The sequence below is a fragment of the Artemia franciscana genome, chromosome 2 (assembly GCF_032884065.1).
Source record: "Artemia franciscana chromosome 2, ASM3288406v1, whole genome shotgun sequence".
NCBI classification, from domain to species: domain Eukaryota; kingdom Metazoa; phylum Arthropoda; class Branchiopoda; order Anostraca; family Artemiidae; genus Artemia; species Artemia franciscana.
The window spans coordinates 59,506,269-59,756,206 of record NC_088864.1 but is presented as its reverse complement, the minus strand read 5'-3'; the positions used below and the strand labels follow the sequence as shown (position 1 = coordinate 59,756,206).

The following is a 249,938-nucleotide window of genomic DNA, read 5'->3' as shown; positions in this document are numbered from 1 at the left end:
TCCTACCTAACAGGTTTATATACCTATTGGAATTTTAACAACATACAACTTAGGCTATACCTTAATTTTCAGTTTCTTTTCTCTGATTTTGGTCTAGAAAATGAACTCCTGGTATCTGAGTAGAATTTTTGACCAATTCAATGGTGTTTTTCTAAATTTGTGAAACATATTGGCAGATCTTTGAAAACCTCATAAATTAGAATTGAGCAAAGTTGTGAAGTTGAAAATAATTTTCTTGTACTTCATTTAAGCAGAAGATCTATTTTGCAAGTTTTCACTTTTATAAAACAACGAGTTTTTAAAGATCAGTACCCTCTAGAGGGAGAAGTAGAAGTGGGTACTTCAGAATATCTGGCCAGAACATGCTTTTGTCTTTAAATTCATCCCTGAAAATTTCATTTTCCTAACCTAACCACTTTCCAAGATAGCAAAAAGTAGCTTGTTTAGAATTTTACCAGCTTAACAATTAATTAATCTTTTAGTACTACCATTTAGGACAATACTTGACAATAGTTTGTTATCTTTGTGATTGGACTTTTTGACATGTCAAAACCATTAGACCTAAATCTGAATTTTTTCTTTTTAATTTCAGATATGGAATATTAGCAGAAAATGTTCTATGGATGTGGTTAACAAGGAAAGCAAACATGACAGACTGAATGTGATTAACAAAAACATTCTCAATATTATAAGCAAGAATTTGGATGTCTAGTAAATACCTAATACATTCTCTGAGGCCAACCTGACTCTTATACATAATACTGATAGATGGTAATTAGCTTACCTAAGCTGCAGCCAGCTTATTACCATCTATCATTATTAGTTAAAACCTATATCCTGGGGCTGTATTTGGGACCATAAGGGGGAGGGGGTGCAGTTGAAAGCGAAACAATTATTAGCCTAGCTAATTATTTAGAGAGAATTAATGGAAATAATAGGGAACAATTATTTGGAGAGTAGCCTATAAAAAAGATTAATGAAGGCTAGTATGTTCACCTTATCCCTGTCTCAACCATAGAAGCTTTCTATGTATTTACCTGTCTTTTTCGAAGGCTATATAAAACTAAGTCATATGGACTGGGCAAAATCAACTCAGCCTATGCAGTAGACCTACAGCTGCAGCAATCGCCTAGCAAAATATCAGTGATCTCTACAACTTATGAAAAGAATAAGAGTAAAAAAACATAATCTGATCCAAATTAGTATAGGTCCAATTTCAGTGCTTCGATACCAATTTGATATAGGCCTACCAAAAATTCAGCTTACTTCAGTGTCACAGTAGGCCAAAGCCACCAACACAGTCTAGATGTTAATCCTTAATGATATGCAGCACATCAGTTGCTAGACTGTTCGTAAGGTTTTCCTAAGATCAAATAGATAATAAAGCAAAATACTGTAATCTGGAATTTTTGGCCTTAACCTTCAATTTTTTACAAACAGCCTACAGCTAATTTTGACATTTTTAGAAAATTGTTGTAGGGGGTGAAAAGGTTGCCATCTAGATTGCTGAAAAAATAGAGTGCTCTTGGTTTTTAGGCCATCAAAAAAATGGGAGTTGCCAGCTTTTTGTCATCTTCATTTCTGTTTCTTGGTTTCGTTTAATTCAAATCCATATTCTTTTTTTATAATCATTATTCATTTTCATTGTTCAAAAATTATTCTGCATAGCTTTCCATCTTCCTCGCTTAGTTGCACGTTCATCGGAAATATTAAGGAAAGTTTAATAAACGCTTGAGTTTATAATAAGTGAATAGAACATTAAAAGACATAGGCTAGAATTTGATTTTAAGTTTTACTTTTAAATAATTAAGTTACGTAAAATTTTTCTGCCAAAACTGTTGCCAAAACATGAGTGGTTTCCTAATAAGTGGTGCGACCGTACGCAATTGTAGTCACTCAGAAATCATTCGAGCACTGTATTTTGCTTGGTGAAAAACGAACAATTTGGAAATATTATTCCAAGTATATTTGAATGAGGAAGAAGCACTGAAAGACGAGAAAATATTTTGGATGAGTGTGATTTTTAAAAAGTGTTATCGAGGGTCCATTTCAAATCTTACTACATCAACTGGGATTGCTTATACTTTTTCTCTTTAATATTGCATAACGTTTTGTGATTCTTCGTAGAGTCAATTAATTACTAGATTGTCTCTCTTTCGAAAAATATTGCTCTATTGTCAAAGGACTCGAGTCAGCAAATATATTTACATTAATTATAGCTCCCTTGCCCGTAATTACATGAATGTAAGTTCCAAACCACTTAGATTTGTAATAACAATTAATTACTGATTAATTAATAACAATTAATTTTTTGTTATGATCACTTGTGTTTGAAACAAAATGCTCACTTCAACACGCAAAAAAAAAATATCCCAGAACTGTTCATCACCACTATGGTGGCGTCATATAACTAACAGTACCGCTATTTGACGTAACTGTGACATTCACAATGCGTTCGAGTATCCCTTTTTCAACAGATCAGCTTAAAAACTAACTTTACCGAACGGGATTCATACAAGAGAGCAGCAAATACTTATATGATAACTATTTAACTGAAATGCTATCAGCGACATTAATTACGCACGCTTCACTGTAAATTTAGCTTTTTTATAAACCCTGAAGGTTTGCCTTCTTCTTCTTATTATTGCCTATCTTACAATTAGTGTCCCTTTTTGTTTTCTAAATTTTGTCTTGTATACTTTATTATTTTTTAAATAGTGCATATTTTTACATACGACAACACTTATCCTCACTATATGTGAGTTCTGGATGCTAGAATAGGTTTGAAAATTTATTGTTAAGAAGAGTAGGTCGCCACGCCTAGGAATAAGTGAAAATGAAAAGGTGACTTTGGGTAGCGAAAAGATCGATCAACTGGGTAGCTTCATTTATCTTAGTATTACTATTAATAAAGACAGATAAAGGGTACAGTGAAGATATTAAAGTAGAGTAGCCAAGGCCCAAGGTGTTTTTTCACAGTTGAAAAATGTTTGGAAGAATAGTAAGATTATTCAGTGACAGTACCGCTATGGCTATTAAAAGAAGAAGAAAAGTTTTTAAGCTGAAAGTAACGAGCAACATTAAAATTTAAAGCGAAAAGAAATTATTGCGGATATCAGCGGGTTCACACCCTCGTCAATACCTCGTTCTTTACGCTAAAGTTCGAATTTTGTTCCAATTTTTTAAGAATGAACCCTGAATCACAAAGACCGTTTAATTAGAATAAATAGCTCTTTTGAAAGTACTAAAAAAACTTTTGCGCAAAGAGCGAGGTATCGATGAAAAGGCGAACCCCCTCATGCACGTAATAATTTCTCTTCGTTTTAAGTTTTAATGTTGCTCCTTACTTTGAATTGAAAAAACTTGTTTTTAAAAAATTTAATTTCTGATCATATTTTTAAATAATGCTTGGAAATAACCCGTCCCCCCCCACCAGAAGAAATACCAGCTGAAATCGTCTGTATACTTCCCATGGGCAAAGTTCATTACTTACAGCCTTTCCCCCAGGGAATGTGGGGGTTAAATCATCCTCAAAGACATAGTTACTAGATTTTCCGATCATGCTGAACAAAATGGCTATTTCCAAATTCTAACCGGGTGACTTTGGGGAAAAAAAGCGTGAGAGGGCACCTAGTTGACCTTCAATTACTTGGTAATTCAAAAAGGGCACTAGAACTTTTAATTTCTGTTCGAATCAGCCCTTTGGCGATATTCTAGGACGACTGGATCGATACGATCACCCATGAAAAAAAAAAAAACAACAAAAAAACACGCATCCGTGATCTTTTTTTAGGCAAAAAAAATGACAAAATTCCACATTTTTGCAGATAGGAGCTTGAAACCTCTATAATCGGATTTTCTGATACGCTGAATCTGATGGTGTGATTTCATTAAGCTTTTATAACTTTTAGGGGTTGTTTCCTCTTTTTTTTTTTGAAAATAAGACACATTTTCTCAGGCTCATAGCTTTTGATGGGTAAGCTCAAGCTTGATAAAATTTATATATCCGAAATCAGCAAAAAAATCCAATTCTTTTGATGCATTGATGAATATCAAAATTCCTTTTTTAGAGTTTCGGTTGCTATTGAGCCGGGTCACTCCTTACTTACAGTTCGTTACCATGAACTGTTAGATAATGAAAAAAAAGGTTGAGATGGCTAGAGCACGTTCTGCGAATGAAGGATGACAGACTGCTGAAAAGCATCCTTTTTCGCTAACCGTCTAGGGCTAAACGGAAAGCAGGTCGTCCATAGCTGGGCTGGGAGGATATCGTACGGAAAAATTTAAGTGCAATGAGAACTTTCTAAGAGGGTGTAAAGAGGCAGGCTTTGAATGGAGTAAAAGCATGCGTAACTGTGTTGGCCTCAGACGGCTTTGTGCAGTGGTGAGCTGTTAGTAGTAGTAGTATCTTCAATAGTCATAGATCACCAAATCTTTGCCGAAACTTGTAAATTGCGAAATAGACCATGTGTCCCACACCCTTAAATGTAAAGTGCATGAAAGCTATGTCCAGTGCCTCAAAAGGATTCACTCAACGCATGCGAGCTTTCGAATATAAACGATACTAAAAGAACTCTTGCTGGACAAACTGTCAGCTCACGAAATTCTTATGGAAGAACACGTTCTAGGAAAGGTAAATATTTCTATTCTTAAGCAAAACTCTCCCAACATACCTGCGAGCACAAAAAACAAAAGGCCGTCCATCCCCCAGTTTAGCGATTTTCATTCACCGATTATTACCGCCATTTATGTTACATTCCATCAATTATGTTCTGGCGATTCAGCATGAGAATCTTGTCCCTATATATTTATTAAATAAAAAAAAAACAAATTTTTTTAGCTGAAAGTAAGGAGCGACATTAAAACTTGAAACGAACAGAAATTAATCCGTATATGAAATGAGTTGTCCCCTCTGCAATCCCTCGCTCTTTACGCTAAAGCTTTTAATTGTTTTAAAAAGTAGAATTGTGGCAAAGAGTCAAACTTTAGCGTAAAGAGCGAGGGATTGCGGAGGGGACAACTCATTTCATATACGAATTTATTTCTGTTCGTTTTAAGTTTTAATGTCGCTCCTTACTTTCAGCTAAAAAAATTAGTTTTTTTTTATTTAATTTCTGAACGTTTTGCAATTAATGCATGTTTGGTTTTGGCTCTCCGCACATAAATTATTAAAATGAAATTTGTATATTAATTCTTTTTTTGGCTAAATGGCTTTCTCTTAGTTTTGATCAGACGATATTGAGAAATAAGGGGTGGAGAAGGAGGCCTAGTTACCCTCCAATTTTTCGGTTACTTAAAAAGGCAACTAGAACTTTTAATTTTTAACGAACGTTTTTATTAGTAAAAAATATACGTGACTTAAGAATTCACTTACGTAACAAACTTTCATAACCTTATATTTTTATTATGTATACAAGGGGATTTGTACCCTCATTAATACCTCGCTCTTTACACTAAATCCTAAGTTTTGTCCCAATTCTTTAAGAATGACCCCTGAATCAGAAATGCCGTAGAATAAATAGTTGAAATTACTAAAAATACTTTAGCATAAAGAGCAAGGTATTTATCTCCTCCTAAATAACTCGCTCTTTATGCTAAATTATTTTTAGAACCCCTCATATGCGTAATAATCTCTGTTCGTTTTAAGTTTCAATGCTACTTCTTCCTTTCATTTGAAAAAACGTTTTCATGTTTATTTTTCATTGTTTTCTTATAGTAATGCTAGAGAATCCTGCGCCCTTGTCATTGAATTTTTCTTCCCCCATGACAGATTCCTCCAAAGAAAGATCCTCCAACATAGCCCCCTCTCCTCAGCCCCACCCCCAAACAAAATAAAATCCCCCTGAAAACGTCTGTACACTTCCCAATAACCATTACTATATGTAAACACTGGTCAAAGTTTGTAACTTGCAGCCCCTCCCCCAGGGATTGTGGGGAGTAAGTCATCCCCAAAGACATAGTTATTATGGTTTTCGACTATGCTGAACAAAATGGCTATCTCAAAATTTTGATCCGTTGACTTTGGGAAAAAAATGAGTGTGGGAGGGGGCCTAGATGGCCTCCAATTTTTTTGGTCACTTAAAAAGGGCACTAGAACTTTTCATTTCCGTTAGAATGAGCCCTCTTGCAACATTCTAGGACCACTTTGTCGATACGATGACCCCTGAAAAAAAAAAAAAAAAAAAAAAAAAAAAAAAAAAAAAAAAAAAAAAAAAAAAAAAACGCGCACCCGTGATTTGTCTTCTGGCAAAAAATACAAAATTCCACATTTTTGTAGCTGGAGCTTGAAACTTCTACAGTAGGGTTCTCTGATACGCTGAATCTGATGGTGTCATTTTCGTTAAGATCCTACGACTTTTAGGGGGTGTTTCCCCCTATTTTCCTAAATAAGGCAAATTTTCTTAGGCTCGTAACTTTTGATGGGTAAGACTAAACTTGATGAAACTTATATATTTAAAATCAGCATTAAAATGCGATTCATTTGATGTAGCTATTGATATCAAAATTCAATTTTTTAGAGTTTTGGTTACTATTGAGCCGGGTCGCTCCTTACTACAGTTCGTTACCACGAACTGTTTGATACCTTCCTTGTGATCCCCGCGGTTTCGCCTCTCAGACTGCATTTGCCAAATACCGTTTAGAGTAAAATCGTTCTAAAAAGCCACCATTCAATGAATCTTAACTGGATTTTAGATTTCCTAAAATCATACACCTCAGATTTTCGCGAAATACGTCTGATAGAACTTTTGAGATGGCTATTTGTTGTCTTAGAAACTTCGAAGAGGTCATTCAATTGGAAATTGAAAGGGCTAAATTCCTTTTTATAGTCAAAAATGATTAGAGGGCAAATAAATCCCCTCCCACACCCACTATTTCCCCAAACCCATCTAATCCAAATTTTTAGATAGCCATTTTGTTCAACGCAATTGAAATCCGGAAATTATATCTTTGAGGATGACAACCTCCCCAGCGCCCTTAGGGCAAGGGCTGTGTTATGCACTGGGGGCATATAAGGTATATATATGGAAAGGGTGATCGTATAAGCTTCGGAGGGGGCTCATTGGATTGGTAATCAGAAGATTGTATGCCCTTTTTAAGATTCAAAGTGATCAGAGGGTGGATACCCCCCACACCTCGTATTTTCCCGAAATGCATCTGTTAGAAATTTTGACATGGCCATTTGTTGTCGAAGAAATTTTGAAAACAGCTCATTCAATTAGAAATTGAAAGAGGCAGTGCCCGTTTTAATAGTCGAATGTGATTGGAGGGCAACTAGCCCCCCCTCCCACGCCCACCATTTGCCCAAACACAGCCAGTAAAAATTTTGAGATAGCCATTTTGTTCAACGTAATTGAAAGGTCTGTAAATTACGTCTTTGAGGATGGAAACCCCCACAGCCCTCAGGGTAAGGACTGCAAGTTATGCCCTGGGGGCATATAAGGTATATAAAGAAAAGGTGATCGTATAAGCTTGGGAGGGGGCAAATTGAATTGTTAACCAAAAGTTTTAGCGCTATTTTTAAGATTCAGAGTGATCAGAGGGTGGATACACCCCCCCACAGCTCGTATTTTACAGAATCTGATTTTTGTTTTGAGATAGCCATTTGTTGACGTAGCAACTTCGAGAACAGATCATCCGATTGGAAACTGGAAGAGCCGGTTCCCTTTTTAATAGTCGAAATTAATTGGAGGGAAACTAGCCCCCTCCCTCGGCCATTATTTTCCCCAAACACATCCAATTAAAATTGTTGATATAGTCATTTTGTTCCAACGTAATTCAAAGGACCGGAAATTATGGCTCTAAGGATGACCGCCCCCACAACCCTCAGGGCAAAGTAAGTTATGCCCTGGTGGCATGTAAGGTGTATATATAGAAAGGGTGATCGTATAAACTTTGGAGGGGGCTCGTTAAATTTTTAATCAGAATTCCTAGTGCCCTTTTTAAGATTTAGAGTGATCGAAGTGTGGATAGCCCCCCATCTCCCTAATCTCGTATTTTCCCGTAATCCATCTGATAGAAATTTTGAGATGGCCACTTGTTGCCGTAGAAACTTCAAAAAATGCTCATTTGATTGGAAATTGAAAAGGCTAGTGCCCTTTTTATTAGTCAAAAGTGATAGGGAAGCAACATGCCCTCCACGCACACCAATTCTCGAAACATATCTAATCAAAATTTTGAAATAGCCATTTTGTTCAGTGTAGTTGAAAGGTCTGGAAATTATGTCTTTGACAACCCCCGTACCTTCTCAAGATCAGAAGATAATTTTCACTTTACTGAAAAAAAGGCTATGGATTGTCAGTTTAGTATACATATACTGATACATACTACTTAAAGTTTTAATAATTTTTAATGCGATTAAAGTTAAAAAAGTTAAAACATTTTAAACGCAATTTCTTTATTTAAATCATACAATAAATAACCGACTAAAACTCAAAACGAGTAAAAATTAACATGAATCGGGCTAATAACCTCCATGCCTTCTCAAGACCAGAACGTAATTTGCACTCTACTGAAAAAGTACATTTAAAATGTTTTCACTTTGTTTTTAGTTGTTTTAAATGTTTTTACTAAATATATGAAGGGAGAAGTCCTCCCCCTTGCACTCCAATTACAGCGCGAGTGTCTGGTGCCCTTTTTAAGAGTAACAAGAGATTGGAGGGCAAGCAGCGCTTCTCTCAAGCCCATTCATTTTCCAAACGCATTCAGTCAAAATTTTGAGACATCCATTTTGATCAGTGTAGAACCGTCCAGCAACTATGTCTTTAGGGATATTAGGCATGTCCACCCCCCACAATTATGCAATCGACCCATTATGCTTTAAAACTAACTGTTACTTTAAAATAAACCAAAAGGCATTGTGTTAAATGGTTGCCAATAAAACACCTTAGCAGTTGATATTAAGTTGAAACTTCTGGGGATACTACTATTACTAATTCTACTCTTACAATTAAAAGAAATAAAAAAGAGTGTAAGTGTATCGAGGTTATCAAAGAACATAGATAGAATCTTTTGGGAATGATATTAAGTTTTATTTTTCAGGTCAACTTCAGAAGCCATAAAATTAAATTAAAGAATACTATTTGTGGCTGAAAAGATCTACAATTTTTTTTTTCCATGAAAAAGACCATTTCAGTAAAAAACGAACAGAAATTAATTTGAGAAACTTTTTCCACAAGACAAGTTTTTCAAAGGAAAGTAAAGAGCTCCATTAAGCCAAGAATGAGCAAAAATACAGTCAAATGATCTTCCAAGCCTAAAACTAACAAATCACTGTCAATACATGAATGATACTCAAAACAAGCAAAATTTAATATGAGTAGGACTGATAACCCCTATGCCTTTTCAAGACCGTAACACAATTAGTGCTTTACTGAAAATAAAATACATTTGAAATGCTTTCACCTTTCTTACTTTTACAAATGAAAAATTATCTAAACCCTAATAGAGAAATGTCAGTAAATGTAAATTTTATTGACTATCCACGGTCATTTGTTTATTTGTTTTTTTCAGTAAAGCACGAATTTTGTTCTGGTCTTGAGAAGGTATAGGGGCTATAAACCCTACTCATGTTAATTTTTGCTCGTTTTGAGTTTGACTCGGCTATTTATTATAATTTCTGTTCGTTTTGATTTTTAATTATTTATTGATAGTGAATCGTGGCAGTTTTAAACTTGGAAGATTATTTGACTTTATTTTTGCTCATTCTTGGCTTAATGGAGCTCTTTACTTTTATTTGAAAAAATTATCTTGTGGAAAAGGTTTTTTAAATTAATCAAGTCGAGCAATGAGGTGGACGAGCTTCATTAAAAGACAACAATTCAAATCTTAAAAGTTTTAGCCAGTTGTTTTCATAGAATCTTCAGATGCAAGACTGCCAGACGTGAACGTAGTCTTACTCATTTGAATCACATTGTCATAGAATGAATTGTAGTTCAACCTGGAAAGAAAACATCTTTTTTACTAGTTTTGTTCAGGAAATACTTAAATACTTCTAGAAATGATCGAAATCCATATCAATTGGTTCAAGAAAAAGAACTCCGATTCTGTACTCAAAGTTCTGAAGAAATATATAAATTTGCTCATTAGTTGAAAACAAGCATGTGCGCAGGATATAAGGAGGACGGACTCTGTGCCTCCCCCCCCGACAAAAAAGAAAAGGCGTCCGGATAGCCACTGTTTTCTGCTCATATGTTATATACTTTCACGCAATTTGCTTGTTTTCAGGAGGTTTGATGAACTCCTCCCAGAATAAAATTGTTATTATAAGAGGCTAGTTTACAGAAAGGCAAAAATTACCTTCTCAAAAATCAAAATTTCGCAAATTTGAATATTCGGGTAAAGCAGAACAAACAAAAAAAATTCTTGAGCGTATCAAAACAAGAGCTAAGAGCTCATATGGCACTTGTGACGAGGCAAGAAGAGCTAAGAGCCAAGAGATCATATGGTACGAGCTCTAACAAAATTCTATGAATCAATAGATTGATTTAAAAGGAAAATAAGAGGCTTAATGCCGTTCAGGATTTAAAATAAGAGATCTGAGTCACGATGTCCTTCTATATATCAAAATTCATTAAGATCCGATCACCAACTCGGAAGTTATAAATACCTAATTTTTTCAAATTTTTCCTCTCCCTTTAGCCCCCCAGATGGTCGAAACTGGGAAAACGACTTTATCAAGTCAATTTGTGCAGGTCCCTGACACGCCTACCGATTTTCATCGTCCTAGCACGTCCAGAAGCACCTGACTTGCCAAATCACTGAGCCGCTGCCCCCAACTCCCCCAAAGAGAGCGAATCCAGTGCGGTTCCGTCAATCACGTATCAAGGACATTTGCTTATTCTATTCACCAAACTTCATCCCGATTCCTCCACTCCAAGTGTTTTCTAAGATTTCCCCCTCCAACTCCCCCCAATGTCAAAGATCTGTTTGGGATTTGAAATAAGAGCTCTGAAATATGAATTCCTTCTAAATATCAAATTTCATTGAGATCCGATCACCTATTCGTAAGATAAAAATACCCCAGTTTTCCCGTTTTCCAAGAATTCCGGTTTCCCCCTCCAACTCCCCCAATGTCACAGGATCTGGTCGGAATTTAAAATTAGAGCTTTAAAGCACAAGGTCCTTTTAAATGTCAAATTTCATTAAGATCTGGTCGCCCTTTCGTAAGTTACAAATACCTCAATTTTCAAAATTACCCCCACCCCAACTCCACCAAAGAGAGCAGATCTGGTCCGATTATGTCAGTCACGTATCTTAGACAGATTTTTATTCTTCCCATCCAGTTTCATCCTGATCTCACCGCTTTAAGTATTTTCTAAGACTTCCGGTCCCCCCAACTGCCCCCCCCCCCCTAATTACGCTGGATCCGGTTGAGATTTAAAATAAGAGATCTGAGTTTCGAGGTCCTTCTAAATATTAAGTTTCATGAAGATCCGATCACTCCTTCGTAAGTCAAAAATACGTCATTTTTTCTAATTTTCCAGAATTAACCCCCCCCCCCGATAGAGCGGATCCGTTCCAATTATGTAAATCAAGAATCTTCTGCTTATTTAAAGACTTCTGCTTATTTTTCCCACCAAGTTTCATCCCGATCCCTCCAATCTAAGCGTTTTCCATGATTTTAGGCTCCCCCCCCAAACTCCCTCCTAATGTCACCAAATCCGGTCGGGATTTAAAATAAAAGCTTTGAGACACGATATCCTTCTAAATATAAAATTTCATTGAGATCCGATTACCCGTTCGTAAGTTAAAAATACCTCATTTTTTCTAATTTTTCAGAATTAACCCCCCCCCCCCCAACTACCCCAAAGAGAGCGGATCCGTTCTGGTTATGTCAATCATGTATCTAGGACTTGTGCTTATTTTTACCACCAAGTTTCATCCCGATCCCTCCATTTTAAGTGTTTCCCATGTTTTAAGTTTCCCCCTCCCAACTCCCCCTAATGTCACCAGATCCGGTCGGGATTTAAAATAAGAGCTCTGAGACACTATATCCTTCTAAACATCAAATTTCATGAGGTCCGATAACCCGTTCATAAGTTAAAAATACCTCATTTTTTCTAATTTTTCAGAATTACTCCCCTCCCCCAACTACCCCAAAGAGAGCAGATCCGTTCCGGTTATGTCAATCATGTATCTAGGACTTTCGCTTGTTTTCCCTACCAAGTTTCATCCCCATCCCTCCACTCTAAGTGTTTTCCAAGTTTTAGGTTTCCCACTCCCAACTCCCCCCCCCGATGTCACCAGATCCGGTCGGGATTTAAAGTAAGAGCTCTGAGCAACGATATCCTTCTAAATATCAAATTTCATTGAGATCCGATCACCCATTCGTAAGTTAAAAATTCCACATTTTTTCTAATTTTTCAGAATTAACCCCCCCCCCCAACTACCCCAAAGAGAGCGGATCCGTTCCGGGTATGTCAATCATGTATCTAGGACTTGTGCTTATTTTTCCCACTAAGTTTCATCCCGATCCCTCCACTCTAAGTGTTTCCCAAGATTTTAGGTTTCCCCCTCCCAACCCCCCCCCCCCCCCAATGTCACCAGATCCGGTCGGGATTTAAAATAACAGCTCTGAGACACGATATCCTTCCAAAGATCAAATTTCATTAGGATCTGATCAACCGTTCGTAAATTAAAAATACTTCAATTTTTCTATTTTTTTCCGAATTAACGGCCCCCCCACTCCTCCCCCCCCAGATGGCCAAATCGGGAAAACGACTATTTCTAATTTAATCTGGTCCGGTCCCTGATACGCCTGCTAAATTTCATCACCCTAGCTTACCTGGAAGTGCCTAAAGTAGCAAAACCAGGACCGACAGACCGACAGAATTTGCGATTTTGACATTCGGTCCAATTTATTTTTACTCGATACTAAATTCATTTCAGCGCTAAATCTTGATTTTTATTCTTATTTCTCTAAAAAGTAGTATTTTTTCATCGGCCAGGAAGTGCTACCATCCACTTTGACAAATCATTTCCGTTCATAGTTACAGTTAACTTTACAAAGTTATTTGCCGTTTTTAGGACCGAGGAACAGGAGCAGTATAAGCATCTTAACAACTTTATTATCTCTCTCATTGCTAAAGAAATTAAGGACCTGTCTTTGCTCCTTTATTGGTGGTGATACTAGAAAGCTGGTCCAGGGCATGAAAACCAACCTTTAAAATAAAAGAGATTCAAGTTTCTTTTTAAAGCTGATCAATATTCCTTGAGGAGTAACGTCAACTCTGGATAACTCGAACCTTCATAGCTCGAAATCCTCGACATCTCGAATTATTTTCAATCCACCTAGAAAAACCTGTCTAAGTCGAAGAAAAAACCCTGCGTAGCTCGAAATAATTTTGCGGTTATATTTTACGTCTGTAAGTCAAAATGACCCATATTACCTCTTTAATTCGAAATATTACCAATATTACCTCTTTAACTCGAAATTCAGTATATGAGTCTTCATTTAATTTCCACTTCACCTCCACAAATCAAAGTTTAACTCTGTATCTCAAAGTTTTTTCAACGGGACTCAGTTAGTCGAAACAAGGGTATAATGGTTGCATCGGTATATGTATATTAAACTGTCTATCCACACTCACTTGTTTTTGTTCTTCTTTGAAGAAGAACAACATACAGGATATAAGGTAAAGGGCTGTAGACTTTTATATGTATTAGTTATATATATATATATATATATATATATATATATATATATATATATATATATACATGTATGTATTATATGTATAATAATTTTATACGTATATATCAAGTCTATAATACACTAGTAAAGCTAGGCCTATTCTTAACTTTGTAATGGCTGCAGGGAGTGAATTTAGCAATTTTGTACCTCTGTAACTCGAATTTTCACTTGGCTTATCTCCGTAACTTGTTACCTTTATAGGTCAAATTTTATGTACATTGACCTCTATAACTCGAACTATGCATACTTCGAAATATACATCACTCGCAGATAAATCGTGGTCATGACGACTGTATATATTTGACATATGTACATATGTACATATTTGATACATGTACATTGTGATAGTTTTTGTATGTGAAAAAAATCTGTTATTTAGAAGAGCTGACTACTTCTCTGTTGTAAAAGCCTACATACTAAATAAACAAAAGAATTACTATACTCAAACTCATTGTCTGCAACTCACTGCAGAAAGAAGCTACAATGAGAAAGTAGGCCTTTGGCTTCTCCAAAATCCCCCTTCTCGTCCCGGTATCAGGTTCTCAGCTGTAGATTAGGCATGTTGCAACTAATTTAAACAGTAGTTACACAAGTTTTTAGTCTGCATGGCCAAAGGATCTAAGTAGGGCTAGGACCCTCCCTCGCTCCTCTCCCCTCCCACTTCCAAACTTTCAGCAGAAACTAAAGCGCAGTACACCTATATTAAATAAATACATGCAATAACTTTCAATCTAGATGAATTAAGGCACACAATGCCCCCTCTCTCCTTAAAAAAACTTTTACTCGATAGATAGACATGCTTTACCTATTTTGAAGTAAAAATATGCAACGATTAGATTAAATAGATTCATCCAACAATGAATTTAAACAATAAGAGATCAGATATATCATCTTATACCTTGCAAGACTCTGAGGCTGTGAATGCAGGGAGAACCGGGCGGAGAAGAAGGCAAAATATGGTCCCTTAGACCCTTAAAATGTCCCCTTCCTTCCAGCTGCAACTCTAAATTTTGGTAGAACACTAGAAATATTACACTCTGTTTAAATCGAAAACATACAATGATTTATATGACTTATGACATACAAAAGCACAACTTCCCTCTCCCAACGACATTTTAGCAGATAGATAGATATGCTGTAACTAGCTGGAAGACTTCCAATCTGTATGATTAGAGAGCGAAAGAGAGACAGTTACTGCTCTTGCCCACCCTCCAACCTCCAACCTCGCTATTTACCTCCAACCTCCAGCTCGTGAGGACTTTCTAATTCCTCTCGTAACTAGATTTTTAGCAGAAAGGTAGGCATTTCACGCCCTATTTGAATCAAATAATATGTTCAGTGTCGATCTGCATGATCGAAGGCACAAATTGGGCCATTGAACCCTCTGGGGCAACCGGCAAGGTTCCATCACAAAATTTTCAACAGAGAGATCCGCTGGAGATAGTTGAGGGCTGTTGAAAACGTGAGTGACACACAAATACTTCACTTTTACTTTTATTCAATCTTAGAATACGCATAAGCCAGTCAAATAAAATTCTTCTTGATTTAGGACAACGATGTGCTAGGACTAAAGATAGCGTCTGCGAAATTCAGTACCGTAACATCACACTACTCCGCAAAAGAACCTGATAAGGCTCAACAGCATTGTTACTGTAAAAAGGATCGGAGCTAATACCTCCCCGCCTAGTCCCTTAATATACAGGAACCAACATAACAAGCCTATTTGCCAGTGCAGACGACTAGTGAAATTCGAACTTTCCTATTAACCTACCGTATAGATCTCTACTAGCTACAACAATAGACCTACACAGCCCGCTGATGAGCACTTAAAAGTAGTTGAGCATGTACGCCATAGTTGAAAGCTTTCCTAAGCACAAGCTTAATTACAACCATAGAAATTTCTTCATCATAATAAATCAGCAATCCGAACAAGCCCACACAAAAAATAATAATTGATTACTGTTACTAACTTTGGCACTCCCAATAGGTTCACTCAATAGATACAAATCCAACTTCATGAAATTAGTGCATTCTATCCATAACACTTATGCACAACATCAAATGCTATGAGATAAATGAGACCAAACCCCCACATGAGACAAAAAATTCATTTTTAGTTTCAATATTGCTACAACTGGTGGAGAAAACATCGATTGGCTTATATGCTATGACTGTGCATTTTAGAAAGGACTTCATCAAACTGGCTTCTAATAAGATATATATTGTTCAGTAGCAAAGTTTTATAGGTTTTTTTCTCTCTACCAGTCCCCATTTCTAGAGAGCATTCACGTAATTGGATAAAGTTAAGATAAAACAATTGATGAAATATTTTCCAGAAATTAAGAAGGGGAGTAAATTAAGAACTACCAGAGCTGCTTAATTTCCAGAAATTAAGAAGAGAAGTTCGTCAGGGACATTCTACCGTAGGTTAATACAGAAGCTGCTTACCTGTCCAAAAGAGCCGATCTCTTTTCACTACTAGCTTCAAACTGAACCACAGTTACTTTTTCAATGAACGAAACCAAAAGAGCTGAAAATTGCAAGTCCATCTTTTTAATCGTTTCTTCAAAAGTATCTGCCGTTGAAATCTGCTTCGGCTCTTGCTGAGCCTATCAAAGAAAAAACTAATAAAGGGGAAGCTAAATATCAAAGTGGGCTAAATCATTTTTTTTTTACATTCTCGTGGCATCAATTATTAAAAGCGGAATCACCAAAATTAGTCAATGCTTGTGCACAAAGGTCCATTACTATTACAGTACCGATAACCCGATATAACCTTTTTTTCTAAATTAGGATTTCCGCTTGTTTTTTCACGTGCTATTTTTCACTAACTTTTTTAACTCCGAGAAAAACAAATCTTCAGTTCATGACAATTATCTGCATATGTAGTATAAAGCTACAATTCCACACATTTTTAGTTTTCTTCATCAAAAATATAAATAGGCTACTATAATCAAAAACAGACTTTAAAACTGAAGACTTTGAATGAACCCCGTTAATGAATCCTCTCAGCCAATGAGGCAGAACTATCTATGACCCGGAAGTAATTATTTTATTCTGCATAAATATAGTTTGTTTTAATCATAATATTTCAGTTTGTCTACTGATGACGATCCCTCATGTATATAGTCAAAATATCCAGAACTTTTGTATCTGTTTTTCACTGTCTAGTAAAAGGACTTATCCCAATTTAAACTTTTATTTGTTCGTCATAGAAAGGCAGTGTGGTCTTTAAAAAACACCTATGATGTATATATGGGGATGATAGACCAAGCAAGCAAGTGTACAACTATAAATTCAGCAACATTTTATTTAAATGTTTTTAACAACTATAAACTAGGTGTTGGGGTGGCGCTTCGCGCCACCCCAACACCTAGTTGGTGGGGGCACTTCGCACCCCCCAAGCCCCCCCGCGCGCGTAAGTCGTTACGCGCCATTGTAGTTGTGTCCCTGTGTCCCGGTCGTCATTTATATTCCTTGTGTCCCGGTGTCCCGGTCGTCATTTGTGTCCCGGTCTGTATATACACTCGTTTTTGAATTGGTCTTTTTTAGTTTTTAACCTTTTTTTTAGTTTTTTTTAGTTATACCTCATGATTCTAATGATTGCCCTTGAGCTTTGTTGATGGTGATTGATAATCGAACATTCCCTGTGTCCCCGTCGTCATTTATATATCCTCCTGTGCCCCCCGGCGTCCCCGTTGTAGTTGTGTCCCTGTGTCCCGGTCGTCATTTATATTCCCTGTGTCTCGGTCGTCATTTGTATCCCGGTGTCCCGGTCTGTATATACATTCGTTTTTGAAATGGTATATGATGAAATAAATTTTTGTATTTTTCCCCTTTTTTTCTTTTAATTTTTTTTTATTTTTATTTTTTTTAGTTTTGTTTTTCTCCTTTATTTTTCATTTTTTTCCTTTTTTTCTTTTTTTCTTTTTTAGTTTTTTAGTTTTTTAGCTTTTTTAGTTTTTTTTTATTAGTTTTTAGTTTTTTTTTCTTTTTAGTTTTTTTGTAGTTTTTACCTTTTTTTTAGTTTTTTCAGTTTTTTTTTTACTTATGCCCTGGTCGTCATTTATACTCCCTGTGTCCCGGTCGTCATTTGTGTCCCCGTGCTTTGTTGATGGTGATTGCTAATCGAACATTCCTTGTGTCCCAGTCGCTTTCTCTTTGAGTGTCCCGGTCGTCATTTATATTCCCTATGTGCCAGTGTCCCGGTCGTCATTTGTGTCCCGATGTCCCGGTCTGTAATTTCGTCAGTCGAAAACATGACGTCAGTCGACACACAAACATGACGTCACTCGACAGACACACACACACACAGACAACTTATTTATATATATATAGATTAAAGAACTCGAGACTTTAAATGAACCGAAAACTATCTGTGACCCAGAAGTAATTATTTTTTTCTGTATAATATAGTTTGTTTTAATTGTAATACTTTAGTTTATCTGCTGATGACGATCACTAATGTATGTGGTAAAATGTCTAGAACTTTTTGTGTTTGTTTTTCACTGTCTATTAAACTGACTTACCCCTATTTTAATTAATATATATTGGACCGTAGATTTCTTTTCACCCGGACATTTTCACACAGATCGAAAGTACGCGACTTTAAACTAGATGGTGTCAATTGACAACATAAGGTCAAAAAGGGTTAATCACGGTTATTCCACTAATAAACAAATATCCACCGATTCGAGGTACAAAGATTCCTATATAAATATGACAGTAACTTTTGTTTTCAGCTAAGATCAGACACGTGATTCTTAACGGCCAACAGTCAATTCTTAACGGTTAATTACATCACAAACAGATGCCATGAACAATGACAAAGCCAGTAAGAGAACAACTTGGAAGTTGAGTATAAGAAAGAAAGCACATTTGTAAGCAGGTTTCATGCATAAAACAGTTGAGCTATATCTTATAGTGGATTTGAGTATTTCCATGGAACTTAGCCCCATTCAAACACACCCCGGGTGATTTCACCCCTTGTGAAACTAACCCTCAATTTAATTCAACTCCCATTTAACTTAACTCCCGTACAATTCAACCCTCAATTTACTCCATTTTCATGAAGTTCAGCCCCTGTTAGACCCAACCCTCTCAGAACCAACTGCCATTCAAACCAACCCCATTCACCCCAACTCTCATCAAATCAACAATATAACTAGAAAATGTAATTCAGTCCGTTTTATCAGAAGCGATAAAAGCTGATTCAAATGAATTAGGTTTTATTTATTGGTTAATTCTCATGTATTTTTTTTATATATTTATTTCATGCTGCTTAAATGCAAAACTATTACTACCCCCCTCTAAAAACAAAATTTATCCTTCTATTCTATGTATTTAAAAATTAGCGAACATTTTTTTTAAAGCCCAGAACCCATACATACTTGAATCTCATGGTTGCAGCAATAGCTACAACCTAGTGCAGGGAAAACCACGGCCCATAGTAACCAAAAGCCAAAAAAACGCGTTAAAAACCCTCGACCGAAAAAATGTACATTAGAGGTGAATCAGGAATGATAGCTATTATTGGACTCACCTTAATAATACAGTTTATTGCAGAAACAATATTATAGGAATCAGAGGTAACACTATAACGTTTCTTATAGCAAAGGCCACAAGGCTCCTATGTTTTATTCTTTTCCCAGAGGCACTTCATATGGAAGTGGTTGTCGTATAAACTTCGGAAGGAGCGCATTCGATTGGAAATTTGAATTTCTAGTGCCTTTTATAAGAGTGGAAAGTGATCGGAGGGCAACTAGCCCCCCCACGCCTTTTTCCCTCAATGTTTCTGATAAAAATTTTCAGGTAGCCATTTTGTTAAAAGTAGTTCAAAGATCACATAACAAAAACTCCAACCCCCCAGGTCGAAACAACCCCAAGAGCCCAGAGATAGCCGTTATAAGTTATGCACAGGTGGCATATATTGTTCTTATGGAAGGGATGCTCTGGGGGTGAACTATTTGAAAATAGTTCAATGATCATGTTAGCCCGACCCCAGCCCCCACTCAAAAAAGCTAATTAACGATACTTAATTCCAAAACACATGGAAGCTGACCCTTGGCCCTCCATGGCCTGATCCCCCTCTCCCGCAAACACTTATCAATGATAATTCATGAAAACTGACCTCTGATCCTTCCTCCATGCGCCCCAAATACAATAATAATAATAATACCAAATTTGAACTATATTTTATTGCAAAATTATGGGAGATGACCCCTGGTCCTCCCTCCATGGCCTGCTTCCCCTCACAGAAAAAAATAGTTTACAATTATTTATCCCAAAACCATGGGAGCTGACCCCTGGTCCTCCCTCCATGGCTGACCCCTTCCCGTCTCCAAAACAACTTATCAAAGATATTTTATTCCAAAAACCAAGAGAACTGATCTCTGGCTCTCCCTCCATGGCCGACCCCCCCATCCCCTCCAAAAAGCTACTTATCAAAGATATCCAAAAAATTAGTGAGAGCTCAGACCTGGCCCTCCATGGCCCTAGCCTCCCCCCAAAAAATATATTAACGATATTCAGATTGGTAATACAAGACTCAGAGTTCGATCCCAGTTTTAGCAACATATAGCAGACAGCTATAGCACACACAGCAACACTCAAATCTTGTCCTGTGGTGATGCAGGGAGTTTCATATCAGATTGGTAATGCAGGACTCAGGGTTCGAACCCAGGTGTAGCAACACATAGTAGACAGCTGTAGAACACACAGCAACACTTGAATCTTGTCCTGTGGTGATAACGTGAGTTTCATATCTGATTGGTAATGTAGGACTCAGGGTTCGAACCCAGATGTAGCAACACATAGCAGACAGCTGTAGCACACATAGCAACACTCCAATCTTGTCCTATGATGATGCAGGTAATACAGGACTCAGAGTTCGAACCCAGCTGTAGCACACATAGCAACACTGAAAATGTCGTTGATGCAGGTAATGCAGGACTTAGTTCGAACCCAGCTGTAGCAACACATAGCAAACAGCTATAGCACACATAGCAACACTCAAATCTTGTCCTATGATGATGCAGGTAATGCAGGACTCAGAGTTCGAACCCAGCTGTAGCAACACATAGTAGACAGCTGTAGCACACATAGCAACACTCCAATCTTGTCCTATGATGATGCAGGTAATACAGGACTCAGAGTTCGAACCAAGCTGTAGCACACATAGCAACACTGAAAATGTCGTTGATGCAGGTAATGCAGGACTCAGTTCGAACCCAGCTGTAGCAACACATAGCAAACAGCTATAGCACACATAGCAACACTCAAATCTTGTCCTATGATGATGCAGGTAATACAGGACTCAGAGTTCGAACCCAGCTGTAGCACACATAGCAACACTGAAAATGTCGTTGATGCAGGTAATGCAGGACTCAGTTCGAACCCAGCTGTAGCAACACATAGCAAACAGCTATAGCACACATAGCAACACTCAAATCTTGTCCTATGATGATGCAGGTAATGCAGGACTCAGTTCGAACCCAGCTGTAGCAACACATAGCAAACAGCTATAGCACACATAGCAACACTCAAATCTTGTCCTATGATGATGCAGGTAATGCAGGACTCAGTTCGAACCCAGCTGTAGCAACACATAGCAAACAGCTATAGCACACATAACAACACTCAAATCTTGTCCTATGATGATGCAGGTAATGCAGGACTCAGAGTTCGAACCCAGCTGTAGCAACACATAGTAGACAGCTGTAGCACACATAGCAACACTCAAATCTTGTCCTATGATGATGCAGGTAATGCAGGACTCGGAGTTCGAACCCAGCTGTAGCAACACATAGCAGACAGCTGTAGATCACATAGCAACACTTAAATCTTGTCTTTTGATGACGCAGGTAATACAGGACTCAGAGTTAGAAAACAGCTGTAGGAACAAACTGTAGGGTCGATGCAAGGACCTTAGTAGTCAAGACGCCGTCAATCCGATACAACACAACCTTCAAAGAGCATAATTGATTTAGCATTGGTTAAGAGCAGAAAACTATGTTTTCGGATCCTTTAACTAATACTTTAATGAAAACGACACCAATTGAAGGAGAGTCAAAAAAGCGGTGTCAAATTATCAAATTCAATTGAATTAAGAAATTCTAGCTCACAATCAACTCCTCCTTTCGTTTAATGCATCAAAGAATCATCCATTTTATAGAATTTATTTTTTCTTGGGACTTGTTGTGATTCTTACTATTTCTCCTCTCCTAAAAGCAGATTTCTTTGTCCATTGTTTCTCTTTGGGATTCGTTCTGATGCTTGTTGTTGTATGTCTTCTAGCATGTCTCTTGTTGCGCTTCATTTTCATGCATTATTACCTCAGAAATTTCCATACCTTTCGCTTTAGCTGTTCGTATTCATTTAAAATCATACGTAATTTCACACAACTTCGCAGATTTTGTAGTGCAACATTTCAGTTTGCAGTTCAATGTAATTTTGCTCTTTCTTATTCCAAGTATTTTTAACCCATGGGGAAAAAAATGATGTATTTTTTGCTCTTTGAATGTTTATAAATGTAACATCACTCATATGATTTTTTTTTCTTCTGGCATTAATGCAATCCCTCTTTCCTGTTTATCCTTCACCGACACCAAATTAGCTTCATTCTGTTCCAGGCTGGTCAAAATTTCAGACACAAATTCATTTACCCCTTCCTGCGTATATTTGCAGACGACAAAATAACACTTCTTTACTCTAGAGTGAAAAATCAGCAATCATTGATTTAAGTAATTCTTGCGTGAAACCAAATCTTCCTGTTCATCCCTCACAGACTTACACACGCTAAACCAACGCGTTCCTTCATTTCATTGTATTTTTGCTTTTTCTTCTAACAGCAGGTTACGCTGTGCAACGTTTTCCTTTGCAATTTAAAGTGATTTATGCTATATATATATATATATATATATATATATATATATATATATATATATATATATATATATATATATATATTGTTTATTCTGGTTAATTGGACGTGGTATCGACAATATTGCGATATTTGTTTTCTAAAATATTAACGCGAGTGACAGTGATTCAATAACAACAGCAGAAGTATTTTTTCATGTACAGAATTTCGTAATGTGTAAGCAGAAAAGCGACTGAATTAGATATAATAATGCGGTCACATGTATCACATTTACTACAACAAGTAATTTAAAAATAAAATAAGTGTGATTTCCTGATCTCCGGCGATTCGGGCCAAACGTCCCAAGCATCCCCTTTGTGAGTTTATTGAAGTGCAAAGATCTTATGGATAGCAAAATTTTCTTTAGATTTCTTTCAACATGTTAAAGAGTAAACAACTAGCAATATAGCATCTTTTTATCTATTAATTTGTTTATACACTTAGCGTTAGGCAAACTGCTTGTCAAGAAACTAGTTGTGCTTTTCCTGAAGATTTTTTTTCTTTTTACCTTGTGCATAGTAAAAAAAAATTGATAAACAAAATTTATAGAATTTTTTCATCGTTAAACTTCGATTTTATCAAAGAAAAAAAAATTTTGAGAGGAAATTAGATTTACTACAACGATAATGATTAATTTCGAAAACGTTCCAAAGGAAGTGGCATTAAAAAAGGAAAACAAGCTTAGGGGTAAGCAGGTTTTACGCATCTAGGCTAGGCAATACCTCGTCATATTCATCAAAAGATGGCGGCTGGGATTTCAGGATTTTGTAGCTGAATTCAGCATCTATCTGGTAGCGACTCGTTCGCTATAATTAGAATCAAAGATGTATCTTTAATTTGAGGCGGAAATTAAATACTTTGATACAGAAAGTAAACTAAGATAGTATTGAGAGCTTTTAGCTAGGCCTAATTCTTTTAACGTAATTCTTCTACTCTGAATACAAGTTAATCCAAATATTAATTAGATTAATACTCGCATATACATAGATGAAACAATTTTCTATTAAGTTTTCATCAAATTAAAGAGCTAAATCATGTCGGTTTTAAATCGATTTAGACAAATCAAATTTATTTTGAACATAAAAATTATATTAAACATAAATATGTTATCCAATAAAATAAGTTAGATCACTAGATTTAAGTCATAATTCACAAATAGAAAATTTACTTGGAAGTCAGCCAATTTGGAAATCTGTGTAATTGCAAACTGCAAGTGCATTGCAAATAAAAATGTAAATGCACACTGCAATTGCAAAATAACTTTAGTGCTTCAAGGGAATATATCCATTGCAACAATAGAAATAGGGAAAACGATGTAGCTCATGCAATCAAAGCTGTTACAATTTTTTTTTATCTGTAAATCTAAGAGGAATGTAAGGGGTTTGACCCCCTCCCCCCCGAAATTTTTATAGGACTCTTAAAACCTCCCAACAATGAATATAAGATAATTTTGATCTGTTTTCAAATTTTTTGTACCCCCCCCCGGGATAAATCCTTTTGTAAAATACGTATCAAAAAAAATTCTGGATATGGCTCTGATTGTTGCACTCAAAAGTGTTGGTACTGTTTTAAATTGTTTTTAAAAAATAAAATTAAATTACAAATGCTTCGCTCAATTTTCGTAGCCTTTCAGGCTGGACATATTCTACTTTGAACTTTTAAAGTGCAGTAAGTCATTTATTAAGCAATTATCACCAGATAACTTTATTACAGATACATTATCTACCAAGTAATGCCAGAAAATGAAAGTATACACAAATAATGTTTCTTTTTTTTGCGTGAAGACAGTAGCAAAACCAAACCAAAACATAATTTCGACTACGTATTAACCTGAACTGAATATTAACCTCTGGTACACCTTCACTTGGAAGAATATCTTACTTAGTAAAATCAACTTCTAAGGAAATGACAAAAATCTAAGGTGTTTATTTTCAATATTTTCCTTGTATTAATTATTCTTGAGATACTCACAGACGGAATATGGGGGGGGGGACGACCCTTCCTAGACAGCAACGTCATAATTGCAATAGCCCTGGATATGGTATTGAAAATGAAAAGAGACAAAAAATAAATTTCTAAATGAAAGAAAGAGCAACATTGCAACTTAAAACAATCAGGGATCGTGTTAGGCATGTGAGGCCCCCTCAGCCTCTCGCTCCTTATATTAGAGTCTGATTGATTTCTTCAATGCTTCGAGAATGAAAGTTCTAGTGCGACAATGGAAATGGGATAAAAGTATTTTTATCAATGACTCAGTAATTGGGGGGGAAGCAATGAGCATTTGCTTTTAATAATAAAATTGTCCGATTAAATGATACGAAGGGCAATTGGTAAGTAGTAAACCCTCAGCTAATAACAACATTGTGACAAACTGGCAATAATTGTGACACAACAAATTTTCTTCGGTAAATTAATATTAAAACTTTAGCTTACAAAGCAGAGAGTTAAAGAGGTGGAGAGTTCCTTTTGAATGATTTTAGCCTATTTTTTAGGTGATTAATTGATTATCGCCTCATTTCTTCGTATCTTTGATATAAAGGCAGCACTCGTCGTTACAAGTAAAACAATTCCTTTTTCAACATAAGAATTTTTTCAATTTTTTTTATACATAGTCCCTAAAATAGGAAATTGTTGGAAAAAAATTTAATAAAAGCGTTCAGAAGCATACTTACAATCATGAAGGTGGAGAACTGTTCACAGACATTCAACAGTTTCGTTAACGTAGCAAGGACTTCTGTAAAAATGACCATACCGTCAGACAGGATTCTGCTTAACATGGCAGTGTGCTTCTGCAGGACGTCATCAACATTTGTTGCCTGAGAACAGTGGTCTTTTTTTACGAAATCGCGTTTTGGATAAAACAGAATAAGATAAGAAGAAGAAGAAAAAAAAAAATTGTCGGTGAAGATAAGAACAAAATTAAAGTTCTCTAATATTTTTCAACATAAAAAAATTGGAATCTTTGTAAAAAAAAAAAAAAACCTTCTGCTTAACATGGCAGTGTGCTTCTGCAGGACGTCATCAACATTTGTTGCCTGAGAACAGTGGTCTTTTTTTACGAAATCGCGTTTTGGATAAAACAGAATAAGAGAAGAAGAAAAAAAAACTATCGGTGAAGATAAGAACAAAATTAAAGTTCTCTAATATTTTTCAACATAAAAAAAAAATTTGTAAAAAAAAAAAAAACCTTGATCAAACTGGAAAAACAAAATTGTTGAGGAGACCTTGTTCTTTATTACTCTTAAACAGATGTTTTAGCTTATTTACGAAAGAAGAAAACACAAATAAGAAGCAAAATGAGAGATAAGATACATTTCCCAAGACAATACACTAACAAAAATTGAAGCTCCTTCGTTTGTTCAAGGAAGAGCGAAACTTAATAAAGATTTTTAACAGACATTTCTGTCGAAGACTGGAAGTAAAGCTAAACAGTTTTCGGTTATCAAAAGGCAATACGATTGTGGTTCAAGCCCTTCTACACAAACGTGTTACATTATTCATGAAATTAAAAACAACAAAAACTGAATAATCTAAAAAAAAAGATTGCATTGAACTTAGATTTTAGATGGCTTGTTTTGCTGCCATTTGGTATTACACATACGTGCTACATTATTTATGAAATTAAGAACAACACGAACTGAACAGTCCTTAGAAAAACAAGAGATCGCATTAAGCTTAGATTTTAGATGGCGAGTCCTGTTAAAACTGAACAGTCCTAAAAAGAAAAGAAAAAAAAGAAAAAAAAAAGAAAAGAAGATCGCATTGGACCTAAATTTTAGATGGTGTATTTTACTGCCGTTTGATATCACACATACGTGTTACATCAGTATCGTCAACCCGTGGTCCATGGACCACTGGTGGTTCATGAAAAGGTTTAGGTGGTCCACTAAGAAAAGGGATCATTATCAAACAATGTATATTTTTTGTATTTCATGAACAGAAAAAAAAGAAACGAAGTCAAAGAAACTTATCATAGGTTAAAAATTTAAAAGTTACGTTTAATATTATAAAGCTTTATTGTGACTGGAAAAGGCTAAAAACAATTGCTGTTGTACATCCTTGAATCAGCATACATCTATGTAAGGATGTATTCTGTTTTGCCTGTCTAATTTTGCGAATCCAGTATTAGTTTAGTTCCTATGAAGTAAGCCGAAGTAGATCAAATGGTAGAGCGTATTGTCATGGTCAGGCCCACTGTCCGTCTATGACGAAGGACGCTCCAGGTTAGTTCCTGTGAAGTGCACAAGTATCAATTCCAAAATATTTAATTAATGGACTTTCCTGAAACTACTGAGTAAGAAAAGGCAAGAACAGTGAAAAAAGGCAAGTGAATATTTTGCATTTCTTCGGAAAAAGTAAAGATAAAGTGATAAAATAATAATAATAGTCAGTTGATCAGTGAATCAGACTCACCAGAGCATCCACAGTCCTCGTCAGACAACATTACAAAGAATATTCAAAAAGGAGGCAAAAAGAAAAACGCAAATTATCAAGAAAATATGATTCAGATTATCTAATATTTGGATCTATTCAAGAACCTGCTAGTGAGCTGAACCCAAGGCTTCTTTGTGTTATTTATCATGAAACCGTGAAATTATGCCGTGAAACAGTCAATACTTGAAATTCACTTGGAATCCAACTTAGGCTGCCAAAACACTTGAATATTTTCAAAGAGCGCATGAAGGTATGAAAGGGTCTTAAAAATATGGTTGCTGAAGAAGTCCCTATTAATGGCTTTCTACTTGATAGCAATCCGAATTGCACAGAATAAAAAGCCATATACGATAGGAGAACACTTAATCAAACCTTGCATTTTACAAGCCTTTCAGGGTCATAATTGAGTAAATTGCTGAAGACATTGAAAATCAAGTTGTAACAATGGAAAAAAAATGCACCATTTTGTTCAATTCAACTTGATGAATCTATAGAAATCAGTAACAAAGCAGTATTTGTGTCGTAAGGGTTGAGTTTCAAGGAGAATTACAAGAAGAAATTTTTTACCCGCTGAACTTGCAGGACAGAGTAACTAGCTTCGATATTTTTGAAGCCCTTGATAGTTATTTGCTAAAGCATGAAATTGAGTGGGGAAAAGGTATAGGCATTTGTACAGACGGTGCTACAACATGACTGGACATTGCTGAGGAGTTGTTGAAAGAGTAGAAAATGTTAGCGACCCAGTCATTTGTCTACCCACTGTATTATACATCGTGAGCAGCTTCTGGAAAAAAGAAGAAATGTCACCAGAAATAAACGAAGTATTATCCAGTGTTATAAAAATTGTGAACGAAATTAGACATAAAGCTCTGTATTCTTGGATGTTTGAAATGGATTCCCTGCGAAGAATGGATTCTGCGAAGAAATGGATTCCCTGTACACTAACCTTCTTCTTCATGCCGAGGGGCTATTGAAGGGCAAAATACTGAGCCGACTGTTCGTCTTGAGTGAAGAAATTCGATTATTTGTTTTAGCGGCAAAATAAATCAGAAATTTCAAGGACTCTTGTCCGATAATGAGTGGGTAGCCAAGCTGGCATACTTTGCAGATATTTTTCTCTGTTAAATGAGCTAAAAATATCTTTACAGGGACAACTTAAGGATGTGTTTACATTACAAGGAAAGATAGACTGTTTTCGAAGAAAATCACTGTGGCAAACGCGGTTGGCAGATGGATATCTACAGATGTTTATAAATATTGATGAATATATGGAGGGGAAGGATCTCGAGTGTCATGGGGTATCCATGACTATTCAACGGCACTTACAATCAGTGACATAATATTTTGATTTTCATAACCCAAGGGAAGATGATCCCAGACATGGAAATACGTGAATAATAGATTCACTTGCATCTAACATCGAAGAGGACAAATTTAAGCACAAAAAAAAAAAAAAAAAAAAAAAAAAAAAAAAAAAAAAAAAAAAAAAAAAAAAACAGAAAGCCTCATTGATCTTTCTTGTGTTGATAGTCTCAAATTAAAATTCAATCCCTCTTTATCAAGAGCTCATTTTTGGGTCTTTCTAAAAAATGAATACCCATTAATTCATGAGAAAGCTATGAAAATTTTGAATCAATTTTCAACTACATATTTATGTAAAAAAAAAAAAACATTTTCATCTGTGGCAGTAATTAAAGCTCGGTATCACTCTCAGCTTGTGATCAATGCAGCTCTTTGTCTTGTAACATCGTTGAAACTGAATCTCCACATCATGATGTCAAATATACAAGAACAACCATCACACTATAAATGTCGTTTTTTTTCTTCTTTTGAAAAAATAATTACTATATATATATATATATATATATATATATATATATATATATATATATATATATATATATATACTAGCTGTTGGGGTGGCGCTTCGCGCCACCCCAACACCTAGTTGGTGGGGGCGCTTCGCGCCCCCCCAAGCCCCCCCGCGCGCGTAAGTCGTTACGCGCCATAATAGTTACGCGCCATTGTAGTTGTGTCCCTATGTCCCACCTGTGAATATAGATAGATATATATATATGGTTTTAACTACGTAAAACTTGCGAATATACAACATTCTTTGCTGTCCCATTGTCTTTGCATATAAATAGATTGTCAGGTTTACCGACTCTTGAACATGCAACATATAATGGTCCATGGGAAAACAATCTGTATTCAGATCTATACCTCATGATTCTAATGATTGCCCTTGAGCTTTGTTGATGGTGATTGCTAATCGACCATTCCCTGTCCCGGTGTCCCGGTCGTCATTTACATCCCCCTGTTTCCCCCGGTGTCCCCGTTGTAGTTGTGTCCCTGTGTCCCGGTCGTCATTTATATTCCCTGTGTCCCGGGTCCCGGTCGTCATTTGTATCCCGGTGTCCCGGTCTGTATATACATTCGTTTTTTAGTTTTGTTTTTCTCCTTTATTTTTTTCCTTTTTTTTTCTTTTTTAGCTTATTTAGATTTTTAGATTTTTTAGTTTTTTTATTAGTTTTTAGTTTTTTTTTCTTTTTAGTTTTTTTGTCCCGGTCGTCATTTATATCCCCCTGTTTCCCCCGGTGTCCCCGTTGTAGTTGTGTCCCTGTGTCCCGGTCGTCATTTATATTCCCTGTGTCCCGGTCGTCATTTGTATCCCGGTGTACCGGTCTGTATATACATTCGTTTTTTAGTTTTGTTTTTCTCCTTTATTTTTTTCCTTTTTTTTTCTTTTTTAGTTTATTTAGATTTTTAGATTTTTTAGTTTTGTCCTGGTCGTCATTTATACTCCCTGTGTCCCGGTGCTTTGTTGATTGCTAATCGAACATTCCTTTTGTCCTGGTCGCTTTCTCTTTGAGTGTCGTCATTTATTTTTTTCTTTTTTAGTTCTTTTAGTTTTTACCTTTTTTAGTTTTTTTTTTAGTTTTTAGTTTTTTTAGTTTTTTACCTTTTTTTAGTTTTTTTAGTTTTTTTAGTTTTTTAGCTTTTTTATTTTTTTTATTAGTTTTTAGTTTTTTTGTAGTTTTTGCCTTTTTTTTATTTTTTTTAGTTTTTTAGCTTTTTTATTAGTTTTTAGTTTTTTTTGTAGTTTTTGCCTTTTTTTAGTTTTTTTAGTTTTTTAGCTTTTTTATTTTTTTTATTAGTTTTTAGTTTTTTTTCTAGTTTTTGCCTTTTTTTTCTCTTTGAGTGTCGTCATTTATTAGTTTTTTCCTTTTTTTTTTAGTTTTTTATTGGTTTTTACCTTTATTTTAGCTTATTTTTCAGTTTTTTCCTTTTTTTTAGTTTTTTTTTATTTTTTATTTTTTTTAGTTTTTTACCTTTTTTTAGTTTTTTTAGTTTTTTTAGTTTTTTAGCTTTTTTACTTTTTTTATTAGTTTTTAGTTTTTTTTTGTAGTTTTTGCCTTTTTAGTTTTTTATTGGTTTTTACCTTTATAGTTTTTTTAGTTTTTTAGCTTATTTATTTTTTTTATTAGTTTTTAGTTTTTTTTGTAGTTTTTGCCTTTTTTAGTTTTTTCAGTTTTGACGTCACCTGATCCAGTTTTTTCAGGTGACGTCACCTGACACATCCATCCACACATCCACAGACAGACAGACAACTTATTTTTATATATATAGATATATATATATATATATATATATATATATGTACTAGTTGGTGGGGCGCTTCGCGCCCCCCCAAGCCCCCCCGCGCGCGTAAGTCGTTACGCGCCATATTAGTTACGCGCCATTGTAGTTGTGTCCCTGTGTCCCACCTGTGAATAGAGATAGATATAAATATATGTTTTTAACTACGTAAAACATGCGAATATGCAACATTCTTCGCTGTCCCATTGTCTGTGCATATAAATAGATTGTCAGGTATACTGACTCTTGAACATGCAACATATAATTGTCCATGGGAAAAACAATCCGTATTCAGATCTATACCTCATTATTCTAATGATGTGTCCCTGTGTCCCGGTCGTCATTTATATTCCCTGTGCCCCGGTCGTCATTTGTGTCCCGGTGTCCCAGTTTGTAATTTCTCTTTGAGTGTCCCGGTCGTCATTTATATTCCCTGTGTCCCGGTGTCCCGGTCGTCATTTGTGTCCCGGTGTCCCGGTCTGTAATTTCTATTCGAACAATCCCTGTGTCCCGGTCGTCATTTATACATCCCGCCTGTGCCCCCGGCGTCCCCGTTGTAGTTGTGTCCCTGTGTCCCGGTCGTCATTTATATTCCCTGTGTCCCGGTCGTGATTTGTGTCCGGGTGTCCCAGTCTGTAATTTCTCTTTGAGGTTCCTGGTCGTCACTTATATTCCCTCTGTCTCGGTCGTCATTTGTGTCCCGGTCTGTAATTTCTCTTTGAGTGTTTTTTCTTTTTAGTTTTTTTTTAGTTTTTTACCTTTTTTCTTTTTTCAGTTTTCTTTTTCTTCTTTATTTTTCAGCGTCACTATGAAGTACATATCGACGAACCTTTGTTTTTTTAACTTAAACCTGGTAGGCATTGATGACCTTATCCAAGTCAAAATCCCAAGCCCAATCATCATCGCTATCATTTTCAGTTTTGATATGTTTTCACTCTCGCTGTCCAGGTGGATTTTCATCTAACTGCGCGGTTTTGCGTTCTTTAGCCGCAAGCCTGTTTTCTTGCTGTTCTTGTGATTCCCCGGCACGCTTTCTTTTCTTACTTTCTCTATCAGCTGCAAGCCTGTTTTCTTGCTGTTCTTGTGATTCCTCGGAACGCTTTCTTTTCTTACTTTCTCTATCAGCAGCAAGTTTTTTGGCATAAACTCTTTGAGCAGCTTCCTCGGCTGTTGCCATTGTAGGTTCTTCAGTCATTTTACAATCAAACATTTTTCCGTGAACAAATGTCTTAAATACCATTAATGACGTCACCGTCATAGCAAAAATGACGACAACTAACTTCATGACGTCAGTCGACACAGAAACATGACGTCACCTGACAGACAGACACACAGACAGACAACTTATTTATATATATATATATATATATATATATATATATATATATATATATATATATATATATATATATATATATATATATGTATATATATATATATTTATTTATATATATATATATATATATATGTATATATATATATATATATATATATATATATATATATATATATATATATATAAATATAAATCCATATTAGAGGTCCTTGGTCCACCAAGTAGAAAATGGTACATTTAGTTGTCTATGAACGTCTAAAGGTTAGCAATAACTGTGTTACAATATATATGAAATTAAAAACAACGCAAACTGAACAGTCCTTAAAAAAAAGCAAAAAAAAAGCAAAGGTGATAGCATATATTTTTATGGATCGATAGTTCTTATTCAGTTTTATCCATCTGCCAAATTACGCTTACGTTCTTTGCTTTCCTTTTTTTGCAGATTGAAAAATACATAGAAAATAGGCAAAAACTTTCCTAAAACAAGTTAAATCATTCTGTAAGAAAGTAGTCCAAGTAATGTAATTCCAAGTAATGTAGTTCATTCGATACAGGCTATGACCGCAGACTTGTCACAAAGTCGCAGGTTTCATAGGGAATATAATTTTAAAAATTTATTTCATCGCAGGTAATGTAATATTTGGCTCAGAAGCATGGGCAGCTGAGAGACCTTTAGTGCTGAGTTCTTTATGAAATGATTTGAAATGCAGATATGAAATGAAATCCAGATAACAGTGATTGTAATTATAATGGTATAAACTTAAACTATGTTGATGTTTTCAAATTTCGCCATATAAGATAAACATTTGTAGATATAGCAGGCACGCAGATTCAAGCACTTGCTGTTGAATGGCCCCTTACTACGATTTTCTTGTAGGCTGCTAGCGCTGGGAAAAAAGAAGCTAGATAGGAGACGTATCGCGATTATCGATGTAAAAATACGGGTGTCCTTATTTTTGAATGGGGGACAGTAACTCTAGTCAAGGGCTTTTGATATGGTGATTTCAATGCTGTGCTCTTTCTTCTGCTTTTGTATCATGTCCTTCTTAATGAGTCTTCGGTTTTTTAAGACTTTTTATAGCTAAATCTGTATAATAATTACTATTTCCCATATTTTTAGAATTTTGATTTGCACGGTCAGTGGTTGCGATTTGCGCGGTCAGTGCACGATCCACTAGACTCCAGCTGAGGTTTTTTTTTATGGAATTGTACGAAGTGCCAAGTTTTAATGTTACTCCTTACTTTCAGTTAAAAAAATTGTTGTTTTTTTTTTACTTAGTTTCTGATCGTTTTTAAATAATACTGAATATCCAGCGCACCTTCATAGAAGTTATCTTCCCCATGAAAAATTCCTCCATGGAAAGATCCTTCCACGTAACCTAATCCCTCCGACCCCCCCCCCCCCCAACCAAAAAAACCTGAGAACGTCTGTATACTTAGCAATAACCAATACTATACATAAACAATGGGCAAGGTTCATAACATGCAGCCCTTCCCCCGGGGAGTGTGGGGGATTAAGTCGTCCTCAAAGACATAGTTATTAGATATTTCGACTATGTTGAACAAAATGGCTATCCCAAAATTTTGATCAGGTGACTTTGGGAAAAAATGAGCGTGGGAGTGGACCTAGGTGCCTTCCAATGTTTTGGTCACTTAAAAAGGGCACTAGAACTTTTAATGTCCTTTGAATGAGCCCTCAATCACGAAATTCTAGGGTCACTGGGTCACCCCTGAAAAAAAAAACAAAAAAAAACAATAAAAACAAACACGCATCCGTGATCTTTCTTCTGGCAAAAAATAGAAATTCCATATTTATGCAGAGAGGATCTTGAAACCTCTACAGTGGGGTTCTATGACACGCTGAATCTGATGGTGTAATTTTCAAGATTCTATAACTTTTAAGGGGATTTTGCCCTTTTTTTCGAAAACAAGGAAAATTTTCTCCGGCTCATAACTTTTGATGAGTAAGATTAAACTTAATGAAACTCATATATTTAATAATCATCATAAAAATGCGATTCTTTTGATGTATCTACTGGTGTCAAAACATCCATTTTTTAGAATTTCGGTTACTACTGAGCCGGGTCACTCCTTACTTACAGTTCGTTACCACGAACTCTTTATTTTTTAGGAGAAAGGATGCTAGTGATATTCGGTGTTTTTTCCACTTCTGTAAATTCCTTCTTTATCTTCTTGGTATAGGAATCAAAAGATAGTAACTAAAAACCACCTTCCAGATATAACTGAGAAGCTGACTGGTTTACATGAAAAACTTTCGGAAACAGCGTATCGGCATTTGTCGCCTCCGTTTCTTTTATTGGTTTTGTTATTTAATCTTATTGTTGATTATCGTTTTCGTTCTATGTTCGTTGTTGTTGTCTTTTTTCCAAACTGTTTACTTCACTATTCTTATTATAAATAATATATTATTATAAAGAAAACCCGAGAATATTAATCATAGTGTGCTCCAGTAGTTTTAAACTTATACTTAATTGGCTAATAAAGAATAAAACTCAGTTTTTATTGCTTGTAACTCCAATCGTCAATTGTCAGCTTGATTAAAATTGTTGAAAAAACAGTATTATAAACGCAAATTGGTTTGATACATCTTTATTTTTGTTACGTATTTTATTTTATGTCTTATTTTTTATATTTATTTTATGTTTTATTTTATTATATTCAGTTTATTTTATGTCTACGTATTTTGGTTTTATCTTAATTTTATCTGTCAAGCGAGCCATATTTTATTCTTTAAGTCTAGCTGCAGTTAATCTGGGAACTTGGATTCTAAAGATAGCGTTACTTATGTTTGTGATGACTGACGATAAAGAAATTCAATGCATTTAGTATTTCTATTTTCACCGATTTTTAAAATTGCTCATGAATTCTAAATAATTCTCCTGACAATAAAAAGATGATACCATACTATTTTCTGTAGAAAACCAATGTCTCCAGCGTTGAAAACAATCTAAAACCTCTAACAATCTAAACCTCTTTCTAAGTTGAAACAATCTAAACCTCTGTCTAACATGGCTGAGCTTTAACACATTTTTAGAAAAGAAAAGTAGAATGGGGTTATTCCACTACAATTATTTTAAAAAATCTTAAAACAAAAGTTTTGAGCAAAGGAACAAATTTGGGACAAACCATAGCTGTTACTAAATTGTGCTTCGTTGAGAATTAAAATATCTTAATTGAAAAATTTTAACACACAAGAAAACGGATTTTATTTAAATTAGAAAAAAGCCAAATTTTTTGAATCAAATTGCTACATAATTTGACAAAATTATTCGTTGAACGATTGATAAAGTTAAATACCAACAAATAAACCAACTTATGCGACAAAAAAATATTGTACAAAATTACCAAAAAGCGAATAAAACTAATCTAGCTATAGAGATCTGCTCGTATTTCTCTTTAATTGGCTTAACAAGGCGATTCAGTCAACAAATTGATAAATATCTCAATTGATAAATTCTCTCCTTCTACTTGATTTGGGTGGATGGATGAGAATCAATATGTGTATTTGTGCGTTGTTGTTTGTGAGGATCTCATAAAAAGGAATTTCTTTTCATTTTTTTTTTTTAAATTGCGCTTTGGGTTTTTAAGCATGCGTTCGTGCATAGGTCATTGTATTGCACAGACATTGAAGATTGCGCATTATTTACACCCGCAGTTAAAATAAAAGAAAAAGAAAAAAAGATTCATCCTAAAAAGTACTTTTTATAACACCTGCAATCATTGCATTGAGCAAATAGTTTAAAATTATCAAAAATTTAAATTATAATAATTACAAATAAATTAAAATGACTATAAATAAATTATAATTAAAAAATTTAAAAATAATTAAAAATTATATTGAGCAAATATGTTTATGCAGTTACCCAGTGTCTATAGAGTATTGTATGTTTCTGCACTGTCTATATTCCCAGACACGGTTTATAAGAGTTCATTGTTGATTTTTTTTTTTGACATTTTTGTTTTATGATCAAACATATATGTGTATTACCAAAAGGATAATAAATGGCATAACTTACATTCGAGATGGCTGATAGAAAGGAGTTCCAATGCACTTCAATTACTTCAAGCGTGATATAGTACTCCAAATTTTGAACAAAACTTAACATTCTCTGTCGTAACGCAAAGGCAGCAGTGTATGCTTGTGATGTTGACTGAGAAAAATTTCTTACGAACTTATTCACCACCCAGACTCTAGGACGAATACATATTGTCAAATAGATAATTTCAATAAGTTAAATATATTAAATGATAACAAATTACTACTGCTACTAATAACTTACTGGTGCACCAAGCCGCCTGAGGCCAACACAGCTACGCACGCTCCTCTCCACCAATATTTAAATAAATCCTTACGAACTTATTCGCCGTCCAAACTCTAGGATGAATAGGTTAATCTACCGTTGTCTTATGGATAATTCCAATATATCCATAAAAATTAAATTCATATAGTACTTAAATAAATCCAACAAACTTACTCTGACTCCAGAACGAGGAGATAAACACATTAGTGTCTAATGGATAATTTTATAAAATAAATAATCAACTCACACAATACTTAAATAAATCCTTATGAGCTTAATCAACACCCAGATTTTGGGAAGAACAGGTAGAGAGAGAGGAGAGAAAGGAGAGAGAGAGAGAGACAGAGAGAGAGAGAGAGAGAGAGAGAGAGAGAGAGAGAGAGAGAGAGAGAGAGAGAGAGAGAGAGAGAGAGAGAGAGAGAGAGAGAGAGAGAGAGAGAGAGTGAGAAAGGTTTATTTAAACAACAATCAGAGCTCAAATGGCTAATTTGATGTTAAACTACAAAACTTGTTATTATGCACTATTATATAATGATTTAAAAAAAAGACGAAAGAGTTTTGGCAGCGGTTTGTCTAAGCACACACAGAAACAAGTTTTAGCTTCTGCCTCGTATGGTTGACTGTCGTTCTGGATGTAAAATGTCACAGTGAGAATGGTTAGACAGCAGCATTTTGCCAAACCTCAAGATAAGGTCACCCAAACGGAGTTTCAAACTTTGGAGCTCAAGGGTTGCTATGGCATTGTGGTAGGAAATGTCTCTATTACTCAGGATGGTCCTGGTTGCTCGTTTTTGGACTGACTCCAGTTCCTGCAATAGATAGGCAGTTCTTAATACTGACGGGCCCCAAACGGGACAGGCGTATTCAAGTATGGAGCGTACGTAGCACAGGTATGCCCGAAGAAGACTGTCTGCGTTGCACCCAAAGGACGTACTTTTGAAAGGGTTTGCAGAGATGCGTTAGCTTTACAGGTTACACTATTAAAATTGGTAGTACAGGGGCATGAGAGAAAATGACACCTAGTATTTTCCACTCACTCACAACAGGGAAAGGAACTTCAGGGGGGATGAAGTCTCCCTCTAGCGGGTTCAGTCTAAGTATTTTTGACTTAGGAGAGCCAATATTCAATTTCGTTTCGGAGCTAGTGAACTTAGTAGATCGAAAGTGATTTCGGGGAATTGCTTGGTGAGGACATTGTTATGAAGAAGACAGGCGAGTAAGAGCGACAAACCGTCGACAAATTTGCATTTGTCGTTATGTTCTACCAGCAAGTAGTTGGTGATAGCAAGAAACGTTATTCCTGCCAGTTTTGTCCATTGTGGGGCACCGCAGATTATTTTACTCCACTTTGAGTCACAGTCCCCTTCGTGCAAAGCAAACATTTTTTGCTGTCTTTCAGACAGAAAATCGAGCACAATGACTAGTGTTTGACGTTTAGCACCCATTCGTTTCAGGTTTTGACAGGCCACTAGGCATGATAGGAGATCAAAAGCTTTGCGAAAGTCGATGGATCCTAGGTCGACAAAACAGCCTTGCTTTTCAAGCCAATTTAGGATCTGATCGAACATTCTGACTAGGTATATAGACGTCCCACATTTTGGAAGTCCACCATATTGGTATTTGTCGATAGTCTCAGTTACTTGCTCAAGTAGTCACTGCAAGATGAACGATTCTGTTTTTTTTGCTAGGCATATCGTTAGGGAGATTGGTCTTAAATCATCACACGACTTGGACGGGTTTACTTTGAGAGTTGCACGGATGTCGGTCTTTTTGGGAAAGGAAAAAGGAGAGACTTTTGTCTTCGCTTTCCTGATTTCACGATACACATCAAAGTCACTGACTGCTATTGTGCCATCGTCGAGGCAATCATCAGGAAGCGAGGCTTTCTCCTAGGGGGGGGGGGGGGTAACGGCAGGAAGTGGTACAAATGGTGGTGAGAAATTCATTAACGTCACCTGACTCCAGTATTCGCCCATTATCGTCAGATATCTTGACACTGGTTTTTGAAAAATTTCCACTCATCGCTTTGACCAAGCGGTGTCACTTTGCAAGTTCAGCGTTGAGCAGGGGGTCAACTTTTTCGCGACCATGCTTGCGTTTTGTATTTCTAATCATATTAACTATCAGGTTTCTTTTGGTCCATCCTTGATTTCCCTTGCCGCTCTAGTAAAGGCAGCTGCGTTCAGGGATCAGGGCCTTAATAGTGGGCGTAACCCATGGCTTGTCGTATTCACTTTTAACCACAATCTTTGTTGGAAATATCTCGAGGTGCTTGGAATACAATTTTCCACTGAAAGCGCACACCCTTTGCTCAAGAGAAACGTCCAATGAAACCTCTGGGAAGTTATATTCGGCAACCCAGTGGCCATACTCATAGATTGCAGTCAGTTATTGGTTTAGTAGCGATCCATGACAGCTTGGGTTTTCTCACAGAACTCTTGGCTTTCAGAAACAGGGCGTAGTTATCAGATAAGCCACCTGGTTTAAGCGATGTCGGGGGATGGTATAGGTCCTCAGTGTTTGTAAGTATCAGACCGGGGGTACTGTCAGACGAGTGAGAGGGAATGTTCACAATCTTATCAAGAGAAAGACTGGAGGCTAGCCAGGCTTTCTTTGTCTGGTTAGAATAACCATTAATTATAAAAGCAGGACTGCTATATCGACTTCTAAGTATATCAACCGTTGTTTGGAGGTAGAAAACTAGGTCACGCCTGTTTTGTGCGCTTTCAGGGTAATATACAGATGCTGTTATCACGCATGGAAAACGACGAGACAAGCCCGCGATTTTGCACATTACCCATACAACCTCATGATGTGGATTTGTGAGTTCAGGTAGTAGTTTACACGGAATGTCTTTCAGCACATAGATTCCTACACCATCACTGAGCCTGTTGTCACATCGGCTATTTCGAGTACTTAGATGTGAGTTGTATTCAGCAATCCGTCCTGTAGCCTCATCGAGGTTCCAAATTTCCGTCACAGTAGCAACAGCTATGTTGCTGGTAAGGAGCAGGACTTCGAAGTCTTCCATCTTGTTAAAAAGTGATCGACAGTTAGCCAAGAGGACATTAGGCATGGTGGGCCTGTGGGACACTTTCAGCTTAGGAACGGGCGGGCTGTCCTGGATGGGGCACACGGGGGTTTCGTCAAATCTCTTCAGACTCGGTATTTTAGGTGTTTTGGATATCTTGGTTTTCACCCGGTTTCAATCAAACACTTGTTTTGGCGAAAAAATTGTCACGGTTTGTCACTAGTACCGAAATAGCGCACCCCGTACGCCTTCTTTCATTTTTCCCTGCCTGGCATCCACGTCTCCTTCGTGTTGGTTTGTTTCCACAGGTGAACAATGCACCATCTGTGACTTCTCGCAGTAAGTGCAATGTACTTAGCGTAGTCCAGATAGATGGCGCCAAAACGGTGGAAAGAAAACGCAACTTTATTAAGTCGGTTTTTGGCACAGCGACGGCTTCGACAGGAGCGATTCTGGTATTCAAAAATATAGTGAAAAAAGCTGCGTAAGTGAATATCATTTTTATCATGAACAACCAACTTTTGCGCACAAATATAAAGCTAAACTGTGGCAAGATGTTTTGCTAGCCAGACGACACGCAAACAACCAAAGGTTTTCGTAATTAAGGCTCTAAAGTGCGATCAACCAAAGGGTACGCGGAATGCTCCCGACTCACCAAAATATTGCCATGCCCCACTGGTAGGGCCTGTGTCCACGTTGGGAATCACGGCTCTAGGATTATTAAGGTACCAAGTTGGCTACCTTACTGTTCTTGGCTGTGACCAACTACATTCTGGTTGACTTTGATGAACGCTTTAAATACGTCGGTGATTTATTCGCATTGCTCAGATTTTTCGTGGACAAATCCCAAGCAATACCCTAGTTCCAAGGTGAATTGAAAGACAGTTTCAGTGATGAGTGCAATAATAATGGACTTCAAACTAACGTCGCTAAAACAGAAGTGATGCGTTTTAATCCTCTTAATAGGGACGGAGCTTGTCCTGAACCCCGATTCCTTACCATTTCAGCTACCTTGTTTCTAACCTTGGGAAAAAGGGCAACTATGCTTTGCGATACTGACTACAATTCAACGACTAGGTTTCCCAGTGAATCAGTTACGACTAGCGTATATCTACTATATATGCCCCTTGCTAGAAAACGCGTGCCCTGTTTGGGGACCAATGGTGCCCAACATTGACTACTTAAGTGACAATCTTGAGGCTGTTCAAAACAGGTGACAACAAACATACTGGGCCCCAAATATGACGCCTATGAAATTAAAACGTTGGAAATACCAACACTGAGAGAACGGAGATTCCATATCATGTACCAATTTAGACAGTCGCTCCGCTAGTGAAAAACATAGTAAGTTGTTGTCTTCTCTTATTGCCCCCAAAGCCAATACTCAACACACTAACAAATTCGAGCCAACAAGATGCAGAACGAATCGATTCAGGAATTCTTTTATTCCATTTTATACCATTTTATTCCATTTATGCCATTTTATTGCGTAATTAATCATGCTTAGCTTTTTTTCTGTGTCGTAAGAGGTAGTGTAATTTAGTTGAGGCTTTTGCCAATACTATGAAAGCTGTTTTAAATAAATAAATCTTGAAATAGGTAAATCTGTCGTTTCCAAATGGACAATTCCAATTCCAATATATACAGAATCATTATATGTAATCTTCAAATCAATCCTTACTATAGCAACAAAGGTAAAACACAGGTAAAAGAAGATAAATATAGATAAATATACATAAAGATAGTATGGCTAAAAATGGGTTACAATAAGAACTTAGAAATTTAGGTAAAGTAAGGTAATATATATATATATATATATATATATATATATATATATATATATATATATATATATATATATATATATATATGTATATAGACAATCTGAATAAAGATACATAGATAAAGAAACAAGAGGGTAAAAGTATAGATAAAAGAAAAAAAAATCCTACGATACAAATTTATTGTATAAACAGGTTGATATTTACCCGATGGTTTCATTCAATTCTACGCGGGTGATGAACAGGAACCACCCCACCCGGGAAAGAACTACTATCTTTTGCCGTACATCTAATAATAATTTAATTTAAAATTGTGTAATCCATACCGACTTTTGTTTTTTCAAGCATTCTATTAAAATGAAGTGCTAAAAGAGATAAATACATGGACAAAGATAACTACATAGAGATAGAGAGATACAATATATAAGGATTGCATAATACAAAGATAAATATACATAAGGAGAAAGAACAAAGCAGAAATTTTGAGTTTCTTGATTATTCTCAGGTTGTGATAGGGGAAGCAATATATTCCGAGAAGGGAGGAACACGAGCACGGATCTGAAAAAGAAAAAAAGGACGATTTACACTAAAATTAATTAGACGTTATAGTAAGATAATAAAATCTCTACTTTTTTGGGGAAGGAGGCCAACACAGCTACGCACGCTCCTCTTCCATCCCAATATATTCAACGCCTCCCTCTTTACACCCTCCCAAGAAGTTTATATTTCCTTAAAATCTTTCTTTATGACATCATTCCAACCCAGACGAGGACAACCTGCTTTCCGTTTAGCCCTAGACGGTTGGCCAAAAATGACAATCTTCGGCAATCTGTCATCCTTCATCCGCAGAACGGGCCGTAGCCATCTCAACCTTTCTTTCGTTATAGCCCTAGAAAGCGGGATTGAAACACATTTTTGGTACATCCTACTGTTTGGAATGTGGCCATCCCGAGGGGAAGTGATACAGTTACTGTGACCATCCAGCTTTATAAGAATCGGAGAGCACAGGCTTGAGGCATCACAACTCTCTATGTGTATACCTTGTTACTCTTTCCCGCACATATTTTATTTCGTGATGACTATGATTGTGAATACTTCATTCCACTTCGAAGAGAATTCAGAAATTTTGATCTATATAAACAGGGAGAATTTTGGTCATTTCGAGAATTTTGGTCACTTTGGGAATTTTGGTCATATCCAATTGAAAAGCAATTCTTTACCTGCAAAGCAGTGTTTCGACATATTTGATGAAGAATAAATGTCTAAATATCATTTGGTAGCACATGATAGCACTTCTGTTCAGAATCAAAGAAACTGGCCACTCCACTGAATAATTGAAAGTAAAAGACTGAAATCCAGTCAACGTTAAACGATCCACTGGATTATGCTGATAAACTGAAAACAAAGAAAATCTACATATTAAACAAAAGTGAAAAATATAGAAATGGAAACGAAAACACAAAATGTAATTTATCTTAGTTTTATAATGCTTAGTAATTTTCAAAATTTGAAATTGACGACAAAGTTTGTAATATCATATTTTTTTCTATATTTATTTTTATTACATTTTTGCAATAAAAATGTCGCTTGTTCCTCTTCTTTTCCTCTCTTCTTCTTCTTTTGTTTTTTTTTTATTTTGTGAGAGTATTACTTAACACTATGGACTTTAATTTACATTTTTATTTCATTATTCTAGGTTAAACCAGCTGCGTTTAGACACAAAAAGGATACGGTTGCCTTTTCTTCCGAGTTTTTCCCAATTTTTTTTCCCCCTTTTTCCTCATATATGAAATTGTGAAATTTTTCACAAAGGCATTGGAAAACCTATCAGTTTCACGGAAAAAAAAACCTTAGTTAGATATACAATAAAAGTTAGTTAGTTAGTAAGCATATAACCGCTCAACAGTCAGATATTTGCTCATAAGCAAAATACGAAAAATAACAAACAATGAAAGTACATAATTCATTATTCGCCCTCGAAAAAGGACTATGGCCGAGAATAAAGGGAGAAAGAGAAAAAAAGAACAAGAGAAAAAAAAACACGCAAACACAAAAAAGTAAATGACATTAGAGAAAAGCACAACCACTAAAATGAAAACTGACAAGCAGCCGTCCTTCGCTGACTACCCATCGAAAACCGGAAGGAAAGAAGAAAGAAAGAAAAGCAACAAAAACATGAGAAAAAAGTGCAAAGACTAAAAAGGAAACGGATAATCAGCCACCCTTCGCTGACTACCCGTCGAAAACTAGAACGAAGAAAGAAAGAAAGAAGAGCAACAAAGACACGAGAGAAAAGCACAACCACTAAAAAGGAAACACACAATCAGCCACTCCTCACTGACTACCCGTCGAAAACCAGAACGAAGGAAGAAAGAAAGAAAAGGAACAAAAACACGAGAGAAAAAGGCAAAAAGGAAACTGAAAAGCAGCCGTCCTTAAATGTCTACGTTCCAAACAGCAAAAAACAGGAGAAAAAAAGCAAACACGAAAAAGACAAGAGCTAAGAGCTCATATGGCACTTGTGACGAGGCGAGAAGAGCTAAAAGCCAAGAAATCATATGGTATGAGCTCTAACAAAATTGTAAGAATCAATAGATTTAAAAAGGAAATTAAGAGGCTTAATGCCGGTCAGTATTTAAAATAAGAGCTCTGAGTCACGATGTCCTTCTAAATATCAAAATTCATTAAGATCCGATCACCCACTCGTAAGTTATAAATACCTAATGTTTTCTAATTTTTCCTCTCCCTTTAGCCTCCCAGATGGTCGAATCTGGGAAAACGACTTTATCAAGTCAAATTGTGCAGCTCCCTGACACGCCTACCAATTTTCATCGTCCCAGCACGTCCAGAAGCACCAAACTCGCCAAATCACTGAACCCCTCCCCCCAACTCCCCCAAAAAGAGCGAATCCAGTACCGACTCTGTCAATCACGTATCAAGGACATTTGTTTATTCTATCCACCAAGCTTCATCCCGATTCCTCCACTCCAAGTGTTTTTCTAAGATTTCCTCCTCCAACTCCCCCCAATGTCAAAAGATCTGGTCGGGATTGAAATAAGAGCTCTGAGACATTAATTCCTTCTAAAAATCAAATTTCATTAAGATCCGATCATCTATTCTTAAGATAAAAAGGCCCCAATTTTCACGTTTTCCAAGAATTCCGGTTTCCCCCCTCCAACTCCCTCCAATGTCACAGGATCTAGTCGGAATTTAAAATTAGAACTTTAAAGCACAAGATCCTTCTAAATATTAAATTTCATTAAGATGTGGTCACCCTTTCGTAAGTTACAATAACCTCAATTTTCAAAATTACCCCCCCCCCCAATTCCACCAAAGAGAGCAGATCCGGTCCGGTCATGTCAGTCACGTATCTTAGACAGGTTTCTATTCTTCCCATCCAGTTTCAACCTGATCTCACCGCTTTAAGTATTTTCTGAGATTTCAAGTCCCCCAAACTGCCCCCCCCCCCAAATACGCTTGATCCGGTTGAGATTTAAAATAAGAGATCTGAGTTACGAGGTCCTTCCAAATATGAAGTTTCATGAAGATCCGATCACTCCTTCGTAAGTAAAAATACGTCATTTTTTCTTATTTTTCAGAATTAACCCCCCCTCCAATAGAGCGGATCCTTTCCAATTATGTAAATCACGTATGTAAGACTTCTGCTTATTTTTCCCACCAAGTTTCATCCCGATCCCTCCAATCTAAGCGTTTTCCATGATTTTAGGTTCCCCCACCCCAAACTTCCCCCAATGTCACCGGATCCGGTCAGGATTTAAAATAAGAGCTTTGAGACACGATCACCCGTTCGTAAGTTAAAAATACCTCATTTTTTCTAATTTTTCAGAATTAACCCCTCCCCCAACTACCCCAAAGAGAGCGGATCCGTTCCGTTTATGTCAATCATGTATCTAGGACTTGTGATTATTTTTCCCACCAAGTTTCATCCCGATCCCTCCACTCTAAGTGTTTTCCAAGTTTTAGGTTTCCCCCTCCCAACTCCCCCCCCCAATGTCACCAGATCCGGTCGGGATTTAAAATAAGAGCTCTAAGACACGATATCCTTCTAAACATCAAATTTCATTGAGATCAGATTACCCGTTCATAAGTTAAAAATACCTCATTTTTTCTAATTTTTCAGAATTACCCCCCCCCCCAAACTACCCCAAAGAGAGCGGATCAGTTCCGATTATGTCAATCATGTATCTGGGACTTGTGCTTATTTTTCCCATCAAGTTTCATCCCGATCCCTCCACTCTAAGTGTTTTCCAAGATTTTAGGTCCCCCCCTCCAACTCCCCCAATGTCATCAGATCCGATCAGGATTTAAAATGAGAGCTCTGAGACACAATATCATTCCAAACATCAAATTTCGTTAAGATCCCATCACCCGCTCATAAGTTAAAAATACTTCATTTTTTCTATTTTTTCCGAATTAACCGGCCCCCCACTCCCCCCCGGATGGTCAAATCGGGAAAACGACTATTTCTAATTTAATCTGGTCCGGTCCCTGATACGCTTGCCAAATTTCATCGTCCTAGCTTACCTGGAAGTGCCTAAAGTAGCAAAACCGGGACCGACAGACAGACAGACAGACCGACAGAATCTGCAATTGCTATATGTTACTTGGTTAATACCAAGTGCCATAAAAATGACAAGCAGCCGTCCTTCACAGACTATCCAGCTAGAACCCGAATGAAGAGAGACAGAGTGAAAAGCAACAAAAAAACAGGATAAAAAAAACAAACACTAAAAAGGAAACTGACAAGCAGCCGTCCTTCGCTGTGTACCCGCCGAAGATCAGAATGGAGGGAGAAAGTGAGCAAAACAGCAAAAAACAAGAGAAAAAAAAACACAGACACGAAAAAGAAAAATGACAAGCAGCCGTCCTTCACAGAGTACCTGGCGAAAACCCGAATGAAGGGAGACAGAGTGAAAAGCAAAAAAAAAAAAAAAAAAAAAAAAAAAACAGGAGGAAAAATCATAAACACTAAAAAAGAAACTGACAAGCCGTCGTCCTTCGCTGACTACCCGTCGAAAACTAGAACGAACGAAGAAAGAGAGAAAAGCAACAAAAAGGAGAGAAAAGCGCAAAGACGAAAAAGGAAACTGACAAGCAGCCATTCCTTACTGTCTACCCGCCGAAAATAAGAATGAAGGGAGAAAGAGAGAAAAGCAACCACAAAAAACAGGAGAAAAAATACTAAAAAGGAAAATGATAAGCAGCTGTCTTTCAATGACTACCCGCCGAAAACCATAATGAAGGGAGAAAGAGAGAAAAAAAAAAACGCAATAAAACAAGAAATAAACACAAACAATAAAAAAAAGAGGTCCCTTTGAAAACCAAGCCTAAGCTAAGTGCCATGTACAATAGCACAATATAAATCACAATTCAGCTAACTCTCAAAGCAAACATAACTTTCATAGAAATCAATCTGATTTCTCAGAAGCTATGCTGCTGCTTTTTAATAAAAAAAAATAATTAATAATCGATTTTTGTAGAAAAAATACAATTTCTGTTTCCCCTCTCTGCTCACTCGCATATTTCCGTAAACCTAAAAAAACAATAAAATCCCCCACCAACTTCTGAATTAAAACCACTTATTAAGACAGTGTCATGAGCTGTAAGACTAAATGCTTCAACCTTAGCTCCGGATTGTAGCAGTGTATTGCACTAGATTAAATCTTACATTTATATAGTTCTACTACTGAAGGAATATTTTGACCTTGCTATCTGTGGGATCTTGAGCTATAAGGCCGCTTGTGAAATTGTCAATTATTTTAGAAGGAACTTAGAACCAATATAAAATGTGGTAATAACTTCGAGTGGCCAGAGGGCTGAATGAGTTCTGGAGTAACTACTTTATGTAACCAAGTTGTTTATTACTTTCCAGGTTTTCCTCAAATCTTTGAAAAATAGAAAGAGTGAAAAATGGCCTGCAAAAAAGGGGGGTGACGCACGTGCCATTTAACTGAGTCGAAAAAAGAAAGAAAAGTGGGCTATAAGGATTATATAAATTTCTTTTTTCAAAAGAAAACATAGATACAGTTTTTAGGAAGAGTATTAAGTTTTATGTTACAGAAAAAGTTTGTGGAGGTCTAAAACTTAATCAAAGCATACTATGTATGTCCAGATTTTACAAGGGCGTAAATTACTGAAAACCTTTGAAAAATACCTTTCAATATGTAAGCCGTAAGTAAAAATATAGATTCACAAAAGAAAAAACAAAATTATTAAAGATATTCTTTTTTACCAATAAAAAGACAATTTCAATCAAAGTCAAACATAAATTAGTCTTAGGAACTCTTTGAAAAAAAAGTTTTAAAAAAAAAGACAAGAGCTACATTCAACCAAAAACAGAAATAAAGTCAAATAGATTTCAAAACTTACACTTTCCTGAAAACAATCCTTATTTCGAGCTGAGTATTTCTATTTCATAATAATGATGAAGTGGGCTATAAGGATTGTTCTTTTCTTTGAAAAAAAGAAAAATAGACTAATATCTATTAATAAATGAAAGTTAAAACGAACAACTGAGTAACGAAAGGAAAATAAAGTTCTCGTTTTAAATTCCAGTAAAATTGCGTTCACCTTAATTCCTTAACCCTTAACTACTTTAATCCCTTAGCCACCTTAATTCCTTAACCCTTAACCACCTTAATCCCTTAGCCACCTTAATTCCTTAACCAAATATACACACTCTGTCACTCTGGTGGAATTTTTTTTTTTATCAGCAGCAAAACTCTCAGAGATTCTGAGTAATTAATAAGTGAATATTAAGTGTCAATTATAAATATAAGACTAAAAGTTTTATTTAATACAATAAGATGCCTTAATCTACACCTTCGCTAATTTTCATCAAAGTTTAGGAAATAACGCCAAATAGTTAAGGAACTTTTGTCTTTACACCGAAGTACCTTGATCAAGTGACGATCCAGCATTGGCTATTTTATTAATTAGCGTCTGGAGATCAAAGGTAAGCAACGAAATTCTCAGGTCATCTTTGTACGGATCTGCGTTCGCTGAGGAAGTTCTTAGAGCCAACTCCAGAAGAGGCTCCAGGCGTATTAAGACAATGTCGTCAGCGTTTTTCAGAAGCTCAGATTCAGTCAGTTCTTGAAACTGCAACAGAAAGTCACCAGCTTCCATAAAAAAATACTGCTTCATTGATCTAGTAAGAAAAAGAATTTAATAAAAAAGAGCTAATCTATTATAATTAATCAATGGAAATACTAAAAATTATGTATGATATGTTAACAAGTGCAATGTGGCAATCAAACGTAAAATAACTGCAAATTTTAAAAATGAAAAAAGACATGCTCATTTTATTCTATAAAAAAGGAAAAGAACAACATCAACAAAGCATGTTCAATTTTGCAGGGGATACATCTATATTAAAAACAGAAATTAATTTTTTCAAACGAAAATAAATAGCAATAATGATGCTTAAAAAGACAAAAATATCCTATACATGATCGGACTACCATCCCATTTTAACCCCGATCTCTATGCTAAAGCTCAAATGATGCATTATCAATACATGATCAATATATATACAAGGATTGAAACTTCAGAGTAATTAGCAGGTGTGGAGGGGAGCAGTAGCCCCTCATACAAATAACAATTTTGTTCGTTAAAGTTTTAACCTCTTTATTTCCTTTTCAATATGAAAAAAAACTTTCTATTTGTTTAGTTTATGTCAATTTTCAAATATTCTGTTCAGATCCTGGATAGGATTCCCATAATATTTACAGCAAAGTTGAACTTGACCACAAATACTTAGAAATGATAATCACCCATGAAAAAAGTATACCCCTTAAGAGGTGCTTGGAAAGAAGGGGAGGAGTCCTCTGGTTATACTCAGTGCGCCTTACTGCCCATTCAATCCTAACATACTCCTAAGAGTAAAAGGAGGCTAGGAAGTGAATCTCGTCTCCAAATACAACTTGGTTCTCAGACAAAACTTCGAAAACTACTGCTTCTACCACTAACAACTCACTGCGGCACCAAGCCACCTTAGGCCGCTCCCAATTCAAAGCCCCCCTTACACCCTCTCAGTAAGTTCCCATTTTCCTTAAATCTTTCTTCACGACGTTCCCCCACCCCATTGAGGGAGGACCTGCTTTTCGTTTGGCCCTAGACGTTTGGGTGACAAGGACAATCTGCCATCCTTCCTCCATAGAACGTTTCCAAGCAATGTCAACCTTTCTCTCATTATAGCTCTAGAAAGGGGGATTGAACCACGTTTTCGTAGAGAATATGGTTTGAGATACAGTCAGTCAGACGGGTGCCCAAAACAATCCGTAAGGAACTTCTCTGGAAAACATCTAGCAAATCCTCCTCCGTTTTTCGGATTGCTCACGCTTCACAGCCATACCTGGCCCCTGCCATTACTACAGCCTCCATATTCTGATCTGTGTTCACAAACTTATCTTCGTATTCTTCCAATTTTTTTTTTGGATTGTCTGTTCTATTTTAACATCTTCATTGCACCCACCGTCTTTACTAATAAGACTAATTAGGTAGGTGAAGCTGAATTTGGAAGCTTTGGGCCTACTACACTTTTTGAGATTTCAGAAACCCCAACATCCTCCCTAAAAACCAAGCTACCCATACAACTATTAATAGTTGGTGAGCAACAACGCAATCCCATATAACTGAGAGTATTGCCGTAAAAGCAGTCTATAATAGCTGTTCATTTCGCATAGACAGCACATATTTTTAAAGCAACCTGGCAGCTTGGCCTCTGGAACTGGGAGGCTATGAAAACAGCTTTTAATTAGCTCCACAAACTGCTTGGTTTTCATTTGAAGACAGATGAGTTGTTCCACTTTGTTTTTTTTTTGTTTTTTTCTTTGAAGGTGCTTAGCCATTATTTTATTTTTTGAAGATACTCTTGGAAACAGAAAAAAGTGTATAGGATAAAAATTACAAATGATTTATAAGGAAAATAAACATATAAACCAAAAAATAAAAATCTAACTAGTGAACCAAAAAATAAATTACAGAATTACACAGCAAATGATATATAAGGAATAACACAAATAAAAAACAGGCGCATTTCTACATTAATTTCCTGAATATCCAACAAACTCACGCAGCTGACTAAAATAGAGGAATAAAATAATAGATAATAGACTTAGAATAGATAATAGAATTAGAGATTAGATAATAGATAATTAGAATAATAGATAATAGAAAATAGAATAGATAATAGATAAAAGCAGCTGACTAAAATAGAGGAGTAGAATAATAGAGTAATAGAGGATGTATAGAATATACATCCTCATCCGCATTGTAGCCTCTAATTCTTTTTCATTATTTTTATTGCCTGCACTTTCCTAGGATAGAACCACAGTTTTATATATGACAATACTTATTTTTGAAATTTTACAAATTTGGGAATCTTTTAAACTATTAATTTAACCATTGGATCAAATATTAGAAAAAAACTCACTGATATCATTGTCCGAAAATAAAATTATTCCTTTGTCTAAATTTTTGCATAAGAAATGTCATGGTTTCATTCACAATCATTAAAACATGTCAATAATGTCTGAAAAGATTTTGATAATGCAATATTAAAATATATTTCATATATCACAATATAATCAGAAATTATAATCAATATAATCTAAATTTTTGCACAAGAAATGTCATAAATCATCTATCACAATCTATTACAATCATTAAAACATGTCAGTAATGTCAGAAAAGATTCTGATAGTGCAATATTAGAACATATTTCAAATACCACAATATAATCAGAGAGTTTTGGAGTTTAAACACAAAAATGGGTATTCATGTTTATTTTAGTTTTTACTTCGTTCGTCGTCCGAATTTTAGTTGCCGTTCGAAGCAGTCGAACATGTGGTTGCATCGAACAAGTTACTGATTACCTTAAAAAATGACTTACTTCAATCTACCAAGGAGATCCTCCTCTTTCATCAAGTGAACTAACAGATTTTTACTTGCTTCACAATGTCAATTTTTGATGCAACATGTCATTAAAACATGCCAACAATCTCAGAGAAGATTCTGATAGTGCAATATTAAAACATATTTCAAATACCACAATATAATCAGAGAGTTTTGGAGTTTAAACACAAAAACGGGTATTTATGTTTATTTTAGTTTTTAATTCGTTCGTCGTCCGAATTTTAGTTGCCATTCGAAGCAGTCGAACATGTGGTTGCACCGAACAAGTTATTGATTACCTTAAGAAATGACTTACTTCAATCTACCAAGGAGATCCTCCTCTTTCATCAAGTGAACTAACAGATTTTTACTTGCTACACTGTAGGCTTCCTCGATATTTTCAAGATAAGTGCTGTCTGTGTGTTTGTAGACTATGTCTTTGCCATTACCCTTTGGAATCAGCTTCCCTTTAGAACAAACAGAAAGGATAATGACACACCCACATTCCAACGGAAAAGATTAATAGCCTTGAGGTACACTGGGACCTCTAAATAAAAATATATACAATATGATAAACAACTAGACAAATTGTCAACTGTCAATAAACTATTCCTAACTAATTGCCAATTCCTAATTGCTAACTATAAACTATTTCCAGATTACCAAATTCCTAGCTAGCCAGAAACTGCCAGATGACAGGCAAAAAAGGAAAGGACGTAGCTTATCCTTTTCGTAAAGACCGCGGGACAAAGCTTTATACATGGGTTAATTTCGTCCTCTTCTACTAAGCTGCATATCTGTGCAAAAGGTAGATTTCACCCCGCCCCATATTCGCCTGAGGAATTCTCCCTAGAAAATTTAAAAACTGCTGCTTAAAATTAAATTTCTAAAATTCAAGTTTTTAAAAAAGGCCTATTTAGCCAAAAACTGCCGGATGACAGGAAAAAACGAAACAAAACGCAGCATATATCTTTTGTACTCGATCTCTTAAAATAGTAATTATTCCTAAAGACCGCAGGAAAGATATTTTACCGAAATAAACAAAATACGCAGAACTAGATATGTAAATTATTCAAAGAGGATTTCAAAAAAAAAGAAAAGAATTTTGATTTTTTTTTTGAAGAGAGACATACCTTAGCTTAGGTTATATAACACTTCCCTTAAAGTGTTGCAGAATTTCGTATTTTTTTTTTTTTAATTCGAAAATTAGCATACTAAAATTTAGAGCAAATACAATTACGCATACCCGTTACTTGGGTCTTTATCCCATATAACAAGAGCTAAGAGGCCCTCATATGGCACTTGTGACGAGGGCGGAATAGCCAAGAGCCAAGAGCTCATATGGTATGAGCTCTAGCAAAATTCTAAGAATCAATAGATTGCATTAAAAGGAAAATCAGAGGCTTAAGGCCGGTCGGGATTTAAAACAAGAGCTCTGAGTCACGAAGTCCTTCTAAATATCAAAATTCATTAAGATCCGATCACCCACTCGTAAGTTAAAAATACCTCAATTTTTAGAATTTTTCCTCTCCCTTCAGCCCCCCAGATGGTCGAATCAGGGAAAACGACTTTATCAAGTCAATTTGTGCAGCTCCCTGACACGCCTACCAATTTTCATCGTCCTAGCACGTCCAGAAGCACCAAACTCGCCAATTCACTGAACCCCACCACCTAACTCCACCAAAGAGAGCGGATCCAGTACGGTTACGTCAATCACGTATCTACGAAATTTATAAGCGTTTTCCAAGATTTCCAGTTTTCCCCTCCAACTCCCCCCAATGTCAAAAGATCTGGTCGGGATTTGAAATAAGAACTCTGAGACATGGGCTCCTTCTAAATATCAAATTTCATTAAGATCCGGTAACCCATTCCTAAGTTAAAAATCCCTCAATTTTTCTGATAATTCCAAATTAACAACCCCCAGCTCCCTCAAAGAGAACGGATCCGTACCAATTTTGTCAATCTCGTATCTATGACTTGTGCTTATTCTTCCCATCAAGTTTCACCCCAAATCTCTCCACTCTAAGAGTTTTCCAAGATTTCCAGTCTCCAAGATTTCTGTTTCCCCCTCCAACCCTCTATGTCCCCGGATCTGATTCGAATTGAAAATGGAGCATCTGAGACATGAGATTCTTCCCTATATCAAGTTTCATTAAGATCCGATCACTCCTTCGTAAGTTAAAATATCAGAATTAAAAACTCCTCCTCCCAACTCCTTCAAAGAGAGCAGATACGCTCCGGTTATGTCAATCACGTAGCTAGGGCTCGTGCTTATTTTTCCCACCAAGGTTCATCCCGATCCCTCTACTCTAAGCGTTTTCGGAGATTTTACATTCCCCCCTAAATTCCCCCCAATGTCACCGGATCCAGTCAGGATTTAAAATAAGAGCTCAGAGAAACGATACTCTTCCAAACCTCAAATTTCATTAAGGTTCGATCACTCCTTCGTAAGTTACAAATACGTCATTTCTCTAATCAGAATTACCCCCCCAACTCCCCCAAACAGAGCAGATCCGTTTCAGTTATGTCAATCACGTATCGAGGACTTCTGCTTATTTTCCCACCAAGTTTCATCCCGATCCCTCCATTCTAAGCGTTTTCCAAGATTTTAGGTTCCCCAACTCCCCCCAATTTCAGCGGAACTGGTCGGGCTTTAAAATAAGAACTCTGAGACGCGATATCCTTCCAAACATAAAATTTCAATAAGATCCCATCACCCGTTCGTAAGTTAAAAATAATTCATTTTTTCTATTTTTTCCGATTTAACCGACCCCCACTCCCCCCCCAGATGGTCAAATCGCGAAAAACGACTATTTCTAATTTAATCTGGTCTGGTCCCTGATACGCTTGCCAAATTTCATCGTCCTAGCTTACCTGGAAGTGCCTAAAGTAGCAAAACCGGGACAGACAGACCGACAGACCGACAGAATTTGCGATTGCTATATGTCACTTGGTTAATACCAAGAGCTATAAAAAAGATAATTCTTCATAATGGTAGACAGGTAAAAAATAAGGCTCAAATCTTAGTCCCGCCAATTTTTTTTCAGACATTAACAAATTTAACTAAACGAAAAAATTTTAAACAACATTTTTGTAGACGTTTGAACCCTGCATTTTTTTTTTCTTTTTTAAGGCTGAGGGCTGGTAACATATTTAGGCCAAAGATCACTCAATACACTATTTCACGAGTCAATGAAAAAGCTATGATCTTATGCTTATACTTAGGAAAGGTGGTGACAACCTTCAAAGTGGTATGAAACTCGCTTGTCTTCTTGGACCTCCACCCTTAAACCCATCGAGTCATTAATCATTATGAGTTAGCCAGGACATACATAGTCGTTAATATTGATGCCAAAATATGGATTTCTATATTACGGTTTTATTTGCCAGATACAAAAAGCAGTGTTAAAAGTTCACGAAAATTTCCAATATTAAAATAACTAAAATCAAGTCGTATTTTAATTTCACACATCAACTAACTGCATTAGCACTACATTATATTATTACATTGCATTACTAATTACATTACTTACTAATTACATTCGCACTGAACGTACCAACCAAAGCTGCCAACGCTTTCAGAGAAATTGTACCAGTTATAGAAACACATCGGTTTTCTAACCAAATTATACCCAAAAGATTCTTTCCATAATCATTTTACGATTATGGAATTTTATGTCGTTATACATTTCAGAGACAATAAATAATAGGATAAACTGAACGATAGTCAACTTTTTGCTTATTTAATCGAATTTATCTATTCACTTTATTTTTAAATTAATTTTGGTTTTGTATTTATTTTTTTAATTTGCTCTTTTTTAACTTATTTGTTTAATATTATCTTTATTTATTGTATATATGTATATATAAATATATATATATAAGCTTATTCAATTATTATTTTTATTATTCTTACCCTTTCACAGAAACAATGTTCAGGGGTTCTTCTTGTGTCAACGTCAGGTTGAAATTTGCGAACATTTCTCTTTGTGTCACGTCGACTAAAATCATTTTTCTTTAACTTAAATATCTAAAAGGTAACTTGAGGATTTTCTAAAATTTAGAACAGAAAGCTTGACCCCAGAAATACAGCCCATATGTACCATAATATACTATAGATTCTGAACTGCACCATGAAATGTCTAAATGTACCGCATTGTGCAATGACCACTAAATTACACCAAATACAGTACAATTGTACCGCGTTGGCAACGCTGATACAAATTTTCTACAATTCAAATATTGTACAAATAATGGATTCTCGAATATCATTGGCACACGATTTATTTTCCCATTTGATTTATTAAAAAAAGGAAACCAGGCAACAGCATTGTATGCATATTGCTTTACTGAAACAAAAGCTACCATTCTCATAAAATGCCCAGTTAGAACAATTTCCGGTGCTGAGAAGATTTTGATTTCTTTGGTTTCTCAATTAAGCAAGTTAAACTGCACAGAAGTGAAATAAATTATAAGGTAAAGTTAAAAAAAAACCTTCACCAACTTTCTCTTGTGACCAGTTTAATCTTGTTTAGTCTTTGATTACAAGATCAAACTAATAGGAGCCTTGATCCCAAGATAGCTAAATTTGTATAAGAATTTAAACATGATTGGAGATTAATGAAAAGAAGAAACACATTTTAGTACCCCCTTCGTAAAAAAAAAAATACTGAACCAGACAATACAAAACAAAAAACAAGCACAATAAATTGCTGAGAAGGGGTTCTAATTAATGCAAAAGCAGCAATTCTGAGCAAAATATTCACTTACCACACTGTCTAAGGACATTCAAATATTTTCCTGTTCTCAATATCATATCAGCCACCTTTTCAAGAAAAATTGGCATTTGATCCTCTCGAATGGAATATCTTTTCTCCCAGTAGTCATCTGAATATGCAGGATTTTTGGGAGCGTTCTCGAGGTTACGTATATCATGATCGTCAACAAGGAACTAAAAAAAGCAAAAGAACAAACAAACAAATTTTAAGAAGCAAATAGCATAAAGAAAAAGAAAAACAAAGTTACACTGTCTCCTGTTTTGCTTAAGAATTTGATAACTAAAATCCTTCTTTAGAACTGACAGGAATAAAAATTGACCTTACAATCTCTGTGTATCTTCAGCTAAGCCAAATTGTGGTGTATTGCACCTAGGGAGGGGGAAGGGAGAGGGCCACATCTTCCATACGTGACAAAAGCCTATATGCAGTAGGTCACTTCCAACCACCCTTTAATTTATTTTCAACAATTTTTTTATTCACTATTAATAAAGATCAATTATTTTAAGCATTGTAAGTGTTTGAATGCCAATCAATGTTTCTCATATTTTTTTTAAATTTATTATAAACAAATCTAATCTTAATTTCATAGATCCTTCTGTTAGGTTTACTTCTTAGTTACACTGTTTGTCCTAGGGGTTTGGACTCGTGCATAAGGTCAAAACCTCTTTCAAATTACCACAGTAGGGAAATGTTTTTTTTCTTTTTTTTCGCCACCGATTACTCTTTCCGACTAGTACTTTTAATCCGTTATAGTTTTGGTATTCCTGAATGACGTCCTCAGTGTTCTGAGGACGTTTCTCAGTATCCTGATGTTTTCTTGCGAGATATGTCAATTTTCTTTTCCTTCGTTGTTTCTTTTTGCAATCGTAAAAAAAGGATTGTTGCCATTTTTGCATCAACTCTCCATCTGAAACCTCGCCTCGGATGTTTTTCTTTTCTCTTCTAAATCATAGAAAGTCTTTGGTTTTGTCTGTATATAATTAGATCCCCTTTATTGTTTTATAATGGAAACAGCTTCTACATAGCTAGACACAATCCAGGACGACAAACAGCTATTAAATGATACTATTTAAAAGAGCAGATAGGGGTGAACAAGGAGGCAGCTGCCAATCTCTTTCCACCTACAAAGACTGTCAATACATAACAAGTGTGCTATCTTGCTTCCTAAAGAATTTACTTCCTAAAGAATTTTCTTCTAGCTCTGTACCCTAGATGAGAATAAGCAATAAGTAGAACTTGTTGCTTTTTTTTTTATCTAAGACAGTGGAATGCAACTTTAAATGAATATTTTGACCCGATATCCAAGGGCCATCCTCAGCAAAATAAATGAAAAATATATAAAAGAACTCACATTAAAATACAATTTTTAAACTAAAATATTTTCAAAACAGTCCTACCATCATTAATTCAGGGAAGTTCAACCAGGAATGGTACATCAAGTGAAGTGAAAAAAGACAATTCATTCAAGTGGAATAAAAACCATTTACAAATAAGCTCTTAAAGTTAATCTTGCCTTTTTGGCAGCCAGTCTAGAAGGTCTGTCCGTAACAGGTTGAGTGGTATTGTTTACTGTTTCTTTTTTAATATAATTTGTTAAGGCATTTTCAATTAAATTTGTATATAAGGCATTAAGTGAATATTCCCCCAAATCCCTGTTTAAAGAAATATTACTATTTATTTTGATTCCAATTTCAATTGCCTCTCGAACAACCTGTTTTATGCCTAAATCATTGCTAATAAGGGAAGGTTCTTCAAAAAGCATTTTATGGCCAGGATTATCAAAAATATGACTGCTCAAAGCAGAATCAAAAGAAATATTCGTACTATTAGAATTCAAAGCTTTAGCTATGTCATCTTTGTGCAGTTGTTGGCGTTTTTTTTCTAAATTTGGATTGGTTCTTCCGAAATAGTAGTTGCCATAGTGACATGGTATTTGATAAACCCCTCTTTGGCGAGCAACTGGGGTTATATCTTTACCAGAGTTTAGGAAGTTCATGATTTTAAAATTATTGTAAAAACCATATACAAATTATTTTGTGTGAATACTTTTTTTTTAATTTGTAGTGACTTTTAGAATATATGGAAGGTCAATTACATTTGAAGGCTTGGCAGGAGCTTCGCATGGTAAAAGATCTTTTATTTTACGGGAATGTCTTGCCAGTTTTCGGCTAATTGTATAATTAATAAAGACAATAGAGTAACCGTTTCTAAAAAGTATGCCTAATAAAGTTTAGTTCATCTGTGTAGTGAAATTCAGAGTAAATGTTAAGGGCACGATCGACAAGAGAGATAACAACAGCTCTTTTAACTAGTGGGGGGTGATTGGATTTAAAATGTAGACATATGTGGTTTTTTGTGGGTTTTCTGTAAATTCGAATTTATCAATGCTACGAATAATTAATACATCCAGAAACTGTAATTTATTTGCAATTTCAATTTCTAAAATAAACTGTTGACTTCGGTCATATGTATTAAGGTCATCTAGAAAAACCCTTAAGTTCATTTTCCTCATATTTCCAGAGTTATACTACATCATCCATTTAACACCCCCAATAGATATGTCTTTAAAAATATGAATTTAAAGCCCAATTTTCATGGTTTTCTACATAAGTATTTGCTAATAACCCAGATAGACGTCCTCCCATTGGAAGACCCTTTATTTGTTGATAAAAAGAGTTACGGAATTGAAAATACACTGAATCCTTATTACAAATTTTCACTAGGGGCATTAAAACCTCACACTATTTCTGTTGTTGAATCTGCGATTAAATGATAATTTTCTCCTGTTTTATTTTTTAATAATCGCTCTGATATTGCCACATCTACGTTAGTATACATAGAAATCATATCAAAACTACTTACGAGTATCTTCTGAAATGCTTGCATTTTTAAGTTTTCCACTAAATCTACCGAATTACTTATTTACGATTTCTGGGAATAGAGCGAAGGTTTGAATGCTGTACATATCCACTTTCCAATATTACAAGCAGGGACTTTTGTACATGCTACAATAGGCCTTGAGGGAACACCTTGCTTATGTAATTTTGGTAAGCCGTAAAATTTTGGACAAAAGCTATCATGGGGGAAAATTTATTATACAATTGTTGGCTGATTTTACCATTTTGTTTTAGATTATTTAATTCAGTTATAATTTCATTCGCATACTTATTAGTATGATCGTGTGACATGGTAGTATATGTATTTTTGTCTTAAGTGTGAATAAATTTTGTTGTCATAATCTAGCGTATCCATGACAGTAAGTGAATTGCTTTTGTCTGCTTTTGTTATTATAGTAGACGGGTCTTTGCAAAGATTAGACAGTATTTTTATGTCGTGCGAAACCTATGGCATCAAATTAGTAGGAAATGTAATTTTTTTGGCTGCCGTAAATTGTGTTTACAAGAAAAGACCTAACTTCATCTGGGTTAAAAATAGATTTCTAGTTTTTGTGCAAAGAGAATTCTAGAGAGGTAACTCTATCTGCAACGGGAACTTGCTTCGGTGGAAAAGAGGATTTGGGATCTTTTTCAAGAGTTTTGGATTTACGCTATCTACGTCTAGGTGAGAATCCTTGAGTGCTCTTAGGGGCGAGCTTGCTCAATGTTACTGAATGTAGTAAATCAAATAAACTTATAAAATGCAGGCAGGGTTCGTTGGGTAGTTCGTTGGGGACAGGTTCTTGTAGAAATCTCAATTTTCTCCTTTTAAAAATCTTCAGTCTGTCTAGTTAAGCTCGCACAAAAGACGTAAATATCTTCCTCTCTTGTTGCCTCGTGCAAAGATCCATAACTACACCACAGTGAGACGTGTCTAAAAGTGCTTGATGTGTCATATGGCAATAGTCTAATAAGACTATTGCCTTTCGAGTATTTCTTTCACTTTCAAACAATCCTATAAATTTTTATCTTAGTGTTTTCAGTAAAGCCCAAATTATGTCCTAATCCAAATATTAGGGGGATTGAAGTCATCAACAACCCCTCCCTACTTATGCAGTGATTTTGGTTAATTTTCTAGTTTCAACGTTCTTTGTATAGAAAGTTAAAATCAAGTAAAATACTTTTACCATAGAATACATCTCATCATTCACACTTACGAAGTGCCGGCAAAAGTTTCCAAATAAAGTTACCGTAATACAACTGTAAAGCAGGATGAATTTTCAAAATTCACTTCTGCAAGTGTTTCCCTATCCCCAAGTTTTCAGGGTTTCCCGAAAGAAGTTCGTGTATTTTCGAGGATATTCCAGATGAAACGCCAAAAATCCAGGGGATATTCTTGTACTCTTCTTTTACGCGTATTTTACACTCAGCATGATTAGTAATACTCTCGCAATCTCTTCTATTCATTTATAAGGGAAAACAGAACTATTTGAGCGATATTTGGCTTGAAAAACTTTGTCTGACGTAAAAAAACAAAGACGATATGCTCGTTATCCCTATTATTTGTTCTCTCGTTCTCATACAAGCTCACATGATAGTTTTCAGATGAGTTACTGGCTGGCATTTACTAATACCGTCAATTATATAAAACAGATTTACTGAAATACAGTAAAATATAACCTAAACATAAAAAAAGTAAAATTGTATAAAATAAAATATAAAGTAAAAACATAAAGTTATACATAAAGTATAACTTAAGTATATTATTACTTTTCTTTATATAAGTAGATTTAAAATTATACAGAGTATATTTTATTGCAGAAAATATTGACTGACTTGCACAATTTACTGTCAAAATTACAGCAATGTATTTTATAGCCTGGCATCGCAAAATAATGGTCCAAAAAACTAGCCAAATTAGAAAAGTAATTTCTTATAACAAGAAGATAGCTTACCTTGCCATATATTCTGTTTTTAAATCTTGAAAGAAGCACTTAAAAAAAGAACAATGATATAAGATACCCTGCCTCACCATACGGATATTTAATAGTTCCCCTGAGAATTATGAGCTGCTTCAACAAAGAAGAAAATGACTTATTAAAGTGATGCAGCGCACGTTTAGGAATGAGATAGCTGAGTATTTATGATTCTTTTAAGTATTTTTCTGAGTTCTGTGTTTAGGACTTCCTTTAAACGTGCCCCTGTGCTTCAGCCTAACAACAGGCCCACCCCATTAGCGATGGCCAAATTTTGACTATAAGACAGGAATTTGATTGAAAAATAACAAAAGGTTTGGTTAACCTGAATAGATGGATCAGCCTGCATGAACAGATCACCATTTACGCGGATTCTATTTTTAAATTTTGACAGGCGGGTAGGTAGGTTTTATTTTTATCCACAATATAAACATAAATAAAAATGACACCACTAATAAATTATTGCAGCAAAGAAAAGTCCTAAGGAGAGAACGAAAAAGAAAAAGAGATAGTGATATTAAGACAACTTACCTCACCATACGGATCTTTGATAATTCCCTTGAGCGTCCACTGCTTCAAAATGTTGAAATAAGGCTTAGCACTTGTTTCAAGCAGAAACACACACAATTTTTGTGCTTCTGCATTGCCTATAAACAAAGGTAAGATTGAACAGAATGAGATACTGATGATAGGGATAACAAAAATGAGTCTGCGAGGCAAAAAAAAATCAACAAATAAATAAACAACGACATCTGCTACCCGGCAACGTACAAAATGATCATCTACATTTTGTTTACATTAATATAGATAATCTACTTATTCTACATTTCTCTGATGTTTCCATATTATTCTCTTACTAAATGAGGGTCACAAGCCTAAAAAAAAAAAAAAAAAAAAAAAACGACATCTGTTACCCGGCAGCATACAAAATGATAATCTACATTTTTGTAGATTAATATGGATAATCTACTTATTCTACATTTCTCTGATGTTTCCATATTATTCTCTTACTAAATGAGGGCCACAAGCCTAAAAAAAAATATAAATAAAATAAAAAACGACATCTGCTACCCGGTAGCATACAAAATGATCATCTACATTTTTTTTAGATTAATATGGATAATCTACTTATTCTACATTTCTCTGATGTTTCCTTATTATTCTCTTACTAAATGAGGGTAACAAGCCTAAAAAAAAATAAAATAAAAAACGACATCTGCTACCCGGCAGCATGCAAAATGATCATATAAATTTTTTTTAGATTAATATGGATAATCTACTTATTCGACATTTCTCTGATGTTTTCATAGTTTTCTCTTACTAAATTAGGGTCACAAGCCTAAAAAAAAACAAAAAAAAACCATCTGCTACCCGGCAACATACAAAATGATCATCTACGCTTTTTTTTAGATTAATATAGATAATCTACTTATTCCACATTTCTCTGATGTTTCTATATTTTTCTCTTACTAAATGAAATATATTTTCTAATAATATTTTCCCTAAACAACGTTTAATTTTTGTGGTCCGAATTGTTGCATCAGAGTCCTTTTGAGTCTTCATTTGGAAGTTTTTACTTACTCTTCTTAATCTCAACTCTTAGTTTTTCTGTAAATTAATTAAGGAAGTTTCTTTCAATTAATTTTATGAAATGATCGTACTCATATCCAAAATTAGTCACGTACGAGATGCGATTATTTACCCAGGTCTTCTACAGGAAGATCATCCTTTTTTTTTAAAGAAACGAAAAATAATGAGAACAAACAAAAACCCTTACCCATCATTCGCGATATTCTTCTGTACAAATACGAGAGAATGGCACCCCCTTTTATATTATCCTTGCTTATATCTTCTGCAATTGATGATAAAAATGTCATTGTAGACATACTTGGTTGAAGATGGTAATATAGCTTCTGCATACTCAAAGATCCCTGAATATGCTCGGTCTCAAGTTGGGCTATAAGAACCTGAAATATAGAAATATCCCATTGCACTTATTCATTGTCAATGGAAGCTGCCTAGTTAGGATGATAGCTAGCATCTTGACGAGCTGACAGAAGTGCGTTACGCATCATAATAATTTTTTGGAGAGAGAGATATGTTTATTAAACCAAAATAGAAGAGTAATAACAGCCACCCCGAGAAGTAAAAAGCTTTTCGAGCGGGTGGCAAAATACATTAAAAAATAATACAAAACAAAGAAAAAAAATATAAAACCAATAGTACGACCTAATTGGCACCACAAGCCTTACAATAAACAATTTCAACAATATTATTAAAATCATACCCCGAGAGGCTACAATAAGATACTCAATTATTTATTTACACCCCCCCCCAGAAAAAGAAAGTAGAACAAAAGAACTAAAATTCATACTTAGTAAAAAGGGTTTTTTCTCTCTCTCTTGAAAAAAGAAATATCACTGTTATTTTTAAAACTCTGATCAATATGATTTCAACTTCTAATCCCCCCTTGAAGCACAGAAAACGTCAACCGAGTCGAAACAACCAATGGGATATTAATCTCTCCAGAAGATCGAGTGTCATAATTGTGGAACATGGATCTCAAATTAACTGTCAAAACATGAAAGATTTGAACCATGACGAAGCCTAAAAAAAAGTGTATATAACTCTCGTAGTCCAGAGGCTGGTAGTATCCTTATTCGGTTGTAGACATTCCGCACCGAATCCCGTGGCTGTAGGCCAACCAACAAACGAACAGCATTATTTTGAAGAACTCGTAGGGGCCGGACAACGGAAGCAAATTGTGGATAATATAATATGTAGGGAAAAAATGCTTAAATTTTCTCATTACACCTAGGTTTCGAGACAAAAATTTACTCACAGACTGTGCATGAAACCTATATGATAAAATCCCAAAAACCTCAGGTACTTAATCGATAAATCACGCTTTAAAATTCCACAATGTGTAACAATATCATTAATCCAAGGATAAAAACAGGAGATCGAGAAAAAATGACAAATTTTGACGTACCAACATTAATCTTAAGCCTATTTACCCTCAACCGAGAATGTAACCTATCCACATTATCTTTCATCGATGTCAGAAGCAATTCTTCTGTTTTTGCAGCGCAGAAAGTCACTGTGTCATCCTCAAATAATGACACAGTTTCATTCCGGATACTTTTAGTCATGTCACTAATGCTAAAACAACAATTATGGATACAATTAGGCATATCGTTAATAAACAAAAGGAAAAGAATCAGGCTAATAACTGATCCCTGTGGGACACCACAACTGACTGGGCACAACTCCGATTTTAAACAATCCATCTCTACAAATTGGTACCGATTACTCAGGAAACTACGCATAAGATAGGGAGCTTTACCTCGAATCCCATAAACTTCACAGTTTTCCAAGAGTAGACCGTGGTCAACTGTATCAAAAGCCTTCGTCAGGTCTAGAAATACTGTACCAACCTCAAATCCTTTGTCTAAACCCATATTAATAATACTTGTCAGAAATATCATGCATCCTACGTCTTCCTATTCTTCCGGAATCCAAACTGATTAATACAAAAAGATTAAACTTCTCAAGAAATGTGGTTAACCGAGAACTAAAACATTTTTCTATAAGACGAGAAATAACTGATAAAACTGATATAGGGTGATAATTACTAAGACCATTTCTGTCACCACCTTTATAGCATCCTTACTTCAACGAAGTTCAACCAGGACTTGGTTGAACTTTGAGTCCTGGTTGAACTTCGTTGAAGTAAGGATGCTAGGGCTATTTTTAAAAATAGTTTTAAAAAGTGTTTTTAATTATTTAGTTTTAATTCTCACAAGTTTGAAGTAAGTTCATTTATATATATATATATATATATATATATATATATATATATATATATATATATAGTTTCTCTCTTATTCTTGTATTGTGCTGAAGACGGCCCTTCGACATAGGGCCAAAATATCCACAGAACTAATTTCCACTGTCTTGAAAAGATTTTCCCTATTGTCTCTGCTTTGTATTTGGGTGTTATGGAAAGGCAGTGTGGTCTTCGTCGATATTTTCTCCTGTAACACCACAGATTATTTGCCAGGTTTTCAATGGGTTTGCTTTAGCTTCCTTCAATTTCAAGCTAAAATACATTCTTTTACCCTCACTGAGAAAATGATCCAAACCATTACGAAAAACACGGTATTGTTCTTAATTCTCATACGTAGGTTCTAAAGCTTGCAACTTAAAGAATCTATCTCTTAGATTTATTTGATTCGATTTCATCCTTTCTCAACATTCACTGCGGTGCACAGCAGGGAACTATCATTTTCTTAATAATTTTTAATCGAGTTTTAAAGAATCTACTGAATCATTACAAATTCGTTAACCGTTTATCTAGTTTCGCACTACGACTTTTGCGTCTCTGCTGAACTAGCGTTATTTATCGTCTATGGAAGCTGCCTGAAAATAACTTTGAAATTTCAACAATTGTTCAATTCATTCCATGTTAGATGCGCGGACAACACAATGATACACATACCAAAATAATACTGTGACACTGTCAAGGCTTCGGACGGTCTCGACCATGAAATCCCTGTACAAAAAGCTAGAACTACGATAGGTCAACAGTTCCTAATTAGGATTGTAGCTAGCTTCTTGATGGGTCGGACACCGTACGCTAGGCTGCATAATAATCCGATTTCATCATTTTTCAACATTCGTTGCGGTGCACCCCGGGGAGCTATTATTTTCTTAGTAATTTTTCATCGAGTTTTAAAAAATCTACTGAATCATCACAAGTTCGTTAACCATTGATCTAGTTTCGCACTAAGACTTCTGTCGTCTCTGCTGAACTAGCGTTATCTATCGTCTATAAAAGCTGCCTAAAACAACTTTGAATGATTTCAACGATTGTTCTATCCATTCCGTGTTAAATGCGCAGACAAACTGATTACAGCACAATGATACATATAATAAAATAATTCTGTGACATTGTCAAGGCTTTGGACAGTCTTGATCTTAAAATCACTTTACAACAAGCTAGAACTACGGTCGCTCCACAGTTCCTAGTAAGAATTATAGCTGGCTTCCTGATGGGTCGGGAACTGCACGCTATGCTGCATAATAATCAGATTTAATCATTTATTCAACATTCATTGCAGTGCAATTTTCTAAATAGTTTTTAATCGAGTTTTAAAAAATCTGTTGAATCATTACAAGTTCATTAACCATTTATCCAGTTTCACAATACGAGTCCTGTCGTCTCTGCTGATCTAGCGTTATTTATTGTCTAGGGAAGCCACCTAAAAATGACCATTAAAGATCTTAGTTCTTATTATGTTCATGTCCAGTTAACTACAATAAAGGACTGTCCACAAACATCCTCTAACAATAATTAAGTAACGGAATAAAAACAAGACGTTGTGACGGAAGACCTAACGGCAATAGAACAGTGTTAGTAAAGAAAGTAGCATGTTGGTAATCAGTTGATAATTTACTTAAGTCTCTAGATGGCAGAATTCTAAACCCTAGATGACAGAATTATATGTTTATTGACAGAAATTATCCTGAGTCGCCAATCTCCTCAAACTGAAAGGTAACAGTGGGTAATGACATCTAAAAAACTTATAATAAGGTTATGTGCCTGAATGCCAACTTAATGTCAACTGCCTACTTAACGTCACTGAACGCTACTTAAAGTCATAGTGCCTACACAACGCAACCATGATATAGACGATAGTTCGGATTATACTCCGAAACCGTGAGGAACCCTATGATCAAGCCCTCGCTAAATTAAATTTATCTCCACTTAAAGTCCGGCTTCAACACCTTATTCAGCAATTTAGAAAATCCGTCCTAGTCAATAAGAGCCACCGAACAATACTACCCGAACCAGCCCCTCCCAATAGCCGAACTCGGTTAAAAAATAAACTTGTACCCCCTAAAGGACGAACTAATCGTTACGCCAACTCATTTGTACCTTTCTTCACATCAATTTTTAATGCTGAGTCGTAGTGTGTGATTTTTGTTTAGATGTATGATTTTTGTGAAAAAACTGAATTTAGCTATGCTACGATAGTCGTTTAATGCTGAGTCGTAGTGTGTGATTTTTGTTTAGACGTATGATTTTCGTGAAAAAACTGAATTTAGCTATGCTACGATAGTTTTTAAATATACCGTTCTCTCTCTCTCTCTCTCTCTCTCTCTCTCTCTCTCTCTCTCTCTCTCTCTCTCTCTCTCTCTCTCTCTCTCTCTTTCCCTCGAGCTGTTCTGGCACTAAGAATAATTACAATGTATCATTGTCACATTCTGTGTTGAGAAAATAAAGAAGCTTCAAGGCCAAAAACATTTAAAATAAAAATATTTATTTTAAAAATTATTATAATTTAAAAAATTATTAATAATTAATAATTTAAAAAAATATTATTATAAAATTTTTTTAAAATAAATAAAAATTCATAAAAATAAAGAGACAATTAAAAACTTCGACTCTTTAAAGTTTAGCAATTTTTCTTTTGCTCATTATGATTTTCAAATAATTTAAACCATTTTTTCATTCGAAGAAACGATTCTCAAATACACAAATGGAGTATTTCACATCCACCATAGAGAGGGAAGCACCATTCCTGCTAATAAAACGAGTAAATACTTACTATATAGTCTTTCAGCAATACAGAAATACCACCAGAAAGAGCTTGACTAACTAATCCATTATCATACCTGGAATAGTCTTCACTGAATCTTACAACAGTTGAAAAATCCAAGCACAATGGAAGGAACCTATAAGAAAATAAAACATACTTACAACTAAACATTGTTAGAAAGTAAAATTCATACAAAAGTCAAGCATTAATAAGAAAATTGGAAACATACAAGCCATACACACGAACAACAGTTCTGCCATTAGGGAGAGGGGCTAGAAAATTGTTACTGGAAGTGAAGATGGGGTATAAGAGCGAAAATGCACATTTAAAAGCCACTGTCATTTAATTTTGTCGGGGGGAGGGGTAGGTTTGAAGTTAGGTTAATCATAATGAAATATACCAAAACATGATGAAAATATAATAGATTATTAACAAATTTATGGAAACTAAAACAAATAATTATGGAAGGGGGTCCACCCAGAACGCATTATATTAAATACGTAACCTAACCCAACCAAAATACCATCTCTATATAATAAATATTAAAAAAAAAATATACCTACAACGTAGATCAAACAGTTCGTGGTAACGAACTGTAGTAAGGAGCGACCCGGCTCAATAGTAACCAAAACTCTAAAAAATAGAATTTTGATACCAATAGCTACATCAAAAGAATCGCATTTTAATGCTGGTTTTAAATATATAAGTTTCATCAAGTTTAGTCTTACCCATCAAAAGTTACGAGCCTGAGAAAATTTGCGTTATTTTAGAAAATAGGGGGAAACACCCCCTAAAACTCATAGAATCTTAACGAAAATCACACCATCAGATTCAGCGTATCAGAGAACCCTACTGTAGAAGTTTCGAGCTCCTATCTACAAAAATGTGGAATTTTGCATTTTTTGCCAGCAGGCAGATCACGGATGCGTGTTTATTTATTTTTTTTTTCCCCAGGGGTGATCGTATCGACCCAGTTGTCCTAGAATGTTGCAAGAGGGCTCATTCTAACGGAAATGAAAAGTTCTAGTGCCTTTTTTAAGTGACCAAAAAAATTAGAGGGCACCTAGGCCCCCTCCCACGCTAATTATTTTCCCAAAGTCAACGGATCAAAATTCTGAGATAGCCATTTTATTCACCATAATCGAAAAACCTTTTAACTATGTCTTTGGGGACGACTTATTCCCCCACAGTCCCCGTGGGAGGGGCTATAAGTTACAAACTTTGACCAGTGCTTACATATAGTAATGGTTACTGGGAAGTGTACAGACGTTTTCAGGGGGATTTTTTGGTTGGGGAGGGATTGAGAAGAGGGGGATATGTTGGGGGAACTTTCCATCGAGGAATATGTCATGGGGGAAGAAAATTTCCATGAAGGGAGCGCAGGATTTTCTAGCATTATTAAAAAAAAAAATATGAAAAAGTTTATTCAACTGGAAGTAAGGAGCAGCATTAAAACTTAAAACGAACAGAAATTATTACACATATGAGGGTTTCACCTCCTCCTAATACCTCGCTCTTTACGCTAAAGTATTTTTAGTAATTTCAACTGTTTATTCTACGGCTTTTGTGATGGTCATTCTTAATGAATTGGGACAAAATTTAAGCTTTAGTGTAAAGAGCGAGGTACTGACAAGGGGGTGAACCCCTCATATATGTAATAAAAATATGAGAATACAAAAGTTCGTTACGTAAGCTAATTTATAAGTTATGTATATCTTTTACTAATAAAAACATTCGTAAAAAACTAAAAGTTCTAGTTGCCTTTTTAATTAACGACTTACTCCCCCACAGTCCCCGTGGGAGGGGCAACAAGTTACAAACTTTGACCTGTGCTTACATATAGTGATGGTTATTGGGAAGTATACAGGCGTTTTCAGGAGGATTTTTTTGGTTGGGGGAAGGGGTTGAGAAGAGGGGGATATGCTGGGGGAACTTTCCATCGAGAATTTGTCATGGGAGAAGAAAATTTCTATGAAGGGAGAGCAGGATTTACTAGCATTATTTAAAAAAAAAGAATTAAAAAATAAATGTGAAAAAGCTTTTTCAGCTGGAAGTAAGGAACAGCAATAAAACTTAAAACAAACAGAAATTATTACCCATATGAGGGGCTCACCTCCTTCTAATACCTCGCTCTTTACGCTAAAGTATATTTAGTAATTTCAACTATTTATTCTACGGCTTTTGTGATTCAGGGGTCATTCTTAATGAATTGGGATAAAATTTAAGCTTTAGTGTAAAGAGCGAGGTACTGACGATGGGGCGAATCCCCTCATATATGTAATAAAAACATGAGAATACAAAAGTTCTTTACGTAAGCTAATTTATAAGTTACATAAATCTTTTACCAATAAAAAGATTCGTAAAAAATTAAAAGTTCTAGTTGCCTTTTTAATTAACCAAAAAATCGGAGGGCAACTAGGCTTCGTCCCCTGCTCTTTTTTTCTCAAAATCATTCGATCAAAATTATGAGAAAGCCATTTAGCCAAAAAAAAAAAAAAAAAAAATGCAAATTTCGTTTTGATTATTCCTCTGCGGAGAGCCAAAATCAAAACATGCATTGATTCAAAAACGTTCAGAAATTAAATAAAAAAACAAGTTTTTTTAACTGAAAGTAAGGAGCGACATTAAAACTTAAAACGCACAGAAATTACTCCGTATATGAAAGAGGCTGCTTCCTCATCAACGCCCCGCTCTTTACGCTAAAGTTTTTTACTGTTTTAAAAAGAAGAATTGAGAGAAAGAGTCAAACTTTAGCGTAAAGAACGGGGCGCTGATGAGGAAGCAGCCTCTTTCATATACGAAGTAATTTCTGTGCGTTTTAAGTTTTAATGTCGCTCCTTACTTTCAGTTAAACAAAACTTGTTTTTTTATTTAATTTCAACTGAGCCTAAGCTAATGGTCTGCGTATACGGACCGTATAATCCAATTATTGTCAGATCTTCGCGATCTATACTCTCGAGTGTTTACTGACTAACAAGGAAGTACCAACCTTTCTTTCATTACAGGCTTCAACAGTGACATCAAGCCACTTCTTTTGTGGTGCTTAGTGTTTTACGTACCACCATCAAACAATTACCCAAAACTAAGCCTATAAAGTTGTTTTGATAAATACCAAGTACATATTTCAAAGAAACCACGTTTTAAAGCCATACTAAGCCGCTTGTTACCGCCAATCCTAGTGTCCCAGCATTAGTTTTAAGACTTATCTTACCATCTGACAATTCCCTGTATTATATACATTTTAAGCGTTTGCTCAAGCCGTGACCCTAGTAAAACAAGAGTCAACATCAACATGAATTAAAGTAATAGGTGGGAAATATCCACTGGCTTTGGTACGTCAATCACGGGAAGACCTAATAAGAGGTCAATTTTGACAGGCAGCGTATCATCCAATTGTCCAACAGTCACAAAACACCTCATGAGAGTGGATGGAAGTTACGTAAGTAAAATAAGAATTGGTCACTAGAGCATAATCAAACTAAAGTACAACTAGTTAAACTAAAAAACGTACACATGTATACCTAGCACACCAATTCAGCAGTTTTTTTTATTTCTTCTTAGCAGCAAGATAAATATAATTTATGCAACTAATAAAGTTGCTGATGTTGTTACAATTTTCTTTATGATTTTTTCTGAATAACACTAGATGACCATTGCTTGTTTGTTTTGCTGAATGAAGTTTGCTGAATGAAGCGTATTTTTTTCCTCGAAACAAACTTTAGTTTCCCCTCATATCACTTTCCGATACCTTCCATACTGAGATACTTCGAGGTCTGACATTCTGTCAGAGTATGTAATTTAAAAAATTCTTGGGAGGTATTTAATTTTAAAAACAGCAAGGTGAGATTAGTCACCGTCCATTGGTGCAATTCAAAGGCTGTAATTACAATTGAAGTATTAAAGCTGTCAAAGAGTCTTGCTTTAAGTTCTAGTGACAAATCACACAACGTGGTAAATTCCTGGTATAATTGCTAAAAAACAAAACTTAGTAATTTCTTAATAATTTGAAGAGAATTTCAGCTTATAACGAAAAGAAAAAGACAAACCTTGCTACCATATCTCTTAAGGGTGGGCTCATGGTTTCATCAACAGTAAATGTTCGTACTGCATTGTTAACTTCGCTGAATATATATTGGCCTTCTATACCAGAGAGGACATAGAGAAGGTCTTCCACTATTAGATGTTCTTGAGATTCAAATGGCACAGGGCCTGAAATCAAGCGTATTTATCATAAATATCTTTAAAAATTTTAAGCATCCATAACTCCTACCCACACACAAAATGGAAAACAGTTACGTAGTGTTATTACCAGAAGCTCATATTTCTCTAGGGTACTCTCACAATTACAATTAGTTAGTTTCTGATTATCAGAGGGAGCGTACGTTTTCTTTCTTGAGTGGCCAAAGGCAAGCGATTACTACACGGAGTTTAAAGATATTACATATATTAAGCCATTTTCATTAAAACAGGACAATATTTATGTGTAGTTTCGTGAGTAAACCCTGCTTTGTAACACGGCTTGAGGATCGATTTATAACTTCCAGGGAATTTTTATGGGGGGGGGGTAGGGTGACAGGGCTTATACTTTTCCGTTTGGGGAATAGAAGATCATTTGAAAGGGGGCAGATGGGTGTAAAGAGCGACGCTTTGAGTAGATTGAGTTGGAGGAGGAGCGTATGTAACTGTGTCGGCCTTAGGCTTGGTCTATGGTGTGTTGTTAGTAGTAGTAATATTAGTATGCACTTAAGTTAGGTCTTAAATTTGAATGAGCTTCTATCAGCTATACTTAAATAATAAACCAGAAAAATCATTTTTCTTCTTTTTGCACGGAGGACAGCTGACCAAAGGTCTCAGGGTGTACATTATTTTCGAATTTTTACTAGCTGAATAATTTTCTTCTTAATTTCTTCCATGCTGTTTTTATTCCTTTGGTTGCATTCAATTTCAAGTTTCAAGGCATTTTGAATTAAAAAATTCCTCATTTCATATATTATTCCAACACGTTATTTTTTTTCTTTGTAATTTTTATTACTTTATCTTACTTACTCTTCAAGTGTTCAAATTACGAGCACTGACCTCTTAAATAGTGTTGCTATTACTTAAAAAACTGATTGTAGCTCTAAGCTGTCCAGCAAAGCTGCATACACTCCTCCCCCATCTCACCCTATTCAGATTTCCGCTTTTCACTCCCTCCCATGAAGTTCCTACTTCATTTATATCTTTCTTCGCGTCTTTCTACCTCCTTTTAGGACATCATACTTTTGTTTGACCAAGATGAATTGCCTAAAAGCACAACTTTTGGGAACCTAGCAAACTTCAACTGGAAATTATGACCTAGCCCTCTTAACCTTTCATTCACTATAATTACTAGTAATGTCAGTAACCAATGAGAATAAACAAGCAGTAAAACTTCCGCAGCTGTGAGCACAAAGAAATTGAACTAACTTTTTTTCGAATTGTTGTTTGATATAATAATAGTACAACTTTAATAATTCTTTTATGAACTATTATATAAAAAGTTAAGAAAAGCGGAGTAAAAGAAGAGTAGAATTGTCAGAGAAGACCCCTTAATTACCCTTGGGTAATTCCTGACTGTCAATATTCAATTGATGATATACAGCCTTTGAAACAAGTGCCTAAAATTGCCCTTGGGTAAATCCTTTGGAGAACATGTAGCCCACCTTCCTCAGTTTTTAAAGACCGCTCATTTCAGGACCATGCATAACTACTGTTTTTTTTCGTGAATTTCAATATCTTAAACTTATTACTAAGAATTAACTCCCCATTCTTCCTTTTTATAACTACAATTTTTTTTTAATACCAAAAAACACTCCCCTTCTCTATTAATAATGCTAGATATAAAAGTGAATCTAACCACTCGGTCAGTTTTTCTTGGTACCTTATAGCACCTCTTTGCACGAATTCATTTCTAATTTAAGTGACTTAATCTTCTTTAAAGTAATGCTCAGCCTGCTCTTGCACTCTGGAATTCGGAAACCTCACATTTCACCTTATATTTACTAGAATACTCAAATCCTCAGCATAATCCTACAGCCTACATAATTCATGCTTTCCCAATACTTTTACTAAGTTCCTTAGGACAAATTCATCAAGTAATTCATGCCTCTGATTCAACTCATTACCATGCCACCCGGCTTAGCCCCCGTAATATTACCCTCATACTCATGTGACAATCAACCCATCAAACCCTTTCTTTGTTTACTAAAGATTTACTTCTTCCATCAAGTTCATGAACGAGTACATGGCAATACAAAGTCAACAGGATAGAATAAAAATGAAGTAATATTTCTTAATCCATTTTTTTTTTATAAACGGAGTACTTTTTTAAATAATACGAATCATATTAGCCTACTAATCTGGTATAAAATAAAGGGAAAATACTTAATAAAGCTTTTGTATTGCCCTTGGAAAGCTGTATTCTACTTTTTCAGATCATTCTGTTCTTTACCTTTCTGGGCTTTATCCAATACTTAGGAATAAGGATTCAGAAACAGCGTATCGGCGTTTGTCGTCTCACAATGGCTTAATTTGTTTGTTTCATTAAAATTATTTATTTAATGTTATTGTTGTTAAATTGTTTTCGGTGTTTTATTGTTTTTTTTGTGTGTGTAATGTTATTGTTGATTTTTGCTTGTGTTTACTACACTAATTATCTTCTGATGTCAGTGGGTGTTAAAAGTAAATATATATATATATATATATATATATATATATATATATATATATATATATATATATATATATATATATATATATATATATATATATATATATATATATATATATATATATATATATATATATATATATATATATATATATATATATATATATATATATATATATATATATATATATATATATATATATATGCCGTTTTCTTTCACTTTTTAAAGAGCATACACATGCAAACATTAAGCTGACTTTAACAGAAAATATAAAGGTTTTCTTAGCAATTTATTTTAAATTTCTGAGTATAGAATAGAACAGAATATATTTATTCACTACAATAGCCGGAGCTAGCATTAGCATGTCATGACAAAAATAATTTATACCTTCAAAAACACTCACAGGAAAATTTAAACAAACAACATATTAATCAAACATTAAATATTAGTCACGTCAATATTATTAAAATGACGGGTAAAATATGGAACAAATGATTTGCGTTATCTCTCAGTACTATATGCTGAGCAAGTCAGTAACTGTGGACAATTGTTTTTTATTTGTCGAAGTCTAGTAACTGGTCCTCCAGTTGGGGGGCTCGCAAAGTTGGGTAGTAGACAACAATGAGCTGGGGAATTTAAACAATTTAGTCCAAATCTATATGTTAAGCCATGTCTACGACTATCAAGTGAGTCCAAATTGAGTTGTTTCAGTGCATCTTCGTAAGTTGAGTAGTTTTGTCCAAGTATAATTTTTACAGCTCTTTTTTGTATCGTCTCAAGTCTATCTGTTTGATCTTTTGTCAATCCCGGATGCCAAGCAGGACATGCATACTCAAGAGAAGGTCTAACATAGCTGCAGTATACAGACTTTAAAACCTCAGTTGGTGTACCAAATCTTTTTAGGTTGGAAAATGAATATAAAAGCGAGGCGCCTTTTTTAGTCAGATAGTCAACGTGCGAATTCCATCTTAAATCATCGTCCAAAAGAATCCCAAGTATTTTAACAGTTTTCTTTGTTGGCAGTATGGAATTATGAGAAGAGTGGTTGTTACCCTTTAGGAAGGAAAATGTCATATAAGAGCTCTTAGTTTCACTGACCGCCAGTTTTACCTTTCCTAGTTCAGCTTTTAGATCATGATAGATTTTGATCAAGTCAGACTGTTCAGTTGTCGGAGGGCTTAGTCGCAGTGATAAAACAGTTAAATCATCAGCAAACTTAAAACGCTCACGTATTGTTGTTAAAATACGGTTAAAAACAATAAGAAAAGAAAGCGGGCCTAATTTAGTCCCTTGTGGCGAACCACAAAAAATATTTACAAATTCAGATGGCTCATGATCAGGAAGTTGGACACACTGAGATCTTTCAAAAAGAAAACTAGCTAGCATTCGTACAACAAATGGACGGGCACCCATAGCCTTTGCTTCTTCCACAACTACATTATGATCAAGACTATCAAAAGCCTTAACAATGTCTGCAAATAATGCTTCAACATAGGCCCCATTATTCTCTAAGTGCTTAAGGATAGTATCCAATAATGCAACCAAATAATGAACAGTACTATGCCCGGATCTAAATCCAAATTGTTGGGGATCAATATTATCATTTATGTCCTCAAATAAACAATCAAAAATAAAACTTTCAAATACTTTTGAGAGAGCTGGAGTTTTCGAAATCGGCCTCATCTCGGTTATATCTTTAGGTGCCTTGCATTTGGGGATTGGCGTTACATATGCCTGTTAAAAAATACATGGGAAAACACCATCAATAAAACACTGGTTAAAAATTGCCGTTAAAGGAGTAGATAAAAGATCAGCACACTCAATAATCAATTTAATTGGTATCTCACTAGGATAACTAGATTTACGAGAATCAAGTGCCTTTAACTTTTTAGCAACTGCACAAATCTCTAGTATAGGGATATTTGAAACTGAATCATTCGGTGGTAATTTGCTTAGTTGCGGATGAATTTTACAAACAGATGCAAAAAAGTTATTAATTTCACTAGGTAACAGGGGTTTACCATTGACATCTCTTACTTCAACTCTGGTTACTTTTTTCCCGATAATGTTCTGAACTAAGTCATGGAACTTCCTTGGGTTGGATTAATATATTTTGCTTATTATTTTAGACCCATACTGCTTACGAGAACATCTTATTTTATATACAATTAAATTTCTTACTCTTTTGAAATCTTTTACGGATCCAGTTAAATGCAATTCGTTCCTCACTTTTATCAGATTCCGAATCTCTTGAGTAATCCACGGTTTACCATTAGATTTCACATATATTTTTTTTGTGGGAAAATTTCACAGTATTTTTCGAATAGTTCCTTACAGAATAAACTTGCCATTTTGTCACCGTCAGACAATGAGAGAATATCACGCCAGTCACGATCTGTGAGCCATTTCTTGTAGAGATTTACTAGTTCAGGTGAGAAAGGCCCTGTACACCACACTATTTATTTGTCGATTTGGGATAAAATGATTGGGTGTCCAAGCAACACACAAGTGATCACTCAAACCTAATGGGGTAATGTAACTGGAGTCTTATAATATTCAGGACAGTTGCTAAAAATGAGATCCAACATACTGTTACCTCTTGTGGGCACATTCACAACCTGCTTAAGTGATAGTGAATTACTTGGCCATTTGGCATCTAAGTCATTAAAGTCACCACACATTATGATACCAGCATTAGGATACAAAGATCGTACATTGTCAGTGCAATTCTGTAAGTAATTCACAAGGTCTTTACGATAGGGGCCACGGGGCGGATAGTAAACAACACATATCACCAGTGATGCCACTTCCTTGGGAAGCTTCTTAGGCCTGCACCACAACCATAATACTTCAAAACCATGCTTATTTGGTATATTACTGAAAGTGAGAACTCGATTTCTTATAGACGATCGACAATTAATACCAACACCACCACCATGTGTTACTGAAATATCATTGGGTGTCATTCTAGGTTTGAAATAGGTATCATATCCTTCAAATGCTACAACATCTTCAGTCGCGGACCATGATTCACAGATACAAGCAATATCAACCAGTTCATTCTTCAAGCAAAGTTCAACCTCTTCTAATTTGTTCATAAGTGACCGGACATTTGATAATAGTATTTTCGGAAATATATAGGGATGAAAGGGGGGCTTTACACTGCGGTCTCGAATCTCCTCGCCAACACATTGAATCGGTTTCAAGTTGGGATACTCGGAAGACATGGTTTGAGGGGTGGGTGAATCTTTGATTTCTTTGAAATTCCAAATTGGTTGGTTGTTAGTACTGGATATATTGTCGGAAGGCTGGCAGATGTTGGTTCTTGCCAGTTTCTCCAAGTTTTCACGAGGAGTGGTTGGTATGAGGGGGGAGGGATCTGCATTGGCTTATTTAAGACAGGTGGTTTGAGCTTCAAACTCATAAGTGGGACTGTAAACTGTTGTCTTTGGCAACCATGTTTTAACAGAGGTGGAATTTTTCGCTCCCCGTTTTTTGAACTTCGCAATTCAGTATTGGAACGTAGCTTTTTCCTTCTGGGGGAAGTGAGATGCACATTAGGACAACAGTTCATGAAACAAAGGCCATGAGCAAATTTTTACGGCAGATGCCTTTGAAATAATCCAAGCAAATATGGAGAAACTGTTAGGACAGTAATACTGTCCTAGGAATGTAATACTGTTAGGACAGTTAGTGAAGGCAGTTTGCTTCCCAAGCTGTCACGAAAAATTTAAAATAAGCTTTCAAGGATCTCCACAAATCTTGTATTGAAAAACGTAGCTGTAAAATCTCTCAAACTTAGAAGTCAGCTTAAAAAAAAACTCAAATACTGGCACAAAATACAGCAGTATTGGATAAATAAACCCGGTTTTAGTTTGAAAACACTACGTCTGTAAGTCCTTAAGACTTAGGATTAAGGGGCTCTTATATTTCACACACATTTCAATCGATAATGTAAACATGGATATCTGGCCAACACATTCTTTCCTTTCCAAAAAACCGCACTGTTCTTCTCTCAAATCTTCATTTATAGCATTGTTTATTCTTATAAATTTGCATATGACCCCTATTTTAGCTCAAACTAGAACCTATAAATTTTAAGGCAAAATCTGATCATTTTAAATCAGATACAGCAATATCTGACGACCATATATCAAAATATAGGGTCATTCTTGTCCCCTAACAATATCCAAAACACCCTAAGCAAAGTGGAAGATATTTCTGAACTAGAAGGACAAACTCATAGCCTCAGACCCCATGATACAGGCAATTAGTCTACAGTTTCTAAAAAACATGCTTGTATTATGAGGATAATGAAACAAACACTACCACTACCAACAACTCACCGCAGCACCAAGCCACCTAAGGCAAACACAGCTATACACGCTCTTTCTACATCCCATCTATTCAAAGCCTCCCTCTTTATACCTTCCCAGAAAGCCCTCATTTCTCTTAAATTTTTCCAAACGAGATCCTCCCACCCCGACCAAAGACGCCTAGCTATTTGTTTAGCCCCAGACAGTTGGCCAAAAAGGAAAATGTTTAGCAACCTGTCATCCTTCATCCACAGAGCGTGCCCTAGAGATATCAACCTTCCTCTCATTATAGCCCTAGAAAGCAGGATTAACCACATTTTTAGTAGAACATACTGTTTGAGATATGGTCAGTCAATCGGGTACAAAAAGTAATCCAGTGGTAATTTCTCTAGAAAACAACTAGCAAATCTTCCTCTGTTTTTCGAATTGCCCAAGTTTCATAACCATACTTGTCATCATTGTAGCTTCCAAAAACCTAATCTTGGTTTGCACACTCATCTTTTCTATTCTTCCAAACTCTTTGAACTGTAAAAAAAAAAAAAAACCCTATGCCTTCGCTATTTTATCCTTAACATCTTCACTGCACATAATACTACCTAGGTAGGTGAAGATGAAACAAATCATGCAGAATATAACCAATAATAGTTACAGGAATGTCCTAATTACAGCAATAACAGTTGTATTTTCACAACCATGAATAGGGAAGAATCTAGGCGGATCTGGAGACTCACACCCCACAATCTGCACATAAGATCACAGCTGTTGCAAAATTGCGTCCTCAATACTATAAAAACTTATTATTCTGCAGATTTTAATAGTCTAATACGATTTTTCAACATAAAAATGGTTAAAACCACAAATTTACAAGAATAAAATGTACATTTTTGTAATTGTTGTAACTCTTATTACTTTTTTTCCTAGGTAGATTTATGAAAATCCAAGAAATATATATATATATATATATATATATATATATATATATATATATATATATATATATATATATATATATATATATATATATATATATAGGCTATAGCTTAATTTTTTTAAATCAAATGTATTTCTCACATTTTAAGACAGCAGGAAAATTCCTCCCAAGAAGCAGAAAAAGGGACATTCAAGACACAGCACACCTCTGCCAGATCTAAGAGGGTTCAACTGGTAGAAGCCTCTTTCCCTTCCACCTCCAAGTTACAAAAGCTCTGTGTTCCTTACTTGTGTCCCCCCCCCCAAAAAAAAACAACAAAAAAACATGGATACATACCAAGAATTTTAAAGGCAACTTCTTCAACATTTGGTTCTGAAGGATAGTTAAGACTATAAAAAGGTCGTTCAACCATCCTTTGTGAAACTGTTGGCAACAAATTCCTCTGATCCTGTAAAGTTCCTGATAAGTTCTTGCTCCCAGGTGTGGCATTAGAAGTACCTTGCTTGTTTGAAAGGTCTTTCAGCTTCTTCTTTAGCTACAACAGAGGATAATTCTTTTGATCAGTTGGGTTAAGAAATCTTGCAATTCCTTGCCTTTTTTTATTAACAATGAATATTGATTTTCATAAACCACACTGGCCTGCCATCACGCTTTACGTTGCTTTAAGTTGTAGTGACAAATCACACAACATGGCAAATTACTGGTATAAATACTAAAAAACAAAGCTTAGCAATTTTCTGAATTATTTGAAGGAGAATTTCAGCTTATAACGAAATGAAAAGGAGAATAAAATAGATAAAAGACAAAAACAACAATGTGAACATCAAAATGGAACAAACACCCAAATTAGAATTATAAAGCTAACAACACTGAATAGAATGAAAGGTAAAACAAAAATCAGAGATAATAAACTCAAATCAAAAAAGGGGGTCTGCCACTCGCCCAAAATCTAATGACTAACAATGTTCTCAATTAGAATCTAGACAAGCAACAAAGATTCTTTCAAATAAAACAAAATAAAATAACATCCTTTTTATCTGAACAATCTTAATTTTTTTGTAAACTTTTTAATTACGAAATATATTGAAGAGATAGGGTACCCATTCCCAAATAAGGCTCCTCTAATGTGATCAAACTCTACATAACGAAAATGCACTGAACACATACGCATTGCTCTGTCAACTAATGAAGTCCCTGCCACTCGTTTCTCATCAGGAGAATGATTCCACATGTAATTTAAGTACTTTCAACTATGTGTAGGTTTTTGTAAACCTTGAACCTCATCCTGCAGGATTCCAGTGTACCAAGACATCTAGGAAAGGGAAGCAACTATTAATTTCTGATGCTTTAGTGAATTTAAGTTTCATATTGATGGATTTAACCAAACCAAAGAAAGATTCTAGAGAATCTTCCCAATGTTCTCAGATATAAAAATATCATCTTTGGAAAGACCCCTAAATATTGCCTGAACAAAACTTTGTGATACAGCCAGTTCCAATTGGGGTGCCCCTCCATTCACCAACAGAAACTGATAAAATTATGGAAAATCTCGAAAAACACAGGACGGCAGGGTGTTTCATCACCACGTTTTCTTGACTTTGAGTTTGATCACATCAGAGGAGTCTTATTTGAGAATGGGTACCCAATCCCTTCAACAAATTTGGTAATTGAAAAGCGTATTAAAAAAATTACAAAAACAGATAAAGATAACTCAGATCAAAAGGATAAATTAATTTACCTTGGTCTTTCTTAAATTCACTTGAAAGAATATGAGTTGTTTGTCTAGATTTTAATTGAGGGTTTTTAATTTTTCCAATTGATTTTTTTGCTTTCTTTTGATGTGTTTTTTTTTTGCTTTTGTCATTTTATTGACTTTATTGTCATTTTTTCTTGTCTAAATCGTTCCTATTTTCGCTCAGAAAATGGTAATGTGATTTTTTGAAACTTTCTATAATATCATAGGCAGCACAATAGCGCTGCCTAAGTAAAGTGCAATGTTTGCATAATGTCTTATTTATTTACTTTTTTTTTGGTTTCTTCAGACCAGGGCACTTTGTTTAGATGGAGTTATGATCGAAAATTCGGAGGGAGCTCATTTGATTGGAAATTAAAGGGCCTAGTACCATTTTTATAGTCAAAAGTGCTTGGAGGGCCACTAGCCCCCTCCCCTTGCTGTTCATTTCTCAAACACATCCAATCCACATTTTAAGATAGCCATTTTCTTCAGTGTAGTTAAAAGATGCTGAAATTATTTCATAGAGGATGACACCACCCCCTACCACACAGCCCTCAGGACAAGGGTAGTAAGTGGTTTTCATATAAAGGGTGGTTGTATAAACTTCAGAGGGGACCAGATTGGAAGGGTAATCAGAATTTCTAGTGCCCTTTTTAAGAGCCAAATAATCAGAGGGTAGCTACATCAGAAGGGGTTCATTCAATTGGAAATTGTGATGTCTAGTGCCCTTTCTAATAGTGCAAAGTGATTGGAGGGCAATCAGTCTCCCCCTACTGCACCATTTCCCCAAATAATCTAAACCTAATTTTAAGATAGGCATTTTGTTCAGCATATTTGAAAGGTTCAGTAATTACTTCTTTGAAGATGACAGCTCCCCCATAGCCCTCAGGGCATGGGTTGTAAGCTAAGTCTCTGGGAAATAAAAGGTCTTTATGAAAGGGGTGTTTATCTGAACTTTAGAGGAAGCTCATTCGATTAGAAATTTGAAGTTCTAGTTCTCTTTTAAGAATCAAAAGAGAAGGAGGGCAACTACCCCCCCCTCCATGACACCCTCTTTTCCCAAACACATCCAATCAAACTTGTGAGATAGTCATTTTGTTCAGTAGAGTTCAAGGAGCATATAACAATGCCTTCAGAGTGGACACAACCCTCCAGAGCCCAGGAACAAATGTTGTAAGTTATGCCTTGGGCATATAAGGTTTATGGAATGGATGGCTGTATGAATTTTGGATCAAATGGGGCTCATTTGATTGAAAGTCAGAAGATCTAGAGTCCTTTTTAAGAATCATAAGTGAGTGGAGGGCAACTTGTCCCTCCCTCAAAAGCAAATCATTCACCAAAACATTCACCAAAACTTTTTTTTGGTTTCTTCAGACCAGGGCACTTTGTTTAGATGGAGTTATGATCGAAAATTCGGAGGGAGCTCATTTGATTGGAAATTAAAGGGCCTAGTACCATTTTTATAGTCAAAAGTGCTTGGAGGGCCACTAGCCCCCTCCCCTTGCTGTTCATTTCTCAAACACATCCAATCCACATTTTAAGATAGCCATTTTCTTCAGTGTAGTTAAAAGATGCTGAAATTATTTCATAGAGGATGACACCACCCCCTACCACACAGCCCTCAGGACAAGGGTAGTAAGTGGTTTTCATATAAAGGGTGGTTGTATAAACTTCAGAGGGGACCAGATTGGAAGGGTAATCAGAATTTCTAGTGCCCTTTTTAAGAGCCAAATAATCAGAGAGTAGCTACATCAGAAGGGGCTCCTTCAATTGGAAATTGTGATGTCTAGTGCCCTTTCTAATAGTGCAAAGTGATTGGAGGGCAATCAGTCTCCCCCTACTGCACCATTTCCCCAAATAATCTAAACCTAATTTTAAGATAGGCATTTTGTTCAGCATATTTGAAAGGTTCAGTAATTACTTCTTTGAAGATGACAGCTCCCCCATAGCCCTCAGGGCATGGGTTGTAAGCTAAGTCTCTGGGAAATAAAAGGTCTTTATGAAAGGGGTGTTTATCTGAACTTTAGAGGAAGCTCATTCGATTAGAAATTTGAAGTTCTAGTTCTCTTTTAAGAATCAAAAGAGAAGGAGGGCAACTACCCCCCCTCCATGACACCCTCTTTTCCCAAACACATCCAATCAAACTTGTGAGATAGTCATTTTGTTCAGTAGAGTTCAAGGAGCATTAAACAATGCCTTCAGAGTGGACACAACCCTCCAGAGCCCAGGAACAAATGTTGTAAGTTATGCCTTGGGCATATAAGGTTTATGGAATGGATGGCTGTATGAATTTTGGATCAAATGGGGCTCATTTGATTGAAAGTCAGAAGATCTAGAGTCCTTTTTAAGAATCATAAGTGAGTGGAGGGCAACCTGTCCCTCCCTCACAAGCAAATCATTCACCAAAACAAATCCAATCAAAATTTTAATAGAGCTATTTTATTCAGTATTTTTGGTAGGTCCAGTGATTATGTCTTTGGGATGTCAACCTCTCCACAGTCCTCAATGTAGGGGTTGTAAGTTTTTTTTTTTTTTTTTATTAATACCAAATATGGTAAGCTTTCAAGCTTGTTGCACTAAACATAATAAAAAGAAGTTAAGACAATGCTGACAACATAACACAATCATACAAATCTATGAAAATAACAACTACAGCAAACACTGACACATAATACTATAAATGATTTAAAAATGATTTACTGTGAATATGTGTTTCTGCTAGTTTTGTTTTGAATCTGTTTATGTCATCTGTTAGAAATATTTCAGGTGGAAGGACATTCCACGGCTTCCACACCCTGCTGTAAAAAGAACGTTGGCCTATTTTCCTTTTTGAAAGTGAGGGGTACAATTTATGTGGATGATAACGGGTCCTGTTAGTGTCATTAAATGTGAAGAACTGTGATATACTTATATTATCAATGCCTTTGATTATACGGAATGTGTTAATAATGTGTGCCCTATCCCTTCAGAATTGAAGACTTGGCAATCCTAGCCTGTGCAGTCCGTTTTCATACAGCAAATGTTTCAAATAAGGTACAAGTTTAGTTTCTGTGATTTGTTCATTATACATTATATATATGTCATTGAGAAAGGTACTCATGTTTGAAGTTTATTTTCCAAAAGATGAAGAGAATTCAGGTGAGAATTTCAGAGAAAATTGAGGGGAGTGTTGAACTAAATCAAGACACACTATGTCTACACAGATTGTCAAAAGAGCATACTCATGAATGAATGGGTATAGTAATATGGAACTTTCTGGAAATGATAAGCAAGATGATCAAAAAGCAAATATTTGCATGCTACCACTACTACTACTGCAATTACCACACTACTTCATTTAAAATATTGAAGGAAGTTTTGACCCAAATCACATGACATTATGTGCTTGCACATTCTCAAAAGAGAGTGCTTCAAGGATTGATTTGGTGATTAAGTTAGAAATTTCAGAGAATGCTAAAAAGGGAAATCATCTGACCAAAAAGCAATATGTACAGACTACTACTAAAACTTCTAGCACTGCTACATTTACTACTACTACTACTGTATTACAACTACTTGTAAAGGCAATATGTTAATGCTGCTGCTGCTACTAGGACCACTGCTATTACTATTAATACTACTATTATACTATGAAGACTACTACTATGACTATTTACAATTATGCCCAAGGGTATGACGATGCTTTTTTTTTCGGGGGGGGGGGGTGAACCTAATCCCAGCACACCATCTTCAACACAGGTTTCTCAAAGGGTGTAACTGCAATATCTTAGGAACAGATTAGTGTCTGAAGTTGAAGCTAACAGGGCTTGTTGTGGGGGATGTTAAACTAACAAAAAGAAAATATCTGCATCTTATTGCTACTGCTTCTACTCTTACTCCTACTACTGCTACTATTATTACTACTTCTACTACTACTGCTGCCACTAAAGTTAAAGCTACTATTATTAATTACGCTGCTACTCATAATACTTCTGTTACTAAAAATAAGGGTACTAAGGCAAAAATTGAAACCGTATGGAACTTAATGAAAACAAACTATGCACACACAGGTTGTAAAGAGGACACATTAATATTGTTCAGGAATGGTTTATGGCATTAAGTTTAAACTTTCAGTATGTCTTAAAGGGGATATTGAAGAAACCAAAGGTGCTATGTGCATACTGGTACTACTGCTACAACAACTATTGCTACTATACAAGCTAAGAGCATTAAGGTGAAGCTTTCAAGGAATATTTGGGCAGATGTTGAACTAAATCAAAAATTTCTAGTGTCATCTGTAAGAGTCAAAATATATTGTAGGGCAAGTCCTTCTCCAGAGCCCATGCATTTTTCAAGTACATCCAATTAGAGTTTCCAGACAGTCATTTTGTTCAGCATTGTAGAATAGTCCAGTAGCTACATCTCTTGGGATATTGGTTATGCCAGCCCCTGAAAATTATGCAATTGGCCCATTATACATTAAAACTAAATGTTGCTTAAAAACTAAATTAAAAGGCACTGTGTGCACGGTTGCCAATACGACACCTTAGCAATATATCAAGAAAGGCCAGGGGTATTAAGGTGAAACCTTTGGGATTGCTACTATTACTACTTTTGCTCTTACCCTTGATCTTGCAGAATTTTGCCTGCAAGAAGGTCTCTATCAATGAGTTTAGTGACATTGTATGGCTCAATGAGATTAATTTTGATGGAGTGATTTTTAGAGAATTCAATGCTGACTTTTGCTGAGTAACTGGTTATTATCTAGATAACCAAACAGCTCATCATTTATTATACTTTCCAGAACCTTGCCAAGTACCAAAGTAAGGATGATAATATGGTAGTTGCTAGCTAGCCCCTTTTGTCCCTTCTTAAAAATGGGCTTGATGTAGACAAGTTTCCTGTCACTATGGAGGTATTTTGGAGTCAAGGTCATGTCTAATAGCTTAATAATAGGTTCCACTAAAAGTTGGGCAGTTTATTTGAGATATCACAGTCATATATCTGGCCTAGCAGCCTTATTCTCATCAAGATTTTTGACCCTTCTAAGAATATTTTCAGTGGTTATAAGAAGGAGAGACATAAAAGCAAGAATCAGGAGTGAAAGTAATACAAGTGTTGGATTGAGCAATACTTTCATCTGTTTATTTGTCTTATTTTTTTATTTCCTTGGGATAATTGTACTGAACCAGTGGTCTTAGAAGATTGGGAGATTGCTCAGTATGTCAAATCTGACATACATTCTGAAAGGGATTGATCTATTGCTAAAAAGCTATGCAGAAAATGTACATAATCTGAGCTGCCTCCTTTGTGGTTTAGGGGAGAATTTTATTCAATTTCAAGTAGAATATAGAAAAATAGGCCTTCAGTTTAATGAGAAGAAATCAGAAGTGATGATGTTTAATGCTAAGCAAGGGTCTGCTGTTGATGTTAGGCTGGGTGGTGCTACTGTTTGGATTGCCAAACACATAGTTTATTGGTGTTGTTGTTTGGGGTTTGATGCATTCAACCAATAGGTAATATGCGTTTGTATCACTCAATTGTTCTGTGCCTTCTATAGTCACTAGCTTGCTTGGATGTCAATTCAGTCAGTATTCACTGAACCAAACCAGTATCACTTGACTAGCTAAGGGAGGAGGGTCATTCGCCTGCAGCAACTGCCTGCATTGAAAAACAGGAATCAAAATACTGCAACTATGCATTGTCAAATAGCAATTAAAATACATATACAACTCAATAATAATAAGTAATACAATTTTTGCACATTATAACCAATATCATACAACCAAATGCTGATAAAATATATTTAAAATGATGAATACAGCAATTCTAATTTTTTTAAAAATATAGTTTATAACATAGTTTATTTGGGCCTCTTCATTGGTCAGTCTAAGCTAGAAACATGTCACCTTTTGCAGAGTCATCTGCAGAAACAGATCTATTTAGCATATAGCTGTGTTGTAGTTTATAAGCATCATTTTGATTGGCAAATTTTGGCCCAGCTGTACAATGCAATGACACTACCCCATTATCTGTATTTAAGTCCCTTTTGGAGGATTTTCCAAAAGGAAGATAAGAAAGATTTGTAGTCTACATATTATAAATATGCAAAGTACCTCTTACAGCTTCCACCATGGACAAATAACTGCATTGTAACAAGTCAGTATGGGATTATTGACCCCAATGAAGCAATCATAGCCCAGATCCCCAGATATAACTCTATTATTGTTACTCATCCTTGGGTAATTATTTTGAGGCAATAGTTTTGTTTTTTGTAGTAAGATATCCATTTGTTCTTTATTTTTCTTGTGTTTGCATATTCTTTTGTAGTGTGTTTTTTGCTTTTTTATCTTATACTCCATCTGTTTCTTTTGATGGGAAATAAATATATGCACAAATACATAAATTAGTCATTAACTATGAGATATCCAATTGATTTAAAGGTAGCCTGTCAAAAGACTATACATTGAGCTTATTGGTGTAAGGGGAAGGAATTCTACACAGTTATGCATTTGATCCTGAAAGGCTATGTAGCCTATACAATGAAAGGTTTTCAAACTGGATAATCTTCTGGTATGTGCCTAATGGATATAGTTTTTATTGCAAGGGATGAAATGGCAGGGCAAAAAGGAGCCTATAAGAGAAGCAGTATGGCCTATGACCCATCCCTAATGTTTTTAACGAGTCACATAAAAACCATAGTAAAATTCTAGTTTAGTGAATTCTTGCTATCTTAGAAAGGGGTTAGGTTAGGAAAATAAAACTTTTGGGAATGGGTCTAAAGGTTAAAGTATATCCCAGGAAGGTACTTTACAGTGGCCATCTCTACTCCTTCTCCCTCTAGAGGGCCCTGAAATTTGCCTACATGGCAAGTCTATACATATTGAAATTTTGACAAAACAAAATTTAACCTTAATTTTCAGTTGCCACCTGCTTTTTCTCTGCCTTTATTTCTAAAAATGCAATTTTTTTCAAAATTTAGGAAATGTATTTACATATCTTTAAAACCTTATAAATTGGGATTGAGCAAAGTTGTGAAGCTGAAAATATTTTTGTTGTACTTCATTCAAGCAGAAGATCTATTCTGTAAGGTTGCACTTTTATGACACACATATTTTTAAAGGTCATCAAAGGTCAGGAGCATCTAGAGGGAGAGGGGGTGGAAATAGGTACTTGAAAATCCCTTCCCAGGACATACTTTGGCCTGTAGACCCATTCCTGAAAGTTTCATTTTCCTAATCTAACCCCTTTCTGAGATAGCAAGAAGTCACTAAACTATAATTTTACCAAAATTATAAGTTGGTAATATAGTGGTGCACAGCACAATTATTTTAAGGATTTGTCTTTCAATAGCAAAAAATTGAGCAAAGAAAATGGGTTTAATTTCAACAAAGCAGTGAACAAAAACAAAATATAAAAACTACACTTTAACTAAAAAAAAAATAAAATAAAAATACTCTGAATATTTTGGCCCCACATCTGTGAGCCTTTCTCAATGGAAAAAAATTACAACCAACAATTTAAGACTTTTTAAGACATCACAAAAAAAAACACAACAACTAAAACACAAAAAAAACTGAAACAATCAAACAAATAAGAACAACTCACATTATAAAACAAAACTCCCAGCACTGATGGTAATAACTTTAGAACAAAACCAAAGCAAATGTTTATGATGAAACCATGGGTTTCTTTCCTCTGCAACAATTGGTGTATAAATGAGAACCTATTAAAAATGAAAATTATATTTAGGCCTACATGAACAAAACAAAAGAAGGTCACCCAACCCCAGATCCAAAAAGACTCTTACAGGTTAATGAAACAAAGTTATGAATTATAAATTGAATGGATTTTTTCATTTGCTAGTTTAGCTGCAGTCTATTGACTTCTCACAGCATGGACCTTGCTTTGACTTTCATTTGCAAGGTTGTCTTTTTTTTTGTGTTTTAGTTGTTGTGGTTTTCTTTTTTTGTTTGTGATGTCTTAAAAAAGTCTTAAATTATTGGTTGTAATTTTTTTTCTGTTGAGAAAGGCTCCCAGACATGGGGCCAAAATATTCAGATTAAGAGGTTTTTTTTTGTTAGAGTGTAGTTTTTATATTTTATTTTTATTCACTGCTTTGTCAAAATTAAACCTGTTTTATCTTTTCTGTAAATGGAAAAGCAGTGTGGTCTTAGAAATTATTTATGTTTTTCAATAGGACAAATATACTGATAGAAATGTAGACCTATGATGTAAAACCAATAAAAGCTAATCAGTCTTAGTCTGTAGAGAAGAAAAAATGAAGTGATTTCAATAGTAATATCACTCAAAATTGATAAGCCAGCTGGTAGCCTAATAGGCTACAAAATAAAATAGACCTAGCATATAATAGGCCTATATTGGTTGAGCTTACATAAATTAAGTAATCTAATAGTAATGCTTTTATTGGGGCATTTCATTGGTAAATTTATAGCAAACCAAATAACTGGCTTTTGTATAAAGTGAATATACTACTTGATGTCATTTTTTATGCTCTTTATGAGTATAATCATTACTTCTGTCTTACATTGATGTTTAAGCACTTTTCTAGCTCTTAAAGATGATAAATTTTGAAAAAATTATGACAGTCCATATAACTAACTTATCAATAAAGTGAACATACCACTTGATGCATTTTTTATGTTTTTTACAAATATAATAATCACTTCTACCATAAATCCAAATTTAAGCACTTTTTAAGCTCTTAAAAATGACAAATTTTTGATTAAAGTATGAGTTACCTGTCATTTCCAACAAAATAATACAGTATTTTCTCTGTGCTGTTTTTTGCAAAATAATACTAGGCTACATTTTGTCAGTGCAACACAGAAAATGCCACAGCATTGGTAAAATTGATTTATCCAAATTAACATTGGAAATCCAGTGCTTGTGGATTATATAACATTAAAAAAAATGGATTTATAATGAAACAGTAAGTTTGAGATCAATGTTTTAAATTTTGAGATAAATGTTTTTATCCTTTCTTATACCCCATATTTAGGTCATTTTTAAGAGCTTAAAAGTGCTCAAATCTGAATTTGAGGTAGAAGTGATTAGGCCTATTATATTCATAAATAACATAAAAAAAGGCATCTAGCAGTATATTCACTTTATACAAAAGCCAGTTATATGGTTTGCTATAATTTTACCGTTCCATTTTGGAGAAAATGCCACCTTGATGTTTTGGATCTTATGATAGCAATTTTTTAAAAACCGATTTCTTCCCTGGACTGACCAATAAGAAAATCTGGCCTATTTAACATAGAGTAACTGCAAAACTATTTAAACAATTTTATATAAACATTACCTCGGAAAGCTCGTGTATACTTGTTGTTTCACTTGACATGAGTAGAGGGAAAATCTTCTTAACAGCTCCACAATTTTTTTAAATATGTCCTACTTGTTTGTATTTCACTGCCAATTATTCTTATTGTCGAAATAACTATACATATTTTTCTTAAATAAATTTCAGATCATATATTTACTTACTGCCAAATTTTAACTTTAGTTTCAACCTTAACTGCAAGATTTTAGTAAATTAAATACTTGTATTTTATTTATTTTTTGGATTCTTGTACTAATTTATTGATTTCATAACTTTAAGGAGGCAAAACTTTTTGATTCAAAATAAATGAGGAGGCAGAAATTTTGAAAATTCACTGTAACATCCTGTGTTCAAGAAAATGAGACCGACGTAAATATTTTTATCTCATTACCTTGTGATTATGATTATTACCTCAAATAAATATGTATTAGCTGCCTATTTCAGCCGTGATGTTGCCTTAGCTATGCCTATTGATTGAGCATAGGCTTAAAAAAGTAGCCTTGTGAAAATTTATTGTTTTCTACTGTTTTATTACCCTTAAGTTTTGTGATTCTTATAAAGAGTAGAGGCTGTAGAGTTTGTGCATCACAATTTAACAAAGATGAAAATGAACTCACCTCTTGGTGCCATTTTTAGGCCTCTGCTCTTTCATAATTTCATAGTTAGCCTACTGTTGGGAGAAATTACATTGTGAGCCTTTAAAAGGGCTCAAAATTTCTGTGAATTTGTTTTCATGATAGTCTAATATTTTACTAGGCTATTTAGACTTAATACATTTATGTATCAGCTAAAAATTGCAAAATTTTTAACAAGCCTGTTCTTTTAGAATCACATTTTGGTGAACTTCCAGGTTAAAAAGGTTTCATCCCTATTTTGAACTATTTTACTTTTGTCATGGAAAGGCAGTATGGTCTTTGAAGTTATCTACATAGGCTTTAGCCTAACTGAATTCAAGCCTCTTTTCTATGTCCTTCCATATTTAATCAATACTTCCAGGGAAAATTGCATCTTGAGCCCTTTAAGGGATCCCAAACATATATTGGTTTTTAGCTAGCCTACACAAAAAAGTTTGGTAAAATTCTAGGCTAGTTAATTGACTTCCTGCTATCTCAGAAAGGGGTTAGGTTAGGAAAATGGAACTTTCAGGGATTAGTCTACAGGCTAAAGTATGTCCTGGGAAGGTATTTTGAAGTGCGTACCTCCACTCCTTCTCCCTCTAGAGGGCCCTGACCTTTGATGACCTTCAAAAATATGTATGTCATAAGAGTGAAATCTTGCAAAATAGATCTTCTGCTTGAATAAAGGGTAAAATTCTAGTTAATTGACTTCTTGCTATTTCTGAAAGGGTTTAGGTTAGGAAAATGAAACTTTCAAGGATGAATCTAGAGACTAAAGTATGTCCAGGGAAGGTATTTTGAAGCAACTACCTCTACTCCTCCCTATAGAGGGCCCTGACCTTTGATGACCTTTAAAAATATGTGTGTTATAAAAGTGAAACCTTGCAGAATAGATCTTCTGCTTAATTGAAGAACAACAAAATTATTTTCAGCTTCATAACTTAGCTCAATTCCATTTTATAAGGTTTTAAAGATATGCAAATATGTTTCCTAAATTTTGAAGAAAAAAAAACATTGATATGGCTCAAAATTTTACTCAAATAACAGGAATTGCATTTTCAGAACTAAAGGCAGAGAAAAAGTAACTAGTAGCTGAAAATTAAGGTAATATGTTGTTTTCTCAAAATTTCAATAGGTATAGACCTGTCATATAGGCAAAGTTCAGGGCCCTCTAGAGGGAGAAGGAGTAGAGGTGTGTAGTTTAAAATACCTTCCTGGGACATACTTTAGCCTGTATACTCATCCCTGAAAGTTTTATTTTTCTAACCTAAACCCTTTCCGAGATAGCAAGAAGTCAATTAACTAAAATTTTACTGAATGAAGTACAACAAAATGGTTTCAGCTTGACAACTTTGCTCAATCCCAATTTATAAGGTTTTAATGATATGCAAATACATTTCATAAATTTTGAAAAACAAAAAACAATGATATGGCTCAGAATTCTACTCAAATAACAGGAATTGCATTTTCAGAACTAAAAGCAGAGAAAAAGCAACTGGTAACTGAAAATTAAGGTAAAATGTTGTTATGTCAAAATTTCAATAGGTATAATAGACCTGTCATGTAAGCAAATTTCAGGGCTCTCCAGAGGGAGAGGGAGTGGAGATGGGTACTTTAAAATACCCTCCCAGGATATACTTTGGCCTGTAGGCCTATCTCCAAAAGTTTCATTTTCCTAACCTAACCCCTTTCTGAGATAGCAAGAAGTCACTCAACTAGAATTTACCAAAAGCCCTTTCTGAGATAGCAAGAAGTCACTCAACTAGAATTTTACCAAGAGTTCTTCACACTAGCAAAGGTTTTGAAGAGTGGTAAAAAACATAGGCTACCATTAGTTTATAAATAAATTATCCAGAAGTAATATACTCTGAAGGTACCTTTTTATAATAAAACAATCCCATATTCATTAAGCAAATCTAATCTAAAATATGTTTGTAGTGTTTATATTTAATGGTCGATTTTTATCTTAAATTACCTTACAATACAATACATGTCCAGCAAGATAAGGTGGTATTGAACATCTAGTAGAAAATCTTGTTGACAGTGTTTCTAGGTTATGCCCATGACCTGATATTCCAATTCTGTATTTGGGCTGTCACAGAGTTACTCTTCAACCCCATAGCAATAAGAGAGATAAAGCTATATTTTTCACTGTAGAAAATGCATTCACTCCAAATCAAGTGCTAATTAGCTCAGAAAAGTCATGATGAGAGGTAACATAACCCCTAGGATATTGAAGGATTTTCCTCATCATGACTTTAATTGTAACCTAGAGCTAACCCAAATGGTTTAATAAACTATGTGCATCATAGCATAGATTACTTTGAAGAAGCCAATAGCCTATTAAATTGCTGATTTTACTCTGGGTTAGGCTAAGCCTCATATTTGTCTTAAACTTTCAGAAGTTTAAGTCAAAAGATCATAAGAAATGTTTAGAAATTATGCACTAAGATTCCCCACATGATGAAAACACTCTAATAACAAAAAAGTACAATAACAGAGCCTACTCTTAACAGCTGTACAGTCCCTAGGCTAACCTCAAGCAAATACTTTAATTAATAGGTACTCATCATAAATATGGGCAGTAGGTTTTTAATTTCAAATGTAATTTACACATACAGCAATCAAATTCAATAAAAAAATTCACATACTGATCAATAGTCTGTCTAGTGCAGGTAACAATCTTTTGTTTCACTGTTGTCAGCCAGGAGTGCAGTGTATGGTTGGGGCTGATTATCAATTGCTTCTCATGTTTTTTAGTTAGAATTAAATGACATTCTTTTACATGTAAACTTGAAAACTGAGCTTTTTCAACAATCTACTCTTTTTCAACACAATTTTGGTAAATTTTTTGAACAAATAAATATTGAGATACTGAAGGAATACACCAGCTATTAGGATCAGGATTTTATCCTGAATCCAAATATATCATCCATTTACAATCCATATGAAATTTATTAACTCATGGTGAATTTCATTTTTAATGCAGGTGAATGTTATATTTGGATTCAGGGTGCAATTCTGATTCTAAAGGTTTGTCTATTTCTTAGCTATCTGAATATACAGTTAATACAAAAAAATGCTTATAATTGTACCCCTAACTAACTGGCCTGGTTTAGACCTAGGCACAAAGCTGCACAAGATAACATTATGATAATACAATTCTTTCTTTATACTAGGCTATAGGCCTATTTACAGAAAATTGATGTTCACAAGATTTTTATTATTGGTTGTATATATATTAATTCATGTTTTCTATTCTCCTTAATCAACAACATGTTTAACTAATATTTTTCATTGTTGCAACAATAATATTATTTCTGTTAACTAGGAAAAGCATAAGTTAGAATGGAAAGATCTATGACAATCTATTTAATAGAAAATTTTCTACATTATAAAGTCAGAATTTCATGATTATAGTGTGCTCTTGTGAAGTTTTATGTATAATATAGATGTTTTCTTCCCCTATTTGGGGAAAGGAGTCAACAATAGTTACAGTGTCAGCCATTATATTTAGAAAGAGTGTGGAATACAGAATATAATGGCCATCCCCAGGAGGAATCTTGGTACATATTACAAAACAAAGCTAATCTAGATGTAGACCTGTTCAAAAAAAAAAAAAACAAAAGGTGTCACAAGCTGAGAAGTAGTAGAGATAAGAATTAAAAAAAAAAAATTCAATTATTATTTGGGCTGTACACTTTGATTATTCATGTAGTCTGGGCCTTGAACAAAACCTTCATCAGGAAGTAAAATGGTGTTTCTGCTTAATTCAAAAAATTACAAGATTTGGGTAAAGGTACCAATGCTTTGATAGTTTTGTAAAAAAAAAAAAAAAAAAAAAAAAAAAAAAAAAAAAAAAAAAAAAAAAAAAAAAAAAAAAAAAAAAAAAAAAAAAAACACTTTCTGCTTGGGAAGGCTCAATTTAACAAAATCAAACTGATTAGACGTTTTATCAGAAAAGGGTACAAAACTCCAACTTTCTTAAATGAGAGTGTTTTCACCAACAAATTCAACAGACCAAAATGTTACCTGTTTTTACCTTAAGTCAGAATCCAATTCAAGACATGTCAAAATACTTGAGGAATACTTGTTGGTGGATCCTCGTCCATTTGACATACCTTTTCTTTTTACTTTATTTCTTTGTTTCTCTTCAACTTTTTTGATGTGTAAATGTATAAAAAACTATTCTGAAAGTGGAAGCAAAAAACCAAAAAAAAATGCCTCAGGCATAGGGACAAAATTGGATAATCATATGGAGTGTAATCATGTGACCTAGGCCTCTATAATATAATGTGTGATATAATAGCATGACATAGGTCTCTCTATTTATGCTATCTGGAATGGCCTACTTCTTCTCTGCTTTAACAGTCCAGAAAAGATTTCTTTGTTGTTCACAGTGAAAGTGTTGTCAGTATTTGGCCATTTCAAAGATAATCTAACATTATAATCCACTTTAAATCATTTTAGTTTTGAATATTCTTTGTCTGGAAAGTTCTGAAGTTTTGAAATATGCATGTTCTACTTAAGATTATTAGAAGTTTGTGACATCAAGGAGTTTAACATGTTTCATTAGCATTTTGGGTGAGATTGGGTCTAAGAAAACAGGAGTGGATTTCAGGAATTTTAAGAAGTCTATCATCATTATATTTGACCTAGTAGAATTACTTTCATTTTTAAATAATTAGCTTCCAAAACAGGGTAGAATTTTGATGGGGTCATTTTTGATAGTTTTATTAAATAATTTAAGGATCAACAGGTCATCTACACATTAACATCTTTGAGGGAATCTTATCAATTTCATTAGTCAACACAACATATAAGCATGGTCCCAAAAAGTTTCTTTGACAAATTCCATGCAAATTAGGGAGGGGTTCAGAGAGAATATTTTGTATTTACAGTTTGGGATCTATTTGAAAGAAAACATATATAAAATTTACTGAGAGAGTCTACTTCAAATTTATTCAATGACTAACGAATTAGGGTGTTGTGATCAACCGAGTCAAATGCTAAAAAATATGAACTTAGTATGAGGCCAAGCAGCAACTCCTCAAATGATGGAAAAATCTGGCATCTACCTCCACATCAGTAAAACTAACATTTAAAAATACAACCTTTTTCAATGTTTTTTTTTTCATGTGAATTATTATTGCAAATAATAATCATCAAAATCTCTTATTGTTGAAAAAGTACCTGTAAATTTGACAACTATGTTTTTGTTGAAGGATCCTTGAATTTGGCACCATTTGTTTTAATGTTCAGTAAAGTTTTGACAGATTCACCTATATTTTGACAGGGCCTGTTGCTGTCTGTCAAAGGTTTTGACAAGGTTACTACAACATATTCTCAAAAGAAATGAATCTCATAATACAAGCCATTGTCTACATTTGAATTCAGCTGAAGGAACATTTTTAGTTGGTCTGGTATTCCAATAAATATGACAAGAATTTTGACACTTGGAACATAGTTTTGTCAATATAATATTAACATTTTAACTTAATTATATTGCAAAAAAGTCAATGTGGCTACATTTTATAAAAGATCAATTGTATCTTGATGTACTGGTGCTGATCCTGGCTTTTTTGCAAAAAAGTACAGTTTGAACATTACATAGCTAAAAAAATGTTGGGAGCTCATTTTGTGTTGAAGATAGGAAACTGATTGAACTGAATATTCTTATCTGGGTGTATGGGATATAGAATCCATGTTTCACATCGTCAAAATATAACAACAGCTTCAAGAGATGGTGTTCAAAATCACAGCTAAGCACAGCTATCCTATTTTGAAGAAAAATTTCAACAGTGGTTTCAAATTTACATTGTCAAATCATTGGTGCCTTTACCCTAAAGAAAAAAGTTCAGTTTGAATGTTCAAATTAGATGGTCAAAAACACAATGGTGGCATCTAACTTACAAGTTCATTAAATGCTGCCCTCTTAAATTGATCTACCTGTTATACTGGTACTTACTGCCAAAAAAAGTGCCTATTTGTGTCTCTTTGAACCTGTGGCAGCTCTAATACAAATCCCCCAATAAAATATAATGGTTCAGGCTTTATAAATGAAACTGCACTAATTTGAATCAGAGACAAGGGATCTCAAGACCAGACGCCCTAAAAAAAAGGATTTGGCTCTTGTATATATATGCTAAGTTTGTGGGAAAGTTAATTTGTCTTGTTTCAGACATGCATTACAAGTGTTTATTTCAGCTTGCTAATACATTTACCTATTCAAATAGTAAAGTACCTGTTATACAGTAAGCACTGCACCCATCAGGAAATATTTATAAAGAATTTGTGATTGTTGGGTAATTAGGTTCAGGTTAGAATGTTAGCAAAATCTTTATATAGTACATCTTTTAAATATTGGTACAAATTTGTCTAACCTTAGGAGGAGCAATGGAATTGTTCCTTTGCTCTTTTTTTTAAGGTGCCTTTATTAACAGAAGAATAAGTCAGTTTTGCATAATCTTCCATACACTAGTCTAGTATTTAAACTTGGAATGCAATCCCAGTTAAGGGCTCCTTTTGGGAGACATTTTAAATTTCTTGAAAAGGCTATCAAGAAAGTAATTAATGCTGTATTATCTTTTTTTTTTCTTTTAATTATCTTTATTTTAGGTCTAGAGTTGTGTCTTAAAGAATACAGTTTTAGGAGTTATATCAGGCACATACATCAAACAAATTGAAGGAGGGGGGTGGCAATGATAAATAAAATTGATTGTTTGAATAAGGAATGCCCAGAAATACCTAAACAAAGTGGTGTAATTTTGTCAAAATCCTGGGGGAAGGGCAAAGTTGGAGCCAATTTTCAAAATCAAGTGAAAATGACAGTGAAAACTGAAAAATGACCTGTTTCTCTGGATAGTTGAATTGTGTAGGCTTATCTTAGTTTTGACAAGATTTTGTTTAGAAACTGAATTTCAGCTGGGGGGGGGGGCAAACCTGGGTCTGGAGGGGACAGTTGTCCCCCTTCCCCATAACAAATTATGCCCCTACCTAAAGAACAATATGATTTAGAAAACAATATGAGAGTGAAACAAACAATACAAATTAGACAAATTGTGTTAAAACAATTATACAGTATTAAAAAAAGAAACAAGCAAATGAAATATTTGGGATCTACATTATTAAACAGCTTTAAACTGCAGCCTTCATCCAAATTAGGGTACTTATCAGCACCCCACTCCAAATTATTTGTATATAGTATCTCAGGTATTGCCTTTGACTTAATCCTCTCATTTATGCTTGTTTGTTGTTCTAAATTGTATTCAAAATGCTAATTTATGATCCAGTCCACATGCTCTTTTACTAAACCTCAAAATGTTTTCCATTACCTGTACCCAGTATTAGTGGACTATACTTAAGAAATTCAACAAATGCACCCTCCCTATCCAAATTATAGATCCATTAATGAACTAAATCCAGCAACGTGACTGAGTTTAGTTCAAAGTTTGAAATAAATTTGAGTATAACATAACATCTTTGGTTTCTTTGGTAAACCAGAAGAAAATAGCTTTACAATTCTTATGATTTTAGATATGCAAGAGCAAGGACTCCAGGTAGAACTCCTGGTGCCAGGTTTAATAGTGATGAGGCATTGTTACGCCAGCCAGTTGAAATCTACTGCAGGATAAGGCCCATAGATGAAGGTAAGTGAGTAGCCTATACTGAAGGGAACATTAGACAGGGAGGAATTCTTCCCCTATTATTAGTGCAGACACTTTATTGTGATGTAAATTTAAGAAGAAGTATTAGCCTTGAAATGTACTTTCTCATATTTAAGACCTGTGCCACACCACCATATGGAGAAGAATCATGTGATTAAAAATTCTGAGTTGTAGCGCTTTTTTATAGACCAAACTTGATTAGAGTGCAACCTGATGCCCCTTCAATGTCCAAGGGCCCCTACACCAGTATATAGTGACGGATTTTAAGTTTTAAAATACCCTTTTTAGGCAACATGGCCAATGTGAGGAGCAAGACCCATAGTAATATAGGGAATGATACTTAATGACAAAATGGTAAACATAAAGGGGAAATTTTTTCCTTCTCACTTAATTGGACTATCTGTCTTGGCTTTTTCTACAATTAGCCATGACTTGACTTGTCCACAACTATTCCATTTTCAGTTCAAAAATCTAAAACATTAACTATAAATTCCACAAAAGGAGACATGTTGTAAATTTTTGAAATCAGAGTAATGCAATGACATTTTACCTTGATGATCTGACAGCTCAAGTGGGACTTGTGTCTGCTTGCTCTTGGTTTAATCTATTTGATTGGAGGGCTCAAAGTGGAGGACATGACATCAAAGTGGGCCTGTGTCCATGAACCCCCCCCACTTTCTTACCCCAAGCTATATACTAACATATAGCTTATAGAATTTACTAACATAACTCATAGAATTTGGCATTCATATTGCTGGCAAAAAAACAGGCAACTTTTTCTGTCATGCATAATGCAGCAACAGCAGTCACTTTTCCACGAGCAACATTGAACTTTTTTCAGCTTGAACAGTCCTTTAGTTTATTAAATAAAAAAAAAACAACAATTTTTTTAGCTGAAAGTAAGGAGCGACATTAAAACTTAAAACGAACAGAAATTACTCCGTATATGAAATGAGTTGTCCCCTCCGCAATCCCTCGCTCTTTACGCTAAAGCTTTAAATTATTTTAAAAAGTGGAATTGTGGCAGAGTCAAAAATTCAATTTTTTAGAGTTTTGGTTACTATTGAGCCGGGTCGCTCCTTACTACAGTTCGTTACCACGAACTGTTTGATTGGTCTATACACCGAAAGCACAACCGTGCTGCTAGTTTTCACAGCAACATAAAACTCTGCTTCTTTAAAGAGGGTGGGACGAAGCAAGGCAGGGGTAATGATAGTGCCAACAACAGAGAGGCGGCATATTCCTAATCTGCTAAAAGGAATGCCAAACAAATCAACATTTATGTAAAGTTGTAAGAGTTGGAGTCCCTCAGCCAACAGGAAGTGTTCCTGCACGTACACAATGTCAAATCTATCAGCAAGCTTTACTGGAAGTGGTAACTTAGATAGTACTCGTAATTTATGTTCCAAATCAATATCGTCACCAGAGATAATCATTGCTTAGGGCCTTTTTGGCTTCTGGACAACCAAAATTGTAGCATGGGTACTCTCCAAAGCCACAGAGGGCACACTTCAGCCGGTTTGCTCCTTGCTTACAGTTCGTTATCACGAACAGTTTGACACAGTTTTGCCCTAGCTTTCTGCTGTTAATTTTTTTCTCTTTTTTGATGTTAATTTGGTTTGTTCATTCATTAGTTGTGTTTGCTGTTTTCTTTTTATTTTTCTTTACTCCTTTGCTTGCTCTCTTTGTAATTTTAAATATAAGCAATAAAATTCATTTATTCTTTCATTTTTGGCAGAATCTATAATGCTTATTGTTAATAAGCATTTTGACAAAAGATATATGTAAAGAGTTGCGGCCATCCATCTTCAAAGCTTTATTTCTTAATGGACGGTCACTTGTTAAATGTTTGAATGCTTTATTGTCTTTTAAGTAAATTAACTAAAAAAAGAAAAGAAAAACAATTCCGTGTTGGCATATACACAGAAGCTAATATGGATATGGCTGCTATCTTGCTTTGGAAGGGGGATGACGTGAGCAGAAGTCACAGTCTTGCAAAGGCTCGGAATTGAAAGTAGACCAGAAGAATTATGACAGAAGACTGGCTTGTTCAGCCTACAGTACCACAGGACACCATTTGATACTGGGATCTGGGGCACTTCCAAAGCAGAGTAGCTGACATGGTAAGGGTGGATTTTGTGCATTGAAGGAAATTAGGCTCTACTTTGATGTTGTTGCAAAGACGTGAAAACTTGGCAAAGGCCTTAGGACAAGCTTCAGTCTTTGCCAGTGTATCTTGGACCCTAATCCCGTCAGTCTGAAGGAATAGGAGGGATATCCTTTGACAGGTTCAAAATTGGTGTTGACCTAGATTGGACCAGGTAGTCATAGAAGACGCAGTGGGATGTATCAGTACCATCCAGCAGGGTATAATAGCCCTCAAAGACACCAGGCGAGCAATATATCTAGTAACACCCCGCGATTAAATCTAATTGTCCTGTATATATGTGAATAGATATGATTATGAATTATTACTTGAATATTAATTCTATGTTACCTGGCCACATCTATAGGTTCTTCAACCTTAGTCGCTAGAAGATGGGATTTAAGATAAATTTAAGATATACTTTTGACGGTGGCTAGAGCTCCATAGCAATTATCCACTGCTCTTTATGGAAATATTTTGGAGTTTGGTGGCCGTATTGTTGCCGATATTGGTAAATCATACAAACACTGCCGTCAGACACTTTCAAGAAAATATTCAAGAAAATTGAATATGTCAAATTTCTACAGACCCGTCACCATTCTTCCCCCTCTCGGAGGTAGTTACTACTTTAGCCTACTCCTATCTCCACTAGCTACAGTTAAACATTCCTTTACTATTACTGAAACCATCTTTAGACCTCTAATTGACTCAGGACTCTACAATTTTGGCTCTTGGATCACTAGTGAAAATTGGTCCCCTGTGTACCAAACAAATGATGTCGACTTCAAGGCTGTGTCCCTCGAAAATTTATTGAGGAGTAATTATGAACCCATTTTCCGGTAAAAAAAAAATTAAAATATGCTCTACCGATAAACCTTACATTACTGCGACTTTTAAAAAACTAATAAGGAAAAAAAAAATCAATTTGTTCAAGCAAGGACATATCACACAGGCTAATGATCTAAGAAAGTTCCTGAAGAGAAAATTGAGAAAGGCAACTTCTGGATATTACAATAGTAAGGTTAAGGATTTGTATTCTAACAAACCCAAACAACGGTACAAGAAAATTAAAGAGATTTGCGGAAAAAACCCTGTTGAAGTTAATTTTCATCTCCCTGAGCCCCCTTACAAGATAGTCAACGATTTGAACCTGCATCTTGCGTCCATAGTACAAAGTCTCCCCCCTTTCACTGGCTCAGTTCAAACTATTCCTCCTTCCACCTCTTTCCCCCAAATTTCTCCCTCTGATGTTATAAATAAAATCCAAAAGCTCAAAAAAACAAGTACTTGCCCATTAGACATCCCAATTGACTTGATTAAAGCATTTTCAGATACGATTGCTGGACCTTTGTCTGATATTTTTGACCAAATTACAAAATCTGGTAAATTCCCAAGTTGCTGGAAACTAGGTTTTATAACACCCATCCCAAAGAAATCGTCCAGTCTGACTATAACCAACATGCGTCCTATTACACTCACTCCAGTTTTTTCTAAGCTTTACGAAGGGTTCCTTTGTGACTGGCTTAAAATTAAAATTATACCACGCTTTGACATCCGACAGTTTGGTAATTTAAGAAAAACCTCCACCACCCATTACCTTGTACACTTGATTCACACGATCCTAAGTGAACTAGAGAAACCAAATGTTTGATTAAACCTGGTTTTAGTCGATTTCCAAAAAACGTTAGACTTAGTTGACCATACTATCCTAATTCGTTTACTACATGATAACTTTGAATTTGACCCACTCTTAGTAAATATTGTTATATCGTTCCTTTCAGACAGATCACAAGTTGTAAAATACAAAAATACCTTCTCTATCCCCCTCCCTAGGTACTGTGGAATACCTCAAGGAACCTTATTGGGACCACTATTATTTCCTGTCATGATTAACGAAATTGGCAAGGAATTCCCCCAAAGATGGAAATATGTTGATGACTTGTCGATTCTTGAGGTATGTCATAGGAATATTAAAAGTGACCCCGTTGAAATCCTAACCCAATGTTCGGATGAATCCAAGAATCTAAATATGACAGAAAATCCCACTAAATCACAGATAATGACAATCAACTTCTTGAAATCTACTCCTGCTTTTTGCGATCCGATCCCAAGCAAAATATTAGTGAAACATGTTAAGCTTCTTGGTGTCACAATTTCTAACGATCTTAAGTGGGACATACATGTTTCCAACATTGTTAAACAAGCCAACGTTTCACTATCCATTTTTAAGCTACTAAACAAATTTAATTGTCCTAAGATACATTCCCTCCGTGTTTACTTATACTTTATCAGGCCGTTATTGGAATATGTATGTCCGGTCTGGCATTTGCAACTTTCAAATGAACTTAGTGACAAAATCGAGTCGGTCCAAAAGCGTTCGCTCAGGATCATTCACAAAGAAGGCAAAATTCCATACTCCTTCCTCCTTAAAGCTGCGCGCATTACCACCTTAAAAGAAAAGAGGGAAAAAATTTGCCTGCGTTTTGCTAAATCAGTCATTTCCAATCCCCGTACTGAGGACTTACTCCCTGATTTTCACAATCCTATTAGACTCCGACTCCCCCGGTCAGCCTCCTTAGCAATCCCAACTTACTCTCCGATCCATGCTGTTACAGAAAGGTTTCGCAAAAGTTTTATACCCTTTATTCTGGAACACCTTAATAGTAATTCGTGATTATGTAATTGCCAAATTCCCCTTTTCCTCTATATCCGTCTTTACTCTTTTTTTATTTACTGCAATGTTCTTGTAATTTAATTGTTAAGTTTACTGATTTGCCCTTTATCTTTGATGATTTTGCTTTTTTAATTCCTTTTAATTTTAAGTGTTTGACTTAATGTACTGTTTTGAATTTTTTTTTTTTTTTTAGCTTTTACTTGACATATAAAGCGAATTCGGCTCTATAGAGTTTGTGATAGTCTTTTGCAAATAAATATTATCTTATCTACTCAATAGTCTCTGCCCGTAAAGAGAGAACAGTGTTGATAGAATCAAGTTTGACCTTGGGATATGCCTTCATAGCCTTGTCAGGACCTTTTTTGAAAAGAGCTTTTCAATTCTGGGTAGCAAGGATACTCAGAAGACTATTTCAATCTAATCTATAGTATTGTCGAATGAACTACTCATGTTTGATTGGGGTGGAATGCTAAGATACATTAGGGTCCATTCATGTATCATAGTTAACAAGCTGCTCAAGTCCATAAGACAGAGACAGGTCATGCAAGTCAGTTTCCCTGGACAGTTATTTTGTTTTGAAGCCATGTTTTATGGTGGATATTGAAATTACCGTTTAAAATGGTGACTGATTTGAGGAGATTTACTCATGAAACCAACAGAGGCTTCAAAGTAGCTGACTATCTTAGAATTTGGGGGAATCTAAATTTTAATAATAAGGACAAACTTATTTGGGAGTTTAACCTTGACCCAGGGTGTCTCTTTAATCAAGACGAAAGTAAAACAGTTCAAAATAGTTTTATATCTATTCACTGTCAATAAAATATGTATCATCCCTATTTTGAACTGTTTTACTTTCGTCATGAAAAGGCAGTGTGGTCTTCGAAGTTATCTACTCTTTAACCAAATAAAGATAATTATCAAACGTTACCCTGATACTTCCTACATTACAGTTACCATGAACTAATCTGTGTTTGTAGTCTAGGAATAAGCAAAAAGTTGTTCACCATTAATCTGTCCAATCCAAGGCGCATTTACTTTTGACTTCGGAATTAGGTAGAAAGACTCTTCGGCCAAGTGGTTAGCCCAGCAAAGCAAGAAGGTACTCCAAGGATAAGTTCACTCCATGGATGGGGAATGAAGCCAAAGCACCTTATACCCATTGTTAACAATAGACTAATAAGTAATAGGTTTGACAGAATTGGTTCAATGTTTTGCATAATATATTTAGGATAGGTTAGCATTATGGAACTGTTATAGAATATTAAGTACTTTTTAGATTTGACTTTTTGATCATTTCAATATTTTGCTGTTTCTTTTTCAGCTGAAGAAAGATGTATTAGAGTCCAAGATGATAAAACGTTGGAAATTATCCCTCCTGGTGGTAGCCTAGCTGTGCGATCGCAAACGCAAAATGCAAAGGCTATGCAGTATACATTTACGAAAGTGTTTGATGAAACTGTAAGTTTGTTTTCTTTTTTTTGTCGCTTTTTTTGTAACTTGCTCCCTTCCTCCCCGTAATTTTTTTTACAGATGTCTCTGTTTTCTAAAGCAATTGTCTATTTGGTGTTAGTTAGGGTTCTGACCTGTTAAACTACAATTCCCTGCTATTCCCTCCTTTTTGTTCGTAGACTGAAGCGGGTTAGTTAAGATTTTCTTTTTTCTTTAACTTGCTGTACATAATGAGTCTTAGGTGTTTTTGTGTTACTTTTGGAGGATTGCAAGGTTTTCAACCTTCCTCTTGAACTATGCCCCTTTGAACCTAGTAAATCGTTTTGCTTCCCCATTAGAATTGTTAAAACAATGAATGCTAAAACATTTAAATAAGTGCGTGTCTTGGAATTTGCTTGTACAGAAATCCTTTCCCCTCCGCAATCCCTTGCTCTTTAGGCTAAAGTTTTTAATTGTTTTAAAAAGCAGAATTGTGGCAAAGAGTCAAACTTTAGCGTAAAGAGCAAGGGATTGCGGAGGGGACAACCCATTCACATACGGAGTAATTTCTGTTCGTTTTAAGTTTTAATGTCGCTCCTTACTTTCAGTTAAAAAACTAGTTTTTTTATGTAATTCTTGAACGTTTTTGAATTAATGCATGTTTGATTTGAAAAAATCAAATGTGCATTAATTCAAAAACGTTCAGGAATGAGCCCTCTTGCGACATTCTAGGACCACTTGGTCGATACGATGACCCCTGGGAAAAAAACAAAAGCAAAAAAACAAACAAACAAATAAACACGCACCCGTGATTTGTCTTCTGGCAAAAAATACGAAATTCCACATTTTTGTAGATAGGAGCTTGAAACTTCTACAACAGGGTTCTCTGGTACGCTGAATCTGATGGTGTGATTTTTGTTAAGATTCTATGACTTTTAGGAGTTGTTTCCCCCTATTTTTTAAAATAAGGCAAATTTTCTCAGGCTCGTAACTTTTGATGGGTAAGACTAAACTTGATTAAACTTATATATTTAAAATCAGCATTAAAATGCGATTCTTTTGATGTAGCTATTGATATCAAAACCCCATTTTTTAGAGTTTTGGTTGCTATTGAGCCGAGTCGCTCCTTACTACAGTTCGTTACCACGAACTATTTGATTTGTATTTGGAGCCAAGCAAATGGATCTATAGTGCTTTATTTATAATAGTTGTCACATTTATGAAAAAAAATATAATGTTCAATAATGCACATTTTTAGTCAAATACGATATTCTGAAAGTTGAAATAAATAGAAGACATTCTTTTCAAAATCCAGTTTTTTTTGCGCGGTTTTAAGTTGTTTTATTGCCTTGCTCAAAGGAAGAGTTTTATTTGAAACAAGACAAATGGTATTTTACAAAACTTTAAACATTTACACATTTCACAAATAAAACTACTACATTCAAAATCTAATATTAATTCTTTGAATGGTGAGAATGCCTATGCTGCAACCTACTGAATAATGTGACGTTACTTGGAGAAGAATTTTTTCGGATAGTTTATATTCAAGGAATGTCAATTAGCCAATTCTTGCTTAAAGATTCAATAAAAGAGGTTCCGAAATAGCGTATTCTATAGTCAGGGATGCCGATTCAGAGGGGGGAGGGCAATTGCTCTCCTAGATTCCCTCAGGTTTTTTAAATACACCTTCATTTGTATTTTCAGGGAAAAAAAGAAGTTGTCTTCCCCCTCCCCCCTTTAAATTTTGAAAAATATATTTTATCAGTTTTTATTGAACATCTCCTTGCCCTCTCCCCTCCCCATTTTTGCATATTGTTGTGAATTTATGCTTCTGCTTTTAAATTAGCCTTATATGTGTGACCTTAAATTAGTATGTCAATGATAATATTTTAGCCAATTTTGATGTTATGTTAATTTGAAAAAATGAAAATAAAAAACCGTTAATTTTAAGAACTTGCCAATATTTTCTTTTTGACACTTTTGGATCAGCTTACGTTTTGGAAATAATGTCTTCATATTGTCTTTATTCCTAAAAAGATTTAAATCTGTTTAGGAATTTTTAAAAGAAAATGGAAGTGATTTCTTTTTTTATTCATGCAGTACGACAAATGCATTAAACTTCTGAAACTTCAAAATATCTCCTTTTCCCTACTTCATTTAATTTGGATTTGAAAAATATATATGAGGATTATGCCAAGGCTGTTAACTTCTTATGAAGGCTGTCGTAAGTTTGCAGTAGGCGAACTGAGACTGAAATTATCTGTGGCTATGGTTAGTGTCAAAGAGAATGGATAACTTATAAGAATGTACACTAGTACAAACTAGTGCTAGTTTTGATAAAAATAAACACCAATCCCATATACCCTTGGGTATTGTTTGGCATTTTTTAGTTTATTAATTAGGCAAAATTAGTGCAGGAATAAATGTGTGATCTCAGTTTCTGAAAAAAAACACGTAGTTAAAAAAAAATCCCAAGAGATGCTTAACGCCAGATGGTGTTTGTGGGTTTTTTTCTGCAATACTGGTGCCAGTTTCTACTCTTTTAGGATAACTTTATTCTTTTGTTTCCGCCATTGAATCGTTTGTAACTTTGAAAATTATTGTCATTTTCAAGTTTGTTATTTGCAGGCAGATCAAAAAGAAGTATTTGATCAGACTGCCAAAAGTCTTGTATCTGAGTTGCTGAAGGGCCGAAACGGTTTACTCTTTGCATATGGCAATACTGGAAGTGGAAAAACACACACAATGACTGGTGATAATAGAGATGGAGGACTCTTGCCTCGATCTCTTGATGTTCTTTTTAATTCAATATCGCTGTATTTAGTAAGTTGTTTTTGTGTCTTATTGATTAGCAAAAAAAAGATAACATTTCAAAACCTGGAGCCTTTCCTTTTGTTTGTCTATGGCGAACTTGCTGCTGATCTATTTTGACAATCTAATAATCTAGCCCCGTAGTCCTTTCTAGCCCTGTAAAAGTCAGTCGCTACATTGTAGGTAAGATACATAAATAGTAGCCCTGTAAAAGTAGCCCTGTCATAAGTATCCCTGTAAAAGTCAGTCGCTACATTGTAGGTAAGATAAATAAGTAGTAGCCCTGTAAAAGTACCCCTGTAATAAGTAGCCCTGTAAAAGTCAGTCGCTACATTGTAGGTAAAATAGGTAAGTAGTAGCCCTGTAAAAATCAGTCGCTACATTGTAGGTAAGATAGATAAGTAGTAGCCCTGTAAAAGTCAGTTGCTACATTGTAGGTAAGATAGATAGTAGTAGCCCTGTAATATGTAGCCCTATAAAAGTCAGTCGCTACATTGTAGGTAAGATAGATAAGTAGAAGCCCTGTAATAAGTAGCCGTGTAAAAGTCAGTCGCTACATTGTAGGTAAGATACGAAATTTACTTCAAAAATTTACATCTTTATTATGTGTATAATTGTGTCTACGTTTATGCTTGTAATTAAAAGCTAAAAATAAAGAACACGGCATTAGACTTTACAGTACTTATCGGCGGTGCTGATCTCTGTTTTTTAGCCCTTCAGCCAGGAAGTGCAATGGGGGACGGGGGGGTAAGCCGTTCTGTGCTTCCGCCCACCCTTTCTGTTTACCTTCTCCATATTTGTTCAAGGACCCAGTCAGAGCTAGATTGACCCTGGCTGAGCTTACAAAGCTGTGCCACTAATTCCGTTCCATACCAAATAACCAGCGATGCCAAGACTTGAACCCCCGTACTCACGGACAAAAGATTCCAAGTCTAGCGCGCCAATAGCTCGGCTAGGCTTTTTATGTCTATCATGAGCCCCAGTGGGTTGAATTTGCTTTTCGGAGTCTATAGTAAGGATAAACTCAAGAAGAAAGAAAGAAAACGGCTAAAGCTAAAAACTTGCCAATAAATAAAAAGACAGTGAAAAAATTCAACAACATAAAATGATTTAAAACAAAAATCCACATAAAACAAGCTAAAGAATACATTCACTCATAATAACAGCTAACAAACTAGAAGTTGAATATATTGAATGTATCGAACCAGATGTTGAATACATTAGGCCAAGGCATCATGTGATAAAGTTGGTAAAAAAAAAAGCATAATTTTTCAAAAATATTATAAATTAGTAAAATTTATAGAAAGTTCAAAGAAGTGTCCTGGTGTCGCTAGTTATTTGGTTTAGAACGGGGGCCAGTGACGTGATTCTGTCAACTCAACCAGAGTCGATCCAGCTCTGAATGGGTACCTGGAGAAATTTGGGAAGGTAAACAGGAAGGGTGCGCAAAAGCACGGGATGACTGACCCCCAGCCCCCATTGCACTTCCTGGCTGAAGGCCCATGATTCGGAAATCAGCACTGCGGGCAGGGATTTTATAATCTAATGCTGTATGTTTTACCTTATCTTATTAATGAAGTAAAAAACAAAACAAAAATTAAAAGGGAGGAAAACGAATGGAATGGTACAAATAGTAAAAAGAGGAAACTATCGTTTTGTTTTATTGCTGAAAATGATGATTGCCGAGTCCTTTAAGAATGACTTGTCCCAGAAAACAGGGAGGCAGATTCTTTGGATTTCACTTAATTAATTCAGAAAAATTTACGTTGCGTAGATTTTTTTTTGCATTGCCTAAAAAGGTAAATATAATATATATACAAATCATAAAATATAATACGATTTTTGATTACTTGTTTTGATTTTGGCTCGCTTTAAAACTGATCTGTTCATCTACAGTAGTATCTGATAATTTTTATGTTCATTGTTACTATTCATTTTAATTTTCTCATCGTTCTGGGTTTCATTTATTCAATGACCTCAATTTCTCTTCGATTTGAGCTTGAATGACTTTAATTCTGCTTGTTTAGATTTTGACATGGCTCTTTCCTTTCTTATGAATACTTTTGTAGAAACGTTTTTGGATCAATTCTTGTTCATTTATTTTTAGTGTTTTTATTTTATTTTAGAAATATTGTTGAAGTTTTTTCAGTTAGGAATATTTGAAGTTTTGTTTAAGTTTTATGTACAATTATTAAGTTTTATGGAATATGTCATTTTTTAAATTATTTTCTTAAGAATCAAAATGTGGGATTTACCTGGAATTTTTGCCTAGCGGCCCTTTTTTTAAACCCATTTTACTGAGGTTAACAGGCAGTGGGTGTGTGCCCTGGAGTAGTTTTGACTTCTTTCTTTAACCCTTTTTTTCCTCCCAAAACTAAATATTTAATCCTTTGACCCATGAAACCATACCTGAAAGTTTTTAGCCAATTCCACACCCAACATTAATGAAGTCCCCTTTTTTCATAATAAGATGTATATATGTAGAAAATGTAGAATTTTAAATATTTACGACCCTTGTCTTTGACGCTCTCAGGGTCTTGCCATGCTCGAAGATGTATTTATTGTAGCCAATTAGGAAAAAAAGGCCGGGGAGGGGGCTGGTTGCCCACCAGTCACTTTTCACTTTTAAGAGGGGGATTAAAACTTTCATGATCATCAGTTTCGTGTAAGCACTATATTGTTTTCTAAACACTTAATTTGATTTCATTTATTTTACTTAAACCTCTTCCCTGCAATTCTCTTTATTCATTTTTTATCAATAAATACAAATCCAGTTTATCCTAGGCTATATTTTAATTTATAAATTTTAGAATGAAATTATACAGCTTGAATAATAAATTTGATAAATTTTATTTTATAAAATAAATTCTACTATTTTTTTGTAAATGAAATTTTATAAAACAAGTTATTATATGAAACATAATAAATAAAATTTTATTCCAAATTTTAGATAAAATTGTAAATTACTATAAAATTATTTAATTTATGAAATACTTTTAACTTGTAGGCCACTCCGAAAACATTCAAGTCCGACAAAATGAACAGCTTTGATGTGCTATCGCCTGTTGATGCTATGGCTGAAACTTCCAAAGACCGAATGGAGAAAGCTCAGCTTCAACCAAGAACTCCCAGCAGAAAGTAAGTAACTCTGAACAATTAAATGCTCCCCAACAGCTTTCAGCCTTTCGGGCCCTTTCAAATTGAATATTCTTCAAGGAAAATCAGTTTTTATTGTTGTTATTGTTCTATTATCGTAATTTAAAATAATAATTATCAAACTTTTACTCTTGCCCCTTGCAAATGCTGCTTTCCCCTGCGTGCTCTGTGATAGGGCTTTCTAATAAAATAAATGTGTCCGACTGTAATTCCATTATGGAAATAATCGAATAATTGTATTTATTATAGAAGTTTTACTAAATTAAACAGTAATAATTATTAGTAAGTAATTCAAATATACCTCCTGTTTTATTAGGCTATGTGGCGTTTCTGCTTTATTTAGATAGTGAAGATGGCTTGGTGATATTTAATTGTTAAATTGTGATGAATTTTATGAATTTTAAGCACGCAGGGCAAAACGGCATTTGCAAGTTGTGATAAATTGTCAAAAATTTTTGTTTTTAGTTACCTGGGGCCAGAGCCGTTCCTAGGGTTGATGGCACCCGGGAAAAACTAATTAAAGTGCTCCCTTCCCGACTCAAATATAAGCAAAAAAGCCGAATCAAAGGGTGAAATTTGATCAAAGTGGGCAACTCTCCCCCATTCGTGGTACCCCCTTCCCGGCTGTGGCCTTGGGGGTAGCTGACCCGGTTGCCCCCTCTCTTTGAACGCCTCTGCCTGGGGCCAAACAATTTGATAAATCAATTGCGAAATTAATTATAAATTGCGAAAATTTATGTCGTTTAGTTATATGGGACCAAACATAAAGTAAGTTGTCCCTGATTTCTACATAAAAGAGTCATAAAAAGACGATTAAAAGGAAATCATAACTTTATGGAAGGGGTAGAGCGTAAACCCTTGAATAGATTTGGGTGGAGGAGAAGCATGCACAGCTCTGTTTGCCTCAGGTGACTTAGTGCTGCAATTTGTTGTTAGTAGTAGAATGAATAATAATTTGTAGAAATGAATAAAACAAACAATGAAATAAATAAAAATACAATAAAAAACAATAGAATAGGTTAAACATTATGAATGAAAGAAAAGGTTCTGCCGTAAAACCAATTAAGAAATGGTGCTTGATCCATGCAGAAAAATATTAGTAATTTTCTATTTCGAGTTTAGTTCTGCCCTGGTGGGCTGAATCTGCTTCCCCAAGTTGAGTTGTGAACCATAAGACAGTGGAGTTGCCTGTATAATTAATACGATGTAAAAATCAAAGCAGAAAATCTAAAGTGAATCAAAAAATTAAAATGAATAAAAAAAAGTTAAAGTCAATCATATCAAATTATAATTTTTTTGAGGATTAAGCATGGACTAAGGACGAGCGAGGGATTAAGAATGGGGCAGCCCTTTACTTGCACGTAATAATTTCCCTTTTGAAAATCTCCTCCCGCAGCAGACCCTGTAACAAGTGTATAACATTTGCTTTCTAATGAGATTTTCAAAATGAAATGTAGCTCTTGTAGTCTATCCTGGAAGTAGTTGAATAATTATAGTTATTACGAATATACTGTCAAAAATCAATACCATTTTCTCAGAAGCAGAAGAAATAAAAATAATCTTTGGAAATTTTGCAAGTCGACAAAGTTACCATGGAAGTGCTGTTGTCTTCAGCGCTTAAACAACTATTAGAGTATTTATAATATATAACTTTTGTCTTATAATTATAACCTTTTGCTTATAATTTATAAACTTGGTCTCCACTTTCTTGTATTCCTCTAGGTTTGAAGACCTTCAAAAATCAAAGGATAAAAATCCTTAAAAAAAGATATTCATGTGACCAATTTTGTTCTTTTAACCTTTGTCTCTACCCTCTTGTATTCCTCTAGGTTTGAAGACCTTCAAAAATCAAAGGATAAAAATCCTTCGAAAAAAAAAAAATATTCAAGTGACCAACTTTGTTCTTTTAATCTTTGTCTCCACCCTCTTGTATTCCTCTAGGTCTGAAGATCTTCAAAAATCAAAGGATAAAAATCCTTAAAAAAGGCTTATTCAAAAATCTATGCAAGTGACCAATTTTGCTCTTTGAACCTTTGTCTCCACTTTCTTATATTCCTCTAGGTTTGAAGACCTTCAAAAATCAAAGATAAAAATTCTTAAAAAAAAGATATTCAAGTGACCAATTTTGCTCTTTTAACCTTTGTCTCCACTTTCTAGTGGTTCCTATGGTTCAGATTGATGGTTATGGTTTATGGATTTGAGGATTGTGGTCTGAGGATTTCAGGGTCATTTTAATGTTCAAAAAGTATTTACCTCTTCATTTTTCTAATGTTGAGAAAAAAAATGCTTCTCCAGTAAGGTCATCTCTTAAGCCCAATTTCAAATTGCATTTTGGTCCAACCTGTGGTCGTTGGTCCTAGAACCATTCTCTGAGGTTAGGATAATTCGACTTGTTAATTGGCTAAAAGGTTCAGCCTGTCCTGTTCCTGAATGAGTATCTACCAGAGTATTGAAGTTCACTCTTCCTTTAACTATTTCATAGGTCAACAATTTCTTTTTCACCTCTACAGTGGAACGGTTAAGCCTAGTAGAAAAGAGGAGGAGTTTGTACGAGAAATATTCGAGTTATAAATCATTAGCAAATAAGGGAAATGTAAAGGAAGTTGATAAAACAATAAAATTTTAATAAAAAAATGTGTGAAGGGGTAAATTTACCGATGTTTTGGGAGATGCAGCCAAACGCCATAATGGTAAATATTGTATTGGCATGTTAAGAAATTGCGATAGAATAGTCAATCTGAATTTGTCCCGGTTATGAATAGAAATGGGGCCTCAATTAGTGAGAAGGAGAGTGTTAAAGAGAGATCGACAAAACAGTTTGCGAATATTTTAAGCGGCGATAAAGTTACAGAAATGATACAGAAAAGAATGAAAAAGTAATTGTTGTAAAAGCCAATTGCCTCCAAAACACGATTTATAGTTTGCAAGTAATAAAAGCTTGTTGTCTCCACAGTCATTCCCCCCTTCAAACAAACTCCCGCATCAATAACCTCTGGAATTGTTCCTCACAAGAGTAGTAAAGGTTACCCACTGTTCACCAGCAATGAGTGGCAAGTAGCTTTTGTTCTTCAGGATAGTTACTAGCAAGAGAACTTTTTCTCTCGCCTCCGATTTCTATCTAAGAGACCTTTTATTAGGGATCATATCTAGAATAATTGACCTCCATGAGTGATTTTGCAGCCATTTCTGGCCTCAATCCATTCAATCTTGGTAGAGTACCTCGCACAATACTCTGTCTTTTGGTCAGACACTAGAAAGAACGGCTAGTGGCTAGACGGTAACTGAAATTAGCAGCAGTAGACCTCTATTTGTATCTACTACTCTTAGGGGCACCACAACAGTGTGGTCACCTACTTTAGGGACTACGGTGTAGCCCCTAATTTTTACGTTACTTGAAAAGTTCTAATGCTATTTAGTCTATCTTCATTGATTCGTAAGACTGATTCGTCGACCGATATGTTTATTAAAGTCTGAAACAATGCTAGTAGTCTTAAAAGTCACAAAGTAAATAAAAATCACAAGAAAGATCATTCATATGAAAAAAAAATATTTTAGTTTTCTCACAGTTCTTAAGTTTTTACGCAATTTTGCGCTGACCTTCACGACGTTATCATTAAAAGATATACTCTCTGACTCCAATATATCTTTACAACCGGATTTTTCAAAGGCATACTCTCAGGTTCCCAAATATCCATCAGATTTAACTTCTGATACCTTACTATGCCTGTAGATTATTGCTAGGAATCTTGGAAATTCACAAAGAGGATAAATTGTAAAAACAAAAATGAAAAATACTAAAGAGGAATAAGAATTTTTGTTACCTCACAATTTCAAACGTCCGGACGATTTTGTACTGACTTTTGAATTTCGACCCTTAAAAATACTCTCTGACTCCTAAACATCCACCTGATTCAATTTTTAGTTGGATTTTCTATTGTTGTTCTGTAGCTCAGTGGGGATAATTCTTTGATTATCACAACTATAATATATGTAATTTATCGTTAGAGATCTTTCAGAAACTCATTACCCCATGTTTCATTTTCAGTAGACAAGATGCTTATGAATGCAAAGAGTCTAGAACTGAAGACCTTTCAATTCTGAGTGGAGTTGATTCAGATTGTTTATATGGCGTTTTTGTGACGTACGTCGAAATTTATAACAACAGTGTTTTTGACCTCTTAGAAAATCAACCAACGGACTCGAGAGCCAAGTGAGTCAATTGTCTCTCTTTTATGTATTGTTGCATTTGATGGATAGTTCTATATCATTTTCTTTTTCTTTCTTATGTATGTTAAAATTTATGTTAAATTATGTGTTGTTGAATTTATATATATATATAAAAAACAACAACTGAGGAACAACGTGACATTCCTGCAAAGTAACACTAACTCTTCTGTGTTTAGCCCAAAGCAAACTAAAGTAAACATTTATTATATACTAGCTAACCCCTGCCACGCGTTGCTGTGGCACTGCGCGCCCCAGCAACACGTGGAGTGTCAGCTAGTCCCCCCTAAACCCACGCGTTGCTGTAGCGTTGCGCGCCCCAGCAACACGTATGCAAGGTGCTAATTTTTAACTGCGTATAATTTTTTTTTCTTTCTTTTCTTTTAGTTTTTTTTCTTTCTTTTTTAGTTTTTTTGTTTAGTTTTTCTGGTGTTTTCTTTTTTTATATATATATTTTTTTTTTTCTGTTTTTTTTTTTATTTTTTTTTATTTTTTTAGTTTTTGTGATGTTTTCTTTTTTTTTCATAGTTTTTTTTCTTTTTTGTTTTTTTTTTTTTAGTTTTTTTTTAGTTTTTTTTTTTAGTTTTTCTGGTGTTTTTTTTTAGTTTTTTTTTCATATATTAATTGTAACAAACAAACAAACAAACAGTATATTTTTTATATAGATATAGATTATAGGCCGTTATAGTAAAACCACCCTGTTATGGTTAAGGTTTAGACTACTTACTTGAGACCAATATAGGAAACTTAATTACCCCCTAATCTCTCTTTATTTGAACGATTGTTTTCGAGTAACTGTGAAATATGCATACTGTGTTATGTATGGATAAGCAGTTGTATCTAAAATAAAAGATTACAATCCTGTGTTTGCCGTCATATAGGTGAAAAGCTGGAGGGATTCCGAGAGGAAGATGTGACAATGAACGCCGGTCCCTTGAAAAATTAGGAAACTCTGGTCTGATACATTAATTTTAGAAATCATAGCCTCCCTCTCTCTGAGAAGGTTTTTCAGACCACTCCCAGTTAAAAGATCCGCTGAACTTACTCCTAATGGTTGGTTTGTAACCATACCATTAGTATACCATAGTTAGTATACCATAGTTAGTATACCATGCCATTGGTATACCATAGTTGGTATGGTATACCATAGTATACCATAGTTAGCATACCACACCATTAGTGTTACCTATAACCATTAGTATTACTTTTTACATGGCGTATAATAGCCGTTCGTTCTATATTGAGTATATGTATGTTTAGTGACATATTCAGATCTATACCTCATGATTCTAATGATTGCCCTTGAGCTTTGTTGATGGTGATTGCTAATCGACCATTCCCTGAGTCGCCATCGTCATTTATATATCCCCCTGTGCACCCCGGCGTCCCCTTTGTAGTTATGTCCCTGTGTCCCGGTCGTCATTTATATTCCCTGTGTCCCGGTCGTCATTTGTGTCCCGGTGTTCCAGTCTGTGATTTCTCTTTGAGTGTCCCGGGCGTCATTTGTATTCCTTGTGTCCCGGTGTCCCGGTCGTCATTTATATCCCCCTGTGCCCCCCGGCGTCCCCATTGTAGTTGTGTCCCTGTGTCCCGGTCGTCATTTATATTCCCTGTGTCCCGGTCGTCATTTGTATCCCGGTGTCCCGGTCTGTATATACATTCGTTTTTTAGTTTTGTTTTTCTCCTTTATTTTTTTCCTTTTTTCTTTTTTTCTTTTTTAGTTTATTTAGATTTTCAGATTTTTTATTTTTTTTTATTAGTTTTTAGTTTTTTTGTATTTTTTACCATTTTTTTAGTTTTTTTAGTTTTTTTTTTTACTTATGTCCTGGTCGTCATTTATACTCCCTGTGTCCCGGTCGTCATTTGTGTCTCGGTGCTTTGTTGATTGCTAATTTATATTATATTTATATTTATATTTTTTATATTTATTAATATTTTTTTAGTTTTCTTTTTCTCTTATTTTTCAGTTTTTTCCTTTTTTTAGTTTTTTCTTTTTTAGTTTTTAGTTTTTTTTTTTGTTTTTTACCTTTTTTTAGTTTTTTTAGTTTTTTTAGTTTTTTAGCTTTTTTAGTTTTTTTATTAGTTTTTAGGTTTTTTTTAGTTTTTGCCTTTTTTTAGTTTTTTCAGTTTTTTTTAGTTTTTAGTTTTTTACCTTTTTTTAGTTTTTTTTAGTTTTTTAGCTTTTTTAGTTTTTTTTCTTTTTAGTTTTTTTTGTAGTTTTTACCTTTTTTAGTTTTTTTTCTTCTTTTGTATTAGTGTGAAATAATTCAGACGTCATATGCGGACAAACACGACGTCACTCGACAGACAGACAGACAGACATAACCCACAAACAACTTATTTTTATATATATTTATTCATATTTTTTTAGTTTTCTTTTTCTCTTTTATTTTTCAGTTTTTTCCTTTTTTTTAGTTTTTTTCTTTTTTAGTTTTTAGTTTTTTTTAGTTTTTTACCTTTTTTTAGTTTTTTTTAGTTTTTTTTAGTTTTTTAGCTTTTTTAGTTTTTTTTTTAGTTTTTATTTTTTTTGTAGTTTTTGCCTTTTTTTTATTTTTTTCAGTTTTTTTTTAGTTATTAGATTTTTACCTTTTTTTAGTTTTTTTTAGTATTTTAGCTTTTTTAGTTTTTTTTTCTTTTTAGTTTTTTTTTGTAGTTTTTACCTTTTTTAGTTTTTTTCTTCTTTTGTATTAGTGTGAAATAATTCAGACGTCATATGCGAACAAACATGACGTCACCTGATCCACAGATCCACACACAGACAACTTATTTTTATATATATAGATATATATATATATATATATATATATATATATATATATATATATATATATATATATATATATATATATATATATATTTATATATATATATGTATATATATATATATATATATATATATAAATTAAAAGGGACGCTAAAAAGTGTTATAATTTAACTGAATAAAGTAAAAAAGAGTTAAAAAGATAAAAACTGGTTAAAGGGGGGGGGGAGCAAAAATAAGTGAATACACAAAAAAAGAGAACGAAATATAAAATATATAAAAATTAAAAGGGAAACTACAAAGAACAGAGGGAGGAGGGACAAGCAAACAAGTGACATTTTGATATAAGATTCAATGAATTATAAGCCCATGCCCGCTAAATGGGGAAATAATGGGCAATAAAAAGGAGAAAATTGAGGGTATTTATAACAATAAACACAAAGCATCCAAAAGTTTGTCAAATAACCGTTTTAGGAAGTATTTCAGCCATCTTTTTGTTTTTTACTTTCAAGCTTTGGCTTTTCAATTCTTCGTCTTCATCTATGTTATATTTTCATGATTTTTTTTCTTTCTTATGAGCCTTCGAACATATGTTTTCTTTGTTTTTCGTAATCATACCCAAAGTAAGCATTTTTTCCCTTTTTTGTGCTTAACCTTGCTCCTATGACTCCCCAGTAGAGGACATTACCCACATATCTTTGACTTCTCGAATTTTTGTGTTAGCTCTTTCTTTCCCTGTTTTCTGCGCCTATTTTCTTACAACTGTTATTACGAAGATGAAAAAATTCTATTGCCATTGTTTTGTTTTTCTTTTAACTTTTTCTTCATTTTTAAAGACGTTAACAGCATTGCCCGACATGTTTTTTGGAGAGCGAGCGAAAGATGTTCATATGTGGAGGGGGCAGGTTACGAAAATTTTGATTTAAAATTACTTTTCGGTGTTCAGTAGTCCTATTTTTCCCTACTTGTAAGTGCTTAATCAATTTAATGGAATGTTCTCTTTTTGCAGAACGCATTTTCAAACCAAAGTTCTCAGAGAAGATAGTTCACGTCGAATGTATGTTCACAACGCCACGCAGTTAGAGGTAACGAATGCAAATGAGGCCTTGGAGGCTTTCAAATATGGTCAGAAGAGGCGACGTGTTGCTCAAACAACGTTAAATGCGGAATCGTCTCGTTCTCACTCCGTCTTCACGATTCGTTTAGTCCAGGTACTTTTTCTTATATCTCGGAAATTAATTGTATGGTCAAAAGAGGCGACGTGTTGCTCAAACAACGTTAAACGCTGAATTGTCTCGTTATTACTCTGTCTTCACGATTCGTTCAGCCCATGTACTTTTTCTTGTATCTCAAAAATTAATTGCATGGTCAGAAGAGGCGATGTGTTCCTCAAACAACGTTAAACGCTGAATTGTCTCGTTCTCACTCTGTCTTCACGATTCGATTAGTCCACGTACTTTTTCTTATATCTCGGAAATTAATTATATGGTCAAAAGAGGCGACGTGTTGCTCAAACAACGTTAAATGCTAAATCCTCTCGTTCTCACTCCTTTTCTTACATCTTGGAAATTAATTGTATGGTCAATTGAGGAGACGTGTTGCTCAAACAACGTTAAACGCTGGATCGTCTCGTTCTCATTCTGTCATCACGATTGGTTTAGTCCAGGTACTTCTTCTTATGTCTCGGAAATTAATTGTATGTCTCGGGTCCTAGAAGGAAAAATAGGCTAGGAACTTGGCTGCCCTATGATTACTTTTTTTTCCCTTAAAATGATGCTGGAATGATCAGTTTACGGTTTAATAAGCCCTTTTCAAGATTGTTACGATCATCACTTAGGATAAGTCAGAAAAATTTTATTGGGGTTTTTAAAAATAAAGGCACAACATTACAATGATCGGTCTTAACTAATCGTGTGGTACCATGTAGACTATAAGCTACTGATTAGTGTTTCAAGTTGAATGTTTTGGGACTAATATTGGGAACGAAAAGAAGAAATGTGACGCGAAAAAGGGCTTGTTATTGAAATCCAATATCTTGGGGAACGAAGTTCGGCTAGTTTGACTCAATAACTAAATTAATGATGTTTCGTACCAATAGGAAAGTTTGAAGGTTATTTTTTAGGGTTATCTTTCAAAAACGGACGAAAATTAAAAAATATGGCATAAAAAAGGGGGTGTTCTAGCAGTCAATTATAATGGTGTCCTTGATTTATTGTAAAATACATTTATCCGTGTAAGTTATATCATTATTTATAAATACTTTTAAAGCACGATCTGTGTTGTGATTTCCTGATTGTTCGTCATTTATGTATATTATCGTCTCGATACTATGTTTTTTTTATTTTTTAGTCTTTTCTAATTACTCTGTGTTAATATCCTACCCAATTGATTTGTTTGTCATATATTTTTGCTGGCTGAATATTCTGTTTCCCTGAGTTAATTATCGGGATGAAAATGACGTTGACATTTTCATTTGACATTTTCTAATATCTCTGATAGCGTTGAAGAAAGAAAGCAGTTTTACTACTACTACTACTAGTGACTACTCACTGCAGCAGCAAGCTGCCTGCGGCCAAAACAGATGCACCCGCGTGTGCAAAAAGTTCCAAAGCTACTAGTAGCAGAATTCCATAAGCTGCTGACACTTTAGCAGCACAACTTGTGTTTTGACAGCTTTTCTTTGAGCAAAAAGTATTTTTATTTGTAAAATTTACAGAAAAGCAACAAATGTAACTTAGTATAGCTTGCAGTTAGAAATATCAGTAGTTTTCTGAATCACAATTAACAATGTAATCTAATTCAGTGGCTGGCCATATACTAGCCATAAATATCATACTCCATAATCTTACATGTAATATCTTTTCGAAAGTACTGTCAAAATCTGAAGTATACTGTATAGAGTTTACTGCTGTCACTTTATGGATGGAGTTGTACACTCCAACGCTATTAGTATTATAAAAATAATGCATACCCAACTGCATGCTTGATACTCATTGATCACAATACTACAATTATAAGAATCACCATTTGATTTCCTGGAAGGACAATATTGATTGGTAGCCTGGAAGTCACATGCAATATTAAGCTGTAATATTAGTTTTGCTGTAATCTAATCTCCATAATAAACATAGAATCGATGCTACATTGTAGTATGTCTGTTTTAGGCTACTAATCTTCCAAGTACCAGCTTTCCCACTACCTGCTTTAACTGTGTGTGCACCTTGATAGCTACCAGCCTTTTTAAGATTCTTTTAACTGGTATATAAACAGTTTTGAGAGAACTTGGCTATTTGTGCAAGATTTGGACAAATATTCACTTTCATTGAAGAGAAGTGGAGTAAGTAAAAACTTATCCATAAGGACGAAGGGTAACAACGACTTAAAAGTAAATTTTCACATAGCGACATTGAAACTCAATGAGGTTTTAGTTTGAACAAGCTTTAAAAAGCAGCAGCGTGAGAACTCTCTCACAAAGCAGGATAGTACTTTACTTCTCCAAATGTATGCTATGTACGAGTTGAATTCGATACCAATCTTTAGGATTATCAATATCTTTGTCTTAAAGCGTTAAAGATCAGGATTGCATAATAGTTTTAATGAGAATATAATGCTATTCACAAGCAAGTGTAACACAGGGTTTTTTTGGAGACAATCTGGTCTACTACTTCACTAATGCGATTAAATTTTAGTTTTTCAGCACAATCGGTTGTGCAGAAGAAATGCCACTTCTTCCGTGATCGTAAACGAAGTAAAAGTCCATGGCTGCTTCAATCAGTGGCTTGCATATTTCAATAATTGGGGGGGGGGGCTGTCAGTGGATAACTAATTCCTCTGAAGAGTGGCAGGACTAACACTACAGCCACGAGCACGTCTGTCCACAATACTGCCATATTCTCGACAACAGATTCGCATGACGTCTTGCATATACAGCACAATAAGAGGTGAAGAGATTCGGGAATGTCTTCATATAATGCTGTCTACTCAAAAAATAAGTGAAGCTTTTTGTAGTACACTACTAGTAAGCTATTTACGCTAGAAACACCATCTAACCATGTTTTGTACTGGTCGAGAACTTCTTATTCATGGCAAATTTTGAAAAACCCCTGAATTTGCAAGATCAACCAAATGTTCAAGTTGGTCAGATTTTCCGATCGTCAATTCAACCGAGCTAGTATCAAATATATTTCCCATAATGGCAGTTCATTTGCCAACTCGGTTGTACCTGTTTGTGGCAACAAAAAAACGTGAATTGAGATTATTCAATAGTTCATCTAAGAAGCTACAAAGATTCTGGGAAGTTGTAGCAACTGCCTCTCTAGCCATTCCTGCAGAATCTTCCAACCCAGAAACCACATTGTCATTAATCACGGAACTCGTTCCTCGCGACATCCGGGGTTTCTGGCGTAAAACTACAGGAAATCCATGGTACAAAAATCTATTGATAAAGAAGACGCTGCTTTCAAGAAGCAAGAAAATAGCTGAGAATCAACTGGATCATCTGCTGACAGTTGTAACTTCATTTTGGTGAGGTCATCAATGTATTTATTCAGTATATTCGTAATTTACCATGGTAAGAGCTCCACCTTTTGGAGTGAAAGGAAAAGACTAGTTATACTTTCATAAATATCAATAATCCCTTCTAAAATAAGTACGAAATTGGGTTGTGTGATCTTATTCAAATAGTCGTCTTGATTGTCACTGAATAAGGAAAATACCAACGGGTGGTTGCCCCTAAAAGTTTTGAAAACTTGTACTGAGTGTGTAGCAAACCTAGTGGAGGAAAAGAATGATGGCTTTTTTGAAACTGACACCTTATGTTTCGGCGAGGGTTATCATTGCATCAAAACCTTTTCCATAACCCATCTTTTTGTTACCAGTGGATAAGAGGTCACAAAGACCTGAAATCCACTTTTGACGAGTTTTTGGGCATCTTCTTCTGCCAATACAACGCGATGTACTGGATCCTAGTTAAATGAACTGTTCTGCTTTGGACCTTTTGGTAGCGTCATCTAGCAAACTTTGCTTATGAGCTGACGATTCTAGATGCGGGACTATTTTCTTGTTGAGATTTCGAACTCGGCTGATTTGAGTTGGAAAGGTAGTTCCAAATGAAAAATTGTGAGTGACTAGACTAGTGTTAGTGCAGGTTAAATGGTGGTCCGAAGCTCAGTATCTGACTAAAAAATTAGAAACTTAAATTGTTCGTCTAAAAGAGCCTGAAACTTGTTGTCGTTTTGGCACTGTGTGTCAATATCACCAAAGCTTTGGGATCGTTAATACTACTAGGTTTGGTATTTTCTAATACAGACCTTGATGATGATGTTCCTTTGCTCTGAAGCTTTTGTGAAAGAGTTATTATCATACTTATTGCCAACGCTAGCTGGCCTGAGTCTACGGTCACTGAAGAATTGGTGCCATTGGTTCGGGTCGTTTCTGGGGATTAGCTGGTGTGGAGGTTGAAGGAGGGTTAGATGTAACTATTGTGTTCACGTTGGTAAGCTCTTGGGCGCTTAAAGACCTACGGACTGTCTGGTTAAGATGATTGTCTGGCTTTTCAATTGATTCATTTTTTGAATCAGTAAGTAAGTCAAGGACAATGAGTGCTCAACTGCTGAACTGGGTGGTAGAGTTGAACTAGGTGTACTACCAGAATAAGTAATTTGGAATTTGGTGAAAGCTGTAGCAATTGATAGTTATTTATTATTAGTATATTATTACGGAACTAATCTAGTTACTCACAATTTTTCATTTGGAACCACCTTTCCAACTCAAATCAGCCTAGAGAGTTCCGAAATATAGTATATATTATGCTCTTTCTATGACTACTGATGCTACTGTTCCTTACCGCTACCACCCTTACTACACAATTTTTTTACCCTGACTATTAAAACTCCTGCCATGACTACCCAAACTCTTCCATGATTATTCCGAAAACAACATCCTCACGACAATTACTCCTACTATGATTGCTCCCGTCACTAGTGACTCCTACGATGACCGCTGCAACAGTGTTGCTAATATTAATTAGTGTCTATAGCTAATAAAATTATAGCATATATTATACTAGTATTATAAGTATAAGCAATCTGAAAGGCAGATTAGGGTGTTTTTGGCAATATGATATTTGGCAGTGTTGTAAAGGCAAGATACCTTGCAATACCCGCAGTGAACAAGGTGCTTTGAAACTGGATTGTCTTACTAAAAGCAGAAAAGAAGCAGTTGGTCAAAGCAGTTAGCGTGTTAGATTTCAATTCCATGATCTGTGAAAGACGGGAACCAATTCTTAGATCACCTTAGGTATTTACTTTAGATAAGCTTAGGTAATTTTACTAGGCCGTGAAAACTGTCAAGTAGTATTGCTACTATGCTACCCCACCCATTAGGGGCGGGGGGTACGCCCCCCGCCCCTAATGTGCAAATATAGTCCAAATTTTGTAAATTCAATGCATTCTATCACCCGTCACTTGTCTTTGTATTCTATGAAACCGGTTTTGTGAGATCTAACCTAAGCGCAATTCTTGATTGGGTTTCGTTTAATTAACAAGTACCGTTAGAAACTTACTATTCGATTATAATTCCATCTTGTTTTTACAATCCAGACGCTTTGATTCACCATGACCCAATTAAAAAAACAATTTACAAATCTTTAGAAAATTGCCATATTTACTTTAAGCTGTTAGCATCACTCTTGTTTAAAACCAAGTATCTCTAGACTGAACCAACTATGACAAAATCAAGAACCGGAAAAGCTCATGAGTAATATATAATTTGGGTTATATGTTTCAGTGTTCGGGAGGTTGGGGGTAAGAGATGAAAAAAAATTCCAAAGCTGTTGACTGCCAGTAGCAGAATTCGACAGACTTCCTAAAGCTGCCAACACTTTAGGATGACAACTTGTATTTTGACAGCTTTTATTTGAGCAAAAATTATTTTTATGTGTAAAAGTGGTATTTTCAGACAAAATCCGCCAACAAATTTGAGAACTGTCGAGAAGCATTGCTACTTTGCTACTCTACTTTTTGCACGGAGGGATGCACCCTACTTCTATCCCAATCTTTTCAAAGCTTCCTTCTTTATACCCTCTCAACTACTACTACTGATAACTTCCTGCAGCACCAAGCCGCCTGAGGCCAACAGAGCTACTCATACTCCTCCTCCAACCTAACCTATTCAAGGCCTCCCTCTTTACACCCTCCCAGGAAGTTCCCATTTCCTTTAAATCTCTATTTATGACATCTTCCCAACCCAGACGAGGACGACCTGCTTTTCGTGTAGCCCAAACGGTTGGCCAAAAAGGACAATCTTTGGCAATCTGTCCTCCTTCATCCGCAGAACGTGGCCTAGCCATCTCAATCTTTCTTTCATTATAGCCCTAGATATGGGATTGAACCAAATTTTTCGTACAACCTACTGTTTGAAATACGGTCAGTCAGCCGGGTACCCAGAACAATCCGTAGGCAATTTCTGTGGAAAACATCTAGTTAATTTTCGTCTGCTTTTCGGAGCGCCCATGCTTCAGAGCCATATTTGACCACTGTCATCACTGTAGCTTCCAATATTTTAATCTTGGTTTGCAGAATTATCTTCCTATTCTTCCAAGCTTTTTTTAATTGTGAAAAAACACCCTGAGCCTTAGCTATTCTACTTTTAACATCTTCAATGTTCCCACCGTCTTTATTAATAATACTACCAAGGCAAGTGAAGCTGCCAACTTGATCAATCTTTTCGTTACCCAACGTCACCTTTTCATCTTCACTTATCTCTAGCCTTAGCGACTTAGTCTTCTTAACATTAATTTTCAAGCCTATTCTAGCACCCTGAACTCGCAAAATCTCTAAAAATTCATTCATTTTGCTCACACTTTCATCCAATATGCTTAAATCATCAGCATAATTTAAGTCTAGGAGCGTTTTTCCTCCCCATTTGATTCCGTGGTCTCCAATTGATTTTCCTGAGCTCCTTAAGACGAAGTCCATCAAAATGATCCATATAAGGGGAATAGAACACAACCCTGCTTAACTTCTGATTTAATACAAAACCAGTTGCTAACCTAATGTCCTACCTTAACATCAGCAGTATTATTGTTGTACATAGCACAAATCACTTTAATGTATTTTTATGGTATACCATATAAGGATAAGACCTTTGCTAACGCTCTTCTATCAACAGAATCGAAAGCATGCTCATAATCAATAAAACTGAGGACCAAGGGCGTTTGACAACGAAGGGACTTCTCAATTATTAACCTAAGACTGAAAATTTGGTCGACACATTCTCCGCCTTTTCTAAAGCCGCACTGTTCTTCCCTTTAAAATTTATCTGCAGCATCTCTCAGTATAAAAAGTATCATATTACTAAGCAATTTGCTACCTACAGAGACCTGACTAATGCCTCGATAATTACGACACTCACTCTTGTCACCTTTCTTATACAGTGGTTTAATTAAGGTTTTCCTAAAATCATTAGGTACTTCCCCCTTTTCAAAAATCATATTCATAATCTTCAGTAGCTTATTTCTAACCTCAGAGCCACCATATTTAAGAAACTCATTTATCACACTATCAGCACCTGGAGTCTTATTATTTTTTAATTCTTTTCGTATTGTCGCTAATTCTTCCTCACAAAACAAATCTTCCTTCACATCCAAGGTATCACAAACCTTTTCATTTTCATCTATATCTTTTCCTGCAACTGTATCTTGGTTTATTACATTCTCAAATGTTCCGCCCATCTTTCTTTAACTTTTTCCTTATCACTAATTGTGGTCCCAGTCCTATCTTTAACTGGGACTAGTCCGGATTGACTATTCCCTCTCAATTTATTAACATGCCAGTATAATATTTTACTATTATCCCGTCTAGCTGCATCTTCCAGATCCTCAGCAATTTTATCCATGGCCTCGACTTCACATCTCATTAGTTCATATTTTAATACTTTCTCCACTTTCTTTACATTCCTTTTGTTTTCATACGACCTATCACTCAGATAATTCTTATACAAACCCTTTCTACTCTCTATAGAGCATAAACCTTTTTCACTAATATTCTTAGTTGCAGTCGTAGCACTCTTCCTTAAGACACCATCAGCAACTTCACAAATTGTTTTTCTAAAATTATTCCATCTATCTTCAACATTGTCCAATTTTTAAACTCTCAAGTGTAGTATTAGCTGTTCCTTGAAGGTTTTTCTCAAATTTTCATCCTGGAGTCAACCAACATCATAACTTTCCGGGAGGTAGTTACCCTTCCGAAATTTCAGCTTTAAATTAACCTTAGACACCACTAAATGTTGATCTTTACTTTTAACATCAATAACAGCACTCCTATACACCCTAGTATCTTGTAGGCTACTGATCCTGCTAGTGTTCGGTTTACAATAACATAATCAATAAGGTTTGCTGTCTTACCATCACGTGAATGCCATGTCAACTTATGGGCCATTCTGTGACCAGACACCGTGTTGGTTGTCACTAGGTTGTTATACCTACAAAATTGCAAAAGTCTATAGCCATTACTGTTTTCTTATCTTACACCAAATTTACCTAAACTAGGATACCATCTATCCCTATCTCTACCAACCTGGGCGTTAAAATCTCCTAGCAAAAACACCATATTTCTAACAAATATGGGGAGTAAACAAATTTTATGTCCCCTAATTTCAGGGTTCCTACCCTTGGGATACGAGTTTCTGAAACTCTGAATTCGAACCGTCTGCCTATTCTTGTACCTTGAACTCTCAATACCTCCAAACAATCCTTCGTTTGCAAAAATTCCCATCTAAAACACTCAAATCATCAGCATAATCTAGGTCTAGTAGAGTTCTACTTTCTCATTTGATTTCTTGCTCTATTATAGCCTTTGCTATGTTCTTTAGGACAAAGTTCATCAAAATGACAGATAAAAATGGGGATAGAACGCAACCCTGATTAATTCGTGATTCAATGCGAAACCAGCCACTATCCTTATATCCTCCTTAACGTATTAATTGTGTTCTCGCACATAACACTAATCACTCAATGTATTTATCTGGTATACCAAACAAGGATAGGACTTTTGCTAAAGCTCTTCTATTGCCTTCATCAACTATGTTTTCATAATAACTAAAACTGAGGACTAAAGGGGTCGGATAACTTAGTTGCTACATACCAATATAGTGCATCTTCCAGATCTTTAGTAATTTTATCAGTGGCTTTCACTTCAAGTCTGTCTAATTTATATTTCCATGCTTTCTCTACTTTCCTTACTATATGATCTCATATGATCTATTCTCATATGATCTATCGCTCAGATACTTCTTGTACAAACCCCTCCTCTTTTATACCAAATGTGAAAGTGTTTTCACTAATATTCCTAATTGCGTTTCCAACTTTTCTGCCTAAGATACCAACCGCTGCTTCGCAAACTATTTTCCTAAAAGTATTCCATCCACCTTCTGTGTTATCAATTGTTAGGCTCTCCAGTCTTATATTCAGCTGCTCCTTGAAAGTTTCTCTCAAAATTTTCCCCTGGAGTCTACTTATGTCACTACTTCCCAGCAGTTTGTTACCCTTCCTAAATTTCAGCCCAGCTTTATATTAACCCTAGACTCCACTAGATGTTGGTCTTTACTGTTAACATCAATAATAACACTCCTATATACTCTAGTATCTTGTATCGATCTTGTCAGTCTTCTGTTTGCAATGACATATTCAATAAGATCAGCCTTCTTACCATCATGTGGGTATCATATTATCTTACGGGCCATTTTGTGACCAAACATTGTACTGGCTACAACTAGATTGCTATACCTACAAAATTGCAGCGGTTTATAACCGTTGTTTTTTGTTTTTGAACACTTTGCTTATGATGATTAATTTTAGATGGATCATTATGGCAATTTCATGGATGTTTGCGTTAAACTAGTGTGAAGTGCGAAAGTTTGTACGTCACTTAACCCCTTAGCAGAGGAAACTACGTACGTAGTGTGAAAGCTGCTTAATCCACCTCACAGCTCGTTCTGGGCTTTAGAGACCATTGGCTGGACTTGGGCTTCAGAAAACATTTCTCATTGACGGTCTCTTATGATTGAATTAAAAAAGGCTTAGAATTAAAAAATCTAAATTATAACAAGACTTAAAATCCCATTTAATCCCGATTTTGCTCATCATTCTAAAACCGGTGTCGAACGGAACACAATACATGACGTTTTCCTCCTTAAGGGTAACAACCACTCTTCTCATAATTCCATACTGCCAACAAATCGCACGTTGACTATCTGACTAAAAAAGGCGCCTCGCTTTTACATTCATTTTCCAACCTAAAAAGATTTGGCACACCAACTGAGGTTTTAAAGTCTGTATACTACAGCTATGTTAGACCTTCTCTTGAGTATGCATGCCCTGCCTGGCATCCAAGAGTGACAAAAGATCAAACAGATAGACTTGAGACGATAGAGAAAAGAGCTGTAAAAATTATATTTGGACAAAACTGCTCAACTTACGAGGATGCACTGAAACAACTCAATTTGGACTCACTTGATCGTCGTAGACATGGCTTAACATATAGATTTGGACTAAATTGTTTGAATTCCCCAACTCATTGTCGTCTACTACCCAACCTTGAGAGCCCCCCAACTGAAGGACCAGCTACTAGACTCCGACAAATAAAAAAGAATTGTCCACAGTTACTGACTTGCTCAGCCTATAGTACTGAGAGATATCGTAAATCATTTGTTCCATATATTACCCGTCATTTTAATAATATTGACACGATTAATATTTAATGTTTTGATTAATATAATGTTTGTTTAAATTTTCCTTTGGGTGTTTTTAAGGTATAAATTAGTTTTGTCATGACATGCTAATGCTAGCTCCGGCTATTGTAGTGAATAAATATATTCTATTCTATTCTAATATTTTTACTCATTAGGTAAATTCTTATTGATATTTTAGCAAATGGAACCTTTTACTACCTTGGACTATTTGACTGTACTTTGTTGGATTGGACCTGTCCCAAGTGGCTTGCATACGCCATTTGGCCGAATTTTTTTGCCGAATTGATACGTTTGCGGAAGCATTATGTATTTCCGCACACTGTTGGCAGAACACTTTTGTTAGTTGTTTCTACGAGCTGACAGAAAATTGCTAGTAACAATCCGTATGGCAGAAACATAATTCAAAATCACAACCAGCTTGAAATCTTCTTTTAATTTTCTCCGCCACGGGTATATTATGACACACTGCTTTCAGGATGTGATACTTATGAAATATCAAGGCATATCACTCTGGTACAATACACAACACTGTTTTACGCTTGTGTTCATCTGAATCCCTTGAACAAATTATGTCCTCTCTATGTCCCAGTTGGGCCTTATTTTGATTGCAAGTAAGGATTTCCGAAGTCAATTGCGGGAGGGTTCATTTTTACCATTTTTGAAATGTGGAACAGAGAAGAGATTTCTATTTCTTCTGTATTTTCATGTGTTTTTTACTTGTTTCGGAACCTATGTTCTTGTTTAATAGAACGCAGCTTCTGTGTTTTTTCTTTCTTTAATTTATGCCTACTTATTTTCATTTCAGGCTAGCTTAAGTGGAAAGGATGCGGAAGTTGTTGATAAAAATACGATGACAGTTTCTCAGCTATCACTGGTTGATTTAGCTGGATGTGAAAGGACGAGCCGCACAAACACAAAGGGAGATAGATTGAAAGAAGCAGGTACTTTTTTTTCTTAAATTGTTAGAGTAATGGGCCCCTATCTACTGAGGTTTTACTCCATTAAGCCATGGCTCTGAAGTTTTCATCCACTTCCACCAAGTTGATTCTAATTCAAAAAATCAACAAACTCGACAAGATTCTTGTTTTATCCGTCACCATCTTTCTTATTTGTGGTCAATCCACCATTAGCAAGCTATATATTAGCCTAGCTGTGAGTATTTGTCTAGTTTCAATATTTTAATCGATTTCATGTCAGAAACGATGGATGATATTCCCGAGCCTTATGTATTATAGGAAAAATCGTTATATTTTGCATGTATAAAATTGTTGAATTTCTTATTACATAAGAATCGTTGAAAATCGTATTATAAGAAAAATTTGTTGATTGAAAATCGATATTTAAATTCATTAAGGATCTTAAAGGTAAAGGTAAAGATAGAGGATACGGTAATAAACCCTTAAAGTCCAAACCGGCGTTGCTGGTCTCTGTTTTAATGCCCTTCATCTAGGAGATGCATTGGGGGGCTGCGGGCCAGCCGTCCTGTGCTCTCGCATATCCTTCTTACTTACCTTCTCCAGATTTCTCCAGGTACCCACTCAGAGCTGTATTGACTGTATTGACCACTCAGAGCTGAGCTCAGGGATTCACGCCATTCGTCATCAAATAACCGTCCTCACTAGGAATCGAACCCCCGCCCTTCGGACCAAGGATTCCAAATCCAGCGCGCCGACCACTCGGTTAGGACGACAGTTGGAACTTATCGATATTTTGGAACTGCATTGCATTGTATTTTAATAATGCATTGTATTGTGGATTTCGGTATACTTTGGCAGTTTTTTTTTCTTTTTCTTTACTTAGCTGTAGTTTGGGACATGTAGGACCTCTTTGTTTGGGGTGACTAAAAATGACATGTCAAAACTACTTATACAGAATTGAAAATATTCAGCATCTTCAGTGCTTGCACTTTGTAATGATATCTGTTCGAGGAAATATGGTAAACTGTAATTCAAACTGCCTTTATCTGAAGTAGCGATACCAAGAGCATCAAATTCCTGACTTTCCTTGCTGACTTTCAGATTCCTTTCAAAATTACTTAAATTGCTTTGTTTACTGACTTTCAAATTACTGGTGCTTTATTCAACATTGCCAATCATGCCATAAAACTACACTCGTTTTAGGAGCCTTTTATTCAGAAAGTGTCACTTTCTTTGTTCTATAAGGGAACAATGATCACTTTAATTTACTAAAGAAGAATATGCAAGATTTTGTAGTTTTCTTCCCTGTCAAATCAAGTTGAGGAATGATATAGAAAGCTAGCGTAGAAAGTCCTTATCATTCCTTAATTTTACTGAACTTATCCATCCTTAATACAAGAAGAGTATGCCTATTCCTCTTTCATTAACTAAAATCAAAATAATTCCCTAATAAAACGGGGGGATTCTAAAGACGAAAAGTTGAATAAAAAGCAATTTCTTTGTGCTTATCAAAACAAAAATGTACCCTGACATTACTTCACAGCATCTAGGAACAGAATAGTATCACAGCTTCGATATCTGTAGATTCTAAAGACGAAAAGTTGAAAAGGAAAAAAAGCAATTTCTTCGTGCTTACCAAAAAAAATGTACCCTGACATTACTTCACAGCATCTAGGAACAGAATAATATATTTTAATCTTCATAGATTCTAATGAACAGGATTCATGCACAAAAAAAACTGCCTCCGTTATTAGGGCAGTTTTGTAAGGTGGGATTGTATTTTTGTCGGTGTTGCCGGGTCAAACCGGGAAAATGAATAAGCAGAGCTAATTAGTCCGTAAAAGTTCTAACATTGACAGTCTGTAATTTCCCTAAAATGACTACAACTTCAAAGGAAAGCTACGCCTTTTAAGACGTTTGTTTTCAGACGGTTTTGGCTTATTTTTGGCCGAGTTTCACCCACTTTTCTTGCTGTGTATTACAAACGTGTTTAGTATAAGTCGTCTTTACTACCACCGCTTCCCCCTTTTTCTTTTTTTTAACCTCTTTTGCTTGTTTGTAATATAAAAAAGGAAAAATTCAATAGACCAACATTGTTGATATTTAAAAAGAAATTTATCATTTGTAGGTAATATAAACAATACTTTGATGACGCTACGTAATTGCATCGAGGTTCTTAGAGAGAATCAACTCAGTGGCACCAACAAGATTGTGCCATACAGGGATTCCAAAATTACTCACATTTTCAAGTCCTATTTTGAAGGCGAAGGAAAAATCAAAATGGTTGTCTGTGTGAACCCAAGGGCTGAAGATTTTGATGAGACTGTGGTAAGTTCTGAGGTCTGATCCTTGCTTTGACAGTATTTATTGGTGTACCGTGAATTCTTCTCCTTTCTTCCTCTTCTTTTTGTTCCTTCTCCCGGTCTGATTTTTGCTTTAAATTCATTTATTGATGCATCTAACGTTCTTCTCCTTTTCCTCCTTTTTTCTTGTCCCTTTTCTTATCCTTCCCGGTCTGATGCATCTAATGTCTCTCCTTTTTCCTCCTTTGTTCTTCTCCCTCTTCATCTTCTTCCCGGTTTGATGCTTGCTTTGAATGCCTTTATTGGCGCACCTAATTTTCTTTTCTTTTTTCTTAATATTTGGTTAACTAAAAAAAATAATGCACAACCCTTGCAACTCTTGGCCCTGCAGTATTTGGAATTGAATTCTGGGTCTTGTATTTCTAAGCACATATTAATCCTATTGTGCCACTGCGGGGTTGCATCCAATGTTTGGATTGCCTCTACATTTTCATTCTTTACGGTTTTTTCCTAGTCATCAGTCATCATGTTTTCTAGGCTGTTTCTCCATCTTCTTGTACTTCTCTCTTAGATTGTTATGTCTTGTGTTTTTGCACCTTTTATTTCAGTTTCTTTTCTTTTTTTGGCGGTCTGTATGGTGACCGCCATTAATAATTAACGTTTGCTATTATTTTAAATAAAAAAAAAGTAAAAATAAGAAAATTCCATCATCATAAATGCAGTGGATAACCCTGTATATTTATTATAGCCATAAAGGGCTTATTTCTTTATTTATGGTTAATTATCCTTTAGGATAAAGGTAATGAAACGTCATTAACGATCATTAATGCTAATTTGTTTTGAGATGTAAATCAGAACAGTTCCCTCCTTTTTCATAAAGGATCATTACTTCCATGAATTTTGGTAAGCCATATTGGTGGTTGTTAAGTCATATCTTGTGCCACCAATGGCCTACTGCCAATTGGTGGTCAACCGTTTTGCAGTGGCCTGTCATTCCTCATTATTTGTTTCTCTTTTTCAAACCATTTTCTTTTATTTCACTTTTGCCAATTCAAAAGGCGGTATCACAGATTATGAAAAAAATTCGTTCTCTTTAATTGTTTAAAATTTTATGTAATAACAACGGGTCAATTGGTCATGTTATTTCGTTTCCTTTACTTCATATGGTCCTGTAATAATGTATTTAGCTTGCAAAAATATGCCACGAAAATAAACGATATCAAACTATGTCAGTTTAACTATTTATAGATTTGTTTATTAAGGTATTGAGTCAAATGTTCCAGCTTCACTGTTTGTAAGTTTGAGGGCTGAAGGTCATTTAGGTTTCAAAATTTTAGTATATTTTTGGATTTCTTGTTTTAACAGTTTCAAAATTTTAATTTATGCACCGTATAAACATATAAATACTTAAACGTGTAACCCATGCTGATGTAAGAAGGTATATTGTAACTTTTTGTGAATTTCTATTACTATCTAATTCTTTTTTTGTTGTATTCTTGGTTAAATTGTTTTCCAAAATCCGAGACAGTGTATTGGAGGTTGAGGTGAAACAATCTTTAATTTGGACAAAACTAAAAAATAAAGGGATTTTATTTTGTTTTTTGCCAAGGTCTGATATTCCAATTAAAAAAAAAACAAAAAAAACATTAAGTGGGTGGTGGGGAACCTCCGGAATTCCAGTAGCAATTTGTATATAAAGTTGACTCTCTGGATTCTATATGAGGAACGAAATATATTTTGGAAATACCTCAGTATTTTTTTTTTACAAGTATGTGAACGATATAGATCGACACGAATCAATCTCATGCACATCTTTTAACTGCTTACAAATTTACTACATAATTTCTTGATAATTCTATTTAATTTTTGATGAAGAATTGAAATATTGAACATTTCACAGGAATTGCCATTTTGAATATGAATTCTGCTATTTTAAGTATTGTGAAGGTATAGAGGATATATTTTAGAAAATCCTGTCCCCAACCCAAAATTAGGGCACCCGTGGCCCAAGTAGTTACGCATGCATATTTCAAATCGAATGGAGCAAAAGAACTTTTCGTCTATTTCTGAGGGGCCCGTTCCCCCTGCCTGAATTTTGTTTTTCCATTAGGAGCCGCTTAACCCAGTGACCTAACAGGCGTAAATTGCAAGCTGTCAAGGAACCCATCATTGATTTTCGTAATCGAAACCGTCTAAATATAAATAGCGTACGTACGACCGTGATTCTCGTTGTACGTATATGTCACTACAGCCCCAAGTGGAAGGATATCCTACCCGTAGTGATCATTTTAGATGTCTATCGAGGCTTCGTCGATGCTCTATTCGCCACGTATGACCGAGGAATATTGTATTTTGTTTGATAAGTCTAGGTATATTTTATGAAATAATAAAGTCTCTTAAGTCTTTTCATCTGCTAAAATTTAAACATTAGCGATCAGTTAGTTCTTAAATATAGGTATTTCTTCAAAGGGAAGTTGCACCCTCTTAAGCTGTTAAGTGTCATATTTTTTTTTTCTTCATTTTATCCAGTTTTATTTTTTTAACTTCAAAAAGTCTGTTTAAATGTCTATTAATGTCTTTTTAACTGAGAATTATATTACCAATTTTTGCAACTGTTAGGATATTTATGGGTTTTTATGTGTTTATTAGCCGATGTGCTTATGTTCTACTATTTGTTTATTCATATTATAATGTGTTTATGAACCAATGTGTTATGTGTCTATGGTTTATTAACCAATCCAAACAATTAGGTTTCATTTTCTCCAGTCTTGGTTTTTATGGCACTTGGTATTAACCAAGTGACATATAGCAATTGCAAATTCTGTCGGTCCCGGTTTTGCTACTTTAGGCACTTCCAGGTAAGCTAGGACGATGAAATTTGGCAGGTGTATCAAGGACCGGACCAGATTAAATTAGAAATAGAAGAGTGGGGGGCCCGATAACTCGGAAAAAATAGAAAAAATGAAGTATTTTTAACTTTACGAACGGTTGATCAGATCTTAATGAAATTTGATGTTTGGAAGGATATCGTGTCTCAGAGCGTTATTTTAGATCCCAACCGGATCTGGTGACATTGGGGGGGGGGAGTTGGGGGATATCTAAAATTTTGGAAAACACTTAGTGAAGGGATCGGGATGAAACTTGGTGGTAAAAATAAGCACAAGTCCTAGATACTTGATTGAAATAACCGGAACGGATCCGCTCTCTTTGGGGTAGTTGGGGGGGGGGGTTAATTCTGAAAAATTAGAAAAAATGAGGTATTTTTAACTTACGAAGGAGTGATCAGATCTTAATGAAATTTGATGTATGGATGGATATCGTGTCTCAGAGCTCTTATTTTAAATCCCGACCGGATCTGGTGACATTGGGGGGAGTTTGGGAGGGGGGACCTCAAATCATGGAAAACGCTTAGATTGGAGGGATCGGGATGAAACTTGGTGGGAAAAATAAGCAGAAGTCTTAGATACGTGATTGACATAATTGGAACGGATCCGCTCTATTGGGGGGGGGGAGGGTTAATTCTGAAAAATTAGAAAACAATTACGTATTTTTAGCTTACGAAGGAGTGATCGGATCTTCATGAAACTTCATATTTAGAAGGACTTCGTAACTCAGATCTCTTATTTTAAATCTCAACCGGATCCAGCGTCATTGGGGGGGGGGTAGTTGGGGGGACTGGAAATCTTAGAAAATACATAAAGCAGAGAGATCAGGATGAAACTGGATGGGAAGAATAAAAACCTGTCTAAGATACGTGACTGACATACCCGACCGGATCTGCTCTCTTTGGTGGATTTGGTGGGGGGGGGGGGTAATTCGGAAAAATGAGACATTTGTAACTTACGAACGGGTGACCAGGTCTTACTGAAATTTGATATTTAGAAGGATCTTGTGCTTTAAAGCTCTAATTTTAAATCCCAACCAGATCCTATGACATTGGGGGGAATTGGAGGGGGAAACCAGAATTCTTGGAAAACGTGAAAATTGGGGTATTTTTATCTTACGAATAGGTGATCGGATCTTAATGAAACTTGATATATATATAATATATATATATATATATATATATATATATATATATATATATATATATATATATATATATATATATATATATATATATATATATATATATATATATATGGATCTTATGTCTCAGATGCTGCATTTTCGACTCGAATTGGATCAAGGGACATAGGGGGTTGGAGGGGGGAAACAGAAATCTTGGAAAACGCTTAGAGTGGAGAGACCGGGATGAAACTTGATGGGAAGAATAAGCACAAGTTCTAGATGCGTGATTGACATAATTGGAACGGATCCTCTCTCTTTGGAGGAGCTGGGGGGTGTCAATTTGGAAAAATTGAGGTATTTTTAACTAAAGAACGGATGACCGGATCTTAATGAAATTTTTTATTTAGAAGGAATTCATGTCTCAGAGCTCTTATTTCAAATCCTGACCAGATCTGTTGACAGTGGGGGAGTTGGAGGGGTAAATCTTGGAAAATGCTTGTAGTGGAGGAATCGGGATGAAGCTTGGTGGATAGAATAAGCAAATGTCCTTGATACGTGATTGACGTAACCGTACTGGATTCGCTCTCTTTGGGGGAGTTGGGGGAGGGGTTCAGTGATTTGGCGAGTTTGGTGTTTCTGGACGTGCTAGGACGATGAAAATTGGTAGGCATGTCAGGGAGCTGCACAAATTGACTTGATAAAGTCGTTTTCGCAGATTCGACCATCTGGGGGGCTAAAGGGAGAGGAAAAATTACAAAAAATTAGGTATTTATAACTTACGAGTGGGTGATTGGATCTTAATGAATTTTGATATTTAGAAGGACATCGTGACTCAGAGCTTTTATTTTAAATCCTGACCGGCATTAAGCCTCTGATTTTCCTTTTAAATAAATCTATTGATTCTTAGAATTTTGTTAGAGCTCATACCATATGAGCTCTTGGCTCTTAGCTCTTCTTGCCTCGTCACAAGTGCCATATGAGCTCTTAGCTCTTGTTAAACTAAATTTTGCCCAACTGTACTTTTATAAAATGGTGCCAAACCACAATATACTATGTACCATGTTATTGTTACATTCTCAGCTAAGAATGAATGGTTGTACAATACCTTCTTTGGGGAGTGGTGTGTACAGCCTATGGTAACTTTTTCAACATTACTTTCATTTATTTCAGCTTGTTTTTCGTTTTGCTGAAATGGCTCGTGAAATATCAATTCCCATTGAGCCAAAGCCTTTGCCTCCACCTCGTCCTGAGCCCTATATTCCTGGAAGGCGAAGACAAAATCATGTAAGTACTGCACGTTTTCCATTGATTCGCTGTGTATTCATTTTCTCATTCGCTTACACTTTTTACATTTTCTTGCTCGATAAGAAAACAAGAAAAAACCATTAATTCTCGTTGACGTTCATTTTTCTGAAGATTCCGGAAAATCATATTTTCTTTTTGGGAAAGTTGATATTTCCCAATATTATATTATCGCAAGGAAAATATAATACGTTTGAATTTTTTTTTTCTGTTAATTGTATAATCATTTTTAAAAAGGTAATTTTGTCAATTTCTCCAGAAGGTCAAAATATTTCGAAAAAAAATCTGGTTTATCAAGGGAGAAATAGAAAAAGACAGAGTTGCCTCCAACCAGTGCTTCCACTATCCTCAATGATTTTTGGATTTCCCCGAATTTCTTCGATGTTACCAATTTAGGCCAGAGGTGGATAAAGAGGATAAAGAAAAAGTATATTAGATATCTAGTTTTTCATTAAGCAGTTTATAACACAGACAGGGTTGCCTCCAACACTATCCCCGAAAATTCCTAGGTTTCCATGAATTCCTTCGAAAGATACTAATTCCTGAGCCATATTTTCCTGGAAAGCAGAAGCAGAATCATGCACATGTTGTATCCATTGATTCCTTATGTCGCACAAATAACAGTCCAATAGGAAAGATCCTTTTATTTGACATTTAATCAACAAAAAAATCTTTTGATATTTCGAACACATAGCTTATACAGTGGCCGTCATCAGCAGATGAACTAGTTTATCTGCTGATGACGGCCACTGTATATATGACCGAAATATCCAGAGATTTTGTTGTTGTTTTACTGTCAAATTAAAGGATTTGACCGTATTGAAAACTCTGTATTTGTATATCGGGAATATACAAATACATTATGGTCTCTTAAAATACCTGATTCCTTATGTATTTATTTTATCAGATTTATGGAATTATTCGATTATTTATGGAATAGAGCAGTGGTTTTTCAGCTTTTTAGGGAGATAGCTCCCCCAAAGAATAGGATTTCTCTACGACTCTATTTATACATCAGATTAATTGCCTTTTTAAAACAATTTTTCATTTAACTTCAAAAAAATAAAAGGGATTTTATTTTCGAATGTGATCACGTAATATGTCTAATTTCTAATATTTGGTAATATCCACAATGGCCCTTGACAGCCATCATGGTTTTGGCTCCAACAGATGGTCCTGGTGCAAATGCATTCAAAAGGGCTTGACACTCAGTTGAAGCGCACTTTAATGTGGTTAAGTAGGTCTAAACACAAACTAATTACAAATCATCAATTAATGAATAACATTATTAGAACAACTTACCCGAGGGGTGGGCTTGTTGATCTCAAAACAAATTCTCGAATCTCACAATGGAATTCGATGTTGAACCTCTTTTCTTGTTCAACCTTAATTTTTGAACGATTCTCATTTTTTATTATCGTTTATTTTTATTATTATATTTTTATTATTGTGACAGCCGAAAGGTGACCTCTGTACAAATTGAACGTTGCAATTAAAGGAATTAATTGCAACGTTAATAACTAATTAAATTAATGTTCATAGGACTTGGCCACCAATTAGTGTATATTTTTCGTTTTATCTTATCCAGACAGCGAAAAGTTCAATGCGACTAAATTATTGTCGTAAAACAACTCATTAGAAGATTATTTTTTCTTGGAAGGAAGTAAATTTATTTTTAGCCTTCTCTCTAAATGGGTCTTGAATCAATGCAAATTTCTCTGTATTATCTGCTTGGAACGTATTTTGCGAACCATGTGATCTACAAAATTAGATTTCATATTGCAAGACAAATTAATTCGATTCGAACTTACAAACTGGTTCAAGAAGGGGAAACAATCATTGATACAGTATTCATTTTTTTTCACTTTCTATAGCTGTAAGTTTTCTATAAAAGCTGAAATCTTTTTTCAATAATTTCGAGAATTGAGAATTCCGACAGATTTGCCGAATTATTTTATTGGATAATAAATTTGAACATCGAGGTGCCGAGTTGTCAGCATATGGCGACACCGTGACTCCCTAAGGAGCCGTTTCTTAAAGTTTGGGAACCACTGATATACTCAGTGGAAGAATATTGGCGTAATTAAAAAAAAAACCTGGAGGGACAAACATATCAAACAGTTTGGTGGTAACAAACTGTAAATAAGGAACGACACGGCTCAATAGTAATCGATACTCTAAAAAAGAGTTTTGATACGAATAGATACATTAAAAGAATCAAATTTTTATGCTGATTCAAAATATATAAAAATTCATTAATTTTAATGCTACCCATCAAAAGTTACGGGCCTGAGAAAATTCTTACAATTCTTGAAAAGGAAGGGGGGGGGGCAAAACGTCAATCGACCTTAACAAAAATCACACCCTCAGATTCAGTATAATAGTGAACCCTACTGTAGAGGTTTTTAGCTCCCATATACAAAAATATGGAATTTTGCACAAGAAAGATCAAGGATGCGTCTTTTTTTTTCAGGGTTGATCTTATTTAATTACAGATCCGAGGAGATTAAGAGAGGGCTCATTTAATCTGACATTGAAAGTTCTAGTTCCCTTTTAAGTAACCAAAATGATTAAAGGTCAACTAGCCCTTCATTTTCCGCGGGAGCAACTTTCCACTGGGATTGAGGGATTTCCGGGAAAATTGTTCCGAGAAGTGGGATATCCGTCATGGTTTGAAAATGATCAGAAATCAAAGTCTTTAAATGACAGTATGCTAAGGAGAATTTTTCAGGCGGAATCGTCTGTAAGAAATTTCCGCAAAGAAATTTTTGAAAAACGATCAGAAATTAAATTTCACACAAGTTTTTTCAACTAAAAGTACCGAACAACATTGAAACTTAAAATGAACAAAAATTATTCCGTATATGAGAGGGTTGCCCCTTCCTCAATACCTTCCTCTTACGTTAAAGTTCGACTTTTTGTCCGAATTCTTTAAGATTGACTCCTGAAGCCCAAGGGCTATTTAATTAGAACATGGAGGCTTTTTCAAAAGTTCAAAAATATTTTAGCGTTAAGAGCAAGGTATTGAGGAGAAGATAAGCCACCTCATATACGGAATAATTTCTGTTTGCTTTAAGTTTCAATGTTGCTCCTTCTCTCAGTTGAAAAAACTTGCTATTTTTCTTTTTCTAATTTAACTTTTCAATGACTGCCTTGAACCCTGGGAAATAAGTGAAACCTCTGTGCAGCTTTTTAATTTAATTTTTCAATAACTCGCTTGAACCCTGGGAAATAAGTGAAACTGTGCAGCTTTTTAATTTAATTTTTCAATAACTGCCTTGAACCCTGGGAAATAAATAAAACCTCTGTGTAGCTTGTACTTGTGCCCTGAAATCACACTAAAAGTTACTTCATGAATTCACAATAAAATTGAAAGACAGAAGATATATTCCTAAGAGGTAGATAGATTCGTAGGTTGGCTAGGGACCGATGTATTGTTGTTTTTTTTTATATATAGAGTAGAGAAATAGTATAGAATAGTATTGTTACATTAGATAAGTATAGTACAGGGTCTCAAGTGGAGATTTTTATGGCACTTGGTATTAACCAAGTGGCATATAGCGATCGCAAATTTTGTCGGTCTGTCTGTCCCGGTTTTGCTAGGTTAGGCACTTCCAGATAAGCTAGGACGATGAAAATTGGCAGGCGTATCAGAGATCTGACCAGATTAAATTAGAAATATTCGTTTTCCCGATTCGACCATCTGAAGGGGAGCGGGGGAACGGTTAGTTCCGGAAAATTAGAAAGAATGAGGTATTTTTAACTTACGAACGGGTGATCGGATCTTAATGAAATTTGATATTTAGAAGGATATCGTGTCTCAGAGCTCTTATTTTAAATCCCGGCCAGGTCCGGTGACATTAGGGGGAGTTGGAGGGGGAAGCCTAAAATCTTGGAAAACGCTTAGAGTGGAGGGATAGGGATGAGAGTTGGTGGGAAAAATAATCACAAGTCCTAGATAAGTGATTGACATAAGCGGAACGGATCCGCTCTCTGGGGGAGCTGGGGGGGGGGTTAATTTTAAAAAATCAGAAAAAATGAGGTATTTTTAACTTACGAAGGAGTGATCGGATCTTAATGAAATTTCATATTTAGAAGGAACTTAACTCAGATCTCTTATCTAAATCTGGGCTGGATCCAGTGTCATTGGGGGTAGTTGGGGCGAGGAGAACCGGAAATCTTAGAAAAGGCTTCGAGTGGAGAGATCAGGATGAAACTTGGTGGGAAGAATAAGCTTAAGTCCAAGATACGTGACTGAGATAATCGAACTGGATCCGCTCTCATTGGGGGAGCTGGTGGCGTGGGGGTAATTCGAAAAATTAGAAAAAGTGATGCATTTGTAACTTACGAACACATGATCAGATCTTAATGAAATTTGATATTTAGAAGAATCTTTTGCTGCAGAGCTCTTATTCTAAATACTGACCAGATCCAGTGACATTTCGGGGAATTGGAGGGTGAAACCGGATATCTTGGAAAACGTGAAAATTGAGGTATCTTTATCTTACGAATGGGTGATCAGATCTTAATGAAATTTGCTATATAGAAAGATTTTATGTCTCAAATTCTCCATTTTCGATTCGAATCGGATTTTTGTACATAGGGGGTTGGAAGGGGGAAACAGAAATTTCGGAAAATGCTTAGAGTGGAGAGATCGGGATGAAACTTGATGCGAAGAAAAAGCACACGTTCTAGTTATGTGATTGACATAATTGGAACGGATCCGCTCTCTTTGGGGGAATTGCGGGGAGGGGGTGTTAATTCGGAAAAATTAGAAAAGTTGAGGTATTTTTAACTTAAGAACGGGTGACCAGATCTTACTGAAATTTGATATATAGAAGGAACTCATGTCTTAGAGCTCTTATTTTAAATCCCGACCAGGTCTGGTGACATCGGGGGACTTTGGAGGGGGAAACAGGAAATCTCGGAAAACGCTTAGAGTGGAGAGATCGGGATGAAACTTGGTAGGTAGAATAAGCAAATGTCGTAGATACGTAATTGACATAAACGGCCTGGATCTGCTCTCTTTTGGGGAGTTAGGGGGGTCCAGTGCTTTGGCGAGTTTGGGGCTTTTGGACGTGCTAGGAAGATTAAAATTGGTAGGCGTGTCAGGGACCTGCACAAATTGACTTGATAGAGTCGTTTTCCCCGATTCGACCATCTGGGGGGCTGAAGGAAGAGGAAAAATTAGAAAAAATGTGGTATTTTTAAGTTACGAGTGGGTTATCGGATTTTAATGAATTTTGATATTTAGAGGGACCTTGTGTCTCAGAGGTCTTATTTTAAATCCTGACCGGCATTAAGCCTCTGATTTTCCTTTTAAATCAATCCATTGATTCTAAGAATTTTACTAGAGCTCATGTCATATGAGCTCTTGGCTCTTCCGGCCTCGTCACAAGTGCCATATGAGCTCTTAGTTCTTGTTTTTTTTTTTTTTTTTTTGCTTGTTTTTTGTTTTCTTCTTTTTTTGGGGGGAATTTACTGATGAGTTATTTCTTTTGTTGTTTCGAGAATGACCGCACAAGCCATAAGGCTTTTCAGTTTTTTTTGTTTTTTTTTAGAATGTTTATCATATGAATGCATATTTATTATGTTCTATTTATATTTTATCATTCTGTACTTATATTTTATATTTCATTATGCTAATAATATTTTAATATATACCTATTACATACTACATAAGTTTGTGATAAATCCTAGTTATGATAATTTTAAGAAAAACATATTATTTTCATGTTATAATAATGTATTATTCAATGTATGGTTAATTTGGTTCATCCATCTAACTTTCAGGTGGTCTTGGTTTTTTCGTATTTTTAGATTCAGTCACCTCTTTCCTTTTTTTTTTCTTTTAAGATAACCCCTTGTATATTTTTTGTCTTTATTTTAAGTTTTGTTTGGAATTTTGTTTTTCTTTTGTATTTTTGAGCAGTGTAGAACGGAGTACCTTATCAAAATATGTTTTGTTTGCGCATTTCTCAGTCACTGGATAAAAATAGTCTTTGTTACGGTTTTATCTGCCTGTTTCTTAATGTTTTTTCTTCATTTTTTTATTGTAAGATTATATGTCCTCTATATTTCTGATTAATTATTTAATGGCTTTATTTTTCTTTAGTTCCAGGAAGAAATAGATAGAATTTCACGTGAAGATCGTGCAAATTTTGACCAGAATGTCATCTTCAGTCTTGGTACTTTCCCGCCCCATGAATTATCTCGAAATGCAGACATACAAGAAATACTCACAAACTTGGAAAGTCATCTTCAGCACCGTATTGACACTAGGTCACAGTTGAGCGCAAACATAATGTCCAGAAGTAAGTAGTACCGAGGTACCTGGAAGAACTTCTAGGTACCGAAGAAGTGTCATATAAGGGTTTGGGGTGATGGGGGGTGCTAATAGATATTCCTGTTCTGTTTAGTGTCTGACACCTAGAGCAAGCACGTGTTTTTGTTTAGATCTCTGGAATTTCTTTGAAGGGTCATAGACGAAGCTTTGGGAGGAATCTCTATCCTTCGATTCTCATATAGAAATTACTGTAGCTGCTTCGCTGATGTTTGTTGGTCTACCTGGAAGTCAGTTAGGACTAGGACTTTGGAATGCTAGTTTGGAACGCATAGTCGTATCCACCTTGAAATGAGTTGAGGTTTCGCCTTGAACTTCCCTTAAAATACAACTAAATATTTCTCCGACTCTCAAATTGATAATAAGATGCAGGCTGAAAAAAGCTTATTCTACACCATAAAAAAAGTACATAGGAGGCACCATAGCCCCCCCCCCATAAAGACGGACAGAAAAATCTAATGTACATAAATTGAACTTATAATATATTATTGAAATCTGGAAATCATAGTAATTCCAGGTTTTTTTTATGATAACATTTTTTTACTACATTTTTGTATCTTTTTATACTATTTTCCGATAATAAAACTTTGGTGATCAAAAAAGAACAGAAATTAACTTTGAAAAACTTTCTTAAAAAAGCTTTCAAAGAAAATGAAAGAGCTACTCTCTCTTAAGATGAACACAAATAAAATCCTACAATAATTTAAACTTAAAACAATCAGAACATACTATCAAAGAATAATTGAATAAAAAACGAACAGAAATCAATATAAACAATCACAACAACCCTAAAGGAAACAGGTATTCATATAGAAGAAAATTAAAATGAATACTCAAGCCAAACTTAATACGATCAGAAATTACTACCAAAAAATAAATGGTTTTAATTTCTGGTCCCAAACGAAGAGAAATTAAAATAAACAATCATATCAAACCTGAAGATAACAGATACTGATATGGATGAATAAATATATCCTAAAACGAGCAAAAATTAAATTGAATACCCACGCTGAACTTAAAACAAGCAAAAATTAAAGTGAGTACTCACTTTGAACTTAAAACGAGCAAAAATTAAAGTGAATACTCACATTGAACTTAAAACGAGCAAAAATTAAATTGAGTATTAAGACGTTGAACTTAAAACGAGCAAAAATTAAAGTGAGTATTAACGTTGAACTTAAAAGAAGCAAAAATTAAATTGAGTATTAACGTTGAACTTAAAACGAGCAAAAATTAAATTTAGTACTCACGCTGAACTCAAAACAAGCAAAAATTAAATTTAGTACGTACGTTGAGCTTAAAACGAGAAAAAATTAAATTGAGTAGTAAGACGTTGTACTTTAAACGAGCAAAAATTTAATTTAGTGTTAAGACGTTGAACTTAAAACGAGCAAAAATTAAATTGAGTATTGACGTAGAATTTAAAACGAGCAAAGATTAAATATAGTACTCACTTTGAACTCAAAACAGGCAAAAATTAAATTTCGTACTCATGTTGAACTTAACACGAACAAAAATTAAATTGAGTACTCACGTTGAACTTAAAACGGACAAAAATTAAATTGCGATTTAAGATGTTGAACTTGAATAAAATTAATTTAACTTAACTTAAAATTAAAGTGAGTACTCACGTTGAACTTACAAGGAGCAAAAATTAAAGTGAGTATTCACGTTGAACTTAGAAGGAGCAAAAATTAAAGTGAGTACTCACGTTGAACTTCAAATGAGCTAATATTAAGTTGAGTACTCGCGTTGAGCTTCAAATGAGCAACAATTAAATTGAGTACTCGCGTTGAAATTGAAACGAGCAACAAATAAATCTAGTACTCACGTTGAACTTCAAACGAGCAAAAACTAAATCCTTTACTCATTTTGAACTTAATCGAGCAAAAATTAAAGTGAGTCCTCACAAAAATTAAATTGAGTATTGACATTGAACTTAAAACGAGCAAAAATTAAATTTAGTACTTACGTTGAACTCAAAACAGGCAAAAATTTAATTTCGTACTCATTTTGAACTTAACACGAACAAAAATTAAATTGAGTACTCACGTTGAACTTGAAACGAACAAAAATGAAATTGAGAATTAAGATGTTGAACTTGAATAAAATTAATTTAACTTAAATTAAAACTAAATTGAGTACTCACGTTGAACTTAAAAGGAGCAAAAATTAAAGTGAGTACTCACGTTGAACTTAAAATGAGCAAAAATTAAATTGAGTACTCATGTTGAACTTCAAACGAGCAAAAATTAAATTGAGTACTCACGTTGAACTTAAAACGAGTAAAAATTAAATTGAGCACTCGTGTTGAACTTCAAACGAGCAAAAATTAAATCTTTTACTCACTTTGAACTTAATCGAGCAAAAATTAAAGTGAGTCCTCACAAAAATTAAATTGAGTATTGACGTTGAACTTAAAACGAGCAAAAATTAAATTTTGTACTCACGTTGAACTCAAAACAAGCAAAAATTAAATTTAGTACTCACGTTGAACTTAAAACGAGCAAAAAATAAATTTAGTACTCACGTTGAACTTAAAACGAGTAAAAATTAAATTGAGTATTAAGATGTTGAACTTAAAACGAGCAAAAATTAAAGTGAGTACTCACGTTGGACTTCAGACGAACAAAAATTAAATTGAGTACTCACGTTGAACTTCAAATGAGCAAAAATTAAATTGAGTACTCGCGTTGAACTTCAAACGAGCAAAAATTAAAGTTAGTCCTCAGGTTAAACTTCAAACGAGCAAAAATAAAATTGAGTACTGGGTTGACTTTAAAATGAGCACAGATTAAATTGAGTGCTCATGTGGAACTTAAAACGAACAAAAATCACTATTAAGAGAAATTCGGTTACGGCCCCTTTCCCCTCCCCTAGCCGTAAAAGTTCTAAAGCCTTTTGTGCTTTACTGAAAACAGAATATATTATAAATATCTTTTTTTTATGTCTAGTTAAACAAAACAAAAAATATTTTTTTTTAATTCACTAAGGACTCTGGTTGAACTACGTTGTAATGAGGATTCTGTGACTGTTTTAAAAATTCTTAGTTTTAAAGGTCGTACTTTACTGTAAGTTTATATATATATATATATATATATATATATATATATATATGAATGTCTTTTTCTCCTTGGATTCAATTTTCGTTGCCAGTTAACTTTTTCAGTTTTATGCAAGGTTTGATGGTGACAGGCTAGCTTAGGTTTTCAACCCATTTCTGAGATTTATAAGCTAATTTACCCTAGCCTAACTTTAACTTTCACCATCAAAGCTTGTATAAGACTGAAAAGGCTAATTTGCATAGCTAATTGAATCCAAGGAAAGAAAAAGGAATTTCGGACATTCACCAGTGAATGTCGGCATTAACCAGACTTCGGACATTCACAGTACTCAACTCAATGAGAACTCAACTCATTTGAGTTTTAAGTTTCATTGTATTACAAAAAGTTCCCTACTGTTTACCTTTTGTTTGCGTTTATCTGCGATCACCCCTTACATAAGAAATGGCTATGGGACAAAATTGATAAATAAATAATACCTTGAAACCTTTTGCCTCTTTACTATAGGCAACGCTAGGTCGTTACTCTGATCCATCGTCCAGTATGTAATTAAATGTATTATTTGAAGCCATCTTACTGAACGATGATTTGTGATAGAAGTCACTGCTGCAATAGGGGTTGAACCCAAAATTCCTCAGTGAGTAGCTTGGGTTTTAGCACTGGACCAAAAGACATAGAATATTCTGCTACAGAGTTACTTGCTTCTTTTTTTTTTTCTCTCTTTTTTTTATGGCCTCTTCTTTACAATTATTACATTAATACATTGCAATTATATGTTATATATTATTATTGTGTATTATGGTATTACTATTATTATAGCTCTAGATAGCGGGACCAATTCAACATCTCGCATATCATTATTACATATTCTATACTATCATTACATAGTATTTATTACTATTATTATAGCTCTTAATAGTAGCACCAATCCACATTTTTGCATGATTATTACATGCTATATCATTATTATTTTTATTATCGTATGTTATTGCGTTACTATTATTATAGTTCACTACATTCGGATTCATAGTCGATCACATAGGCACCCACATCACATTTACAAACACCGTCGAAATTCCTGTCGAGTAGGAGCTCATGAAGCTTCTATACGGTTTTAAAAGCCTTTAAGAGCGGATACAAAAGGAAGCGAAAAATCCAAAAATTAATGACGATAATAAATAGTATAGATTTAACAAAAACATTTAAAAAGTACTATTTAAGGGCAAAAAAGTTTTACTTTCAAAATTAGTCGAAATTTTAAAATTAGTTTAAATTCATATAAACAAATGAAAATCTTAATTACGTTTTTACAAGTCGGACAAACATGATGGATGATAGATGATTTTGGTAGGTTATTATTATAAAACAAGATTACCAGTTATCCTTTTTTTCACTTCAGAATGGATTTCAACTCTTGTGGTCAAGGGCGTATCTAAGAGTTTTGTTCGAAAGGGGGACTAAAAGAGGAAAGATCATGTGAAGAAAAAGTACTATTTAAGGACAAAAAAGTACTACTTCCAAAATTAGTATTAATAAAAATCCAGTATTGCAATCGGTTGTAATGCGTTGCAATGGGTAGCACGAAAATACTACTTTTTATCGAAGTAGTACTTTCTTAGCTTTTTTATTACTAATTTTGAAAGTGGTACTTTTTTATCCTTAAATGGTACTTTTTAAATAGTACTTTTTGATCACATCATCATTCCTCTTTAGCACTAATATCTGTAACTTAACATTAACTTTTAAATCTGTTCCCGGGCCCTGAACTCTTTTAATTTCCGAAAAATTATTCTTCTCTCACTTTTACTTTGGAAACTCGTATTATCTCGAAAAACAATCAAGGGTAGTTTGCCTGAGCTGTTTAAACACGACTAAGTTAAAAAAATAGTTGATCTTTTGAATTTTTTACTAGGTTTTTTTCACCGTTGTTTTATTTCTATTGTTCTTTTTTTTTTTTGTTTTTTTTATATATGAGTGTTATAATTTCGTTCGCCAAATGTTAGTTAGTTTTAGACTTCTCTTAGGCCGCTACTTATTGTAATAGCTGCAGTTGTGTTAGTGATTTAATAGTTTAACCGTATCATCACAATCATTCTCATATTCTCCCGTATGCTGAATTCTTTAGGAGTCAAATCAATCAAAACAAAACAGATAAATTACATAAAAAGCAACCATTCTGTTAAAAAAATTAGCAAAATTCTTTTCTTTTCTTTTCAGGAACTGCTTTTAGAAATCGTCTTGTCGCTTTAGAAAATGATAGTCATAAGCAGAATTTCGAAGTAGACACCTTGAAGGGTCAACTTGATGCGGAAATTAGTAAGGTTAGTCTATGTGCCTATGCATTTTGTGAGCATCTACTTTTTTTTTAATTCTTCCATAACATTTTTATTGTTTAATAACTTAGTATTTTTACCATTTCATGCGGAAATCAAAAAGGATGGTTTGTGTGTTCTGAATTCTGTGTACAGAACCACACGGAGGACGGACATGCCACACCATAGTAAAATCAGAGCTAGTTTAAGATCCTATAGAACCCAAAGTTTGGTCCCTTCGATATATCTTTCCTCCAATTTCTACTTTTTCCTAAAAGTCAAAATCTATAGGACTTAGATCCTATAGAACCCAAAATTCTGGGTTCCATAGATCCATATTCTGGAATCAGAGAACCCAAAATTTGGTTTCTTTGATATAGCTTTCCTCCAATTTCTACTTTTTCCTAAAAGTCAAAATCTATAGGAAATGTAAAAATTTCCTTATATTCAGCTATAAATATTAATTTATTTTAAAACCATCTGAAAAATGAGCTTATTTTTCGATATAAGTTGCTTAATCTGTCGATGTTTGATCGGTACTATAGCAGGGTGTATTTTAAAAGTAAGCTCAAATATATAGTGTTTTCATATTGGCAAGACCTTTTTAGTAGATAAATTATAAAGATGTTGGATCAAATAAAACGTGTTTTCATTTACTTTGCTTGAGTACGGAATGAACTTTGACAACTGAACACAGTGAAAGCCTACTGTATCTTTGGGAAATCAAAAGCTTAGAATTTTTGCCCTTGTAAATTTAATAAATTCAAAAGTAATTTAAATAAGTAAAAAGCATAGTAAAGTAAAGTAAAAAGCATAGCAAAGTAAAGTAAAAAGTATAGTAATGTAAATAAACAGGAAGCACGGGATTCCAAGGCACTGGTGGGTGCGGAATTTCACCATCTAAATGTCGCCACTCCACAACTGGTTTATTTAAACAGCTGATTGCAAGTAAAAACATTAACCCCTTCCCCCCATTATAGAGTAATTGTGTTTACGTGAAGTTGGATATACTGACAAAAAAAAAAGTGGTTAGTGAAAAATTTTTAAAATATTTAAAAAATATACTATTTGCCTAAATAAAATTTACCTGAGTTTATATTTTTGAAGTGAAACATTTCAAATCGTTTTGACTCGTTTGAAACAAAAATATATTTAGAAATTTTTATATGGTGTTAAACCGTGCGCACCGCAGTTTAACGGTCAAGCATCAGATAATTTTCAATTCAAACAATTTTATTAACAAAAGAAAAAGTTCATCATACCCATGAAAAAAATTGCAACTCAGCTGCTAAAATAGAACAAAAAGGAAAAAATTAAATGGTCAGAAAAAAACTTCTCTTGAACTTTAAGATTGCAAAATTCCAGATTTTTTTTTTTTAATGTGATTCTTTAATTTTTGGTACACTTTCTGCTTGGTGGAGGAAATGTGGAAACGAATATCAGACTGTGTTTGGTTGCATACCCCACTGTCATTATCATCCGTTCCTCACATATAAGACTAGCAGCATTCCTTGTCGTATCATTATGATAAATTGAACTAGGCTTTAAAATATTCAAAAAAAAATTCTTGCAAAAGCATTCCAACACTGAAATACAAACACTCCTATTTGATACTCTTTCCTTTCATTAACCTTTAATATATTAAGCTTTCTTGAAGTTAACCCGGTACCATCTGTATCATGATCATATAAGCTTACTCTGCAGGACTTAACTCGCCTGAAGTTGTAACTAAAATGGCCTGCAAGTAAAATATAATAGTAATCGTAAAGTAAAATAATGTAAAGTAAACACTAGTAAAGTAAAGTAGTACTTGTAAGTAAAGGAAACTGTAATAGTAATCGTAAGTAAAGTAAAATATAATTGTCATCGTAAAGTAAAAGATGTAGAGAATCGCAAATAAATTAGAATATAAGAGTAATCGTAAAGTAAAAGAATGTAAAGTAAACACTAGTAAAGTAGTAATCCTATGTAAAGTAAAGTAGTAATTGTAAGTAAAGTAATTGAAATAGTAATTGTAAAGTAAACACTAATAAAAGTGAACCGTAAACACTAGTAAAGTGATGTAATAATCGTAAGGAAAGTAACAGATAATTGTAATCGTAAAGTAAAATAGTGTAAAGTAAACACTAAATTGATGTAAGAGCTAACTAGCTATGCAAAGAATTGGTGTAACGTTTTTTGGGATGATGTTTTCGTAACTAATTTATTGGAAATTGACTTTTGGTATAAATGCTGTAAAAAAAAAGGCTTTAGGAATTTTGTGATTTCAATTTGAAATCTGGAAATTTGTAGGCTTTAGGCGTAAAAAATCACCATATTGATACAGAAAATTCCTCATAAGTTTGTATTATTATCGGATTAAAAGCCTTATATTAATTGGTCTAGAAAAAATATTTGCCATCGAGTGCCACTCTTAAACAATAAATTAGTGTAAAAGCAAACTAGGTGTATAAGTGCAGAAAACGCAAAAGAACAGCTGAGAGAAAAAAAATCCCAAAACTAAAACGATGACTTATTTTCTTTTTTTTCAATTTGTTGAATATATCACTCCGGTTTGTCCGCTGCAAACTTTCTTTTTTTCATATATTTGAAAGCTACCATATCAGTGTCTTCAGAAAATTCGTTTTGGTGTTGTATTAATAATGTATTAAAAGCCATTATAGTAATTGGTGTAGAAAAACAATATCTGCCACCTACTGCTACTCTTCAACAATTAATCGGTGCAAAAACAAACTAGGCATATAAGCAGAGAAAACCGCAAAAATGAGATAGCAGAGAGCAAAAACCGCAATGTTAGATCGCTGGGATTAATGTTATTTTAAACTACTTTATTGAATATTTTACTTCGATGTATTTGCTGCAAACTTCTTTTTTTTGACGTTCTTCTGAAAATTACCATATCGTTGTTTTCAGAAAATTTCTCATAGATTGCATTAAAATATATTAGTATCTTAATTATATTAATAATGCAAAATCTATTGAATAAGTTATATTAATAGTGCGTTGAAAGCCTTTTAAGTCAGTGCTGTTGCTAAACTAAATTTTGTCAATTATTAGAGGCGGAAAGTCGACACCGATTATATGAACGTGAGACTATCAATCGACACTAAAACACGACGTATTGCTGAGCTAGAGCGTCGTCTTGCAGCCAAAGAACAAGAATTGAACGATAAGGATCTGCAGTTAAGACAAAGCCAAATGGAAGTGAACAGAGTCAAATCAAAGTACTCAACTAAATTGCTTGACGAAAAGGAGAGAATTCAAAGGAATGCTGAACGAAAGAATGCAGAGGAGACAGAAAATTTGAAACATCAACTTCAAGAGAGTGAAAGATATCTTAGGAAGTTAGGGGATATGGCCTTGAGAAAAAAGTTTGACAAGGGTGGAACTCGTAAGTGTTTTATTTTTGTTCTTTTCTATTATCCTATTTCTATTTTCTACTTATCCTGTTTCTATTAGTTCTATTGTATTATCATTTATATTTTGTTCCCTTTTTTTCTTCAAAATTTTTAGTTCCGGTTTGTAACTTTTTTCATTGCCTATTTTGTTATTCTGACAAGCGAGAGAAGCAAAATGTAAAGTACAAATTTGTTTGAAAAAAGAAAGAAGACGTCAAGCGAAAAAGGAGTGAAAATTATAAATGCCCACAAAAAATTCTACTTATGAAATTTCTCCGTAATTTCCACGTTTTATTTCTTTTTTATTCCAGTAATAACTAAAATAAATTATTATTATGCTTGGTACATAACAATGATACAATAAGATAAGTATAAAAAGAGAAGGATATAATGAAAAATAGAACGTAATTTAAAAATAGAAATAATGGAAGAAAGTGAGAAAGAATAAAAATAAAAACGTTGTCAAAATTAAAAACAATTTAAAACTTTGACTTTTAAGCACTCACTGAGTATAGGACAAATACTATGAGACCTCAAAACTTACGACACTATGCACTTGATAGAAGAAGCATCAGAGGTAAATTGACAATTATGTTGGAACGGTTAGCAAACACTTGTGAAAGCACCTCCATTTTTGGCATATCTCCAAAACGCGGTACAGTCAGGAAATGTAGCTTTTGCAAATCCAAATAAGGATACCGAGAAATCTCGTTCAAAGCGCTTGCCTCCTATAGCCCCCCTAGATTCGGGCTTGATCGTAGGTCCTGGGCTAAGACAGAGAAAGAAAGAAAACCAGCATATGAGAGTGACTACAAATTGCAATGATCTTAACACTGGTTTCTAAATCTCCTTTCTATAATGTGACTGCGAATTTCCCAATGATCGGATTTATGAGAACTATCAAGGATTTGATTTTTGAAGTGCGGGAAAAAGCTTCTAATGGGGTGCCCGCTACAAAACACATGGCGTGAAAAACGCGTTATATAGCCGGCAGAAGCTGTCTTTCATCAAATTGGCCTTTTATCGTGGGTAGAAGCCTATAGGATTTTCTTAGTTTTTCCTGTAAGGAATCAATGATAAGCTTTCCAGTGGATTCAAATCATGTTCCTATTGGATGATCTAAATATCTAAGTGAACTGGAAGATGAGATGCAGTTGGACCAACTTGGATTGTATTTGTGTAAGTGGTTTCCAGTCCAAATGCAAGCAAGTCGGCTTCAGGATTAGTAACTGAGAGACTGACTTCATTCAGTCCAGAGCATAAAATATAAACAGCGTTGTGGATTGCATCAAGATTACTAGCTAAAAGGGCAGTGTTGTCGGCATATGGCAAGTCCCTTGTATCGATATTTGGCTCAATTCAGTTTCCTGGAATCTGTCAAGTAACTACCCTGATAGCATTATTAAATTAACCTTGCTTAACATTATTCTTCTTTTACAATTCTTAACACCTCGGCGCCCACAAATACGACTACTAACATTACCGTGCAAACGTATTGGGATTGAGGACTTCTGATATCACTTCCATTGGCAGGAGCACACAAATAGATTAGCTTAGTTTCTAAAGAGAGACAGAATGGCTTGGGAATGAAGAAGGGAGCCAAAAGCCTTTGAAATATAAATGGCACGGACGTAAAGATTACTGTTTTTACTTTTTATGCCTTTCAAGAATCGCTATAAAAGCTGCATTGGCATTTTCCACACCAAGTCCTTCCCAAAACCAAGTCGGTTATCGCCGTGATTATACTTCATAGAAGTTTCTCAAGCAGCTTTCCAATCGTTGAGCATACGGCTATCAGTCTGGACGAATTGCAAAAGATCAGATCTTTTTTTTTTTTGAAATACACGTTACTAGGATCTTAAGTTTGCTCATCACGTGTATGATGCCGGGTGATATAGACCTAGAATAAGATAGCAAGATGTTCGCATAATTTTGTTTTCCTGTAGATCTAATGTTCTGGTTGAAGGCTATCAGAACTTGATCCTGTTTCTAGTTATAGACGATGAATATGTGCTTAAAAAGATGCCGGTGTAATCGTAATCCAATTCCTAGCATGGCCTTATGAACAAAAGCACATCTTCTTAAGAAGAGTTGGATTATTTGAAAATAAGGAAGAGAAATGACTTTCCAAGAGCTCATATCAATAGGATTGTCCTCAGATGAAGAAGTGGATGTAAATTTTGATACTTAACTCCACGTCGCCTGGAGGCTATTTGTATGTCCCACAAAAGAATGAGGATTTGACGCAATTTCTATTGCTGCACATTTTTTTCTGTATAAACGCTTCTTATATTTAACGATCTCATATCAATAGGATTATCCTCAGATGAAGAATAGGATGTAAGTTTTGATACTTGACTCCACGTCGTCTGGAGGCTATTTCTATGTTTCAAGAAAGATTGAGGATTTGACGCAATTTCCATTGCTGCACATTTTTCTGTATAAACGCTTCTTATATTTAACGATCTTTTATCGATAGGATTGTCCTCAGATGAAGAAGAGGATGTAAGTTTTGATACTTGACTCCACGTCGTCTGGAGGCTATTTCTATGTCTCACGAAAGATTGAGGATTTGACGCAATTTCTATTGCTGCACATTTTTTCTGTATAAACGCTTCTTAAATTTAACGACCTCATATCAATAGGATTGTCCTCAGATGAAGAAGAGGATGTAAGTTTAGATACTTGACTCCACGTCGTCTGGAGGCTATTTCTATGTCTCACGAAAGATTGAGGATTTGACGCAATTTCCATTGCTGCACATTTTTCTGTATAAACGCTTCTTATATTTAACGATCTTTTATCGATAGGATTGTCCTCAGATGAAGAAGAGGATGTAAGTTTTGATACTTGACTCCACGTCTTCTGGAGGCTATTTCTATGTCTTACGAACGATTGAGGATTTGACGCAATTTCCATTGCTGCACATTTTTTCTGTATAAATGCTTCTTAAATTTAACGATCGCGTATTAATAGGATTGTCCTCTGATGAAGAAAGGGTGTAAAATTTGATTCTTAACTCCACGTCGCCTGGAGGCTATTTCTATGTCCCACGAAAGAATGAGGATTTGACGCAATTTCCATTGCTGGACATTTTTTCTGTATAAACGCTTCTTAAATTTAACGACCTCATATCAATAGGATTGTCCTCAGCTGAAGAAGAGGATGTAAGTTTTGATACTTGACTCCACGTCTTCTGGAGGATATTTCTATGTCTCATGAAAGATTGAGGATTTGACGCAATTTCTATTGCTGCACATTTTTTCTGTATAAACGCTTCTTAAATTTAACGACCTCATATCAATAGGATTGTCCTCAGATGAAGAAGAGGATGTAAGTTTAGATACTTGACTCCACGTCGTCTGGAGGCTATTTCTATGTCTCACGAAAGATTGAGGATTTGACGCAATTTCCATTGCTGCACATTTTTCTGTATAAACGCTTCTTATATTTAACGATCTTTTATCGATAGGATTGTCCTCAGATGAAGAAGAGGATGTAAGTTTTGATACTTGACTCCACGTCTTCTGGAGGCTATTTCTATGTCTTACGAACGATTGAGGATTTGACGCAATTTCCATTGCTGCACATTTTTTCTGTATAAATGCTTCTTAAATTTAACGGTCGCATATTAATAGGATTGTCCTCTGATGAAGAAAGGGTGTAAAATTTGATTCTTAACTCCACGTCGCCTGGAGGCTATTTCTATGTCCCACGAAAGAATGAGGATTTGACGCAATTTCCATTGCTGGAGATTTTTTCTGTATAAACGCTTCTTATATTAAACGATCTTGTATCAATAGGATTGTCCTCTGATGAAGAAGAGGATGTAAATTTTGATTCTTAACTCCACGTCGCCTGGGGGCTATTTCTATGTCCCACGAAAGATTAAGAATTTGACTTAATTTCCATTGCTAGACATTTTTTCTATATAAACGCTTCTTATATTTAACGATCTCGTATCAATAGGATTTTTTTCAGGTGAAGAAGAGGATGTAAGTTTTGATACTTGACTCCACGTCGTCTGGAGGCTATTTCTATGTCCCACGAAAGAATGAGGATTTGACGCAATTTCCATTGCTGGACATTTTTTCTGTATAAACGCTTCTTATATTTAACGATCTCGTATCAATAGGATTGTCCTCTGATGAAGAAGATGATGTAAATTTTCACTCTTAACTCCACGTCGCCTGGAGGCTATTTCTATGTCCCACGAAAGATTGAGGATTTGACGCAATTTCCATTGCTGCACATTTTTTCCGTATAAATGCTTCTTATATTTAACGATCTCTTGATTGTCCTCAGATGAAGAAGAGGATGTAAGTTTCGATACTTGACTCCACGTCGTCTGGAGGCTATTTCTATGTACCACGAACGATTGAGGATTTGACGCAATTTCCATTGCTGCGCATTTTTTTTTCTGTACAAACGCTTCAAATACTTAAAGATCTCGTATCAATAGGATTGTCCTCAGATGAAGAAGAGGATGTAAGTTTTGATACTTGACTCTACGTCGTCTGGAGGCTATTTCTATGTCCCACGAAAGATTGAGGATTTGACACAATTTCTATTGCTGCACATTTTTTCTGTATAAACGCTTCAATTTAACGACCTCATATCAATAGGATTGTCCTTAGATGAAGAAGAGGTTGTAAGTTTTAATACTTGACTCCACGTCTTCTGGAGGCTATTTCTATGTCCCACGAACGATTGAGGATTTGACGCAATTTCTATTGCTGCACATTTTTTCTGTATAAACGCTTCTTATATTTAACGATCTCATATCAATAGGATTGTCCTCAGATGAAGAAGAGGATGTAAGTTTTGATACTTGACTCCACGTCGTCTGGAGGCTATTTCTATGTCCCACGAACGATTGAGGATTTGACGCAATTTCCATTGCTGCGCATTTTTTCTGTATCAACGCTTCTTGTATTAAATGATCTCATATCAATAAAATTGTCCTCACATGAAGAAGTGGATGTAAGTTCTGATACTTGACTCCATGTCATCGGGAGGCTATTTCTATGTCCCACGAAAAATTGAGGATTTGACGCAATTTCCATTGCTGCACATTTTTCTGTATAAACGATTCTTATATTTAACGATCTTTTATCGATAGGATTGTCCTCAGATGAAGAAGAGGATGTAAGTTTTGATACTTGACTCCACGTCTTCTGGAGGCTATTTCTATGTCTTACGAACGATTGAGGATTTGACGCAATTTCCATTGCTGCACATTTTTTCTGTATAAATGCTTCTTATATTTAACGATCTCTTGATTGTCCTTAGATGAAGAAGAAGATGTAAGTTTCGATACTTGACTCCACGTCTTCTGGAGGCTATTTCTATGTCTTACGAACGATTGAGGATTTGACGCAATTTCCATTGCTGCACGTTTTTCTGTATAAACGCTTCTTGTATTTAACGAGCTCATATCAATAGGATTGTCCTCAGATGAAGAAGAGGATGTAAGTTTCGATACTTGACTCCACGCCTTCTGGAGGCTATTTCTATGTCTTACGAACGATTGAGAATTTGACGCAATTTCCATTGCTGCACATTTTTCTGTAAAAACGCTTCTTATATTTAACGAGCTCATATCAATAGGATTGTCCTCAGAAGAAGAAGAGGGTGTAAGTTTCGATACTTGACTCCACGTCTTCTGGAGGCTATTTCTATGTCTTACGAACGATTGAGGATTTGACGCAATTTCCATTGCTGCCTTTTTTTCTGTATAAACGCTTCTTATATTTAACGATCTTTTATAGATAGGATTGTCCTCAGATGAAGAAGAGGATGTAAGTTTCGATACTTGACTCCACGTCTTCTGGAGGCTATTTCTATGTCTTACGAACGATTGAGGATTTGACGCAATTTCCATTGCTGCACATTTTTCTGTATAAACGCTTCCTATATTTAGCGAGCTCATATCAATAGGATTGTCCTCAGATGAAGAAGAGGATGTAAGTTTCGATACTTGACTCCACGTCTTCTGGAGGCTATTTCTATGTCTTACGAACGATTGAGGATTTGACGCAATTTCCATTGCTGCACATTTTTCTCTATAAACGCTTCTTATATTTAACGAGCTCATATCAATAGGATTGTCCTCAGATGAAGAAGAGGATGTAAGTTTCGATACTTGACTCCACGTCTTCTGGAGGCTATTTCTATGTCTTACGAACGATTGAGGATTTGACGCAATTTCCATTGCTGCACATTTTTCTGTATAAACGCTTCTTATATTTAACGAGCTCATATCAATAGGATTGTCCTCAGATGAAGAAGAGGATGTAAATTTTGACTCTTGACTCCACGTCTTCTGGAGGCTATTTCTATGTCTTACGTACGATTGAGGATTTGACGCAATTTCCATTGCTGCACATTTTTCTGTATAAACGCTTCTTATATTTAACGAGCTCATATCAATAGGATTGTCCTCAGACGAAGAAGTGGATGGAAGTTTTGGTACTTGACTCAACGTCGTCTATAATCTATGCTATAAGCTAATCTATACTGGAAGATTGCAGAAATAGGTATCCATAACAAGCAAAAAACTTTGCTACTCTTAAATTTTCACTTGTATCTATAACAAGTAAAAAAAAAACTTTGTTATTCTTAAATTTTCACTTGTGTCATGAGTGGGATCGGTCGGTCTCTAAGGAATACTAGCTCACTAGCTCACACGGTTGGTCACTGGCTAGCTCAGTCTAGAGAATTATGATGGAAAGATTGAATGATGACTACAGTAAATTTTAATGCGGTAAGATTCAATATCAGATTTCAATATAAACGAAATAGTAAAATAATATCCTTCTGTGAATCTATGCTAGAAGATTGCAGAATTAGGTATCTATAACAAGTAAAAATTGTTCTTCTTAAATTTTCACTTGTATCATGAGTGGGATTGGTCGGTCACTGGCTTGCTCAGTTTGGATTATTATGATGAAAAGACTTATTGATGACTTCAGTAAGTTTTAATACGGTAAGACTCAATAACAGATTTCGATAAAACCGAAACAGTGAAATAATATCCCTCTGTTAATCTATACTAGAAGATTGTAGAATTAGGTATCCATAACAAGCAAAAATAAAACAAATCAAATTAAAAGAATAATTGACTTCTTTCTTCCGGGTAATCGGTACATGGACTTTAAAATAGTATTTTTTTTTTTTTTTCTGTTATTTGTTTCTCTTGTGTTTCAACACTTATTGAAATATGAATTGTAGTTTTGAGGAAGAAGTTTGACAATGATGGAGCTCGTATGAATTTTGTTATATTTATCCCTTTTCCCTCTTTTGTAGTCTCTCTTTTGTTTCTGTTCTTTAGTTTCATTGTCTAATTTTTCGATCCTTTTTTGTTGAATTCAGGCATTCAGTCAAAAATGATATTGCTGTATTTTTGTGACTTTTAATGTTCTAGTGAACGTGAAAAAAGTGACTTGTGAGCGAGTTTTCCATTCACTTTTGTTTTTTAATAAGAGTTATTTGTTCTTTTTGTACCTTTTTTTAACGCCTAGGATGAAAAATACATTATTACGCCATACCTAAAAGGTCCAAACTTCCAAAACAAATCCAAGTTCCTAATCAGTCAAATACGTATGCAGGGGGGGGGGGTTCACGTCCCCTCCCATGTGTATGCAATTTCCCATCGTTTCTGGTATAATTTACTTTGGAGGTTGTGTTGGCCCCTGATTTATGGGCCAACTTAATTCATTATGTATTCCTTTTAATGTGGTAGCATTGGCTGTGGCGTATTCATAAAAGATTTTGTTTGCCCTTCGTTCAGACTTTGCTATGATGATGGAGTCCTAACGAGAAGGGTTTATTCCCATCTGCAAAAGAAATTGAAGCTTTTTCTGGTTTATAATTCTGGGAAAGCCAGCCATACCGTGCCATTTTATTAACTTTGATCAATAATCCACTTTCAATAATGTAAATAAATAAAGAAAAGATTATATTTCAATTTAAAAAAATTCGTTTTTAGCCACAGTGTCCCAGGCTGCATCGGACACGGATTTGCAAGCTTTTGATCTGGCCACGCCCACACGAGCCGAAAGAGAATCTAGGCGGGTGAGTTGTTTTTCTTTTTCCTCGTCTTCTTAATTTACTTGAGTTCTAGTTTTTGACAGTTGGGTTTTATTTAGTAGTTATTCTAATATAATTCTATTCACACATTTTTTATTTATTTATTTTTCCTTTTTTTTTTTACTTGTTCCTCATCTTTTGGAAAAAAAGAGTTCTTTTGTAGAATTTAGTAAGATTTAGTAATTAAGTGTAAGTAAGATTAAGTGTAGAATTTATGTAAGATTTAGAATTTAGTAAATTTGTCTTTGAAGTTTTTTTTTTTTTTTTTTTTTTTTTTTTTTTTTTTTTTTTTTTTTTTTTTGTTATGCATCTCAGATGCCTAAAGATGAAATAATTTTACCCGGGTTGTTTTATCTGCATGAGCAATGCTATATTCTTTACGAAGAAACAATTCTGGTGGCATGCATTGATAAATCAACTAAAAATCCATGGGAATGTGGTTGCAGTCATGGTGTACGGGAAAGGAGAAAATTGGTCGGTTTTTTCTTCTTCGTAGTAAAGATTATTTCAACTGAAAATGTGCACATGCCACAACTAGTTAAATTCCTAGCTTTTGAAGGCACCGACAATGGAAGTTGCAGATAGCCATCCACGGTACTATCAGTAACTGATTTTGATATCCAGTATGACTACTTTTTAGTTATGTATAGACGTTCATTATTTATTTATTGGCCATAACCACACAGTACGTAATTGAGCCCTACTCCCTGTCTATGTACCTCATCATTCCGGCCTGAGCAAATAAATCCTATATCGCCTAATTTCATGTTTCTTACCCTTGGTATATTGGTTTTTTGAAATCCCTAATAAGTTCAGTTCGAAGCGTCTGAATTCGTCAGTCAAAATGTTGATACGGTATTTGTGTTTTAACGTTGTAACATTCCATATTACAATTTTCATATTCTTTAAATTATTAAATTTATTTTGGATTTTGGAAATGCAGTGGTCCCAGAATGAGGGGAGAACAGGGACTAAGACATCTTCTCAAGTCTACATGAAGCACTTAAACCTGCTTAGAATCGGACAGCTAGGAGACTCTGGGACCTCCAGTTGAACAGAGGCTTTGTGTAATCCTAAGCCACCTTGGTCACAACATGGTTTTCGACACTAGACGATGCTCTTCCATCAACAAGAGTTGAAATCCTGCCTTGACAATTTCAAGTCTATTACCTCCTACTGTTTATGCCTAAAAATATTATGCTTCTACGCGGAGGTAACCTATAATAGATGAATTAGCTAGGAAGAGGTTTTTAAGCTCAAAGAACCCCGCTAAAACAGACCAAACTCAGAAGAATAACTCATTAATCAGAACCCAGTGCAAATGCTATGTTGTTTACTATAATTTCCCCGATAGGCACCACTTCTCAATGTCACCTGCAGCGCTATGTGGCCCTGCAAGCAAGGATTTCCCTGTCAGGGATTGGGACGGATAAAAAAAAAACTATCTCACAGCACCGGAACAGCGCCAACCTTTTATGCCTAATCTATCCTCGTCAGGGCATTCATCAGGGTTCGTTTCCATTATAAGTTGTGTTCAGTAATAAGTTAAGGGATCATATCAGCTCTGTAATAAGTTACGATTCTAAATATATATACATGTAGATTATTATTGTTATTGGGGAAAAAATTGCATTCTTTTAACTTTTGAAAGTTGGTCTTATGAAAAACTCATCGTAAGCATTTTTAATCAAATCTTCTAAAAAGGAATTTTTGAGTGACCAATTATATTGGCCTTAGAACTTGTAAAAAAAATTCCAAGTTCAAAATCATTTTGAATTCTTTTTCTGTAGTCTCTTCGCTTGTCTTCACCTCCGTTAAGGAGAAGAAATCAATAGGGACAAAAAACGGAAAGTTATGTCCATATGAAAAGAAAGCTACTTTGGTTGTCTCAACATTTTTTCTCTTTCAAAACTTAATTAACTTAATTAATTTAAACACTTAAACAGAATCTAATTAAAACCTAACTTAACTTTTTTTCAAAGGACCCGCCCCTGTGTAATTTTTATTCATATATCAATTTTGTTTTTTACCGTAGTTGCCGCGCCACATTGTGCATATATGCATCATGGCACAATATCCACAATAGATACACACCACATCCCCTGTTCATTTGTGTATGCTTGATTTAATCGAAACAAAAGGTATAATTTTTTTTTTATCAAAGACTTATTTTGCCATTTTTTCAATTTTGAAGGATCGTAATGAAAACTTTCGACAACGTCGATCCAAGTCTGCCGGTGGTGAAAAATGGCTTGATCATAGGTCGCCAGGTGTTTCTGTGCCATTAGGAACTGTTCTTCAACCTTTGATGCGCAAAAGAAAATCAGTCACGGAGCTTGGATCCCCGCAGGTTGTTGGAAAATGTGATCGGTATGTGCTGACCACTCAGGATAAGGATTCTGGTGGGGAACTGGAAACCAGACTTTATAAGGTAAAACTTGGTCTTTCTTTTCATGTCATAGCAATTTTTCCACAAGGTGGTTTTAGTAGAAAACTTTGAAAATTATAAAACAAGCCTTATAAGACAAAATTAGGTCTTTTGAGAGATAAATTTGACATCTTTATGTATCTTTGTATTTTTATATCATGTGTTAAAGGTAATCACTGGGTGGAAAAAACTGTTTTTCTACTCTAGTAATTTGGACAGATAGCCACTTGAACAATTTAGTCTTGCCTACCTATCCGATCACCTAGGACAAGCAGTGCAGCAAACTACAATACCCCCCCCCCCCTAAAAAAGATCCATGGACGTGTACAGTTGTAGTTGGCACTTACAAGCCATTGCAGCCAAATGCAAAAAATATCAAATAATATAATTATTCCCAAGGGTTGACCATCATTCTGGGCTTATTAGAGAAATGCACACTAGCTTTTATAGGTTTTGGCGCTTTAAATTGCTGACCCAGGCGCAGTAGCGTACCAACTATAAGTTGCCGAATTTGATATCCCTGTGATAGATGAACCTTGTGAAACACATACAAATTAATAAAATCATCAAGAAATAGACACAAAAGGAGATTATGTGAATCCCTGCTTGGAGAAAACTAGGTAATTGGGTACGAAAAATTGTTTAGAACAGACCTATGTTTGAGAAACCAATTGTAGCTTGGAAAACCATTTTTTTATTAGTTGTTGGTAAACCTGTTGTAGAATTTAGAAAAATTCCAAGCTAATACTAATACAATTCGTCATTTACATAAAAGAACCTAGAAACTAAAAAAAACATGTCTCTTGATAGTATTTGTTAACATTTTATGTATTTTCTTAACAGTTTGTGCATTGAAAACAATTTTATTTTATTCCCTAGCTAATTTATTTGGGGAAAACCTATCGATAACAGTTTGTGGCTTAACATTTGACTTGTTTAAGTCAAATGTTCAGGGGTAAAATATAGAAATTCACAGCATTCCATTAAAGTGAAACATGTATGATTATAGTGGCCTCATATATCAGCTCATGGGTGCTCTTGATACTAGTAAAAGTTGACGGCATATTCTTTTTACCGAAATTGTCCCTTATTAAGTTATTTCCCTTGTGTTTTCTATAATTATACGAACTTGTTTGCCAGTTCGGTTTTAAATCTTTCATTCGTCTAGTGTACGGGCAGAACTTAGCTGTATCAATGAGTTTTTATTTTTATCTAGTAAAACAATTTTTTTTTATTCTCAAGCTAATTTATTTTGGGAAAACCTATCGATAACAGTTTGTGGCTTAACATTTGACTTGTTCAAGTCAAATGTTCTGGGAAAAAATATAGAAATTCACAGCATTCCATTCAAGTGAAACATTTCTGATTATATTGGCCTCATATCTCAGCTCATGGGTGCTCTTGATACTAGTAAAAGTTGACGGCATATTCTTTTTAACGAAATTGTCCCTTATTAAGTTGTTTCCCTTGTGTTTTCTATAATTATACGAACTTGTTTGCCAGTTCGGTTTTAAATCTTTCATTCGTCTAGTGTACGGGCAGAACTTAGCTGTATCAATGAGTTTTTATTTTTATCTAGTAAAACAATTTTTTTTTTATTCTCATGCTAATTTATTTTGGGAAAAACCTATCGATAACAGTTTGTGGCTTAACATTTGACTTGTTCAAGTCAAATGTTCAGGGAGAAAATATAGAAATTCACAGCATTCCATTCAAGTGAAACATTTCTGATTATATTGGCCTCATATATCAGCTCATGGGTGCTCTTGATACTAGTAAAAGTTGACGGCATATTTTTTTTTTCCGAAATTATCCCTTATTTTGTTTCCCTTGTGTTTTCTATAATTATACGAAATGGTTGGCCAGTTCGGTTTTAAATCTTTCATTCTTCTAGTGTACGGGCAGAACTTAGCTGTATCAATGAGTTTTTATTTTTATCTAGTAAAACAATTTTTTTTTATTCTCAAGCTAATTTATTTTGGGAAAAACCTATCGATAACAGTTTGTGGCTTAACATTTGACTTGTTCAAGTCAAATGTTCAGGGAAAAAATATAGAAATGCACAGCATTCCATTCAAGTGAAACATTTCTGATTATATTGGCCTCATATATCAGCTCATGGGTGCTCTTGATACTAGTAAAAGTTGACGGCATATTCTTTTTACCGAAATTGTCCCTTATTAAGTTGTTTCCCTTGTGTTTTCTATAATTATACGAACTTGTTTGCCAGTTCGGTTTCAAATCTTTCATTCGTCTAGTGTACGGGCAGAACTTAGCTGTATCAATGAGTTTTTATTTTTATCTAGTAAAACAATTTTTTTTTTTATTCTCAAGCTAATTTATTTTGGGAAAAACCTATCGACAACAGTTTGTGGCTTAACATTTGACTTGTTCAAGTCAAATGTTCAGGGGTAAAATATAGAAATTCACAGCATTCCATTAAAGTGAAACATGTATGATTATAGTGGCCTCATATATCAGCTCATGGGTGCTCTTGATACTAGTAAAAGTTTGCGGTATTTTTTTTTTTTTTTTACCGAAATTGCCCCTTATTAAGTTGTTTCCCTTGTGTTTTCTATAATTATACGAAATGGTTGGCCAGTTCGGTGTTAAATCTTTTATTTGTCTAGTTTACGGACAGAACTTAGCCGCATCAATGAGTTTTCATTTTTATCTAGTAAAACAATTTTCTTATTCCCAAGCTAATTTATTTGGAGAAAACCTATCGATAACAGTTTGTGGCTTAACATTTGAGTTGTATTGTTAAAACCAGTATAAGTACTGTTTATTCTTGCATACCTCAATTGTGAGTAAAAGGCTGAGTAGATGATATTTGAATATATATTACTTTCTGGGAACGAGAAATCAATTGCTTAAAGATATAAATCGTCCATTTTACTATTTATTTTACATTTTTAAGAAATTTTATAAAAAAATTACTTGGTTTACTTTTTCTTACTGTTGTAAGTTCCAATAGTGACATTATATTATATTTAATTAATCGATAAATAACATATCAAATAAGGGTATATCCGTTTATTAGATAGTAAAAACACAATGAAAAAATACCGGATCTTTTGGTAACATATAGTGACTGTCATCAGCAGAAATACATAATTACATTTAACTAATCTTAATCTTGGAGTCTCAGAATAAGCTTTTCACTTATAACCATTTTAATTTATTATGCTTTTTTTTATTTCTTCATGTTTGGTAGTGTTTATTGCTATAGCATGTAGTTTTTTTTTTTTCTTTTTTGTGTGTATGATTCTTGCTTAATTAGAGGTTGATTATTTTGAATATATTTTTGTACATTGTTATAATTGTATTATCAAAAAAAAATCTGGGTAGGTTTTTTTTTGGATGTCTGACCTATTTTTGTTATTACTTTGTTTTTCTTTATTTATTTATTTTTTCTTTTGGGCTTTTATTTTGCAAGACAATGTTTTCTTCACGTAAGTGCTGCTTATGTGGATCTTGATGACGTTGAAATTTTTAAGTTTTTTTTGTCTTTCTGTATTCTTTCTTTGTTTCTTAATTCTAGCTATATTTGTATATTTGCCTCTCTTTTTCTTTTTAGGGTTCATATTTATTAGGGATTTTTTGCCTGCTGCTAGAAGTGATGCGCTCGTCGTTCTTAAGAGGAACACAGGACGTTGAAATTTTTAAGCTACTTCCCGTTATTTTTCTATTATTTGCTTTAAGAATTTATACTTTTTAGGGCAATGTTTTTCATACTTCTGGAGGTGGGTCACAGGTCGTCCTCGATGACGTTGAAATATTGAAACAAACTTCGCCAACGTCAGTGAAGAAGCGTCGAGTGCCCGAAACCATACTGCCTGGAGAGATCGTTGATTCAAAATGTAAAACTGGTATTGTGGGGGGTATAAGTTCCAAAAAGTCGAGACGCCATTTGTAAGGATCTTTAAATTAATTATCGTCTCCTCTCCTTTTGTATTTTGTGTAAATTTTGCTTTTATCTGATTGTTAAACTTTAAATTTTAACATGAGATTGAACACAAAATTTTAGAAGTTTCATAATTCCCATATTTCAAATAGTAGTAAAATTTGGATGCTTCATCACCGTTTCATTAGTCTTATTTTTCTTTCTTTGGCTTATACAAACATTATTAGTAAAAAGCACGCATATAACGCATTCTAATGACCAACATAAATTTAGTTTTAAATTGAAAAAAAAAGTATTGAATATGACTGTTATGCATAAAAGTAAAAATTAAATTGATGGTACATCATTTTACAAATCTATATTTTTAGTCATATAGCAAGACCATATGGATTATAGAAAATTATGAAAATAGTTTGTTATTTATTATTATTGACTGTATGTCATTTGAATGTGTTGGTGTGGATCCACAATTAATATGCCTGGTTTTTGCAAGATGTGGTTAATATGAGATATTTTGTGCATTGTTTTGTAAGTAATACTTAATTTAAAAAATAAACGAATTTTATTGTTTTCTATTTAGTACTTTATTCATTCGCAGCATTATCATCTTTTGTTCATCTTTGCTCTTTTTTCTTTTTTTTTCTTTTTTTTTGGCATAATACAAAGAGCGCCAGATATTGAGTAAACACTAAGGTAAATGGATAGAACAGTAATCTTGAACCCTCAGGGTTAAAAGTCGTTCACTCCACAAAATATACTGACCACCCCACCCCAGTACTGCTGAGAACTGCGACAAAGAGGGGGGCACACCGAAAATATTGTCTTGAAGCCATTAGAGGAGAAGCCTCGAATCGTCCAACCCAGCCGGATAGGAGTTAAGGATGCTCCATATATGATGCGGTGCTGCTGGTTTAAACAAGAAAATAGTAGAACAAACGACATTTGAATGGGTCAAAATTCAGAGCTTAAAATTCGGAATAGTTTAAGTTTACAATTCGGTCAAAATTTGGAATAGGGTAAAATTCGATCAAAATTAGGTTTATTTGAATCCAACTTCAAGTTTTTTTATCTGAAAAAGCGTATTCGTACACCTAGTATGTGCTTTTAGCAAAACAGTCCTTGTATGAATCATCAGCCGGTGTAATGCAAAAAAAAAAAGATAACAATATAACTGCTATATCTATGAAGTGTTCAATAGTTAACTGTATGATTTTGTGGTAGCATTCAAAACTCCAAAGCATGCATATCTTTTATATAAAAGATCTAAAGCCGAACTGGCGCTTTTTTTTACGCTGAAGACGCGGTATATACGGGCTAAATATTCTTTGGATTTGTTGTTTGTCTTCGCTTTCATTTACTGGTCATAATCTAGTTTGTCGTGTTTATATTCATTTCTTTTTTTTGTCATGGTTGGCTAGTTCGGTTTTAAATCTTTTATTCGTCAAGTGTACGGGCAGAACTTAGCCGCATCAATGAGTTTCTATTTTTATCTAGTAAAAAAGCATGCAAATCTAATAAATCAGCAAGCTTTTTTAAAAATTGCGAAAAAGAAGCAGTCATTCATAAATCTCTTTGATAAAACACCCACTTTGATGTTGAAAATGAAAGGAAATTTAAGGATAAGTTAAGTGTTATAACTTAAAACCATGCAACTGCCGAACAAAATCAGAGACGTTTCAATAAAGTTAGATATATAATTATCATTAGAATCTGTTGTTCAGTAATCTTCAGTCGGAACTTTTCCTGAAAATTAAGGGCATGGCTGTCAAGTTATCTAATCATGATTTTCACCTTTCAAAGGTTTGATTGGCTGATTAATTAAATGGACTTTCATTTGAGAGGCTCCGAGATTCTGATACATTTTGTCCTCGATTTTGTTCTGGTCCTGCTATCAAGAACATTTCATCGAAGTCTTTGACTATTCAGCAAGAAGCAATTTTGACGAAAGGGCCGAAATTTTGCTTTCCTTCATCAGTTCTGTATTCTAAAATATATTTCTAGGGGGAGGGGCTTGTATTATGTCCTCTATTGTTATTGCTGAAGTCCCACAAGAACTTAGATCCAAAACTGTAAAATATTTGAAGATGAGAAAAAATTTAGAATAGTACCACCAGTAATGAGGTAAAAACCCTTACGCTTTTAAAACAAGATAAAGACCTTATCATCACCAAAGCTGATAAAGGCAACACATTCGTCATAATGGATAACAGTGATCATGAAAAAAAAAAGAAGCCATTATCTCAGATGAGATTACTTTTTTGTTCCCACAGAAAAATACACGAAAGTAAAACGACATGAATTGGAAGTTCTCAAAATTACATTACAAATTTGAAATGAATTGTTTAAAATTCTGCAACTTTCTTCTGTATCTTCCACCTTGGACAAAAAACTGGATTCTTGTTAGAAAATTTTCAATTCCTGACATAACTTTAAAGTTGGAGATTCTTTACAGAAAACTTTCCAGCACAGCTTCTGCGCGCCTATCCCCTCACCACCATCTTATCAGTTTCTTTCGTTGATTTTGTGTGTGTATTGGTTTTTTTCTTTGTGTTTTTTTATATTTATTTTTACTCCACCATATTTACTTTATATGTCATGTGGGTGAAAAAATAAATAAATTAATAACCCCTCAATTGCATAATAAATTTTTCCCCAGAGGTCATTCAGCACCAAAAATTCATGGTTTGTCTTATATCCATAAGAACAATGCTCTTCGCCCTATTGTGTCAACTATTCATTCACAAGTTTCTAAATTAGGAGAATGGACAGCATTTCGTCCAATTTTGGGGACTCAAAGACCTTATTAATAAAATTCAATTGATGTTGTAAACAAATTAAAAACTCGTCACATAAACAAAAATACCAATCTTTCTAGTTTTGATGTTCTATCTATGTTCACAAATTGTGATACAAAAAAATATGAACTTGTAATAAAAAATAAGATACAATAAAATATTTTGAATTGATACACGATATAACTTTGGCAAGCGATGGACGAATGACGATGTCCATCGGACGAAGGACGAAGCGATGTAACTTTGGCAAGCGAAGGACGTCGATGTTATTATGAAATTGGTCTCTTTGGTCAACAAGTATTGTTTTATTGGGTTTTAGAGGAGAATTTTATCAACAGGTCTTCGGTTTACCAATGGGCGCTTCTCTAAGTCCAATTCTGACTAATATATTTTTGGATTCTATAGAAATGTCCTCTATTCAGTGTTTTCGTCTGTCTTTTTGTTTGTGGGGTAGGTTCGTGGATGATGTTTTATGTTTTGGATTACTTGACCATTTGTTTCTTGTTTCTTTACTATTTGTTTCTTTACCATTTAAGCATGTTTGACCAAAATATAAAATTTACACTAGAGCTGGAAAAGTAAAAAAGGCTACCCTTTTTAAGATATTTAGTAATATAAACAATAATGGTTTACTTTTTCCAATTTATAAAAAACCAACTCATAATGACAGGTATTTGTTTTCGTTCATATCGCCCAATTAAGTAGAAAAGGGAATAGTCATATCATTGGTTGATAGAGTTTTTAGAATTTGTTTTCCAAAGTATTTTGATAGCAAACTACTGTATTTGAGGGGTATTTTATTGTGCAACGGGTATCCTGTAAAATCTGTAAATGAAATAATAAAGAAAGGGCAGATTAAGCATGAAAAAAGGTAATAAAAACGAAGGTTCTCAACTTTTTGACCCTAAAATTTCCAATAGATATGTTTTATTACCTTATATATCAATTCTTTTGGAGAAAAAACTTTATTAAACCATAATATGTCATTGGTTTTAAATCAATCAGACCATTGAGTAGCTTCTGAAATTCTGGAAAGGATGTAACACGTAACGGTTTGGTAAGTAAAATATATAGTATTCCTTGCTCTTGTGGTAAGTTTTAAATCGGTTGAACGCGCCAACAATTTGTGGAGCGTTTTGTTGAGCAACGGAATTCAATAGATAATGCTCTAAAATTCACAAAACCTCCAGAAAGTTTCACTTTGGGTTTGGCAGAACATATCTTTTATAATCCGGACTATTTTTTGCAGTTCGAGGAAGCGACAGCCATTTTCAATGATAAAGGTTTCACTCAACTGACTCTTGAATCATTAGAAATAAAAAAATCGCATTTTTGCAGGCTTATCAATTAATAGAGATACTGATAATTGATTCCATTTATAGTATTATTTAAAAAATTGAACCCATATTCAAAAATAAAGTATTGCAAAATGTCCAAGGTATTAGTTCAAGTAACAAACCTAAAAGAATTGCAGCATCAAAAGCTTTGCATAAAATTAGGTCGCAATAATATATTTCTAGTTCATTTGTTATTTTAAAATTTTCAATCCAATTACTTTCGTGATATGATGAAGGTAGCTGTAAATTGTAAATAATTTTTAATTTGTGAGTTTTAGTTTTTAGTTCATTTTATACGCTGAAGACGCCTTGTTCTATACGAAATATTTGTTGGATGTTTGTTGTTTCTCTGCGCTTTCATTTTCTGACCTTAGAACCGTTTGTCGTGTAATTGCATATTCATTTCTTTATTTTTATCTTTTAAATACAGAGTTGTTTGGTCTCAGGTTTTCTTCTCTGAAAGGAAAGTACCGTCACCTCTGTACTGTAGGAACTGAAGATTTTTCCTATATTTTCCCAGTAACGTATATATGTTGTTCATTTCAGTTTTGATAATGTAACGGTTTCTTTGAGCACGTACATAAATATTATTTTAAATAACCTTAAATTTTAAGAACTTAGTTTAGGATCTTAAGAATTTAATTTAAGTTCTAAGACTACATTGCCTAAATTTGAGGTTAAACAAAAAAAAACATAGGACGAAAAAAAGGGGAATTGTTATGTTAGTAAAACACCTGAAAATCATGCAAATATTTAAGCCGAGACCTTCGTTTTCCCTCACTTAATATACAGAAACAGAATATAAACAATCAGTAAAAGATGTAAAACAATAATAAAAATAACTTAAAGAAATAAAAAAAAATAAAAAAAGACAAATAAAAGAGAATAAAGTGAGCAAAACAAACCTTAGTTTTGGGGTGGCCATTTGTCCAAAGAGGTGGATGAGTTCACAAGTTAAAAATTGTCAAAAACAGGTGGTTCACATTACAAGATACAAAAAAAAACTATGAGACGAATATTGAGACTTGAGAGCCTACTTTCCCTCCAACAACTTTCAGCCCTTTAAAAGGGGTGTTAGAAGTCGGTATTCCTATCATTTGGGAGGCGAAGGGGGTGGAGAAGAAAAGACAACTAAGCACTTATAAGTTGTCTTATAAAAAAAAAGGAAATCATTTGGTATTTGGGATGGGTGGGCAAAATCCTTCCTCTTCCACCTTTGACGCCACTGGACCTGGGGTCAGATTAGAATGTTTCGGTTTGGGTAAATTATAGTATCTTATATCTTTTTCTATTTATTTATTATTTTGTTTTAACATTTTGGGTACCCGTCTTCTACAAACAAATGATGAAAAATAGGATGTCCCTTTAAGGGCTTTTTAGGGGGCTCAAAATGAAATTTGCATGGAAGAAACTTGTAGCATATATTTTAAAAGGACAGGAAAAGACCGCATCGAGTGATGTGTTTTGTCTACTTAGCAAGATACTGCAAAAAAAAACTATGAAATTACCATAATTATAAAACTCTCCAAATTCCTGAAGAGCATTGGACCTGTAACCTTCTTCCAGTATGAGGGCATCAATTCACGAAAATGAAGGGTAAGGTGAGGGATTTTTATTTATTTTTCAAAAAAATAATTAAATAAAAAAAAATAAAGACAAATAAGAAAAGAATAAAATGAGCGAAACGAACTAAAATGAAAACATACCTTAGTTTTGGAGTGGTGATTATTCCAAAGAAGTGGATGAGGTTATAAGTTAAAAAATTGTCAAAAACAGGTGTATTATAGTGCAACATACAAAAAACTATGAGACGAATATTAAGACTGGACAGCCTACTTTTCCTCCAACAACTTTCAGCCCTTTGAAAGGGGTATTAAAACTCAGTATTCCTATCATTTGGGAGGCGAAGGGGATGGAGAAAAAAAGACAACTAGGCTCTTGTAAGTTGTCTTATAAAAAAGCAAAGGTAAATTTATGACAGTTCATATTATTGGCCTACTAATAAAGCAAACATACCACTCGATACCTTTTTATCCTCTTTACAAATATAATAATCGCTTCTATTGCAAATTAAAATTTAAGCAGTTTTTGAGCTCTTAAAAATAACGAATTTTCAATTAAAGTATCAGTTATCGGTCATTTTCCATCAAAATAATGCTACGTTTTCTCAGCGTTGTTTTCTCGGTCGTTTTCGCCAAAATAATACTACATTTTCTCAGTGCCAATATTATTTATAAACAAATGAGGTTACCTTAGGTCAAAAAGTGCTTAAATTTGAATTTACAGTAGAAGCAATTATTATATTTGTAAAGAGCACAGAAAAGGCATCGAGTGGTATATTCACTTTATTGGTAAGTCAATAATATGAACTGTCATAAATTTGCCAAAACAAAGGGATCATTTGAGATGAACGAAGTCCTTCCTCTCCCACCTTTGATGCCATCAGACCTGGGCTCAGATCAGAATGTGCCAGTTTGGGTAAATTATAGTTTTTTTCAATTGTTTTTTTTTTTTACATTTTGGGCACCTGTTTTGTACAAACAAATAGTAAGAAATAGGTTGTCACTTTTATGACTTTTTAGGGGGCTCAAAATGAAATTTGCATGGAAGTAACTTGTAGCATATATTTTAAAAAGAAACCACATCAAGTGATGTGTTTATTCTACTTAGCAAAATAATGAAAAAAAAACTATAAAATTACTAAAATTATAAAGATAATTGTAAAAATCTCCAGATTTCTGGAGAGTATTGGACCTGAAACCTTTTTCCAGTATGAGGGCATGAATTCATGAAAATGAAGGGCAAGGGGAAGGATGTTTTAAAACTAACACGTGAAAAAAGTTATTTTAAAAGTCTTGGGAGCACTTACCCTCCTGCACCCCTGTTCAGGCTCACTTGCCTGGATATTGGCCCATTATAAACAAAGTGTAATTATTTGACGTTAATGAGGCCTTGTTAGAAACAAAGGTGAAAACAAATTTTTATCACGGGTGGAAAAATTCTTGGAAACTGTATAAGAAAGAGGCTATTCTTAACTAAACAATATAATAAAAAAAAGCAGCACCATTTCATTCACCAATAGATGCTCTTTCCAATTATAATATTTCTTACGCTGATAATACACCTCATTTTGACCCTCTGATGGTCCTGGATGTCTACATAAATAATATATTTCTATACTGTCTTGTACCTCTCGATGCTTAGTGTTTCTTTGTTGTCGAGTTTTTTGATCCGTTACAAGCAATTGCCCTATCTCATTGCAAAGGAATTTAAGATCTATTGAATCTTAAATATTATTAATTTTTAAAAATTACTTAAATATACCGATGAAAAGAAAAGGGAACAATGATAATTTGTTTAACAGAAACATGTTTTATGTTATAAAGTAAGAATTTTATTGTTTTAGAAGTCTCTTTTACTTTAGTGCATATCCTTGGACTATATCTGGGACCATTATAGGGGGGGGGGTGGCATCGTCATAAAAGCGACCCTGATAATTGTAAATAGTTTAAAATAATAATTTAATTGTACTAATATTGTTTGTTAAGCGTGTTTCCTTCAGAAGAGGCCAACCACTAAATATTTGCTTGGAGTTTAGAACGAGACATAAACTAGACTTGTGCCCATTTTTTTTTACCAAAGATGAATATAATTAGATCTATATAGGGTAGGCTATCGTTTCGCATATAAACTGATACCTAAGCATGAACGCATTTTTAGAGAACCCTAGGGGCCCGGAGCCGTTTCTTGGGGAGCAACCAGGGCAGTTGCCCCGGGCGCTGAGGCGTGGAGGGGTGCCGCGGCTGGGGAATCGCCCATGTTGACCAAATTTTTCACTTTCATTTGGCTTTTTTGCTTTATATTTGAGCCTGGAGGGAGGCACCGTAATTAATTTTGCCCCGGGCATCACTAACCCTAAAAGCGGCTTTGCCCCTGAAAACCGGAACTTACGTGATTTTTTAAACACTTTTTAGTCAAATTATTAATATTTTCAAATATGATCTCCCTATAAATTTTTTAGTTAACCTGTGTTTAATGTTTCTCCAACAGTCTGGAATTGGAGGAACTGAGTCAACCTAAGAAATGAGAATGACGAAAATGAATCTTTGGCCTGTTTATAAACATTAATTTACCAAGATCATTTTCACTGAAATTAAAGCAATAAAAAATTGGGTTGATTATTTCCGTTTCTGTAACAAGGCAAATGTTCTTATGTTTGTAGGTATACATTATTTCTTGCACTTATCTCTCATCCAACTCTGATTAAAAGTCCCAATAACCTCATTAAAAATGACAACAACAAAATCAGCAAAATTTTGATGTAAGGGGTAATATGTGGGCATAAAAGGCGGGAGAGGGGCTTCTGGCTGTTGTACGGTTAAACTGGAAGCAAAATTTTATCATCAAATAAAATTTCGTGGAACTAAAGAAGCAGTAATTTTGATATTATAATCTTTAGGGAAAAATGGGTGACAAACCCGACCATTCAAAAATTGATGGCTTGAAAATTGAAACTGAATAGATTAAACAATGCGGCTCGGAAAATTGTTTTTAAACCTTTAAAGACCAAAATAACACTAGATTATGTTACCGAAGGGCCTTGCATTTGGTGCCTTTGCCCTTGCTAGATTGTTCTAATAGATAATTGTTCAGAAATAGGGAATTCGTGATATAACCTAAAAACTTCCGAATGAGGGAAGATTCACTGTGTCTTGGGGGTTGTATATTGATTTTTGGGACTGGGGCAACTTGAAAATGGTCTGTGAGTGCCATTCAAAAGAGATTTGCTAAACTATTTTAAAGTCGGGGTGGAATCCATTCCACCAGAGTGATATGCTATTCAAGGTTTGTCTTTTTTACTCTTTAATAATTACAATTGCTTTAAACTCAAGTGGAAACCAGCTATCAAAGGCTGATGATAAAAGTTGAATTCCTACCCTTGAAAATAAATGCTTCGACTGCGTAGCAAAGATAATCTAGGTTAATTCTTTCACTGTTCCCATATCATAATGGAAAGGATAAAAAATTAATAGCTCCACTGGGTAGGTTAAATTAATAAAGCATCATCAACCAGCTATCAAGAATCATCTTTGTAGAACAAGCACAGGACCCAATCTTACAAGGCTGACAATAGCCCCAACGGGGACAAAGAGCCGAACACTATATTGGTTACAACTAGGTTGTTATACCTACACAATTACCAAAGTCTGTAGCCATTACTGTTTTCTTTTCCTACACCAAGTTTACCTAGGCTAGGATACCATATATCTCTATTTCTACCAGCCTGGGTCTTTCTTAAAAATAGATTTTTTTCTTAAAATATACTATTGATTTCCTTGGATTTTCCTTTTGACCTATTGTCCTGACTATTTTGTGGAAAATGATTTGGCTAATTTGAGTATGTTCTTCACCGGAGTTCGAAGAAAAAAGTCCAACAATAAACTGAGCATATCTAATTTCAGCAAAGGATTCGAAATTTATCAACATGTCAAAGGCTGGTGGAAGAATTACTGATCCAAAGAAAGTGGTAAGTTAATATCTATGGAAGGTGAGGTAACATTTTATGGCTGAATCATATAGAGGAGAACACTAGAATTCTGAGATTTACTTTTTGAAGATTCTAAAATACCTACTATATCCTAATCATTCCCAAAAGTGTGTCCTTTACTATACCTTCCCCATCCCTCTTTAACGTGCAAGTTTATTGCTCAGACTCTAATAAAATCCCAGTATGAAGGCATCTTGGTATCTTAAAGGTATCTCTTGGTATCTCCAGGAAGTGCAATGGGGGGTTGGGGGCCAGCCAACCTCTGCTTTTGCACACCCTTCCTGTTCACCTACCCCAGATTTCTCCAGGTACCCATTTAGATCTGGGTTGACTCTGGCTAAGCTTACAGGGTCACGCCACTGACCCCCATCCCAAACTGAAGAATTGGGTACACTGGGATTTGAACCCGTGTCCTCTCAGACAAATATGCTCTTCCATTTATCCATTTAGGCCTATGCTCTTTCCAAGTACAAATTTATAAATAACAACTTATTTGCAAGTAACAAAATTACTTATAAATAATAATTTAAAAATAAATCAAATAATAATAATAAACCAAATAATAAATTTACTTGAAAGAAACTCTACTTTCCCAGCTGATTTTATTAATCAGATAATCATGTTTCCTTCCATTATTATGAACTTTTTAAAAGCCCCCCCACCCCCCTAATATAATATACATCCTAAATTATATATTTTCAATCTTTTCTGTCACTTTGTCTTGTCTCATACTAAGCTGAAAGAAACTAACAAAAAAAAAAACTAGTACCAAGAAGCAGATTAAGGCCATAGTGAGAGACTGACAAGGGGGGAGGCAGCTTTTGATGCATTTTCAGAAAAGTAACCATGATATCTAGAAGAGCACAGAAAAAACAATCAAATCATACTGCTTTAGAATCTCCTTAGAAGTGATCCACCTTGAGTTTTGAATTTAGAGAGGGTACAAAGAGTATGGCAACAAAATTGTCCATTTTGCTGACAAATACATACATATATGCTAATTTAAACTAAAACCTAGGCTAAATTCCAAAGTTTTAGTGCTACATGCCAATACCTGGAACTTTGGGAAGAGAGGAGCCCCCCCCCCTTCTAGCTTTGCTCCTGGTCCACCCTGAAACTAAAACCACAGGAAATAAGTGATCTAAGGGTGCTACTTTTATCAAAATAAGATGTATCCTTATGCATAACCATCAAACTAGAAATTTACCATCATATTTTCAAAAATTCTCTTTTTGAGCTCATTAGATTTCAGAGCTAGCTCTGGTATTCTAGGCAATGAAGTTTTAGGAAGAACTTTTTGCTATCCTTAAAAGTCTTTTAGTAAGGAGAATTACATTTTCAGGAATAGATCTGGAGCCTAAATTTTAGCCTAAGAAGGTGCTTTCAATCTCTTGTCTCTACTCCTCTATTTTCTAAGGCTTAAAGGCTGTTCAGATGACATTTCTATTTGGTCTTGACTTAAAAAGAATATGTTGCTTAATTTATTATCTGTTGAAATCAAATTGATTGAACAATTTTTGAACCAAGCATTTACCTTAATTCAACAATTAACATAATTTCAACAATTTCAACAGTATTGATTAATATATTTAGAGAGTTTCATCTGATTTCTCTCCTATAAGCAAAATTAAGATAGTTGTATATTATTGAGAACACACTCAATAAGTTAAGTTAGGTTCTTTTGTGAAACAAACTACAGTGCAGTTACATTTTGATTAAATATTTGGTACTTGTTCATTATTCAGTTGATTCAATTCATTTCAGAAGACACTCATGAATTTTGCTGAGAAAATCCAGTTCCATAGCCACAAAGACAAAACTGAATTTAGTTTTCTATGCATAGAAGATGATAGAAGATAGTGTCTGAACATAGATTTTGAAATGAAGATTTGGGATTTGCCAAAGACTGAAAAAGAGGCAATTATATTTTTCCAGGATAAGGGGTTTTTGCTCACAACAAACAGTGCATCAATGGACATAATGTGACATTATACTCTTATGAGAAGGAACATTTTTGGAAGTGTAGCAAAAGGTCATGTTTAAAAAAGTCAATTTGCATGTAAATACATGGTTAGGTTAGGTAACTTCACTTATTGAGTGTGTTCTGAATAATACACAAGCACCAAAATTAATCCTGACTTTTAGGTTTTATAAGGCTGCATAGAAGACAAGTATATATACACAAGGGTCATAGCTGACCACATTACAGGTAATTAGGATCCAATGGCCATGGTAGCACTTATTATATTTGTAAGAAGAACTGAATAAATAATCAAGATTATTTTAGCTGGGGTTTAATTAAGGAAGCAAAATTGTCCCTAATTGGTAGGGCATTCCTAGGCTCTTCTATTTCTTAAGTTTGAGCAACACCATTTTAGCTTAATTTAAGTTTTTAAGTCATTTTTGTAGCTCTAAATTTTGAGAAGAACAATAGCCTACCTCTGATGTTAGCAGGATTTTGAGCCAAACCAAGCTTTTTATTTCAAAATTTAAGAAATAGTTATACAATTTTTTGAAATTCTGTAAATCATAACAAAGCAAAAATATTTCCTTGTGCATCCTTTGAGCTGCAGATCTATATCCAATTGTTCACTTTTATAATGCAAAGATTGTCCAAGTCCATTAAAGGTCAGTGGTAACTGGAGTAGGATTTTCTTTTTTCAAATTGACATTTTTGACTCTAGCATTTTTATGCAAAGAATCAGCAAAAAATTGTGCATAGTCTAACAAAATAAATTAAGCTTCCTTAGAGATACCATTGTTTTTTTTTATCTGGAATTCATTTACTATTTTTTTTATTGCTCAGTTTATAGCCAAGCCCACCTAGCAACCCAGTAATTCAGTGATGATTTACTTCCCCAAATATCCAAATTTGACAATTGTTCTTAGATTTTTATTCGGGACATTCATTATTTAGATTTTTCCCCAGAAATATATTAGAAGCCTACATTTTCTTTTGAATTCCTTTCCTTTGATTTTTATTGGGGACATTCATTTAGATTTTTTTCCTCAGAAATATATTAGAAGCCTACATTTTTCTTTGAATTCCTTTCCTTTGATTTTTATTGGGGACATTTATTTAGATTTTTTTTTTCCTCAGAAATATATTAGAAGCCTACATTTTCCTTTGAATTCCTTTCCTTTGATTTTTATTTGGGACATTCATTATCTAGATTTTTCTGCAGAAATATATCAGAAGCCTACATTTTCCTTTGAATTCCTTTCCTTTGATTTTTATTGGGGACATTCATTTAGATTTTTTCCCTCAGAAATATGTTAGAAGCCTACATTTTCCTTTGAATTCCTTTCCTTTGATTTTTATTTGGGACATTCATTATTTAGATTTTTTCCCAAGAAATATATTAGAAGCCTACATTTTCCTTTGATTTTTATTGGGGACATTCATTTAGATTTTTTTCCTCAGAAATATATTAGAAGCCTACATTTTCCTTTGAATTCCTTTCCTTTGATTTTTATTGGGGACATTCATTTAGATTTTTTCCCTCAGAAATATGTTAGAAGCCTACATTTTCCTTTGAATTCCTTTCCTTTGATTTTTATTTGGGACATTCATTATTTAGATTTTTTCCCAAGAAATATATTAGAAACCTACATTTTCCTTTGATTTTTATTGGGGACATTCATTTAGATTTTTTTCCTCAGAAATATATTAGAAGCCTACATTTTCCTTTGAATTCCTTTCCTTTGATTTTTATTCAGGACATTCATTATTTAGATTTTTTCCCCAGAAATATATTAGAAGCCTACATTTTCCTCTGAATTCCTTTAAGAAAAATATTGAAAAGAACATTTTTAATATTTGAACCTAAAAAGTAAAGGTTTTTTTCATGAGACTACTTGGCGGTTACTGCACCAATAAGCAGCAGAATTCTCTCTTTTGTTTTTCTGAGACTTGGCACCAAAAACCATTATATGGTTTTGGTCAACAGGCAGTTTTATGTCTAGAGATAGTACATTCATTAATCAACATTGATAACCCAGCATTCAATAGGATGATTATCAATTAAAATTATATTGCAGGAAATATATGATCTCAGAAGATGCTACTAATTATTATAGGTATATTTGTGTTCACTACTCCAAACAGCTGATTTAATCAATGTACAGTCCTGTGAAAGATAGAAATTCAGACAAAGAAATTGGATGCACAGGAATATATAGCAATAAAGGGAAATTAAGGTGCAAGGTTATGTTGGCTGTGCATTTTTGGTAGAGATTCTGATGGTGGACTGTCATGGCTGAGTACTCAGAGCCGTCTGATTGGCTGAAAGAAGACAATACACTTGACTCCCATATATTGTATGTTCATATAGCAAATTTCTATGGTTTGTTTAGAAAGTTGCTAACCAAATTGTGTGTTTTATTTTTGTCTGACGTAGAAAGGCTTGATGGACAAGTAGTGCTAGTTTTAGTGAATTTTTTTCTTATGCAAAAGGGAGAAGTTTACTTTCTCTTCAATGTATAATTTTCCCTTTTTACAAAATTTCTTGTTTTGGTAAATTATAACCTCTCAGATGTTAATTTTTGTATGCCATCACATTCCCTATGAAAGGGTCTTTGAAATGACCTTTCCCTGTTTCCATAACTATACCCATTGCAGACTGGCTGAGTACTCAGTAGAGGGGATGGGAATAAAGGGTCAATGCTTCAGTAAGTGAAAAAAAACAAAAACAAAAAACAGTGGGACAAGAGCAATAAAATATCAAATTATAGTGAATAGAAATTGAGAAAATAGCACTATTGAGGATTAAAAAGATAAATAAATATTCAGCCCTTTTTGGGTACCCAAGACCCTGCTTACAATTAGCTGCAGGGTTTGAAGCCATTTTAAGGTGGTATCTGCTCTAAATATAAAAAAAATTACAAATACACACTTTTTCTTAAAAAGGTTCTTGAAAGGAATGGAAGGGGGCATTATCCCTATTTTTTTATGCTTTCTACTTGTTTTTAGTTCGACTCAGTTATTTTTTGTTGTTGTTATTTCTGTACATTTTGGGTAGTTTTATGTGTGAAATACATACTCCTTTTTAGTTCAATCTTCTCTTTACTTTTCTTTAAGAAACTTCCTTCATGGAATTTTGTTTAATTAATCCTTTTAAGTCCAAAACATTGTACAGGCTTTACTGAAAATAAAATAAATTTTAGACATTTTCTATGTGATAGTATTAATAAATCAGATATTGCTAAGACTTCCAGGAATTAATATAATCAATTATTAAACAAGCAGTCTGGTTTCACCAGTTTTTTCAGTAATCCTGGTTATTGTGGGGATTCTTTATCTTTATTAGTTGTTGTTGTTGGTGCTGTGACAAATAAAAATGACAGTGCTCAAATTAAAAACCCATGTTGGTAAAAGTGGCAAAAGACACTTCGTTGGTAAAAGACTCTTTGGTCTTTAGATGGCTTATGGAACATTGACCCTATTTCTGTTTGCAATAATTTCAATTCATTTTAGGTTTTACTTAATTAGACAGCATAATTTCTGCTAGTTTTGAGCCTCATTTATTAAATGTTAGTGATTTCTGTTCACTTTAGTTTAGGGTTATTACTTGAATCTATTTCTGCTCATCAATAGTTTAAAATAGCCTTTTTAGTTTTCTTTGAAAATCTTCTTTTTGGATAAAGTTTAATGGTACAAAAAGCCATTTGATTTTCTAGCATTTTTTCTATGATTTGCTCATGAATATTGGGCATTTTTTCGACTTGTCAACGAAATTCAAAAAAAGGTATTTTTCAAAATATAGGGAGGGGGTGATTTCCAAGCCTTCCAACATCGATATCCCTCGCCTTTTAACTGAGCTTTCTCAGGTTCATCTTTTTGTTTGATACCAGTAACTCTTTTCATTGATATCTTTCTATTTGTTTGTCTAACATTTTCTTTTGCCTCTGTTTCTAGAGCATTCTTGTTAACTTATGCAAATAAAAATGAAAATTCTGGTTTGTTGTTTGTGCTACTTTTTATCTTATTACTTTATAAGTAAAACTTAAAGTTAATATCATCAACTGGTTAGAATTGGCAACAGTACTTGGAGTTAAATTTTCAAAGCCATCTAGAGGTCTGTATAAGTAGCAGAACAAAACATATCAAATGATAGGAAAGAGCGGTATTAAAACTAGCAGATACTATCTTATATGTTGGTAAGATTGCCACCCATTCTACCTCCTGCTCTTTGTCCTCATGTTTTTGCTAATTTGTGCAAATAAAACTAAAAATCTGGTTTGTCATGTATGCTAATTTTCATTTTTGTTTTATGATGGTATTGATATGCACAACCCAAATTTGCTCAAGGGGTACAAAAGGTTACACGCTAAGAAGACAAAACAGGAATTATGTGTATATTCTGGGAATTTCATACGTTTACTATGTGTTTAATTTTGCTTTAGATTGGGCCAGAGCCAATATTTTTCAAGTAGGCACAAGAGACATTTGCATCTGGATTAATAGTTTCTTGTATTTCCAGAATGGAGAACTGTTTAGTTTATCATATGGGGCCTTGGTTGTACAGATGATAAATGACTATGAAAATGTTGAAGATGTTAATAAGCAATTAGACAAAGTTGGTTACAACATGGGTGTAAGGCTTATTGAAGATTTCCTTTCTCGAACTGGGACTGGAAGATGCTATGACTTTAGAGAAACGGCTGAAAAAATACAGGTACATACTTGATAGCACTAAATACTTGGTAAAGTGTTATGGCACACCCTCTACCATCTTAATGTCTCTAGAAGTTTGGTTTTATGTACCTCACAAGAAATCCTCAATATTTTTTTTTTCATATTTTATAATCTCAAGCAAACACAATCTAGGTTACTCAGCCATTTTCTTAACTATTGCAGTTTGTTTTAATGGTGTTCTAGGCATAAGATCCTTATGTATAATTAATAGGGATAAGTTTCATATGTCCAGGTAATCTCAACTACTCTTTGAAGAAACAGCTCAAACTGCTTTGGGTTCAAATCACCCAAAATATTTTGTTCAAAAAGAGTAGTATTTGACATCTCATTATTCCTGAAACTAGCCTATAGTACAATTGGTGTATCCATAGAAACTTGATTTTGACTCCAAGTTATATGTATTTCATTTGGACTTGCTAATTGCATAGTCGTGATCAGATTAGCATTTAGAACTGTAAATTATTTCAACATTTTGCTTGTATTTCTTTTACAGATAAATATCATGCATAATTCTCATCTTTATTTGCATCCACAATTCTCTTACCTGCCTTGTACTCATTCTTTCTGATTGTTTATTGTATTTCTATTGATGTTGTTTTTATGGGACTTGGTATTAACCAGGTGACATATAGCAATTGCAAATTCTGTCGGTCTGTCTGTCTGTCTGTCCTGGTTTTGCCACTTTAAGCACTTCCAGGTAAGCTAGGACGATGAAATTTGGCAGGCGTACCAGGAACCGGACCAGATTAAATTAGAAATAGTCGTTTTCGCGATTTGACCATCTGGGGGGGGGGGTCTGTTGGGGGGTCGGTAAATTTGGAAAAAATAGAAAAAATGAAGTATTTTAACTTGCCAATGGCTGATGGGATCTTAATGAAATTAGTTTTTGGAATTATATCGTGTCTCGGAGCTCTTATTTTACATCCCAACCAGATCCGGTGACATTGGGGGGAGTTGGGGGGGGGACCTAAAATCTAGGAAAACGCTTAGAATGGAGGGATCGGGATGAAACTTGGTGGAAAAAAATAAGCAGAAGCCCCTAGATACGTGATTGACCTAACTGGAACGGATCCACTCTGTTTGAGGGAGCTGGATGGAGGGGTTTAATTCTGAAAATTCGAAAAAATGAGGTATTTTTAACTTACAAAGGAGTGATCGGATTTTAGTGAAATCTGAAGTTTGGAAGAATATCGTGTCTCTGAGCTCTTAATTTAAATCCAGACTGGATCCGGTGACATTGGGGGGAATTGAGGGGGGAACCTAAAATCTCGGAAAACGCTTAGAGTTGAGGGATTGGGATGAAACTTGGTGGTGAAAATAAGCATAAGTCCTAGATACGTGATTTACATAACCGGAACGGATTCGCTCTCTTTGGGGGAGTTGGGGGGAGGGTTAATTCTGAAAAATTAGAAAAATGAGGTATTTTTAACTTACGAAGGAGTGATCGGATCTTAATGAAATTTGATTTTTGGAAGGATATCGTGTCTCAGAGCTCTTATTGTAAATCCCGACCAGATCCAGTGACATTGGGAGGAGTTGGGGGGAGGGGCTAAAATCTTGGAAAACGCTTAGAGTGGAGGGATCGGGATGAAACTTGGTGGTAAAAATAATCATAAGTTCTAGATACGTGATTGAAATAACCGGAAAGGATCTGCTCTCTTTGGGAGAGTTGAGGGAGGAGGGCTAATCCTGAAAAATTAAAAAAATGAGGTATTTTTAGCTTACGAAGGAGTGATTGGATCATAAAGAAATTTGATGTTTAGAAGGATAGGGTGTCTCAGAGCTCTTATTTTAAATTTTGACCGGATCCGGTGAAGGGCAAGTTGGGTGGGGGGGTTGGCGGAAACTAAAATCTTGGAAAACGCTTAGAGTGGAGGGACCGGAATGAAACTTGGTGGTAAAAATAAGCACAAGTTCTAAATACGGGATTGAATAATCGGAAGGGATCTGCTCACTTTGGGTGGGGGGGGGGGGGGTTGGGGGGAGGTTTAATTCTAAAAAATTAGAAAAAATGAGGTATTTGTGACTTACGAAAAAGTGATCGTATCTTAATGAAATTTCGTATTTTGAAGAACCTCGAAACTCAGATCTCTTATTTTAAATCCTGACCGGATCCAGTTTCATTAGGGGGGGGGGGCGGAAATCTTGGAAAACGCTTAAAGCGGAGAGATCAGGATAAAACTTGGTGGAAAGAATAAGTACAAGTCCAAGATAGGTGACAGAAATAACCGGAACGGATATGCTCTCTTTGATGGAGTTGGGGGGGGGGGAGTAATATGGCAAAATTAGAAAAAATGAGGTATTACGAAAGGGTGATCAGTCTTAATGAAATTTGATATTTAGAAGGATCTTTTCCTTTAGAGCTCTTATTTTAAATTCCGACCAGATCCCCTGACATTGGGGGGAGTTGAAGGGGGAAACTGGAATTCCTGGAAAACATGAAAATCGAGGTATCTTATGAATGGGTGATCGGATCTTAATGAAACTTGATATATAGAAGACTCTTATGTCTCAGATGTTCCATTTTAGATTTGAATCGGATCCGGGGGCATAGAGGGCTGGAGGGGGAAACAGAAATCTTGGAAACCGGAAATCTTGGAAAACCCTTAGAGTGGAGAGATCGGGATGAAACTTGATGGGAAGAATAAGCACAAGTTATAGATACGAGATTGACATAATTGGTACGGATCCTTTCTCTTTGAGGGATCTGGTTGCAGGAAAATTGAGGTATTTTTAACTTAAAAACGGGTGACCGTATCTTAATGAAATTTGATATTTTGAAGGAACTCATGTCTCAAAGCTCTTATTTCAAATACCGACCAGATCTTTTGACATTGGGGGAGTTGGAGCGGGAAACTGGAAATCTTGGAAAACGCTTATAAATGTTGTAGATACGTGATTGGCGTAACCGGACTGGATCCGCTCTCTTTGGTGGAGTTAGGTGGTGGGGTTCAGTGCTTTGGCGAGTTTGGTGCTTCTGGACGTGCTAGGACGATGAAAATTGGTAGGCGTGTCAGGGAGCTGCACAAATTGACTGGATAAAGTCGTTCTCCCCGATTCGACCATCAGGGGTGCTGAAGGGAGAGAAAAAACTAGAAAAATTGTGGTGTTTTTAACTTACGAGTGGGTGATCGGATCTTAATGAGTTTTGATATTTAGAAGGACCTCGTGACTCAGAGCTCTTATATTGAATTCCGACCGGCATTAAGCCTCTGATTTTCCTTTTAAAGCAATCTATTGATTCTTAGAATTTTGCTAGAGCTCATACCATATGAGCTCTTGGCTCTTCCGACCTCGTCACAAGTGCCATATGAGCTATTAGCTCTTTTTTTTGCTGGAAAGCGTGAATTAGGCATGTTGTATAGCCTGTTATAAAAGAATAGTTGTGTAAAGCCAATTGCTTGTTGCTTAACACTAAATATATAAATTGGAACAAACCTGTCACAGAATAATTGAAAACCATAGAAAATCTGGCAAAGGTCCACATAAAAAACCGCTAAATGCTCTCAACAATCTAGTTGCTTTTACCTTCCTAGGTTTAAAAGTTTCTTCCTTACTCTAAAATTTTTTGTCTTTTTTTAGAATTATTTTAAGAAATTGGAATGGATTTTTTTTTTAAGTTGTTCAATATGAGCAACTTTTCTATAATAAATCCAACTAACCAAAGATTGTTTACAGAACATAAGTCCAATCCTCTGACCTTCTGTGATTTTTCAAATGCGAACTCCACAAGAATAATCCCAATACAAGGCGAATGGTCCACGGAGCTGTATCCAGGATTAGTTTTAGGGGGGAGGGTACAGAGAAACTTTAAAAAGGCATCAAAAATGCGTTATTATGTATTTTTATTACGTTTTTACGAGTCTGACAAATATTTGGGTGGGGGTTAAAACCTCCTGACCCCTCCCCTGAATAAAGCCTTGAATATCCAACCCTGTTTTGCCAACCCCTGTTTTGTCTATATTCCTTTACCATTACGTTTATTATTGCCAAAGAGCTCACTTATTAATTTGACATAATTACCTGGCATTCTGTAGCCAAGAAGTTGTCCAAGATATCCTTTTTTATTAGCTGAATCGTGTATAATACTTTTACTGATGGTATATGGTACTTGTTCTCTCCCTGGACAACAAAAAGCAATGCTATACGGACTTGCATGGACAACAAAAAACAAAGCTTGAACAATGTCTTGGGAAAGATAATGCACTGTGCAGTTTTTCCCTTGATGATTTTTGATCTCCAGAGGTCGTTGTGGGGAGTCACCATTGTTGCCTAGCCAGGTACTGGGAGACCTGAGCAAGAAGGCTGAATTCAGTAAATATGCTGTGATTTCTAGAAATTGGTCTATGAGCTGATTCATGAGATATTACTTTACTGGGCTCTACTACTCTTTAACATATTAAAGAAATTTTGTCTGGAAAGTGATAATTATTAACGCTGGTACATACTACTTGTGATTACAAGACTACTTACACACATATTCCTAGTGCATTTCCATAGTTTTTAATTTGGTTGAAACTATGGCATTTTTAGTCTGTATTATTCTGATGATTATTATGATGCTAAACATGACGGACTGCTGTAAGTGATGATCCCTGAATGTAGCAGAGATTATGCCCAGAGTATTGAATATTGTTTGTATGCTAGGTCTCAAATTCTAATATTAACTGGTGCTTTTGAAAATAGGCAATAGTCATAGAACACAAAATCAAACTTAACCAAACCAAAGATTAAATCTAAGATTAGAGACTTAACCAAAATTAAATGCAATTTTTTTTTATTGCAAAAATAATTATTTTTGATTTTTTTATGTAGTTATTAACTATCTTTCTTGTCGGTAGGCTGGATTCAGAATGTATTTGGGCTTTGCACCAAATGTAGTCAATTGGAGTCCTTCCGGTGATGAATTCTCCTTGATAATGGATCAGAATCCTTTATCAGAGTTTGTGGAACTGCCAGATTCATTAACTAGTTTGAAATACTCAGCTATTATTTGTGGAGTCATTAGAGGAGCACTAGAAATGGTACGTATTACTGCTTGTACTGATTTCGTATGGTTATTATTCCGTTTATGATACCTACAGCAGAGATGTGAAAGTTTTTGTTCATTAGTCAAGACTGTGATAAGATTGAAGATTATCTGTTGAGCCATTAAAGAGTTATCAGAAATTGTGTATAAGATCACTTTTATTAACTTTCACTATCAGCATTATTGTAGCATTTATGACAACTAGAGCAAGGGTATGAAATATAAGTTCTTTTGTACTTCTGTTCTCAGCACAACCTTTTGCGGGAGGAACGGGGTTTAGAACAGAAAAGGTGCTATTTCAGGCCATTGATTTTTCGGTTTTGTTTCAAAGGGATTGGTTAGATGGAATTCTTGTCAGTAAATTCTTTGTCAAATTCATTTTTTATTATTTGTGGGCTATAAAGTAACACAGAGAAACAGCGCTTTATGGATGTTTGCGCACTCTATCATGCTCTATGCTAGATGGCATGCTGAGTAAGCCATGATTGTGTCTATCGACCATGACTGTGAGTCATTAGTGTATTATTTGCAGAATTTTTCTTTAGGAGTAGCATTTTGTATTTTTTTATATTACCACCATTTCAAGGAGCATTTATGATCTTTTTATTGACTGTAAATGCTAGTATTATTCTAGTATTTATAACATCTTCAAGAGGGTGGCAAATTGACGGCCTGTAAGCCATCATCGCGAGTGACCCAAAAAGTATCTAGGTATAGGCTAAAATCTAAATATCAGGCTTGAACTATTATAGCTTTCACACTACGTAGGCCATTTTCTATGCTAGGTGACTAAGTTATGTTACTTTAAGCATATCTTTTCGCATTGAAATAAGTCCTTTCACACTAAGGTAACGTGAAAAATCCATAATACCATCATAGCCATCGTCTAGAATCATCACAATCATCATAAATAAACTATTCAAGAATGTAAAATGCGCATTGGGGATGGGGATTTAATCTGTGATCGAACATGAGAGGCTTTTTAGGAAAACTTTATTAATTTATTTTCAAAATTTATTAAGTATTAATCCAAAAATCCCATTTTCTTGGTGCTGTACTACTTTTCCATAAGGTTGCGTAACGTGGATTCCATGTAAATCTGTAATCTACTTGGCATTGCCTAAATTAAAAACCAAGAAAAAAAAATGCTCCGTAAGGTTGCGTAGCATAACGTAAAGTCTTAATTTGCGCTAGTATGAAAGGTTCTGCAGCATAGTGTGAAACAACCTTCCAATTTAATACTTAGCAAGTTAAAATCGGGTACAACTCCTGACATTAAGGACGTGTAATGTTGGTGCTAATAGCTGTTTTCATTAGGACTATAGATAACTAATAAACATGGGTGTACGTAGCTTCTTCTCTAGGGCAGGGGCAACTGATTCTCTGATGAAGGGTGGGGAGGGGAGCTGAAATTATATTGCCAGTTAACAAAACCTTACATTGTCAGCAAGTTCTCTTCATATCTATGAAATCTTCATTAATAAGTAATCACCAAAAATCATAAGTCATCAATAAGCTTCAGCATTAATCTTCTTGAATTAGAAATAAATCTTTCCAAGATATTATGGACAATTGCTTCTTGTTTGACATTTATTCTGTCATTCCAACTGTTCATTTCAAGCTTTTTCAACCATCTACCTTTTATCACCTGCTTTTTTAGCCATCTACCTTTTATTAACTGCTTTTTTAGCCATCTACCTTTTTTCAACTGCTTTTTCAGCGATATCTCGTGTCAATTTGAAGTTCTAGGGAGGCAGCTGCCACCCCCCCTCCTATGCCCATGCTAATAAATAATCAATTTGGATTTCAGTTACTTTAACAACTCACTCTTGAAATGAAGAATCAGTGAAATTGATGGTGATGAAGTACTATCACTACTACTGCTAATAACTCACCGCAGCACCAAGCCGCCTGAGGTCAACACAGCTACGCACGCTCCTTCTCCAACCTAATCTACTCAAGGCCTCCCTCTTTAAACCCTCCCAGGAAGTTCCCATTTCCTTTAAACCTTTATTTATGACATCCTCCCACCCCAGACGAGGACGACCTGCTTTCCGTTTAGCTCCAGACGGATGGCCAAAAAGAACAATCTTTGGTAATCTGTCATCCTTCATCCATAGAACGTGGCCTAGCCATCTCAACCTTTCTTTCATTATAGCCCTAGAAAACGGGATTGAACCACATTTTTCGTACAGCCTACTGTTTGAAATACGGTCAGTCAGCAGGGTACCCAGAACAATCCGTAGGCCATTTCTCTGGAAAACATCTAGTAAGTTTTCATCCGCTTTTCGGAGCGTCCATGCTTCAGAGCCATATTTGACCACTGTCATCAATGTAACTTCCAATACTCTAATCTTGGTTTGCAGACTTATCTTCCTATTCTTCCGAACTTTTTTTTAACTGGTGATGAAGTAATAAATCAATATTGGAATATAAAATATTTAATGTTAATGAAATATTGGTAATCAATTAATACTGCAAGTTAATGCTACAATGCATTCATATTTGAGTCAATTATAATACTTAGTCCTGACATAAAGAATACTTCTAATTGTATACATTACAGTTCCAAACACTTGGTAGTAATATTATTTATTCAAGAATTCACTAATAGATAACTTAGGATTTACGTGCCAAAAATTCCAACTAAGTGCCTCTTTTTATGTATTAATTTACTATGCTAAATTAGAATTATGACATTAAAATCACCGCCTAATGTTAATGTAGACGTGTTCCTGACTCGCTCCATCAGATATAGACGTAATGAGGGATTCTTGTTCCAACTATTGGTAGAAACTACTGCACACCTATTTGTTTTGAAGTATTATTTTGTATTATCTGAAGTATTTTGTATATCTGAAGAATGGTAAATCCCCAATAGAAAATCGTATATCAGCAAAGATGATAAAGGTCTCAGTTGTAGCACTAATAACATCCTGGACCGCCTTCTTTGCTACAATATGGGAAAAGGAAAAGGTACCAGTTGATTGGAAGTGCAGCATACTGATAGGTCTGTTCAAAAAGGATGATGCCACTGTCTCAGGAAACTGGTGAGGAATAAGCTTGCTTTCGTTCCCCGGTAAACTACTGAGTCATGACATTCTGAAGAGGATCCAAAATGAGCTCAAAATGCTTCTAAGGGATGAACAATACGGATTCCACCCGAAACGTTCTTGACCCCCGACTTATATTTACTTTGCGAGTCCTCAGTGAAGAAAGTCGGGAATGGCGCTCAAAGCTTTAAATGAATTTTGTACATTTTCAAAAGGCCTTCGACTTTGTAGATCGGGCAAGTTTGTGGGATATCCTTCTTTATTACAGGATCCCGAGTAAAGTAATCGCAATTATCATAGCTCTTTGTATTGACAGCATGTTCTGCATCAAGAAACTCGAAGGCCAAACCTGATACTTTCGAATTCTATCTGGTGGCAAACAAGGCTGTGTACTGTCGCCGTTATCTTTCGTGATAGTCTTCGACTCCATTCTCCGCAACTCCGTGACCGATGGTATCAAAATTTCTGCCAAAGTGACAGTTGGTGACCCCGACTTTGCAGAAGACATTACAATGCTACAGTCATGCTAGCAACGTCTGCACGAGCTTCTAAACAGGGTCAGCGAAAAAGCAGGCCAACTTGGCCTAAGAATAAATTCGAGCAAAACCAAAACAATGGTGACTGCTGATTCCCCACTTCATATCAGATGTAAAAATGAGGAAATTAAACAGGTCGTGGATGACCAGAATAGATCAGGCGAACGCCGCCTTCAATGGGCTCAAGCACGTATGGAAGTCAAAAGATTACTCGACCCAGCTTAAGTACATCTGTTCAACAGCAGCGTCATCCCGGCCTCCTTTACGTAGTCGAAACCTGGAGTTTGAACCAACAGCAGGAGAAGAGAATCCTTGCATTCGAGAACCATTGTCTCTGAAAATTTTAAAAAATTCATTGGTCAGACAGAATTACAAGTGAAAAATTCTGCAAACTTGCCAACCAGCCCCTGGTGACTGATATCATTAGAGCTTGGAGGTGAAGATACTTAGGCCATGTTCTCCGAATGCAGGATACTCAGATCCCAAAAGTCACTTTACATTGGATTCCCACACGGAAGTCGAAGACGGGGAAGACCTCGGAACACTTTGCGACGAACATACATGTCTGATATGCGCAGTATCCATGCTTCTCTTCAACCCCTTTGGGAAGACATATAAGCAGCTGCCCAATTCAGAAAAGATTGGTAAAGTCTCGTGGATGCCCTGGGTGCCTCTGACGACACATGTCATGGATCTAAGGCTAAGATAAGGATCATTTTGTATACACACTTTCAGAATACTTGCAACAAAAATTGCGGCTCTATAAGATTTTTTTTTTAAAATGGAATTTAGAGTAAAAAGGGTTATTTGGTAGTACAGAAATACTTTTAATTTTTTATAAACATGATTCTTGAACTAAAACAATATCTGGTTTAATGATCACATCATTTTTGCGCAATTCTAATAAAACTACATGCAAATACTGTATGCTAATCTGAAGAAAGGTTCAACTGAGATTATTCTCAAGTTAGACCCTAAATTAACCTCACCTCAACCGGAAACCTTAACCGGAAACCTCATCAGGTTTCCGGGGACAGATTGATCGTTACTTGTAGTATTTTCTTTGTTATCTATTTTATGTCGTTTTGATTTGTTTTAAAAAAAAATACCTATTATTTCTCTATATATTATGCCCTATGTTATACCCAGTCAAATATTGTACCCAAGATCAAAGGGTGTCGCGCCATTTTTAAAAATTAAGGTGAAATATTATTTTGGAATTCTACCTATTAAGAAATTGTCCGAAATTTCCTTGTCCAAAAAGTTGCACGTCGCTTAACGACTTGTTATGGCTAATACCATGACGGATAAAAGGAAATCCGGGCCTATGTGACCGACCTGATAAAACTACTATTATTTGTTGCACTGTTCTTTGTTTAGTTTTTGCTAATAAGCCTGAATTTTCATAGGTTCAAATCGAGGTTTCTTGTTGGTTTGTGCAGGATCAACTGAGGGGTGATTCGGTAAATGAAATCCGGGTCAAGTTTCTGAAGAGAATCGAAGATGCCATTCCTGCGGGCGAGGATTGATTTGCGTTGATTCCATTGATGAATAGTGCATTGCCTATTCGATTTAATTTATTTGTTTCTATTGTTTTTGGTTTTTAAATAAAATAAAAAGGACACTATTAAGAAAGTTGAGAATATAAATTGTCCGTCAAATAAAAAAGGAGAAATAATTGGATTGAAAACAAAGAGAGTTAAAACGGTTTTCTGCTTCTTCTTCTTTTTAAAATCGAACCAGACACATAAACTAATCCTAAAAATGAATAACTTTCTTAAGCTGCACAATTTTTAATTTTTAGTTTAATTTTCAGTGTTGGATGATTTCTACCTTCTTTGCAGGGAAGAAATATTGAGATTTAAGGTCGGAAAACCATATATATTTTTGATTTAACCTAAATTTGATGATTGTTTTTTGTAATCTTTTTTGTTTTTAGCCTAATGTTTAAGAAAATATCTCTAGACTAGAAATCTTGAACCTCCCTTTCGCCAATCAACACCAAAGTTTATCCATCTCTCTATGGATTTCCCATGTTTCTTAGCTGCTGAGGATTCTAACCCTCGTACAGAATGACATTGGTACGACTCCAGCGTGCCATCCACTTAGTTAGGGTTGCCCTTGTTAACAAAGGTCATCATTGGCCTCACAATAATTTGACCCAAAGAAAATTCAAAACTGAATAAAAGGGAGTTTTTGTAGCTTTAACACGGATGTTAAATTAAAAACTCAAATGATAAAATTTTTTTGTAATATTTGGATATTATATTCCTTTTATTTTGTTATTTTGACTTAGTTATACTTAATATAGTTTAATTAAAAATTAAGTTAATACTTAATTAATTACAAAACTATTATTACCAATGACAGTGCAGCTCTACCTAAAAACAAAGCGCATAAATAAAATTTGGTTTTGATTCCTTGAAATTTGACATTAATTAATATCTAGAAAAAAAAGGAACGTAAATTTGTAGCGGAAAGAAAAAGAAGGTCTAATTTTTGCTTTGTCAAAAATTGAGTCTAATGAATTAAGGTCTGATTCAATTCCACCCCATTTCTCAGGCCCAACCAAGTGTGAGAGCTATGAGACGGTAGGATACAAACAAGTATAGCCGTTTAGTCATTTAAAGAGAGATTAATCAATTCTACCCAGCTACAATCGTTTCAGATGGAATGAAACCCCGCTGTATCGTCAATAGGAATAATCGTCTGTGAGTGAGTCACTAAGTCCAGTCAAAGACAAAAGTAAAAAAAAAAATCAATAAGATTAATAAAAAATGCTTTGTATTTAGTCTATATAATTATCATAAGGGCATTCTTATATAATTCTATATGACATTTAAACCCAACGGTCTTAGATTTTCTTTGCTAAAATGACCTAAACGTCGTTCATTTTATGCTATCTTGTCGGCAGATCAGAGAATTAATATTCAATTCACAGTTTTATTGACAACACTTGGTTGACAACACTGTCCGCATACATTTCGTCATTTGCTATATACAAATTTTTTTTAATCGCGTTTGAGTTAGTATTATAAAATCAGTATCAAGTCGACATTTTCCTTGTTAGCATTTGATTTGTACCTGTTTGTATCATCTGGGAATAACCAGCGATATTTAGTTGTAATATTTCCAGCCTTAGTATTATTTAGCATACGTTTAACATCCGTCAGCTTTTATACTTAGATTAGGTTAAATACAGAGTTAATTCCCCCTCCCCACCCCCCGAAAAAACCACAAAAAAACTTAACCCTTCTTGAGCTTTTGCTTGTTCAGGGTTTATCAACCACTTCAAAGAGAAGGAAAGAAAAGAGAAAATCCTGTGCTCACACGGCTTATGGTCTTAACAACTCTTCCTGCCAACGATTAAAGTCAGTTAATTATTTCATTCTAATCGCCTTACTACTCCTTGACACAAACAAAATAAAATTTCTTTTTCTAACGAATTTCACTAATTGCAATACTTTTCTATTTTTTTGCTTGGATTTACAGTTTTATAAAAGATATATTTCTTCTGTCATCAGAAGCCGACAAAAACTCGCTACTACGTCCGCATTTTAAAAATAAAAGTGTCGTCGTGCCAATAGAGAATCAAGCAACGGCAAATCCCTTGTTAAGTTAATATATATGCTTTTCAACGTGGCTTTCCTCTGTTGACATAAACGATCAATTGAACACCATATCTGGAAATATTTACACCATATCTGTTGACATAAACCTTTCCTCTGTTGACATAAACGATCAATCGAACACCATATCTGGAAATATTTACACCATATGACACCATATATGAACACCATATCTGAACACCATATTGAACACCAATATGAACACCATATCTGGAAAATCTTGATATTTATGTTGACAGAGACAGCTGGAATTGGACGAAGCTATGCTGGAGAAACCAATTAATAGTAACGTACTACTGTAGATGCTTGAGTATCGTCTTTAAGTTATCCACGACAGGTCCTCAGAAGAGGTTATCATAGACCTATAAAAAACCTGGAGTTGTGGCCTCCACATCCGAACAATATAAGAAAGTCGATAGAGGGGAATTATTGGCACTTTTAAATGAGTGTAATAGGTAAAAATATAAAGAAAGAAAACTAGTATTTCTGACAGTGTTGCGTTACCTGATAGAACTAGAAAAAGTCAACAAAGCATTAATTAGGCTGTGCTGTATTGTATCAGATTAACGATACTTCTTGACTGCTAAGGTCCTTGCGTCTTAATTAATTGTAGTTTGATTTTATTCTATATATATATTTTTTTACATGTAATTTCAATTTGAAAAATTGGTTTTATTTTAAATAGTGGTTTTTAGGTAATTACAAAAGCGAGTAGATTTAACAATTTCCTTTAAAATGAGCAAGGAAACAGCTGTTTATGATGTTTTAGTGCCCTGCTAGCAGCGGAGAAAAAAAAGGACACAACTGCCTTGCATGCCAAGAAATTGATTTTCCTTTATGTTCAAGCTAGGCGACTGTAACTATCACGTGTAGGGTTTTTAGCCATGGTGATTTTATTGTTGTGTTTATTTTGATCCAATTTAGTTTCAAAATAGTTTATTTTTGGTTACTATTGGCCGAGGTTCCCTCTTTATTAAATATCAGCTACCGCTGTAGCCATGATGAAACTCCAAGAACAGCTTTAGGGCTTTTCAGATCGGTACTCTTGGAATGGTTGAACGCAAGATATAATTCTAGCTTAAACACACACATCTAACGATTTAAAATGAAGCTGTCTGATTGGCTAAATTCCTAAAAGTTCAAATAAATTGAACATTAGTGCTAGCTCTAAACTTAAACGACACTTCCCTTTTGAGACCGCCATTTTAAATGTTCTATTTTATTTAGGATTGTTATTTTACAAAAAAGAGTATATTTTAATTGTAATCTTTCTTTTTTTTAATTGCACTTTAATTTCAACAATGTCTGAGTTTTGATTTTTCTGAAAACGGATTGCACTGCTGGAGATAGCCGCAGAGAATTCAAAATAATATATTTCTAACGATTAATTAAAACCAGTAACATAGAACAATAGAACGATTTTATTGGGCCGCACATCTTCTGTAAATAGGAAAAATTTCTGTAACTGGCAAGTATAAAGAAATTAATTTGTTAGGTTTTGTTCTACATAACTTCAAAATTTCAGAATTGAAGAAAGATCAGAAAAAAAAAGTTGAGAGATGAACTTGAAATGCCAAATAAACCTCACAAGTAGAAACCTTAGCCGAACCAAATGGTTGCTTTACTGAAATTGCTATCTTATGTCTTAGGGGACGTGTGTTTGACTCATGATGTCATCAAACCTTTCGCTTGATGCAAAGGTCAGAAGTGTGACTGAAATCTCAGCTGTCGCAGTTATGGAGAGCTTACGGTTACATAAATTCCCACGTGACGTCTGAATTTCAAATATAAGGTGATCGGAAAAACACCTCGTCCTGTAGCAAGCACGCATACAGACTAGTAAGCTAGCACAAGTAGGAACACCAGTACTAAATTTCAGTAGCGATGAGAACCAAAAAAGTTTAGAAGGGGTAAAAGAACAATTACTAAGTGGAAACAATTTACGGTTATTAACGTTATTGATCATTTTTCCCTTTCTAATCCGACGATTTTTATGTATAGTAACTGATTCCTTGATTATACGAGTTTAAGCATCTTGTTTTGATGAGGCAAAACCAGCTCCTCCTTTCTTTTATTAATCCATCTTCTTTGTACTGATGCCTCACTTCCAGTAATTAGGCTCATTTTAGGCTTCTGACTGCATCTTTTTTTTTTGGGGGGGGGGGATTTTTAACTATTTTGTCGGTTTATTTTATATTATTAAAATCCTCTTCTTTTTACATATTTCATACTGTTTTGACATTAATTGTTTGTTCAGAAATTCTACCTGTAGGAATCATTTATGAAATTTTGCTTTCCAAGAAAAGATAACGTCAAAAACTCAGGAGTTTTAGCATCTTATACTTGGGAAAATTTGATTTCCCCACATTCTTTCATATGGTAGTTACAGTTAAACTTATTGAAATCGAAATGAATCAATTTTTCTGACGCCGAGGGGCTCATCAAAGACATAGTTCTAACAAAAACTGGCAATTTACTGTAAATCAAAGTTGAAAATATATTTGAATCTTAGCTGTCTAGAATTTTTCCTGGAATGGGAGGGGACTCCTTCAAATGAAATTAGGGGGTTACTTCGTCTTTGTGCAATTAGCTCGTCTATTGGTGGGTAATAAAAGAAAGCCTCAGAACTGGATAAGAACAAGAACAATGTTTTGCTATGCTGTATTTTTATGCAAATAACATACATTGACTAACAGGTTCAGGCAAATAACGATATTCTGGAGTATCACATTAGCATCACAGTGTAAGAAGCAGATGTAGACTGCGATGTGCAAACGAAGACAACATACTAAGGCACATTCAGAATCACAAATGCAGAATTTCTTATTGTTGCAAATAACCACATTGTGCAATATCACAAGAACATCACAGGTTAAGAAGCAGAGGAAGACTACAATGTGCAAACAAAGATAGTGTACAGAACGTATAAGCGCACATTGTAGAAATTTACTATCAACGTATAGAACAAACATATTCTAATGCCTATAAAAGTAAGAATATTGCTAAAACTAATATTTTTGATGTTTTAAAATTTGATTGCTTAACACGACATATATAAAAAAAAAACTATACACACTTAACGAGCAACACCGATAATTATTTGCTAAAACTTTAACGAGTACGGGAAATAAGAGAATTTAAAAGTAAATACGAATTTTGCTTTTTTGGTGCTACAGTGATCAAGATGTATTAAAAATGATGCATATGAATTGAACTATTGGGCAAAAGAAAAGCTTTAATCCCTATGAATCGTGCCGCAACAATCACAATACCTTTCTCCCAGACATAAACAACAGATAATTCCATATGAAAAGAAGAATATTGCCAAGAGAAGGGCGCAGCAGCTGTAGTGAGTTGCGATCACCGATTGCAGACAAACTCCGTTTGAAGCATCGTTATTAATCACAGTCACATCTATCTCAGCTCTTGCTGTGGCTGTTGTATCATTTGAATTGGCAGCATTGGAATTGTTTGCGGCTGGAAAATACTGAGCAAATCGCTTGTTCTTGGAGGCATTGGAGATAGATATGTTTCTCCAGAGCCTGGCTTTAAATTTTGCGTTGGGTAGATTCGCTTTTGGGTGATTCTCCTTACACATGGAGAAATTACCAATGTTGCTACTGATGAAACTTTATGAGAGTAATAGGCTTGGGATGCATCTGTGTGTCCAATCTTATTCCAGTTAGTCCATATCCCAATGCGTCTTCGTGATTATTTATCGCGGTTCCTTGTTCCTTTTATTGCCTCCAACATAAATTGGTCTCCCATGGTTTGCTTTCTAATTAATTTAATTCTAAATATGCTTTATAATTTATAAAACTATGTGTTATTTGATAATGTAAAATTTTTGTTGTTGTTGAAATAAAAATTAAATTTGATTTTGGAAATATTGTTATTTCACTGAACATCATTTTGCTTGACAGAAAAAAAAAATAAGTTTGTCACAATGGCATTTTGGCTTTAACTCAAAAAGACTGAATTTGAGATCACATGGGTAAATGATTAAAAAACTGGTTTAGGGTTTGAGTAGGACTTGTGATAAAAAATATTAAAGTCTACAGGAATATATCACTTATATATTTTCTTTTTATTTATGTTTAAGTGTAACAGATTTGGCAATATTCACATTTCCTTTAAAAGAAGAATCGTTGCTATTGTCAGATTTACGTGCTATTGTCAGATTACGGAATCAAAGACTACACTTTTTGCACCATGCTTTTTGTTGTATATTTTTATACTTCGCATTCGAATTTTTATTTTTTTCAATTTCGGAAATTCTTTAATTGTATAAACGTTGTTTATACGTTACTTTTTTTTATAAATTAATAATGACTTCAAGAGGATCAAGCGGCAGCATAAGCAAAGAAACGATACTAAAACTCTTAGAAGATTATCATACTTTCAAACTACACTAAACTTTGAAACTACGCTTGTCATAGATTAATGAACATAAAGGATATTCCAGTGTTCCAAGTGAGTTTGGAAAATCCAAGTAAGCCTAACAAACATTACGCAGACGCACTCGTAAAAAATATTATCTTCATAAGAGAAATAACCTTTATAGGATCAAAATCGTTGGTGGCCAATCATTCTTATGCACACATTCTTATAGGAACTGCCCATGGATTTATTACCTGAATGTATACCAGATAATATTGACTTTTTTTTTAAAACGCCATCAGGTAAACAAACACCAGAAAAATAATGACAACAATTGTAACTATCAATTAGTTTAGATAGGTAGAACTAAACAATTGGCTTTGGCTGCTTTACTTTTACTTAGCCCACCTTTACTGGGGGCAAAGAGAAAGCAAAAGGAGCTTGATGTAACATATACTTCGTTTTTGGCTTACCATAAATTAGCAAGCCATAATTATCATAATTATGTATCACAATCATCATAGTTATCAAAATATCAGCAATTATAAGTTAATATTATAAATTAACTTGCTGCAAAATATCTGCCCGACGATAGGCGCAAAATGAAAAAAGACGAAGCGTATAATCTTCTGTGAATACTGGGGAAATCACATTTCATCCCCTTCCTAGAAAATAACAATCGGAGCCCTTTTGCTCCTCCATCTACCCCAAAGCAACTTTCCCAAAATGAACAACTCGATCCCCCAACTGTGAGACAAAACACGGTATTGTTTCCGAAACCACGCTTAAATTTCGTCATCATTCTAATTAAACCTGCCATATGCCTAGTAAAAAGTACTCTCTTGGTTTCAGGATTCAGGTACTCGCTGTAGAGCGTCAGGCAAATATTTTCAGAGCCGAAGATTAGTGATTGGCCGTAAGTTAGAAACACTTACAAATTATATGAAGTGAGATACGTCAATGGAGCTGCCACATCCTTATGTTCATTAATGTATGCTTTAACAATAAATTTATACTAATCAGTACTAACCACCGGAAGTTTATCAGTGTGCAGTACATCGTTCAAATTCAATTTCATAATTAAGATAATTAAACACTTTAGAATAAGATAATAAAATCCTAATTAAGGGCTAATGATCCATTGATTATTTTTGAATGGTCATCATTGGAGAGCGAAGATGAGCTCCAGGTGCAGGGTTCAAGTTAAAAGGGATCTTTCGTTGCCTTAGCTCTGGAAAGAAAACACAGTATAAAACCACCAAACTGTATTATAGTTTAACAATTTATTAAAGGTACATTTTGACTTTTTTCCCAAAGTCTCGCTTTCTGATTGGCATCCTTTTAATTATTCTCTTAAGATAGAATTTTAAACAATTAAGTATAAACATGTAACAATAAGTTGGAAAAAAGTTGAGCCACACTTGGATTAGCGTTATAATTTGCTTAGGATTAGCAGTCAAGAGACTGTTGACATCATGCCAATTTTTGCTCTTTAGCGTTGGATTTGTGCCTTTTTATGTCAAAGTGGAATAGAAAATCGAACGTAGTTTGTTTTTTTGGCAGGAATGTTATATATAATGCTGTAATACCCTCTAATGTTGAATTAAATATCTGTCAGCATTCATTCAGCCAAATAATTGATTCTAATTTGTCTACCATTTTTGAACACCAATAATCATTAAAAAACAAAATGTGACTGACATTTTTTATTTTGTCGTCAAAAGACGGCAAAATTTCGACATTTTACGGATCAAACGTCCGATGTGACGACAGAAAATAAAATGAAATGGTATAATTTATTGTTTTGTCGACAAGAGATGTTAATTCAACAGCATGACCTCCAAGCCACAGGATTTCAATGCTTGTCGACAAATAAGCCAATACTTAAGAATAACGTTTTTTTTTTCCAGATTTTAACGTCTCATCTATGGTACAAAGGAGGAAACTTGAAACGGTCAGAAATGGCTTTGAAAAGCTTGTATTACCGCTAACACTGTTGCCTAATAACACTGTCTTTATCTTTTGCCTAATTATTCTTTCTGATGAAGAAACTGTCGTTCTAAGCTTCAATCTTTTTAATTTTGCAAAGTTATGCCTTAATTCTTGAATCTCTTGAATCTGTTTTCATTCTGAGGAATGAAGTGATATGTGTGCTGTGGGGAGACAGGTCCCCTCTTAGCACAGAAAAAAAAAAATACTTCAAGTGTGGTATAGAGGATTATACTAATAAACTTACCCACAAATAGGAGAGGCATCCCTGCAAAAAAAAAGAACTCTCTTGGAAGGTTCGAAAACAGTGACCCTAAAATTTATTTTTGATAGTTTGGACCCTCTCCATCTTATAGAGATATTTCAAAGGGTGCAGTTTTACAGGGATGGAATTATCATTCTTGAAGTAGAATGATATACGGATATTACAAATGAATTAATAAAACGGCGACCAATGTATAAAAAAGGAAGTTTTGGCTTCTCTCCTATTTATGGTCGCTTTGGCTAAAAAAGTTCGTAGTAGCAAACTGTAAGTAAAGAGCAACTACTGAAAATAAAAACATAAAGTTGACAGCTATATATACATCAGTAGAATATATCATTTATGCTGACTCTAAATATGCAAACAAACATTAATTTAGAATTTGCTTTAAGATTTACTAGCCTATAGATTTCAGTTAATTTTGGTAAAAGGGGTTGAGCAGCCCAAACTAGTGGTATGATGTCTATGAAAATGCTACAATGACATTCAACATTATGAAAGCCCTAAAGCCACTTTCTACCAAAGGATGGTAACGAAAGCGTGTTTTTTATTCCTCTGGGATGTCCAGATCAAACCAGAAGTTGTAGTTTATTGAGAAGGGCCTATTAGAGCAAAATGTTCTTAATCTAATAATCTACCCATAAATAATTCATATTCATAGTTAATCTGCCCTTTAATTTATTAATCTAATAGTCTACTGATTTAATAGTCTACCCATGAAACAAAGAGATGCCAACAGGAGGTAATAGCAAAGTACCCCATTTCTGCCATTCTAAAGCCACAGTTTTAGGAAGATATCTTAAAATTTTTGTTTTCTTTTTGTATAGTCACTATAAAAATCTAATTTTTAAGCCTGTTTATATGTTTTCCACACCATTTGCAACCCTGTGATTTTGGGTATGGAGATGCAACAAAAGGTAAACTATCTCGGTGCTTCTCAGCGAGATATTATCTTGTTTTTCATTTTTGTTTCAATCAATCAATTTGCCAATTCTAAAAAAAGTAATATTTTACAAACCCTGCTAAATATCCCAAAAAGCATAGCTTGTTGACATTTCATTTTTTAACTTAAATTTAAACTTCAAGAGGTAGATAATATTACTTTAAAAGCGAAAATGCAATTGTTTCTTTGAGTTTGTCACGTTGCAGAATGTAAAAGAAAATTCGTTTTTTGGATGATAGCTGCAGCAAAAAATATCTTGGAAACATGCCAACATTCATCAGCAAAACATTATTTTTCCGATCTGTTTTTCTTCGCTTTTCTCAAAATTGCGTTTTGTATAGGTCTTTATCATTTTGTTTCAATTTAAACTTATAGAATTAGAAAAAACTACCTATAATGCTGTTGCCACTGCAAAAATAATCAGGGAAATTTCCCAGTATTTTTTAGCTAAGCATTGTTTTAGATATATTTTTCTCTGCTTTTTTAAATATAGGATCTTTATCATTTTTATTTCAATTTAAGCGTATAAAAAGTAAAAAAGCGTGCACGTAGACATGAGCAGTAACTTTAAAACGAGACGTTAAATCCCTCCCTACGAAATTGAAGTAGTTTACTAGCCTGGGCAAAAAATAAAAGACTAAAGAAGTTACATTGCTGTTGCTAATACAAAACAGCGATTTTTCCTGCTTTTCGACATCCAGCTCACAACGTCCAGTTCAGCGATTTTGACCATGTGGATTTCAATGCAACCTTTGTAATATGATCTGTCGAAATTGTGGAGAAATTTCAAGCTCTTTTTTAAAAATCTTGAAAGCTTATTTTGCAATAAATTTTTACTAATAAGATAAGTTCAGAGCTAATATTAGTTATTAGCTCTCAATACCCTTTCAAGGGAAATTATTCCTCGCCAGACAGCTCTGAATCACCTTTCAAGGGATCTAATAATAATTTATCTACTTTAATTTACCTACTCATAAGATAAACCAGTATAATAAAAATTAGCTCTGAGTCACCTTTCAAGGAAAACAATTCCTCGCCAGACAGCTCTGAATCACCTTTCAAGGGATCTAATAATAATTTATCTACTTTAATTTACCTACTTATAAGATAAACCAGTATAATAAAAATTAGCTCTGAGTAACCTTTCAAAGGAAACTATTCCTCACCAGACAGCTCTGAATCACCTTTCAAGGGATTTAATAATAATTTATCTACTTTAATTTAGCTACTCATAAGATAAACCTATTATAATAAAAATTAGCTCTGAGTCACCTTTCAAGGGAAATTATTCCTTATCAGACAGCTCTGAATCACCTTTCAAGGGATCTAATAATAATTTATCTACTTTAATTTACCTACTAATAAAATAAACCAGCATGATCGTTTTTTAGCTCTGATTCCTCTTTCAAGGAAATTTATTCCTCACCAGACAGCTCTGAATCACCTTTCAAGGGATCTTCTATAATTTATCTACTTTAATTTATCTAATAATAAGATAAACCAGTATAATGATTATTAGCTCTGAATTGCCTTTCAAGGGAAACTCTTCCTCACCAAACAGTTCTGAATCACCTTTCAAGGGATCTACTAATATTTTATCTACTTTGATTTATCTACTAATAACATAAACCTGTATAATAGTTATCAGCTCTGAGTCACCTTTCAAAGGAAACTACTCCTCACCAGACAGTTCTTTTAAAAACATACTTTCAAGCTTTCAGTTACTATGGGCCGTTCTTCACTTCTCGTCATAATATGCAAAAAAGTATATCTCTTCAATGTGGGGCTGCAAACATGTCAAAAGCCATCAGAAAAAATTATTTATTTATCTGTTGATTATTATTTGTGTTATTATATTTACTATTATTTATTATTGTTATATTTATTATTATTATCTCACTATCTGTGAAAACGTTTTTTTCATAATATCTTTTTTCAGCTTTATTATTATTGTTTGTATCGTATTAAATTATTTTCCATAACGAACTTTCGGATTTCCAACATAATTCGAACGCAAAGAATTATGCACAACTTGGCCCTACCTTTAATAGCAAGAAGCAATCTATTTCTTTGAGCTTGTCCTGTTACACCCAGAGAGTAAAGGTCGCATTCATCTAAAGAGAGAAACATGGCCATCGGTGTTTCAGCAAAAGTCGCTAAAAAGACAAATATGACTTAACAAAAACCTTAACAAGAGAATATAATCAATGAATAGATGAGTTAATTCTATTTACAGCTATCCAGCTAACAACCAATTCTTGAGTAGAATCTGAAGAGCAGCGGATATCTAAGTTGGAATTCATCAAAATAACAACAAAAACAGACGATTTGTTTGATCAACTATCAGCAGAGTAAATCGAACGACAGGTATAAAAAACAAACAAAAAAAAATTGCATATAGTCTTTTGTGGTTCCCGGAAAAATTTTTTTTTTGCTTCCTCCCCCTTAAAACAAAATTCAAATTGCCTTTACCCTCCCTCGAAAAAGAAAAATAACGAAAGTAAAACGCTACAAGACAGAATTTATAGGTGAAGATTATCGAGCGGCCGAGAGTTAATCTCATAGGTAGGTAGTTATACAGTTAAGAAGTATACTAGGAGAAAGGGTGGCAAATTATGGTCTGCATTTTTAGGTTTTAGAGGATTGTTTGATGAGAATAGAAGACATTGATCAAAACAACAACAACAACATTATTAAAAATAATTCATGCCGGCTTGACGATCGGTTATAAACAAAGCACAAATATGCTTGAAAAATGCAACCAGTACACAATTATTAAATTATACAACTAACCAAATCATCACTGAAATAAACACAAATAAAGAGCAATAAAAATGAGATAATAATAATAGCTACTGAATGATAAATATAATTAATGAATAATAAATTAAAAAAAATGAATATAATTAATAACAGAAGAAAGATCAAAATTACTTAAACTGTCTTCTCTCGTAACCCAGCCCCACACTCACCAACCACCCGCAAGGAGATACTTCTTTAACCAGTTTCAAATTGCGGCACACTTTCCGGTTCCTGAATTGAGTCTGGAAAGGTATTCCAGACCACCGGACCCGTTTGGCTTGCGACATGGGTAGAACGAACCGTACTTCTTGGCTCACTTACCATGTCTTCAGCAAATCTCATAGCATATCCTTGCTACATTTAATTAAAACGAAAAAAATTATTGAAAACATGAGGCGCGAAACCACTAAAACTCTGAAACACAAAAATTCAAATCTGAAAACCTCTAATGTCATCAATATTCAGAATTCTAAGTTTCCTGAAAATCGACTCTGTACTTAAAACTCCTGTATCATACTTACTAATTAACCTCACTGCTTTATTTTGCCGAATCTGAACTTGTTTAAAATTGCACTTAAAATTAGTAGCCCATTTCATACTTCCATTATTTACATACGGAGCAATCAAAGAATGAATATAAAAGAACAAAATATGAGAAGATAAAAAATGTTGAAAACGTCTTAAAATCCTAAGGCCACGCGCCACATCAGCGTCTCTTCTTCAGCTGAGGTTCTCAACGAGAATGAATCCTAGGTACCACCCTTCCTCAATCTGATTTAATAAACAACCATTTATTGCTATTTCACAGGGAAGATTTGAAGATACACCATCAGATTAAACAGAATACAATTACTCTTTACCACGTTAATGCTAAATAACCTAGTGCCTACAAACTCACTTAACCCTTGCAGAGCTCAGTTTGCTTTCTGGACCGATTATTAAAGAGTCTTCGCTGCCACAACAAGTGCTAAATCGTTGGTGAAAGATGCCATAGGCGCACCAGGAATATAGTACCGCATACTGTCGACATTCACTAAATACAACAGGGGTCCTAAGACGGAAGCCTGAGGAACTCCACATGAAACAGGAAAAAACCTTGAAAGATTCTCTCCTAGATTTACCCTCAATGACCTACCATTTAAATACGAACTAAAACAGTCCAAAAATCTCTCTTTTACACCCAAATCTCTTAATCTATCCAATAAAATGCTTAAATACACGGTATCAAAAAAATACTAATACAATAATCACCCTTTCCCAAAGCTAAATTAACAGTTTCTAAAAGATATTGTACAGCATGCAAAGTCAAGATTGGATATAGGCCTTCCAAAACGTTTTGTAGAAATATTAGTTCATATTTATTTGTCAGTTAAGATGGTAGTAATGGTTTCAAAATCCGTCTCTAGAGTTGTGGTATTGCTTTACTTGGAGTAAAGCAATGCTGTGGGGTTTCCCCAAGATTACTTTCACTGTATCTGAATGATTTAGATGATAAGTTTGAGCAAAACCAAGCGACAGTGGTATAGCTTAATTTGACGCGGTTTTTCTGCTCTAAAGTTTGCTGAGATATGTTGAAGCATACACTGCCTTTCCATGACGCATAAATTTTCTTTTTCTTTTTCTCTCGTAGATATACCTCTAAAGTGTCCAATAGCTTCTGTAGGTTGTTTGCTAAGTCAGCCAACAAGACAGTATCATCAGAAAACTTTACAAATAACAGTTCAAATAGAGATAAATCCTTTTATTAGACCGTTAAAAGCAATGACAAAAATTCTACATATTTCGATAACATACGCAGCGACCGTGAGTTTATCTGGTAAAACTCATATACTAGGTAAAACTTGTCTAGGACCTCTAAATTCAAAAATAAACATTCATTATCAATAAAGTAAAAATCAGAGCATCCAACGACATCAATCCCCGAAAACCCATACTTAGAAAAGAATACATACCTGACACTAAAGATGTCATAATACCAATGGCACCAATTAGGGGTGTGGTAGGGGTCAGTTACTAGATGGATTTTGAAAATAAACTTTTCAAAATTCTCATGTAAGAAGTGGAAATGTTCCTCCCCTCCTAGATTTTCAAATGAGTTTCAAAACTTAAAAATTTTAACAGAAATCCCAGGAACCAAATTAAGTAGCCAGCACTATTAAAAGCAGGAATCCAATTTCAGCAAAACTTATGAGAAGAGTAAAATATGGTAGAAGCATAATATATACTTTTAAAAGTTTCGTTTAATTCACTTGTAGTTTTTACTTTTTAAGAAACGTATAATTTTAAACATTAAATTAAATCCTATTTAAGAGTAATAGTTGCTCCGCTAAGGTGAAAATAGCTAGCCTGTCCTAAGTTTGCATAAGATTATTGCAAAAATCTGTGTATATGACTATAAGTGCAACTACTATAAGCCAACAAGTCAAGAACAAACCAATTTCTACTCACTTATATACCGCTGAAGGTCAAGTTTCCAGAGTAGACTCGAAACGTCATCGATGTCATCAAAAAAACCCGATGGAAAATTACCACTATCGGCAATGTTGGAATATGTCATTCCTACAGGATATTTATGCCTGGATGGAAAGCCGGATGAGTGAGCTTCATTTTCCGATCGATTCTGCTGGCTTGTCGATGGTTCCCATATTTTTCCAAGGGATGGCAAAGGAACTTGGGAGCTAAAGCTGAATCCCAATCCTGACCAAGAGGGAGTCGGTGTTCTTGCCACATCTGGCACAACAGGGGAACTAAAATGGCACGTTGACAATAAATAAAACTTTTTTTTTATTCACGCTCAAATATTAGCTTTACAATAAATTTGGAAAAATGTACTTTATAAAATGACATAATCAAAGTAAGAAGTTGTGTACAGAAATGCTCTTATAAATATATTTTTGGATGATTCCTATTTTTCCAAAGGATGTTAAAGGAACTTAAGAACTAAAGCTCAATTCCAATCCTAGCCACCAGAGATTTTACACTATTGGCACATGAAGTATCACAAGAGGACTAGGAAATCACGTTAGTGACACACAAGATTGTTTGTATTCATCCTCAAATATTACTCAAATATTAAGAAACTCGGAATACACAACTGATTTGAAATACTTAATATGATTTTTGAGTATATATTTGTATGCACAAGCAGTCTGTTAAATAAGGTTGTGGACGCCTCCAATTATTTCTAAGACATAACAATTGAAACTTGGATATTAAGGCTAAATTCCAATCCTCGCCCAGAGGGACATCATGTAGCATGTTTCTGTCTATACATCCTCCTATAACTAAGTTGCTAAAAAGGTATCCCATGTCATGAGAAAAAAAAAATCCATTTTCCACAATACATAGGACATCTATTATTGCATTTATACGAAACAAATCAATGAAAAAACAGGTAGAACATTAAGAGTTTTAGTGGGCTAATGTAGTTTTCATGAAAATTGGGAAAGCATATTAAAACAAAAATCAGGATATTACGACCTTCCCTTTTTTACTTTGTGTAATGCCAAACATGTGTGTAAACATTTTTTTTTATCTGAAGTGGGAGGGAAGGGGAGATTAACTACGAAAAATTATTTAATGCCTTAATTTATATTCAATCGTCAATAAGGGCATATTTTTGTAAAGTTCAATCCCTGAGATTTAGGAGGGGCGTTTCGATCCCTAATCGCCCAAGTACGGCCTGGTGAAAATGCTTTGGTCTTCGAATACCTAAAATAACAAGAAATTTTTCTTACATACTGCAAACTGTACGCATTCAAAAAGTTCTGGGTAATGAAATGTAAGTAAGAAGCGACGCTGGTCATTAGTAATGGAAACTCTAAACAAGAACTTTGATATCAATAGATATATCAAAAGGATCGGTTTATTATGCTTATTCCAAATATATAAATGCGCAGTTTACTGCTTTTAGCCACTATAACCTGTTTCTTTTACTGATGAATAATTATAAAAGAAAACTAAAAAATATGAGAAGCACATAAGTCAGTAAGTCATCACCCTCCACATGTCCCGGTCTTATCGGTCTAAAATATACTCAGTTTAAGTGTTTGGTTTAATTCCACATAGTCAGTAACAGATCAACTGGTGGGTGGAGGGGGAAGCTATCTTTCTGCGCTTTTTCTTTGCATTCATACAAATTCTTTAAGTCTAGTTCTCAAATTTATTTTATATAAAAAATTTTTTTCTGGTTTTAGTTCTTTTTGAACTCCAAACGGAAGCTGCGTTCTGAGCACACATACGAAGGATCAAAGATCTTCGATTTTTTGTTTAATTGTACCACAGAACACCCCCATAAAATACTAGTTTTCGAATTCTTTTCATGCTTTGAAAAAAAAATAATGCCATTGTTTTTTTGCATTGCTTTTTTAAAATCTTTCTGTCAGTTGCAAAGCCTTGCAAGCAACGCTTTTAGTCATTAAGTGTGCTATCGTTTGACATTGTATTTGATTTTTTCAGTTTTTCAGTTTTCAGTTTTTCAGTTTTCAGTGTTTCAGTTTTTCAGTTTTCAACTTTTTCAGTTTTATGCAATGTGCGATGGCGACAGGTTATGTTGGGCTAGGTGTGTTTTTTTTATCCATTTCTGAGATTCATTACTTAGTTTAACATAAGCTAATTTTGACTTTTACCATCAAAGCGTGCATAAGACTGAAAAAGCTGTTTCGCAAAGCTTATTGAATCCCAGCAGAGAAAAAGGAATTTCAGAAATTCTACGATGAACCTCGACACCAAAAGAAATGAAAAAACTTCAGAAACAGTAATTTCTTCCAAGTTAAAGGTAAATGAAATTATCAAGCAGTTATTAAATAGTTATATCAAAATATTAAACTGTAATTTAATAGGTTGAGTTGGCTAGAGGACATTCTGTGGATGAAGAATGACTGATTGCCAAAGATAGTCCTTTTCGTCCAACAGAAATGAGATCGTCCATGGCTGGGCTAGGAGGATATCATAAAGAAAGATTTAAGGGAAATGGGAACTTCCTGGGAGGTAATAAAGAGCATTCGCATAGCTGTGATGGCCTTAGGCGGCTTGGCGCTGCGGTGAATTGTTAGTAGTAGGAGTAGCAGGATTAAATAGTTATTATCAAATAGGACAGTTCAGCAAGCAAAAAACTGCATGGAATATTTATAAATTTTTTATAATAATTTTCAACTTTATGAAAACAAAAAAAAAATACTCAAGAAACTTTATCAAATACATTTTAAGAGTAACACAATTTTTAAATAAAACATGTCATGTCATTAGTGTCGAATAACCTGTTAGCTTAAAATTTATTATTCGTTCTCCACGTTTAAAAACGGCCATAAGTCTAAGCTTTCTGAGATGAAAACTATTAAATGCATGTAAACTTGCAAACAGATAAATAGTTGAAGATTTATCAAATGAATCCCAGTTATCAATGGGTTGATAGTTATCAAAAAGTTATCTGGCATTATCAAATATATAATTTGAAGTTCATGTTCCTGTTTCTGTTTGAACTATTCCTGTTCAAGCAACAACAAATTAAGGCAGAATTACACCATCTGACACTCTTAATTTTGAAAGCTTCACAATTTCCTCTCCAGTTTTGGACGAGGAATCATTTTTCGTCAGAACAAAGGATTGTAAAAATTTCAGTGAGGTGAGGAGGTTTTGAATAATTATTTCTCAGAAATGTGGAACGTATATTTCACTGAAATAATACATTTCACATTTTACCAGTAGAGTAATGAGGTATCTAGAAATTGTGAGTATTAAAAGAAAATGCTAGTTTATTATGTAATGATTCATTTAAGTGTTTTCATTGTGATAGGAATTTGGAATTTGGAATTTTGGAATTTTGGAATTTGGAATTTCTGATAGGAGTTTGGATGAGTAGCGATCACTGATGTAAGTTTATGCTGTTTGGGCTTTTTGTGTACATAGCCATATTTTTGACTTTAAAATACATCTGAAAAAATATAATACATACGACAATATATACATAATACATAATTTTATACACAAGTATACGATAAATATTATCTTATACTTATGGTACGTTAATTAAAGTAAATGTTAATCACTTAAAATCAAGTGCCTTTTTTTCTTTTTATTGTCTTTCAGCAGGGGCGGATCCAGGGGGCTGGGGTGACCTTAGGTCCCTCCCTACAAGATTTTTCTGGCGCCCTCATTCGTATTCCGTTCTTTTTTCGTTTTTTACTCTTTTATAAGTATACTTGTCAATTTGATCAATTGTTCATAGATGTCTTTTTGTTACCCAATTAACAAAAAAAGAAAAGCTTTCTTATGAATGTAAAGAGCAAAGTTGAAACTTAAAACAAACAAAACTTATATGTCTTCAGCCGGTTCAGTATGGATATCTGCAAAATTGGCATACAAATCTTTGGCATAAATTTTGCATAATATCTTTGGCATAAAAATATCTTTATATCTTTGGCAAAATTGGCATAAAAAAATCTTTGACTGCTGCAAACATTTTTCTACGAACATGGAAATTTACCCGATTTCACGAAAATGGAAGCAACTGTTGAAGATAAAATTGGTATCTTCAACACGTCTCATAAACATGGTAACACAGTTATAGCTATTTGTCAATTCACAATGACATATTGAAAAGTAGCCTTGTACCTAAAAGTTCAAAATGGATAAACATAAAAAATCTGGACACGAGCATAGAATGGATAAGAGACGAAGACTGATGGCTGAATGTGCAAGGGGATCGAAGGATACTTCCAGATATTTTGGTAAAATATTCGAAAATACCCAGAAATCGAAAGGTAAGTTTTAACTAATAATAAGCCCCCTCCACCCTCAAAAAATCCTTAATTTTAGTTCTTGGACTAATTAAATATCGAATTGCCCAATAGGACTTTCGTGTGAATAAATCTATCTATATATATTTATTTTAACTATATAGCTAGTTTGGTTGAAATTATTGAATGAAAGAGTTAAAAGCAATTTAGGCCAGGAACAGATACATAAGGTCGGAGGGGGCGACCCTCCTCCTAAGACACTTCTGGCGCACTTATTTCATTCTTTTTTCTTTTTATTTTTTAATCTTTTTTACAATAAACTTTTTAATTTGGTGCCCACCTCGAGTCACATTGGCGCCCTTGGTTCACCAGGCCCCTTACCTAAGATTTTGCTCTTGATCTGTTAGAGATTCAGACATGAAACTGCTCGCACGATCAGTTTACGAATCATTTCGTCATAGAATTATAAGATAAACCTCGTCTTCATAAAAAAATTAATCATATAATTAAACTTGCTTGCTTGATCTTCATCTTCAGAATGTGTTTTCTTTTTTCTTTTTTTTGGCAGATTTGTTTTATTCTCTTTCTTGTGAGCCTGTCGATTTAGGGTATGGTGTCTGGGCTTTCAATGATGAGGATATGACAAAACAACTTACAACATTAATTTATGTTAGGGAGTAATTTTTCTGAACTGCCCCTGTTCACTCCCCACTCAAAAAATTCTTAATTTTAGTTTTGTGACTAATTAAATAGCGAACTGTCCAATAGGAATTTCGTGTGATAAATCTGATCGATTTATCTATATAGGGAGTGTATATAGCTAATTTGGTTGAAATTAGAAGAATGAAAGAGTTAAAAGCAATCTACATTACAATATTGATACTTTGTGATAATGTACATGACATTATTTCAGTATGAAATATCTATTCACACTAATATATTATATTTTTCTCTATCATTATTAGACATGTATGGTTTTTGAAGAAATTAGGAACTTTAAATATATTTGGGTATTAAACCCTGCCACGGTATGGGTAGGGTTTATAATAAACATTATAATATAAATACTTTCCTTTTCGAAAAAAAAAAATCAGCTTTGACAGTGGGGGACACGACCCAATCCATGTTTTGTTCCTGGTTCCGATTAAAGAATCCACGAAAAAAGAAGCCTTTGACGCAAGTAAATACCAAATATTCATTTGCTTGTCTTGGAACGTCTTCAAAATATTTTCTAGCTGCCAAAGCAACAAGGCAGGACCCCCACATTTCAAGTGCTGCTCAGATATTCCGCAGCAACCAGGCGTGCGATAGGTTTTCAGTCTCTTTATAGAAAATGTTGGAATCTTGTTGCGGATCAGGGGGCTGCTTTACAATTCTCTACCTCTTGTAAAAACAATTGTATTTCTACTCTTAGAAATTAGAGAATTCTCATTAACTGATTTTTTTTGTCCAACTCTAAAGACAAAAAATTAGTCTGGTCTACTCATTCAGGAAGTCTCAATGAAGCCATAGTAATTTATTCAACAAAGAATCTGGTCGCATCTATTGTTAATACGCATTTTACTGCTATAGGAAAATATTATTGGCTTTCAAAGAGGTTTCTTTTCATTTTACATCAGCACCAACCAGATTCACACAAAGGAACTGGTCTGACGAAAGCGTTATCTACATTCCCCCCTATCATTACGATCGAATCACATTGGCACCCTTGGTCCAGTGGCCCCCCAAGATTTTTCTCTAGATCCACCCCTGCCTTCCAGGGAGGCAAGGCTTTTTTGCCTTTTATGGTATTTTTTCTTCTTGATATATGGTTGAATTTTTAACAAAATGTGCCTCTAGGCTTGAAATATAAAAATCCCAAAAGGCCTTAGGAGTCAATTCAAATCCTGAAAACCACCTTGGTTAAGTCTGGAGTCGACAAGAATTTTTTTTTTATCAGTTTGAAGCTGATCTACGTATACAGCTGCTGAATATGTTTGAAAAATTTTGATTATTTTTCTCTTTCGGTGTATTTGGAATTATTTTTAAATATTCAACTGATTGAATATAATATATTGTGATCGTGTAACATTTATTTTAATTGTGTTTATCCGCACAAATTCACACACTTTTGGTGGACTGCTATTTGTTTGGAATAAAATACTTTAATACTATTAGACCCTCGTCTAGCTACTCCATTGATTCAGACGGCAAAAAACGATGTATTTATGGGGAAGAGGTGCCCAAATATAAGGAATGGGATTTTTTTGTGCAAAGCCATATTTTTGGCTTTAAAATACACTTTATCTCATCTTATACTTATGGAACGTTAATTAAAGTAAATCTTAATTAATGAAAATTAAGTGCCTTTTTTTCTTTTTCTTGTCTTCCAGGGAGGCAAGGTTTTTTTTTCTTCTATGTTATTTTTACTTCTTGATATCTGGATGATTTTTTTGGGAACATTTTAATGCCTATATTTACTTTTTGTTAATTCGAAATGAATAAAAATATTTCGTAAAAAATCAGAAAACAATAATACTTCGTTTTTTTGCTGAAGAATGTAAATTGAAGGACAACTCGTCAATGAATGTTTTCGGACCAAGGGTTTTTTTTTCTTAGTGTCTGGATGAACAATAACATTGAAAACGAAATTACTTTTTTATAGCTTGTCCAACTTCTGATTTTTTGTCCGCCCAGAATGCCAGAGGAGTTCGGTTAATCGGAGTAGAAAGTTGTCTTGATAACGTGGATCGGCCACTTCTAAAGTCATCTTGTCCAGATGTTTTTCCTGAACCTCCATTAATTGTCATGCCGTTTACCAAGTCCTCCAGATCTATACGAACAGAATCATCAACTTAAATTCTTGTCATATTTAATGCTCGTTGCTAATATATTTGTTCTCACATGTAATCGTCATAACACAATTAATTGCCACCAATTTAAATTGCCACAACAGTTTAATAAGTGTTGTCGCAAATTATTTTAATCGTTGTCACGTCAATTTAAATAGCCAGTGCTATATTCACTTGGAGTACGTAAATATTTGTTACATACACTCACGGGCATAGCTAAAATGGAGAATGGGCTAGTATTCCATCTCCCCTATTTTCTAATAGCAAGTGTAAAGCTAATTTTCCACTAAAAAAGGAAAATTTGCCAGGTACCCTATACTCTGTATTGCATGCTCTATACTCTATATCTATATCTACACTAGAGTATGCTCTGTACTCTATACCCTATACCTCTTTGCTTGGGTTCTTCATCTATACCATGTTCAGCAAGTATTAAATGGTTGGGTCTCTCTTTTTCCATGTCACTTTCATCTACTTGCTCCGCTATTACGTCCAAAGTGCTGAAAAGTATGCGGGTTGGATACGCGAAAATTTCACCAAATCGTGGTCGGTATAACCGAAAAGGACTATGCCGTCTTTATTCTAGTTTTTGCGCCCCTGCTGTTTTTTATCTTTCTGGTTTTGCTTTCCTCCTTCGCAAGAAGGATACAAAAAAAATACGCTCAGGATATTTTAAGTATTGCAAGTATTTGCTGCGTCTGCCTCGGTGGTATCGGAATCATACAGTCGTTTCTAAATTTGACATCGTCGATGCGCCATCGCGACTGAAACATTTATCTAAAGATATATGTCTTAAAACTCGGCAAATGATTGGTGTTTTTGACCCTCTTTGGCCATTTTTTGAATTGAGGTAATTTACTTATGTTGTATGTTGTTATGCTGCTATGTTATTTATGTTGTCATGTTTTTTTTTGTTTTTTGTGTGTTTACTCCACAGTTTAATGTACTTTGTGGGTTGTAAATAAATTATTATTATTATTATTTTTAATATTGTTCAGTTAGCCTACTGAAAAATTCTTAGATGTGCCTATGTATGCAACGGAATGCGCCTACCTGAGTCTTTGGGGTAGATAACATGGGCAAATAAAGAGTGTCGAATCTTTGGGGCTTTAACATACACTCACAGGCGTAGCTAAAATGGAGAATGGGCTAGTATTCCATCTCCCCTATTTTTCAATAGCAAGTGTAAAGCTAATTTTCCACTAAAAAAGGAAAAATTGCCAGGTACCCTATACACTATACTCTGTATTGCATGCTCTATACTCTATATATATATCTACACTCTATACCCTATATTGTTCAGTTACACTCGTATGAAAAATTCTTAGATGTGCCCATGTATGCAACGGAGTGTGCATACCAGAGTCTTAGGGGTAGATAACATAGGCAAATGAAGCGAATCGATTCTTTGGTGCTTTAACATGCCCTTTATAATAGCTAAAAACTAATCACGCCTTACACTTTTTCAAGTTACACCGTCTAATAATGAAAAAAGATAATAAATAAAAATAAGAAACATATTTTGTACTTCTTAAAATACGAAAAAACTGACTTAAAAAAATTCTAACCAAAATGGCCTGGAACCAAACGAGATGCAAGCTTTTGATCTCATTCTTCTCAGCTCCTACGTACAAATTTGAAAAGCAAAATTGAATATTCCCCTCTATGTTAATTCAGGTAAAACTTCAACTTTTTACATTTAACCCTTTCACATTTTTGAGATTTTTTAACCTTTATTCTAATCTAGCGTTACTTAAGGTCACTTTCTACTATTTTTCCTGTATTGAAGTTTCTTCTCACACTGAGGATGAAAAGGGTCCCTGCCGAAATTTGCTCTTTCTTTAATATTTGTTTCCTCGGTTTTAAATCATTGCTCTTGCTTTACTTTATCTAGTCAATATGGTCTTACATAGCTACATTAGAGAATATAGTGACAAAATCATGCTTACTCTTAACACTGTTGACATACGCTTCATCTGATGGATCAATCATTGACATGTCATCTGTAGGACTAGATATACCACTGCTGGAACAACTACTAGTCTGTGTGTTTCTATCAACAGTTTGCGCACCTGGAAATTTTCATTACATGTCAATATTTTGATAATTATATTTTGAAATGAGAGCCTACCTGGAATTTTGATAACCTTTCTTTTTTGGTTTATTCTTATAAATGTTTTTTTTTTAATAGGAATAGATTGAAACTGTTGGAGCCTTGTTTTCAAAACTAGAACTAATATATCCAGAATATTAGTACTATTTTTCATTTGGAACCGCTTCTTTTTAAGACAATTCTTAAGAAAGAGAGTTCTTACTAAATTTAAGCAGGGCCACTTGATCTAAGGACCACTCAGTTGATAAGAGGGAGAGGTATAGTTAACAGTTTTTTTTTATAAACCTTCCTCCCCTAGAGCGTCTGCATAAAAATTTATTGTTTTGGTGTTGTTTGTAACCATAACGTTACCCTACTTGTTCTAACAGTAACAAGTCTATTTCTGACAAGTCTTTTGTCTGTAAAATAAGTGTAGTCGTAATAAAGGTTCTTTGGGCTCTGGGGCACCAGAGTGGCACCAGTGGATCAACTGCAGATCAACAATTTTCGGGCTTTGATTTAAATTCTTTTTGGCTTTGAGAGCGTGGTGAAAATCCTGCACACTTAAAGTAGCTGTTAAGATATAAGTAGTTGAATAGTTTTAACTTAAATTATGATTGAATATGACAAAAATATTTAAATTTGGTTTGCCGTCTCTTTTCTTTAAAAGGGTTTTTCTGTTTTACTCTTTTAAAAGCAATTTTAAATTGTGTAACAGTTTTGTGCTTATTATTTAACACTGTAATAACTCAATATAATTAAAATATAGAATTTAATAATGTGTAATTTTAAAATTAAATTCAGTTAAATGTTTGACTTAATGTTTCAAACAAATGTTTCACTTTGTTTCAAACCACAGTGTGAATTTATCTTTAATCATTTTGTACTGATACTTTTTTTTTACTTGTGTTTTTTGGACAAATTTGAAAATTCTTGAAAAACACAGGTTTCCAATCCATAAAAAGTACATAAAAAGTATATGATTTATGTGTGACAAAAACAAGACATAAAAAGTCAATGATTTATATGCAACCCTGAACGCTCCTACATAAGACCACTGGGGGAGTCTATCGATTTCTGTCCATTGCTTGTGTACTTTGGACAATTTTAGTCTTTGTTATTTTTTCATTTATTACAACTGGCTGATCCATTATTTCAATTTTCCTTTTGAGTTTAAACTTTAGTTTAAAGAGTTCATTAAAGAAAAATGAATTACAGACGATTTTTTTAAGTCACATATTATAGATGCGACTTTTTTTCGGAAATTTAAATTTTCGTTCCAACTCCATCAAAAAGAAAAGATCTATCAACTAATCCAATTTGTTTTTTTCTTCTGATTCGGTTTCAAAGATATCCAGAAGTTTCTGTTTATATCCGAATTTCCCAGCACTTTCTTTTCCAGTTACTGAAAACAACCCGAGCCTCTGAAATTCAATTTGATTACATTATCTTGAATGCTTAAACAAAACCTTCCGTTAATAATAATAATAAAAAAAAAAATACTTCAGTCACAAAAAAATCAATTAATTTTTTGCTATCCCATAAAAGTCAAGTTGTGTTATATACCACCTATTGAATTACTATAATTGATTTAGAATGTTGCAGCCCGGTTGAGTTAAAAAATAAATAATTATGATGCCCAGGCAGCGAGATTCTGTGCTGTTGTTGATTTTTCTCTGGGTAACTTTGATTTTTCTGTTGACTGTTCTGTTGTTTAATGCACAGAGTAAAAAATAAAAAGTTTTTTTTTTTTGCAAAAAGTATTCAGACTCAGAAACTTTCCTTGCTTTTCAATGGCCTAACAGTCCGTTCATAACAACCAATCAGGTTTTGCACTTATGTTACTCGCTCAAAATTTGACACAGCAAAAACTGGAAGATGCAACAACAGAAATGACAGATGCAATAAAATACATTTAAGGAATAATGCGATTGGATAGCAAAAATACGTCATAAAAACTAACAAATGGGATTAATGTATGATTTTCAATGCGGAGGTATAGGGCAGCAGTATCGCTTTTTTTTAAAGTATTACATTACTAAAACGAAAAAAAATAAATGAATATGTAAAAAAAAGTGTAAAAAAGCTTTCAAAATATCAGCTCTGGAAGTTCAAAGACTCGAGCTGAATTGCTCACTTTAAATTATAATTTTACAAGACCATTAGCCATTGCAGGAAGAAATTTACACTAAAAAGTTTAATATCTTCAATGTTAACGAAGGGGTGTGATGGAGTCATTAGGATGGTAGCCCCTTCCTAATATAGGATAAATTATTTCTGCTATAAGTTATAACGTGGTTCTTTAAGTTTAACTTTCTAACAAACAGTTTTCTTAATTTAATCAGATTTAAATTCAATCTAGACTCCATTGAGAGAGAGAAAATGTTTTTCGACTATAAATTTCACATGCCTTCGTAAAACAGCTCCTTTTCCTTACACTAGACCAAATAAAGAGGTTTAATCCCCTGGTTAATCTAAAAAGAAGTCTGCGCATTAAAAGTACGATTTTATCCTTATCATTGTTTAAACTAGATGACGGTAATCTTATGAACTCGGGTGCAATCAGGGTTGCCACCCCTATTGATTTGTCATTAATTCTAAAGCTTTGATTTTTCACATTGCCTAAACAAAAAAGCCACTAAATTTGTATATAAATCACTAGATTGTTGAAGAAAATCACTAAATCAACGAGGAAATCACTAAAATTGAGCATTTCTTTGTCACAGGGTGGCAGCCCTGGATACAATACTATACTAGCTGAAATTCAGTTGACAGGCTAGCCCTACAAAGTCTGTAGGATCTCCCTTTTTGGGAAATTCGTCCAAGTCGTTCACTCAGGGCAAAGAGTATGGAAAAGAGATAAAAAAAATTAAAAGTTTATGCTCCGAAATTACTCAAACAGGAACTGAAAACTCATAGTGCCACTGACGGTAAAGCGTTACCTAGCAACACTAACAAAATTCAAAACAAGCTTTATTTTAATTAAAGTTCTGAATTCAGCCAAAGGTCTATTTTACTCTGATTTAACCTGAAATTTTCTTGTTTTAGGCCTATTTTTCGTTTTTAAACAATTTTTATTGATTTTTAGCGAAGAACAGCTTGGAATCATGAAAATATGTTCTGATGGAATAATAGTCTATTTTTAGTTTTCAAATCTTTTATCTGCTGTAAAAAAGTGGGGCTGTAAAAAATTGCTGTTATCTGCTGTAAACAAATTCGTCCAAGTCGTTCACTCAGGGCAAAGAGTATGGAAAAAAGATAAAAAAATTAAACTTTTATGCCCCGAAATTACTTAAGCAGGAACTGAAAACCCATATCGCCACTGACGGTAAAGCGTTACCTAGCAACACTAACAAAATTCAAAACAAGTTTTATTTTAATTAAAGTTCTGAATTCAGCCAAAGGTCTATTTTACTCTGATTTAACCTGAAATTTTCTTGTTTTAGGCCTATTTTTCGTTTTTAAACAATTATTATTGATTTTTCGCGAAGAACAGCTTGGAATAATGAAAATAGGTTCTGATGGAATAATAGTCTATTTTTAGTTTTCAAATCTTTTATCTGCTGTAAAAAAGTGGGGCTGTAAAAAAATTATTGCTGTACAAAAGCTGTAAAAAAAATTGCTGTTATCTGCTGTAAAAAAAATTAGTCCAAGTCGTTCACTCAGGGCAAAGAGTATGGAAAAGAGATAAAAAAAAATTAAATCTTTTATCTGTTGTAAAAAAAAGTGGGGCATGCTCTCGAATTCACAAGAGAGGCTGTTATAAAAAAAATGAAAATCAAACAGAACAACGAAAAAAAAATATTACAAAGAATTACCAAAACCAGATGGATTAATAAACTTGACTAATGAATTAGTGCGATTATTTTAATGAATTTTAACCTGTTTTAACTCGTTATAGAGTACTGAGGGACAGGTTATTCAGAAAAAAGGCTCATAAGAAAATAAAGAGTGAAAATTAAATAGAATAATACATCAAACAGAGTAAGCTAAATATAAGTTTTTAATAGAATCAGATGGACTAATAGGTCTGTTTTTAGTTTAAAGCTGTTTTATTATAATAGTAGTGAGGAATGAGTCAGAACGCAGAAAATATGCTAGTTAAAAAAACAAACTTTAAATAAATGAAATAGTATATCAACTCAAAAAAGAACAAATAAAAAATTACCAAATTCTGATGGGCTAATAGATTGTCCATACAAGTAGTCATGTAGGCTAAAGTTGTAGACAAAACTGTTTGACACATTGTTGAAATTGCTTCCAGGAAACGGTGTAGGTGGAGAAGGAACTGGAATTTGGGTGAGTGAAGGCTTAGGCGATAGGTGGGTGGGATACAAGAAACAGCTTGGCGACAGTGGAGAGTGAGTCGGCATCATCGAACGAGGATCAAGAAACATGGGAGCTCCCTTTCCAGTACTTGGTGTGTATACTACAATAGAAAGATTTCAACATTAGAGGAGCTAATGTTACTCAAGGCATCTGTTGAAGAAACAGAGGTAAAAATTTTGAAAGTAAAAATTTTTTAGAGTAAATATCGTTTCGGTGTTTAGCGATAGCATAAAGATAGAAAAAAGATTTATTTTGCAAGGAAAGGTCTAGTTCTATGGTCGTCTATTGAGTTTTTACATAATGAATTTCCACTCTAATGAAGCTTCACAAAATATGGTATATTTAACAGAGAAAAGGTTAGCGAAAAAAAAGGAAAAAAAAGGAAAAAAGGAAAACTAAAGTAGGAAAACTTTAGTTTTCGATATCAGTGTGCTTGTATCTATCATTCTAGCCTTATTGGTGGTATTTAGTTTCGCCCAAAGTTGGTGTTTAAGAATTTCTTTTAATTTCTATTAAAAGTGCAAAACGGAAATAAAACTATAATTTTTTACCTCACTGAAATTGTGAATGTTTTTTTTTTTTAATAAAAATTGAATCAAAATAGTGTCCAAAATAAAAAACTACAGATAAAAATAAATTTCATCAAAATTTTCTTCTTTTTAAATCCGTTCCTACGATACGTATAGCAACTATGATAGCTTAATGAAATATTTTGGTGAATTGATCGGTAATACTCAAAAGTACTTCAAACCACCCACCTGAAACAACCTATAAAATAAATAAAATATTCAAATTTAAGGCAACAAAACCAAACCCAAACAAACCAAATTCAAAAGGTCCTAAAAATAAGAGTGGATTTACCACCCCTTCATATGCACTTAACCAGGGAGTATAATATGTGCTTTTAGTCAAAACAAAATGATAATACAAGAAAATAGGGAACATTTTCAGGAGCAACAGTTTCTTGATACAAAAATATGTTTAACAATTAAATTTCCTTCAGCGTCTTACAAAGACGCTCATTTCCGTCACTTGTTCTCTTTTTTATATTATATCCATTCCTTTTAATTACATAAAAGAACATACTGATAGACGTGTCTGTCAAATTAAGCGATCAAACTATTTTTCAGTAAAGCAAAAATGACAAAAGCTTTGCACAGCTTTGAAGGGGGTTGCGACAAAATATTAAATTCCACTTTAGCCTACGCTTTTCCACTAATTTTTTTTTATTGGAAATAATATGTTATTCACCAAACATAAAAGAGAAATAAAACTGAACAAAAAAACATCAAACGAGACTGCGGCCAGTCAAGAGAAAAGAGATGAAAGACTAAAACAACGCTGATATTTCGCCTGTATATAAACTAGGCGTCCTCAGCACAAGATAAAAAAACAAAACACTAAACTAAATACAAATAAAACCACCACCAATTACAATAAATACAATTGTCGCTACTGATCCACGTAGGGAAAAGGAGCTATTAGAGTTACTTCAATGAGAACATCAAAGCAACCGAGGAAGAATTACAAAAACTGAAACTAAGTGAACTATTCTGTTGCGAAATATTCCTCTTGTTAGCTAATATTAAAGCAACCCTTTTTGGTCCAGTAGGTAATCTTGTCCCCTGGTAATTTTGTAAAATTTTAATTACCTTATTGATTATTGGTTCATTTATCAAAAGACAATGATAAATTGGGTCAATATTTAAATTTCCCGTGTCCCTATTTATTGCAAGATTAGCAAACATATGTTTTTAATTTCTATACCCTCCTTCGCCAACAGAGAAAATCTCTCTTTGTTGTTTGTTGTTATGGTTGGTCAGTTCGGCTTAAGAACTTTAAATATGTTATTCAATATTATTGTACTATATTGTGTCATATTAGCGGAACTTCATGACTATTAAAGTCTATATGTCGGCCCTGCATTGTGTTGCTACACCCGGGGTCAAAGTCTCTCCTATGAGCAAGCTGAAATCAAACTCAATGCGCCACCACAGGAATCCTGCTTTTTCCGGAATCTGTTATTTTTCCTGCGTTCCTGTAATTTAAGTTTCACAATTTTAAACATCATCTATTTTATTGTCAATGAAGATTCGCAAGAACCTGTTCTAAAGATTCTAGAATTTTCAAAAAAAAAATTTCGCTATATTTTTAGTTACTCTATAGAAACATCAATGAGGAGTGAGACTGAACTAAATTTCTTAGTTGGGGAATTATTTAGTTTCTAAGATGCTTCAACCCACAAATATTTCAAGCTCAAGTAAATGCAGAAAATATAACGTTAATACTGAAAAAAAAGATCTAGTGGACAGACCGTGAATATAAGCGGAAAGATGTGTCTTAAATAATTATTCAGGCTATTAATAAAATGAGGTAACAATTTGGCTACTATGGTGTATCCTTTAAAAGGCGGTATAGACGGGACTGAAATCAAATTCTTCTCTGAAATCTACTAATTCTTTACATTACCCTACAAAATGTAAAAAAAATTCCTTAATTGCCGTGCACTCTGGACAAAAGCAAGAATGTCATGTTTCTATGACAAGTCTCTGTTAATTTTACTTCCTCGTTCGGATTGTCGGAGGTCTGGGACGTACCGAATTCCTTTTGTAAGTTCTGAAAGGTGAAGGTTTTCGATTAGGTACCAAATACTCTTCATTGCTAAAAATTATAATCTGAATGATAAAATTCTGTTTGATCCATCCCAAAAATCTCAGCTAAATTTAAAAAAGCAAATATTAAAGACTGTTTGCTAAAATTTTGATAATTCACCTATTGATGGAAAATTAAATTATTTGATCTTCTTATTTGTGTGTTTTGTTTTTGTGTCCCTGTGTCTGGGATGGCCTCCCACGCCCCTCCTGCTCGATATTTATTTATTTACTTATCCTTGTTACTTCTCTTTTATGAGTTTTTTCTATTTTGTTTGTTTTTTGCCGTATTAAATTTTGGAACCATTATTACGATGAGATGTTTTTTCTATGTTTTGCACTGTCCCAGCCTTACGAGCTCTGCTCTCTGATGGGGCATAATATTGTTTTTGTGTTTTTTAAGTTGAATAAAGAAAAAGTTGAAGTTGAACGTTTTGCTAACTGTCAATACCCAATATACCTGGTTCTTTACTGAAGTGGTAACGCAAATGCTAGCGTTATATAAGGATAAGTAACTTACAAGGTAAAAATTTCTCAACTTCAGGTGGTAGCATATATGTAGGTGGGACTTGTGCAGTAATTATAGGTTCCTCCCATAAGTTCAATAGCTGTCTTCTTACTTCGTATACGTTACCTTAAAAGTAAAGTAAACGAAAACATAAATAAACGAACAGTTAAAACTTCACAAAATAAACATAAACTTTGAAAATTAGAATATTAATCATCAATATTAATTTTATATTTAAATACATGTTCGAATATTTAAATTAAGTAAAACACTAAAGATAAAAATTAAAGATTAAGCTTGTGGCCAGTAGTTCTGTAAAGTAAGTTTAAAGCATTCTAAAAATATAGGTTATTGTCAATATACCAAGAATATCAAAACGAAACATTTTCTGACTCCTTGAACCGATCATAGACCTATATATACAAGAAAATCACAATTTTCTAAGATTTTTCTCTTGGCGGTTGCAAAACTACGAAGTTTTTATGATGAGCTGTATTTTTGTCAGTGTTGCCATGATGAACCGTGAAAATGAATATGCAAAACTTATTAGTTGCATTTGATGCCTTTTTTTGTTCGTAAAAGCTCAAACAATAACAAACCGTTGATATCCAAAGAAAACTATATCTTAAAAAAAACTGTACTTTCTGAAGCTATTCGTTGTTGTGTATTTTGGCTCTCTTTTTGCTCATTTTTCACCAAAGATTTTCTTTTTTTTTAAACTAAGCCCGCTGCTACAAAAAACACTGCATATCTATACGTGGAGATATTTTAAATTAAAAGTTCGTTTTTCTTAATTTTTAAAGATATATATATATATATATATATATATATATATATATATATATATATATATATATATATATAAATTATTATAAATTATTATAAATTATTATATATATAATATAAATATTATAAATTATTATATATATTATATATATATATATGGTTGTAGAAGCTTCTACTTGGCTAATTGTAACAATCAGGTTTCATTTCCACTGTCCTTAGTAATTCAGTAGCATCGTAATATATGGATAATATATGGCTAGTATGGCCAATAATATGGCTGTGTATGTTTCCATTAACTAATTCCAACAATCAGATTTAATTTTCACTGTCCTTGGTGCTTGAGGCAGTACTTAGAAAATTTCATCATACAATTTTGAGTTATTCATAATAATTTATATTTCATTTGCAATTTTACTATTATTTATGATTTTCATGTTAATAATTATATGTAATTGAACCTTAAAAACCTTTGTTTTTGATGTCAATGTTTACTTATACAATAATTTAATTAATACGCAGACCGTCCCTGAATGTCGTGAAACAAGGCGATGAGATTGGATTTATAGAATACTGGAATTTCAAGGGATAGAGTAAAGATTACAGCTTGGAATAGATTAGATTGAGGGAGAAGTGTGCGAAACTGTGTTGGCCTTAGGAGACTAGAGGCTGCAGTAAGTTGTTAACAGTAGCTTTAGAAGTACCCAGCGATTCCAGGAAAACCTTAATTAAACCACTGTATAAGAAAGGTGATAAGAGTGAGTGTGGTAATTATCGAGGCATTAGTCTGGTCTCTCTACGTAGCAAATTACTCAGTAATATGATAGTTTTCTGACTGAGTGATAGGTAGACAAAGTTACAAGATAAGTACAGCGTGGTTTTAGAAAATGTAGAGGATGTGTCGACCAAATTTTCAATCTTATGTTAATAATTGAAATGTGCCTTACTTATTAAACACCTTTGGTCCTCTGTTTTACAGATTATGAGCAAGCATTCGATTTTGTTGATAGAAAAGCTTTAGCAAAGGTCTTATCTTTGTATGGTATACCAGACAAATACTTTAAAGCTATTTGTGCTATGCACGGGAATAACACTGCTACAGTTCAAGTAGGAAATGAGGTTAACAACTGGTTTTGTATTAAATCAGGAAGCAGGGTTGTTTTCTATCCCTTTTTACATAAATCATTTTGATGGATTTTGTCTTAAGTAGCACAAGAAAGACAATTGGAGACCGCGGAATCGAATGGGGAGGAAAAACTCTCATGGACTTAGATTATGCAGATGATTTAAGCATCCTAAAAGTGGGAGAAAAATGAATGAGCTTCTACAGGTTTTGCGAGTTCAGGGTGCTAGAATAGGTTTGAAAATTAATGTTAAGAAGACTAAGTCAATAAGGGTAGGAACAAGTGAAGATGAAAAGGTGACATTGGGTAACGAAAAGATTGATCAAATGGAAAGTTTCACTTACCTTCGCAGCATTATTAGTAAAGACAGTGGGAGCAGTGAAGATATTAAAACTAGAATAGCAAAGCTCAAGGTGTTTTTTCACAGCTATAAATAGTTTGGAAGAATAGGAAGATAGGTCTGCAAACCAAGATTAGAATACTGGAAGCTATAGTGATGACAGTAGTCAAATATTGCTCTGAAGAATGGGCTCTCCAAAAGCGGATGAAGATTTTATTGATATTTTCCAGAGAAATTGCATACGGACTGTTTCTGATACCTGGCTGACTGACCGTATTTGAAACAATCAGCTGTACGAAAAACTTGGTTCAATCCCACCTTCTAGAGCTATAATGACAGAAAGGTTGAGATAACTAGGGAACGTTCTGCGTATGAAGGACAACAGATTGCCGAAGATTGTCCTTTTCGGCAAACCGTCTAGGGCTAAATGAAAAGCAGGTCATCCACGGATGGGGTGGGAGGATATCATAGAGAAAGATTTAAAGGAAACAGTAAATTCCCACGAGGGTGTAAAGAGGGAGGCTTTGAATACATTGAATGGAAGAGAAGTGTGCGTAGCTGTGTTGGCCTCAGATGGCTTGGTGGTGCGGTGAGTTGTTAGTAGTATTAGTAGTAGTAGCTTCAGTAGACTGCTGAAAATGTGAGGTAGGTACGTTAACTGATTTTTGGTGAAAAACCTTTCTATTTAATTATACTTTATTTTTTTGTTTTTTGACTCAAGTCCTTAAGTACTTCAAGTTGTGAGACTCGATTAAGTTTGTGAGACTGTTAAGACAGGTGAACATATCAGTGGATAGTAATAATGCAAGTTAAGTTAAAACTGTAAACTAGCTTCAGCTTTGTTGAAAGTACAAGATGAATAGCTTAAATAAGTAAATATAGTAAATGCACTTTACTCTATATATACACTTTTCTTAAATATATAATAGTGTATACTTTGAAAACATTATTTACGGCCTCCGTCCTATATATATCAGCTGTACTTCGTAAATCCTGTTCAATCAGAATTATTCGGTTCGTACTTAAACATGAAAAGAATGCGGATTTCAAACGCAGATTTTTAAATAACTGCTCTCTGTATTGCAGGAAACTAAAAGCATCAAAATTACTGTTTGGAAAACATTAGAAGTTTCTTCTTAATTATCAAACAGTTCGTGGTAACAAACTGTAGTAAGGAGCGACCCGGCTCAATAGTAAACGAAACTCTAAAAAACAGAATTTTGATACTAATAGATGCATCAAAAGAATCAGATTTTTCTACTGATTTTATATATATAAGTTCATCAAATTTAGTCTTTCTCATAAGAAGTTACGAGCCTGAGAAAATTTGCATTATTTTGCAAAATAGGGGGAAACACCCCCTAAAAGTCATAGGATCTCAACGAAAATCACAACATCGCATTCAGCATATCAGAAAACTCTACTTTAGAAGTTTCAAGCTCCTGTCTACAAAAATGTGGAACTTCGTATTTTTGGCCACAAGACTAATCACGGGTGCGTGTTTATTTGTTTGTTTGTTTGTTTTTTTCCCAAAGGTGATCGTATCGACCAAGTAGTCCTATAATGTCGTGAGAGGGCTCATGATAATGAAAATTATAAGTTCTAGTGCCCTTTTTAAGTAACTAAAAAAATTGGAGGGCACCTAGGCCCCTCCCACGCTCATTTTTTCCCAAAGTCAACAGATCAAAATTTTGAGATAGCCATTGTGCTTAACATAGTCAAAATATATAATAAATGTGTCTTTGGGGCTGACTTACTCCCCTACAGTCCCCGGGGGAGGGGCTGCAAGTTACAAACTTTGACCAGCGGTTACATACAGTAATGGTTATTGGTAAGCGTATAGACATTTTCAGGGGGATTTTTTGGCAGGGGGGGGGGTGGAGGAGAGGGGTCTACATGGGAGGATCTTCCCTTGGAGGAATTTGTCATGGGAGAACAGAAATTCCATGAATGAGGCGCAGGATTTTCTAGCATTATTTAAAAAAAAACAATGAAAAAATAAATATGGAAAAGTTTTTTAACTGAAAGTAAGGACTAGAATTAAAACTCAAAACGAACAGAGATTTTTACGTATATGAGGGGTTCGTCTCCTCCTAAATACCTCGCTCTTTACGTTAAAGTATTATTATTTATTCTACAGCCTTTGTGATTCAGGGGTCATTCTTAAAGAATTCAGACAAAATTAAGCTTTAGTTTAAAGAGAGAAGTATTAACGAGGGGGAAAACCCTCTCATATACACTATAAAAATATACGAAAATAGAAGTTCGTTACGTAAGTTCATTCGTAAGTTACGCATATTTTTTACTAATAAAAACGTTCAATAAAAATTAAAAAATATGGTTGCATCTTTAAGCAACCGAAAAATTTGAGGGCAACTAGGCCTCCTCCCACACCCTTTTTTCTCAGAATCGTCTGATAAAACTAAGAGAAAGCCATTTAACAAAAAAAAAAATAATACGCGAATTTCGTTTTAATTATTCATTTGCGGAGAGCCAATGGCGCATTTACGTTTATGATCCAATTATTTACTATATACGTACCTATATACGTACTATATGCGTACTTTATATACTATATACTATACGTTATGACATGATATACTATATATACTATATACGTACTATATACGTATATTATTTACATATTTACTATGAGCTATATACATACCAGACCTATCGGAGGGAATTATTAGGATTTCAAAATATTAATATTAGAAATTAAAAATTTTAAATTAATAATTATAACTATTTAAAATAATAATTTAAGATAAATATTTTAAGTTAAATAATAAGGCTTAAATAATAAGTAGCGGTCATTTTAGATTACTTCGCTTTAGGTCGCTGTATAGTTGGAAACTAAAAGCATTAAAAATTTGTTTTTGGTAAATAGTGGAAGTTTTTACTCAAGGATTTCTTATTGTGTCCACTAGGCTTTCTGTGGGGTCACTAATGGCTAATTTACATTTACTATGCTATTATCTACTATGATGTATTTATGAACTGGATCTATTAAAGAAGATTAATTGGGAGTAAATAAAAAAAAATAATACAAGAAAATAATAATAATGAGTAGAGTTAAATAATTTTAGGCTTCATAGTAAGGCTTAGATAATCATTTGAGCTCATTTATTCAATTACATTTTTTTATCATCTGAAATTGTTTGTAGTTTCAGATAATGCATATTTTCACTGATTCGTGATGACTATGCTATATCGGTGAATGTGGTCACTTTTAAGGTCACTTTTTGCTTTTGTTACTGAAAAGCTTAATTCCTTTACTATCTTTACTTATTGAAAATTTTAGTAACTGCATCACCAAATAGCATCTTACTGTGGCAAACCATAAAGTGCCTCTAGGGAGTTTTGAAATAGTTTCTGAAATAAGTGATTGTCTCAAAACAAAAATTTTGATCTCTTCTGAAAATTTGACTTTTTTCAACACAAGCAGTCATGCACTTGACGATCAAGTTATGATGATCTTATTTATATCTCTTTTTTTTAATCCATAAATAAGATCTAAACAAGTATATTAACTAGAAAAATAATTAAAAAAGAAAAGAACTTGTGAAAAACTCATTTTTTGCTACACAAACGAACAAAAAAATAGTTTTCTTTCTATTTTAAATTTAGCTACGTATATTAATCTCTTATTATAGAGGCTATAAACCAAAAGGTTGTTTCTCTCATAAAATGTAATTTCTTTTGGGAAAACGAAAAAAGCAACGAATTTAGCAATAGAAAAAATATAAGCCCTTTGAAAACGCCTTTCCAAATACCTTGTGACTCTAATAGCTATAGTCATTAATGGCTCATTCACGTCTACTATACTGTTATGTACAATGAACTACGTATGGATTGGAAGTATTGGAAAGAATTACTGGGGAGTCGAAAATATTAGGAGCTTAAAGCTGTTTATTATTTCAAATCATGCATATTTTTGCTGATTAGGCATCATCATACTATTTCAGTTTTAAAAAGTATTTTTAAAAAGGTGTTGGGCATGGAGATCTATTTATCTACGTACAGCATAATTTTTTATCCATTTTATTTATTGACTATTCATATTACTATTTATTTATATGTTTATATTTTTATTTTATTTATTGATATTATTATTTTTATTTTTATTAATTTTAAATTCATTGTTTTTCATATTTTATTATTTATTAGTTCACACTTTTTTATTTTATTTATAACATTCATTCCATATTTTCTTATTTATTTTGCTAATTTACATTTAGAAAACATCAAAAAAATTCTAAATAAAAGTGTAAAAGAAAAGTTTGACCTTTTTTTTATTTTAATTTTAACTAAGAGCATTAGGGTCTCATTAGATGGATTTTAAACCTAATGGTTTCCCGCTAAACTGTGTTTTTTTTCCCCTTTTGAAAATTCAGCAGCAAAATAAAAAAAAAGAATATAAAAGATAAAGAAAAATAAAAATAAATAAAGGAAAGACAAAAACTGATAAAGATAAAAAAGATAAAAAAATGAAGATAGAAAAATAAAAAAAAGAAAAAAAGAAAAAGAAAAAAAGGAAATAAAGATAAAGCCACTGGAAAACCCTTTCCAAGCAAAAATCCCTTAGCAACCTCAGGATTTCGCCCTTTCTCCAAATATGTTTCTATAATCAATAATAAATAAATATCATAATAATTAATAAATATTAGCAATTATTCATTAGTTAAAACTAGTGAAGAATAAAATCGAAGAAAGCAAAAAGCTAAGGATACGAACCAATGTTCTTCTCTGGAGCTTTAACAATGATAGTTTTAGTAGATTGCTTTGGTTTGGATTTGGCAACAATGCAAACCCCAAATACTCCAGCCATTGTCTCTAATGTCTCTTCGTTCGGTACCAAATCGTCACGAACATCGAAGCACATTATAATCGGAACTGCACCCTATAGCAGGGATTAAAACAGAAGATAGAAGCTTATTAATCCTTATTCCCTTAACATACACTTTGTGCATATTTTCGTTATAATCAAATGAAAATCAAAAGTCATAAGAAACTTGTACCTGGATTTCAAGCAGATATTTCTCTGGTAAGGTATGAAAAATTCAAACCAGGAAGTCATGGTTTATAAATTCTATATTTTCAATTTTCTAATTAGGCTTTCCACGCAAAATCTCCTGCAAAAATCCTTATCAAAGACCAAGACAGTATCCAGGGGATTTGAATCTCCCCCCTCCGTTTGTACGACTCTTGAAAATGCAACAAAAATGAATATAAATAATTTTTTATGTGTTTTTTAAGTTTTCTCTTGTAAGCCTAAGAAAAAAATCCTTTTGTAACCCCCCCCCGAAAAATTCCAGATACGTCCCTGTCAAACGCTAATGAACAAAAAACAGTGTCTGAAGATTTTCAGTATTTTGACATAACAAGACAAGATCTTTCACTTAAGAAATAACAAAACCCAAAGAAAGCCAAAAAAAGAGGCGAAAAATATTTTGTAAAACTAGATTTCAAGCAAACAAACCATTTATGACAATGAATAAACTATTCATGGTAATGAAGGGTAAGTAGTCAGTGACTGCATTAAACAGAACCTGAAATTCTAAAAACCAAAATTTTATAACAATGCACATATCACAAACATATGTTTTTCATACTGATTCTAAATATGTACAGTTCATTAAATTTTAAGTCACTCTTCAAAGGTTATAAGCATTTGAACCCTCTATTATTTTTAAAAAGTGTGCCCACCAAAAGAGATCTTAATGAAATAAAACGATCAATTCCAAATGGGTTTTAGCCCTTGACATCTTTCGTTGAAAATAGATGGACAAGCGTCATTCAACAGAGGGCAAAATCTCCTCCTTCTGAGGAAACGTCCAACATTATCTCTACCTGACTTGAAGCAATGGGTAAGCGATTGGATACATGGAATAATCTTCTGGGAAAAACAATTGCAGGGAAATGGGAAAATTTTCCCGCATTTCATGAATTTAAGCTGTCACTATTTGAAAATTTATAAGTTTTGCTTATTTATTGTATTTTATTAACAGATTTCACTTTTATATCTGATTTATTCAAAAAATGAAAATAAGCATTCAGGTAAGTATCAACGTTCTAAGATAACAGTTGTCAAGACTACCGGTACATTAGTACTTCGTCGGTGCTTAAAAAAATTTCTGCTTAAAGAAACCTCACCTTCTGCTTTAAAAAACAAAACCACAGTTTAAGAAATCTAATATAACTTCCAAGACTCTAATCCTCCGGGCATGATACACCTCCTGCTTCGAAAAATCTCAGCCCCTGCTTAATTAAAAACGACAATTGAATACACCTAATAAAACTTACCGAGATTAGACGACTTACAGATAGAAGATGCACTAAACCTCCAGATATAATAAACCTCAAGCTTTAAAAAAGCACCAGCTTTAAGAAAAAATCGTCTTTGAAAACCTCAGCTCCAGCTTCAAAAACCGAACCAACTACTGAAGGCATCTAATAAAACTTACCAAGATGACTTGCAGGCAGAACAGACTCTAGACCACCAGATATAATACACTTCTTGCCTTTAAAAAACCGCACCTCCTACATTAAGAAGCAAATCAATAATTCGAGACATCTAATAAACTTACCAAAATAAGATGACGTGCAGAGAGAACAGACTCTAAATCTCTATATATAATATACCTCCTGCTTTAAAAACCCTCCTGCCTTAAAAACTTTCTGCTCTTTAAGACCACGGCTACTGCTTTAAAAACAAGAGCCAAAAGCTCATATGGCACTTGTGACGTGGTCGGAAGAACCAAGAGCCAAGACCTCATATGGCACTTGTGACGAGATCGAAACCTAAAATTAGACTCGGTACTAGAGTTATCGATTTTGCTGTTCTTCGTTTATTGGCTATTATTACAAAGATAAACTTGCAAACACAGTGTTCCTATAGTCTCTTCTTGTTCGGTATTGCAACGTTTGTCCCACCAAGTGTCACCCCGATTTATGCCCTCTAAGCGTTTTCTAAGATTTCCGGTTTCCCCCTCCAAGCTCCCCCCAGTGTCACCGGGTCCTGTTGGGGTTTAATATAAAAGCTCTGAAACACAAGGTCCTTCTGAATATCAAATTTCATTAAGATCCGATAACCCGTTCGTGAGTTAAAAATACGTCAATTTTTTTAATTTTTCCGAATTAAACGTCCTTCCCATCACCCCCAGATGGTCGAATCTAGGAAGCGACTATTTCTAGTCTAATCTAGTCCGGTCCCTGATAGACCTGCCAGCTTTCAGCAATCGCTATATTGATCATGTATTTAGTTTCGGATCTTCTTCATGTAAAAATTGGGATGGTGACCTTTCGAACCCTAAGCGAGAAACATAACCCTAGACCGGTAACCAAACTTAAGAAGAACAATCATTTGCTTTATCGGCAAATAAAATTCTTCTCAAATGTCTCTTTCGCTCGCCCCCCTTCAGATGGTCGAATTGGGGAACAGAATGTTTCTAACTTAATCTGGTCTGGTCCCTGATACGCCTGCCAACTTCCATCATCCTAGCTTATCTGGAAATGCCCTAACTAAGAAAACTGGGACCGACAGATAGACAAACAGACGGAGAGAAATTGCGATCAAACAAAAAATGCAGACATCTAATACAACTTACTAGAAGAGACAGATAAGAAGAACTAGATAAGATGACGTGCAGAGAGAACAGACTCTAAATCTCCATATATAATATACCTCCTGTTCTAAGAAACCTCCTGCTTTAGAAGCCTCCTGTTCTATAAGACCACGGCTACTACTTAAAAAAAAAATAAAAAAAAATACAGACATCTAGTAAAAATTACCGAGACAAGATGACGTACACAGAGAACAGACTCTAAATATTCATATATAATATACCTCCTGCTTTGAAAAACTTTCTGCTTTAAGAAACCTCCTGCTTTAAACACCTCCTGCTCTTTAAGATGACGGCTACTGCTTTAATAAAGCAGTAAAACAAAAATAAAGACATCTAATAAAAATTACCAAGATAAGATGACATGCAGAGAGAATAGACTCTAAACCTCCAGATATGATATACCTCCTGCTTTAAGAAACCTCTGCTTTAGAAACCTACTGCTCTATGAGACCACAGCTACTGCTTTAAAAATAAAAGAATATAAAGACATCTAATAAAACTTACCAAGATAAGATGACGTGCAGACAGAACAGACTCTAAACCTCCAGATATAATAATGGTGGACTTTTTAAGTGGTGGTACCTTTGGATCATGGATTTCTGGGAAACCAAGTCTTGCTCCAGTATAGCCAGAAATTACACGAATATTTGAATCGTTCTTCCCACGAATATTGCTGTGATGAAACGGTGTAACTTCGAGTGTCATAGTCACTGGAACCTGAAGAAAGTTTTGTTCAGCAAGAGCAAATACCAGTCACTAATGACACCAAGTGTTAAGTTAAAGATTTAAAGAGATATGGCCAAAACATTTTGAGAATGTGCTAAACTTGGATAGAGTTACAGGAAAAGATACAGAATAGAGTGAAACAGTTTGTGACACTTTCAATGAGAAGGGAACTTCATTTTATGAGGAAAAGTCAGTGACAGAACTAAACGGATTAAAAAATAAAAAGACCCTAGTTACTGATAGTGTTACAAATGAATTTCTTTTTAAATATGGTGGTTGTGATGTTAGAGAAAAACTACTGAAGAATGCGAATACGATTTTTGAAAAAGGGGAAAGTACCTAGCGATTTTAGGAAATCTCTAATTGCACCCCTCCATAAGATTGAGGATAAGATAGATAAGACGAGATAAGTTTGAGTGGTATTTATAGTGGCAATAGCCTGGTTTCTGGAGGAAGCAAATTACTTAGTAGGAGAATAAATTTTAAGCTTAGAAACTGGGTAGATAAAATTTCAAGAAAAGAACAGTGTGGTTTTAAGGAAGATAGAGGATGCGTCGACCAATTTCTTGCTCTACGATTACAGTTGAGAAATGCCTGAGTCATCAAACGCCGTTGCTCCTCAGTCTTATAAATTACGAGCAAGTGTTTGATTCAGCTGACAGAGTAGCTTTAGCGAAGGTCCTTTCCTTGTATGGTTTACCGGAAAAATAGATTAACGTGATTAGTGCTATGTTCGAGAACAACAATACTTCGATTAAGCTAGGATATTCGGTCAATATCTGGCTTCGTATTAAATCAGGAGTTCAGCAGAGTTGCGTTATATCCCAATTTGTATGGATCATTTTGATGGATTTCGCCCTAAGGGGTACAACAAAGACAATGGGGAGAACATAGAATCGAATGGAAAGTACAAATCTCCTAGACTTAGCTTACGTTGACGATTAATGAGCATCTTAGATGAAAATATTAGCAACACGAATGAACATATAGAGGTTTTGCGAGTTCAGGGAGCAAAAATAGGTTTTAAAATTAATGTCAAGATGACCACGTTGCAAATCCTAGGAATAAACGATGGTAAAGAGATGATATTGGAAAATGAGAAGATCGGTCAAGTGGATAGCTTCACTTAACTGGGAAGTATTATTAGTAAAAAACGGTGGGTACAGGGAAGACTTCAAAAGTAGAATACCAAAAACTTTGAGCTCTTTTTCACAGTTGTAAAAAGTTTCGGAGAATAGGAAGATAAGTCTACGAACCAAGAATAGAATAACGGATGCTACAGTGATGATAGCAGGCAAGTGTAGCTCTGAAGCATGGAGGATCCGAAAAACGGAGGAGGATTTACTTTCCAGAGATGTTCTCTAGAGAAACTTCCTACGGATTGCTTTGGTTACCCGATCGACTGACCGTATCTTAAATAATAGGCTGTGCGAAAAATTTGGTTTAGTACCGCTTTCTAGGGCTATGATACGAGAAAGGATGAGATAGATAGGACACGTTCTGTGGATGAAGGATGACGGATAGCCAAAGATTGTCCTTGTCAGCCAACCATCTAGGGCGGAACAAAAATTAGATCGTCCCTGAATGGGTTCGGAGGGTGTCACGAGGAAAAGTTTAATGTAAAGGGGAGCTTCTTGGGAGGGTATAAAGAGATAGGTCTTGAATAGATTGGGACGGAGGAATAGCTTCCATTGAGTGTTGGCTTCAGGCAGCTTGGTGCTGCTGTGTGTTATTATTATTATTAGCAGTAGTAGTAATAGTAATAGTAGTAGTAAATGTGTCTTGACTTTTCGCTTTTACCGCATTTTAAGAATAATTTGCATTTTTTTATGTGCCTGAGGGGGGGGGGGGGGTCAACTTTTTGAAGATCAATCGTAGGCCTCGCTTATGTCTGGTGCTGCAAAGTAAAAAAAAAACAAATAAATCAACCAATTAAAACCCAGTTTTCCTATACCTTATTGAAAAAGCACTTTTCTAGTATTTTTATTGGTGGATAATGTTTCCGCTACGCTAGTAAAACATCAAATAAAATCGGTGTTATACCTATCTTCTCTAACTTTATTTTAGGATCTACATTACATTTTTATACGCAGGGGGGGGGGCAGAGAAACCAGTGTTACGAGCATTATTGATAATAATAACTTAAAGGATGTTCCAGTCGAAAAGAACAGCAAGCATCATTTACCCGTAGAAAATAAGCAAAAATAGCTTCATTAGCTCTATTAAAAAATAGACGGATACAAGTGACATAAAAATGTATAGATTTTTATTTTTGTATTTGAAAAGTCCAGTTGTTACGGATAATGACAGAGATGCTAATATTACGAATATTCTTGATAAAAACTATTTTTTGCCTGTCTCTCCCTCTCTTTCTCTATGTCTTCCTCCCTCACCCCTCCCTCTCTCTCTCTTTGTTTCTTCCTCACTCTCTCTATCTCTGTTCTTCTTTTCTCTGTCCCTATCTTTTGTTCTTTTTCTGTCGCAGTGATGCTCACCGTTTCTCGGCCGACCTTCAATATCATTCCAGTTTATCTGGGACAACGTGACATAGTCTGTTGCCACCAAAATCTATATTAAAAAGATTGTTAATCCTCAAGGCCTGCTTTTGATGGGACCCCTTTGCAACCTTCTACAATATCCTGCTGAATATGACACTTTGTTTTCATTTTTGTTTTCAAAAATATGAAAACAGACATGTAGCAGACTCAGTATAATTTTAACTCTTTATTTGTTGTGATCTAGTTTTGTGACAACAATGATAACCTTCTTAATGACTAATGTCAAAACACATAGAATTTCGCATTTTTAGCTTTGTCATTTTTATGGCAGCAGTATTTGCGCAAGAAGTGACTACCATCATGATGGTTAAAGCCAAAAACACGAACGATGTCTCTTAGGGAGACTCGCCATAATCCTACGAAGTTCTTGCATCGTTCTATGCTCTGTATGTTTCAGTTTTGTTATTTTTATGACAGCAGTGATTGCAGCCATGGTGATTATATAAAAAAAACAACAACTTAGAATTCCCCTTCAGGAGACTTACCATAGTCCTATGAAGTTCTTGCATCGTTCTATACACAGCATTTTTCAGCTTTGTTATTTCATCTTCACTTCCTTTAACCATTATTGTACCCGGAGTTCCTCTTATCCTCGGACGAAGGGTAACCTAGAGACAAAACTTGATCTCTAATAGTTTGAAGGGGAAACTTATATTGACACACATAGGATATACACTTTACTCTGAAGGTTATTATACTCAATACAGCTAAACAAAAATGTTAACCTGAACAATGAAACGAAATTTCTGATAGCAATGAAGTAATATGCAACAGACCCCAAGTAATGTGCCCTGTTATCAATATTATTTATCATTTAGTTTATTTTTATTTATTATTAATTTATTTTTAATTGGTTATTATAAATTATATAAAGGTCAAAATATTTACACAAAATCATTTTGATCCATAGAATTGCAAATTAATAATTTAATCTGTTAGCAACAGTCACGATTATTGAACTTGCGAGGAACACTCTACATAGATAGACGTGGCTGCAATATTGACAGACTGTTTAACTTAGAAAGCATACATATTCCGCTTAGAATTTTTCATATCATATCTTAGCACTTTTTTTCGTATCTATTTGCATTTTATTCATAATTAAAAGAACCCAAAAGACCTCTCAAAGGTCTTGCTGAACTAACAGGGGGCAGCTGAACTCTCAAAAGCAAATTCCAACCCTTTCACCCTTCCCCTCGTGTGAAAAACGAGAAACAAGCCCAGGTGCCTTGTCCTTTTTTATATATTAAATAAAAAACAAGTTTTTTTAAACTAAAAGTAAGGAGCGACATTAAAACTTAAAACGAACAGAAATTATTCCGTATTAAAAGGGGATATTCCCTCCTCAGCGCCCCGTTCCTTACGCTAAAGTTCGACTCTTTCTCTCAACTCTACTTTTAAAACAGTAAAAAAAAACTTTAGCGTAAGGATCGAGCCGTTGAGGAGAGATGAACCCCTCATATGCGTAATAATCTCTGCTCGTTTTAAGTTTTAATGCTGCTCCTTACTTTCAGTTGAAAAAAACTTTTCATATTTATTTTTTCATTGTTTTTTTTTTATAATAATGCTAGAAAATCCTGCGCCCCTTCATTGAATTTCTCCTCCCCGATGACATATTCCTTCAAGGAAAGATCCTCCCAAATAGCCCCCTCCCCTCAACCCCCCAAACCAAAATAATCCCCCTGAAAAACGTCTGTACCCTTCCCAATAGCCATTACTGTATGTAAACACTGGTCAAAGTTTGTAACTTGCAGTCCCTGACCGGGGACTGTGGGGGAGTAAGTCATCCTAAAGGCATAGCTATTGTAGTTTTCGACTATGCTGAACAAAATGGCTATCTCGAAATTTTTATCCGTTGACTTTGGGAAAAAATGAGCGTGGGAGGTGGCTTAGGTGCCCTCCATTTTTTTGGTAACTTAAAAAGGGTGCTAGAACTTTTCACTTCCGTTAGAATGAGCCCTCTTGCGACATTCTAGGACCACTCGGTCGATACGATGACCCCTGGGGAAAAAATAAATAAATAAACACACACCCGTGATCGGTCTTCTGGCAAAAAATACAAAGTTCCACATTTTTGTAGATAAGAGCTTGAAACTTTTATAATAGGGTTTTCTGATACACTGAATGCAATGGTGTGATTTTTATGAAGTTTCTATGACTTTTAGGGGGTGTTACCCCCTAATTTCCAAAATAGGGCAAATTTTCTCAGGCTCGTAACTTTTGATGACAACGACTGAATTTGATGAAATGCATATATTTAAAGTCAGCATAAAAATCCGATTCTTTTGATGTATCTTTTAGTATCAAAATTCCGGTTTTTAGAATTTTGTTTACTATTGAGCCGGGTCGCTCCTTACTACAGTTCGTTACCACGAACTGTTTGATAAACAAAATAAAATTGAAAAATAGATAGGACAAAACATTGGGACGAAAGACGAGAGACGATAGAAAAAAAGACTCAAAAGAAAACGGAGAACATTAAGGTTAGAAATAGCTTTTAATACTTAAAATTTATGCCAAACACTTGAATCACTGACGCATTAAATACAGTTAGGAAAGCTCGTATTACTTCTTTGAAACAGGCAAACTCCAATTCACCAAAAGTATATGGAAAGGGGGAGGGGTAAAATGTATTTTTCAAAAGCTAGGGGAATAATTTTATGGTTTCTTTAACTTGTTCCTTTGAAATAGCCAAAAATGAATTTTTAACGAAAATACCTAGAAGACATATTTCCGAGACCTAGGAGTGGAGGGTGTCAAAGGAACAATTGTTACCTTCGGCCATTTCCCCCCAATTAGTCTCTGATAAGGATTGACAGTCTGTTTAGTGGGATCACCTCTATATTCTCATGCCTGAGAGTTTGTATAGCTACCATTAGCTAGGCTGCAATCTGCATATTTTGACCCAAAAAATGGTTTAAGGTCTTAGCATCTCTTGTAGGTTTGAAACAAATACTAAAAGCCTCTTTAGTATTTAATTTATTATATTTAATTTAGCTAAAATTAATTGTATATATAATCGTATCAATTCGGCTTAATCATATGTTCAATTTAGTAGTACTTGAAAAGAACAGTCTACTTACTTGAACTCCAAACTCCTTTTCTATACTCTGAATTAGGTTGGGGTTAGGCTCTGATAGAAATGTCTCATAGGAAAAACTAACCAAAATTGGCATCATAACCTGAAAAAAATTATCATTGTTATTTACGGTTTAGCTTTATTTCCAAAACGATGAAAGAAAACATAAAAAGTGTTTAATAATTTTTTTTTGGAACCTGTTTTTTTTGCTGTTGTCAAGTAAATTTGTATGGTTAGTCTGTCTTTTAGTACCTCTAGAACTACGTCTACCCCCTACCTTTGAGGGTAGGGGGATATAACTACCCCCAACATTTGAGCTAGAGGTTTTGAAGCTCTTTTAGAGCTTCAAAACCTCCCCGTACAAATACCCCCCTACGAACTTCCCCTTCAAAATACTACCCCTTCAAAATACCCCCCTACGAACTACCCCCAACATTTGAGCTAGAGGTTTTGAAGCTCTTTTACCCCAACACTATTAGTAGTAGAAAAAATGCCTGCAAACATTAGAAATTTGGGGAAAAGCCTTAATCAAAGGTCTTAACCCGCAAAACTGGCATATTTTTTCAAAATTTTTCTACGTTTTGTGTAATTTTTCAAATTTTGTTTCTGGAATATTACAAAAAAATTTTATTTTAGATCTTCTCATAAAAAGGGAAACATTTGAGTTGCCTATCTCTACTCTAAGTGGTAACGAATAGCTAAAATATACAATTAAATTGTCTTCAGATTAAAGCTTGTATCTGACATTTTAACTTTCCTGAGACATTTGCCGAAGACAGTTTGCTAAGTTGTTTTAAAAGGGAGAATTAGATAGACAGCATGGGTTTTCAAGGGACATATTGTGGACTTATAACATTCTGAGACAAGGATTAACATGCTTAGCATCTACTGGCTTTTGTCGATATATATTTACTTTGTTACCAATCTTGGGCCATTTTTAATGTAGATATGAATTTTCGGCTAAGAAATAGTCATGATATTCTTCTAATGAATTTCTTTAACCTTTTATGGAATATAATATGAAAAAAACTTCGTTTTCTTAAAGAGTTAAAGAGGCTGCGTCCCAAAGTCGAACCTTAAAACGTACAGGAATTAGGAGAGGCAGTAGGGAGGCTGCCGCCCCCCAAACCCCCCTCTTTTAAAGACTCTTTTGTACAGGTTTTTTGTTGTGGGGGGACTTCATTGTTACTAATTACTAGTTTCGGCGCAATGGTTCTACTGTCCTTTTGTGTTTAACATTTTTCGAAGTTATTTCCATTATTCATTCATTTCAATTTTTTGTTAATTAAAAGAGGGTCTTTCCGAAGCCAAGAGCGGGGGGTTAGGGGGGCAGTAGCCACCTAGGAGGTGGCTACCTCCTTGAGGCACAATATAGATTATTCATTCAGTAAAATAAGTCAACAAAAGCTAAGCTAAAGCTGGATGAACTAGAAATAAGAAAAGAAAGAAGGAAAATGAAAAAAATAGAAAGAAAAAAATTTAGAAAGAACAAGCTAAAGCTAGTCCCACTTTATTAACACTGTTAGTCGCAAAAATAATCTAATATTCTATAATTAAATGTGTTATTCGTTCACGAAAAGAAGTTACACAAGCAAATAAGCCCCTTAAACTTGTAGCTTTAAAGTATATTAATGTCCTTAAATATTGTGTTTGTACATTACTAAGATACTTGCTGTTACAGTTATGATATTCCTGAGGGGTTGCCGACTTTCATAAATAACACACACCAGGTGGCGCACACCTGCCAAGCGTGGCAAAACTCTACCAAGCTTGGTGGAGCTGGGTAACACATGTGGCATGATGATATGTACACCAGGTGACAAAAGTAAGTAGGCATCCCCTCGGTTATTTCTGCGTAAGACTTACTCGAACACGACTCCTAGCATACTCCGCATTTGGAAGTTCCCCAGCAATCGAAACTTGGTTACTTTTTTCTGAATTACTGGCTTTATTTGAATCTGGAAAATGAACCAGACAGTTTGTATCGTTCATCACCCTTTGAATTGAACAGCCTCCCCGTCCGATAATATGTGAATGGTCTGTATATGATACGTCAATCTTTAGAGATACTCGGCTTCCCTGCAAAAACATTTAAATTATAAAAAATTATTTCAGTAATGTAAATATTACAAAACAACCTTTAATTTAAAAGGTCAGGTATATCTGCGGTAAAAAAAAAAACAAAAAACAACTAGATTTATAAATGATTATGCACCTATGTGAAAAATTAACGACACTTCTTGACAAATAAGGTTCTTGTGTCGGTCCTGGAGCATCTTACTACTGCTGAGGTCGAACTCCAGGTGATGTAATACCTAGCTGAGATCAAACCCATTGCATAATCATAGAACTTAAGTAGTCATGATAGGGGGAAAGGCGGGGTAACAAAACACACAAAAACAAAATCAAAAAACTAGGAAGGATGTTTCGAGCACAAAGTGACAAAGAGCCAATTTTTTAAATATAGTGTACCTAAAATTGATATACTTGATAAAATGATATACGAGTGTGTAGTAGAATGGGATGTAGAAATTGGTATGATGCCATTGGGCTACTGAAATGTATTTAGTCCTAAATTTAGATGAGAGGGGAGGGGAGCGAGGGTGTCTGAAACACCAAAAAATATACCATCTCAGGCTAACAATTCCAATTTTCCTTGGAAGCTGGTCCTTAAAATTAGTATTAGAGAATAAGTTATTTTGGATATAATTCAAGGTTTTTTAGGTGGGGGGAGGGCAAAGTGAAAAATTGTTCCTCCCCTCACGGGAAACTCCTCCGTTTATAATTCCTCCTACGTAAAATACGCCCTTCTCCCGTTGAATTCCCTCTGGACAATTCAATCCTAGCTGATAATCCACCCCCTCCCCGTAAAATTTCTTGAGAGCAATTCAGACTGAAAATTTTTCTCTAGCATGCTTTCATTTAAAAGACTTTAATTCCTAATAATTCTTTCAATCACTCCGGAAACTCCCCCCTTCCATAGAATTTTTTACCACGAACTGTTTGATGAGAACCAAACCTATATATGTGAGATGAAGTCCGAATGTTTTCGACCGAATGCCTTGCGTAGGGTTTTGATTAAGGCAATTCCAATGGTATACTTTTGTTTTGATCCATTGCAGTTTTTAGGGGGTTTCAGGCTGTTGCTTTTTGTTCCTATTGGCCTTGGTTCATCATCTACCAGGTTACAGCCACCGCTGCAACCACGATACTGTGTCGACTGCAACTAGATTGTATACCTACAAAATCACAGCAGCCTGTAACCATTACCGCTTTCTTTTCCTATACCAAATTTACCTGGGCTAGGATACCATCTATCCATATTTCTACCAAGCTGGGCATTAAGGTCCCCTTGTAAATATACCATATTTCTACCCTGCCTATTTGCTCATGTAGCTGTAAGTAAAATTCATCTGAGTCCCTACTATCTCCAATCATCGGCTCTATAGATGCATATAATAAGATGACTGATATGCTGCACTTTTTAGTCGTAGAATGAGGGGCTAGTATTCTTTTAATAATACATTACCGAACTTAGATCAATAGGGGCATTACGATCCAATAATAAACCATATTTCTGGTAGGAGACCACAAGCCTCTAGTAAACCATATTTCTATCAGTAACCCTGTCTAACCCTGTTGTACAAGAGTGGATTCATGCTCTGCTTGACAAAACGGGACCCAGGGTTTGATCCCAGCCGCAGCAAGGCTAGGCGTCAAGCTTGCTCCTTGTCCCTGTAAAAAGAGACCTAGCAAATGAACTTGGATTCAACGCCCTACACGCCAGCAATGGCTCTGGAGGATCTTCATCGCTTTTTTATCTTTAACCCTGTCTGTATGTTCAAAACTCATTACAATAACTACTCTCTCCGTTCGTCGGTTTAAAAGAGGTAAATACTACAGTGATTGATATCCTGGACTTTTTAGTCCTAAAATGAGCAACTCACTTTGTATTGTTAATACCTTCCCAATCTAAACGAGACTTAGTAGCTTCCTTATCAGGGTTGCAGCGGTAAATACCGTCCAGTATAGCACGAATCCATGCCAATAGTAAACCAAACTTAACGAATTTGAAATCAAATCAGATTTTAAAATAAAATCAAAATCAAAATCAGATATGCATTTCTGGAACTCCATGTAAGTCCAGTTCGAAGCGTCATAATTCATCAGTCAAAATGTTGGTGCTATAGCTGCTTTTTAACTTTGTAATATTCCAAGTTGTAATTTTCTTATTGTTTAAATTACTGAACTTGTCATTTTATCATTAGAATATCTATGGGTAATTCAATCTCAATTATCAGCTAATGTTATCAAGTTAAGATCGTAAAGATTTTGCAAAAGGTCTGGGTACCGCAAGAATTAATTTGAAAAAAAAATTCTTAACTGACTATTTAGCTAGCAAACAGCAGGTTATCATGACCAGCTAAAAAACCAAACCTTTAACTTTTGACATGTCTACTTCATTTATTTGTGTTTTTTCTTACTTCCGACAAGACACAATTTTTTGGATTTTTTTTAAAGCCTAAGTCAATCGTATGCTTTCAGCATTGTTCTGCACATGCTTTTTTCCGCTTCTAGTTTAGTTAGTTAAGCTATTTTCCAGACCACAAAATACTATACACAAAAATACACATACACTTATCCAGTCTATAGACTTGTAAAATAAAATTACTTTGTGAGAAACAATTACCATGTGTGGATTCGGTAATGGTAATAATTTTCGATTCGTTAATTGTAAATATCATTTCAATTAGTCTTGATAGTGAAATGTTATTTTGAAAACAGATTCTAATTGTATTGCAAGAGCAACACTTTGGTTTTGTCCCGGTTTTTTTTTCCTATGCTGCCGATGTCGGCTTATTCCTGGAAACTGGTAAGGGTCTAACCTGTGCGGTTTTTACGGAAAGTGTGGACCTCAGGCCGGATTAATAAATATGGCATTACATTTTGGAAAGCTCCACAGAACTCTTGCCAGGGGCCAAAAAGGATGGTTTTTGCTTGTCTACGAGCCAGAGCCTATGGTGTGTGAAGTGAAGTGGAGTTATGTAGCCTAACTGAGAGAGGAGTATCTGAAGTTGTGCAGCCTTTCGTTTCAACAAATCATGTTTCTGCATTGGAGTGGAAAGCTCCGTTCTAGCAGGCAAGTAGGTAGGCACCACTTTCAAATTGAAGATGGATTAAAATCTATAAGTATTAAATATACGCGGCAGTTATCCGACCCCACAGCCAATATATCTTCTTTGAGTGATAAATAGAAAAATTTACAGAAGCAAAAAAGGGACACTTTCCCACGTGCTGCCGTGATTTTCGCTGGGTTTATCATTTGTTTTTTCGGACTTGGGATTGAGGTAGAGAAATGTTATCAGATGTATCTCTTAAACTTTAAAATTTCTGTCATTGCTAAGAAAATTGGAGCTTATCTTATGCTTCTTTCTAAGTGGTGACGTTAGAAAGTTGGCCTACGGCAAAAAAAAAAAAAAAATCAACTTTTGAACTAAGACAGATAGAATTTTTTTCTAAGGCAATCGATAGCTCTTGATGAGATGATCAAAGTGTACGTCATCCATTTTTGATACAAACATTCCTTCATGAGATATACTAGTTTGAAAGTTTCAAGGGGTTGACAGCTTTAGTAGTAGGGTACACAATGAAACTAAAAATAAGCCTATACCAATTGTGAGACATGTAGGGGAATTGTAAGGAAAGGTCAGTTGTTAGCTCATAATCATCTTCGGCAGCTAGAGGTTTGCAAATTTTGCTATTTGGTGTAGCTATTATTTGTTTCCAGTGTATTTGATGATAAGACCGAGTTAGTTCCAGTGGTAAGACATGTAGGGGACTTGTAAGTAATATTCGTCTGTTAGGCTACAATCATCTTTAGTGAGAAGGAGTTTGTAAGGAGTTTGTAACTTTTGTAGTTGGTGTAGCCTACCCATATTCACTGTAACCTAGAATTAAGTGTTAACTCAACGGGTACAAACGATAACGAAAAACAACGAGGCAGTTTCGTAATAATTAATAGAGTGTCATCTATGGTATTTTGATCCAGAAAAGTTACGGATAGCTTTATAATACCAACTAGATTATATAAGATATTGTTCCAAGTCTTGATCCGTCACGATGTGTACGATTGAAAAGGATAAAGTTCAACTGGCTGCAAAATCAATTTAGTACCTTCTTTCGATATTCTTTCGTTATTGTTGTTTTTTCAACGCTGAGGAATAGCCTTTGATTATGTGATTACTGATTGCGTTCTTCTTTGAACATAACGTTTTAAAAGCTTCGATAGGCTAACAACTTCAGCGTTTAACCGATAGCAAAGAAACAAAACCAAAGTGTTGCTCTCGCAACACTTTATTCGGCGAAGCCGGACAAAGGTTGCCGCAACACTTCACGTTGCTCAGGCAACGTAGGTCTAGTTAATATTTAGGAGAGCCTTAAAACCCTCAAATTGGCGGTGTGACAAGACATAAAGTTCACTATTGGAATCGTCATTATCAAAGATGTCATAGCAGCCCCCCTCCCTACCTTTTACTTAACTTTTGCCTATGTTCACTTGATAAGCACTTTTTTCTTGCATTTATCTAAAAACTAAAAGGTCCCTAAATAAGATTAGTTTCACACAGAACTTAAGATAAGCGGTATTTGTTACAAATAGGAGAACGGCTACTTATCTGAACTTTTTTTCAGTCTTACGATATTTTTATTTTTTTTATTTTCAGGAGGACCTGAGACCCTACCTTTTCGTTTTTCTGCACAGATGTTTTTTTTTAAACCAAATTCAAAGTTCCTCCTCATATATTAAGAAATCTTTCAAAAGTTTTGGAATATTTAAACCTTCAAAATTATAACATATTTGAATACCGCTTGTATCTTTTCTAATCAAATCCCGGCAGATCAAATTCAATGTATTAGAGCTTTTGAGGGTACTATTACATAGCTACAAAAACCGCCCCCTAGTTAGTGCCACTAACTAGTGGCACTAGTGGCACTAACATTTATAATCAGCTTTCGATGGAAGAATCTTTGTATATTCGTCTACCAATAAGGGGAAAATCATACGTAGTTCTAAATAAAGAAGGTAAGGTTTTAATGATTTGGCAGGTTAGTTCCTTACTGGAGGTAGTCTGTAATTAGACTCCCAGGAGAGTGGACAAATTTCCTTCTAAACATCTTCTCTCAATATAGGACATAAATTATCCACGAAGCAGAGGATCAATTAAATTCCGCTCTAAACTCCGCTCTAAATTCCGCTCTTGCACAACGCCCTTGCTCCAAGTGAACAGTTTAACTGGCACCAGCAGCTTGCAAACAGCAACTGTTCCTTCCTCAGCAGCAGAATGTAACACTGCATCATTCCAAGAATTAGAGGCATTTATATTGCCACCCTTTGAAATCAGTTGCTTCTTCTTGCTTAGAATCATGGTGTAATGGTGTGTTATTCCGATAATTGGAGACATTTATATTTATACTTCTCGTGTTGTGCTGAAGACGGCCCTTGGACATAGGGCCGAAATATCCACTGAATTGAATTCCACTGTCTTGGAAAAAAAAAGAAATTCCCTATTGTTTCTACTTTGTGTTTGTTTCGTTGTTATGTTTATGTGGGATGTGTGTGTAGAAGCAAAAATTACAACCTTTCTTTCGCCACCAAAAGGCTACCAAGCAATGTTAAATAAGAAATTTTTCTTAGTCGTGGGAACAATCGGTCTACTGTTAACAAACAAAATTTTAGGCTAGCAATTCAAATCACGCAGGAAATTGAAAAAAAATATCATAAGCTAGGAAAAGAATTCTGCATATTCCACTAGCCCATCCCTTAAGATATTTCTAAGAAACCAGCAAATTGATTTACCCATTAGCTACTGCTTTAAGATTCCCATTTGTCAACAAGCACTAGAAAAAAAAGGGGAAACATCAGTGCTATCCATGCAAGAA

At 34.5% G+C, this 249,938-nt stretch overlaps 5 protein-coding genes across 9 annotated transcripts in view; 2 read left to right on the top strand and 3 right to left on the bottom strand.

Annotated features, from left to right (window-relative positions):
• Window positions 1-1,474, bottom strand: part of LOC136043863 (gamma-tubulin complex component 2 homolog) — a 28,738-nt gene extending 27,264 nt beyond the window's left edge. The window contains exon 1 of one of the 2 annotated variants that reach the window (XM_065728816.1): window positions 1,267-1,474. The gene's annotated coding sequence lies outside the window, so the exon portion shown is untranslated. The remainder of the gene's footprint in view (window positions 1-1,266) is intronic. The other variant, XM_065728817.1, reaches the window with a different exon arrangement.
• A 6,908-nt stretch (window positions 1,475-8,382) lies between these two features.
• Window positions 8,383-101,173, bottom strand: LOC136043862 (gamma-tubulin complex component 2-like). 3 transcript variants are annotated; one of them, XM_065728813.1, is made up of 15 exons: window positions 90,288-90,438; window positions 79,582-79,780; window positions 71,356-71,518; window positions 67,319-67,445; window positions 62,482-62,671; window positions 61,236-61,351; window positions 55,845-56,025; window positions 51,391-51,541; window positions 48,074-48,327; window positions 42,377-42,551; window positions 36,060-36,234; window positions 25,286-25,429; window positions 23,336-23,419; window positions 16,142-16,302; window positions 8,383-9,937 (listed from the first exon to the last, which is right to left on the bottom strand). In XM_065728813.1, the coding sequence occupies exons 1-15, from the start codon at window positions 90,324-90,326 to the stop codon at window positions 9,835-9,837; spliced, it is 2,262 nt and encodes a 753-aa protein (XP_065584885.1). In that variant the 5' UTR covers window positions 90,327-90,438; the 3' UTR covers window positions 8,383-9,834. The 3 variants fall into 3 exon arrangements, with proteins under 3 accessions (XP_065584885.1, XP_065584886.1, XP_065584887.1); XM_065728815.1 differs by lacking the exon at window positions 90,288-90,438 and adding an exon at window positions 101,157-101,173 and having other exon boundaries at window positions 9,698-9,937; XM_065728814.1 differs by lacking the exon at window positions 23,336-23,419 and having other exon boundaries at window positions 9,015-9,937.
• Window positions 90,585-168,187, top strand: LOC136043861 (kinesin-like protein KIF23). The gene is made up of 16 exons (XM_065728811.1): window positions 90,585-90,674; window positions 98,459-98,571; window positions 104,731-104,867; window positions 107,466-107,660; window positions 110,656-110,786; window positions 114,850-115,014; window positions 118,799-119,000; window positions 130,346-130,481; window positions 132,586-132,785; window positions 137,942-138,055; window positions 144,189-144,387; window positions 149,696-149,799; window positions 152,848-153,181; window positions 161,179-161,264; window positions 163,474-163,710; window positions 167,429-168,187. The coding sequence occupies exons 1-16, from the start codon at window positions 90,664-90,666 to the stop codon at window positions 167,624-167,626; spliced, it is 2,562 nt and encodes an 853-aa protein (XP_065584883.1). The 5' UTR covers window positions 90,585-90,663; the 3' UTR covers window positions 167,627-168,187.
• An 8,950-nt stretch (window positions 168,188-177,137) lies between these two features.
• On the top strand, window positions 177,138-194,244 carry LOC136043860 (trafficking protein particle complex subunit 3-like). Its single transcript, XM_065728810.1, has 4 exons — window positions 177,138-177,273; window positions 183,777-183,971; window positions 188,833-189,015; window positions 194,019-194,244. The coding sequence occupies exons 1-4, from the start codon at window positions 177,232-177,234 to the stop codon at window positions 194,136-194,138; spliced, it is 540 nt and encodes a 179-aa protein (XP_065584882.1). The 5' UTR covers window positions 177,138-177,231; the 3' UTR covers window positions 194,139-194,244.
• A 6,244-nt stretch (window positions 194,245-200,488) lies between these two features.
• The window catches only part of LOC136043859 (protein bicaudal C-like), a 73,609-nt gene continuing 24,159 nt past the window's right edge, over window positions 200,489-249,938 (bottom strand). Inside the window, exons 4-15 of one of the 2 annotated variants that reach the window (XM_065728808.1) lie at window positions 243,867-244,079; window positions 242,005-242,103; window positions 239,407-239,529; window positions 236,142-236,354; window positions 232,747-232,912; window positions 225,775-225,888; window positions 222,443-222,703; window positions 218,132-218,254; window positions 215,986-216,163; window positions 209,063-209,361; window positions 205,855-205,968; window positions 200,489-201,849 (exon numbers count right to left, since the gene is read on the bottom strand). In XM_065728808.1, coding sequence (XP_065584880.1) covers window positions 201,764-201,849; window positions 205,855-205,968; window positions 209,063-209,361; window positions 215,986-216,163; window positions 218,132-218,254; window positions 222,443-222,703; window positions 225,775-225,888; window positions 232,747-232,912; window positions 236,142-236,354; window positions 239,407-239,529; window positions 242,005-242,103; window positions 243,867-244,079 — 1,989 coding nt within the window. In that variant the 3' untranslated portion in view covers window positions 200,489-201,763. The remainder of the gene's footprint in view (window positions 201,850-205,854; window positions 205,969-209,062; window positions 209,362-215,985; window positions 216,164-218,131; window positions 218,255-222,442; window positions 222,704-225,774; window positions 225,889-232,746; window positions 232,913-236,141; window positions 236,355-239,406; window positions 239,530-242,004; window positions 242,104-243,866; window positions 244,080-249,938) is intronic. The other variant, XM_065728809.1, reaches the window with a different exon arrangement.

Bases quoted from the DNA above. Each gene is read 5' to 3' on its own strand.
- LOC136043862 (XM_065728813.1), bottom strand. From the start codon at position 90,326: ATGTCAAGTGAAACAACAAGTATACACGAGCTTTCCGAG. The intron at 48,328-51,390 runs GTAAGTCATTTC...TTTTCTTACTAG, and splicing joins GATCTCCTTGGTAGATTGAA to ATCAATGAAGCAGTATTTTT. The intron at 36,235-42,376 runs GTAAAGAATTGC...TATTCGTCCTAG, and splicing joins GTCGAAACACTGCTTTGCAG to AGTCTGGGTGGTGAATAAGT.
- LOC136043861 (XM_065728811.1), top strand. The intron at 107,661-110,655 runs GTAAGTTGTTTT...TTTAACTTGTAG, and splicing joins ATTCAATATCGCTGTATTTA to GCCACTCCGAAAACATTCAA. The intron at 163,711-167,428 runs GTAAAACTTGGT...TATACTTTTTAG, and splicing joins TGGAAACCAGACTTTATAAG to GGCAATGTTTTTCATACTTC.
- LOC136043860 (XM_065728810.1), top strand. From the start codon at position 177,232: ATGTCAAAGGCTGGTGGAAGAATTACTGATCCAAAGAAAGTG. The intron at 177,274-183,776 runs GTAAGTTAATAT...TTGTATTTCCAG, and splicing joins TTACTGATCCAAAGAAAGTG to AATGGAGAACTGTTTAGTTT. The intron at 189,016-194,018 runs GTACGTATTACT...GAATTTTCATAG, and splicing joins TTAGAGGAGCACTAGAAATG to GTTCAAATCGAGGTTTCTTG.